We start from the raw sequence: 230,489 nt of genomic DNA on the forward strand, positions 1-230,489 counted from the left end.
AAATGATCAATAATTAACTGCTGATTAATCAAAAACAAAGCTCTGCTATAACAATTTGGCCAAGCACATGCCAAATGGCAACCAAAACCCCTCTGAAAAACCCCCCAGAAAATATCCATGTTACACTGAATGAGGCTCATTCAGATCTTAACAGAAATTCATTTTTAGATAGGAAAAAAAATTTAGCATGAAAACGCTACAAATTCTATCACCCAAAAGAATTTCTTTAAGGTAAAAAAAGAAAATCTCAGTAGCACTGAAATTAAAAAGTAAAATTAATAAAAAATAGTTCTGGCAAGAAAAAGGAAACTTCAGAGTGATATAAAGAACAAAGAAGTAGAAAGACATGTGAACAACTAACTGCACTTAGAAGAAACCTGTTTTGGAAGAAAAGGAAGTTGGTAATACTTGGTATTATCCCAGAGCTTACATCAAGCTTTAAAAAAAAAAGTTCCATCTGAACTCTAAGGTTGGACCTAGAATATAAAACACAGTCGCCCCTCAGTGTCTGCAGGGGATCCATTCCAGGACCCCCAGGACTACCAAAACCCGAGGATGCTCAAGTCCCTTACATAAAATGACGTAGCATTTGCATATAACTTCCACACATCCTCCCATATACTTTAAATCATCTCTAGATTACTTATGATACCTAATTCAATATAAATGTTATGCAAATAGTTGCGAGCGCATGGCAAATTCAAGTTCTCCTTTCTGGAACTTTCTGGAATTTTTTTTTTTTTATATCTTTGACCCATGCTTTGCTGAATTGGTGGGCATGGAACCCGCAGATACGGAAGGCCGACTGTAAGTTGTTTTTTAAGTCTGATTCGTGGGCACTTGCTAACACTACCCAAGTAATATCCAACAGGATGAACGGTACTCAGAAGCCACGCCTCATTTCAATGGAAACTTGCAATGATTCTTGCAGTAAGACTTTCTCAAAACTGTTACAAGATATTATTATGTATACATTACATTTAAAGCACAGTTGGAAAGATGGCATTAAGTAAAGCTGAGATGGAAACATTCGAATCCTTGACTGGCTGTAGAAACGATAAGGAAGTGAGGAACACACGTTCTCAGCAGAGCAGCGGACTAAGAGGTAGCTGCTACTTTCAGTTTTTTAGAAATAACTGCTTAGGACAGCAAAGTCACAACAACGTAACAGCTTCCTTACGCAAAGCTTCCATCAATATATAAGGGCAGCAGGGTGGGCACATTTAAATATAAATAATTTTAAAACTGGTATCTTTTAAAGGTTCAAGTATGGAAAGCAGATGATTAGGCAATTACTTTATGACGAGGGGTTAACTGACAGCCCTGATGGGAGAGTTCTGTCTTGGTCAGATCAGCATGCTTTCGACCACTGACCTGGCTTGCGTCGCAGTCCTGTATATTTTCGGGGGAGGGGAATCATCACTGACAAGAACATTATTCTTCACCGACATCCTCACAGCAGGGGGATCTCATTTTCATTTGGGCTGTATCTTGAGTTTTGTCACAGAGTTAGAAATACACAGCTATATGGCAAAACTTTTTCTTCTTTTCTTGTGACTGTGTTGAGTAAAATCTGACATCTTACAGAGAAAACGAGGTGCTGTAACTTGCTGGCTCCGTTTTCCAACTGTGATTTATACTAACCACTAGCACGTCTGCAGTCTACACGTCTACATCTGCCGCCTTACACAGAGACCTGCAGCCTGTAACGTGAAGCCACAGAGAAGTGAACTGCACTCTGGGCAGAAGGACAGAACTGAATAAAAAAGAGGTTCTCTTCATTTGTCCTAGAGCTTGACAGCCTTTAACTAAAGGCACTCTCTTCTCCCAAACTGTCCGAGGCTTACAGGGGACTACTGCTGGCTGACACCAACTAAACTCCAGTCGCAGACGCTCTTCTTTGCCCTCCACTTTTCAACTCTGCTTTAAAAATGGACCGCGAATAGACGATGGCCTATTCAAAGGCAGTCTTCCGAAAGAAAACTAGTTTTGAACGGATCATGAGGGTCCGTTCAGGATATGCAGTGTTTCCCAACCTTACCTTATTATTTCATGTTTTTTTTAAAAAGGTTATATTGTAGTTTCAAGATATCTCTGAAGTATAAAAGTAGTACTACTAGATCAGGAAAACAATATGGACATGCATCGTTTCAAAAGTGTTACAAGACCACAAGTTTTAAGAGGGTAAACGTTGTTCTTTGGATTTTACCAAAGTTCATTCAAAACAATGTTTAGACTGTAGGATATTTAAGATAGCTGTTTAAATTGTATATTTTTGTACAAGTTCAGTGGGGTTCTTTTAGAAGAATCAAAAGACATGAAAACAAGGGCAGCTTCTTGCCCCAGATTTTGATGAATTTTGATACATCTTTGACAAACATTATATTTCTTCTTTAATGATGTTCCTCAAACAAAACAGTTAGCAAAATATTTGAATTGCCATGTATAATGTCACATTTTAATGTAAACATCAAATAAAGGTACCAAAATTTTTACTAGAGGGAAAAAAAACCTTAAAGCGGCACAACTCTTTATACCACTGGAGAGGGGAAGCCAGATTACGAACATTTACACATGCATAGTGAGGAAAAGAAGATGTTACTAAATTCACGCATTTTTAAAATAGTTATCAAGTCTACTAAGCACCAACAATCCTAAAAATTTTTCAGCTTCATGATTTGTTTAAAAAAAAACACACACTATCAAATTAACATTAAAAACAAGCTTAAAGTGTAGCTTGTCCAAAAAATAATTAAGTATGCCACTGTTTTTTTCATGTTACAAAAAACAGTGGCATATGAAATACACCTGCAAAGAATGCCTTTAACTCTATCCTACAGTGGATGGAGATTACAACAGCACATCATACGTAGTCTAAAACTATAAAAGTTTTAGAATGCAGCATCTTGTCACCAAAAAAAGCTGATAAAACTTAAAGTATTTAGAAGATGCTGCCCCCTTTTTTTTAAAAAATTTTCAATGAATTTAAGCAAAAATAACATACATTTGTACATCAACTGGCCATTTCTGGTACAGAAACCCAGCGTATGGTAATATTACTGAATAAATGTAAATGCTACTTACAATTTTTTTTTCTTTTTAAATACATTTTAGACAAACTTTTTTTCTCCTTTTTTAATAGTTGCACAATTAACCTCTTAGCTGCTAGCTTGATGCAAACATATGTAACAATACACAAATTTAAAAATATTTTTTATTCCACATAAAAGCTGTCAAAATTCCGACTCATGTCAAAAATGCAAAATAATGGAATATACTGTAAAAAAAAAAATTAGTTGCAAGTCTAGCAGCAAAGCAATTGAGAACATACTTAATATTAAAACAAAGGGAACTGTGCATCTATAGGTGAAGTCCAGCTATCTTAATTCTACTGATACAAACAGAAATGAAAACACTCTCCCTGGAGGAAAAAAAAGTGATTATTTAAAATAGGAGTAAAAGCCATTGCTGCCCGATGAGCTCCCCAGGCTGAGTTCCTGGAACAGAGACAGAGGGTCGCTGCTCTTCTTGGCCTGCTCCGGCGGGGGCCTGGGCTTGGGCGGGGCCCGCAGAGCGCTGGCGTACGACATGGCGGGCTTGCTGCCTCCACAGCTCTGCTGGCTGCTGCTGCTGGCCGACTCCGCGATCTGCTTGTTGGGCATGAGTGGGGGGAACTGGCCGAGATGCTGCAGGACGCTGTAATTGAAGGAACTGGACCCCTCAAGGTTTTCAGGCTTCAGATGATCCTCAGGGGGTTTGCCGGTCTTGGGCGGAGCTAGAAGCAGAGAAGAGTAGCACCGATTTAAGGGCAAGCCCAGCGACCCTCAGGCATCTCACTAGTTCAGTGTGTCACAGCTGGTTCTCATCTCCAGGAACTCAGCGACAGGAGAGCCACAAGGACAGACAACTTCTGCCACAACACTCTGCAATCACAACACATCTAACTGAACTTCTCCATCTCATAAACACTGGAAGAAGAATTAACTACGTGAACTGTGATAACTAAACATACAAAACTAAAGGCCAAGTCTGAAGGTTTTGCTTCAAAAAACTAACTTGTACAATTGCACACTTTGCTATTATATTAACTGCTCACAGTTTGAAAATGGGAAAAGACAGGTTCTTTCTTAAATAAAAATGAGCTCTACATGCAGACTTCTGGTTAAAACAGCTTCTATTATTAACCTAAGAAACAGCAGCACCTGGATTCAATTTCTTAAAAATACTCCCTTTTCTTGTAATATGTAAGGAAACATGGAATACGGTGGGGAAAGCTGCTGTAGACTTTACTTCACGTTTCCTATCATCTGCCGAATTCCATGGTCCTTTAATATTCGACTCCACTCTTCCTAACTAATTTTATGGCCCCCAAATCATACCTTGTTTTAAACATTGCTTTTGCTTTCAATCTTTTAAAAGTTTAACTAACATTAGATTGGATTAAAATCATAATACATATTCATTGAGCATAACTTGGAAATTACACAAAGGCCAAAGAAGAAAATAAGTCATTCATACTTCCAAATACCAGAGCTAATTTAACTTGCTGGTGCATTTTTCCCTAAGGATGTCATATAACGCAGATATTTCATAACTTTTTAAAGTAATCTCTCATTTTTAGAAATATGGATAATAGTCAATTTTTCACTTTTCTACACTGTGATAAATGTTATTATAGATAAATATTCCTAAGTATTCACGACTGCTCCCTTAGGATAAATCCCTAGAGGTACAATGGCTGGGTCGTATAGTACATACACAGTGAAAGTTTTCGATTAACTATGGCCAAGCTTCCCTGCAGGAGAATACTGCCCACTTATACTCAGCCAACAACGCTTGCTCATTTCCCTACTACATCACAACACTAGTGTTACTATTTGTTTTAACTTCAGCTTATTTTATAAATAAATAATTATCTTGTAGTTGTACTTTGCACATCTTTGATTACTGACATTTATGGACATTTTCCCTTGCGTTTATTACCTATTTGTGGAAAGTTAAGGAGAAAATATTTCATTTTTTAGTTTTAGTATTTCATTGATTCATTATGCTAATTTCATGTTATTATTTTAAAACTTTAAAAATTCACAAAATTGTTCAAAATTATTTTAAGCCATTTAACAGCTTTCTGGAACGTTTACCACCTTTCTGTCTAAATGTCACTGATTTTGTGAATGAAACAATTGTTTTTAAGAGCATTAGTTTAACAAACACTTCAATATAAAAGTGGCCTGTACTGCCTAATATACAAAATAAACATTTTACTGGCTGTTCAAAAACTTACTATTTTTATTTACTTTACTAAGTCTTATTTACCCATATTCTCATCTTCATGACAATATAATTAGAGTTTAGAATGTTTTCAAGTAAATAATAAATACTTACAGAACAATATTTTAGAGGCAGTTTAACCTAATGCCTACACGCTTATCCAATCATGAATGTAAGATCTCTGTCAATCTCATTTACCATATATGCTCCTGGTAAGACAAACTATTCTTTAAAACTATGAATTTACTAATCTGGCAACCAATGACTTTTTTCAAAATACATATCTCTACCTAATCTTTAATTTTCATCTGTGCATAAAAAGAAAATGCTTGATAAAGTATGCCTTGTCACCAAGAGAAGTGAATAGAACCCGAACACATATGTGTTGGAGAGACGATCCCCACCCTCGCTGAGGACACCGAGGGCCCGCAGTGAGACTGGATCACCCCCTCGATCGCACAGGGTCTATTCTCATGATCTCCTCACTCAGCAGGCAGGCATTTACCAAGTGTGATCAGTACCAAAATGGGAAATCCAAAGTTCAAAAAGGTCAGAGACATGAGCTTTGCTCTCAGGCTTGTAATTGTGGAGAAAATATGGCCATATCATGACCTCTTTCAAATTCCAAACCAATATAATATGAACAATTTCCTTCAACTCAAGAAATAAGTCTCAAACTTCAGAAAGAATTCCCCAAGTGGTGATTATTTTCCTTCTGATTCACCACCGGCAATTGCTACATTCCTCTAAAAATGAAATGAAAATATAAAATAGAATAAAATATAAGAAATACACACACACATACATACTGTTAGACAAGAAGCTGTGCTTCAGGATAGTAGTGATTTTGAATTAATTTTTAAATACTTAGCTAAGTGTTACTTTCAACTAAAGAATACTATTTGTCTCCTAGCAATGAAGAAAATAAGAATTTTATATTTGTGGAGAAGACACCATAAATGACATGTGCTTTGGGCTCAGGAAACTTCAACTTTATCAGATTTTTACTGATTTCGGCCAAAAGCTATCTTAAAATTTAGGCAGAAAAAAAGGAGAAATGATGTTGTCTTTAAAATAAATTATAATACACAAAACAACTAAGAAGTAACAAATTTTCATCACTTATTTGTAATTTAGATGTTTTTCAGGAAATTCAAATATGATGAGTGCATTTCTGTTAGACCTTTGAAATGACAAAGCAGTCCCAGGCAAAATACAACACTTTAACCATAGAAGGTACTAATGAATGTTTAAAGATTAAAATGACCGTGTCTCTTGACAGGAAAGAAACCAATACCTTTTTAATGCTTTTTGACCTACCATGTCTATTGTTCTAAAAATATGCTTGTATGGCACATACTCCAAAATGGGTCAGTTACAGGTACAATGGATTCACATTCTAAAGATGAACAAAATTAATTTAAAATACAAAGGTTGATGCTATCAAGGCAGAAATTCACCGACGATCACAGACTTGTTCACAAAGATAAATGACTACAGCCTACAAAGAGAAGGCTATATAGATCGGGAGAACTCAAACAGTATCATTCTTTACATTCCACATAAAAAAGAGGGAAACAAAGGAAAGATAAACGTGCACTCGTGTTCAAGGCTGAAGAAGACTTCAGACTTCCCAGCACACAGGTTTACAGCCATATCCATTCCAAGGCCTTCCTATGCCTTCTTTCTTTTCTTCTTTGGACTTGGATTTCTCAGTTCATTAGAATATAAGGAATAAACACTGGATTTCTAAATCTCAAAATGTCAGACTTTACTGGTTTCTCTTATGGCCAAACTCTATTGTGTAGCAAACTGTCAACAACTTTACTGACAATAAATCCTTGAAAACTGAAACTGACCTAACCAACTGCCGCCCCCAACCCAGAAGAAAACACGAAAATCCAGAAAACAAGCTTTTCCCAAGCAAAGGTGATCTGATTTAGAAATACATTCTAGGTTCCCTTACTTCTTTCACGCATTCACAGGTTAAAATGATCAAAATGATCAGTTCCCAAATACGGGTAGGTCTACTTACCTTCCAGACCACAAACATGGAACCAATATCGTCCTAAATTAATGTGTACCCTGAGGCCACACCTACGAGCTATGAGCATTAAATACTGTTCCAAGATAAATGTGAATGGAAGGAATGGGAGAAGGAAAAACTCCATAATAACCCAGGAGCTGGTAGTTAAAACTGCAATCGTGGCAACCCCCAACCCTGTCTTACCTATCAACTCTCTGGGCTGAGCTGTCCTGCTGGATCCATTGCACGGAATGTTCTGATAGGGGGTAGATGAGGTGGTGTTTACCCAGGACTCCGGGGAGGAAAAGTTGAAAGAAGATTGGTTATTATGGTCCTGAAGCTCTTTACACTGGGCAAGGCTGTCTTGAGGAGTGCTTACTTCTTCAGAACAAGGCTGGACTGAGCTAGATGAGATTCTTCTTTGGTACAAGGGCCGACCAGGTCCTCTGGGTTCATACTACACAAAGAAAAAGGACAGTTCATAAATCAGTGAAAACTTACACCCCACTCTCTTATGCATACAGCAATCTCACTCTATTAAGTAGAAATTCTCAAAAACACTTTCTTCTGTGACTATCAAAACCCCCAAAAAGCAGCCTGAGCTGTGGACATGGTGTCAGGAGACCTGGGGTCAAAACTCAGTTCTGGCCCTTAGCAGGTATTCCTATGACAACACACATCTAACTTCTGACTCTGTTTTCCTGTCTGTAAAGTATGGGGCTGAACTACCTGTCTTCAGTTCTAAAGTTCTATCCACGTTTTAGGTAACATTAGATTAAGAATAAGAATGAAGAAGCATATCTGCTCAAAATTAAATGGGGAAATTACAGTCACGATCAACTGAATCACAACATCTTGAACACATTCGTCCGTTTGAGACTCATCTCATGGGCCCTTCACAACCTCCTGGTTTGTCATTCCTTAGACCTAATGGTAAGACAGGGTTACTCCCACCCAACAGAGGTACTCCTGATCGCCCTCTCTGCACGTCTTCCTTCGGAAAGTCTTCGACTGAAACGGAACATTTATTATTCTTCAACAAATCCTTCGTATGTTTGAAACCCAATTAACGTTTTTCTCCTCCCTACACTTGCACAACCAAAATTTCTTTGACCCTCCGACAGGATGTATTTGCCAGCATTTCATGATTTTTTAGTGCTACTTAAGTGCCCTCCAGGCTCTCGGGCCTGACTGCTGTGGCCATGCTCAGGCTCAGTTCTAAGAGCAAAGGCAATACGGAGTAGCAGTCAGGTGTTCAGTTAGCCCAGCAGCATCACCCGGCAATTGACCGAGCCTCTTGGGAACTTCATCTGTAAATGTGGCTTCCCTGTCCACAGTGCCTGCCTCTTAGGGCTGCTGTGAGACCTGAGCAAGTTCAGCATGCATAGCATTTGGCACATAGGAAGGTTTGCTGTTGATGTAACCTAAAGGATAAGCTTCCGTGTTAGAGCTTACATGACAGAACAGGATTGGCTTTTTACTGCCCCCTCTCCCTCCCCCGGAAGTAACAGATTTGTTATTCAGTTCGTGGTCATTATGATTGGGAGGAAACTTTCTTTTACCACCGTTGTTACAAATGACTAGAAATCAGGAACTAGAGGTTAGATTACAAAGAAGAGAGAGAGAGAGAGAGGCACAGAAATAGCAGGATTTGGGGGGAATATAAGATATCACAAGCAGATATTGTCAGGCCAATGAAATGCGGGAATTTGTGGGCCTAAGTATGTGAGAGTAAAGTCGTCACGGACGGAACCACAAGGGTACAAACGGGAAGGGAATGGGTCTGGACTGGCTGCCTTGAGCAGAAAGGCGGGAAGGGGAGGGAGGAGAGACCTTCTCTCACTGTTAAATGAGGATGTCCAGGTCATTTCTACGTTTCCAAAGTTTTAGCTACTGGATGAGAAAGGCGAGAGCTAATACTTCCATTCCATTAATACCTTTTCTCATATGTTTTTATTGTTCTTCTGTCTTTATGTATAGTATCTAAATTCATCTTTAGTTTTACTCTGCTTTAAAGGTATTTTTTTCCAATGGTTAAGATCATTCCAAATTTGATTCCTATTTTCTAGAACAGTAACCATTCTAACTAGTGTCAACTGTGAATTTAATCAGCACATTTGAAATTTCTTCATCAAGGTTATTAACTTATGGTGTTGAGTAGAATAACCAACATTCCTAAACTGCTTTATGTTCTGTATGGCTAGGCAATGAATGAACGGTCACAGCAGCTTGTACAGGGTGCCTTTTTTTTTAATCAAGGTTTGTTATGAAGATGATTAGCTCTTAGACTCAAAGTGAAGTGCTTCTTTTTATTACCATGCCCTGAGTGTTCAGCCCAGTCAGAAACTGTAGGGGATCACATTCTAAAGGCTTTATGTGTGGGCTTCCCTGGTGGCGCAGTGGTTGAGAGTCCGCCTGCCGATGCAGGGGATGCGGGTTCGTGCCCCGGTCCGGGAAGATCCCACAAGCTGCGGGGCGGCTGGGCCCGTGAGCCATGGCTGCTGAGCCTGTGCATCCGGAGCCTGTGCTCCGCAACGGGAGAGGCCACAACTGTGAGAGGCCCGCGTACAGCAAAAAAAAAAAAAAAAAAAAAAAAGGCTTTATGTGTGAATACTAAAGTACAAAACTAAAATCTGTTATGGCCTCAGAAAACAGGTTATAATAATCAAATTCCCTGGTGATACTCATATGAATTCCAGGCATTAACTTTATAAGCCCCTTTTTGCAATGAATAGATAGATATGTGAACCACAACACTTAAATGAGGAAAACTAAAAATCAGAAAGCAATGGAAAGCTGATATAAAAGGAGAAAATATTCAATTAAACTTTAAAAAAAATGTGTGTCATTTATATCTTCCAAACTGAAATCCAAAAAAATCACACAGTTGACACGCACAGTACTTGTGGAAGTATTGTGTAACATGTTTATAACAGCTCCTAAGCAGCTGCTGACAAAGATGAATGGGTAGATTAAGTATAAAATACAACTTCAAATGACATTATGAATGCAATTGATCCTCTGTTAGAAAAAGAACCAAAACTTGGCATTGTTTGAATGTTCTTAAAATTAGATATGTTGAAGATTTTATTTATATATTTATATATGTGTATGTATACACACACACACACACACACTCACACATAATATACATACGTACATATATAAATATAATATATAGATCGTCCCCTGGTATACCTACTTCATACAACACAGATGTAGGTAGATGCATGAAAATATGATTTGCTACTTTGGAATGTGTCCTCAAATGTAATTTGAGGATAAGCAGAGAAATCTTGCTGACAACTGAATGAAATGGTTTATACACCAAATAAATTACCTTTTAGCAGTTTTGTAGTTTCCAGCATACAGACCCTGTACAGGTTTTGTTAATTTGCACCTAGCATTTAACTTTCCTCTGAGCTATTATAATGGTACTTGCTCTTTTACCTTTTGGTTTCCAATTGAATGTTGCTAATATATGGAAATGGGATTGACTTGTGTTGACCTTTTACCTCAAAACCTTACTAAATTCACATTAGTCAAAATTAATTTTTGTTGGTTTGTTTTCTGGGTAGATTCCTTGGGTTTTTCTACATTGACAATCATGTCATCTGTGAATAGGGACAGTTTTATTTCTGCCTTTCCAAACTCTGTGTCTTTTCTTTTTATTGATGTACTGCACTGGCTAAGACTTCCAGGATAACGTTGAACAGGAATGTTGAGAGTTGACATCTTAACTCCTTCCTTATCTTAGAAGCGTTCAGCATTCAGTCTCTACCATTAATCGTGATGGTAGCTATAGGATTTTTATAGGTGCCCTTTAACAGGTTGAGGAATATCCCTTCTACTTCTAGTTTGCCAAGAGTTTTTATGAGTGGATGTCCTGTTCTGCCAAATGTGTATATAGGCTTTTTTTTTGGGGGGGGGGATGTCTATTGATATAATCATGTGATTTTTCTCGTTAGACTGTTAGTATGGTGGATTACATTGATTTATTTTCAAACACTGGACCAGCCTTGCATTCTGGAAATAAGCTCCGACATGATTGTAGTGTATTGTTCTTTTTTATATATTGCTGAATTCAATTTGTTAATGTTTTGTTGAGGATATTGCAATGATGTTCACAGATATGTCTGTAGTTTTCTCTTTCTTGTACTGTCTTTGTCTAGTTTTGGTATCAGAGTAATGCTAGCCATATACAGTAAGTTAAGAAGTGTGCCCTTCTCCTCCATTCTCTGGAAGAGATTGTGTAAATTGGTGGTATTTCTTTACATGTTTGGAGGAATTCAGCAGCGAACCATCTGGGCCTGCAGATTTCTTCTTTGGCAGGTTTTTAAACGACAAATTCAATTTTGTTAACAGTTATAAGACTATTCATATGCTATCTATTTAGTCTTCAGTGAGTTTTTGTAGTTTGTGGTATTCAGAGAAGTGATCCACTTTATCTAAGTTGCTGGATTTTATGCAAAGAACTGTTCACAGTATTCCTTTACTGTTATCCTTTTTAATGTCTACTGGATTCAGTGGTATCTCCTCTTTCGTGCCTGATATTGGTAGTTTGTGCTTCTCTCCTTTCCTCTGTCACTCTTGCTAAAGCTTTATCAGTTTTATTGATCTTTCCGAAGAACTGGCTTTGGGTTTCACTGATTTTTCTCTATTATTTTTGTTTTCATTTTTTATTGAATTCGGTTCTCATCTTTATTATTCCCTTCCCTCTGCTTGATTTTAATTTATTTTATTCTTCCTTTTCTAATTTCTTGGGATAGAAGCTTAGATTATTGATCTGAGACATTTTCTAATTTCCCTTGAGACTTCCTCTTTCACTCATTTATTATTTAGATATATGCAGTTTAATTCCCAAGTCTTGGAGATTTTCTGGTTATCCTTTGGTTATGCATTTCTAGTTTAATTCCATTATGGTCAGATAACATATTTTATTGGTGAATGTGACATCTGCACTTGGAAAGATCATATATTCTGCTGTTGTTGGTTGGAGTGTCCTATAAATGTCAACTAAATGCAGTTGGTTAACGATGCTGCTCACTTTTTCTATACCCTGGCTGATTTCCTGTCTATTAGATCTATTAAATACTGAGACGGGAGAGTCAAAGTCTCAAACTATAATTGTGGATTTGTCTGTTACTCCTTTTAGATTTTGCTTCACGTATTTTGAAGTTCTGTTGTTAGATGCATACACACTTAAGACTGTTATTTCCTTTTAATGTACTGACCCTCTTATCAGTACTAATGTCCCTCTTGGATAACTTCCTATGCTCTGAAGTTTACTTTGTCTGACACTAATATAGCCACTCTAGCTTTCTTTTGATTAGTCTTTGCATGGTATGCCTTTCTCCATCCTTTGCTTTTAACTACCTATACTGTTATATATTTTTAACGTTTCTTGTAAATAGCATATAATTAGAACTATTTGAAAAACCCATCCTGACAATCTCTGACTTTTAATTGGTATGTTTAGATCATGTATATAATGTAATTACTGATATGTTTAGATTTAAGTCAGTTGTCTTATGTCTTTTGTTTCCTGTTCATTTCCTGTTTTATGTTCCTTTGTTTTCCTTTTCCTGCCTTCTTTTGGGCTATTTGAACATGTTTTTGTAATTTCATTTTAATTTTGTGATTCTATGTCTCCTTATATGATTTTTAAATAGGTGTTCTAGGGATAATGGAATACATACTTAACTTTTCATCATCTACTTAGAATCTATATTTTATCACTTCAGTTGAGATGTAGAAAACTTATTACCATATTCGGTTCTTTACTCTTCCTCTTTATGCTATAGTTATAGTTGTTTTATATATTATATCTATATATACTGAAAAACAATCAGACAATGTTATATATTTTGCTCTCAACTGGGAATTTTGATAGAACTCAAGGAGAACAGTTTATCATATTTATCCAGATATTTACTGTATCTGTTGCTCAACTTCCATTGCTGATGTGCCTAGTTTCCTTCTGGTATCATTTTCCCTCTGTCTGAAGAACTTCCTTTAACAATTCTTTTAGAGGAGGTCTGCTGGCTAAAAATTCTCTTAGTTTTCCTTTATCAGTAAATGTCTTTATTTTACCATCATTCCTGAAGGACAGTCTTGCAGCATATACATTTCTGGGTTAAAAGTTCTTTTCTTTCAGCACTTTAAAAATGTTTGCCACTTCCTTCTGGCTTCCATGGTTTCTGATGAGAAATCATTAGTCATTTGCATTATTGTTCTCTAATGAGATGTGTTTTCCCTGGCTTCTCTCAAGATTATTTTCTTTGCGTTTTGCTTTTAGCCATTTGATTATAATATGCCCAGGTGCAAATTTCTTTGGGTTTATCCTATTTAGGATTCACTCTGCTCCTTAAATCTGTAGGCTTATGTCTTTCACCAAACTTGGGAAGTTTTCTGCTATTATTTTGTCAGATATTTTTCAGCATCACATTTTTTTCTCCTCTCCTCCTTGGACTCTGATGAAATTCAAAAGATTGAATATTCAACCTCTGTTTTTGTCCCATAGGCCTCTGAGGCTCTGTGTTCCTCCCCACCCCCACACCCCATCCAATCTTTGTTCTTTCTGTAGTGCAGATTAGGTAAATTCTATTGATCTTCAAGTTCACTGACTCTCTCCTCTGTCATTTCCATTCTGCTACTGAGACCATCAAGTGAGTTTTTAAATTTTGGTTATTGCATTTTTCAGTTTTAAAATGTCTACTTGGTTTTGTTTTGTTTTTTTTTAAATATCTTCTCTTTCTCTGCTAAGACTTTTTAACATTTGTTTCAAGAGGTCTGTGATTGCTCTTTGGAGCACTTTAATAATAAGATGCTTTAAAGTGTTTTTCAGATAAGTCCAAAGTCTGTATCATCTTAATGCGGGCACCTGTTGATGGGCTTTTCCTGTGTGAGCTGAGATTTCCATAATTTCTTATATACTGAGTAATCTTGGATTGTATTATGGACATTTTAAATATTAACTCATGAGACCCTGGGTTTGTTTAAATCCTACGGAGAATGTTGATACTGATATTTTTGTTTTAGCAGGCAACTGATGTGGTAATGTTAAGTTCCAACCTGTCTTCTGTGGGCTATGGTTTCAAAGTCAGCTTAGTTTTTAAAGCCTTTGTGGTGCTATCTGGATCTGCACTGAGTGCCTGCCACTCTGGATTCAGTCCGTGACCTGGGCAGAGGTCTATCCATCAGCTCAGTTCTCCATGTCTTTGGTATGCTAATTAGGATCTGATCCATGTATGTGTACATCAGACCTGGGCCCACAAATCCATAAACAATTCCACAGAGTCACTTTCTTAAGCTCCTCCTCTCCATGAGCTCCCTGGTGATTTCTAGGTCCTTGGGAGCCCCCTTGATAGTCCTCTTACCAGAAACCACCCACTCCCACAACGTGCAGAGTCTAGGGCCAAGGGGCAGGAGGACAGACAGGAAAAGGCAACAAGGTCTGGCCCCACCCTCCTGGCACCACAGGCCCACCAAGCAGAGATGGCTCCCCTCCCTCAGAGTTCTAGCTCCCATAAGCTTTTGCTGTGATCAGGGCCATCACAGTGAAATTTTTGACTCCATATTGCAACTAACCTTTAAGAAACTACTAACTGCCAAGTTTTGGTGTAGTATCAAGGGAGAGTATCTATAATTATCTGAAAAGGTCATTAAAATTTAAAATCCCTTTTCCAGGTACATATCTGCATGACAGAGTTTTCTTCATATACGTCAACCAAAATGACATATTGCAGAAGATTTGCAAAACTGAAAAAATGGCACTCTTTTCACTAAACATTTTTGTTTTGGAAAATACACTTATTTTTGTTAACAAGGAATGAGTTTATTATTATAATTTTTAAATGAATTGATATTTATTTTAAATTATTAGTTTTAAACACTGATAGCTTATATTTAAAAAACTGTTGATAGATATTTAAACATCACATAAATAAAAGTTTTTGAGATCCTTCTGACGTGTGCATAAGGCTATTCACTGAAGCACTATTTTTTTTAAATTTTATTTATTTATTTTTTTAATGCAATTGGTGGATCGCTTGGTAAATTCTAATTTTATTTTATTAATTTATTTTTATTTATTTATTTATTTTTGCTGTGTTGGGTCTTTGTTTCTGTGTGAGGGCTTTCTCTAGTTGTGGCAAGCGGGGGCCACTCTTCATCGTGGTGTGCGGGCCTCTCACTATCGCGGACTCTCATGTTGTGGAGCACAGGCTCCAGACGCACAGGCTCAGTAATTGTGGCTCACGGGCCTAGTTGCTCCGCGGCATGTGGGATCCTCCCAGACCAGGGCTTGAACCCGTGTCCCCTGCATTAGCAGGCAGATTCTCAACCACTGTGCCACCAGGGAAGCCCTGAAGCAGTATTTTTTAATAGCAAAGGACTGGAAGCAATCCAAATGTCTGTCAATAGGAGACCAGTTCAATAAACCACGGTACAGCTATATAATGAAAGTACTATGCAGCTGTAAAAAGAATGAGGAAGATTTCTAAATACTGCTATGGATGAGCTCTGATCTATCATGATACACAACAACATGTATAACATGCTACCTTTTATCTACGAAAGGGTGGTACATGTACATACATAAGTATCTGCTTTTATTTTCAAAAAGAAATAATGAGAAGTTTAATTTAAAAAAATAATTGTTTTCTATAGGGGGAAGGGATAAGGAAGGAGTAGAGTCAGGAATGGAAGTTTAACCTGTGAATATCACTTGTTTTATAATTTGGACTTTGGGACCATGTACTGATAAGTGCTTCCTAAAATCAAAATTAGATTTGAAAACTAAAACCAAATAGAAATAAACTCAAATGTTTATCGAATGAGTGCTATAACCACACACAGAAGAATTATTTCAGATACCTTTAAAATCCAGTTTTGTTTGTTTGTTTTTGTTTTTTTGCGGTACGTGGGCCTCCCACTGCCGCGGCCTCTCCCGCCGCGGAGCACAGGCTCCGGACTCGCAGGCCCAGCGGCCACGGCCCACGGGCCCAACCGCTCCGCGGCATGCGGGATCCTCCCGGACCGGGGCACGAACCTGCGTCCCCCACTTCGGCAGGCAGACTCCCAACCACTGTGCCACCAGGGAAGCCCCTAAAATCCAGTATTTTAACTAAATATATCTATGGGATATAGCCTTAGGACAAAATGAACCACACAGATGTCTTCAACTGCATTTATTGCTAATTTAACATCAGTACTGTTATTATGAAACTATTACACACACACCCTTATCTATCTATATCTTATCTATGTGTATGTATATACATATAAAGCAAATAACTAGCTGTTAGTCATTTATTAGGAACAATGATCTCTAGTGTAAAGTGAAAAACACAAATATTAAAAACCCTATAATCCTTCACTGACTTGGAAGTATCAATATGAACTCATGATTTATTTTTCTCTCAAAAAACAAAGTACTTCCCGGCTCTGCCCAGTGAAAAAGCAGGGACAAGCAGTACCAGAGAGCACCTTCAGTACCAGACTATAGTCTCCATCAGGGCTGCCCTGAGAAACACCTGATTCCTGGTCAGGGGCGGAACAGGTACGAGGTGAGCTAGAGACATCTTGTCCTGTCTGAAAGCAAGGAAGCTACCAAAAGTCACTGTCAATATGTCAAAGAACACAGCCACCAATATGAAGGGGCTCCCACTGGCCAGAGACATAACAGTGTGTCCCACTGCAGAATGGCTACAATGAACTGCAAACTCAAATATATAATGATACCTGATTCATGATGATATTCCAAAGGAAAAAACGGTGAGGGGAGCCCGAGTGGTCATCTCTGGGGCCTGCTAAGGTACCAATTCATTACTCTGAAAATTTAGGGCAAGAAAACAAAGGGCAAGAACTACTCATTTTTTCTATATAGGCCAGATTTGAAGGAATGAAACATTTAGTGAGGAGAAGTTCTCTTTCATAGAAGAAAAACAGATACAAAAGAAACAAAGAATTTTTAAATTGCCATCTCTAATGAAACAACAGTTCTAAACAACAGTCATCAATAGCTGCTAAATCTGAAAGGTCGCTGGGAACTTCTAAAATTGGTGGATCAGACTGCTGTCATCTGATCACCGATAAGCGTTAATCAACTTAACATCACTAAAAGCAGAAAACCAGGTATTACGAGCATCTTCCCCTGTATGCATATGAACATACACCTTCACGTAAAATGATATATACAACCTGGTAATTTCTCACTAAAATATCACAGATATCTTTTTATGTCATGAAAACTCATTTATTACACCATATTTAATAGCTGCACTTTATTTCTTCACTCATTTAAAGTTGGAAAATTCTAATGCCCGTAGGACCAGGTCTATAACCTAAACGTGTAATGTAAATCAGACCAGGTGTTGAACAATACGGAGTTATGCTGTGATAAACTAAAGAATACATGCCTGGCACTCAAACTAGTCAAATTTAATTTTCTAAAAAAACCACTGAACAGGTTAAAAAAAAAAATCTGGACTATCAGCCTGTACTCTCTGAGTTTTATCTCATTTCTAGGATATTTAATAATTTTTCACGACTTTACAAATTTACTCGTCTAAAATACCACTAAATTTCATCACTTTACATCTTGTTCAACTATAAATTTTCATACAATATGAAGGTTATTGGTTCTCTAACAAAACTGATTCTCTGGAGATGCTCACGTTTTTCTTTTAATCTAAAAATATGTTTTTGGCCTGGATTTGCGTGATCCAAGAAGAGGCAATGTAACCTTGACCTAAATTAAAATGTCAGGGACACGCAAAGACTCTGGGGCAGAAATCAGACCTTACTCACTTGTGTATTCTCGGCACCTAAACACCATGCCTAGAACCTAAAAGTCCTCAATAAGTATTCAACAAAAGGATTTAAACGTTTAATGTTGAACACATACCATATTTTCTATTTAATTTCCCCAAGCTTTGAAGAAGAAATTCCTGACTATAGAACACTCTTGGGCTCTACTAACTTACTTCAATTTAGCTCCCAGTAAGGTTATGATCTTACGTCTAAAGCAATGTGCTATAGTTTTGTCGACTTACCTAGGAAGAAAGAAACCAGGAGAGGAGTATCACTATAAGATTAAAAACAATATTAGCAAGCCAGGCAATGTGTGTTGGATAAACTGTAGTTTGCAACAGTAATGTCTATGGGTTCATGTCATGTAATCTATTGAAAAGGACTTGATAACTTCTGAAACTGTATTTTTTTTTTAAAGGCATGATCCCCAGTTAATGGTGGAGACTGGCCCAAGACTCCACTAAAATAATAATAAATGAACATAAAGGATCTATAACAATCAAGACTGGATGACTGGCCATCAACATAGGACACATTTCTGGAACACATGGAAGACTGTCTGTGGAAGAAGGATGGAGTTAGAGCTACCAGTTGAGAGGAGAATCAGTCCACTCTGCAGGATTCCAGAGAGGCTCGGGCCTCAGAAACACAAGCTACCATGGAAAGTGAAGGGAGGACGAAGGGATAAAACGGGGGGGGATTAACTGAAAGTCTGTACAGAGAACAAGTAGTCTCACTCTGCACTCCTCCGCAACAACCAGAAGATTCAAGCATTAAAAAGTCCCCAGGGAAAAGCCTGCCAGGCAGTGAGTCATTAAGGAACCGTAAAACTCCCAAACTGCTTTTCAGGGACACAGATAATCAAGGGTTACTGGACATTTAAAGGGAGTCTCCAGCGTAAAAGATGGTCACAGATAAACAGGAAAAAAGGAGGGCCCAGGAAAAAGAAGTAGCAATTATGTTTTTAAAATATTTTTTAAATGCTTTTTTAGTTCTTACTAAAAATCTAAGACAAAACAACAAACTCTCAATTGGTTTCCTCAGAAAAGGCACTGCATTTATAAAAACAAAAATAAGATGCTATGAAAAAGGAAAAACCTGAGAAGGAAGAACTCTTGGAAATTAAAGAATCTGAGGGCTCAAATGTAAAGTGTGATAGAAGGGTCTGTAGGTAAGATGAAGGAAATCTCAGACAGCAGGAAAAATACAAACATTAAAATGTGAGAGGAAGAAAGAATCTGAAGAATCCAGGAAGTCTAACATCTTATCAACAGAAGCTTCAGGAAGTGAGAAACAGAGAATAAAAGATGGTAGGCAATTAGCAAAGAAATAATACAAGACAGTTTCAAAGAGCTGAAGGGTGTGAGTCCTTCAGTTGAGCAATTCTGTCCAAAAGACCCTTCCGTGGTATGCGAGATGCTGGGGACCTGCACTGTTCAGTAAAACGGCGCTGAGCCACACGTGGCTGCTGAGCAACTGAAATGTAGTTAGCAGAAACAAGAAAGAGGTGGTTCTATTTCACCGCATTTCACATCACATCAGATCCATCAGGAATCCCTGTAGATCTTAGCTACAAACAGACCTTGAATTTACTTCTCGCCATTACTACTGCTCCATCATAGTCCAAACCAGCATCATCTCTCACCTAAATAATTATGCCACTCTCCACCATTTCTTTCATATTATTTTAAAATAATTATTTTTAAAATAAAATGCATTATCTTAACAGAAGTTTGAAAACGTCAATGTCACATTAGGTTGATAAGATTCAATCATAATAGAAGCAAAAATTTATCTTAATTTTCAAAACCACAGTACATTTATCTCTGGGTTTTGTTTTGTTTTTCTTGAAAGAAAGGTACACTAAAATGAACGTGACTTTGTACCAAAGTGCATTAAAATCAAGTTAGGTCTAAATAAAGAAAAATACCATTTGAAAGCATTTCACAGGCAAGGGCACTTACACTCTGCAAACAGTATTTTCCCACCAAGCGATGTTCTTTTCCTACATCCAAACACAAGGTAATAGAGGAGATACTAGAAGGAATGCAATATTACATCTAAGAGAGAAATGTCAGGTTCACTGCTGTGACATTTTGAGCTACCTTGACTCATTCTGGCTCTTGTCAAATCTTCTTGAATGTGAAACAGTCAAGTTATCAATTATAGACCACAATCCCTCTTACGATGAAAATATGTCAGCTTAACATAAATAAAATAGTACACAGAAGTTTACCTTCAACTCATAGCTATGATAACTCTGAAGAATAACTATAACTATGAAGAATCACAGTTATCATAATTAATTTCAAAAAAGAAGGTAATGCCAGAGAATTCTGTTTATAATTTTTAAAGAACATTGAGAAATAAATTCCTTATAGTTAATCTTCTGATATTTGAGATCTCCAAGTTAATTATCTGAGCTGTCAAACATTTAGTAGGTAGAAATGGATAGCTCTAAGAATACGGAATTCTAAAATGAACCATCTCCTTCTCTCTCCACCACCATCCCTCCCCTTCTCCGCAAAGGAGAACTTCATATAATTGAAGATTTAATTATTTGGTCTCAAGAACATGATTTGTCTCACCCCTGGTCTCACCCACCCACCTGCCACGTCTACTTCATGTAACTGCAATCACTTCCTGCTTTCTCGGAGTAAACCTTATTTGTGGCATAAGGACATGAACAACAGTGTGATGCTCCAGAAACAACGCGAGACTGGAGGTCAGGAGTCTCAGCTCTGCTGTGATTAGTAACTGCTTAAGTTCTAAGTCCTTCAACATCTCATTGCCTCAGTTTCTTTTTAAAAGGAGGAGTTAGAATAAGTGATCTTCAAGGCCTTGACTAATCCCAAAGTTCTAAGTTTTACTTCAAAGCCTTCAAAAAATCAAAGTCTTTGTCAATGAGGATATATTTTAACTTTTTATTATTAAAAAGTCCAAACATCCATCACCGACCTTAACAGCCATCAACAATTTGATGTATTTGCTAAAATAATTAAAGTGTTATGACATATACAAGCCTATTTAAGTTATTTAAATTTAAAAAACTATAGAGAGCATGCTAACTGATTACAATAGAATGCATTATGGGCAATGAGTTTAAAATTTCAGCTTTTCTCCCCACAGAGGGAAATTCCTATGAAGTACACTGAAAGAGAAGGGCCCGCAAACAAAAATTTGAGAAAAAGATCCCTTGCCTATAAAAATACATATATATTTCTGACAGAGAACGCCTTTTTATTTCCACCTACACTTCAGTCCTGTGGGCCCTTAGGCTGTTCAATATATAAACTATACTTTTCACCTTTTATTTTCTTTCTTCTTTTCTTATTTCCTGACCACTTTTTGTTTCCTGTTGCCTTTGCCCAGTTCTCAGTTTTTTTCCTGAAGAGAAGACTACTCTTTCTACACACATCTCCTGCCAAGCAGATTGCTCCTTTACTTTTAGATGGCAACCCTATCAATGACTGGCATGCAGAATTTAATTTTAGAGTCCTCAGGTCTTAAATAATGTCATTATTTATTCCTTAAAGGCTTATTCTCCTCTGCTGGAGATCCTTAGTCCTGGGTTCAGTATGGACTCCATATATGTTTGTGTGTTTATAAACATTCTTCATGCTTAAACTGTGAATTTGTTATGTTGCTAAACATATGATCATTATTTTCTAAGTCCACTGCTAATATCTCCTTCTAAAAATCAAAGTGTAATGCTAAAGTTTCCAAAGCCATTTAAGAAGAAAAAGCTAAATGACTAAACTCATGTATGAATTTCTATTTTTAAAGATTGTTGTCAGTTTAAGTAAAAATTCATAACCTGCTTACCACTGTTTTATAAGGTACACCTCTAATGTATAAGGTTAGCAAGCCATTAACATGTATATATATAAATAAATAACTGGGGGAAAGGTTAGCAACTTAATGAATTAGGGCTCTATTTATAATTATACTATCAAAGCTAATCACTAAGGAAGAGCTAAATGCTCTGGTGGAAATTCCAAGTCTCATTAACTATGGTGCCAGAAACCTTAATTAAAATAGAGCATCTCATTTAAATGATTAGCTTTGATAATTTAAGCATATTCATGCTTAAATTACAGGTCTAATTTATTAATTTGTTGATCACTGTCTCTGTTATATGCATTAGATACCACATAGTGACGATCTGAGAAGACAGCAATACTACCTGGTCATGCAACATAAATCATGACCTATCATCATCCATCCACCTTTCAAGTCAGAACAGGCAGACTACCTTGATCAGCCAAGAATATAATCTTCAAGCTACATCTGTACAATAATACCTTGCTCATAGAAGGAGACTTGGCGGGGGAGAGGGAGGATGATTAGACAACAGTATGGAAATCACTGAGTATTGAAGGACAAGTACTTCCTGAAAATCGTTTTGAAAACTAACCTCAAAACTAGCTGTTTGAAAGAAAAAAATGAAAATAAACAGATGGGTTAAAAAGTGTCTTTGTTCAAAAGCCAACACATAAGACAGAACTATTTCAAAGCAGATACCTCACAGAGGCTTACTCGTCATCTCTAAGATGGCATAAGTAAATGCTGATTTATAGGAAGCTGATCAGAATGAGTGACTTACAAAAATTCCGTTTTTGTTAGAAGGCCATTACAACAATGCCACCAGCGCAGCACAAAAATGTGCAGCTCCAAATGCTTACTCGGAGACTTTTACAATATGACACTTTTCAAAGGAACTTTCCATTTATTACTAGTGAGGACTTTTAATCAAACTATTATTTCATGGCAAAGTACCTCTTAAATGGCAAAAGCTTTGTTCTGCACCAGTGTTCCGCACTGCTGGCTCTATGTTAAACAAAAGTTTTTTAACGTGATAAAACTATCTCCACTAAAGAAGAATGAGGATTTATCTCTCAAGATAAAATAACTGGAAAGTATAATGGGGAAAAAAATAAGGTCCTGTTCATAAACAAAAAGCAAGGAAAACTCAACCTAAGAATAAATTTAACCAGAAATGAAAACACTACAGAATTTTACAGAGGAACACTCAGAAAACAAAGAAAAAAGGAAGAGAAGGAGGGAAGAAGGAAAAAAAAATTAAAATATTGAAGACTGTACAGTTCCTAAATGAGAGGTTTAAAATATTTGTAAAGACAAAATTTCCCCCAGTTTAAGCTATCCATTTGATGTAAGCGAAATTAAAAACTAAGAAAGGTTTTTGTTTCCGTTTCGGGGAGAGGAGTTCACATAGGTATTCTAAACTTCTGGTAGAAAAACCAGAAAATAACCTCTTCTCCCTGGCACTCCCCAAACCGAAACTAGAAGAAAAAAACAAAGTAATAAGGGAGACGTCACACTATCAAATTAGAATACCAGAAAGTCTCAAAAATTAAAACAGTGTAATTCTGGTACAGAAACATATAGACAGATGAGGAGAAAAATAGAAAGTCCAGAAACAGATTGCAGTATATACTGAAGAACTGCATCTTACTCAGAGATTAGATTGTAAAGATACCATGCAAAATGAAAAACCTTATTCAGATCAAAATTACCCTTGAAAAAATCCCAAATCATGCCAAAATTACTAGAAACTGAATCCTTGGAAGTTCAGAAGCCAAGAGACAACTTCTATTGCTGCTCCTTGCATTTCATCTCCCCCTCCCCCTAACAGCAGTGAGTTGAAACACAAATGTGATACAGTGGTATTATAAAGAATTTAGTATCTGACAAGAAAACTACTATTCTATCTAGTGAATATGCAATCATTTAATAAAGAGTATGAAAACAACTGGCTAAATATTTGGAGAAAATTAAATCATAGCCTCAAGCTTACACTGAAATGTGAAATCAAATTGGAGCAATTTATCAATCTATTTCCAATCAGGAATGGTCTGTAACCTGGTCCAGGTAAGGAAGGCACCTCTGCTCTTTGTTCTCCTTATCTCATCACATCAGTAAAGAACCAGAAGTGGGAGAGGGTGCAGGCACTACAACCAAACCACAGAGCCCTAGCTTCATTCCAAGCAGCTGAGGGCCCGGGCTTTTGAGGTAGGTAAGGAAAATCCATGGATTGATGCCTTAAGCACCTAAATGAGAAGACTCTAAAAATTTTAAGTAGCAAAAAGTGCCACTGAATAGGATCAAGATCACGTTTAGGGATCTTGACCTGGTAGAAAGAAAGGTTTGATGGGGCGATATAACTGAGCACAGCAATTAGGGAAAAAAATTGTTTCACGTCTCCAACAAGTAATACCCCTCCATGACAGCCACATGTTCTCACCTGTGAATGCTATGAAAAGCTATCTGTTACTGCGGGCGAACAAAATTGGCTATCCCAAAATGTCTCTCTGGCTTGAGGATTAATTTAGGCTGATTGTTTTTAAGGCCCAAAAGACTCAGGAAGAATCTCTGACCTTCCCGCTAACTGCCTAAAAGAATGCAGATAGAGGACCTGTTCCAGGAAGGGAGATGTCACCAGAGATCACTATAGTGCGAACTAAGTGTCTAGACAAGGAGGAACCCAGCAAAGCCTGTTTGTTAAAATTCCTCTCTGGGTCCCACTGGCTGCACTGCCGGCAAACCACACACTTGATTTTCCATCTCCAAGCCAACTGCCTTCCTGCACTCTGAACTCCAACCACCACTCCACATCCTTTTGTCTTAGCTGAAGATGGTATTTAAGGTGAGGGCTTTGACCATTTTGGTGAGTTACTCAGTTTTCCTGGGTCTCTCCCATGTACAGATGATATTAAACTTTGTTTGATTTTCTCCTATTAAAGCTGTCTCATGTCAATTTAATTCTCAGACCAGCCAGAAGAATCTAGAAGGGTAGAGGCAATTTCTTCCTCCCCGACATTACAGGAGCTATCCTGGTATAGTGAAATGAGGAATAATTTCTCTAACTTCCACATTTTCCATGCTGACCAGGTATATCATTTGTCAAAAGAAAATCAAAATTATTATTAAAAAAAGAGAAAACTAATGAAACACAACATGAAAAACCATATCTGTTCAAGTTAACTGTTAAGCTAACATCTAGATGTTTTCATCCAACATAAGCTTCATCTACCAAGGTTTCTAGCAATGAAAGAATTAACAGTAGGTAGGGAAATAACACATTTTTCTGTATTGTTAATGTTAAGGAAATTATTTTAAAAGGTTGGAAATAAACAGGAAACATATAAACCATTCATTCTGTGAGATGATTCATGCAAAATCGTTTTGTACAACATAACACACAGAAGTTATCCTAATGTACTGAAAACGTCAAATCCTGGTAAATGTGGTAAAAATAATAGTTTCCTTGTCAAGGTATTTTCTTCAGTGTTGCAAGTCAGTCATCATTTGCGAATCTCATGCATCAAAATAAAGGTGACCAAATGTTTTTGCAAAAGTAATTGCACTCTAAGAACCCACTGACAATTGAAGGTACTTATTCATGTACTCACAGCTAAACAGTAATAACAAACGTTAAGAGCGCGAAGGTACAGAGAACTTAAATTCCAAAACTAAGAAACATTTAAATAGATCAATGATTAAAAGTACACTATTCAGTACCCAACATTATTTAGCAAAGTACAAAACTTTATAAAAACTGTGGCATGTTATTTCCCCCAAACATTATGAACTCATTCTACTGGTTAGATCAAAATATCACAAGGGTTATCAGTAAAAATGGTGGAACGAGGAACTCCATAAAAGCAATGAAAAAACTGACAAAAACCATCACAATCAACTTTCTTGGAATTTAGGAAACTAAAGCTTGCAGCAACCAGGGGAGCACTTAATCAAGAGAAACCAGAAAATTTCAGTAAGAAGAGCAAGATTTGCAGTATTTTCATTTCCCACAGGCCCATGCCCCTGCTTCTCCAGCTGAGTGGTAGCCTTGAAAATAAGACCCTGCGTTTCCAGCACTACTACCAGAGCAGAAGGGGCCTCACTGTCAAAGAGCTGTAATTATTTGTTTTCACCTGTCTGGTACAAAACAACACGACTCTTATCTAACTCAGAACTCAACCAGTGCTGAAGCGGCCATACCGAAATTACTTACAAGGCCGATGTTTTAGTTGCTGCTGCCTGAAGCAATGGATAGCAGTTGGACCAAACAACAGACTAACAAAAAGCTTTGGAGGAAAGGCTGGGTTTTAAGATACTTTAGGGAATAAAGACTTCGAATAGCTCCGACCTGTTCCTCCCTGGGAATCTAGAAGACCACACACATGCTGTGCACGTGCTCAGGAAAGGCCAGAAAAGTTCTCACCTCTGGCTGATCTGGAGGCTGGAGAAGCAGGAAGTTAAAGCTGAAGCAGAGGTAGCTGTAAACTGCCTGGCCGAGTACGGAAGGTGTGCGCAAATACACGTACACACAGATGCCTCTGCAAAAACTGGGCAATGTTTTTGGAATGGGGTGGTTAAGGAAACCTCTGGGCAATGACCAGTTGATCATTAAGCCCATGGAAGAAAAACTTCAGAGGCCACACATGACAAATACTGACTTTAAAAAATTAGTTCAAAATTTAAAATTTTGAAAAATTAGTTCAGAAAAATCACTGAACAAACAAATGACAACAAAATCAAAAGGCAAAAGGATGAGAAAAGACATTCCATGCAAATGGTAACCAAAAGAGAGCTGGGGTGGCTATACAAATATCAGAAAAAAACATACTTGAAGACAAAAATTGTTATGAGAGAGAAAGGATATCATATAATGATAAAAGGTAGACAAGGAGATTTAACAATTATAAACATACGTAAACCTAAGGACAGAACCCCAAAATACATGAAGCATAAACTGACAGAATTAAAAGGAGAACTACACAATTCAACAATAATATTTGGAGACTTCAACATCCTACTTTTGATAATGGATATAAAACCTAGACAGCAGACCCAAAGGAAAGAGAAAATTTGAACAATATAAACCAAATAGACCTAACATATCTATAGAACATGCCACCCAACGAGAGTAAGATATACATTCTTCCCCAGTGTACCTGAAACATTCTCCAGGATAGGCCATACAACAAGTCTCAATAAATGTTAAAAGATTAGAATTATACAAAGTAAGTTCCCCAACCACATGGAGTGAAATTAGAAATCAATAACAGAAGGAAATTTGGAAAACTCACGCCGGAAATGCTTGTCTTCCTCTAATTTTGCCAAAAATGTACCCTAAACATGATACTAGAAGTTCTGGCCAGGCAATTAGGCAAGAAAAAGAAATAAAAGACATCTAGATTGGAAGGAAAGAACAAAACTATATTTGCAGATGACATTATCTTCTACATAAAAAATCCTAAGGTATTCACACACAAAAAATCTATTAGAGCTAATAAAGAGTTCTGCAAGTTTGCAGATATACAATCAATTGCACTTCTAAACACTAGCAGTGAACAATCCAAAAAATGAAACTAAGAAAACAATTCCATGTACCATAGCACAAAAAATAATATGATACTTTGGAATAAATTTAACAAAAGAAGTGTAAGACTTATAATTGGAAAACTACAAAATACTGTTGAAAGAAATTTTAAAAGACCTAAATAAGTGGAAAGGTACCATGTTCAGGAACCAGAAGACTTTATATTGTTAAGATGGCAATACTTCCCAAGTTAATCTACAAATTTAATGCAATCCCTTTTAAAATCCCAGCTAGATTTTTTTTTGCAGAAACTGACAAACTAACCCTAAATTCCATATGGTAATTCAAGGGACCCAGAATAGCCAAAACAATCTTGAAACAGAAAAACAAAGTACCAAAGACTCATACTTCCAAATACAGAACTCACTACAAAGCTACAGTATACAAGCCAGCATGGTATTGCATAAGGACATATATAGATCAAGGAAGAGAATTTAGAGTCCAGAAATAAACCCATAGGTCTGTGGTCAGTTGATTTTTTGACAAGGTTGCCAAGACCATAAAATGGAGAAAGAATGGTCTTTTCAATAAATAGTGCAAAGAAAACTGAACCACATGCAAAATAATGAATTAGACACATACCTCATAAAATGTACAAAAATTAACTCAAAATGGATCAAAGAATTAAATGTAAGAACTAAAACTAGGAAAGGTAGATGTAAATCTTTGTGATCTTGGATTAGACAACAGTTTCTCAGACATGACACCAGAAGCAGAACGGCCAAAGAGAAAACAGATAAATTGGACCTTATCTAAATTAAAAACTTTTGTGCATCAAAGGATACTCTCAAGAGGGGGAAAAGACAGTCCACAAAATGAGAGAAAATATTGCAAATTATATGTGATAAGAAGGAGCCAATCAATGATGAGCCAATCAATGAATACTGGAACAATTTGAACAAATTACCTCCAAAACCCTACAAATAAGATATAGAAGCTTCCCTATGAAACTTGACTTTTTAATCAGCATCTGTAGCAGAAAATTTGCAAAACATGAATAAATTATTTCTAAAGCCTTTAGAAATCATTAAGGAACTGACAAAATGAAGCTAATGTCAAAAAAATATTTTTCATATCTCAAAATTCAAAATGTTTACCCTGCTTTAAGAAGACATCTGTGATTGATAATGACCACACAAGCTTTACACATTCTTACCTTTAATCACTGTAAGCTTAACAGGAACAGCTAGACAACATTTTTATAGTCCACACCGAATGTACCGTTTTTGAAATTTTATAACCTAGAATTACTAAGATTTTTATATCAGTGAATGTCCATAAAGATGCTCTTTAGCAATACCAAAGTATAATTCAGTTTACCCTAGATTGCTTAGTTTAGCAGAGTCAATTCTACGTTGAAGACTGCAAATTCTGATATTTGGGAATCAGTGTCATTGTGTATTAACTGCCCCAGTCTAAGAAAGCGCCAGGATGAACGACAGGAGAAAGAGCACAGCCCCTGCAACTGACCACTGGCTGAGAAAACCAACATCTATGGAAAACCTTAATGAACAAATTTGTAATTAACAAATATAATGTAAGTAAAAAGGTGAGCCACTAAAAACCATTTCCCCAGATCAGACAGGATGAAGCTTCTTGAATGAATAGCCTCTTCAAGTCAGTCAGATGTTAAGTGTTCTAAAACAGCAATAAAAGGCTTCAGGTTGTAACAATGACCATTCTACAAAGCCTGAAATAGCATAATAAAAGGGGAAAATTAAAATAAGTTCCAAGAACAGCCTCAGGTAAATCAATGAAATTAGAACACTCCACTCCCTCATCACATCATACACAAAAATATACTCAAAATGGTTTAAAGACCTAAATATAAGACATGGCACCAAACAACTCCTAGAAGAGAACACAGCCAAACATTTTTGGATATAAACCACAGCAGTATATTCTCAGACCAATCTCTCAAGGCAAAAGAAATAAAAGCAAAAATAAACAAGTGGGACCTAATCAAACTTAAAAGCTTTTGCACAGCAAAGGAAACCATCAACAAAACGAAAAGACAACCTAAGGAATGGAAAAAAAATATTTGCAAACGACCTGACCAACAAGGGGTTAACTTCCAAAATACACAAATGGCTCATACAACTCAGTATCAAGAAAACAAACAACCCAATCAAAAAATGGGCAGAAGACCTAAATAGACACTTCTCTAAAGAAGACATACGGATGGCCAAAAAGCACACGAGAAGATGCTCAACATTGCTAATTATTAGAGAAATGCAAATCAAACCCACAGTGAGGTATCACCTCACACTGGTCAGATTGGCCATCAGCAAAAAGTCTACAAATAATGAATATGCTGGAGAGGGTGTGGAGATACAGTTACCCTCCCACACTGTTTGTGGGAATGTAAGTTGGTGCAGCCACTGTGGAAAACAGTATGGAGGTTCTTTAAGAAACTAAAAACAGAGCTACCATATGATTTAGCAATTTCACTCCTGGGCATATATCCAGAAAAGACAAATACTCTAATTTGAAAAGATACATGCACCCCCAGTTTTCATAGCAGCACTGTTTACAATAGCCAAGACACGGAAACAACCTAAGTGTCAATCAACAGATGAACGGATAAAGAAGATGCGGTGTATATATATATATATACACACACACACACACACACACATACATACACATACCTACATGCACACACACACACATACACACACACCTATACACACACCTACATGCACACAATGAAATATTTCTCAGACATAAAAAAGAACGAAATATTGCCATTTGTAGCAACATGGATGGACCTAGAGAATATCATACTAGGTGAAGTCAGACAGAGAAAGACAAATATCCCATGGTACCACTTACATGTGGAATCTACAAAATAATACAGATGAATCTACATACAAAACAGAAACAGACACACAGACATAGAAAATAAACTTATGGTTTACCAAAAGGGAAAGGGAGAGGGGGAAGGGATAAATTGGGAGTATGGGATTAACCGATACAGAATACTATAAATAAAACAGATAAGCAACAAAGATTTGCTGTATAACAGGGAATAGTATTCAATACCTCATAATAACCTACAATGGAAAATAACCTGAAAAAATATATATATAACTGAATCACTTTGCTGTACACCTGAAACTAACACAATACTGTAAACCAACTAGACTTCAATAAAAAAATAAACAACTCTTTAAAATGAAGCTGAAAAATAAACAAGTTGCAAGAAAATATTATCTTTACAAGACTATTAAATATAGTTAAGATCTGTCCACCGTCACCATCAAACCAACAAATATTGATCTTTTTCACAATCAACGATCCTGAAAGGAGAAGCGCAGAAGAAAGACATTTTACCTCTTCTAAGCTGGGGAGCGAAGAGGACGACACCGTGCGAGCCGACAGCGGGTGGAAGGGCTCTTGGCTGACAGCAGGCTGATGGCTCTGCATGTGCACAAAAGGGGTCTGCGGTGGCCTGGGCGGCAGTGGAGGTAGGCCATAGGGAAAACCCGGCCCCATCAGGCGATTCTGCTGTAAGCTGGCAAAAGTCCATGCTCCATCAGGTGCCAGGCATTTCAAGGGAGGAGGGGCGAGGTGTTCAGACGGCAACGAGAAAGGCGAATTGAACAGCTGCGGCGGCAGGCGCTGTGGAAATGCTGGGTTGCTGGCTACTTCGAGGTCTCTGCTGCTGTCACTGAAGTTGGAAAAGTGGGTACTGTGGTCTGCACTGGACGGGGGCGAGGGGACTGCTGGTGGGCTCCTGGTCTGAATTTGTCTATATTGCAAAAGTCTTGATTGAGGTGGCGGCATCTCAGCCAGTTCCCGTGTTTCACTTTGATCACGATTAGACAGTTCTCTGATTAAGTCTTGAAACCTACATAAGGATGATGAAATATGAGGAGGAGAAAACAAAAGAAAAGCTTCATCACATTAAGGAGAGCTTAATCAACTACATGTGTAATTTTTACAAACAACAGCATACTATTTAATCAGAACTAACGTTAATTCATCTCAAGAGCAGGAAGCATTAACACTCATAGGTGTTGAACTGAAGACGCTAAATATGCCCAAGTATCTGATTTCTCTCTTTTCCCTTGGTGGTAAAAACAGCTGTCCTGGTCTTTACATGCCTTTGGCAACTAATGGCTATAAAACGTCACCATAATGGTGGATCTTATTCAGAAGGGATTAGGAAACACTTCAATGCATTCACATGACACCATAAAAACAAGTTTAGAATGAGGACTGAACACTCAAACACCTATACTTAAAAGACGGTAGAATTTCGTGCTACTAGAAAAAAAACATATTGATGATAAATTTATAATTTTTAACTTTTGACCTCTAATTTAATCCTGTCCTCTTTGCATTCTTTGCATTATGACTGAGTATGAAAAAACCACGCACAGTGATGGTACGTTTCTTTCAGAAGGACTGCAAAGCAAGAGGCCACATTAACTTACGAGCCACAGCGGGTCGTCCATGCCTAGATTTTCAGAAGAGTTACTTCTCAAAAGATGCTCTATATTTTAGAGTCAATCGACAGAACTGTGGAGCAATGTACCTAGAAGGCCGGCATCCAATTTCTTTGGGACAATATTCCAGTCTGAGGCTAAAAGGACACCACTCAAGAAGGAAAACAGTAGGGGCTCGTGTCAGTCTGCTGGGATACCTTGAGTCAGCTGTTTCTGCTTCATCTTCGGCACTGCTGGGGAGCTTCCAGTCTGCTCTCACTGGTGGCTGATGTAATCCAATGGGCGGCTGGGGAAGATGCTGGAGGTGAGGGTGAGGGTGAGGATGGTGATGGTGTGGGTAAGGAACACTGCCCTGGCTGAGATAGGCGTGATGCTCACTCCACTGCTGGAGCCGCGCCTGCTGCTGCCGTAATGCTTCCAGGGCCACACTCCCATGCACACGATCTGTAGAAACATTGGTGCGAAGTTTACGTTTTCAGCATTTCGGGTTTCAAGTTAATTCTTTCAAGAGTTTTTACAACCAGATATTCTCCAGAAAGAAACGGCTACAATTTGAGTTTTGGAGAAAGCATATGTTTTCTAAACTTGCCAGTGATTCACGTTATGGGGATGATGATGATTCTTCCTTACCTACATACGACATAACCTGACATCAACTGGACGCTTAGTATTATATAGCATTTGGAACTAGATTCTGATTACCACACTAACTGATTGATTCTTTTGCTGGCGTTACTTGAAGAAATGAATCAATCCTGATTCAAGAAATATTGTACAGCAATGTCATTTGAGTAAATCATCTCTGAACTTGTCACATCCAGCAGCGATCAGAGAACTTACCTAAAGCCTCTCCTACAGGCAGTCCTGGGGGGTTCTCATCAGCGAAGTTATTCAGATGTGAAGGAAGAATGGGGCCGGGCTGCGCAATGGCTCGCAGAGGACTGTGGCCCCCCTGCAGCATGGGAGGGGGCTGCTGCTCAGGAAGTGCAGCCTCTGCAGGAGGGGACTGTGGTCGATGAGAAACCGGAGTATTAAAAAAAGCACTGTTGGGGCCTGCCTGACAGGCAGCAGAAAGCTGAGGAGGCGGCTGACCCAGCGGATTCTGCTGCGGGACTCCCTGATTCGGGTGGGGCGGCATCTGATTTGGTTGTTCAGGCAAATTATTCTGCTGCTGACTTGACAAGGCGTGCTGCTGTGGAATTGCAAACGGTGGTCTTGGCAGCTGGGGAAGTGGATGAAAATGGCGACTGGGCACTGCATACTGTGCATGGGGAGCAGGAACAGGGAGACTTATGTGTCTTGGGTTGAGATTGTCTTTGCGATGAAATTTGGGATAAACAACACCAGGACGTGATTCAGGACTTCTGTTCTGTGGATTTGATTCCAAATCCAACTAAAAAAAGAAGAAGTATTTTTTTAGCTGAGGAAGATCTAAGTCCTGTGGTTCACCGCCTTTTCCCACCCCTAGCACATCTAAAAGATATGATCCATTCTTATCTGTAATAGCAGGAGCGCTGGGGGCCCAATAAATCACTTTCTGACAATCAAATGAGGGAATATTCTTTAAATTAGGAACGATGAAACAGAAAAAAACCCACATATTAAATGTGAGTCACAAGGAAAGATACTACTATTTTATTAGCATATCCACTTTAATTCCTTTAAAAACATTATTTTTATTTTCACACTTTCTTCCTTGGAAAGATAACCATTTACTTCCTTCTGATATAAATCATTAAAATGTGTTCTTTCCTTCTGATTTTATTGTTTTTGTACATCTCTTCCTCAAACGTATCTATATTAATATAAAAAAAGTCTCAGTCTAAATAACTTTGAAGTGAACAACAAAAAAAGTACTATATCGCCTTTGCATTAAAAGCTTGGCTGTCAATTTTTGCCATTATTCCTTCAACAAACACTTACTGAGGGCCTACCAAGGACACTGTGCCTGGGGCTGGAGATAAAAAAACAGTCAGACTCAGTCTGTAGCCCCAGGAGTGCAGAGCGGGGGTTGGCAAACTACGACCCCCAGGCCACTTCCAGTCCACCGGATTTCTGTGCATAAAGTGTTACTGGAACACAGCCACAGTTGTGCAAATTGACACACTATCTACAGCTGCTTCCTCACTACAATGGCAGAGGTGAGCGGCTGCAACAGAAACCACATGGCCCACAAAGCCTGAAAATTTAGTATCGGGCCTTTCACACAACAAGTCTGCTAAGCTCTAAGCTCTGGCTTAGAGTCCAGTAGAGGATACCAACATGTAAACATAACATTAGAGGTGTTGTAAGAGGACGTGAGATGACATCCTGGAGCCTGAGAAAATTAAAGGTGACTTCATGGAGATAATGATAATCTTGCATAAAAAGCTGGAGTTTTTTTTATCTAGTATGAGGGAAGTACATACTAGATAAAAGTAATAACAGCTTATACACTGAAGCAGATTTGAGACGAGAAGTTCTGTGCACATAGAGCTACAACTGGACTTACATGCGAATCTTCCCCTTCTTGAAATCAGATGAAACTGCAGAAGCCCAATTACACGAGACCCTGAATGAGTCAATACTGAGAATAAACATGTTCTTAATCCTGTAAACTGTGGCAAGCTACCAAAGGTTTTTAAGCTAGGGAGTGCTGTCATCCTTCTGAAACACAAGTCTGATCTTAAGTGACATGAAACTGACCACTCTCAAGAAGACAGAACAAGCAGTTTGTTCCTGCATTGAAGCTGGGGTAACCCGGCAACCAAGCTATTGCCACAGATGGCTGCGATGTGCCAATGATGCCCCAAGAGCATCCTCATGTCTAGCTCAAATGGACCAACGTTAAATCTGGCCAATAAGACCCTGAAGACTACTGGGTATGTATAAATTATCTCAGAAATGAAATGAGATGGATGGTAACTCTGCTCCAGTCTTCCCAGGCAGCTGCAATGCCTGCTCTTCAACTGTCTCAGAACCTGATTAAGGCTCTGTATCAACAAACATTTTCCCCTATAAATCTTCATCTTTTTAATGACTGAAGCGACATTTCAGCTGAGATACACCTTTCTCCAGAAGATACTGTTGACAGGCACACGCTGATTGCATGAGGGTGACCATGATTAGATGTCAAGGTTGTGTCCGTGGATAAGCTGATGTTTCAATTGCCTTCTTCACTTCTGACTTTGAGCTGGACAAGAAGCTGGGCCAGTGTCGCAGAAATTTAGATCAAGACTGTGCTCCTCTACGGTACTACAACAGGCTAAGCAGGGGAGATGACTGTAAAGTCTGAAGGAGTCTGACTCTAATATTATCAGAATTAGATTCTCCTCTATTGCTTTCCTCTTAATCCTGAGTCAAGGAGAGCTAGGACATTTTCCCCCTAGGCCCCAGGACGAAGCATCAGGGTGGAAAAGAAAATGAAACATGTCTATCAGGTTGCCTAGTCCCCTAACAGGGAAAGACCACAACAGAAAATTTTAAAGAAAGACGTGAGAGACGTTTGGCTGTCTTGGCTTCAGCTGCTCTGACAGCACCTAAGACTCTCCCAGTTGGGTCTGTCCTAACCCTAATCCTGGTCCTCTGACTACCGGTGCTGCTGCTGTACCGCCTCACACGCCCTCTGCTTTCTCTCTGCACCCGTTCCCAAACACACAGGACGCCTACTCTCACTGCTGCTTCCCTCTTACTCTATCAGCAAGCTCCCCTGGCTGCCTAATTGGCACTGCAGCTCCTCCAGTGGGTACTGAGCCCTTCCAGTTGTATAAACTGTGAGTCAGGGCTGCTGATGAGGCATAAGTACCTGAAAACAGAGAACAGTTGCTTAAAGCCAGCCTGAGGTTGCAGATACAGATTTGGAAGTCACCATCAGGGAGCAAGTAATGGAAATTGTGGAATTGGACTAGTTTATGGTAAGAAAGCACAGAATGCAGAGAGAGTTATATGGGACCATGACAGAACCCTGGGAAACCCCAACTTAAGGCCTAGGGACAGATGGGAAGGGGTGGACAGGAAATTATAAAAGAGACAGAAGATCATGTAGCAAGAGTTGTGATAAGTAGAAATGTGTATCAAAGAAACCAAAAGAAACAAGATGGTCAAGAAGAAAGAGGTAGAAAATAGTGCCAAATACCAAAGAAAAGTCAAGTAAGGCTACAACTGAAGCATGTTCATAAGATTTGGTCACTTTGAGTTTTGTTTTGTTTTCCTTTGGCTGCACCACTTGCAGGATCTTAGTTCCCTAACCAGGGATCGAACCCAGGCCCATGGCAGGGAAAGTGCGGAGTCCTAACCACTGGACCGCCGGGGAAGTCCCTGGTCACTTTGAGCTCAACAGTTTTAGTGAAATGTTAAGGCCTAGTACTAGTCTGTGTTGGTTAAGGGACAAATAAGAGATGAGGGGGAAAAGGAGAAATTAGACAGTAGCTATATATAGGAAATAAAGGCCAAATAAAGTATCTTTTATAAAAACAGTCTATCAATCAATTTACTTACAGGCTGAGGAGGAAGAACGAGTAGCTGGAAAGAATCTGAAGATAAATGAAGAGAAGGGACAAGTTCTGTGAGGTGACCGGAAGAGGAGAGATAAGTCTTAATGGAAACTCTTCCTCTGAGATCGGTGATATAGAAGGATGTTCAAGGACACAGGAAAAGTGTGAGGACTAAAGTTCTGAGTTAAGAGCGTGAAATCCTGATGAATTTCACTCTAAGGCAAGGTCATCCCCTGATCGTAAGAATAACAGGTAGGAGGTAAGCAGGCAACAGAAGAGCTGCTGAGAAAACTGGGCAAAGGGAGCCAGGCACGTACAAAAGAAATGGGGAGGCACCCCACAGGTTCCCTGAGATCAGAAAGCATGAGTTTCCAGTGGCACTAATTCAACCAATGATTTGATTTTCCCTCACTGGTTCACGAGCACAGAAGCAGAAAAAGCAGATGAACAAACAGGTTAAGAGTTAAGGATGCACGCAGCAGGTGTGACGAGAGGACAAGGTGAGGGACTTGAGGAAGTTAAGTCTTCCTTTCACACTATAACAGCTCTTCCCAATCTGAGATAATTTTTAGTAACACATCTATAGCTGTGTCTTCATTTATTACTTTATCATTGGAAGTCTCTGAATTCAAGTCTATTGCTAAATAACACAATTTGAAAAAAGTATTCTGATAAATAAAATAGCGTAGACAAAGAAAAGGTGGAGGGAGAGAGTGCAACATGACCCACCAGATCCTCATGAAACAACAAACATAAAAGATATACATAAAAAGGTAGATAATTTTCTTTAAAATACCAGGATTCCAAGATGATCAATCAAACTAACTCCATTAGAACAATGCATTCACTAAAGGTAAACCACATACCTGTTTTGATTCTGTAGGCTTTTTCTCTGGTGTCCGAATCTTATTAATTTCAGGTCCAGGATTATTTGTATCACTTTTACCTAAGAAAATATTTCAAAATTCTTATAAATTGTCTTCAGTAGATGTTACAAAATGCCAATGACTATCCAATATTCGACAAAGAAGCAGAATATTTTAAACATTTTTCAACAATTATTAATTATTACTGCTTGGGATTTGTTCTTAAATCTTCAGAGTTGCAATTTCTCTGCAAGAAAGAAAATTTATAAATGAAGCAAATCTCTCTGACAAGGCAAAAACTTAATAAGGGAATAACCTTAAAATATCAACTAACTCCAAAGATAACTGCCCATTCTCCAGGAATTTACAGCCTCGTTTTCTTAAACTAGACATAGAAAAGGCCTATTTATAAAGGTTTACTACTTTGGCCATTTACGAATGCAAAAATCCAAATAATGCGTCAATGTAATTTAGTAAAGGAATCTAAACTAAATAAAGATATTCTGAAAAGAATGCAGTTATACTTTTAAAAGTAACAGATATCAAACTAAATATAAGTGGATGACAAACATTAAAGGAAGCAATATTACGGTTAAAAAAATCACAATTATAATAGACAATGCTAGTTCCACACGTGAAAGGCTTTTAATCTATAAGAACTAACTACTGGATATTTTAAATCCCTTGAAAGAATCCTTAATTTGGGTTCTTCCTTGAAAACATTCTTTTAAGAATGCCACTGGAACTTTGTGCCAGAATAGCCTTACTACTAAACTTTAAGAAATGAAAACTACAATGTCTGAGATGAAAAATACACTGGATGGAATTAGCAGACGTTTAGACACTGCAGAAGAGAAACGTGGTGAACTTGAAGGCATAGCAATAGAAACAATGCAAGTGAAACACAAAAAGAAAAAAGAATTTTTTAAAAGATGAAAAGAGCATCTGTGAACTGTGGGGTAACTTTAAGAAGCATAATAAATGGGTAGTTGGAATTCCTGAAGAGAAAAAGAGATGAGACAGAAACAATTTCTGAATAAAGGTCAAAAATTACCAAATTGATGAAAACTGTAAACCCACAGATACAAGAAGCTCAACAAACCACAAACACAAGAATCATGAAGAAAACTACACCAAGGAATATCATTTCATCATAAACAAATTACTAAAACCAGTATAAAAATAAGTTCTTAAAAGCAGTCAGAGAAAAAAGAGACATGTTATATGCAGAAAAGCAAAGATAAGGATGACATCAGATTTCTCACTAAAAATAATGTAAGCAAGAAAACAGCAGAGTAACATCATTAAAATACTGAAAGATAAAAACTATCAACCAAGACTCTATACTCTGTAAATAAAAACATTTTCAGACATACAAATGCTGAAAGAATTCACTGCCAGCAGACCTGAACTACAAGGAATGTTAAAAGAAGTCCTTCGGGCAGAAGAAAAATTACTGAAATAGAAACATGAATATACAGAAAGAAATCAAGATTACCAGAGTTACTAACTACATGGATAGATATAAAAGATTATTTTTCTTGTTATTTAAAACTCTTCAAAAAGATACTTGGCTCTTTAAATGAAAATAACAATGGTTGAGGCTTATAACATAGGAAAAGTAAAATAAATGCATGATAACAACAGATAAAGACCAGAAGAGGAAAACCTGAAATACTCTGAGGTTCCTTTTCTGTACCTAAGTGGTAAAACATAAATGGGAAAGTAAACAGTGTTAAGTTAAAGAACTCTCAGAATGGGAGAAAATATTTACAAAGGAAGCAACCAACAAAGGATTAATCTCCAAAATATACAAGCAGCTCAATATCAAAAAAACAAACAACCCAATCCAAAAATGGGCAGAAGACCTAAATAGACATTTCTCCAAAAAAGATACACAGATTGCTAACAAACACATGAAAGGACGCTCAACATCACTAATCATTAGAGAAATGCAAATCAAAACTACAATGAGGTATCACCTCACACTGGTCAGAATGGCCATCAGCAAAAAATCTACAACAATAAATGCTGGAGAGGGTGTGGAGAAACAGGAACCTTCATACACTGTTGATGGGAATGTAAATTGATACAGCCACTATGGAGAACAGTATGGAGGTTCCTTAAAGAACTAAAAATAGAATTACCATAGGACCCAGCAATCCCACTCCTGGGCATATACCCTGAGAAAACCATAATTCAAAAAGAGTCATGTACCACAATGTTCATTGCAGCACTAATTACAATAGCCAGAACATGGAAGCAACCTAAGTGTCTAACGACAGATGAATGGATAAAGAAGATGTGGCACATATATACAATGGAGTATTACTCAGCCATAGAAGGAAACGAAACTGAGTTATTTGTACTGAGGTGGATGGACCTAGAGTTTGTCATACACAGTGAAGTAAGTCAGAAAGAGAAAAACAAATACCATATGCTAACACAAATATATGGAATCTAAAAAAAAAAGGTTCTGATGAACCTAGGGGTAGGACAGGAATAAAGATGCAGGCATAGAGAATGGACTTGAGGACACGGGGAGGGGGAAGGGTAAGCTGGGATGAAGTGAGAGAGTGCCATGGACATATATACACTACCAAATGTAAAACAGATAGCTACTGGGAAGCAGCCGCATAGCACAGGGAGATCAGCTCGGTGCTTTGTAACCACCTAGAGGGGTGGGATAGGGAGGGTGGGAGGGAGATGCAAGAGGGAGGGGATACGGGGATATATGTATATGTACAGCTGATTCACTTTGTCATACAGCAGAAACTAACACACCATTGTAAAACAATTATACTCCAATAAAGATGTTTAAAAAAAAAAGATACCCCACATCCAAAGACAAAGGCGACGCCGCAATGAGACAGTTGGAGGGGTGCAATCACAATAAAATCAAATCCCATGACCACTGGGTGGGTGACTCACAAACTGGAGACCATTTACACCACAGAAGTCCATCCACTGGAGTGAAGGTTCTGAGCCCCACGTCAGGCTTCCCAAACTGGGGGTCCGGCAATGGGAGGAGGAATTCCTAGAGAATCAGGCTTTGAAGCCTAGTGGGATTTGACTGCAAGACTTCGACAGGACTGGGGGAAAGAGAGACTCCACACTTGGAGGGCACACACAAAGCAGTATGTGCATCGGGACCCAGGGGAAGGAGCAGTGACCCCACAGGAGACTGAACCAGACCTACCTGTTAGTGTTGGAGGGGCTCCTGCAGAGGCAGGGGGTGGCTATGGCTCACTGTGGGGACAAGGACACTGGCCAGCAGAAGTTCTGGGAAGTACTCCTTGGCACGAGCCCTCCCAGAGTCCACCATTAGCCTTGCCAAAGAGCCAGTAGGCTCCAGTGCTGGGTCGCCTCAGGCTGAACAACCAACAGGGAGGGAACCCAACCCCACCCATCAGCAGACAAGTGGATTAAAGTTTTACTGAGCTCTGCCCACCAGAGCAACACCCAGCTCTACCCACCACCAGTCTCTCCCATCAGGAAGCTTGCACAAGCCTCTTAGATAGCCTCATCCACCAGAGGGCAGACAGCAGAAGCAAGAAGAACTACAATTCTGCAACCTGTGGAGGGAGAACCATATTCACAGAAAGACAGACAAAATGAAAAGGCAGAGGACTATGTACCAGATGAAGAAACAAGATAAAACCCCAGAAAAAAAAAAAAAAAAAAAAAAAAAAAAAAAAAAAAAAACCCCAGAAAAACAACTAAATGAAGTGGAGATAGGCAACCTTCCAGAAAAAGAATTCAGAATAATGATAGTGAAGATGATCCAGGACCTCGGAAAAAGAATGGAGGCAAAGATCAAGAAGATGTAAGAAATGTTTAACAAAGACCTGGACGAATTAAAGAACAAACAAACAGAGACGAACAACACAATAACTGAAATGAAAACTACACTACAAGGAATCAATAGCAGAATAACTGAGGCAGAAGAACGGATAAGTGACCTGGAAGACAGAATTGTGGAATTCACTGCCATGCAAGAGAATAAAGAAAAAAAGAATGAAAAGAAATGAAGACAGCCAGAGACCTCTGGGACAACATTAAACACAACAACATTCCCATTATAGGGGTCCCAGAAGGAGAAGAGAGAGAGAAAGGACCCGAAAAAATATCTGAAGAGATTACAGTCGAAAACTTCCCTAACATGGTAAAGGAAATAGCCACCCAAGTCCAGGAAGTGCAAAGAGTCCCAGACAGGATAAACCCAAGGAGAAATACAACGAGATACATAGTAATAAAATTGACAAAAATTAAAGACAAAGAAAAATTATTGAAAGCAACAAGGGAAAAACGACAAAACGACAAATAACATACAAGGGAACTCCCATGAGGTTAACACCTGATTTCTCAGCAGAAACTCTACAACCCAGAAAGGAGTGGCATGATATAGTTAAAGTGATCAAAGGGAAGAACCTACAACCAAGATTACTCTACAGGGCAAGGATCTCATTCAGATTTGATGGAGAAATCAAAAGCTTTATAGACAAGCAAAAGCTAAGAGAATTCAGCACCAACAAACCAGCTCTACAACAAATGCTAAAGGAACTTCTCTAAGTGGGAAACACAAGAGAAGAAAAGGACCTACAAAAACAAACCCATAACAATTAAGAAAATGGTGATAGGAACATATATATTGATAATTACCTTAAACGTGAATGGATTAAATGCTCCAACCAAAAGACACAGGCTCGCTGAATAGATACAGGAACAAGACCCATACATATGCTGTCTACAAGAGACCCACTTCAGACCTAGGGCCACATACAGACTGAAAGGGAGGGGATGGAAAAGGATATTCCATGCAAATGGAAATCAAAAGAAAGCTGGAGTAGCAATATTCATACCAGATAAAATAGACTTTAAATAAAGAATGTTACAAGAGACAAGGAAGGACACTACATAATGATCAAGGGATCAATCCAAGAAGAAGATATAACAATTATATATGCACCCAACATGGGAGCACCTCAATACATAAGGCAACTGCTAACAGGTATAAAAGAGGAAATCGACAGTAAAACAGTAATAGTGAGGGACATTAACACTTCACTTGCACCAATGGACAGATCATCCAGACAGAAAATTAATAAGGAAACACAAGCTTTAAATGACACAATAGACCAGACAAATTTAATTGATATTTATAGGACATTCCATCCAAAAACAGCAGATTACACTTTCTTCTTACGTGCATATGGAACATTCTCCAGGATAGATCACATCTTGGGTCACAAATCAAGCCTCAGTAAATTTAAGCAAACTGAAATCATATCAAGCATCTTTTCCAACCACAACGCCATGAGATTAGAAACCAATTACAGGGAAAAAAAATGAAAAAAAACGCAAACACATGGAGGCTAAACAATACGTTATTAAATAACCAAGAGATCACCGAAGAAATCAAAGAGGAAATTAAAAAAATACCTAAAGACAAATGACCATGAAAACACAATGATCCAAAACCTATGGGATGCAGCAAAAGTAGTTTTCAGAGGGAAGTTTATAGCAATACAAGCCTACCTCAAGAAACAAGAAAAATCTCAAATAAACAATCTAACCTTACACCTAAAGGAACTAGAAAAAGAAGAACAAACAAAACCCAAAGTTAGTAGAAGGAAAGAAATCATAAAGATCAGAGCAGAAATAAATGAAATAGAAACAAAGAAAACTATAGCACAGATCAATAAAACTAAAAATTGGTTCTCTGAGAAGATAAACAAAACTGATAAACCTTTAGCCAGACTCAACAAGAAAACGAGGGAGAGGACACAAATCAGTAAAATTAGAAATGAAAAAGGAGAAGTTACAATGGACACCGGAGAAATATAAAGCATCATAAGAGACTACTACAAGCAACTCTATGCCAGAAGAAACGGACAAATTCTTAGCAAGGTATAACCTTCTAAGACTGAACCAGGAAGAAATGGAAAATATGAACAGACCAATCACAAGCAAGTAATGAAATTGAAACTGTGATTAAAAATCTTCCAACAAACAAAAGTCCAGGACCAGACGGCTTCACAGGTGAATTCTATCAAACATTTAGAGAAGAGCTAACACCCATCCTTCTCAAACTCTTCCAAAAAACTGCAGAGGAAGGAACACTCCCAAACTCATTCTACGAGGCCACCATCACCCTGATACCAAAACCAGACAGAGATACTAAAGGAGAAGAAAATTACAGACCAATATCACTGATGAATATACATGCAAAAATCCTCAACAAAATATTAGCAAACAGAATCCAACAACACATTAAAAGGATCATACACCATGATCAAGTGGGATTTATCCCAAGGATGCAAGGATTCTTCAGTACACACAAATCAACTGATGTGATACACCATATTAACAAACTGAATAAAAAATATATGATCATCTCAATAGATGCAGAAAAAGCTTTTGACAAAATTCAACACATATTTATGATAAAAACTCTCCAGAAAGTGGGCAGAGAGGAAACCTACCTCAACATAATAAAGGCCATAGACGACAAACCCACAGCAAACATCATTCTCAATGGTGAAAAACTGAAAGCATTTCCTCTAAGATAATGAACATGACAAGGATGTCCATCCTTGCCAGTATTATTCAACATCGTTTTGGAAGTGCTAGCCACGGCAATCAGAGAAGAAAAAGAAATAAAAGGAATACAAATTGCAAAAGAAGTAAAACTGTCACTGTTTGCAGATGACATGATACTATACATAGAGAATCCTAAAGATGCCACCAGAAAACTACTAGAGTTAATCAATGAATTCGGTAAAGTTGCAGGATACAAAATTAATGCACAGAAATTGCTTGCATTCCTATACACTAACAACGAAAGATCAGAAAGAGAAATTAAGGGAACAATCCCATTCACCACTGAAACAAAAAGAACAAAATACCTAGGAATAAACCTACCTAAGGAGGTAAAAGACCTGTACTCAGAAAACTGTAAGACACTGATGAAAGAAATCAAAGATGACACAAACAGATGGAGAGGTATACCATGTTCTTGGGTTGGAAGAATCCATACTGTAAAAATGACTATACTACCCAAAGCAATCTACAGATTCAATGCAATCCCTATCAAATTACCAGTGGCATTTTTTACAGAACTAGAACAAAAAGTCTTAAAATTTGTAGGGAGACACAAAAGACCCTGAATAGCCAAAGCAGTCTTGAGGTAAAAAAACGGAGCTGGAGGAATCAGACTCCCTGACTTCAGACTATATTACAAAGCTACAGTAATCAAGACAGTATGGTACTGGCACAAAACCAGAAATATAGATCAATGGAACAGGATAGAAAGCCCAGAGATAAACCCACGCACCTATGGTCAACTAATCTACGACAAAGGAGGCAAGGATATACAATGGAGAAAAGACAGTCTCTTCAATAAGTGGTGCTGGGAAAACTGGACAGCTACATGTAAAAGAATGAAATTAGAACACTCCCTGACACCATACACAAAAATTAACTCAAAATGGATTAGAGACCTAAATGTAAGACCAGACATTATAAAACTCTTAGAGGAAGACATAGGCAGAACACTCTTTGACATAAATCACAGCAATATCTTTTTGAGATCTACCTCCTAGAGTAATGGAAATAAAAACAAAAATTAAAAAATGGGACCTAATGAAACTTAAAAGCTTTTGAATAGCAAAGGAAACTACAAACAAGACGAAAAGACAACCCTCAGAATGGGAGAAAATACTTGCAAAGGAATCAACAAAGGATTAATCTCCAAAATATATAAACAGCTCATGCAGCTCAATATTAAAAAAAACAAACAATCCAATCAAGAAATGGGCAGAAGACCTAAATAGACATTTCTCCAAAGAAGACATACAGATGGCCAAGAAGCACATGAAAAGCTGCTCAACATCACTAATTATTAGAGAAATGCAAGTCAAAACTACAATGAGGTATCACCTCACATCGGTTAGAATGGGCCTCATCAGAAAATCTACAAACCACAAATGCTGGAGAGGGTGTGGAGAAAAGGGAACCCTCTTGCACTGTTGGTGGGAATGCAAATTGATACAGCCACTATGGAGAACAGTATGGAAGTTCCTTAAAAAGCTAAAAATAGGGCTTCCCTGGTGGCACAGTGGTTGAGAGTCCACCTGCCGATGCAGGGGACACGGGTTCGTGCCCCAGTCCGGGAAAATCTCACATACCACGGAGCGGCTGGGCCCATGAGCCATGGCCGCTGAGCCTGTGCATCTGGAGCCTGTTCTCCGCAACGGGAGTGGCCACAGCAGTGAGAGGTCCGCGTACCGCAAAAAACAAAACAAAACCAACTAAAAATAGAATTACCATATGACCCAGCAATCCCACTACTGAGCATAATATACCCAGAGAAAACCATAATACAAAAAGACACATGCACCACAATGTTCACTGCAGCACTATTAACAATAGCCAGGTCATGGAAGCAACCTAAATGCCCATCGACAGACAAATGGATGAAGAAGATGTAGTACATGTATGCAATGGAATATTACTCAACCATAAAAAGGAATGAAATTGCATCATTGGTAGAGACGTGGATGGATCCTGAGACTGTCACAAAGAGTGAAATAAGTCAGAAAGAGAAAAACAAATATCGTATATTAACACATATATGTGGAATGTAGAAAAATGGTACAGATGAACCGGTTTGCAGGGCAGAAATAGAGACACAGATGCAGAGAACAAATGTATGGACACCAAGGGGGGAAAGTGGCAGGGGTGGATGGTGGTGTGATGAATTGGGTGATTGGGATTGACATGTATACACTGATGTGTATAAAATTGATGACCAATAAGAACCTGCTATATAAAAAATAAATTAAATTTTAAAACTTTAAAGAAAAATAGATAAATACCAATTATATTTGGAGAATTCAATATTCTTCTCTCAATATTCTTTTTTTTCAACGTAGACAGAAAATCAGCAAAGATAAAGTAGACTTGAACAATCGTATCAACCAACTTGACCTATAGCACTAGAGCACTCCATTCTTCTCAAATGTACATGGAACATTTATAAAGATAGACCATATCCTGAGCCATAAAAGAAATCTCAATAAATTCAAAAGGATTCAAGTCATGCAAAATATGTTCCCTTACCACAGTGGAATTAAAACTAGGAATCAGTTAACAGAAAAATTCTTAGAAAATCCCCAATAACTCACCCAAACTCACCTTTCTAAATAATCCATGGATCTAATTTTAAGAGAAACTAGAAAGTGTACTGAACTGAATGAAATAAAAATAGAACACTGGAATTTTGTGGGATACACTACTGAGGAGGAAAATTCTAACACTAAGATACCTCTATTAATCTAAGCTTTTGCCTTAACAAAATAAGTGCAAGAGTTGTATTCTGAAAACTCTTTTTTTTAAAAGGCTGAAAGTAAAGACCTTAAAGAAGAGAGAGACACCGCGTTCATATAACAGAAGACTAAATATTAAGATGTCAGCTCTCCTCCAAATTGACCTACAGATTCCACACAATCCCAATCAAAATCCCAGCAGGCTTTTTTTTGTAGAAACTCGCGAGCTGATTCTAAAATGTATGTGGAAGTGCAAAGGACCTGGAATACACAATTTTGAAAAAGAAAAACAAAGTTGGAGGACTCATACTACCTGATTTGAAGACTTTTATGAAGCTACAGTAATCAACAGTATATTTGGCATGAACAAACATATGCATCAATAGAAGATGATAGAGACTTCACATAGGCAGTAAACTGATTTTCAACAAAGGTACCAAGTCATCTTAATGGAGGAAGGAGAGTATTTTCAACAAACGGTGTTAGAACAACTGAGCATACATATATGTAAAAACAAAACAAAATGAGAACAAAAGAACCCTTCAATTCTTACCTCACACCACATATAAAAATTAACTCAAAGGAGACCTAATATAAGAGCTAAGACTATGAAACGTCTAGAAAAAAACCCGGAAGATCTTTGTGATCTTGGATTAGGCAAAAAAAATTTGACGTTAACACCAAAAACATGACCCAAAGAAGAAGAAATTGGATAAACTGGACTTCATCAAAAAGGAAAACTTTTATTCTTTGAAAGATACTGTTAAGAAAATCAAAAGGCAAGCCATATCCTGGGAGAAAATATTTTCAAAACATATATCTAATTAAAGATTTGTATTCAGAATGTATACAGAACTCTTATAACTTCGTAAGACAAACCAATAAAAAAGTGGACAAAAGATACAGATAGACACTTCATCAAAGATATACAGGTGGCAAATAAGCCCAATGAAAAGATACTCAACATCATTAGTCATTAGGAACATGCAAATTAATACAACAATCAGATACTATCAGATACCCATAAGCAAGGGTAAAATTAAAAAGACTGACAATACCAAGTACTAATGAGAATGTGGAGCAACTGGAAATCTCACACATACCAGAAATGAAAGATGGTTTGGCCACTTTGGAAAACAGTATGGCAGTTTCTTATAAAGTTAACAAATGTGCTCAACAAGCTCAATCCTGGGTATTTACCCAAGAGAAATGAAAATATCTTCAATACGTATGTTCACAGCAGCTTTACTCATAAGAGCCAAAAATTAGAAATAATTAAGGATAGATAAAAACAACTGATGGAGAGGTAAAAAACACTGTGGTTCATCCATATAAGGGAATACTCATCAACAGCAACAAGGAACAAACAACTGACACAGACAACACAAATAAATCTCAAAAGCACTAAGCTAAGTGAACGAAGCCAGACACTATGATTCCATTTATATGACAAACTAGAGGAAAGACCAAGGTATAGGCACAAAAGTCAGATCAGTTGTTGCCCAGGGCTGGGGCTGGAGGAGGAAAGTGACTGCAAAGGGACAGGAGGGAGTTGTTTGAAATGTAAACACCCTGAATCTTGATACTGGTGGTGGCGAACAGCTCTGTGTACTTGTCAAAACACATCAAATTACATTCTAAAAGGGTGGATTTTACTCTATATAAATTATACCTCAATAAACCTGACTTTAAAAATTACACAGGGCAATTTTTCCTTATTTATAATTCTAGTAGACAAGAGACTACGATTTGCATAAGAAATAACTACTTTAAATAAACTATTGCCACAGTAGCATTAATGTTTAGTATGCTACAAAAATATTTTGGGTCAACAAAAATGTTTAACAGGAGAGGGTTTTCTGTCTCAGTTTTAAATGACTACCATTTAAAAAAAATCTAAATATTAACATTTTTCCAGGAAATTGATACCATCAATCGTAAGTGGTAGGTTACATCTAAGTTTTGTATCTGTGCACATATCTGTATCTTCTGGAGAGAGGATCCACAGTTTTTACATCAGATTCCTCCTCGAAAAGGCTTATAATCTATGAACGAGTTAACACTCGCACCGTTAAAGGAAGCTTATGCGTTGATACAACCTGGCATGTCGTCAGTTTAGGGGCACGAGGACAGCAGCAACTCACCGTTTCGACTCTGCTCATGTTGGTCCTTCTCCTGATGCTGGTTTTGCGTCTGCCCTATGCTGACAGGTGGGTGATGCCCAAGGCCATAAGGTATAGGAGACCCCCGCCCATGTGTCTGTAAGAGGTTCATATTGTAGGCCATGGCTGCCTGGTGTGTAATGATTCGAGGATCAACTGCAAACCTACCCTGGTATCCTGTCCATGGTACCTAGGTTATTATAAGAAATAAAATAATTGCTTTCAGTACATTTTGAAAGGCAAACTGCTATAGTGCTATTAATTAGGAAAGAGCAAACACACACAGAGATGTTAATTTTATCAAAATGAGTAACTACAAAATGAATGCTAATAGTACCAACTGGCAGAATGACTGCTATATCTCAACTGGCAAAAAAAAAAAAAAAAAAAAAAAAAGCTCCTTGAATCTTTAGTATGTAAGGGAAAACTGACCATTTCCCTTACACACTAGGTTAGGAAGAAATCAAGGACTTAAAATTGGTAATTATTCCTTGAGGCATCAAATCATTTTATAGTCTTGAATCATTTTCCCTCAGTATGAATGCATATATGTCACTGATTACCATGAAAACTGTCTTTTAAAGTCATAATTGCATAGATATACAGTTTAATAAACTTGAATAAGAGAACAGGGAAAAAATTTAAGAAAAAATTCAGTCTAAGGAGTCTCAACTCAAAAAATATGTATTACTATTTTATATGAATAACCAAATCATTTAATGTTCATTTACTGTAGGCAAAATTCAAACAGGTCATTAATTTAATTAATGCTTCTGATTAATTAAACCACAGAAACAGAAAATTTCTTTAGGTGTGTCAAAATATATAATCTCTGCATATTAATATAAAATGAATAAACACAATGACATCTGAGCTACCACCCCTATTATTTTATTATAATACAACTGTTAAATTCAGACTCTTAGAAATCTTTAAAAGTCTCTTTGACCTAGTAAAATGAAATATAAATCCCAAGGGGCTTACTATTTAAAGCAGATGATGTATAATGTTGCCAGGCTGTCTGGGAAGAAATAACTCAGCTAAAATGGAAAGTCTATGGGGAGTCGACATAAATGACATATTTCTTATTGACAGTTATTCTCACTGGCTGCCGGGATTGTGAACCACCATGACCAACATGGCTGAAAAATGTTGGCAGCCAGGCGTTTTTGCATTTTGGGGGTGTAGGCAGGGGTGCCAAAGATCCTTGACAATGATCACCTCTACCTGAAACTACAGTACTTATCTTAAATGAAGAAATATTTTCTAGGCTAAAATTCCTGAATTTGGAAATATTAGTAAACAGCAAATTTTTTTAATTACCAAAATACTCAAAAATCTTAAAGAAAAGAAAAATGAGTTTTAACATAAGATGGAAGCCCTCTAAAAATCTATAGTCTTAGAAATGATTTAATAATGTTTTTAAGTGCCAGTAGGATTTCATAAGGTGTGGAATTTCTCAGATAAATTTAGATCCAAGGGAGCTAGGCTAATCCAAACCTTTTTCCCTCCTCCAAAGAACTGTGTTTCTTAGGGTTAGTGAATTATATAAGAATGAAAAAGCAAAAGATAAAATAAAACATCACTTTACAAAACAAGAGTCCAATTTACTAGCTCTGTTAACTTTTGGCCCAATTTTCCCCAGTAAAAATACTTAATACAAAGGCTTTTCAATCAAAACACCCAATTTACAGATTTCTTCATAGCCACTGACAAAATAGTAACAAATTTTAAGCAACAATTCACATTTCTTTGGTCATAAGAGCTGCTTTGAATGAAAGAAGCTTACAGACATTGAAAACCAAAAAAAAAAGAAAAGAGAGAGACAGATTAGTAGAACACTATTTGGGATAGTCACTAAGTTAGCGAAGCCTATTTTATCTTATTCATTCAATAGAGAGTGTCTTAAACATCTACTTACAGGTAAAGGCACGGACATAACTACATTCCCTCCATAGACGGCAGGTACATAAAGAATACTTGTCCCAGTGTGAGGATCTATTCTTTGAACAGGGCTTGGAGATTTCCCCAAATTTGGGTGAGGTCCAAGAGGAGGTGGAGGGGTATATGCTCTAATAGGGTTGCCAATAAGCACAGAAGGATTGGGCTGAACTGAAAAACAAATAGAGAACGGATGCACTCAATAGCTGTACATATTCACGTAGACAAAAATAATTAAAATCATCCAACAGCAAAACACATTCCCCAGCTTTGCCATAAGGTACCTTATATTCAAAGAGTTATCAGTGTGAAAGAGTAGAGCATATTAAAAAAACAATCACTTTACCATATTTCCTAAAATTAGCTTGAGATATACAAAGTATTCCTTGTAAAAACTAGCATAATTTTAAATGTCTTGCAAGGAGCTGGAGATGTGTCCTTCAAGAGAGAAAACCATACAGTAAACATTCTTCTGAGACTAGAAAACGTAAACAATTCTTCAGAATAAAGTTTTGAGTTGCAACTGTAGCACAGCCACATACAAAACAGTTAAGCAGTTATTGTTTTAAGAGCATAATTCTGCAACATTTTAGATCACTTAAATAAACTTTATCTTGAAAATTTGTATACCCAACATTTGTAGGATATAAATATGTTCCAAAAACTTATGTTGCATAGGAGGCTTAAATGTTCATCCTCAAAACTTCTATATATATGTACCTTGGTACCTACAAAATCACCTCTTTTCAGAAATGACATATCAAAGCATTCAAAAGAACAGATGTGTTTAATAAAAGAGTTACATGAGCTCCAAAGTGTCAGAGTGTGTGTGTGTGTGTGTGTGTGTGTGTGTGTGTGTGTGTGTGTGTGTGTCCCTCTCCATCCTCCTCTTTCTAAATGATGAAATTTGGAATAAATGTCTTACATCATAAAAGCAAGTTTTCATAGGGCTAATTTTTCCACTTACCAATTCCATCATTCTGGAAATGATCATTCTGGATATGATGGAGGCTTTTCCCCTTTACAGAAAAACACAAATGTATAATAATTTAAACACACCTAATATTAAAGAACAAAAACCATTTTCCTCATTCCATGCAAAATAAATGTATATAGCAACAATTAAAATGTAAAGACTGTGAGTCTGTAATTAATAACCGTTAGAGGCCTTTGAGCCAACCTTCTTTTTAAACATTAAGTCAGGGACTCCCCTGGTGGTGCAGTGGCTTAGAATCCGCCTGCCAATGCAAGGGACATGGATTCGATCCCTGGTCTGGGAAGATCCCACATGCCGCAGAGCAACTAAGCCCATGCCCCACAAGTACTAAACCCACGCACCGCAACTACTGAAGCCTGTGTGCCTAGAGCCTGTCCTCCGCAACAAGAGAAGCCACCGCAATGAGAAGCCCGCGCACCACAATGAAGAGTAGCCCCCGCTTGCCTCAACTAGAGAAAGCCTGTGCACAGCAACGAAGACCCAGCACAGCCAAAAATAAATAAAATAAAATAAAATAAAATAAAATAAAAACATTAAGTCGTGGTGCTAGGCCTCAAGTTTCCTCAACATCAAATTAAGGATATCTAAAATTCTTTTTTCTTTTTAAATTAATGTTTTTATAAAAAGAAATATGCATCAATATGACTGAAACCTAAATTCTATTCCTTTGCAGCTTCTCTATAAATTTTCTATGAATTAAATGATGAAGTGTAAATGCCGTTTTCAAGGGAAAAATATCAATCTTCAACTCTTGAGGATGAGAACCTTTAAAATAATAATACGAAGGTAAATATGCTTTGGGGTTTATGATATTTTGAGTATGATTCATGGCATCAAACTGTAAAATTTACCGAAGGAACAGGAAAATGCACAGTGTCATAATCTGCTTAAGAGAATGTACGAATTTTCTAGAAAGCAATGTGGATGTCAAAAGCATCAGAAATGTACATATGCTTTAACCCAATAATTGCACTTCCAGGAACCTAAATGTCCATCAGTAGAAAATTTATTAAATAAGCAATGGCAGATTCATACAATGGCATGCTAGTCTACCATTAAAAATGATGACTTTGGGGCAGAAATATGTGAAGAAACATATGGTTCTGAGTTTCTAGACTTAAAAAAAATTTTTTTCTCTTTTCATTGGCTAAATGTAACACACAAAGCCATTACACAACACAAGTAGCACATTATACAACTTACCCTTCCACCACGTAAATTTTTTATTTGTACATTATATCTGAAAGCTTAAGTGGGGGGATAATGCCTATAGCAAGAAGAAGAATGTGTTCCTGACCAAAGCAAAGGTCCAGTGATGCTTCACTTATCTCCCTATCCGTCAGCAACTTTAAATATTCAGGTTAGCACTAAACATCAAAGGCTTATGGTCAGCTGGTTAGCGACGGGTAGGCAAGGGCAGCTAAGCTCCAACTCTTAAAATGTCAGAAAAAAAAATAGTCAAGAAAGAATCAGAGTTGCTCCATTAACCAGAAGAGAATGTTCACAGTGACTGTCATTAGCTATTAAAAAAAAACAAAAAACAAGCTTCTGAGGAATAGAGAAGTGAAAAGAAAAGCAGGCAGAGGAAAGGAGAAAATGGCAGACAGCAGGGACGGCAGCAACAGGTGGAAGATGAGAGGCGTAAGCAATAAGAAGTGACCACAAGAGCAGCCAGAGGCAGACACGCTGACAGAAGAAAGGAGAGCAGTGACACAGCAGAGATAAGACCGTTCCAAGAGGCTAATAAACCATTCAGATTTCTCAGCCTCTGAGGACTTGTCAACCAGGGGTGGCTGTGTGTCAGGTGGAGAAAACGCTGTCACTGGGTCAGTGTGGAAGGCACAACAGCCCCCCAAAGACATACACACCCTACTCCCTGGAACCCATGAGTTGTCATGTCATGTGGCAAAAGGGGCTCTGCAGATGTAACTAAAGACTTAAAATGGGAGGATTATCCTGGATTATCTGGGGCGATCCAATCTAATCACATGAGCCCTAAAAGCAGAGACACCTCTCCAGCTGAGTCAAAGAGATGTGGAAGAAAAGGAAGGAAGAGATACAAGTGGTAGAAGGGGAAGTCAGAGATGCCAAGAGAGAGAAGGCTTCAATGCACTGTTGACAGCTCTGAGAGGTAGAGCCACATGCGAGAACTGGAAAGAAGCCTCCAGAGCTAAGAATGGCTCCCAGCTGACAGCCAGCAAGGAAACAGGGACCTCAGTCCTTACAACCACAAGGACTGGATTCTGCCAACAACCTGCATGACCTTAGAAGCAGAGCCTTCCCAGAGCCTCCAGATAAGAGCCCATTCGACCAACACCTTGATCCTGGTCTTGACCTGGAGCCAAGAAACCAACAAAAACCTGGACATCTGACTCAAAGGAATGTGAGATAATAAATGGGTGTCATTTCAAGTCACTAGGCTTGTGGTAATTTGTTACAACGGCAATAGGAAATCAATACAAAGAATAACCATAGCCTGGATCGATCCTGCACTGTAAAGCTGGAAGCATGCCAGACAATGTGCATCAGCACTCTGGGTGCTGTGTGATAAACCAAGTGAGAAAGAAACTTTGGAAGGACCTGAATACCCAGGACTTTATCTGTTTAGGTCATTATTGATTCCCTGAGCTTAGAACATCGCCTGGCTCAATGAATACTGTTGAACGAATGGGGGAAAAAAAAGCAACTTGGGGCCTCTCACAAGAAGATAGTGGCGTATCTGCAAGCATAATTCAGCACCCTGTTACAGTTCAATATGGGAAAACTCCTCTAGCATATTTAGACTTCCCATGCAACTGTAGAGCAATACGTGTGCTTGGTCTATACAAAATATACAGTGTTTGGTAGCATATAACTAAATAACAATGCAGCAGTAAGCTAGAGCAAACTATGTAGAAAAGTCACTCCATAATGATAATTCCAAACTTCTGCTAATAAACCTTCAGAAAGTATGTATACCTTTGGTAGAAAGCTTATAAGCAAATGTAGTTCACATCATCTGTTTTTTGAGGACCATTTTTTTTACTCAACCATTTATTCATTCAAGTATTTATTTTTTCATTCACTCATTCTTTCATTTTCCATTTATTCATTCAACAAATGCTTATGAGGGCCCACGATATGTCCACCCCTGGCTGGGCACTGAGGCTACTGAGCCACGTAAGTCTGACACATCTTCTGATGGCTGGACACTGAGACACAACATAAGCAGCTACAGACAGTGAAGAACAATTCACAAACTAAAATCTATAAAACAATGCTATGGTCTCCTCAGAGGACCCATTTCTGAATATTATCTATCCTGTGAATAGTTTTTATAGTATGTACAAATGAATCTGTCCCATCTTCGCAAAGTTTCTGAACACTGTTCCCAGCACGTGCCCAGGAGAAAGCAGACTGAAGACAAGCAAATTGGTTTCCTACGTGCTGATTCTGTAGGCACCCGTGAAACAGATGCCTTCCTACAGATAAACGATGCCTGGAGAGTGGGGCAGTGAGTCTTAGCTAGGACCACCTGCTCCTGGATCCCCTAATATCTGTACCTTCGCTAACCCTTACCAGAGAACCTACATCTTAGTGAGGAGAATAAAGCCATTTGATTGGTGAAGAGCTAGGGGCAGGCTTTGCTGCCAGACACCGTGCTGAGGGAGCAGGTCCTGGAGCACGGGTAACCATCACCCAGCATTCTGATGATTTTATCTACATTAAACCTTACTGGGATTCTAAGTCTTAGGCTAACATTAACCTTACTAGTTTTTAATATTTCTTATGCACAGAATTGCATTAAAAGTTAAAACATTAAGGAAACTTGGGGGGAAATTATATGGCTTAGTATCCTGTTTTAAGAAACAGCACGCTTTTCTTACAAGTAAATTCCCCTTCATCAAAAGACTCTAGCATATGAAATAAAACATCTGCAATTTGTTTCAAAATTCTCCAGTGCGTATATGTGGTGGTGGAGTGGTGGGCTGACAGCTGAAATAAGATCAAGGATAAACTGATAGTTAATGAAGCTGGATGATAGGGAATTCATTATACTCATCTATTTATGTATATATTTGAAATTTTCTACAATAGAAAGTTGGATAAAAAAAGACTCCAGTACAAATTCAATCCTCAGAACAATTTAATAGAAGTAAAATATAGTACTGGGGCGTGAAGGGAGAGATGATGACAAAAGTAACTTTTGGCTCACTATAACTTAGTTACCTAAAATTATTATTATTATATATGATATAAAGAACTTTAAATAACCAGGTATATAAACAACTGAGCGAACCTCTGTGTTAGTGACAATGAAATAACAGACGATATCTACTGGATCAGTGAAGAAAATTTCCCAAAAAGTTAAGAAGAAAAAATTGGGGAGATGGATGCTATGGTCCTTAACTACACAGCCTTCCTACTGAAAGAAGGAAGCCCCACTGCACTCTCCTGGATGCATCATAGCCATTATTCACTTATCAGGTACCTACTGAGCAGCCACTATGTGCAGAGTGGGGCTAGGCACTAGAGGCCATAAGAAGTATACAGAATAGGATTTTTGTCTTCGGGGAGTTTATAGTGTTGGAAAAGCCAGTGGATTCAACATATATTTTCTTTACCTTTAAAATAAAAACAAAAAGCAAATCACAGGATCTTGCTTAGGGTCAGTACACATTTGATATAATGGCTTGAATCTAGCTGCATCTATGGTACATGAATTGATGCTAACATTGATCAGTTAAGTAAAAAGTTTATTGTAGTTGTATTTAAGAATGTGCAAAAGGTATAATGTCTCTGAAACATTTAAATAAAAAACAATAAAATTTAAACGTTTCTAACTGGGTTCCCACTCTTCACCTACTTTAAGCTACTTGCTGTTCCCTGGAGAGCCTGCTCTCACACCTCTTGCTTTTCCTATGAGCTCTTTGTTAAGCTTCACTCATCAATCTTAAAAATACTTCTAAGCACCTGTGATAAGCCAGATGTTGTTCTAGGCACAGAGGCTAGAGCAGCAAATAATACAGGCAAAAATCTCTGCCCTAAAGGAGTTTCTGTTCTAGTTTCTGACAGTCTCCCCAATCTCCCACTCACTCCATCCACTCGGTGAATTTACCCTGAAATCTCCACTGTGGTGGAGTGGTACTTCCTCTGACCATTACCCTCCAACATCTGCTGCAAGAACACTGGGGCTAATTTGCTTCTCTACTACCTACCGTAACAGCTGTCACACAGAAGAAACTTAACTACTTGATAAATAAGTTGATTATTAATTTATCAATAGTTTAGAAATCTCGAGGATTCAGTTATGCAAAATGCTTAATCTGCTTAGTCCCAAGTCACTAAAGCATTATTGTATATCAGGTCCATTTTTATTAGACTCAGACAACAGTACATTAAAACGGAAAGCAGTTCTCATCTCAGTTTAGTATTTACTCAGCTAAAAGTTCTTCAAGATATTAAACCAACAATTATTCCTTGCACATTAACCTTTACATTTCTAAAATGAAGCCCCAAACTGGCATACTCTCTTAATTCATGTCAATAAGTTTAATATCATGCTGATGACTATAAATACACCCAAAAACCAGAATACTAAACATGCCACACTTATAACTTTCTTTTCTAGATGGTAAGTGCAAGCTTTTTTTTTTTTTCAGGCAATCTAGCAAAGAAACCAGCTGTTTCTGACCAAAATAACTATAGTTCAAAAGTAGACCTGGGGGCCTTGATTCCCCCCCATCCCATCCCATCCCATCCCAATGACTGGACTACTTCTTATGCAACAAACACTGGTCAAAGTCGATTAAAGTAACCTTCGAGCAGTCAGCCAAATTTTCTGTGTCAAACACCACTTGAATTGGTCATCAACAAGAGGTTAGAGCTATTCTCTTTATACACATATTGCTATTATATTGTTCCTTATAAAAATATGCTGTAAGAGCATGCTATATAATATTCTATAAGAGCATGCTTTTAATATGTGTGGCGGTCTTTTAAACTGCTTTGTTTTATTCATATCTTGCTAAAATAAGTCTATCAGTAGAGAGGACCGGGAGGTTATATTATACAAAGGGCACCAGACCTAATCAGGTACCTGAAAACTTTTTTTTTTTTAAGATTTTTTTGATGTGGACCATTTTTAAAGTCTTTATTGAATTTGTTACAATATATTGCTTCTGTTTTTCTATGTTTTGGTTTTTTTGGCTGTGAGGCATGTGGGATCTTAGCTCCCCGACGAGGGATCAAACCTGCACCCCCTGCATTGGAAGGTGAAGTCTTACCCATGGACCGCAGGGAAGTCCCCTTGAAAACTTTTTGAGGATGATTTATGCCATTAAGAGCATGGCTAAACACCACACTGTATTTTCAATTAATGTCCACACTGGACAAGTTCCTTGCAGAAACTGGTTGCCATCAAATGTAACCTTCAATCCCAACACATAAAGTAACCTGCAGCCCAAGAAAGCTCTGACGTCTCTGCACTGTTCTCTCTTTAACCTCCTCAATTTCACTGACAGGCTTTACCTTGGGGGGTGACTGCTGCAATCTGTTGGTATTTCCCGTGTGCTGCACTCTCAGAGCCCGGGGGATAAATTCAGGTGCCAGTGGATTCAACACATATGTCTTCTTTAGTTCTAAAGCCTCTAGCTGAGCTTTGATCTGTTCAAAAGTGATTCCATGTAGGCTATTATTTTCATGACACAGGGCAATAAACCGCTCCCAAAATTTCCTACAGAAAAGATTTAGAAGATCAGTTTATAATTTCAGTGGACGAGATCACAGAAATGACTAAAAGCAACTAAAGATTAATTTCGAATTCCCCCACCCCAACCCCAAATCCTTAGGCCCAGTATTCATCTATGATTCAGGTATAATCTTCCCACCAGATCACAAGACTTCAGAAGTTTGGTTCTGAAACTACACTCATGTCTAGTACTGTGGAACATACAAATTCTGCTCTCCATTAATTCTGGCTGATCAATGAAAGTAACATGGTCAGTGCTCGACTATGCACACTAATTTGGAATGACAGATTTTGTTATCCACACAGTAAGCAAGGATTTCAAAATTGATAACTCATTTTATCAAAGATTTGTACTTCTAGGCATACTCATCATATACACATTTGTATGTATACACATATATATTATATACATACACACACACACACACACACACACACACAAATTTGAATTATGGGGCCAAAGTAGCCTGGTGCTGGGTGGGTGACTAAGAAAAGCCAATTCAGACATAAATCTGAACCACAAAGTAAATAATTCTCATAAGGAACTTAAGAATTAACCAGTTATTCCTATATGTTTCTTTTAATTAACTGACGCTTGTCACAGCAAAGCTCATAACATTAATTGACTAAGTTAAAAGAATTAAATTATGAAAAACACAGGAAGTTGGAATGCTAATTTTTTTTTTAAAAATAAATTTATTTATTTTTGGGTGCACGGGGTCTTTGTTGCTGCTCGTGGGCTTCCTCTCGTTGCGGTGCGCGGGCTTCTCACTGCGGTGGCTTCTCTTGTTGCGGAGCACGGGCTCTAGGCACGTGGGCTTCAGTAGTTGGGGCTCGCGGGCTCTAGAGCGCAGGCTCAGCAGTTGTGGCGCACGGACTTAGTTGCTCCGCGGCATGTGAGATCTTCCTGGACCAGGGCTCGAACCCGTGTCCCCTGCATTGGCAGGTGGATTCTTAACCACTGCGCCACCAGGGAAGCCCTGGAATGCTAATTTTAATGATGATTATTTATCTCCTAATCAAATTAATAAATACTAAAGGAGAAAAATACATTCAAAATTAATCCAGTTGTACACTGTTGCTCCTGAAGTTTTGAAAATTGATCTCCAAATATTAAAAATATTATATATTACAAAAGATAACATATAAAAAGTTTTAGGATTTTGAATGACTATTATAAATATGCATACCTATCTTTGGTATTAGGTTCAAATAATGTTTTATTATGCTATAAAAGATATGTGATATGGTTTTTTCCAAGTTGGTATCCTTGTGTCCAGGTGGACAGCAGGTAATCAAGATGGCTTCAAGAAGCATAAATAAAAAGGTTTATATTATAAAAGTTAGTATATGAATGGGAATGGAGTTATTAATACATTCATAAAACTTAGCAGATTTTCATTTCAAACTATGCTTCTCTTACATAGGCTTTCTACCATCTTCTCTAACTTTTTAAAGATGAGTTTAAGAAATGGGTCCAGAAAAAAATTCAGGCCTCCATGTCAACAATAGGAAAGGTAAAAATGCTATAAAATATTAAATATGTATTTCCAACAATAAGACATAAAGGCTAACAAGACACTCATTCAGCTACAGGAAGTGTGTGTTGCTAAGAAATGCACACTGAAAGCTGCCCTTTATTTTTATTCTTAAGAACCTTTCCATAGGAATCAAATTTTTTTTCTCATAGTCTGACAGCTAAGGAAAGACTATCTTCAACATAGCACTCAGGATATAAAATCCAAAAACTTTCCTACCCTTTTGATAAAGAACCCCAAAATATTCAACTGTATTAATATTTATCAATACAATTCTACTACATCCTGTATTAAAAAGAAGTTTTTTTGGTCTAATTGATAAAGCAATAATTTCATAGAGTGGCATTTTATATTCGTGTGAACTTCAAGACACAGCAAAATGAGGAGAGAATGGATTGACTTTACTACAGCCCAGTTTTTAATTTTTACTTATTATAACATATTTTCATGTCCAGCTTACATAACTAAAATGCTAGAACTTGCTCTGTTTCAAGCTCCATACCCTGTCCCTATACGCTGTTACTTACCTCAACTGCACTGAAGTAACATCGAGCTAAGCAGAACCTCTAAACAACCTCACACGTCACAAGAAGCTGGTAGCTTGGTGACAGTTTTCATCTACAAGATCCCAGGGATCTCAAGGAAACAGCCTTTGAGTTAAAGGAACCGTTTCAGAAGCAACACTAAACACTTGCTAGAAGCTAATCAAGTTCAACTAATTCCAAAAGCAACCTGGAATTTCCATCTTAAATCTCACTTGTCTTTTGATAGCCTAAGGGAATAGCAAAATGGTCAAGCACGTGGATTCTAGAACTAGGCTGCCTGGGCTTCAGTCATGGCTCTGTCATTCAGCAGCCCTGTAGCGTTGGGCAAGTTATTTAACCTCTCTTCATACCTCAGTTTCCTCATGTGTAAAACAGGGCACCAACAGTGTTATTATTATCGTTATACTTTATCACTAAGAAGACTTTTATTTCTCACTTTTAAACTTTCAGAGAAATGTATTCTTTCCTTCAAAAATTCTTAAAGGCAAAAATATTCCTTTCTTCTCTTTGTGAAGGCTCTTTCAAAGACCATTTCACACTGTCCTTGAATTCAATTCCTTAATGAAACACTACACATGGCATTATGAGGCATTTCAGAACACATAACTGGAAGATCACTAGAGAATTTCAACAACACTCAGACTGAAGAATTCACCACTATGATTAGTTAAAGGCTTCACCAATTCTCAGCGCCTCCCTAAAATGTTAACATGTTAATTTTTTTCTAGTAATGTTGGTTAGAAAACCCAAGTGTGTCTCTACGTTGTGAATGTAAGTGTTACTTTCAGAAGACAAAACCTTACGTTCAATCACTGCATGAACCCAAAGTCTGCTTTCATTTTCATGCTAACCTTGCTTCTAGGATCGCTGATAAAACATTGAAAAATCACTTGGTGTCCTCAGGTCATAGAGAGAGAGGGTGTGTGTGCACATACACACACCTCTACACGTGTGAAATAGGTTTATATCTCACTGAGCAGGTGGAATTCGCTAATGAAGAAATTCGGTTCAAAGAGAGATCTCTTCCAAACTCTCTGGTTTGGAAAAACGCATGAACACGCCCCGCCTCCCCTCCCCTATCACCTCTCCTCACTCAGTGTAGATTTATCCACGCGCACGCCTCGCTTCCTCGGAAAGGCAGGGTAACCCAGAGAGGTCAATCTGACATCTGTTTGAGTGAGACACTTAGTAGCTATGTGGTCCTGGGCAGTAATTTAAACTCTACATCAGGCTGCCCATTTAAAATGCAAATAAAATACCCACATTACCGGGTTATTAGGATGACTGAACGAGGCAAGGTGTACAAAGCACTTGACCTAGCACCTGGCACAGAGAAAGCTGTCAATAAACAGCAGCTCCTGCATTAATATTTGTTTGTTTGGCAAGTGGGAGAAGGGAAAGTTCCCTCCATTCATTTAGGGTTAACAGAAAAGTTGTTTAAAAATCCTTTACAACAAAAAAGATTATATAACTGGTTGCCTTCTAAACTGGTATAGTAAACACAGTAATCATTCCTTGAAAACTTGATCAATATTTGGAAATATCATATTAGTTTTTTATAAATATCAAAATGAGCAAGGGAGAGAGACATCCTGATTAACTCAAACTATTGATACAAAGAATTCACACCTTCATTAGTATAGTACCTAAGAATCACATTATGTCCTCCAGGTTTACCTGTATTATGAGATTAATTTAATTTCTAATGAAACTGGAAAGAGTAAAGCATAAATATCCATAGCCTCAACTATCAGCTCCTGGGTTAGAGCTGATTAAATTGTCCAAATAACAGATTATCAGCATTCCCATTCAGCTATGGGTCACATGATTTTCTCTCCCTACACAATGTATTGAAGTCTCTGAAAATATTTTACTTAGCTTATAAATTAATTTGAGGGCCTTGACACACTCCAGCTGAGTAGTAAGAAATAAGCAACCTGTAGGCCTGGCTTCAAGTTAAAAATTAGCCCTGGATCATTCTGATAGCATGGCCTCAGGAAGAATCATTCACCTATTTGCTCTGAGAAAATAACGACTTATGTCAGACAAGGGGTGAAAAATGCTGATCTCATGTAATTCACAGTATAATATACCTCTGTGGAAAGCGGTAATGATTTTTAAAAATATGCATGTTGGTAAACGTTTGGGGTTATTTATAAAGAATGTCCAAAAGTAATGTCACTCAAGACTACTGTTATACCTATTTATTCCCACAACAGTTTCTAGTTGCTTTTAATACATGTCAGCCGACTTTACATGTGTTAATCTAATAAAATTCTAATCAAACTGTACATGTTCTCACATTTATCAAATGATAAATATAAACAAAAATGGTAAACTACCACAGCAATATTCTAACCAAATATATTTGCAATGAATAGTAAAGTAACTAAAGTGAACTTCTCAGGAAGGAAGCCAAATTAATAGACTTAGTTTTATTCATTGGTATCTTGGAATTAATATAGTTCCTTCCCCAACTTTTTGTCATTAGTGGCTAAAAATTAATGGAAATCTATTTTTAAAACAAGAAATTAAAGATATTTTACAATAGAACTGTTTAGCTATATATAAACAAATCATGGACCATTCAAGTTTTACTTCCTTAAAAATAAAAGGTTATTCTTCAGAATGTAACCATAAATTAAACTCTACGTGATTAATGGCTTTCCCCTATAAAGTATATTAACTTCTTTTGGAATCTTAATCTCTAATGTATACAGCTTATTCTTAAAGGTCCCAAATTGTTTCCTTTGCCATAGAATACTTTCTTCCTGCTGAGACAGGAAAACAGATAATAAAATGCTGCTATATCTATATTGCAACAGAAAACTTGGTTTAAACGGGCCACTGCCTAACAACTTTGTCTACTCTAACATACCACGAAGAAATAACTACCCAAGGTGTATTTGAGACCATCGGCACCTCTTTCTACTTTTCTGAACTCACTCTGACAGGTACTAGAATACTTAAAAAATTTTAAGTAATCCCTCGTGCATTTCTTCCTTTTTCATAAAGGATATTCTAGATTTCTGTTCAACTTTTTTTGTAACATAGTTTTTCAACACTGCGTAGGCCAAGCTTTATATTACTGGCTTCATACAATTAGAAGTCCTATTAACTAGTATAAATCGTAAGTGTACAAGGAAAAGTTTTTTATTTATGTTGATATTTTAACATTCCTTATGGCTACAATCTAAGGAATACTAACAGTTCTTTCCAAATACAAGTAACAACCCTTTTTAACCCCCTAATTTTAAGATCCTCTGGATTAACCAGACACAAAGATTTGCATTGAGAAGCCTTGAGAGAAAATGAGAAGGAAACTCATCAAAAACAAGCTAAAACAATAATGAAGGAAAAAAGAGGGGAGTATGGGTATGAAATTCAGTCTCCATCAAAGATAACGCACACACACAAAACCACCTTCAGGACCCTTGTACTACTGGTCAGTCCCTTGTCCTGGAGCACTCTTAGCCCTGGAGCCTGCGTAGCTCATACCCTCAACTCCAGAGTCAGCTTTTCAGTGAGGCCTTCTCTGACCACACACACCATGTGAGATCACAAACCGCCCACCCTACCCCATCACTTCTAATGCCCCTTGACGTTCTATTTCTTCCACTGAATTTACCACATAAAATACTACAGTGTTTTTATTTTGCTTACTGTCGGTGTTCCTCTCCTCCCCAATAAAATGTTAAGCCGCACAAAGGCAGAGATTTTTGTGTTTTGTTCACTGATGTATCCTCAGTGGCTAGAAGAGTACTTAGAACACAGTAGGCACTCAGGAAACATCTTATGAATGATGATTGATTCAATGAACACACAATTTCATATACATAATGAATAGGCTCAAAGCAATATATTTTTGTGTTCCCACTGGGTATTAGTTAAGACTAAACTTGATTTTAATTAGCCAGGAGGTCATATAAATATGTGCATAGGGATGCAAATTACTCTACATTTCCCCCTTTAATATCTCAAACACTAGCACATAATTACCTGCATCTTCCAATAGAGCACAAAGCAATGGGATCACCCACCACGGCAACCAGGGACTGTGCTCTTGTGATGGCAGTATTGAGAAGCTTATAGTTAGATAAAAAACCGTAATCTAAGTCCTCTGTGGAATCTTCCAGCAGTTGCTCTTTCTTTTTAATTGGTGTCTGTTTATGTTTACAAGTATGTCTTGTACGTACTGTGCTAAGAAATAAAACTCTGAATTGCTTTCCTGTAAAAAAAAAAAAAATTAAAAATAAGAGGACTGTTATTCTGAACCATTGATATAATAAAAGCATTTCATTTTTTAAATCTTATTGCTAAATAAGAGGTGTTGATGAGAACGTGGAGAAACTGGAACTCTTGTTCACCATAGGTGGAAATATAAAACAGTATGTAAAACACTATAGAAAATACCACAGCAGTTCCTCAAAAAATTAAACACAGAACTAACATATGATGCAGCAACTCTACTTCTGGAAACACACCCAGAAGAACTGATTCCATAAGGAAGCCTAGAGAGAGACTAGTCTGTACACGTTCTTTCTTACATCGACACATCTCTTCCCTCGTTCTATGACAAGTCTCCACAGATGCGAATACAGTTCTAGGGTCAATTCTTCGTTCTCTCTTCTCCAGGCCAAACAATCCTAGTTCCTTCAACCATTTCTGACTCCACAGGGCAGTTTCTAGACCACTAACTATGCTAGGTCGTCTCTGGACGCTTCCTAGTTTATTAGTAATATTCTTTCTAAAATGCACACCCCAATTCTGTGTGATCTGAATGCATGGTACTGGAGCTATTTTCTCCCCCCATAATCTAGAAATTGTATTACTCTTATTATTGTATATTACCATGAAACCTCAGATTGTACTGGGCTTTTCTGGCACTCACATTATAGTGTTGCTTCACTTACTTAAACGCACAAATTTCATAGCAACTAATTACATGAAAATTTAAAAGAGTTGCCTTATTCACTTAGGAAAATCTAGATGAAGAACAAGCTATGCCTTTAAAAATCTGCTTGACAGGTACAAGTTTTTAAAAATCTTTATAAACAAATTAGTTCTCAGATACATTATAACAATAGGTGTTGTATGCAATTGCAACTACAGCATACAGATATTTGCAGTTACAGTCATGGAGGAAATCCATTTGTTGATACTTCTTTTATTTGGATATAGAAATTTAACGAACATGTAAGTGAGCTCGACCTTGAATTGCCAAATTTGGCATTAAAGAACTTGGTATGAAATGAATACATAATTGCTTGTCCAGAAAAGAGATCCTGAAAACTAAAAATCAAATGTGCACACACTTTAAGATCTAACCATTTGAATAACTTAATTCATTTCCATTAATAGCTACCTTGAACATTTAGCACCCTTTCAACGTTAACATCAGATAATCTCTTTTTTCGAAGTTCAGCGCGTATCCTGAACACCTGGTCGGCATACGGAGTCACCACACCAATACTGCCGTCATCTAACTTCCCCCACGCTACTGGCCACTTCCTTCTTAACTCTTCCACACGTTCCACCACTTCAAAGACCTTTAAACAAATGTACATGTATAAGTATTAAAGTTATACAAGTGCTTGGAGAAAAGAATATGGTAACTGAAATCGATGTACAAAGGATTCCATTTTAGCAAATGTCGTTTTAAAACCACCTCAAACCAGGAATAATGCTTTGCTGATGTGAACACATTTTTGTTTACATTTCAAGCAGTAAATCTCTACAATAGTGCACCCAGTGAAAACGTGAAAATCGGAGACGATGTAACTGGCCATTGGCCCCACCCCTTACCTGGCCCCCCTTCTCAAATGGGGACAGGTTCGGGTTCCCGTTTAGAGAGAAGCGCGTGGGACCGGCAACCCCACGTTCCCAGTATTTCTCAGTCCACTCTGTAGCTCAGGCCAATGAAACCCATTAGGAGAGCCCTAGAGTCAGCGCCGCCAACGTCTCAGCAGTGCGAGGGCTACCCTTCCTCCTCTCCCCGTGGATATAAGTAAACAGAACAGCCAACAACTGGCAGCAAACCGCAGCTGGGACTGGGGCAAATCTGGACCTCAGGACAGACTCTCAGAGTTCACTGCCTTCTCATGGTACAACTCTGCCCACGCCCTGTCATTAACCTTGCAGTGAAGTAAGCCCGTATTTTACCATCTGGATTTTCTGGACCCCACTTAGTGAATTAGAGTAGAACTTTTAGTGTAGTTTAATCTACTTTGATTCGATGAATTCATCAAACAAATAGTGTTGATGCTTGGCACAGTAGGGGACAAAATGGTTACTAAAACACGCTCCTTGCCTGTGAAGAGATTACTGTACAGTTAGAAAACAGATTCCTAATTTAAAATACATATTATAAGGCAAGCTCAATAGAGGGTCAGGCAAGAGTCCAGGGGCAGAGAGAGGAAAGAGAAAATTTTAATGTCTTTTAAATACATTATTTATTTACTATTTGTTAGTTAATATCTACTTAAATTTATAATAGTAAATATACAAAAATTTGATAGTTTTATTCCTTTTAAGAACTCGAGGATTAATGGCCAGGATGCAGTTCCCACTTCCACATATAAATTCAATGAATGACAGAGGAATAGACTCTAGTCATCCTGTTGTTATAATGAAATAACAGCAAGTGAAACAACTACCCAGACCGTCCAAGGATTCCGATGAGTCAACTGGATTGAAAACATGGCGCTCTCACCCATAAGGAACAAGCAACACATAACCAGTTCTCCACTTCGTCCCTCTGTTACCCCTTATATAGTAGGCAGCATAAAACTGTAGTCAAAATACACAGACTTGGAATGGTATGAGGAGCTTGGGGAAAGCCCTCTCCCAGATAGACATCTATGAAGCTGGTCAAGGCCAACAGATAATCATTCAAAGTCTCTGGAGACTGATCAAAGAGCTGCAAGAAGCTGAGAAGCATTGTTTCAACAAAATCTACAGAAAGTCGGGAAGAAGAGTGGAAGGCTGGGACTGCCCCGCTCTCCCACAGCCCCCTGTCTTACTGGACTGTCTCAGCAGCCGAGGGGCAGCTCCCACCTGCTCCAGCTCCCTGGGGTGAAAGAGCTACTCCAGGCGGTTACAGCAGTGGATGCACATCAGAGATCTCGTTTTCCCCAGCAAGGTGCAGCAGGAGGCCATGAGCAGCTGGCAGCACCTGGGTGGCACCTATTCCCCTTCCCCATCTCCTGCTGCACAGGGAGGGCCTGCGTGGGACAGTGGGTGAAGCAAGCAGTCTCCTTTGCTCGTACCATAGTCAACACGGTAGAAGTCACAGACAAAAACAAAATCTTGATAACAGCAACAGAAAAACAACTCATCACTTACAAAGAACTCTAGTAAGATTAACAGATGACTGCTCATCAGAAGCAATGAGGGCAATAAAGCAGTAGGAAAGCATATTTCAGGGTGCTGAAAGAAATAACTCAATAATCTAATATCCAGCAAAACTACTTTTCAAAAATGAAGGCAAAATAAAGACATTCCCAGAAAAAAACAAAAACTGAAAGAATTCTTTACTAGCAGACCTGCCCTAAAAGAAACACTAAGAGAAATTCATCAGGCTGAAAGCAAGTGACACCAGACAGTAATTTGAATTCACACAAAGCATACTACTAAAGGTAATTACATGGTTAATTATAAAAGACAGTATAATAGTATATTTATTTTCCTTTCTCTTCTTAACTGACTTTTCAGCCAGCAGCTTCCAACCTGAGTGCAAAAGTAATAAAGGAAACCCTAGAGTTATTTGTCAATATTTCAAACAGGTAAAGAAAAGTTTACCTTTTCCTAAAATTAATTGGCACAGACTAATTAAAATGTCAAGTTTCTTTACTTTTGGCTAGGGGTTTATCAAGTAGGTACTGTCAATTTTCTTGTACTGACTCCTAACTACAGGCCTCTGACCAATTTTTTAATGGAAAGATGAATTACTATTACCTAATAAATAGCATTTTTTTTTGTAAATAAAATGAGTAAATCACGGGACTCAAGGGAAGAAAGGGAGATGGAGATCACATATCACGAATCATTCTTCTAATGACCAACGATGCACACATCCTCCCCTGGGTTTCCTGAAGTCCAGAACTCCACTCCCTTGTGACAGCCAGCACCAAATCTCAGGCTCTCTGGCCCGCTGGCCCCTAAAGACATCACAGGTGTTTGTCTGCTACCTGATCTGACCCCTCATACTCCCCACATTTTCTATGAACTTAAAAAGTCAGAAACTGTGAGAGAACCACACAAGTTGCAGCACATAATGGGTTAGCACCATCGTCATGTGGGTCTGTGTGACCCCCTGGAGCACAGGATTCCACAAGTCAAGTCTTTTTACTCATGTAAAACGATGCCTCATTGGAGTGTGCACTATAAATTGTGACCACAGTCCATTTTAGATGGCTTCTTTTAAATGAGGTTCTGTATTTTGGCATAAGACAAAATGTAAATCAAAGTTTTTGTTTCCCATGGCAGGTTCATCTTAACAAATCAATGTTACACAAGAAAGAATAAACTTCCATACTATTTTCACGTAAATGAAGTCAACACACAATAAAATATCAACCCAAAATTTTAAATAAATGCTTAATAAGACCAGACTATATATATGACTGCAAAAATGTCAACAATTTGCAAAAATGACTAAGGTACCTCTGCATTATTATAAAAAGCTGTGCTATTTTTCTCTTGTACATCTTCCCCTCGTGCTGTAAAGAAGGTTAGTGGGTAGAAATCCTTGTGTGCTGGCTGCTTTCCACTGGCCATCAGTTTGCCCTCATAGAAGAGCTCAGAGGTGTAACTGCAGAAAAAGACCGAAATAAATATATAAATAAAAAGTAACCTATCATCAAAATTAATTTTACCCATAAGAAAAAATTACCAGTCAAATCTCACGTTGCTTTATGCCCATGATTAATTTTAATCCAAACATCTAATACCCATGATGCCAAGATTTTCACCAAAATTAGCCACAGCAATGAAAACACAGTGGGCTCCTGGTATACCACTGATAAATGAATTGATCTGGGGAAGGCATGAAGCCAGAACATAGAAAGAAAAGGAAGAAATGACGACAGTTCAGTACTAGATGAAACGCTTGTTTCATGAGGAAATTTGCTAGCTATTATGGTTTTCTGTACTAAAATTTTTTAAATGTATATTTTTATTTATGTGGATCATATACTTATGCAAACACAAAGATCTATAGACACTGAAACAATACACACAACTGAAGGGTATTCCAGTCTTCAACTGTAAAATGAATACTCTACTAATGAAGACGCTACGTAGTACTCGATTCATCACTGACTGCAGCAAATGACTGGCAACAATAAAAGAGGAATCACATTTTGAGATATTGATAAAAGCCATATTTAAATCTAAACTTATTTTTATATCTCTCCTACTGCTTTCAGAGAAACCTAAAAATTAGTTTCACATGACCGCCATAATCAATATTATTAAATTATACTAAACTTGAAAAAATCCTAAGATTTTGGTGGTGACAGTGACAGGAATGCAGCACACAAAGGGGCTTCCCAGGGTGCTGGGAACATTCTGTTTTTTGGTCTGGATGCCGGTTGAGGGGTACGTTTGGTTTGTGACTATTCACTGGGCTACCATTTATGCTACTTTTACTTGTATAGATGCATACTATATTTAATAGAGACCTTTTAAAACTTTATTACTAAGTTTCATGGTTTTCTTTCCTTCCTCCCTCCCATCCTTCCATTCTTTTAAAATAGACTCCTTGTATAACACAGCCAGACACACATACGCAAACCATTATGTGGCTTGTCAACATATTTGTTTATTACATCATGTAGTTTTACATATACATTATATATTTAGTCACAGAAAAATATGTTTATAGCTAGTAGAACCTAAAGTTTTTGTTTCCAGAACTGCCCTACTATAATAAATTACAGCTGACTTTTGAAGTATACTTTCACAGACATAAAATTAAACATAATTTGCAACACTAGGGACACCATGTAACTCTGCTGGGAATAATCTGTCCCTAGGAACAGTGCTGTTTTGAGTCTCCTTCCACCGGACCACACAAAGTGTGACAGAGGGGCAGCTCACACCTACTTGATGATAGCTTCGTGGGAGCGGTAGTTCTCACACAGGAGGATCCTGCAGGGAAACTCGGCAGGGTAATGCTCATAGAGCCGGTCAAGCAGTGAAACATGAAGGTTTCTTTCCCTGGCAAACTCACTGTAAACAAAAGGGCTGAGCTGTAACAGAGAGACACATGGAGAGAATTTAACTAAATATACAAGTAGTATTTTTTTTAACATACTTTAAAAAAAATCCACCATGCTAAAACTTCTGATGTACTACACCTCAACATGCTGAATGCTGGAATAAGCAGAGTCAAACATATTTTTCTAGGAACAATTTTACTACTATATAGAATGAGGCTAAATTGTCTAACTTTTCGTTTCAGCATGCCAACACTAACCTAGAGTTTCTACACATAGGTTAATAAAGGACTCTTCCGGGCTTCCCTGGTGGCGCAGTGGTTGAGTCCGCCTGCCGATGCAAGGGACACGGGTTCGTGCCCCTGTCCGGGAAGATCCCACATGCCGCGGAGCGGCTGGGCCCATGAGCCATGGCCGCTGAGCCTGCGCGTCTGGGCGTCCAGAGCCTGTGCTCCGCAACGGGAGAGGCCACAACAGTGAGAGGCCTGCGTACCGCAAAAAAAAAAAAAAGGACTCTTCCAACTTAATAATAAATAGCTACTACCTTAGTAATTTTAGGGATGCAACCTACTGCATCATTGGGGGAGTCAATCAACTGTCTCACTAAAATTAAGCAACTATTTTAAACAGTGAGCTAGCAGGATACACCGCCTATGACTAAAACACTTATTTTTATTAATTAGCAAAAAAGCCATCTTTATCTCGTAAAGTGTAAGGAGCCATCCTTGATTATAACTTTGATGCTAAGAACAAAATTAAATTTCTGGCAAAGAAACAAAAACAGAACTTGTCCCTCTACCTTCAACTCTTTCCTAAATGGATAGCTACAACACTGTGTAGGTTCAATCTCAACCAACTGTGACAAAAGAGAAAGAACCTCAAACTGAAACTTTGCAAAACTGATATTTTAATAGAAAAACTGTAATTTTCTTTCATACATCGGTATTAAGACCAGACAAGTTCTTTGAGATTTTGGCTATTATTTTTAATTAGGTACTTTGTTTCCCATGATAATGAAAAATTAACCCTTCAGGAAAACAAATGTTGGGGACAGGAACTGGGGAATTGTAAGAAGGATAATTTAAATTTATTTGATAAAGGAAAGTAAGAATCAAATATTCATACTACAGAGAACAGAACTTCAAATTAATAAACATGACAATTAGAACACTGATAGACTCATTCATTCCACTCTCTATCCAAAGAAGGAAAAAAAGTGGGGTGGGGTGGGGTAGCAATTTTCCTTCAGAAACACCAACATTTTCCACTATTAGTACAGAGATATTTAAAGTACTTAAACTGACATGCATGGCACAATTTCATAGGCTGTTTTAGAAAACAAAATATTAAACATCAAAATATAACAGAAGCTTCTTTCAACACGGTGACTCAGAGGGCACTCACCTGCATGTGGTCACCAGCCAGGACAACCCGTGTGTCCTTAGTTGCTAATGCTAGGGGCATAATGGTTTCACACTCCATGGCCTGGGCAGCCTCATCTAATAGAACGTGCGTAAAAAATCCTGCGAAGTACAGTATAAACACAGGACCGCATATTACAGCAGTGATAAAGGGAAGAGTAGTGTCTTTCTTTTAAGGAAAGAGTTTAGTGTCCTGATTTAAGAGCTGTGAGTACTTTTAATGCCAGTCCTCAATTTAGAAGATCATATATTTAAATCATTATTTAAAAATAGAAGTTGAAAGGAATAACTATTTTACTCAACAACAGATATGTAAATGGCATCTGGTACTAATGGCCCCAAGACTAACAGTTAAATCAGGACACATAAAAAAGACTTTAAAAGTACAAGATAGCAGCTTTTCACCACAAAGAAAAGCTGGCAACAAAACAGTGATAGGCCCAAAATCCTTTCACTATTTATTTGCTAAAACACCAAAAATAAAACAATGGTAGTTTATAAGTAACTTTAGCTTAAACACATACATTAGACATTAAAGAAAATCATACCCAAAATCTAATATAAAGGAGAAAGTGATAATCTAACTTTGACCAAAAACAAAGGTTATCTGTTAGCAAATTCACTATTTTGATTATTTAGGTTTAGTGTGTGTGTGTGTGTGCGCGTGCATGTGTGTGTACAAATTATATACAATGTTTTAGCCTAAGACCCTATCCTGGCTGTAAAACTATCACCAGTCTGAAAAAGAAAAACACAAAAGTGACACAAGTATCAAAAATGTACATTATCAAATATCCCCCAGATGTAAACGCCCACGTCTGGGTTACTGCTGCCACTCACACTGAGGCACAGGAATCTGTGTACAGAAAGGAGGAAAAGCCTCTTTGCCCCTAAAAGAGGAGACAGAAGAAAAATCTTGCTGTCTCAATGTGTAGAAGTAAATGTTGCCCCCTATGGCTAGCTCACTGAGGTAGAGAGAGGGGGGCCCTGTCTTTACTAGCACAGCAAAGAACACAAAGTAGCTTCTCTGACCAGTTGTAACTCTCTAGATTAATTAGCCTCCTGTGAGTTGGCCCAAGAACCTAACCTCTATTTCTATGGATAGCAACAAGTTCCAAACAATCTGTTTATACAACTTCCTAATGCAACTTGTTTCTAGGTTGGGAACTTTCTAAACCTTACTGACTGGCAGTAATAACCGCCACCACCATCACCACCATCATCACGGTCCATTCAAACAAATGGCTGTGTTGACAGTACAAGTATCAATAACTGTTGTCTATTTAATGACAGTGGCCCAAGCACGATTTGGACACATGCATTTTTCTCCCTGTTGAGGAGAATTTGTGCTTTTTGTTCTACAAGACTAATTAAGGAAGATGACTATATAATTATAGGATCAAATTGGAAAAAACTGAGACTAGTGAAAAAAATCTGTTTTCATTAGATAACATTTTAATTAAATAGAACTAGACTTAAATCAGGAACTGAATAAATCATGAAATTGTTATACTGTTGCTTAAGCTAGTAAAAGAAACCTGAATTAGTCAAACTGATTTAGCCTGAGCCTTGGTTGTCTTAGCTGTAAAATAACCCTCCACAGAGTTGATATGAGAATTAAATAAAGTATAAACAATGCCTAAAACAAAGCAGATCGTTGATTTGCAATAAATGTTCTACACTCTTGCTCTTCAAAGCCATTCCTCAAAACTATACTGTTCAGGAGGCTTGGGTATTTAATTTACGTGGCAAATATGCAGAGTATAATCATGAAGTAATGAGACTGATTGTTAAATAAACATACCAAAATTTACATTGCAAATAAGTGTTGTTCCATCAAAGAAGTCAGTTGAGAGGAAATATAACTCATTCCAATGGATGCAGCCACTGTTCAAAACATTTTTGAAACTCTGCTTTTGTAACTGCCCTCACCAGCCAGCTATGAGCTGCGTGCACAAGAAAAATAAGTCTCATTACATGAGAGGCACGTCTCTCTCTTTTTTTTTTTCAACCCCTAATGATACTGCTCAGTTTGATAACCTACCTTATTTACCAGATATGCCTCAGAAAGATTTTGAAGCTTTTCTAAAATTAACTCTACCCTCAAAAAAGAAAGTTTGGCCACTGTTCATTCTTTAAGATAAACAGAGGTTTATCAAGGGCCTCCAGGTGTCTATACCCCGGGCCAAGTGCCAGGAATACAAGGTGAAGAGAACTGTCTCTACCTTCCAGAGACTTAAAAGAATTTGTCACTGGCTCTGAAAGCAATTCCAAAAGGAGAGAGCAAAAAAGCGTTGACCAATGTCAACAATTATAATAAAGCGGTAATAAATGAATATTCTTCGAAAGCAACTACCTTAAAGTGACACCACATTTTGATGGTTAAGTTCTGCCATATTTATCAGAACTTCTTGTCACCATCTGTCTGTACTTTGTATAATATTAGTTTGATTTTACATAGTTCCTATACTTAAATAATCTTAATAGTATGTCATAAAAAAACCTATCATGATTGTTGTCTCTACACTGTATTAATGGAAAACTATTTTAAAATTAAAAACTTGAGAAAATTGTAAAAAGACCAACACTGTCCAAATTTGAATTTTTCACATGATCAACAGTAAGTAAACACCATCTGATCAATTAGAGAACAAACAGAGTAGCAGTCACTAAAATGTCTAAACTAGGGGTTGATAAATTTTGTGTATGTGAAGGGCCAAACAGTACACATTTTAGGTTTTTTTGGCCATACAATCTCTGTTGCAACTACTCGACTCAGCTGCTGTAGCACAAAAGAATCCATAGAAAATACAGGTAAATAAATGGGCATGACTGTGTTCCATCCAATAACACTTGATTTACAAAAACAGACAGTAGGCCAGCTACGGCCCACAGGCCAACCCCGATCTAAACTGAATGCAGAGCCCTGTGCATTCAGGCACCCCTTCTGTGTCTTGAGTTAGCATACCAGGTTCAAGGTCCAACTGACAGAGGTACTGGGAAGTATTCAATGTAACAACAACCACTCGGTGTTTAAGAATATCTTCTTTCTGTGGCATCTGAAAGGTGGAATGTGCGCTTGAGATCAAACAGTACTGATGCACAACTGGGTGGACAGTCTTTACCCAGCGATTTCTGAAATATACCCTATAAAAGAAGATAACATTTCCTATTTATACTTATTAACATCTTACCAGTACCTGATTATCAAAATATCGACATTATGATGTTAAGACTACAATACCTGGAAATTAACAAATAAGTCTGGTAACTGTTAACACTCTACTGGATTAGAATTTAACATACAACTGTAACTCCCCCCACCAAAAAATGAATCAAGCAGAAAGTATGTACACTATGATAAGATAAATATCTAATTATTTTTAAGTGTTCAGAATAATCTTACAACAGAATGACACACAGAGTTTCATAAGCATTCGTTTTTTTACTTCAAAACATTCCCATTTGGGAATTATTTTTTTTCCTAGAATATTCTTACAAAAATATACTTATATTTTAATTATCTATGCTAATAAAATATAGTGAATTGCATACTTACAAGAGAAATTTAAAAGTTACTTGCATTTCACTTTAGAATATATTCTTATACCTATATTTAAATAGACCTCTATCTAAAGTTCTGGAAATTTAAAAATAAATTTAAATTCTGGACCATCAGAAAAATCTTAAGAAAGAGCATCTCGTCTATTAATTGCAAAAGAAAAACAGAAATAGGACTCATACAACAGCTTACTAAGATGGTACAGAAACAACTCATCCATCCACCCACCCACCTCCCCCCATCCCTAACCCACCCACATCACAAAGATCTGCTGGGTATCTACTATGGTCCAGCACAGAGGCAAGTCACATGGCTTGCAAACTTTCATAAAGACTTTGGATTTATTCTGATTTCAATGGAAAGCCATCAGATAGTTGTAACAGGGCACATGTCATGAGACACGCCTTAGGTTGTTAAAGGACCCCTCTGTTTCTTTGGACAGAATACACAGTTTTGGAGGCAGGAAGAGGGCTGGACAGTGGTGTGGTGGTAAATGTTGAACAATCAGCCTTCGGTCGGGGGGGGGGTGACCTGATCTGCAGTGTTAGCTGGTTTCTGGGGTATAAAACCTACTATCATGGCCAATTTCACATGAACTTGGGAAGATATGCACATGATTGGCTCTCACAAACCAGTACCAGCTGCTCCATCACACCAGGGACTGGGAGAGAGGCAGGGGGAGGGGGCAATATCAAGGAGACCCATTAGGAGGCCGCTGTAAGGATCCAGACAAGAAAAAATGATAGCTTGAACCGGGGTGGTAACAGTAGAGATGTGAAAATGGTCAGATCACTGCATATTTTGAGAGTAATGCTGACAGAATTTACTGATATACTAGATGTGGAATTTAAAAGAAAGGATGTTCCATGGCTTTGAAACTGGATGAGTGGCAGTAGTGGTGATAGGGAGGAACAAATTTGGGGTGGGAATTGAGAATTCAGTTTTGGACATATTTAGTAGTAGACATCCAAGTAGAGATATCCAGTAAGCAGAGGTATTTATAAGTGTGGAGTTCAGAAGAATGCCTAAGACAAGAAATATACAACTGAGATCATACTTAAACCCTGAGACTAGAAGAGCTCACCTGGAGAGTAAGTGTAGATAAAAAGGAAACTAGTTGGAAGAATGGCTGATGGACCACTTCCACATGTAGAGGCTGGGGAATGGAGGGACACAGGAAAGGAGACTGGGAAGCAGCAATCAGTGAAGCAGCAAAGAACTCAGGAGACTGTGAGGGTCCAATCAAGGGACATAAACTTCCGTGTCACTAAATCGTTTGGACATTTTCCGGGCCCATCAAGTTACTTATTAGCAGCATCCAGCTCTGTGGTTGCTCCCTCCTTGAAATATTCTCTCCCTCGGCTGCCATAACTCAACCGCTCCCTGCTTTCCTTCCACCTCTCTAAGCTGGTTCCTCAAGGCTTAGCCTTTAGTGCTCTCATCAAGCTCTGTCCTCTCACCTGACAATCTCATCCCAGGCCCACGGCTTCAATTACCACCAATACCCTGATGACTCACACATTCTTCTCTCTCCAGCCAAGACCTCACCTCTGAGCTCCAAGATGCATATCCAACTATTTATTTGACATGTCTCCTCTAGAGCGTTTCAAAGGCAGCTCAAATGTCATACGCACAAACACTAACCTCATGATCTTCTACAATGTGTTCTAACCCTCCATGAAACAATTAAAACTGGTTATTGTCTTTTTTTAAGCAAAGCAAAGCAAAAAAAAAAAAGCATTTAATAAACGTCCCTAACTTATAAATAAATTGTAATAGAGGAAAGTAATGTATTTTAAAAGCATTACTATGATAGGAAGGACTGTGAAAGTAACCAACACCACTCCTAAAAGATGTAAAAATCTTAAACATGTTTTAGGTTTTTTTTTTTTTTTTTGCGTTACGCGGGCCTCTCAATGTTGTGGCCTCTCCCGTTGCGGAGCACAGGCTCCGGACACGCAGGCCCAGCGGCCATGGCTCACGGGCCCAGCCGCTCCGCGGCATGTGGGATCTTCCCGGACCGGGGCACGAACCCGTGTCCCCTGCATCGGCAGGCGGACTCTCAACCACTGCGCCACCAGGGAAGCCCGTTTTAGGTTTTAATAAAAAAATATTTAATCAAATCAGCAAAGCAGAATTTACTTTTAAATATATGAAAAATCTCATTTTACAAATTATCTGAAAAAGTATTTACAAATTATGATTCCATTAATATTAACTTACGTGTGCGTATTTAAGCATATAAATGACTAGAAATTAAACTGTAAAATGTTAGCAGTAGTTATCTCTGACTGGTAAGGTTATAATTTTTATTCTTCATGCTTTCCCATATTTTCTTAAATGAACATTTCATTATAAAATTGAAAAATTCATTTTCCAAATTACTTAGCAAATCTAACTCCAGGCACTGCTTCTTTCTCAAAGATAAAATAGAAATTGAAGTTCTAAGCCTCATTACTGACTTTTTTGTAGTTACCTTGGAAAGCTAACTCAAGATGAAGTTAGTAAGAATACAAAGTTTGGGCTTCCCTGGTGGCACAGTGGTTGGGGGTCTGCCTGCCGATGCAGGGGACGCGGGTTCGTGCCCCAGTCCGGGAAGATCCCACATGCCGCAGAGCGGCTGGGCCCGTGAGCCATGGCCATTGAGCCTGCGCGTCCGGAGCCTGTGCTCCGCAATGGGAGAGGCCGCAGTGGTGAGAGGCCCACGTACCGCAAAAAAAAAAAAATACAAAGTTTGATCATTAGGCCCATTTCCTTAAAAATATAATAGTCTAGTGCTGACTTAAAAAAGACTTAAATATTTTCTCAGTACTTCCATCTTGTGCAACATTTAAGGTAGACACTGTCTATAAGATTACTTAAAACACATCCAACAACATTTTTCAAAATTGGAGAATTGACACTTTCAAGTCCATGGTATAAAAGGTGACACCAACTAAGTAATTTACATATTTCTAGAAGTAAACTGTCCACATACCCCACATGAATTATACTGAAATTTAAAACAGAAGACTGTCTGGTAATATATCATTTTAATTCACTGAAATTTTATTCATGTATTGAATTCATATGCAATGAACACCCCCAAAATATTATTACATAAGATACTACAGAATTGGAAAGACCTTATTTATTTATTTAAAGATCTTTATAAAATAACATATACCTTCTATTTGTCCAGAAAACAGTAAATGTACACTTTCTCCATAGATAGCCTTTATCTAATAAGTGATAGCTCTGCCAGAATCAGCTACTGATTTTCAGAAGCATACACAGAAACTATGTTTTCCTCTCTATTCCATTTTAAAATCTTCTAATTCTAATAAAGTAAGAAGTAAAAACTGAAACTAAATATAATTAAAATGGATTCTAAAACCTCCATCCCAAAATAATTTAAGCTCAACTCCTGGCAACTAATAGAATTTTATACGTTTTAATGACAAGTGTGCATATTTAAACATATTTACTGTTTTAACTATTTAATGTTTATGGCTATTTTCCTACTTTGTCACGTTTACTAGGGCCCACTCTAAGCTACAGTGTGGGAAGGTAAACTTGTCATCATCACTCTTATTCCACAGAGACAACAAGTCTTCAAGGTCACATGCGGACACTTAGGACCCTCTTGTGTTCTTTCCCCTGCGTTCTGGGACAATTCACATAAAGCTGATCTCCCCAGAGTGCTCGGCCATTCTAATTTTCTCTATTGCATCTCCCATACCACTCATATTTGTTGTCCATTAGGAAAATTATAAATTAATCTCAGTTAATATAATAGATGGTGCTAATAAATCCTAACATTTCAATGTATTAACCCTCCTAGGAAATACATTCACAAGTTAACATCTTTCCTGAACAGAAAAACTATGGCGAAAATACAGCGCCACATAAAGGCCCAAGTCTTTTCTTATTTTATTCCACTTATTAAATGAAATAACATGAAATTTGTATTTAAATAAATTCAAATATTTTCTGCTAGAGGGCAAGTTTCTGTATTTGGGCCACTACAACTATACGTAGACCCTACTGGAACATAACTTCTTATCCTACATGTTTAGATGCACTACATGTTGGATTGTAACGCCCAAACAATAATTTTACACGGGAAAAACTAAACATAATGCTAGCCAAATAATGGAGTTCAGTGTTCATCAACCACAGCTCTCCTGCCCCAAATGTCAAATGACCTATGCTAGGTCAACCAAGCTTTGAGGGGTCTTCACTCCACTATTTCCAAGCCAAGTACAATGATAAATGAGATTGTCACAGTTCCTACATAACATACATACACAAACATAAGCACACACACAAGCTCTACCAACAATAAAACATCTTATCGACACTGAAGTAAGAACACTCACAGCAAAAATGCTACTAGCTAACTCAATTTCACTTAGGGGCTAAGAAAGATTAGAATCTGAAGCAAACTAGTTTTCGATGAATTTATCCATTGGTAAATATCACATTTTCATTTATAGTGACAGTACACATGTGATATTTTCTTATCAAATAAAACTGAGTTCTACTTAAAATACTTATTTCTTCTCTAATTTGTCTTCAGAGTAGAAACAGAGTACGGCATAAAAACCTGTGTTAACAGGCCATGCCACTTTTTTCTCTTTTGTTCTTTTTAATGCAATTGCAAAATCATTCGAATGGCTTTGCTTATGGTTATTAAAGAATTAAATAGCGTAACCTCATTTTTCCATGCCTAAGCTCAACTAGAAAGAAAAAGTTAGTGAATTATGATTCAAAAGTGTGGTTAGAAATTAATTTTTAAACAATAATTGTATTTGAACAACATAGGGCATGACATATTAGTTTGTAAAATGGCAAAACTAAACATTAATTCATATAACAATGAGAGCAAATGGTATAATAACCATTTAATGGTTCTTTATTGCTTTCTGAAGAAAAGGATTTTATTCCCCCACAACCCTATATCTAAGAACATTTCATATCCATAGACACTTAGTAGACCTGTATTAACCTAGAATTTTATCTCTTAAATGATAGCAAAGAGCTATAAGTACCAGTCGGTTACACCGTGCTGCAGAAATCACTTCAATTTCATGCTTCTCTTAATGTGTAGCGTCTATGAAATTACCTGCATGATCACAGTCAAAATTTTATTTCCATAAACAACTATCACTGCATGACTACTCTGCCATGCAAAATATGCTAGAATTTTAATTAAAATTGACTTAATCATAAATTTATATATAGTAGCTTTTAGAGGAACACATCAAAATCGGCTCAGATTGTAACCACATTTTTTACATACAAAACTTAAAAAAGGATGTCTTTCTCTTTACTTAATGTTTAAGAAATGAATGGTCAAAGATTTTTAAATTTTTCCTTAATTTAAATGGTTTCTTCAAAAGGCATAACCTCCAAATGCCAATGCACAGTTAAAGATTTTGGTTTTCTCAAAGTTACTAAAATCTTTATAGACACCTTTTCTTAAGAATAATAAAGTATGATACAGAGACATAATAAGCCTTAAAAGAATACCTGAGAGGTCTTGCCTGGGGATTGCCTGCTTCTACATATGGATGTAAATAATCCTTTATGTAGAGATCAGCAGCACTATTAGAATGGGTGCAAATGAGAATCCTGCTGAAATAAATGGTGCAAATAAAAAGAATGATGAAACACAAAACCATTCAAGCAGTATAATACCAAAAAAAAGCAGTGGCCATTTTAATATAATACATTTCCCTCAACCTACTCAGTAACCTCTAACATATTATTCAGTTATGCTTTTAGGAAATTATTACTAAAGCTTAATTACTCTTTAAGCTGTAAAGGAGATAAGTTCCCCCAAATTATTTTTAAATCTATCATATAAAATTATTTTTTAAAAACCCAACCCTTTTGGCACTAACATTTATCACAATCTCTTAGCAGACTTGGCGTTTTGAGGACTATTTAAAAGCTACCATTCTCTATGTTGCCAATTTTTAAAAACAGTACGTTTTCAGAGAATTCAAATTTTAGTGCTTTGGGGTTTGAGTGTGGCTCTTTTTATTTGTATCTTTTTTTAATTTTTACAAGCAAGATGAAAATTGTCTCTATAGCCCTTGCTTTGTCTTCACAACAAGGACAGAAACTGTGCCCTGCTGATGAGACCAGGGCGCACACAACGCCATCTCACCTGGTCTCCTGCTGCTGGAGAATGTGCTTGACGGCCTGAGCTAGGGTGAATGTTTTGCCGGTGCCATAGGGGCCGATGATGAGAACAGGAGGCAGCTGTATTGAAAGTGGGGTCGTAACGGCCAGAACAGCCTCTTTCTGTTTTGCGTTTAGCCGAGGATCCAACTGCTCATCCCATTGTCTAAAGAAAATTAATATGTAAGTTATTTTAAACACATGCATCTTATTCATAAGCAGAACATGGCACACAAGTATCTTGAATTTCACTGAACCATTAAAAATACTGACATAACATAGCATCTATAAAAACAAATGCTTATTCTAAAACTACTTTTTAAAAAATTCCCAACAAAGTCGGTGTAGGGTGTTTTACTACTCTGATCAAAATTCACTTTAGTTATCCTGTCCTTTCCAAGTGCAAAAAGATTCTGGTAACTAACCAAGAGACATCACAACACACTTCCAGTCTAGTTGCTATGTAACAGCAGTTTCTTTGCATAGCAAATAAAATGGAAAAGGGAAACTAACTGATTTTCAAATTCTAATCCATTGAAAGATCTCTCAGTAAAATTTAAAACAAAAGAAAAAGAGAAAAACCCGTGTCACTGGTTAAGAGATATCAAACTTTATATAAAGTTCTTAATTCAGAAAATAGCAGGATTTTTTTTAAGGTCAAACAATATGAAATGTTTTCTGATTATTTTCACACACAAATAACGTACGTACGTCCTACTTTTCTGGGTACAGAACACCTGTCATGGCAACACAAATGGCTGTTGTAATGAAATCTATCTTATTAGTGTCCCTTCTATGACTTGGCTAAGTTTTGAAGATTTAAATGGACGGCAGATGCTGAAAGGGATCAAACTAAGTGGAGAATCAACAGCATTCTTTCTCATAACTACAATTATAATACTAAATATTGCAACAACTATGGTAAAAATGATAGAGATGTAAACCAAAATAGGAAGGGCGTGTTAAGAGACTCTTAGAAAATTTGCAAAATGCCTACAAAATAATCCTGAAATAGGAGGACACAGTTCAGATGGCAAAATGCCCACTCCGTGAGGCTACACTCTACTCAAACAGAAGCTAGTTATTTATGGAAAGTTTTCTTAACTCTTTCAGTTTCAAAAAATTATAACTAATGCTATATATTATGATAGATAACTTCAAACAAACAAAATTCTCCTAATTTTAAACCTTAGAAAATCAATTTTAAAAACAAATTTTAAGCATATGAACATGTTATTATTTATTTTTCTGAAATTTAACTTTTTTTAAGTAAAAAACAAAAGGACTCTGACCAGTGGCACTAGATTTCCTGGAAGCCATTCACGAAAACTCCAAAGAATCCCTCAGCATTAACCAGTTTCTTTACTCATAATTCTGCCAGTACCTAGCAATGCTCCATCTCCTATAAATAAGGAAACTCCTTTAGGTAAGTACTAAGTCCAGAGCTACTACACGTGGCAGACACTGTGGAATGGTTACCCCCAAACCACCTGCGGTGCCCATGTCTTCCTCCTTCTACTACTGAGCCCAGACGGCTATAATACTCCCTTTCCAGCCTCTGTGGCTGGAGACCCAACTCTGGTCAACGAGACGTAAAAGAAGTCCCTCAGAAGGGCTTCTATACCCAATAAAACAAAACAAAGCCTCTCTAGAAGAAAGCCTTCCTGCTCCTTTGCCCTCCTCCTTCACCTTGCTGGAAAAAGCCCATGACAAATAAAACTGCAGAAGCCATCTGATAATCATGAGGCAACAACAGGCATCACGAAGAAAACTAATGTGCTCTCTAAGTAGAGAGAGAAGGGAGACTAGGTCTGCAAAGGTACTGCTGAGCCCCCGTACCAGCCCTCGACCACCCAGCTCTGGGCCTCTACTTCTATTTGCTTAAGCCACAGTCAATCCAACAAACTGTCGCTTGCATCTCTACCTGACCACTATGATTCTACGCTATCTGACCCCAATGGTTCCTTTATCTGTACATGGAGATAATGATACTTGCATCAGATAGATATTTTAAAGGATCAAATAAGATAATGCATGCAAGCTGTTAAGAAAAATAACTGAGCAATAAGTGCAAAATTAACTCTGACTTCTATTACTATAGTATTTTCTGAGGATCTCAGAAAAACAAGATATTACTTGACCAGCACACACTTTTGAAAATCAAAAATGTTTTTTAGAATACCCTCTAATCTCTCAAATTTGGGGACTTTAATGAACTTATGATGAGATCGATATAGATTATATACATAAGTCTAAATCTAAGAGATTAGTGACGATTTACAGGTATAATTCTAAAATATGTTGCTATCTCTTCATTTTATTTATATAGACCATTCTACTTGTCAATTGTTTCAGTGCAAATAAACGCTTCAGAGTAGATCAGAAACTTTACCAATGTGAGTCATCTCTATAGTTTCTGGTCATGAATGATGAACCATTTACAGGAAAGCCAATAAGTAAAAACAAATTGTCTCTATTTATTATACTACCTGCTTAATAAAGGGAAGAAGATTTACAATAAACATGCTGGTAAAAGTCATCTCTGAATTTCACAATTAAAACAATATAAAGTCTTTTCAAGTTTACTCTGAATAAAATAAGAGTTATTTTATTCCCTGAACCAAATTAATTCTAAGCTCTTTTTTTTTTTCCTGGTCTGACGCATTGTTGTGATTAATTTATAGACTACATGCTCAAGAATAATTTCTCAATTTCATTTATCTTTCTATATTTCACCTTATTCCAGAAAAGATTTTAAATGACTAATAGCTTCTCAGCGTTCCTAGACCTAGATACATTTTTAATTACTATTTAAATTATAGTGGTATGAAATCTCTTCCTGCTTGAAAGTTTTCTGCTACTTGACATTTCCTTACTTTTGCAGTTAACACTTGCAATCAGTGGTATTTGAATATACTGCTATACACAATATATTTTTCAGAAGTGAACATATCAAGTCAATGCCTATAAGTTTACTGGTATAGCCTCACATTTGAAACCCTAATTTTCTTCTTTAAACATGATATTCTTATTAACTTAAATGTGTCATATGTTAATAATGTCCAAGGTTGTGTTGGAGATTCAAGGACAAATAAGATGTGGTCTCTTCTAAAAAGCTCAGAGTCTAATGAGAACAGCAGAAATGTACACAACTGAGAAAAATCAATTTTAGAGAAATTATTGCTTGAAAGTACAAAACTGACTGAACCTAGCAACATACTAGGCATCAATAAATATTTGTTGAAATAATGAAAAGGAAGAGCAGATTCATTTACTAGAAGGAGAGAGTCCTTGAGCGGGACTAAATTTTAAAGGACAGGTAGATCCTCCAATAGATCAATATTGGGCAAAGATTATTTCAGGGAGAAAAAAACACCAGATAGAACACAGGGCTGGGGGAGGGGGAAATGCAGCATTTAATGAGTATAAAGTTTCAGTTTTGCAACATGAAAAGGTTCCGGAGATGAACTACACAACAATGTGAGTACACTTGGCACTCTTGAACTGCACACTTTAAAAATGGTTAACATGGTAAATTTTACGTTATGTAGATTTTACCACGATTTTTTTTTAATTTTAAAGAATTTTTTAAAAGATGAGGCAAATAAGTTCAGGGCAAATTAAACAAACATCAAAGTAATTCTATATGGCTAGAACATGATGATTTAAAGGAAGAAAGGGAGTGTAAGAAGAAAAAAGTAAAAGAAACCTGAAAAGATACTGTTGAGAAGCATTGTCAATGAGACCACATAATATGAGTTTTGTATTAGGACGTTCAGACTTTATCTGCATATCAAGCAGAAGCCCTTCAGAGGTTTATAAGCAGTGAAATGAAATGATTATTTTAGCAAAGTAACTCTGGAAGAAGTATGTGGGTTGGACCACAGAATAGAGACACAGACAGCAGGACTGACGACTGACTAGAAGGCTACTGAAATAGTCCAGCTCTAAATTACGCACTGGCTGTAGGGATGGAAAGGGAAGGATGCAGAGAAGCTGAATCACATAAGAGCTAACACTATGAGATGTCACTGGGTATTTACAATCGGTGGGCCACTCACCACTTTCAGGAGGGTGAGAGCAGCAGAGAGCAAGATCACAGGGGCGAGGAGAGAGAATACACTGCAGGTAGGGTGGCCACCCTTGCTCAAGGACTTTGGCAGTAAAAACAAGAATGAGGAAAGTGAAAACAAGGGAGAAATGACTTGGATTTTGTATTATAAGACATATTTTGCTTTGTTCTGTTTTTAGGACCAGAAGAAATGAAGTGTGAGGGGAAATGATATAAGTCACTCCTAGGTCTGGCCCATAAAAATTTCCTACATGGCCCTCCGTGCTCCTGCTTCCCCTGTCTGCCAGCTCATGTCAGCACCCAGGGTGACCTTGGAAACCACTCAGTAAAGATACCAGAGCCTCCGTCAGAGATGGAGCAGGGCCACGCTACCGTGACTAGATTGACACAAATGATTAAAAAATAAACTAGTTTGTGAAGCCATTGAGATTTAAAAAAAAAAAAAAAAGGTGGAGTGAGCTGGGCATGGGCAGGGGCCAAGAGGATAAAATCCAGTAAAAGAATAAAAAAGATGCAGTCATAGAGCTGTCACTGCAGTTAGTCTGGAAACAAAGCAGAGGTATCACATTTAACTACATGTAAAGATGTGTAAAGAGAATTAAGCAGAAAAATATTTACATAACAATTAACTTTACAGCATCTTCCATGATACTTCCTCCATTTTCCTAAATTACAAAAATGTCTTCCCTAATCAAAAATTATTTTAAATTAACTATTTGAACCACTTTAGAAAGGCCCTAGTTTCCCTATTCAGCTTCTACTCAGGAATATTCCTAAACTGCTTGGCATTCTATCAAATTAAGGCTGTTGAGAAAAGCAATAGAACTCATTTAGACTCTGAGGAAAAGTGAAGAAAATCGATGATGAACTTCAAATGCTTCATTCTAAGAGCTCTTGTACTCTCTTTTCTCAACTACTAACATCTCTCTTGAAGAATATATGGAAACTTTCTTATAAACATATTTGAGTTATTTGATACAGATATTAAATTTAAAATTTATGTAACTTCTGGAATGAGATATCTCTTTTTTGTACCTGTTGGGACTCCAAGGTATGGTTGGAGTCATAGTGATGTCTGGAAACAAAACCCCATTGTCCTTGATCCTGTCTAGCGCATAATGCATTTCACAGAGGGGTAATCGATTTAATTGAAACTGAAGTTCAACCTGAAAGACAAAACAAAAAAAATTTTTTTAAAAGCATGAAAGCCAACATCAGTGCTTTTCAGCTTCCTAGAATGCTCTGTGGAGATACCTTTTACAGGGGCCAAGTTTAGAGATGCCTTTAAAGTGTAATCATAGTGTAATAATACTTACTATGCCTAATATTTGCTTTGTTTATTCAGTGCCAGGCACTGTAACACGCACTTTACATAGATTATCCCGTTTAATAGCACCAATGACGTGTATACTATTATTAACCTCATTTTTCAGCTAAAGAAACTGAGGCACTTGTAAATTACTTTATCTCTAAATAAAGATTATCTGATTCCACCATTCCTAAGAAGAATATATTTGATAAAATTAGTAGAACATCTGTGAAATATCATCTCTCAAGGGTTAAAACCAGGCCTATGACACTGTATTGATTTACTATGAATGGATAATATTCACCAAATGCTATATTTAAAAAGAAAAAAAGAGTAGCTTTCCAGTTAAATATGGGAGACTGAGCACAGTTCACCTAAAAATCAATAAAGACAAAAAGAACAAGAGCAGGGCTTCCCTGGTGGCGCAGTGGTTGAGAGTCCACCTGCCGATGCAGGGGACACGGGTTCGTGCCCCGGAAGATCCCACATGCTGCGGAGCGGCTGGGCCCATGAGCCACGGCCGCCGAGCCTGTGCATCCGGAGCCTGTGCTCCGCAACGGGAGAGGCCGCAACAGTGAGAGGCCCGCGTACCGCAAAAAGAAAAAAGAACAGGAGAAGATACAACTTCAGATAAGAACTGCCCCAGGATCTAGCTTAGTTTATTTTAATCTGTTCTTCCATTGCTGATTTAAAACAGAAATCAGAAAGCTTGACCTCGTATAAAACTGGAACATTTTAGATTTTACTTAAAGAGAACCGATTTTCTCTAAAAGTTATCAAAGGTCCAATTCTCCACCCACCAGAATCAATACTTCAAAGTCAACTGCACTTCTAGTTGTGGCAGAGGGAGGGAAAACAAACCAGAAGAAGAGGATCTGCTGACAGGGAAACTGCAGACAACCACAGTGAAGCTGCCACACTTCAGAACATACCTGTGTGTCATAATCAGGCCGAAGATTAAGTTCTTCACAGCATTCCCTGGATATCCTTAAAAATATATATTCTTTTGTTTTTTCTTCAATAGTAGCTTCATAAACCTTCTCTTTGGTTCCCTGGGTCTGTACTAACTTCTCTTTAGGGACTGGTAATAAATAAACAGCATTGACTTTGGTCATCACCAGCCGTCCAGCCAAAGTATCTTCAGAAAGTGTTTCAGTAAGCTTGAAACGGCCAAAAAGTTGTCCATTCTGAGCATACTTTGCACCTCCAGAAACTCCAGTGAGCATGAAGCTTGCTAGAATCTGCAATTGCACTTTAAGGTTGAACCTAAGTCAGAAGTAGAAAATGAGTTTGAATATTTTACATCAAAAACATTAAAACTAAATAAAAGAGTAAAACAAATCAAACATAAACATAGAAAAATTAAAGGTTCATTATCAATTCCACTCCACTGAGCTACAAATTATATACTGTCTTTAATCCAAGCTGGAAACAACAAAACTTTAAGTGAATAAACTCTCCAAGTTTATAAAAATGCATGCTTAGTTGTGTTGAAGAATACACATATTTTTAAGTTTGAGCATTTAAAATGAAACTAAGTACGATTTTTTAATAAAATGAAATATCATGTATTAGTTAATATGAAAGTCTGTTTGAATATACCATTAGGACAATCAAGACTTTAAAATCACCTAAAGCCAGAAGGAAATGTACTGTACTGAAGCTACAACAGACTTTTATTAAACTGCTGCTTTCCAAGTAGATCTTACCAAGATTCTAACCATAAAATTTCTCTTCCAATACCGCTGACGAATAACATCCAGAATACATTTTTATTCATGGCTACATCAAGGCAGGTCTCATGCCCAAATTATGGAAAGAAAAGTTAAAGGCTATCTTATTAGACAATGGCTGGTACACTCACTCCCACTTCGATGAGCACATGTGAGCATGAAAGAGAACATGTGTGTGCAAGAAGCACAGAGAATCAAGATTAATTCACACAGTCAAGAAAGATTTAAATTAATTAATAGCTCTTCTCCTTTGCCACTCTGAAATGGTGCTGTGAGAGAAGACAAAGTGGTAACAATGGGAAGACTGTCTCCTTTTTCTTTTCTTTTCTTCTTTTTTTTTTTTTTTTTTTTTTTTTGCAGTATGTGGGCCTCTCACTGTTGTGGCCTCTCCCGTTGCGGAGCACAGGCTCCGGACACGCAGGCTCAGTGGCCATGGCTCACGGGCCCAGCCGCTCCGCGGCATGTGGGATCTTCCTGGACCGGGGCACGAACCCGTGTCCCCTGCATCGGCAGGCGGACTCTCAACCACTGCGCCACCAGGGAAGCCCTGTCTCCTTTTTCTTAATAAGGTTTAAAAAATTTGAATGAAAAAACTGTTTTATAATCTATATACCCATTTGTGGAAAAGGCTACTTTTTAACAGTACTACTGAATTTTCTTGTGATTTTCTGAAATTTTCTGAATTTTCTTGACGTGATGTCAAGAATGTCTTATAAATTCTTAAGGAAAAAGAAAAAAAAACCTTTTCTAAAACATTATGCACTTCTGTAACACAAACATTTGTACTGCTTACAATATTAGGAAACCAATTCTAATTAAAACATTATATTCAAATTTTGAGTTTCCATTTATATACTTTAAAGTTAGAAAACTGTAAAACTAGAGAAATATTTTAACAGAAATAAGAAAACACTTAAGGAAAATAATACATCTGAACAGCTATTTATGCACGTAACAATTCATAGCGTTTATAAGCTCCATTAGTTATTTTAAAGTACACTTAAGGGCTTCCCTGGTGGCACAGTGGTTAAGAATCCGCCTGCCAATGCAGGGGACATGGGTTCCAGCCCTAGTCCGGGAAGATCCCACATGCCATGGAGCAACTAAGCCCGTGCGCCACAACTACTGAAGCCCGTGCGCCTAGAGCCCGTGCTCTGCAACATGAGAAGCCACTGCAGTGAGAAGCCCACACACCGCAACGAGGAGTGGCCTCTGCTCACCGCAACTAGAGAAAGCCCACGCACAGCAACAAAGACCCAACGCAGCCCAAAATAAATAAATATTTAAAAAACACTTAGAATACTTAAGGCTCCAAAAAGATATGTAAAAATATACTTTATTATAAATATAAATTTAATATCTAATAACATGGCTTTCTATGAGGATCAAATGAATTCCAGGAGTACTTGCTCTGTGTATCATATATATATATATATATATATATATATATATACACATATGGAATTTTAAAAAATCATGTTATATTTCTCTCATTCTCTATCCATATTTCACTAGATCCAAACTAGAAAAGTACAATATAATTTAAAGAAACACAGATTGTATGTTATCTACTTATGTTTGATTCTTTCAAGACTGGAATGTGCACTAAGGATTCATATAAAAATAAGTCATAAAATGAAACAAAAGTATACCACCCTCCCCAGTTTACATATAGTCTATGTTCACCTTCCTTCTTTAAAAGAAATAAAATACATGCTTTACAGAAGAACAGGAACCCTTAGGTTTTTCATGTTTTTTCGAAGTTAAATTTCTACTTTGCTTTTATCATCCATATAACTGATGTGTGATCATTAACAACCTTCTCAGAGCAAAGAGATTCCCTGCAGTCCACTCTCAATTCACAAGTGACCTCTCTGTTGCTAAACTTGATGTCCAGCTTTCTGATCTTTTGTAAAGTTATTATTACTTTGCGACCACTTTCCGTTTCCTTTAAACTCCCTCTTCCACTGGCTTCTGTACAGTCATCCTCTCCTAGTTCTCCTCCTGCTTTTCTGGCTGCTCCTCCGTCTTCCATCCAAGCACCAACCCCCTTCTAAGCAACCACCCTGCTCTCTCCTTACCCTGCCAGCTCTCACAAGACGAGGACGCCCTCTCCTAGATCTCTCAGCTCTGGGCTGTAAACCTAACTGCCAGATACGCACTTTGGATTACATGCTCTGCAAATTCAGTACAAGCAAAAGAGAATCACCATGTGACTTCCCCACGTACTACCCCAAACCAATCCTCCCATGTATTAGACAGCTTAGGTAATGGCACTATCCACCTAGTTGTCCCAGCCAGAAACCAAGTTATCCTTGACCTTGTCTCTCTCACCAACCTTCATTCCCCATCATACAATCACCAAGCCCTGTTAGTTCCTCTTCTTCCTAAATTATCTGCATCTCAACATTTCTAACTTGAATTACTGTAACAAACTCCTACCATGATGTCTTGCTTCAGATCTATTCTCCAAGCCACCACTAGAGGGTCTCCGTAAAATGCGAGTCTGATGATAGGCAGCTCCGAGGGTAAAGTGTAAACAGCTTTCTTTCTCACCACCCCACCACACACGTCCCTTCCATTAAAATTACGATGACCGACTTGCAGCTTCCCCCACAACTCTATGCTCTTATTCTCCTATCCTGTTTCTTCAAACTAGATACCTTTGTCCTATTTCTTCACCTGACAATTCTACCTGTTTTCATAATTCAGCTTAAATGCCACCTGGTCCAGAAAGCTGACTTAGATATGTCATTCAAGCTCTGGGGAAACGAAACGTAACTTGTTTACCTCAGAATCAGCAATGACCAGCCTAGAACCTAACACTTCGAATACTCAATAAATTCTGTTTATTGAATTAATTTTACATGCTTGTAATAATCTGATTTTTTTTCCAGGCACCATATTCCCATTTCACCTACTTCATATTATTCCCTAACAAATTCTTGTAATCCTATAATGTTTTCTCAACTAACTTGGGTAATATATTAAAGTTTTACTGTTACATCTGTTTTAGAATCTACCATCCCAAAACACTTGATCACAATTTAGTAGGCATGAAAAATTAATCTCACAGTTTTAAAGCAATAAGAGAATTCTTTTATGACATTGAGTTGTGCCTTGCAACAAAACTCTTGAGGCAGAGACACTAGAACTAAGAAATACAGCTTTTCCCACAGAAGAGTCACCATATGTTCAAGATGCAGACATTAGAGACCTTCTCAAAGTTACAGCTACTAATATTTAATTTTTCTAAAAGATTAACAGGCTGAAACTAAAAAGACATTAGTAAGCGTTCTTAAATATTAAAATAATATGTATTTTTGAGATTTAGTAACTCAGAAATACCTAAAATACAAAATATATCCTATAATTAACAAAGATATGTCTTAAAAAGAAAAACCATCTTTCCATGGTTCCATGCCACATTTTAAGATCAACCTGAAAGCTTACAGGATTCCTAACATTTTTGGAAATGGCAGAATAGTAGCCCATGAAAGTTTCCAGCTGATTTAAAACCATACTTCCAGCTAAAAGAAATATGGCTCCATCTATGTTAGAAACAGTTATACCTCGAGTGTAACTTTAAAAACACTTCAAAGCTATATATAGTGAGTTTCCCTTCATGCAATTTCTGACTAAATGAACGACAACAAAAGTCAACCAAGGTAATAAGCCAAAAAGCAGCTGGGTCTATTGAGGCAGAGCCGCAGAACCAAGGCTGAATCAACAGAGGCCTCAGCCACGGCAATGATGAAATGAGCACCCGCATATCGGGCTTGTCCTGCCAGCGTCGGTGCTGGGCGGCCACAGTGCCCCAGGCCTGCAGGCCACGACACACTCTGACGCACATGCACACGAGAGCTTCAGCCGGAGCCAATTTCTTCTGAAAATGTGGATCTTAGAATGAAATCGATTTCACCGCAAGGTGGAATCATTATGGAGTGCACAGCACCATGTAGCTGAGGACAAGAGAAGTTGAAAATAAATCTTGAAAGAACTCAGAAGCATATTCTAAAACTTAAATGAAATGCAGTATTATTCTTACCATCTCCACACATCTCATACTAAAACTTAACATAAAAAGAACTCTTAATATCTGGACTGCTTTGAAAAAAAATCATCTTTCTTTAAAAAATAAAAAGATAAACCTGATTATCAAATTCAGCCTCAAGCCAAAATACATTTTTTCTAATCTTGAGAGGTTTCATTCAATCCATTTTCAAAAAGAGAAATTCTAAGGTGACCACGTAAAAGTACAGGTCTACCTTGTTTTACTGCACTTCATTGTCCTTTGCAGATACTGCGTTTTTTACGAATTGAAGGTTTATGGCAACCCTAAGTCAAGCAAGGCTATAGGTGCCATTTTTCCAACAACATTTGTTCACTTCATGTCTCTGTGTCACATTCTGGTAGTTCTCACAATATTTCAAACTTTTCCATTATTATTATATGTGTTATGGTGATCTTTTACGTTACCATTTTAACTGTTTTGCGATGCCACAAAACGCAACCGTGCAAGACAGCAAACAACTGTGTGTGTTCTGATTGCTCCACCAACTGGCCGTTGCCCCATCTCTCTCCCTCTCCTCAGGCCCCCTATTCCCTGAGACACAAGAGTAATGAAATTAGGCCAATTAATAACCCTATAATGACCTCTAAGTGTTCAAGTGAAAGAAAGAGTCACATGTCTCTCACTTTAAATCAAAAGCCAGAAATGATCAAGCTTAGTGAGGAAGGCATGTCAAAAGCTGAGGCAGGCCAAAAGCTAGGCCTCGTGTACCAGTTATAGCCAAGTTGTGACTGTGAAGGAAAAGTTCTTGAAGGAAATTAGAAGTTGTACTTCAATGAACACACAAATAGTAAGAAAGAAAAACAGCTTTACTGCTGATATGGAGAAAGTTTTAGTGGTTTGGATAGATCAAACCAGCCACAACATTCCCTCAAACCAAACCCTAATCCAGAACAAGCCCCAACTCTCTTTAATTCTATGAAGGTTGAGAGAGGTGAAGAAGCTACAGAAGAAAAGCTTGAAGCTAGCAGAGGTTGGTTCACGAGGTTTAAAAAAGAAGCCATCTCCATAATACAAGTAGAAGTGCAAGGTGAAGCAGCAAATGCTGATGCAAAAAGCTTTAACAAGTTGTCCAGAAGATCTAGCTAAGATACTTAATGAAGGTGGCTACACTAAACGGCAGATTCTCAGTATAGATGAAACAGCCTTCTGTTGGAAGAAGACTCTACCGAGGACTTTAGAGACGGGAAGTCACTGCCTGGCTTCAGAGCTTCAAAGGGCAGGCTGACTCTCATTACGGGCTAATGCAGCTGGTGACTTTAAGTTGAAGCCAATGTTCACTTACGATTCCAAAAATCCTAGGGCCCTTAAGAAATATGTTAAATCTACTCCACCTGTGCCCTATAAATGGAACAACAAAGCCTGGATGACAGCACATCTGTTTACAACATGGTTAACTGAATATTTTAAGTCCCCTGTTGAGACCTACTGCTCAGAAAAAAGATTCCTTTCAAAATACTACTCCTATCAATGCACCTGGTTACCCAAGAGCTCTGATGGAGAGGAACAACAAGATTAATGTTGTTTTCATGCCTGATAACACAACATCCATTCTAAAGCCCATGGATCAAGGAGTAATTTCGACTAGCAAGTCTTATTATTTAAGGAATATATTTCATAGGCTATGGCTGCTACAGACAGTGATTCCTCTGATGGATCTGGGCAAAGCCAATTGAACACCTTCTAGAAAGGATCTGCCATTCTAGACGCCATTAAAAACATTTGTAATTCATGGGAAGAGGTCAGAATATCAACATTAACCATAGTTTAATAAAAGAAGCTGATTCCAACCCTCGTGGATGACTTTGAGGGGTTCAAGACTTCAGTGGAGGAAGAAACTGCAGATGTGGTGGAAACAGCAAGAGAACTAGAATTAGAAGTGGAGCCTGAAGATGGGACTGAATTACTGCAATCTCGTGATAAAAAGCTAACAGATGAGGAGTTCCCTCTTATAGATGAGCAAAGAGAGTGGAATCTACTCCTGGTGAAGAGGCTGTGAAGACTGTTGAGATAACAAAGGATTTAGAATATGACATAAACTTAGATGATAAAGCAGTGGCAGGGTTTGAGAGGATTGACTCCAATTTGGAAGAAGTTCTAACTGTGGATAAAATGCCATCAAACAGTGTTGCTGCTACAGAGAAACTGTTCATGAAGAGTCAATCGATGCAGCAATTTTAAGAAATTAAAATAAGGCAGCCACCCCAACCTTCAGCAACCACGAACCACCCTGATCAGTCAGCAGCCAGCAACACTGAGGCAAGACCCTCCACCGGCAAAAAGATTATGACTTGCTGAAGGCCAGATGATGGTTGGCATTTTTTAGCAATAAAGTATTTTTTAATTAAGGTATGTACCTTTTTCTTTAGACATCCTGATATTTCACTTAATAGCCTACAGAACAGTGTAAAACTAACTCTTATATGTACTGGGAAATCAACAAATTCATGTGACTTGCTTTACTGCAATATTTGCTTTATCGTGGTGGTCTGGAACCAAACCCACACTATCTCTGAGGTGTTCCTGTATAGTCCAATCCTTATAATTAAAATGTAAGAAACCAGTATGAATTCCCTCAATACTACTTTCATGATTATTTTTCAAAATATGTGGTCTCCTTCAGTTTTTGAACATTTATTCAACAAATAATCATTGAGTGTTTGCCCTCCCACTGACAGAGACCTCCTGAGGAGCAGGGACCATGCGTTTATACTCCCAGCATGCGGCAGCAAGGCACCGTACACCAGGGATGCCAAGGTGAGCACAGCTCTTCCCTTAAGCTCATATACCAATCCTGGATAACAGCTACTGAATAACAACCGTTTCACCACCTGGCTGTGCTTAGGCACCTCTCCGTATTTTAAACATGAAAAATACTATCCAAAGGGGAGATTTTAAAAAAGAAAGAAAGAAAAGAAAAGTGTTTCTAAAGTAACTTACTTGCTGACTTCCTTATACTGGGCTATCTCCTCAATATAAAGGAGGTCATGCAACCGTGACTGATAGTTGGTCTTGGTCAATGATTTGTCTAAAACGGACTGGGTAAATAGCTGGTCAGCAGAGAGAGGAATTTGGTATCTGATAAGAAGGCTCTTCTCCAAATCAGTAGTTTCATTAGGTTCAAAATCTATAATAGTCTTAGAAGAAGAATCCCAACGCTTAGCCGTGGTTACTAGCTGCTGTTTTGCATGCATCAGGTACTCAAGATCTAAATGGAAACAAAAAACACATTTATAAAGGAACACAACATTAAAATTCTCAAATAATACACTGTGCATTTTGGTAAGAAAATTTTGTATGCTAAAGTTCTTAAAAATGAAACAATATAAAACCCCAATTGACAGAGTGTTTTCCCCATGTGAGAAATATGTTTTTGTCTAGGTTAACAAAATAACATAAATAGGAATTCATGTAAAAAATATTTTTTTGGACCTCAGGCTAGGACATACCAGAAATAGTTATTAACATTTAAAAAATATAGATTAACATTTAGAACTTAAACCTTTAGTCAAGAGAAATCTGATCTGCAGGAAGAAAGTATGGTAAATTTCTCATAAGACAAAATCTCTTTTCTCTTCCTACTAGAGAAACAAAAACCTTTTGCGTTTTTTCCCCACATTAAATTCGACATTAAAAGTGATAAAATGTACTATTCAAATGCCATTTCAGAAAAATCCAGTTTAGCCTCAGTTAAATTGCATGGTAAGTAGAGCACAATGTCAAAATGAACAACTGATCAAGTTTTCACAGCTCTGGAAAAAAAATGCAGCAGAATACCAGCACCGGGTGAAATACACCGTAACGTAAATCCTGAGCATTGGGTAGCCTCACTCTATCCACAGTGCATTTTAGTTTTCTATTGTGGGTGGAACATACATACACCTATAAATACTAAAGTTGACCAAAAGGGGAAAAAAAATTTGCTTAACTAACTCATTAGGCCAAGATCCAGTTTTAATATAATCTAATTGGAAAGATGGTTTTACAACTCAAGTTAAAATTTTAGGAAGAAATAATAAAAAGTTTAAACAGAGATCAGTCTCCAAAGCGCAAAGACAAGTTATCCTGTGCTATCTTTGAAATGAGAGCAGATTGTATAATTGTCTTGTCTTGCTTAGTGACAGATTTTGCTATATTTAAATGTTATATATAAATTATAAACATGTAAGTATAGTCATCCACCAAGAGAAATTTCTCAATATTAGAAAATAGTTTATCCTAGTATCATAATAAAGATCAAAATGTACAAATCCTAATTTCTAATCTTTGTTCCTTGAAAAGGCATTTTTACATGCCAATTTTATTATTCATCAAATGGCAATATAAACACAACTATAACCATCAATATATAAAGACGGTCTTCTTGTTAAAATTTTGCATTTTTAAAATCCTCTGGATGAGATAATGATGGTCTGTTTTTGCAATAGCCTCACGAGAAGTTTCATAAACTAACCACATTTTGTTCCTAAATCACTCTAAAATCGGGCCCTTCCTATCCTTTCATTAGATCATAGCTATAAAAAATATTTAAATTATACAAACGCCAACACTCCTAAAACAGATTATACCATCACTAAAGATCAGATACTATTAACAAAATAGCAAGGATGTACATAATTTTCTTCCCTTAATTCAAAAGTCAAAAGGAGAAATACTAATGGTACAGAAACCAAATAACCAGCTCTTCAAAAAAAAAAAAAAACACTAAACTCTGTGCAGTATTGAAGAATTTATTTAATAGGTAATAAAAGGATGTCTATTCTTTGGGCATAGGGAAATTATATTTCATAATTTTATTTTAAATAAGAAACTGATTCAGACTATACCTACATCAATATTATATTCACATTCTTTAAAAAGTCACTAGCTATTCCTAACTGCCATTTAAGTAACTGGGATAATAACAAACTTAAAATGGTACAGCTTTCCTTTAAAAAAGCTTTTTGATCACCTATTTAATATACAAAGCAAATTTTGCAGAAAATCATTCTACTCTGGGCTAAAAGTATTCAGGCTTTTTGGGAAAAGTGGCATGAGAAATAGTATTTGTTTTTCTCATTTTACCTATTTACTACCATGATTCCCACCCTGATTTTATGAAGTTCTTAAAATGAATGTCTTCAGCTGGTAGCACAACAATTTCAAAACAATTCCGAAACAATGTTAAATTTTATTCCATCTTTTTAATAACTATAAATACAATATAGGAGAGGGGAGAGCTAGGGGACCAGGGAGAAGAATCTTGGGAAAATCCATATGTGCCGGCATCAAAAAGTCTACAAACCACTGACCTTGGCCATTAACTCAGGCGTCCGAGATGGACTGGGGCCAGTGAATACTGAGGGTATCTTCTGCAAAAACCACTTCTCTTTCCCTGCTCATGTTCAACTTGAGACAAACTTCTGCCTCCAATCCTCTCAGTTGTAAAAAGCTTCTTATTAAACCTGTTTAATTACCCACCTACTTACAGTGCTTAAAGGTCACTAGGTCTTAAGAGCTCCTCTTTAAACAAAGGAGGAAGCTGGGGCTCCCCCAGGGGGACACTGGACACCCTAGTCCTGGGGCTCATCTCGCCCCCCATGCAGCACATGCACCAGCTAACATGCAACCCAGACGTGAACACTGCTCAGGGCAGCCTGAGCCAGTCCATCCATGGTAAGAAAGCGCTCTTCCTCAGTCTAAACTAGGCTAAAATTAAAAAAAAAAAAAAATTCTGGAAAGATGAAAAGTGAACAGCTTAGAATCAATATGCATAAAATCACTTAGGGAGAGTTTAACACTGACTTATTAACCAATTCCTATAATAATAAATCTGAAACCCTGACAAATTATAAACCTACGGAATGTGTTACCCTGAGATATGATAGGGAGAAGCTACACATGTATTTTAAGAGAAATCCATAAGAAAAAGTTAAAGATAATTAGAACGTACCTGATAATTAGAACATAATTTCCTGAAGATAACGTACGGGAAGAACTGTTACTATCAAAAATAGAATCCAAGGTTGCAATAACTAGTCTGACACAAGATTCGCTTCCCAACTTCCCTCACCCTTCTGATTACTGTGAATAGCAAATGCTCTCATTTCAGCCACATAGTTACTATTCTAATAAAGCATCCAAAGGGTTGGTTTGTTTTATCTTGAAGTATGTAGTACAGCAGACTTGAAAATTATCCTTAACAAACCCTGGACCGTGGATAAGAAGTTAGGAGAAAAACATGCAGTGTCCTACATACCCAGCACAAAGGCTGACACACAAGAAGCATGCAGTAAATGCGTTTCAAATGTGGGATTTATTAAAAACAGGTATATTTATCTAGGACTTAAAGAGAATGAGACGAAATGATTCCTAATTCCAAAATTGGATACAACACTCTTCCTTAGGAAACATTTTGGTCTGTGGCTTTACAAATCTTGACAGCCCAAATCAACAATAAAACAAAATCCCAAAGGAAACCCAAACTACGACTTCAGCTATCTATTTCAACATTGTTCCTTTCACTAAAAGAGCTACTCAGACGTAAGATGAACATCTCTTAGCTTATCCATGTTGTCTGTTCTCTTAATGAGGCTAATAAAAAGTTAAAACAGTGGAGTAACAACATAGGAGTACCTCACACTTTTTACATGCTTCTACTCAGTTACATTTATCTTTTATTGACAAATATACTATTTTTTGTTTGTTTGTTTGTTCTGTTTTTTTTCTTTTTGGCCACGCCATGCAGTATATGGGATCTTAGTTCCCCCAACCAGGGATTGAACCCGTGCCCCCTGCATTGGAAGCGTGGAGTCTTAACCACTGGACTGCCAGGGAAGCCCCTATTTTTTTTTTTTTTTTTTTTTTTTTTTTGCGGTACGCGGGCCTCTCATTGTTGTGGCCTCTCCCGTTGCGGAGCACAGGCTCCGGACGCGCAGGCCCAGCGGCCATGGCTCACAGGCCCAGCCGCTCCGCGGCATGTGGGATCCTCCCGGACCGGGGCACGAACCCGCGTCCCCTGCACCGGCAGGCGGACTCCCAACCACTGCGCCACCAGGGAAGCCCAAGCCCCTATTTTTTAAATCAATTTTTCTACTAATTTTCTGACCCCGTAATAGTAAACATTACGTATTTATATATATAAACATGTCCTTAATTTACCAACAACTTTGACAGCCAGAGATAATTTTTAAGACGTACTAACTTTTAATGTTAATTTTAACATACACTGCTAGACTAAAAGTAATGTGTAATAAATACCGTTTTCAAATTTAAATATAAGAACTAATTTCCAACATGTAGCTTCCAGATATTCAAAGCAGAATTCCAGATCAGTTTTGTCAAGCAAAAATCTTCTATGACTCAAATTGAGGTATAAAGTGTATAATGCAGTTTGTGTTCTAAGCAAGGGGGAAACTCACTAACTTCCTTCTTTTGTAAATGTCCTTTGCCACAAATTTGTGAGAAGCACATCTTTAATCCCCCCAAAATTTTTTTTAGTTCATATAGTGCCTTTTTCTGTACCTGAACCTCACCAACAAGGAAAAAAGAATGAAAAAAACTACATCAATTGTAAGAGTAGTAAAAATATCAAAGACAGAACTAAAAAAGAGCACAACAGGTCAGCTAATTTAATGACAAAAAAAGCCAATCAAATGTCATCTAGCTTGCCTAAACCTAGATTTAAGTTTTTCTCTTTATAATGTTCAAAATATCTTATCAAAAAAAATATATATATCTTATCAGAAAATACATTTTGTAGATTTTATATTGTTCTCTTGTAATATTTGTTTTTCCTATGTCCTTGAAAAACAAATTTCACTATGTGAAATTGTTTTAATGTTTCCAAATTAGTTCAAGAAAATGCTTGATTTTATTCAATAATTTTCCATAACGTAATTAGAAGTAAGACCTTGTTTAAAGGAAAATAGGCAAAGATATCAAACTGTAAAAAGGTCACTAAGAAAAAGGATATAGTATTATAGAAAGGGGGGAGGGTATATAGTATTGGTCCCAAATGGGAGAACATCCCTGTCTGTATTAATTCCCACTACCATATCTGAATCGAATATAAATTTTACTATATTTTCAAACTGATATATCAGAAACATCAGAAATGAGACTCTTTATTTCTTCCAGTTACCAGTCTCAAAACATCATTCATCTTGGGACAACTTCTCTTGCCAAGATCTCTAAGTGCTGTTACCTCAATAACTTGGGTCTTCATCTCTGCTTTTCAGTCCCTTGGCTGCACCCTAGTCTTGGTCCTCACTAGAAAAACAAAAACAAAACAAAACAAAAAACCCTTCTCTCTTCCTTTTTTCTTTCTGTTTGCAAACCGGAAATTATCCTAATGATGGCTAATGATAACATCAGCAGCTACTATCTACTGAATGCCTGCTATGTGCCAGATGCTGTGCAAGGTTTAGTTCCAGTTCTCACGATAATCCTCTATGACAGATATTACTAGCCCCATTTACCAGAAGTTTCCACATGAAGCTCAGAGATGTTAAGTTCTCTGCCCAGGGTCATACAGGAATTAAGTAGAAAATCAGGATTTGAATCCAGTTCAATTTAACTCTGAAGTCTGTCCACTGCTCTGTTTCTCCAACTAGAAAAGTAGCACATAGCTGGGGCAAAAGTAGCCAAAGCACCCTCAATCTCTCAAGCCCATGAGGGTGCCCTGAAATCCTCCTCATTTTCTCTTTTTATTGCAGATATTTAATATTTTATACTATTAATTAAATAGGCTTTTATTAACTAGTACAGATTTTTGACAACAGTTACAAACTTATTTTTATGGGAAATGAGTCATGAGTTAAAAGCCACAATCTAAAAGCAAACTTTTAAAGTACAACCCACATGTAAGCCAAGAACATCCTTTTAGAATTATATTTGAGAGTAGGAGATGCATGTCAGTATCTCTATGATTTTAAATCTCCTTATGATTTAAGAAGGGTGCAATCCAGTAGTTCTTAAGTTCTAGTCTCTAAAAGCAACGTAATGGCGTAATAGTAAACAAACCACTGCATTCAAGAGAAATCCAGCCTGCGCTGTTTCTGAAAATAAAGTTTTATTGGAACAGTCACACCCATCCATTTACATATTGTCTATGGCAGCTTTCTCGCTATAATGCAGAGCTGAGTAATTGGAATAGAGATCATCTGCCCTGTAACACCTAAAATATTTACTATCTGGCCCTTTACAGAAAAAAATCTGCCAACTAACTGCTCTATTAGTAAATATAAATCAAGTATTTTTATTTCATCAACTACTGTATCTGTTTGGCTATGGGAATTAACATATTTTTATTCCAAAGAGTAGTAAAAAGATGACAAAAGCAGAACACAACAGAATAAAAACAGGTAAAAGGGATCAAAGTAAATGAGAAATATGGGTAAAATGAAGTATGGGTAATAATATGAGCACATATACAAGAAGGTAACACCTACTTGTTCAAATTTGGTACAAATGTTGCTTCAACCCTACTCACAGCTAAAGGTAAGGGGACAGAACCAGTTCCACCTGTTCGTTATGTCCAAAAAATAAAGTCCTAGCATTTACTCATGAAAAAAACTTCTAGGTTCTCATAAATGGGACACTGTGGACAGAATGAAAAACATCCTCCACAATACGCTTAGTTATAGCCAATATAATAGCAAGTTTCAGACAGCTCTGCTATACGAAGTGCTTGTTAAATAAATATTTAGTGCTCATGAAATAAAATAAAGCACCTATAAATCCAACCAAGAGCCAAAGAAATGTAGGCTAACATGCCCTTCCCTTATCCAGTTGGATCTTGGCATAAAATTTAGATTTAGGCAGTAACATGACAATTTACAAAGTAATTCACCATCTTCTGCAGGTGCCTGCATGTTAAAACCAGGGACCTCTTCCCAAGAACATGAAAGCAGATCCTATTAAAGGCACTTTGGTCTCTTTTATACTAGTAAAATCAAGTTATGAAAGCTTATTTTTAGGACTTTCCATTCAGAGATAACATACTAATATCAGCAAAGTTAAATGGACCATCAGTTGAACATGGAAATAGACACTGTAGGTGTCTATTACCTTTGAAATTATATTCTACCCAAACTAATACTGAAAGGTTTTAACTGTGCTAAAATCATCAAATGAAGTTGGTAGACCAAAAGAGACCTGATCATCTACTTATACAAGTCTGGGGAACCTCAAAGCAAGCTTTGCCTGATGACTGTATGAAGTGACCAGGGCATAATGCAAACCATTCTAATCCCATTACACAGTAAATGAGTCAATAAACTTCGGATCTTTTTCTTTACTATTCCCTCCCTGTCCATGGTATATTTAGGGGCCAATACATATCTTTTAATGTGGCTGTTATAGTGCCTTTTAATACATCGTTATCAGGGGAAAAAAGTCTAAATTTTACCTTCTGTAGAAGCTGCATCAATCATTACTCTTTGCATGAGTACTGGTTCCAATCCAAAGTCGAAAACTATGGTTTGGCGAAATGTTCCAAATATTTCTGTGTTAAATGCTATCCCGACTTTATACACGTAATGATCTAATCCATTTTGGGCCATCTTTCCTCCTATCCATTCTTGACAGTTTTCTGGGACTTCTTGTGACACCTGGGTAGCACTATCTCCGGCAGATATTGCAACGATACTAAAATGAGGGCGATGAGCATCGTAAAGCAATGCTACCCGGTACAGCATTCTTGCAGGCTACAAGGAAGTTAGAATAATTTGTTGAGTACAAGGGGGTGAAAAATCCAGTTGTAATTGGGCTCTTCAATGAAAATACTGCCATAAGGGACTTTTACTTTCCCATGCTTCTAAGATACTATGTTAAAAATACAAGTTGTACTCATAAGCCATTTAAGAAAAAAAATCAGAATGGTTAAAAAAAATCAGTTGTTAAAATGATATATTTATGATGTCAATTATACCTCAATAAGGCTGACAGTTTCAAAAATGATATATTTACGCTACATTACTAGCCTCCCTGCTCTTTCTGTGATACATTCATCTTTCACTGTGGCAAAAGCTTTCACCCTGTATCACCATCACCTCCAACTTTCCATACCCTTGGCCTAAAAAAGTTTTATCTAGCCTCAAGGAGGAAGTCTTCATAGGAGAGCAGTGACCTCTGAAGACACTGAATTGGGTTCAAGGCCAAAGCTAAACGTTCCCAGATTTTTCATCCCAAGATGCAGATGGTACAGTGGAAGAAACATCACAAAAAAGTACACAAAACTTTTCCACTGCATATATTCACAGAAATATTTTACGTTGCTTCATTCTTAAACTTTGAATATTATAATTCAGGATGGGAAGCACTGCAGAAAAATGTCTCATATTAAAAACCCGTTATTACAGAATTTGTGATTTCATTAAATCAAAATTAAAGACAAACTCATTGTTTGAATATCTTAGAACCACCAGATTAAACAATTCAATTTTTAAATAGTTAACTACAAGCCGTGAACCCCATCCTACGTTTTAAGTTTGGAAGACAACATGTCGAAGACCTCTTCACCAAATAAATAAATAAGCAAGTATCTAAACATCTACCAAGCTTTTATCTCAAAATCTAAGAAAAATCTGTACCCTTCATGATCAAAATACAGAAATATGCTTTATCACAATATAGAACCTACATAAAAATGTACTTAGAATAAAACATTTTCAATGCTCTTTCAACACACAGATTTAAAGGTCCAAAAAGCCTTTATGAAAATTGAAAGACATTTATATTCTTAAACTATCACAAAATTCATACCTTACAAGTGAGAGCAAAGGTCCATGTCTGGTGAGATTTTTTGGTGTTGACAGTAACGGACAGATCAGGATTATGCTCTACCTTTACTCCTTCTATACATTCACTAAGCTGAAAACAGAGAGCAACTAATGTTACGTTTTATTCCTAAAAACACAAACAAACACTTTTGGCATGGTAAATAAATGTTAACGGTAAAGATGCTGATGGGACTGTTTACAAAGCAAGGTATTTTATACATTAATTTTCAGTTATTTTTATAAGCACAAAATATAATAAAGCTAAAATAAGAGACATAAGAAAACTAACAACAACAACAAAAAAAAGGCAATAAAAACTCCCTGAATGAAGACAAATTAATATAATACCTGCAAAGTCTCCAAACAAATGGTTTAGTTCTGCTCTTTATTTTAGCAAATGGGTCTACTTTTGCTACTAAAAACACTTTATCAAGAATCAAGTGTTTCATATAGAGGATAGGGAAATAAACCAAGATACAGCACGAAACAAAGTCAAGACTCAAACAAGGGCACTGTTTAAAACAAACAAACAAAAAAATGCAGTTTATTTTCCTCACCACTTTCTCAGGAGATAATGAATTCATCCACTTTTCTATCAAGGTTTCCATGTAACTGCCTGAGAGCTGTTTATTCTCATTTTGCTGTTTCAATTTTATCAACCGTGAAGCATATCTTTTCTGCCATTCTGCTAGTTCTTCCTGGGAATGTGCTGAAGTACACTGGGCACCATACCTACAGATTCCTTGCTCTAAAAATCTAAGTAGAATAGGAAAGACTGTTTTATCATATACTTTGTTGGACCATTTAAAAGATAAACTTCCAGCATTTGCCCTCCGACTCTCCAATAACAAAAACAAAACTTCATCTCCTGAAAGGCCATATTTATCACATGTCTTGCACCGAAGAGGAAGAAGACGTTTAGGAAACATTTGTAACAGTTACTCAGAACAGCAACCCCCCCCCATGTTCACTGACCTCTTTCTCTGGAATAAGGGGATGACAAAGCAGAACATATTCATAACCGCCCCCCACCCACAGAAACTGGCATTGCAAAGGTAGCTTCCTTCATGATATAACAACTCTGTTAGACAATTCCTCTTAGAGCAGAATTTTTCTAAAGCAACACTGACATCAAGTGGATTAGTTCGTCAAGCACAGGTATGCCCTACTTCCCAAAATGATACAACCTAAAGAAAATTTTCCACATACTAGAAATTTTGTTCTGGAAAAAAAAAAAAAAAAGTAATATGTCACTGAATTAACATTTTAAGGCTTCTACTTTTCACCTTCAAATGTAATGCCTTCACTCTTCTCTACATTACTATTGCCTATATTTCATTGAAAATATTGGACTATATTAATTTGCTTGAAGTTTTAAATAAAGAATAAAAGTTTTATGTAAGAATCACAATTAATTCAATGGTCAGATTAAATTCTTCAATGGGTAAATTCATAAACGTTCATTTTAGAGGCTATAGGGTTAATATTTCTCAATTCTTATGACTCAGAAAATTCAACTGATAATTCAATGGTCAAAACAGATACCAATGCAAGACTTTGATCAGTAACTTTTTTAAGTTTTAAATACTCTATAAAATAATAGATCCAGCCAGTTTTTAAACATTCAAAAAAATAATAAAAGACCTTCTGCGAGAAAAAGTGAAAATCAAACTATAAATAGCAAATGGATAAAAGCGATGTTATGTTATAGATAATTTTTCAACTGGAAAAATATGAATAATAAGAAATACAAAATGAACCACAGCACAGTGTACATTATCAAGTGTTTCATCCTACTTGAAAAGACGAGTGTATTTAAAGCTTTTCTTGATGATACATAAAGTACTTGAACTTAAATTATGCTATTTATTAAGTTCTCTTATGCTTAAGACACATTTAAAATCATGCATTTGTTTCTCTTCAGTATGTCGCAATAAGTCAAATATTTCTTTGTCTTTCTATTGCTTTGCTTTAAATTATTTCCCTAAAAATTGAAGGTTTGATAGTCTCATCTGGACTATGAATTTTCTCATACTTCCTTTGCATAGGATCACATTCTACCTCTCCTACAACATTGATGCCACCAGGATTTTAAAAATTTACTACCTAGTTTCTTTATTTCGGCAATAAAATCAAACCTGACCTCTTGACTATTCAATCATCAAAGCTGCATATCAAACTTCCTTCATTATCAAAAGCAAGCTAGAGTAATTAGAACTTATATCTAAAAAACCAATAGTTTCTAGTTCTTATAAAAAGAACCTTTCTTAATGTAACTTTAATAATTCTTTCTACCTTAACATATAATTATTAAATTTTGAAAGGTTAGCCCTTCAAATATAAATTACTCATAAGTTCTATATAAGATTACGTGATAATAGATTTTCTTTTTTTTAGAAAAGTTATTAAAATAATTTAAGATTTCTTTATCTATTTTATGCTCCATTTCAGTTTAAATAAGGTAACTTCAATCACCATAATTTAGGTAAATTTCACATAAACAAGATCAGCAATTAAATTGAGTCATATTAATCCAACTGGTATTACAGAAGTATTAACAATCTCCATTTAGATCACTGTGGTTTATAATTAAAAGAAGGATCATCAATATGGTTTTGATTTTTATTGTTTAATGATAATGACCATTTTGGCTTCTGTTTCAAATTGAAAATAAACCGTTCTACTCAATTGTTATGCTTCTTCCTTCACATATTATCTTCTTTAAATCGGAATTACTACTTTTCAAAAAGTGAAGGAAAATTAACTATCCTTTGAATAAAGACATGTCATTGGTTTAAAAAAAAAATTCACGTTACCTTTTACACAAAGTATATTCCTCGCTGCTTGTGATTCCCCTAGGTGGTGGGCGGAAATGCCAACCATTACAAGATCCTAGAGAGTAATCAGGATATATAGTCTTATCATTTGAGGCTTGCTGATAATTCTGATATTTTAATGTGTAAGAAATACTATAAACCCTCCATACACATCATCTCAGATGATGTAAAAAGAACATGACATGCTTGCCTCTACCAAAAGAGCCATCTACCAATCAAACGAATTATAAATCACTTAGCCATATGAAACTTAGAAATCATTGAAGAAGCAGTTACACAGCAGCTAAGACAAATCAACGACCCTTACTCTACCCCAGCGACTGGCAGACATACTTCCAAGTGCAGTCTCCTGCCTGGCATCTAAAGGGGAGATGTGTTTGGCATGCTTGTCATTTCTTAAGTATGAGTCGTGTCTCTATTAGGAACTATTTCAGGAATGAGAAAATTATGGTATCCTGGAAGGAAATTTTGTAAAACAAATTCCAGTACTGCATATGGAGTGAGAAGAAGTTCCACATTACCATCCACGTTCCTTAGGGTCTGTCTGACACATGGCACTGAATAAAGTAATCTTTTTTTAATAATTGAAATAAAGTTCAAAAAGGTGAATTCTGAGATAAGAGCTAAAAAATAACATTAGTTTCCTTCTGAATACAATGAGTTTTAATGCACGTGGATAAAAGGTTCCAAATAAGCCAACGCAAACAAAGCGTCAGAGAGAACGGCTGAGCTCTAGAGGCTGAGTGAGCAGCGGTAAGTTTCCCAGGACCTTGCAGCCATTTTCTATTCCCTCACAAGTCACTGTGCTCCCCCGCCCCCAAAACACACTCTGCCCGGCTGAGCTTAAAGCTGCGTTTCACCCCTTCCTATCTGCGTGACTGGGAGAATTACCGAACCTTAATGAACATCAGTTTTATCACCTGTCAAAAAGATGAAGAAAGACTCTAAGAAGTCAGTACTCGTTTCTGTGAAAGCCACTACGTGGTAGACATCATTTAGCAAACGCTCAATGAATGCCAGTCTCTCTTCACCTTCCCCTGGCAGGAGAAGAGGAGAATCACAGACTTTCATTGTGGCAGAAACAACTCAGCTTACAGGTCAGCACTTCCAAAAAGTAGTAACTGTACTAGCCTGTGACAGAGAGAAAGGAGAAAAGACCTCCCTCTACAGATTGCTAAGAGCAGGGTTCATTCAAGTTCAGAGGAAAGAAGATAAAATAGGTCACTTCCGGGGTTACCTCCCATCTCCGTACTCTATAACTCCATGACAGGGGCTAGTGAACAAACTGCTTCTATCCGCACTACTTCTTAAAATTACATCTTTATATTCTCTCCTGTACCTCCACTAACATGTAATCTAACTCAGAAACTTCCTCCCAATAATCAATAAAGAAGCAATGCTCAAAATCACAGCTACCAGAAGTTATGCAGTTTCGTACTTACCCTCTTCTAAGTCTTCCACGTGATATCCAGGGAGGACATTACCAGTTGCTGTCTGCAATTTTTCAAATGAAAGAAATTTTTATAATAAGAAATAACTAGTTGATGTTGAATTAAACTTGGAAATTTTAAATATTTTTTTAAAAAGCTTTAGATTGAATATTTAGAAATTTTAAATAAACATTAATATGCAAACGGTGTTTTTTGCTCTTTGCTCTAGTTTCCATATGTAAGTATGGAAAAGAAGTACTTCTGTGGTCCTCATTAAGGAAACTGATAGAGATTCCTTCCCTACATAAAAATTACCTGGGTGCAAGAGAAGTCTCAACCCCCAGCCCTGAACCCCGCGGAGCAGCGCCTTCCGTCCGTGTGCGGACTGCACCCTCCTCTGCTAACCCCACAGTGTGACCAGCTTCTCCTGCATCAAGTGCAGCAGCACCACCACTTCAGGACCTGGGAGCATATCCTGGCCGAGTCCCCCTCGCTGCTCTAGGATGAGACCTTCTCCCACAGTGGAGCCCATGGCTGGGGACCCACTCACCCTGACTTCCTGGCTTTCTCGACCCCTTGAATGCAGGTAAGACCTCCATCTGCCCCTTTGGCTATAACGTTACTCTAAGCTCCACACCCCCAATTTCAACTGAGCGCCAGCTAGAGAATAGTTAAGTGCCGCTTAACTATCCTATAGCATTTTACATGCTGGGTCACTGTCAGCCGTGCACAGACCCACTGTCGACAGCCTGCAACTGCCTTTCTGCATTCCTGCGCCTCAGAGGATCCGGCACATAATGAATGCTCAGTAAATCTGGATGCATGGAGGGATGGGTAGATGGATGGATGACCACCCATGCACTTCAAACACAGTATGTTTAAATAAAATTCATCAACTTTAACCCCAAATCTCATCTTCCTTCAGTGCTGCTTATCTCAAGTGAATGGATTCATCTTCCCCCAAAAGAGCCAGGCTGAAACCCTGAAAGTCAGACTCGGTCCTGCTCCGAGTATTCTCCAAATCTTTGCCCAACCAGGTCTAGAATGCCTCTCATGTCTGTCTCATACTCAACCCCACCCCCCCCGCCACTATCCTAGGTAAGAGCATCATTACTACTTGTCTCATCTACCCCTGAAACAACTGACTGCCAACTTACTGTACCAAGTCACTCCTGGGTCTTTACTTAGCTGCCTCTATCCTTTAACTTCAGTTCTGACACTAGCCTCCCTGGTTTCCCTGCAGGGTGTTTATCTCTCCTTTCCCTGCTTGTACTTCCATTACAGAACCTGCTGACCACAGGCTGCCCTGTGGGTACATTAGCTATGCACATCTTGGGCTGGCCCTTCAGATTGTTTTTCATGGATTTCTCAGCTTTCCAAAACGCAAAGAACCTTGAAGAGCACACGCACTTAGTAAATGCTGAACTGAATGAGAAGGAGGAAACGGTATCCCAAGATGATATTTGGAATGTCTTGTACCATAGAAAGAATGGCATAAATGCTAATTGGGTATAACTGAAACAATAATATCACCATAATTTACATGATTAAATTGGACCCTTTTTAGGTTGGGCTGGAACTAAATCACCATAATACTGTTTCAACAGGAAAATGCCTTCTGATTCTCAAACTACTTACTAACAAGTTTTTAAAGACAACCCATTCTTTTTGTAAAATGAGGACTGAATATAAGAATACATAAGCTAACAAATAAATCAGGAGTAATTATTAACATTATAAGGACTCTATGCGCACCAAAAAGGTATATTAAAAGATCCTTTAAAATTCTATAAGCAAGATCTAAGCAGCATAGTCCCACACTAGCCCTTAAAATATGATTCCAACTACACAGAATTTATAAGAGCTAAAAATTCACTTCAAGTATAAATTGAAAGTATCTCCTCTAAACAAATTTATCAAAATAAATTTACCAAATATGTGAGAAAAAATGGGGAAAAAATGTTTTGGTGATGAAATGAAGCTTAAAGCATTTATAACTGTCAGAAGGGAAACATACGTGGTGTATTTCGTGAGTCAGCATCTACAACAATCTGCAAACAGGCAGAGTACGCATGTGCTGACACTGTAGTTCTCAGTCTGGTGGGGTGTGGTGAACAGCACATCCTCATCAGAAGAGCTGGTAAAAATGAGAAGCTCAAGCCTGGGCTGAATATTTGGCCACTGTGGCTTTTAGTTTCCTGGTATCGTGTTTAGTTTTGTTTTTTTAACACCCGTTTTATATGCTCAGACCCTAAGACAGAAGGGCAACATCAATCAGTTTGTGATCTTCAGTCTTTACTGAGACCTTCAGGGAAGGCAGCCGAAGTTCACACTGCTAAAATTCCTGTAAATTTACAATCAAATCTATTGATTAGATATTTGAAATTTTTCTAAAGAATATGTGTTGTTTTTCTTTTCATTAGTCAGCCTTTAGTTCCATGTCTTTATTCTAATCCACCAGCATTTACAGGTTAAACATCAGCTCAGCCCAATCTTTAAATAACAAATTGTTGCTATTTTTTAAATACGTCAGGTGCAATAATAAGTAAGGGTATCATTGTTTGTTAGCTTTTTCTAGATGGATTTTTTAATAGTACCAGTTCACTAACCAAAAATACTACTACTCTGGTTACACAGAAAAGAAATTATAAACAAAATTTAAGTCACTTATTCCAAAAGTACAGTCACAAAATGAGAGTCAAGTGATATTTGTGACCTTATACATAACAGGATTATAAATATTAAAAATAAAATTTTATAAATATTTGTGTATGATTATCAGATGTAAAGCTGCTAATTCAACTAAGGTAATAAAAGAGGAGAACAAGGCCCCAAATCATCTTATTTTATGTTCTCATTTTAAAAGTCTAAAACACTTATAATTGTCATATTTTACTTCTTAGAAATTAAAAGACTACATATATACCAGAAGGGAAATGGCTTTGAAGTTAATTAGAGCTTATTGATTTTCAGTTAATTCATAATAAGATAACATAAGACTAAGAAAATAACATTTTTTAAAAGGCTATATTTAATTGTAGCAAAACAAACAGTATCTTTATGCAGCTTATATAATTCACGATGACTATCTTCTTTGCTTACTTATTTGTTGGTATGAACTGCGATGTATGATTAGATTTGAAGTGGGAAAGTAATCTACAGGAGGTCAAGGTTTACACCTGGGGGCTCTTCTCATCCTCTTGGCCTGATGGGAGCACCCTTATCGCACTCTCCACGAGACCAGCACCTTCTCCATTCTCAACTCAGCTTAAGTGTCTCGTCCCCTCACCACCATGCCAGTTATTTTTCCATCACAGAAAGCTTATTCTTTCCCCATCACAGAAAGCTTATTCTTTTCCCTCATACCACTTACCTCAATGCAAATTATACCTATACTTGTTTAATTAATTTATGTATTTATTGTCTATCTCCTCCTCCCCAAGACTCTAACCTCCCAGACGACAAGGACCATGAGTGTCTTGTTCAGCGCTGTATCCTCAGCACCAAGCATAATACCTAGCACACAGTAGGTGCCACTTTTTAAATAAATAAGCCAATCAATCGATCACTTTACATGGGCTTCCATTTATGATAAAAACTGACAAAAATGGCTATTTTTAAAATGAGACATCTAAATAAAAATACTTTAAAAATAAATAAATAAATAAATATACTTTTATATGCCTGTATGAGGAATAGAAATTTGAGATTTACAAAGCCACGGGCCTTTTACATGCCACTGCTGTCCCCAGTCTTCAACTGCTTCACCAGAGCACATTTTTGTTCACCATTCACCCTGATACACATTATTTCCACCAGCTAAACTCACTCCCTAAAAAACCTCCTCAAATCACAGACTTCCATTAGTTACTTAAAAATACAGAAGGCTTGAGGAGTATCTCACTATTAAAAACAGAATTTTCTAATAGCCAGATGTAGTTAAAAACTAAAATTTCCCCATTATCTTTCCATTTATTGGCCAGAGACAGCTAACAAAAATTAGGGACAAAACAGAAGACCTGGGATGCAGAGGCACGCTGATAGGAAGCAAAGTTCCTAGGATGGGACCAAGCCTGGTTACAGAAAGTCTAAAGGTTGCAGTACCCCATCTTTAAAGCCTTGCTGATGCCCAGTGACTTTCCAAATTTCAATAAAGAACACGTACTAGCCAGACTGAGTTAAACTCTTCCCAAAGAGATCCACTGAAATAGTCTTACCTCCGTTTCTGTGAGAAGTATTTTTAGTCTTGTCAAATCTTTTGTTACCATCCCATTCTGAAACGGCAAATGAAAAATGGAAAAACCAAGTAGTGTATTAGTTCTTTACTATGGGGACTTACCTCTTCAGCTGTTTCTAAGGTTCATGTGTAAAAAGAAAACTCATCTCCCATCCTCATTACCATTACCATCATAGAGGTGATGATAAAGCTAACCACCTATGCGCACAGTAAAAAGATTAACAGGACAAAAGATACAGTGTGCCCTAAAACACTGTACTCACCTTGCCTAAGAATTTAAGATTAATTCAATAAAATATTCACAAAGGGTATCACTGAAGAGCAAGATAGAGTAAGTAAAGAAAAAAATAAACCTCAACTTTTTAAAACTCCTTTTTCCTAAAACTAATAGGCTAGATTTACAAAATGGTGAACTCAGTTACTTATGACTCAGATTCACATACAATGATCACACTACTTAAAGATGGTTCATTAACAAAGCTGTTGAAGGAAAATACATAAAACATTCACTCTTCTGAAATTCAAATTTCACTTGAGATTTGAAAGTAAATTGCTTCTTCCTAATTTTAAATTTAAAAATCTACAAACAATAAATGCTGGAGAAGGTGTGGAGAAAAGGGAACCCTCCTACACTGTTGGTGGAAATGTACGTTGATACAGCCACTATGCAGAACAGTATGGAGGTTCCTTAAAAAACTAAGAATAGAACTACCGTATGACCCACCAATCTCACTCCTGGGCATATACCCTGAGAAAACCATAATTCAGAAAGAGTCATGTACCACAATGTTAATTGCAGCACTGTTTACAACAGCCAGGTCATGGAAGCAACCTAAATGTCCATCAACAGATGAATGGATAAGGAAGATGTAGTACATATATACAACGGAATATTACTCTGACATTAAAAGGAATGAAACTGGGTCATTTGTAGAGATGTGGATGGACCTAGAGACTGTCATACAGAGTGAAGTAAGTCAGAAAGAGAAAAACAAATACCATATATTAATGCATATATGTGGAATCGAGAAAAGTGGTACAGACGAACCTATCTGCAAAGCAGAAATAGAGAACAAACGTATGAACACCAAGGGGGGAAAGGGGGGGTGGGATGAATTGGGAGATTAGGACTGACATGTATACACTGCTGTGTATGGAATAGATAACTAGTTGAGAGCCTGCTGTACAGCTCTGTGGTGACTACTACTCTATGCTCTGTGGTGACCTAGATGGGAGGGAAATCCAGAAGTTGGGGTCGGGGGAAATATGTGTGACTATTTCACATTGCTGTACAGCAGAAACTAGCACAACACTGTGAAGCAATTATACCTCAATAAATTAAAAAATAATAAAATAAAATAAGTAAAAATCCAACAGGTAAAACTGTAATATGCTTAACTTATATAGAAAAGTTCCTTAAGGATAGAATTATCTAAATAATAAAGAAGAGAGCTATTCTTTATCATCTATTTAGAACTAAATACCCATACAATTTTGCTATATTAATAACACATCTTAGCTTTTATATTCATTTGTTAAAATGGTGACATCCAAAAATACTGTTAAACCAACTAAACAATTCACAGCAAAATAATTCCTTAGAAAATAACTAAATTACCCTCTGAGACGGGTCATTACATTGCACTCAACAATATACAAAGTACTTTCCTAATTTCCATTTTTTTTTTTACCAAATATATATTTATTTGCAGTGAAAACACAACTTTGCTCCTGCTTTCCACAATTTATGTTAATTCAGAATAAAAGTATAGAGAATTCATGCTGTATAACAAAGTATACATATATTTTCTTGCTTTCACTGTTTTTCATTATGATTCCTGAAAAATATCAGCCAATCCTGTAACAGTTACCAACTGGTAAAAAAAAGTTATAATATCTCTTTTCTTCCAATTTCTATAGATTGCCAACTCTAAAGTACAAAAAAAGTAGTCTTTCAATTATCTCATCCAAAAACAAACAAAAACTCTCAAAAATTATATACTACATACAAACATTTATCCCAAAGTCTGAAAAGAATTAGGTAACTCCATCAGAGCAGTCATGAATATTAACTTACACATATGACATCTTCAGAAACAACAGTAATTATTACTTAGTTTAGATAAACTTAAGCATTTTATAAAATAAATTGTTGAATTTAAGAACCCTATAAGATCATATGTCCACAGGAGCATTTTAAAACTCAAAAATATTTCCAGGTTCTGTTAAATTATACCTTTAAAGAAAATCATTTAGTTATTCTATACTTTCAAAGCTTAAAAAAATCTCCAATTCTTATACATATTATCACAAACTACAAGAATCCAATGATTAAACATCAGTTTGTTGAAGAGAAATAAGCATCTCAAGATACTTACAAACTTTGATTTCTGACAGAACCTAGAGGAACGTAGGTAATACACTTAAGGAGTCAAATGGATGAATCCGTTTTCAGACATTCAAATTTAGAACTCATCAACATACCAGGGACTCTCCTGTCAGTGACTTGGCAAGAATGCTGGATACAAGTTGGAGCTTTCCTTTAAGCTGCATGCAGCAAAGTACTGCTTGAAAGGTACCATCTCCCTTGGCCAGTCCTTCTCCCAGCACTGTCATGAAAGAACAGCCATCATTAACCGCGTAACATTCGATACACATTTTTCTCAATTTTATTATTAGCCCACTATCCCAAGCATGACTTCTTTCATACTAAAAGAATAACTATAACTACTAGAGGAAGGCAGTGATGTTTCAGTTCTGTCCATGACATGCATAACGCCAAGAAAAAACGGGACAATCAACATACCTAACCTACTACAGCCTATAGTCAGGTAGGATCACCACAAAATCATGAGGAGAATTAATCTTACAGCTCTCCAGTGAAAATACCGTTCAACCTATGATTTCTGGGTAAATGAGGGCTTTTAAACTGCAGACATGGAAATTCGCTGAATAAAGTTCCTGCATTTTTGACAAAGAGACCCAGTGCCGTTAAAATGCGTAAGAAAGAAACTGCAAACCTCAATATTTTGATATTCCTAAGTAATTAAGAATTAGCTTTTATCAAAACCAGCAAGATTAACTAAGAACCCAATGGTCAAATGGCCAGAGAAAATGCTACCCAATTTGTCTGCAAGGGTTTACTGACTTAATTTAATACAATCACAAGAACATATTTCTAACAATACAGAATATACTCATTTTTATGCCATGTCATTTGAGATGATTTCCCACAACTGCTAATGGTTCAACCAGTAAAACAATCTGTACCTTTCTCTTTACTGCTAAGTCCAAGATTCTATTTTTAGTTTATACACACTTCAGCTTCCTTTGCAAAAAGATAAGTTGCTGAAAGAAAATATTTTGGAAATTGCATTTTTTCTAATTATTTTCAAGGAAATGTTTTGTTTAAGTATCAATATAATATACTGCATTTAAAGTCCATTGGGTCCGTCCTTAATATATATATATATATATTTTTTTTTTTTAATAAATATAATTATTTTATTTATTTATTTTTGGCTGCGTTGGGTCTTCATTGCTGCCTGTGGGCTTTCTCTAGTTGCGGTGAGCAGGGTCTACTCTTCATTGCGGTGCGCGGGCTCCTCATTGCGGTGGCTTCTCTTGTTGCAGAGCACAGGCTCTAGGCGCACGGGCTTCAGTAGTTGTGGCACGCTGGCTCAGCAGTTGTGGCTCGCGGGCTCTAGAGCGCAGGCTCAGTAGTTGTGGCGCACGGGCTTAGCTGCTCCGCAGCATGTGGGATCTTCCCGGACCAGGGCTCGAACCCATGTCTCCTGCATTGGCAGGCGGATTCTTAACCACTGCGCCACCCGAGAATCCCTGTTCTTAATATATTTATTTTGGTTGTACTGAATACATCCTTTTGTTATATGGTTCAATTTTTTTATTACCCAAATAACATAACAAAAGAACACTAATAAAATTCTACACAGAAGTTCACCATAAACTCACCACTCAACCAAAAAACTGTTTTCACCTATTCATGTTCTCTTCAAATTCTGATCAATATTTACATAATTTTTACATGACTGTAACTGATATAACAGTTTATATCCTACTTTACTTCCCCTTGACATATTCAGTATTTTCCATATTACAGTGTTTATATTTATATTATTAGCTATATAATGTTCCATCAAGTAGATACATCAATTTACTTAACTATTCCCTTGATCCAGAACAGTTCCAATTTTTAACTATTAAAGAGAACACTGTATGGGGCTTCCCTGGTGGCGCAGTGGTTGAGAGTCCGCCTGCTGATGCAGGGGACACGGGTTCCTGCCCCGGTCCAGGAAGATCCCACATGCTGCGTACCGGCTGGGCCCGTGAGCCATGGCCGCTGGGCCTGCGTGTCCAGAGCCTGTGCTCCGCAATGGGAGAGGCCACAGCAGTGACAGGCCCGCGTACCGCAAAAAAAAAAAAAAAAAAAAAAAAAAAAGAACACTGTATTAAACATCTTTCTACATATATACTTTATTGAATCAGATTATTAAATTGAAAGTTGCAGTCTCTGTATTCAAGAAGGTTTTATTCAATTACTTTCAGTTTAGACCAACCTGCCATCACAGCATCCATGTTACAGATCACTTATCTCCTCAACTGACAATCCCAATACATGAATAACAACAACAGAGCATCCTTAAGAATGTCTTGAGCATCTCAGAAAATTCCACAGTAAGCCCACATCTCCCCCCAGATCTTACTATTCCTGAAACTACTTAAATATGACCTTCGGCAAAAGTCATTTTATCTCTCTGGTCCTCAGTGTGGTCATCTGTAGAACTGCAAGATGAAAAAATGTGCCGCAAGGATCAAATAATATAATGCAAGCATTAATAAAACGCTCTGAAGAAACATGACAGTCCTACCAAGGTCTGGATCACTCACATTCGCTAAGTCTGTTTCCTCCCCCGTAAAATGGAGGTGACAGTAGCTACCTAATAAGGTTGTGGTAAAGACTAACTGTGTTAATTATATGAAGTATCTAGCACAATCTCCTCAAGAGTTCCCTAGATGTTACGTTCCCCTCTAAAAATTATAAAATAGTATTAAGAACTGTTGAGGAACTATCCTAGTTCCTTTTCAGTAATTGGGATATTAAGAAACTCGTTTTCCAGAGCTGAAGAATGTCTCAGGGAAATGAAAAAAACGTAAGAATATTTCAATCTCAGATGACTATGTCATGCTTAAAGAGTATTAAATGACATGATATTTTACAAGCACTTTTCAGAGATCTTTGGTTTTGCACAAGGTATATGCTGAATTTTATTTTGCAAAAGTTCTTCCATTACACTGATGTCTAAATGTCTCCAGATTTGTCAAAATTATGTTTCCCTTTCTTCTCTCTAAACATTTTAGACAAGAAACACTACTGATGTACTTTCTTCTAACGGCTGTCTTTAAATGCAATTCAGTTTATGTCTTGTAGGATCCCACATGAAGAACTATGGCAAAGAAACAGTCAACTACTATAGATAAAAAGCTATCCTGCTATGGTGTCATATGATAAAATCAAATTGCCAATCTGGTCCTGTATTACCTTTAACATCTTGAAAAAGCTTGAAAGAAAACTAAGTATGGCCTGGTGTATTCTTAAACTTGCCTCAGCTATAATAATTGAACTTGCCAAAAGAGATGACATTAAAACATAACCTAATCTTGGGCAACTGTAAAAAAGTTATGATTCCTTACAAATAAATTCTCTTCCCCAACTATCTGTGAAATTCTACAGTGAGCACATAACTTCTTCCTTCCCCTGGGAGTTACAAAGGAAAAATCTGAACACCTTAGTTGCGTTGCTAAATTCAAGTCTCTATCCCTTCTCATTCTTAAGTTTTTGTAAGATTTTCTAACACTTGAAATATGTCTTACTTGGAATGTTTTGGACCAGAATATAACTAATCTTAAAGGAGTACTCATTCAACTGTTTCAACAAAAACAGCTTCTCTAAGTGTTTGACAGCCCCTGGCTACCAAAAGGAGAGGATCAACAATTAAAATGTAATTCCCCTTGCCTGTAAAGAATTACCTGCAATGAGAAAGATAATTTAAAACAAGCTTAAAGTTCAGTAAATGCTGAATATTAGTCTGTTATTTTTTCAGTAACATGACCATAAAAGGGTATTTTTCTTATCAAGTCCTTAGTTATTTCTAAAGCCTTTTATTGAAGAGCATAGCCTAATCAAGGTAGCATTTTTCCAAATTTTTTGAAAGAAATTTAAAAATTACCATTAAACTAAATCCTTGAGTCATTAATAAAGTGAAGTTATTCACCACTTGGAAATAATCACATTCTCAGAACCAACACATCAGGAACTGAATCGAAAATGAAATAGATTCATTTAATAAATATATAAAACAAATTTATAATTTATAAATAAATTCCTTTCCTAAATATCAGCCATTTAATTTTGGGGCAATAAACTTATTGCCAAACATCTACTGGGGTGGGGTTAGGGGAGGAGTTTATAAACAGACTCCAAACAGCAGAAGGCCTAAGTCAGGTTAAAATGTCCACTTGTAACAAGTAACAAGAAGTATAAGGTAAACCAGAATAAGAACTCTGTGGCAAATCTCTCACCCGGGTCCATTTTTCCAAATAGTTTCTTTTTTTTTCCACCATGCTTCTCCTCTGTCTCAACCCTTTTTCCCCTTGCCCTCTCTTTACTTCCAACTGTAATACATAATACTTTAAGACATGCGGACCGCAGCTTTTGTGGCATTTTATGTCCTTCCTACCAAGGTCTTTTGCAGATATAATCTTTCCTTTATAAGACGCTTTTGGAAAATGAAAAGCCTTAACAGTATTCAATCTCAGGTATCACACAGACCTCTTCTGAATATTTCATCTCCAGATTTAAATACTATACTCTCTCTCTCATTCTCTCTCTTTTCTTTTTCCCCAAATCCCTGCTACCTTGCTCTCTGCTCCTTCCAGTATTCAGTCCTTAACCTGGTCACAAAAATCTCTGCATCTCTTTTACAGCCCTCTTGTGTGTGCCGTAAACTTTGAAGCGGAGACCTTATTGTATATTTTTGGAAGTACTCTTTCCTTCAACTGCAGCTCAGAGTAAAGGCTCTTGGACTCCTGAGTAGCCTGTTGTACTGTGTGTGCATTAGAAAGAGAGAGAGAGAGAGAGAGCATGCTGCTTGCCGAGGCTTCAGCCTCCTCGTTATAAAGAACCCTAATTTCCAAGATGCATTTGCTGTATCATTACAGGAAAGCTAATCTCTGTTAACTGTTCAAAAACTGGAAGAAGGGGGCTTCCCTGGTGGTGCGGTGGTTAAGAATCCACCTGCCAATGCAGGGGACACGGGTTTGAGCCCTGGTCCAGGAAGATCCCACATGCCGCGGAGCAACTGAGCCCGTGTGCCACAACTGCTGAAGCCCGCGTGCCTGGAGCCTGTGCTCCCCCACGGGAGAAGCCTCCACAGTGAGAGGCCCATGCACCACACGAAGAGTTAACCCCTGCTCGATGCAACTGGAGAAAGCCTGAGTGCAGCAACCAAGACCCAATGCAGCTATAGATAAATAAATAAATAAAATTTATTAAAAAACTGAAAGTTGTTTCTATTTTAAAAAATCAACTTAACTGTATTTTTTAATCTTAAAACTCTTTCAGTGCCTTTATGTCAACGTCAGAAGTCAACATCTTTCTATGTCCGTTGTAAGCACTCAGAGGAAATCCTCTGCTAAGGCACTCCCTTACTTCACCGTTTCCATGGTTGATTTGCTTGCTTTTGAAAAAAATAATTGGCTTACTGAGAAGAACTGACATTTTGCTCCTCTTCTGACTTTTCTTTGCACTATGTGAGAGGGCTATGTTTTCAGGTGTTCACAATAATCTTAATTTCAGTGTCATCATCCTGCCCGTCCGTGTCTGTCCGTCCCCCCACCCCCCCTGCCCCGCTTTGGTATAGTTTTTATTGAGATTTTACAAGGCAAGGTACCACTCATTTTAAATCTTCTCTTTTTATGGTATACATATAATTTGAGCTAATATAAAATTAATGCTAGTATTTATTCTATGAGTGAAAAACAACATGAAATACATTTATAATGTCACTCATGACTATAACTGACACCCTGCATAAATAAGAAAAGGTCTAGAACAGACAGTCATACAACCATGGTGAGGCTCTTGCAACTGAGTTCAAAGGGTGTAGTTCAAAGACTATTGCTTACTTAAATATCTACTCATACAAAAGAGAGTCTGGGGCTTCCCTGGTGGCGCAGTGGTTGAGAGTCCGCCTGCCGATGCAGGGGATGCGGGTTCGTGCCCCGGTCCGGGAAGATCCCGCATGCCGCGGAGCGGCTGGGCCCGTGAGCCATGGCCGCTGAGCCTGCGCGTCCGGAGCCTGCACTCCACAACGGGAGAGGCCACAACAGTGAGAGGCCCGCGTACAGCAAAAAAAAAAAAAAAAAAGGGAGTCTGCATACTCAGAGGATGGTCTCCAACTTAACTTAAATATTAAAAAAACACTTTCCTGATTTATATTCTATCCCTAACAACTTACAGATAAGAAATTTACTTAAAACAGTTAATAGGCATTATGGGGAAATGAAGAGTGGAAGTTAAGGTCCTATTCCAGAAAGCCTTAGGTTCCTGCTGAAGAACAAACTGTGGTACAGCCATGCTGTGGAATACTACTCAGCCATAAAAATGGATGAACTACTGATACACACAAAAACTTGGATGGGTCTCAAACACATGGTGAGAGAAAAAAAGTCATCCTTAAAAAGATCACGTACAATATGGTTCCATTATGTGGTATTTTCAAAATGACAAAATTATGGAGGTGGAGAACAGATCAGTGGCTGCCAGGGGTTACACAGGGAGGGAAGATAGTGAGTGTAACTGTGAAGGGTAGCACAAGAGAGATCGTCACTGTGATGGAACTCTTCTGCATCAGGACTGTGCTGGTGGTTACCTGAATCTACACATAATAAAATGAAATAGAATTACACATATTCATTGAACCAATGTCAACTTCCTGGTTTTGATATTGTACTACAGTTATGCAAGATGTAACCAGTGGGGGGAAAGGTACCTGGGATCACTCTGTACTATATTCGCAACTTCCTGTGAATCCATAATTATTTCAAAGTAAAAAGCTTTTTTTAAAATTCCTGTTGGAGAAATAAAGCTCATATACATGAAATTTTTTAAATAGTTACCGCAAGTGTATCTAAAGAACAAGTAATTAAGAAATATTATTGAACTGCATCCCTATTTAACATTCTGGTCAACAGGAAAAACTGGATGGACTAGAGGCTTAAAGATCCAAACTCCTGTCCCGCTCCACTATCGTCTATGTGATCCGGAGCCTCAGTGTTTTTCATTTCTAGAATATAAAATACCCATTTGCCTTTTTTCCCCCCAGGTTTATTACACTCAATAGAATAATGTCTGTAAAACCCTAAAGAATAAATAGGTTGTACCTTAGGATAAAGAGAAGGAGCATGGCCTTTCAGATCAGAAAGACCTCACTTCAAAACCACAGCTCCACTCTGGACTGTCTCTATGCTCTTAAGCAAGTTACTTAACCTCACAAAATCTGTTTCCTCACCCATAAAGCTGGAACGATATTACAGTGTGATTAAACAAAATACTTCAGAGGGTCTTACTCAGAAATAATTCTGAATAAGTATTGTTACCCCTATTAATTATTTTTCCAAAACATTTTTAATTACCATAAAATATAAAATCTATTTAATCAAAACTCTTCAGAGGGGCTTCCCTGGTGGCGCAGTGGTTGAGAATCCGCTTGCCGATGCAGGGCACACGGGTTCGAGCCCTGGTCTGGGAAGATCCCACATGCCGCGGAGCAACTAGGCCCGTGAGCCACAACTACTGAGCCTGCGCGTCTGGAGCTTGTGCTCCTCAACAAGGCATGCCGCAACAGTGAGAGGCCCGCGCACCGCGATGAAGAGTGGCCCCCGCTCGCCACAACTAGGGAAAGCCCTCCGCACAGAAACGAAGACCCAACACAGCCAAAAATAAATAAATTAAAAAATTAAAAAAAAAAAAAAAAAACTCTTCAGAGAAGGAAAGTATAGAAGGTTCAATCAATCATGTATCAATTTGCCTTTTGTAATACAGTCAGCATCTATTTAACAGGGCTTTTTGCTTACTGAATCACTTACTTCACAGGGCAAGTTATCAACATAATAAATATCAATTGATGGCCCAAACTCCTTTGTTTACATTAATTTCTTAAATTAATGACACTCTCACCTAGGGTTTAAAAATCCTGCAGCCTAAAAAAAAAAAAAAACTTGCAGCCTTATGAAAAGTATTCATTGATGTTATAATGACTGAGTTTGAGCTACACAGTACATGTAGCACAAAACTCTTAGTTGATAAGACTATCTTTTGATTTCACTTTCTCCATTTACCTCATTCCCTTTTGTTAGTGTAAAAAAAAAGTGAGTTTCCTATATGATGAATATTTCAGAGGAAGAAAAAGAATCCTTATGTTATGAAAGTTTTCCTGTTATGCCAAATACAGCGTATGTTCAGATAATGAAAACAGACTTGACCACCTCACTTACTCAGTGGTCACTGGCTTGACAACCCTCACTATCCAGAACACAACACCAAACTCAGAACTAAACTCCATGAACTTAAAGTCTGTGTAGTTTATTTTCAGGATGCCCTTGAGTCCTCACTCAGAACCTATTTCTTATTTAAGTAGAATTCCAACTATTAAATCTTATGACTCTGATTAGTTCCTGGCTTAAACAAATCAGCCTTAAAAAAAAACATTTTGGGAACAACCAGGTAAATCTGATTATGGACTGGTTTTGGATATTAGGGAATTATGGCCATTTTTATTAGGTTAATAATAATATTGTGGTTATACAGTTATGACCTTATTTTTTATTAGAGATGCATACTGAAGTATTTAGGAGTAAATATCATGATGTCTATAATTATTTTTAAATAGTTCAGAAAAAAATTAATGAAGTAAATATGGCAAAAGGTTACAACCTAAGTTTCGAGACTATGAATGTTTATTATACTCTTTCCCCTAGTTTCCTGTATGTTTTAAATTTTTCATAATAAAAAATGTTTCAATGTTTTTTAACTCCATGACAAAGATTGCCTGTCTGGTTTCCTATCCCTGCCTAAGAAAGTGAAATCAGGGTCAGAAGCAGCAAGTGGAGAAGAGGGGGAGGGTAGTTGCAATGAGGCATGTTGAGAGTTGTAAGGAATGCAAACTGATAGCCTGACAGTGAGGGAGCAGACACCAGGATGATACCCTAGTACATAAAATTCAAACAAAGCTCTGGGGCCATTAAGGCAGGAGCTATTTGGGCTATCTAGCGTTACAAACCAATATAATAATTAACAGAGATTGAGATTCTCGTGTTGCTTTTTATTACTGACTGCTTAACTGCGGTATTTTATTACCTTATATAAAAATAAGCTTGCTGTACACTTGAAACTAATACTGTAAATCAACTTTCAATTTAAAAAAACACAAGTTACCAAAAGGTGAAAAGAAAAAAAAATTACATGTACATAATATAAAAGCAGAACTCTACAATTAGCAATATACACATGTGAACTTTGCCAATACTCCCAAATGTCTATTTCAAACGACAAAGTTTATATACATTAAATAAGCACTTCCATGTTCTTACTTATCACATAAATGGTAACAAGGAATGCACAGAGTGTAATCAATGAACCCTTATTGCAAGCTAACCGATTTTCTGCTTTTCCACACAGTATTGCAATGAAAACCATTCCACATACAATTTCTTCCTTCTTTTGGAATATTTACTTGGGACAGTATCCCAGAACTAAGATTAGTGGGTCAAAGGAACGAACATGTTACCAAGCCGTATTCCGCTTCATACTCTACCACACCACAAGCATACACTCATTTCACTGCAACTTTATCTTAGGCATTGGTTAAACTTTTCTCCCCACATTACAGAGACATAATCAGTATCCAAAAACTGCACGTAATTGATGTATACAGTCTGGTGAGTGTGGACATACGTATACATTCATGCTACGATGATCACAATCCAGGTAACAGGCTTACCCTTCATCCCCAAGGTTTCCTGGTTAAGCTTTTATTGTGGTAATTCAGCAGCTGTAAAATAGTATCTAACTTGAAAACGCTAATAAAACAATTAACAAAAAACGCAGCGTTTCTCCTTATGTTCCTTCACCCACAGCGTTTACCCTTCGACAACTCTTCACAAGTCAGTTACTCTTCTGGGACTTTGTGTGTCTCCAAATGAAAAGCATCAACCTCACTAGTACTCACGGAAGGGAACATTAAAGAAAGAGGGGCCATTTCTCACACACAAGATTGTCACAATGTCAAGACTGAGAGGTTCCAGTTAGTGAGCTCACAGGAAACAGGCATTCAAGTGTATTTTAACCCAGACATCCAACTTTTAAAACTCCTTAACCCAGATATCTAACTTTTAAGACTACCATAAAGAAACAAAGGCAACAGTAAGAAAGAATAATATATGTTTATTACAGGATGAACTGTAACAAACTAGAAAACTAGAACCACCTGAATGCCCGTCAATATGGGAATAGCTGAATAAATTACGGCACATCTATGCCATGGAATATTCAGCAGGAATTGGAGCTGATGTGTTATTAACACAGTAAGATGTCCATGATCTATTGTTACAGAAGAAAGCAAGAAACTGTGTGATGATCACACAATTCTTTTTTAATTTTTAAAGGAAAACCCTACCTATGTATTATACGCATTTGTGCTTATCACTACAGAGAAAGGTGAAGAAGATACAGCAAACTGATAACATGGTTCCTTCCGATGGGGGAGAAGGGGAAGTGGGTCCCTTCTTCATATTCCTCTGTATTATCTGACTTATTATCTGGCTTGTTGGTAACTTCTAAATGTCCACAGATAGTAAAGATTTTTTTAACGGAAGATGGTACTAGATATCTCTCACGCCAATTAACTCCCAAAGTATACAATTCTATGAAGCAAGGTTTACAAAGAGGTCACTGAATCTCTAATGAATGGTTAAATTATGTCCAATATGCCCCAGGAGTAGATAAGATGGTTTTGTAAGGTTAACAACAAAAAGAGCTAATACTTTTAAAAGTTTTGACACAAAGGAGCAAATAGGAAAAAAAACTTTAACTTACGTTAGACACCTCAGCCCCCCAACCCCAATCTGGATAATTGAAACATTATATTATCCAAATCACTGAGCTGTGACACACTCCCACCAAGAGTGTGAGAGAATGTACCCTGAACCCTCCTCCCACTCACTTCTAGACTCATTCTAGTGAACTGGCAGCAATCTCCAAGAAAAGGATTCCTATTCTACGAGTACCCAAAGAGCACGAATCTTATTAATCAATTTCCTGCCCAAAAGAAAACAGGAAAAAGCACTAAAGAGCATTCTAGCCAGTCTCTGCTCTCTAAGGGAAATCTTCTAATGAAGGGGAAAAGAACATTTTAGGAGGCAGAGGCCCAGCTTTTCAATTTATCCAAGCTTAACATTTTAATCAATGTGTGTTATGCGCTACAGTTCTTAAAATATGGCTCTTTATTAACTGAAAATACTCACACAAACTTTAAAAGGGCATTATCAATGTTCCCAAGGGAGTGACAGCAATGCCAACCCTTGTGATCAGGAACAACGTTCATGTGTGCACCCATCATAGCAGGAAAGTCGCCATCCAAATTAGTCAGCACCACCGTGAGGTGGGTTTTTTAAATATTATAATCACTTTTGAAATTAGCATATGAAAAAAACAAATCTTAAACACTGCTCAATTAAATAATTCAAAATCTTCACAGCAGAAAAGAATCCTGCTTTTAAACATACCATGCCTACAATCTTCATCAGCTTGCCCATAGTTTTTCTGCAAAATAAAAGATACAAGATAAAGTTAAGTAGTTCAAGGGCTGCTTAAAACTGATTTTATCAAAAAGCTCAGCTTTGTTTCAAAGTTTAATCACTAATGTTGCAAATGTAATATGCACAGAGTAAAGCTACCTCCGGCCGAGGTTTACACAACATTCTACAAACAGACATTACAGTACACTTCCCTAGGCCATTTATTCACACTCCTCCCCTCGCCCTCTCCAACCTCAAGCCACCAGAAATCTCTTCCCCATCCTCACTCTCAGCTAATGACTTCACTGAGTAAACTGCAGCCCTGAGAAGAGACTTTCCACGGATGGCCACTACCATGGCTGCCCGCTTCCCGGCACACTGTGCCTTCCACCTGTTACCAGGTGAGCCAGCGCTGTTCCTTCCTAAAGCCCATCCTACCACCTGTGCAGATCTGCTCCAGGGCCTACTCAAGAATAGCGCTCCAGCAAGCTTCTTCTATTTCTCCTACATCATTAATTTTTTGTTTTCTAACGGTTCAGTCCTAGAAACAAACATGCTCTTATTTCTCTCATCTGAAAAGATCCTTCTCTTCACTTCACTTCTCCCACCAGCTACCACTCCATTCTTTTGTGCTTCAGTGGGGCAAACTCAAGAATTGTCTGTATCGTGTATTTCAATTCCCTTCCCGCTGACTTTCTCTTAAACTCTCTTTTATTAGGCTTTCACCCACCACTCCATGGAAGCTGCTCTCATGGAGGTCACCAGTGACTGCCAGTGGATCCAGTTAGATACACTTACATGTACCCATTTAGACACACTGTCATTTCTCAGTCAATTCTCAATCCTCACGACTCCACCCACAGCAACGGACACTGAACCTTCCCTCCTTTGGACACAGGCCTTCTTTGATTGGTTCCTAGGACATCTTACTCTCTTAGCTTTCCTTAACCTCACGGGCTGCTTTTCCGGATGTTTTGCTTCTCCTCCCAACCTCTTAAACTAGTGCCACAAGACTAAGTCCTCAGCCCGCCCCTGCTCTCTACCTATACTCATTCCCCTGCTGATCTGACCCAGGTGTAAGACTTTATATATCATCTATAGGCCACAGACTCTCAAATCAACATCTTTAGCCCAGACCTCTCTCCCAAACTCCAGACCTGCATTTCCAACTGCTTATTCAACATCTCCAGCTGGATATCTAAACGTCATCTCAAATCAGTATGTCCAAAATGAACTCTTTCCCATCTCCCCACCTACAGCCCTCTCATCTCAGTGTAAGGAAACTCCACGCTTCCAATTGCTCAGACAAAAAAAGGGCAAAGTAAGTAAACTATGCCTGCTCCATATCTCTCACTCCCTGCCTTCAGTACATTAGGACATCTGCTTCGTTCTATCTTCAGATTGTAACCAGAACAAAACACTTCTCACCATCTCCACTGCTAGTATTTTGATCTAAGCCACTTCACCGCTGGCCTAGATTATTCTAACAGCTTCCAAACTAGTCTCCCTGCATCTGCTCTTATTCTTTTACAGTCTATTCTCAACACAAAGGCCAAATAACTCCTATTAAAGCAGACCATGCCACTCCTCTGCTCAAAATCCCACCACAGCGTCCCATCTCAAGTAGAGCAGACACCAGCCCTTACAGTGGCCTGAAGGGTCCCACAGGATCTAGCCCTGTTGCACTCTCCCCCTTGGGCACGTTACTCCAGCAAAAGGGCCTCCCAACTGTTCCTCAGACGTGGAAGGCATGCTTCCGCCTCAGGAATTCCGCACTGACTGTTCCCTCTGCCTGTAACGATCTTCTTCCAGATTTCAACATGGCTCACTTCCTTACCTCCTTCCTATCACCTATATCATGAGGCCCATCTTAACCCAATTTAAAACTGCAACCCTAACCCTAACCCTAACCCTAGTAACCCTCTATTCTACTTTTTTTTCCATGCAGACTGTTACCTTCTAACAATCTAAAGTGTTTACCTATTTATAAAGCCTATGGTTTATTGTCTGCCCCCCCTACTAGAAAAAGTACTATGAAGGAGGGATCTTTCTCTTTCTCTTTCACCAACGTATAGCAGATACCTAGAACAGCGTAAACATTCATTGAATTGAGTGAATAATGTTGGTTGAAATATTTGTTGAATGGAGTGAATAAGCCAAAATGCTATACGATAGTAATGCTTTCAAGGCTTAAAAACAGTTACTTGCCATCAAAGATACTCAGCAATCACTAGACACTTCACTCATGTCCTCAGCCCACAATGTGGTGACTCGTAGCAGCAGTGATCAGCAATAGTCCCACTCACAGAAAACAGCCATTTTACATGGTTCAGCACTGGCTCACTGACAGTGTTTACTCACCAGCTGCAAAAAGGAGGCGATTCTGTAAAGAAGACTCTCGATTTTGATGCTTTCTATCTCCAGTGGACACGGCCCTGTGAAGTCAGCCATGGAGTACTGGCCAAGAGAAAGGAGGGCCTCTGTGCAGTGCTTGAGGGTCATTTCATAGTCCTGTCTCTTAAGTGATTCACATGCTTGTTCACATGACTTCTCAGCTCTTCTGTCTTCCATGACTCAGGGACAAAAATCCTAAAGACAGGGAGAAAGAACAAATAAGAAAAGGTTTTAAAAAGTTACTATCAATTCTAGCCCCATTCCTAACTCAACTGGCCCAACTAGCTATCTGAATAGTTACTCTCAAGCAGCCTTTTGATCAAGGTCAGAGCTGAGGAGCAACTACTGACGCTACAAACTCTATGCTTCTCCTTTCTATTTTATGAAGTCTTCACTAAAATCCAAGCAAAATATCAACCGTAAGTCAGGATCATGCCAACAACACATCAAATTTATAAATGAAACATGATGCTCAATATTATAAAGTGTAATAAGCCATGAAGGTGTCTCTTCTTTTTTAAAACCAGAAGGTGCAAAAATGTTTCCTATCCCAGCCTATTTTCAGTCTTATAATTCTGTAACTGAGACTGCAGAGAATCAAAGTCCATACCATGTAGGATTTTTCCCACCAGTACAAAACACTGGCTCAAGGGCAAGTTTGAACTGGCTATTAATTCAGTTCAGCAAACATTTCCTGAGGCCAGGCCCTGTGTTAGCAGCACTAAACTCAACGAGGAAGCATGTCATCACTCCTTTCGAGAAACTCAGATTCTAGCAAGACAGGCAAACCACAAGTGAAAAATAACGAGAAATACCTTCCATCTGCCGAAAGGCATGAGCTGGCCTCAAAAGAAGAATACAAGTTCACTGTGCAAAGATGACAGGGAGAGCACAGGGGAGTTTTTCAGAGAGAATATGCACAAGAAGCCACCACGGCAAGAGAAAGCACATGATACACTCCAGGTGTGTCAGAGAAGGAGGGAAAGGAGCTAAGAATGCCCTCCAATGCCACAAGAAGTGAGGGCTTTATTCCACAGCAATGGAGCATGATGGGAGGTGTTTAAATAAAGAAGGAACCTATCGGGCAGTCCAGTGGTTGGGACTCCGCGCTTCCATGGCGGAAATGGGCGGGGGGAGGGTTTGATCCCTGGTTGGGGAACTAAGATCCCGCAGGCGGCATGGTGCGGTCAAAATAAAAAAAAAAAGAAGGAACCTATCATGTAGAAGTCCTGTGAACAACTGGTGAGAAGCAGGCATTGCCATTAATAACAGACCACTAAGCAGTCCAAGTAATAGAAATTGAGAATTCAAGCGCAGCCTCTCCTGAGCTCTATCACTCATAATGCAGGGAGCAGAAAACCTGGGCAAAGAAGACCTAAAACCCTTGGACCTGACAGTCACAACACTGCTTCGGAGGATCACCCTTGCTGACCTCTTATCACCATCTCTGTCGGGATGGAGACTGCTCTTCTTGCCTGTTCCCACCCTCGCTCACTCTCCCCACTTTCTACCTTACCAAATGGCCCCAAGGTACAGGTCTCCTCCATCTTTCAAAAGCTCAATTTATGCCACTTTGCTTTTAAGAAGGACCCACGTTAGTGCCTGTTTTCCTAACCAAAAGAAATCCAAAGAGGATATCTACTTTTACAAAAAAGGGGGGAAAGTGAAAACAGTGTTCAGCGTATGTTTTGCAGCAGCCCTTACAGAGGCAATCCGCACTGCGAGCTGCAAAAGCGGGTGCAAGGGGCACCGCCCAGCTCCTACCCGGGAACCACAGTCAGCACCTCAGCATCAAGCCACCATAGCTCTGAACTGTCACTGGACTTCTGTGCTTTAGCGCAATTTATTTTGTGCATCCGCTAGCAAGATGTGTCCTATGGTCACTGCTTCTTCGCTTTACGCCATGTCGGCTTATGGAAGGTTTCCTGGGAATGCTCTGCTTTCAGTCATTGGGGGAAACCCATACTTACTGTCCTCCTGCCTCCCTCCAGCCTGCACATCCACTCTCAGCCTGGCCTTTCCAGCTCTGAAAAGACAACCTGGCTCCGCCCTCTGCCGCCTATATACTGCAGTGAAAGGTGAGGGGAGAAGCTGACAGGCAGACAAAAGGCAGCAGCAGTGAGTGAGGCCTGATGACAGACATCGGAAGAGTTCCAGGCCCCTTCAACTTTTGAGATGTTTGGTATAACAAAAAATGTAGAAACACCTAAGGGATGGGATGAGAAAGAGCTCAAAATGGATTTCAGTATTTGTCAGCGTTTGTTAAATATGGGTGGTACATACACGGGGTACAATGTAATATTCTCCACTTTTCTCAGTATGAAATTTTTATTAAAAAATACCAAAACACGGTTTTTAAAATTACAGGATATTTAAAATGTTTATACATTTGACAAGGTAACACAGCACAAAAAATGAAATCTAATTGTGTTATTCACAAGGTAATCCAACAAATATTTAGAGTATTGTATCCTCAGGCATTACATGGCCTCCCTTTAAACTTCCTCAGCTCTCCCTCAGTGGGCTATAATTCCCAGTTTACTTTAGGGGAACTTAAATATTTAAGTTATAGTTGGTGTTTATGTCCCTTATACAAACATGCATTAATTTGGGGAAATCAATTATCAAATAAACATCAAAAGTAATCATTTCTACAATACTAACGTGACTTTGCCCATTAGAGATCAGAATGGCATTACAGGATCATCAGTAGCTTACTCTACAGGCCAGAGCTGATGCTCTTGACATTCTGGGCTGAACAGTTCTTTGTGGCGGAAGCTGTCCTGTGCTTCATACAATGTTTCAGCAGCATCCCGGCCTCTGACCACTAGGTGCCAGGAGCAAGTCTCCTGACTTACGAAAACTAAAGATGTCTATTTCCAGACATCAACAAATGTCCCCTGGGGGGCAAAATCATTCCTGGTTGAGACCTACTGATATAAACAAGCATATAGTGTTTGCTTGCCAAATAACAGCAACAGAAGATGGATAAATCCATGGATTCCAAAGGTCCTAGAATTAGCAAATCTTCTCTATAAAACTCCTAGCCCACATCTAGAAAATATTACAAAAAGAAGCAAAATGTAACAAAAAACTAACAACACATGAGCTAAAATCTTTGCTAGGGAGAGAACACAGCACAGTGATCCAAAGCACAGATTTGGAGCCAGAGGACTTACATTCAGAACTCACCAGCTGTCACTCACCAACTGTGTCACTCACCAGCTGTGTGACCTGGAGCAAATGACTTAGCCTCAAGTATCTCAACTTGCTCACCTCTAAAATGGCAAGAAGACAACTAATACCTACCTCCTACGGTTATTTTCACTTAAGAATTAAGTGAAATAATACGTGTAAAGTGCTTAAAAGAATGCCTGGCATACAGCAAGTGCTCAGTAAGTGTTAGTTAGCTATTGTTATTTCACTAAAATTCCATATTTTCAATTTATACGAAGTGGAAATCACTTTACAGATTTCAACATACAACACTGTATTTATAGAAAATAAAATATCATGCTATGTAACTACTTTATCTACTTGACAGAGGAATTGTTTTCACCCATTTTCTCCATCTCGATAAAATAATAATGGTTATGATTATGCAATCATAATAATGATTATGCTCTCCAATAGCCATTGGAGAAACAAGTGTACTTGTACGTCGCTGACAAAGACAAGCTAACCCCTAAAACTGGCTCTGAGGGGAGATCACAAAGACTACCGTCAACATTAATCACCAAACATATTAGCCAGGGATATCTCAATAAAAGTAACACAGAAGTAGAGATTAGGGACAGAATTACTAACTCCGGGAGCTATGGGGGGAAGTGACTTAATTTCAAGAGTTAATGTCTCTGATATGTAGGCTCAGGTGCCCACCTCAGCACTGGATATGAAGATGCCTACCACAACTACGTTTGTTAATTAATCAGGTCCCAACAGTTCATTTCTAACTGCGGTCTCCCTGAACCTCACTGCAGGTACTTCTGTAGTGTAGCTCTCCATACAAGGCAGGTCTCTGGTAACTGTCTTCCCTGGTTCTTCAGAAAACAGCATGACCTGGCTACACATACTCCTGAAGAAGTTCAAGTGCCTTCTTGAAAAACATAAAATAAAAACTGCCAGACGAAGTCAAAGAGAGACAATGTCTCAAGCCACGCTAAAATGGACTACAAAAAACACAGATCTAGAAACTACCTCTACACGAGGCCAGCTCCCAGACACACCTCACCACGCAGCCGACACTCTTGGCCAGGATACACGGATACACCCGTGTCTACAGCACGCGACCCTGCTACGTGGTGGACAGACACTGACCAAGCTGGGTCTTGTACAGCCTCTGCCACGGGGACAGAAAGGCCTGGAGAAGGGCGCTGAGTCGCTTGAACCCACCAGTGTGGGAAGAAGCACCACGTCCAGCCATTGCGAGGGCCACCCCTATTTGCCTCGACTCTTTCTCTTCGTGTTAAAAATTATCCAACTTTCACCAGAAGAATACACAACACTAACTTTCCGCAACCCCCTGCCCCTGCGGGGAACGGCATTCCTGGAGGATGTAACTCACAGACAACAAAGCTGGAAGCAGTAACCCAGATTCTAATTCAAATCCATTAACCCCTGTGATCTGTTGCTGATCTACAAAAAGAGCCTAATAGCATATTAGTCTTTTGACCAGCCAGCGTCCATCCCTTTTTATGGTAATAAGAGCCCACAAATTCCCTCAGAGTAGGTACCTCTCCCCGACTCTCAGTCGGCATGGCTCCAGTGGGGTCGACTCTGCCAAAGAGCCAGGGTGCCACGTGACCAGAACTGGCCAATCCCAGTCTCACAGCCTCAAACAGTGATTGGCTCCAGGTCAGACATGTGACCCCATAAGAGCCAATGAGACATCATGAGACTTTTGCTGAGGCTTCTGGGAAAGAGACAGGCACTCTTTCCGGCTGAATCTAAACGCTGACAGGCTACAGGGGGTGAATATGCTACAGCCATTTTTGTAACATACAGCTCCTACAACTGAAGTCCATACAAGGAAAGGCAGAGTTGACTCGTGGGGAGAACCTGAGTCCTGATGACTTTACTTGAGCCCTGAATCCAGCTAGCTGTGCCTGACTTCGCAGTTAGGTGAGCCTAACTCAAATTTCTTTCCAGCTTAAGCCAATTTAGGTTGATATTTCAGGCAGCTGAAGAGAATTGATGTATTGTGATTGTGTATATCTGATTAGTACCTCACAGGATGTGAAAAATGGAATGAACTGACAGTTGTCTTGTAAAACAGTGTATATACATATGATTATTAAAAACACTGGTCACAGGTATTGATTAATAATAAGTGCAAAGAGAAAAAAGTGGGCATGGGAGAGAAATGACTCACTGTGATATGTGGTTATTCCGACTCTTGAAAATATTCCAAAACATTTGTTTAAACAATTTTATCATAAAGCTATTTCAGCAATAATAATAAAAATAATAACAAGAGCCATTTGCTGAATGCCTACTGTGGGCCAGAGGCTGTTGAAATGACTATATTATGTAATCTACTTGATTCCTCATAAACGACCTTACAAGGTAGATGTTATTATTATCATTCCCACTAACAGATAAGGAAACTGAAGCACAGAGAAGTTAAGTTACTCACCCACAGGTATACTGTAAATAAAAGGCAGGATTCAAATGCAGACATTCTGATGCAGCTCGTGCTTTTAGCCATGACACTGAATCTGAACCTACACTCAAAGTTCTAATGCTGTTCCAGTGAAGCAGAAACTCAAACTCAGGCGCTCCCAAAAGCATCAAATCTGAATGTAATATTTTAACCCTGGAAGAGTCTTAAGGACTAATTCCTACATAGTTCTGCATTATGAAAGTATACATATTTAACCACATTAGTGATTATCATTTTTTAAAAAGTGTGAAAACCCTCACAAACCTCAACCAATTGCATTCTTTGGTTAAACAAAAGTCCTAGATGTTGCCAAGACTAAGGAGTATATTATATAGTACTACCTTTCCAGAAAATAACATTTGCACCTTCTACAAAGTCAACTTTATGAGAACATTCCCATCACTAAGTTACTTTTCACCACTTTTATAGAGCAGAAACTTATTTTAAAATCTACCCATCTTAGTATAATATAAAAAAGAAAAAACTTTATGAATTAGACTTTCTCAAAATTAAACTTTTTTGCTCTTTGAAAGACACTATTATGTTAGAAGGATAGGAAGCCAAGCTAAAGACTGAGAAAAAACTAACTGCAAATCACATACCTGAAAAAGGATTTGTATCCAAATATATAAAGAATTCTCAAAACTCAACAGTAAGAAAACAACCCAATTAAAAGCTAGGCAGGGCTTCCCTGGTGGCGCAGTGGTTGAGAGTCCGCCTACCGATGCAGGGGACACGGGTTCGTGCCCCAGTCCGGGAAGATCCCACATGCTGTGGAGTGGCTGGGCCCGTGAGCCATGGCCGCTTGGCCTGCGTGTCCGGAGCCTGTGCTCCGCAACAGGAGAGGCCACAACAGTGAGAGGCCCGCGTACCGCAAAAAAAAAAAAAAAAAAAAAAAAAACTAGGCAAAACATTTTAACGGGCACTCCACTAAGAGGATCTAATGATGGCAAATAAGCACACGAAAAGATGTCCAATGGCATTAGTCATCAGAGAAATGCAAATTAAAACCATGATAAGATATTACCACATACCTATTAGAATGGCTAAATTAAAATCACTGATAGTATCAGTGATGTGGAATAGGGGGAATTCTCATACATTGCTGCTAGTGGGAGAATATAAAGTGGTACAGACACTCTGGAAAAAGGGCTGACAGTTTCTTATAAAGTTAAAAATATACTCACTATATCACCCAGCAATCCCCTCTCCCCAGAGACAGCTACCCTAGAGATAGAGAAATGAAAACTATGTTTGCACAAAAGTCTGTACACAAATGTTTACAGCAGCTCTATTCGTAACTGTTAAAAATTGGAAACAACCCAAATGTCCTTCAATGAGTGACAATGGAAAACTACTCAGTAATAAAAAGGAATAAACTTTCAGTACATGCAATAACTTAGATGAATCTCAAAGACAGAGTAAAAGAACCCAGTCTCAAAAGCTTACATGTATGATTCCATTTATATGACATTCTCAAAAAGACAAAACTATAGGGATGGAGAAAAGATCAGTGGTTGCAGAGGTTATAGGATGGGAACAGTTAACTATAAAAGGATAGCATTAGGGAATTCTGGAGAGTGATAATATTATTCTGTATTCTGATTGTAGTGATGGTTGCACAAACTACACGTGTGAAATTAACAGAATAAAAGAAAAAAGTTAGTTTTAGTGTATGATAATTTTAAGAATAAAATATTTAAATTATTTTTAAAATATGAATCCCAATATCACAATGGACACGGTTTTTAAAAACTGGAAAGAGGGGCTTCCCTGGTGGCGCAGTGGTTGAGAGTCCGCCTGCCGATGGAGGGCACATGGGTTCGTGCCCCGGTCCGGAAAGATCCCACATGCCGTGGAGCGGCTGGGCCCGTGAGTCATGGCCGCTGGGCCTGCGCGTCCGGAGCCTGTGCTCCACAACGGGAGAGGCCACAGCAGTGAGAGGCCCGCGTACAGCAAAAAAAAAACCAAAACCAAAAAAAAAAACTGTAAAGAGATAAAGAAGGATAAGTTTGTTAATAAAAGGAAAACCTGGGCTTCCCTGGTGGCGCAGTGGTTGAGAGTCTGCCTGCCGATGGGGTGGACACGGGTTCGAGACCTGGTCTGGGAGGATCCCACCGGGCAACTGGACCCGTGAGCCACAACTACTGAGCCTGCGCGTCTGGAGCCTGTGCTCCACAACAAGAGAGGCCGCGGCAGTGAGGGGCCCGCACACCGCGATGAAGAGTGGCCCCCGCTCGCCGCAACGAGAGAAAGCCCTCGCGCAGAAACGAAGACCCAACACAGCCAAAAATAAATAAAAAATAAATAAAAATAAATAAATTTAAAAGGGAAACCTATACATTTCCCTTTCTGCAAATGCAGGTTTTCGAGGCAAGAGCAGAGCCTCAAAAAGAATGTCTGCAAACAGAACAATCACTAGTTCACTAGGTACAAAATGTAGGATACTTTTGAAGAATCCCATCACAGGTAGATAACTGGTCCAGGACCAAAAGTAAATACTGGAAAAAAATGAAATCAACAGTGTACCACCGAGGTGGTAGGCAGACTGGCCTGGACTAAGACATGTTCAGTAATAGATAATAAGGGAGGTGATTTGTAAGCACCATTCTCATCCCACTGTGGACTTCCTTCTGCAACAGTGTAAGGATAACTGCCAGATCATCTTGAAATCAAGTCATGAAATATACTTTTATATTTTTAAAAATCAATTATTGTCCTAAATTAACTTTTCTTATTAATTTAGTCATGGTCCTCTTTTACTTCTAAAAAATTAAATCTTATTTGATTAGAGACAGACTTCAAAAAATAAAAATAAACTGTGATCAAATAGCAGGAACAAACAGTAGTAACTAAAATTTCTTCAATCTAAACTGAAGATGATTTCTGTATCTCTGTCTTTTACATTTGTCTCCATTAGGGAAAAAAAATTATCTACCTCGTAATTAACTTGGCTGGAATGAATCAGACTGCATTTGTAAAGGTTTCAGAAGACCAATGAGCTGTGCTAAACATTACCACTATCCACCTGAGCAGAAATTACTATACATAAGTTTCTTTACATAACGAACAAAACAAAAATTTAAACAAAAGAAGAACTACTAGAAAAAAAATTAGAGATTCATTTTTTTAAGTCAGTAATTTGCCTTTAGTCAGTAATTTGCCTCATACATTATTATTTTCCCTGTGGAAACCCAATTATTATCCTGCGAACAAGACCACTTTAGAAAGTAAATGCATTGTGACGAAAGAAAGAAAAGGCAGATTGATACATTATTAAAATAACTCACATGCCATACCCTGAGGAGTAAGGAAGCCATGGCAGAGCAGGCCCCCTTCTCCTCAATGGACAGCACAGCTGTGCGGAAGACACTGCAGCTAGCACAAGCGTGTCACACTTCCTCAGGGAGGAAGCAAGTTACAGACCACTCTAGAGAGGGCGCCCATAAACTGACGTCCATGCTTATTACCCAACGTCCAGGCCACCCACAGGCTGACTGCAACCCAACTTTCCCACCATTCCCACACAGGCCCCAGGGACCGTCAGGCCTCTGAGGCTCTGCCAATGCCCTTCCCTCTACCCAAATATCCTTTCCCTCCTCTCTCCGGACCTGAATCCTGCCCAGCTCTAAATGAACACTTCAAGGCCTATTTCCCTAAGAATGCCTCTCTCAAAACCAAAATACTTCCTATAGAATGATCTGCCTCTTACTCATCCATTATCTTGGATTAAATACATCATGTAAGATGCCTTATCTGACGAACACAACTATTTTATAAATAGGAGTCATGTTTTATATCATCTATATCCCCATGACAACCATTCAGCTCACTAAAACCATTCAATAAATACTCTAATTGAATTTCCGAAAGAGTTGACCTAAAATAACCTAAATGCCAAGCATTCCAAGAACTGTCCTGAACCAAATTCACTTCTCATTCGAATGCCAATGTCATAGACAGGGATGTTGTATTGTCTTTAAATGTACTTGCCTTTATGCAAAACTAGAATCTCTGATGAATCTATGGGACACACATGTAAAATATTCTGCAAAGTAAAAAAGCTTTATTTATTGTACTGTGCTTAATATTCAGCCAGACTTGCATTTTTCTCTAAAACTTATAAAATTACTGAGTATGCAAGAAGCATTAGAAGAGAGACTAAGTCTATTGAGAAGAAAACTGGAAGCGAAGGTCATCAATCATTTTCTACTCTGAATAATCTCTTTCATAAAGAGGTAAATTCTCCTAAATTCCAGAATGAATGGAATTCAATACAGCAAAGTAAAATGCTTTAAATACATAAAATAAGTATCTTGATGGACCTTCCACCATCTGTTTTAGTAACTTAAATTATAAAAAAAAAAACCCTAAATTTAAGAAAAGTTATATCAAGAGCTAAAATTGAGATTTTTTTTTTCCATCTATTACTTTGATTTTCCTGGCCCATTTTTGAGAATTGTCAGCATTCTGGATCAATAATTCCAAATTATTTCTTGAAGAGAGTGAGATTCCTCCCAAGTCATTTAACATGCTTACTAATCAATAAAGATATGAAAAAACAAAAAACCCATATTTATGAAGCAAGCAAATTATATTAAAAGACTGATTTTGAGAAAAGGTTGCTGCTTGCCAAGAAAATTTTATTATTATAAAACATTTTCTGTCATTTGTATTTCTTCATTTTCCCTTCCAGATTATCTGTGTAGCCTTGTAAACACATCATAATCCAAAGCAGTTGAGCTTTATAAATAAAATGTAAATCAACGCAAGAGAGCCAACTGCATAATTAAAACAAAAGCGTACCGGATTTCCCTGGTGGCACAGTGGTTGAGAGTCTACCTGCCAATGCAGGGGACACGGGTTCGTGCCCCGGTCCGGGAAGATCTCACATGCCGCGGAGCAACTAAGCCCGTACGCCACAACTACTGAGCCTGCACTCTAGAGCCCACGAGCCACAACTACTGAGACTACACACTGCAACTACTGAAGCCCGCGCACTCTAGGGCCCATGTGCCGCAACTACTGAGCCTGGGTGCTGCAATTACTGAAGCCCATGAACCTAGAGCCCGTGCTCCGCAACAAGAGAAGCCACCACAATGAGAAGTCCGCGCACCACAATGAAGAGTAGCCCCCACTTGCCACAACCAGAGAAAGCCCACGTGCAGCAACAAAGACCCAACACAGCCAAAAATAAACAATAATAAAAAATAAATAAATAAAGGCATCATCACATAAAAACAAATGAGGAAATAATTTTTTAAAAAAAGAATAACTGGTGGGGCAATGGTTAAGAATCCGCTTGCCAGTGCAGGGGACACGGGTTTGAGCCCTGGTCCGGGAAGATCCCGCATACTGCAGAGCAACTAAGCCCACACGCCTAGAGCCTGTGCTCCGCAACAAGAGAAGCCACCACAGTGAGAAGCGCACGCACCGCAATGAAGAGTAGCCCCTGCTTGCCGCAACTAGAGAAAGCCCACACACAGCAACGAAGACCCAACGCAGCCAAAAATAAATAAATTAAATAAATTAATTAAAAAAAAAAGAAACTAAAGAAATAAAATATATTTTGGGGAGAAATAGGAAAAATTATACATGGACTTGATATCTGATAGTACAACTATTAGTATTACTGAATTATCTCCTTAGGTGTGATAATGGTATTATGTTTATGAAGAAATATGTCCTCATTCTTAGGAGACACGTGGTGAAGTATGAATGAAATGCCATCTAAGATGTCTGCCACTTACTTTCAGCTGGCTCAGGAAAAAGAAAAATTCTAGCTATTTGACAGAGAAAGAGAGACAAGGCAAATTATGACATAACACTAACAATTGGGTATTGATTATACTATTCTTACAACTTTGCTGTAGGCGTAAAGATTTTCATAATATAAATTAAACTAACAGTTTTCTTTAACTTAAAAAAGATTCAAAACCCAAACTAATCCAGAAGTTATAATCTTCTCGTAAATATAAAATTTATTTTATGCTGCTTAATTCATCTCCTCCAAATTAAAAAAAAAAAAGATTGAAAAGGGGTGACTTATTTTACATAGTAAGGAATTATAGCTAACATCCAGGAGTAATATTTAGGTTTCCTTCAAATTGATATTGAATACAGTCTTTTTAATCATCTGAGCAGTTTATACTGATCTTGGGCTCATTAATTGCTAACTTACCTAGTTTTTTTAAATAAATATGTTTATTTGAATACAATTACCTTATCCCTTAAAGAAGCCAGAAAGATTAAATAACCCAGAAGACACAGTTGGAAACTGTAAAGAAGTATAAGAAATAGAGTCACTGGCAGAAGAGAAGAGCAGATCTCTTGCAAAGCTGCATTCCATGTACCCTGCCTGGGTCAGACATAGTTCATCTTGAGCCGAAGATCCAGTAGACACCCATCTGCCCAAAATGCCTTTTTCCAACTGAGAAAGAAGTGAAAATGCTAAGACATATGAGAACATTCGTTGCTGTCTACAGCTAACTGAATTAGAAATCTTTAATACCATTTCTAGTCCTGAAATTCTATTATTCTACATAAAACACCTTTAAAAACAAGTATATATTATCTTTTCACACCCATTAGGATGGCTACTATCAAAAAAATAAAAAATAACTGTTGGCGAGGGTGTGGAGAAATTGGAACCCTTTTACATTTCTGGTGGACATAAAATGGTGCTACTGCTATGGAATACAATATGGGGATTCCTCAAAAAATTAAACACAGAATTACCATATGATCTAACAATTCCACTTCTGGGCATTTCCCAAAAGAACTGAAAGTAGGGACCTGAACAGATATGTATACACCCAAGTTCACAGCAACATAATTCACAACAGCCAAAAGGTGGAAGCAACCCGAGTGTCTATCAAAAAAATGGATGAATTTTTAAAAATATATTTACATACAATGGCATATTGTTTAGCCTTAAAAAGGAAGAAAATGCTGCCACATGCTACAATATGGATGAACCTTGAAGACATTGCTAAGTGAAATAAGCCAGTCGCAAAAAGACAAATATGGTATCAGTGCACTTACATGAGGTACCTATGGTATGAATGGACCCTATTCAAATTCTTAGAAACAGAAAGTAGAATGATGTTTGCCAGGTGCTTGAGGGAGAGGGGAATGGGGGGTTAGTGTTTAATGAGTACAGAGCTTCAATTTGGGAAGATGACAAAGTTCCGGAGATGGATGGTGGTGCTGGCTGTACAACAATGTGAATGCACTTAATGACACTGAATTGTATGCTAAAATGATTAAAATGGTAAATATTTTTTAAAAAACCCCACAAGTATGCAAGCCATAATACCCTCCTAACCCTCCTTAAAAGGAGTGAGACCCATGTCCTAATCCCGATGCAAACTTAAGGAATGCTCACTGCCCATTTCCCAATCTTCCCTGCCCATGAAGGAAACAAGAGCTGGCAGGGCAGCGCCAGAGCCAGAGGCGGGAAATTGGTCCTGATGTTCGTCCCAATGAATCAACTCAGAAAAGCCAAAACAGAGGGTAAGGCCCAAGGTGACTGACAGAGGCAGGCCAGGGAAGAGAAGGCAAAGGCAGAAGGAAGGAAATCCTTGAGAACATGGGCAGCTGATGAGACTGGGAAGGGACACCACAGCTGTGCGCAAAAGGAGGAGCAGAGAACAGGGGAAATCAGAGAAGGGAACTGCCCCAAGGTAAGGAGAGAGCAGCAGGAGAAAAAGAAGAATTGTAAACAAGAAGGAGCTTCATTCAAGAAGCGATTCTTCCCAAGTACCAACAGGAAAATGACTTCCTTCCACTGAGGTGGCCATTTGTATCCAAAGAAACCAAGAAAGTTGGTGAAGCCTATAAAAAGTTAGGAAGAAAAATACTTGTCTATGTAAGAATATTAATATACCCCCATCCACAGAGAACTGTGTACTGCCATTTTTTTCATTTGTTTTTGTCTTTTTTCTCCCACAAGAAGAGAACACTTACTTGTTTAGGGATAATTTCAGTCAGGGCCTACCTTTTTTATTTGTATCAAACACTAGTATGCCATGAATGAGCTGAAGCGTTCTAATGGCACAGGGGTAAGAGTGTAGGCTTGAAGCCAGCTCTGCCTCAATATGAGTCCTGGCATTGTGACCTGAGGCAATCTGCTTAAAAATTTGCTTTGATTTCCAAATCTGAAAAATGGGAATAATAACAGTGCTACACTTCAAGGCATTGCTGCAAAATTAAATAGGGTAAAATATGAAAGCACTTATAACAGTGTCTGGCCCACACTAATCACTATTAAGGTATTAGCTTCCTATTATACTCCAGACCTAGAACATGAGCTCCAGGAGAGCTGAGAGTTTGTCTGTTTTGTTCCCTGTTGAAGCCTCAGGTACTTCACATAATTCTCTGTTGAATAATAAAAATGTACTGAATGCCAGCAACACAGAAGCCCAAAGGAATAGCATCACCTTTCTGTTATTACCAACAACTAAAATCTGCGTCACTTCAGGCTCACAGTTCACAGAGGGTTTTCTACACCTTATCTCAGGTGATTCTGTGACGCTGCCATCATTACCTCCGTCTCACAGACAAACGAAGGCTCAGAAGACGTAAGTGATTTGCCCAGGAATTCTGGCAATTAATACTACTTCTGTTCACTCTAGACCCCCACCCAGAAAGCTCAGAACATACCCTACTGAACTGTTCAATTCTCCTTAACTACAGATACCCAGAGTTCAGGTTCACCAAAACACTCTACCCGATTTGCTTCAATATAACTGATGGAGAGGGAGGAAACAGATGAAACAACATTAGTAACTATTAAAGTTGAACAACGGGTACAGTGGGACTGATTATACCCTTTCCACTTCTATACATCTGGAATTTTCCATAATAAAAAAAATGTAATTAAGAAATAAACTCTTCACTCCCAACATAAGCTCTGCCACTTCCAACTTCCTATTGAGCACACCTGGGCGCGAGGAAAACCCCGCAGAGAAGTTTCTCAGTCTGAGGCAGTGAAGAGAGTGCTGGACTGGGAATCAGGCAGCTGCAGTCTACACTCTGCTTTATCTAACTGTGAGACCTCACTGGTCCCTCTAGCTCCTCTGGGCCCTGAACTTCCTCATCTGTTCCTTCCAGGGTTAAGATTCTGATTTCACCTTTCTACTAGTTCCTTAAACTCACAAAACCAAACTTGTCTTTTCTCTATTCTAAACCCCTAAGGCCTGTTCTTCCTCCTGACTTCTGTATTCCTGCTGCCCCATTCTGCCAGCCATCCAACCATAAAAACCTCAGCATCATCTCTGACTTGAGACATAGAACTGACTGTTCGCTTCCCCTCCTACCTCATCAGTCACCACATCTCTCTGTTCAACCTCCAAAATACCTCTTGACTCCACCACCTCCTTTCATCCCCAAGTACACCAATTCAGGCACTCATCATCCCTCACCTGGAGTAATACCAGGAACCCAACTGAAAACACTGTCTCTAGTTTCTCGTCACTGACAATCCATCATATTCATTCTCCAAAACCCAGTCATGACCTCTCAACAGCCGCCCTGTGCTCTACGTTCCTTCATGTAACCCAGGGTCCGGGTAATTTGGATACACAGTTTCCGGACAGCCACCTCATTTCCAACACCACCCCTCGGCCTTTGCTCAAGCTACCCTTCCCTCCAGAATGCCCTCTTCTTGCCATGGCGCCTCAATTTCACAGTGGTGCAATTTAAATGCCACCTCCTCAGTTGAAGTGTTAGCTTATATCCCCAAGGGGGCAGTATCACTCCCTCCACTGAACCCCTAAGCACCTTGTCTGAACCCCTCTTACAGCACCCTTCGAATTCCTATTAGTCCTTTCTTGTTTTGGTGCCCCTACTCTCTCTACTAGATGATTCGTTCCTTGTCAGAGGAAATGATGTTTTATTCATCTTTGTATCCTTCAGAACAGAGCTTCTCAAAGTGCCGTGGCACTGCGGTATGCCGTGAATGAGCTAAAGATGTTCTAGTCAGTGATCCCCTCAGCCCTCCACAAAGCGACTTCAGAGCCAAAGTCCCAACAAGTCAAGCCTCAAGCAGCCTCAAGCAGCCTCCTCCTTCAACCAAGTATATGCCATGATGACTTGAGAAGCACTAAGAGGACGCAACTCATGGTACACACGGATGCGTACTAAACATTTGCTGAACTGAATCTTGGAATAACTCACCTGTTCCCCTTCAACCACTATTCTCAAGAAAATTTACCATCTAGGCTAGACTCTCTCTGAACATTCTCACTGAACATGTTCCGATCATCTTTTTAATAAGCACCTGTTTATTGGCTGGTTATACGTGCCTTACCATCCAAAGCCCACATCAATAGTTTGCTGATTAAAATAGCAAAGGATATGAACAAACAATTCACCATGAAGAGACTCAAAGAGAAAATTTCAACATTATAGAACAAAGAAGTACAAGTGCCACTTTACACTATTAAATAAGCAAAAACTTTTAAGAAAAAATGTATTTATATCCAGTTATGGTGAAACAGGTTCATCTGTATATCTGTTAGTAGTACAAACTGGTATAACATTCTTAAAAAACAGTATGGCGATATATATCAAAAGCCATAAAAACATTCATACCATTTAACACAATAATGCATTCAAAAATTTATCCTAGAGATGTAATTAGCCAGAAAAAAATACAATAATATCTATAATAACGTAGATTCAAGTATTAACTGAAAACCAGCCAGCAACATAAACATCTAACATAAAAAGATTGAAGTAAATTACTGACGGCATGACTTGATGAAATATTTTGCAGCCTCTCAAAGTGTAATCATGTCAATTAAAATTGTGACAACTATAACATGGAAATGTTTCATAATCTAATAAATAAGAAAAATTCAAATTATATGCATCATAATTAAAAATGAGTACAATAAAATATATGTGTGTGTGTATATATATATATATATATACATATATATATATTTTTTTTTTAACAGAATGCCAAAAAGAAAATCAACTGTTTTAGGGGTAGTAACCCAAATATTTAACAATTTACTTAATAACAATTCTTAAATTATTTTGTAATTTAAGAGAGAAAGTTCTACCATACTGAGGAAACTAGGGGTCCCAGGATGCAAACTCGATATACTCTCAGGAAGAGGACCACACCTCTCTTTTACTGCTCACTTTGGCCTTAACTGAGAACGCTCACACACTTCTTATCACAATGACCTATGACAACCCAGACCCCAGCTTTCCAAGGACCAAGAAACCAGCTCAACTAGTCTTCTGATCACCCCCATGAACCTGCGGGGGATGAATGTGCAAACTACCCTAACTCAAGAAACAAAGAACCCCTACAACAATGTTTTACTTTAGCAATCAATAAGTAGCCAAGCCTAAGTTTAATTATAAACCCTAAAAGTATATAGCATTGTCTCATTAAAGTCTCTGGGACTAGTATTAAAAATGTATCAAAAAATAATTTTAGCACTGATACCCCACAAGGACAATATTAAAACAGTCTTCTGTTTTTCTGTAGTATTACCATTTTCTTAGTTTAATACTGAATGGCCAAGATACTATAATGGACCAAGAAGATTACTAACTGTGAAATAATAAATACTCAAGACTAAAATGTCATTCTTAGGGCATTTCAGCAAAAAACAAATAATTTGAAGGACTAATACAACCATCAGGAAAAAAGTTTAACCTTTTGTTTCCTTTGATATGTTCTTGGCATCTAGAGCCTCAAAAATGCAGATATATACAGTCATTCATGACAATACACACATAGTAGATAACAGGAAAAACAAACAATTTAATACTTAACCTGTTCATCAGAGCACTGGGTGATCAACACTCAAGAATGTTGACACAAAAAACTGAAGGACCTCTGAAGATCCAATCATATGCAGATAGGTTGAATCCCTGTGCAGTTACTCATTCAAAACAGAAGTGGAAGATTAACCTACCCGCACTTCTCTTCAAACAAACTGACAAAGCGTCAGGCAGTCTGTGTGGAGTAGGTTCACCATCATCCAGTCTGCTCCAGAAGTAGCCAATTCAGTCAGGTCACCACTGCTGCACCAGTGCCCTACTTCCTCCACCTTGTCCCACCTGATCTTGCTGACCAGACACCCTCCTCTAGATTAAGTCTCTTTTGTCTTTTCCTCAGGCATTATCAAGTCCTTGCTTTGTAAATAAGGCTCTCCCAGACCTTACTCACCTGCAGTTCACTGCACTGGGTATCACCCAAATAGCCCATCAGAGCTCTTTATAATGTCTGAAAGAGAGAGAAGGAACCTTTTAATACATACTAGAAAACACCACTGCTGATGTATCAGTTCTGAAGCATTTGTATCCAGCGGTCACAGCATATGGTCCTTTGGTCCATAGTACTTCAATAAAATGTAGCATAACCAGCCAGGACCAAGAGTCCTGAGATAAGGGTCCAGAGATAAAAGTTTGGTTTAATGTTGCTACTAATCAGCTGTGTGACCTTGGGCAAGTCACTTGACTTCTCCAGGCCTCAATTTCCTCATCTGGAAAATAAGACAGACTAGATAGAAGCAGCAGAGCATACTGCAATGGAAAGAGAACGCCCTTTCCAAGGCACAACGCCAGCACCACTACTTACTAGTCTTGCGATGTTATGTTCGTTAATTCACATTTAACCTAAATTTCCTCTGCAAAGCAGAAATAACAGCTATCTTGGAGTTGTTCTGAAAACTAAAGGAAAGATAATGAGTTATAAAAAGCCTATAGTAAGTATACTGTGCATCTCATCATAAAATTCCACAGATGATAATTACCAACATTACTCCCAGCCCTAAGGTTACGTGAATTCAATTTCCAATTATTTATTTCCTTACAAGATCAACAAATCAAAACTTTACCAACCTGACAATGCAATTAACTGTTTGAGTGTTTCACTAACAATTCAATTACAGTTATCTTAAACTAATGGAAGTTTAAGATTATCAATATTAATTAACATCACAGGAAATAAGGGCAGAATCCCTGCCTAACATCTAAGCGGGTTCAGTGGCCATGCCTTCCCTGACTTCCCCCTCTGCTTTCACTACTGCCCGCGCACCTAGGCAAGAGAGGTCTTCCAAACACCACGTAACACCAACTGCTTTCTACGGTCAGATTAGGAGGACATGGCTAAAGATGGAGGAAGGAGAGCAGAGGCTTTTTATCTTTTTTCCTATATACACTTAGCACTGCTCCGATTTGTTTACCATAGCATGCATCAGTTTTACATAAAAATAAATAATTTTTTTAACTATATTAGTTACACATATTGCCTACTGAAAGGAAGCTCGCCTCACAGGAATATTTTCACCACAAGGAGAATATCGACAAAAGAAAGCAAAAAGGCAAATTCAGATGTTCCGAGAACACCTAAAATATGGCACAGAAATAACAAAAATCACAAACATTCACACGTCACAATGGTTTACTCAAAAATATTTGCCGTGCATTCTTTGAAGAACCTAATGATGAATCAGAGTTTTGGGGAGTCAAAACAAGCTGAACACACAAATTCTGGCTTTACCATACAACTTCCTGCCCTTGGAGAAACTGACCCAGTACAATTTACACCAGTAAACAAGTTGGTATGACTCTTCAGTAGTATGCTGAAAAACTTTCAATTTGCTTTATACAATTGGTAGCTTTTAAAATAAAGATATATACATATATAAATATATATGCACACATATATATACATATAAATTAAAAATCTTCATGTTATATCTACTATTTATTTTTGAAAGAGGAATATTAACTCTATTAAATTCAGTGTAGCTCAAAAGGATAATCTCAGCCACCGGTGAAGTGACAGACCACTAAGTTTTACGCTGCTCCTAGCCAATGCTACCGAAGTCATCCCGACTACACCCAGCAATTTAAATGAACTACAAGCTGCTGTGGCCACACTCTCCACACATATCATACTTCTCTCCTAGAAAACAATTCAAACTATTACTTAGAAATCAAATTATATTTGCATGTATACTTATCTAAGTTTATGGAAATAAACAGCCATAACAATTTGTTTACAACTTTTTAAGTAGCTCCTCCCCATCTCTTGTTTACCGACAAGTTGATAAACTTGGCCCCAAATCTACTATGCATTTAAAACTGCTACGCATTTAAAACAACAGGCAAAGGACCTTACTTCTTGTGCTGGGCCTGTATTTAGAATCTTAAATATAGTCTGACAGATAATATAGACTAATTTGCATTTAATATCAATACCATGCCTACTTCTTAAACAGAGAACAAAAATGCATGTGTAAGATCTGGTCTACTTATTTGTAGGTCCCTCTGCAATATTCTTAGCCTTTCATGAATATGCTCTATATTTTTAAACTACACAAGGCCTTTGCAAGTAGGAATGATTTCCCCTGTTATTTTGGCATCACTCCCTTCTCCAGTAAAACACTGGACTGTCCATAAATGTATACAGACTTTAAAACAATGTAGATTGAATACTTATGGTATTAGAAATGAAACTTCTTGCTAACAACTGCAAAAATCAAGCACACCAGCTGATAGAGAGGCACTTACTGACTCCCCAAAACTCCCGCCTTACCTAAAAATAGTGTCCCAGCTTCCCAGCCAAAAGGACAGACTAAAAAAGCGGTGTCTTCATTCAGCTCAAAGACACAGACCCCCGCTTCACCACAAACTTCAATACTATGGCATTTCCCATTTTAGAATGCTTCGTGTGACAACCTGTTCGGTGGCCAACCACCAACTTCACTTTGAAGTGAATACTAACACTTCACATGGTCTACATGTGTGAAAATTGTGGAAAATGTCTTGACACAGCTCAGGCCAAACAACACTAGCCACACAAGATTACCTATTTCTAAATATTCCCTTTTGGATTATAAACAAACATCTCCATAGGCCCAAAAGTAGATCATTGGTTCTTTCCACAAAGTAATATGTATTTAAAAAAAAAAGATAAAAGGTACAGTTTGGGAGGTCTAAGGCATGAATATGCCTCCATCTGTAAGCTGAAAATAAATAAATTTTAAAATCCATATTTGCTCTGCTAAGAATAAAATATATATGTAATACACACAAGCACTTCTGAGTTTCAAACACAAGCAAATGTGGTGTGTGCACTTACAAAAAGATCTTGGTTTATGTCCACCTTCCTCTCCCAAGTTTTTTTTTTAAGGCAAAAATGTCAATTGTATGCCTCAATCTGGAATAAAATAAAGCACAGCTTACTCTTCTTAAACAGATGTGTGATAGAGATGAAAACTTTGTGAGTGGACTTCAAAATTCAAAGGCTACCCAGATGTGTTAAAGGAAAAAAAACCAAAACCCTGCAGTAACCAATCTACCATAACAACTTACATTTTCTCTATAAACCATAGTAAAATATTTTACAGACACTCACACACACTGTGGTATAGTACATCTACAATGACTAAAATAAAAAATAAATAAAAAGATATATTTTTAAAGTTGAGAAAATTGCTTGTGAAGAATGTAAAATTAGCAAACCACTCTCCTTCTCACCAGTACAGAATACTAACTGTTCATTGACACTATATTAATAATGTTCTATAAATCCAAAGCCTTATAAGTTAAATTAAATAAAGCAACACTGAATTCACACACTACATGTGACCAGAAGATAATGACAAGCCAGTCTCATCCCTAATAACCTATAACCAAAATGCAACACTATCATTTTTATTTCCAAATAATTATGAGAGAGACAAGCACTGTTCCATTTTTCAGAAAATAAAAGCAGGATGTGCCTGAAATAACGCTTTCCAATGGAAAGGGTGTACTTTACACGAGTTCCACAAACTGCAGACATACAAAATCCACATACACAATCACTAACACTCAATGCAGACTAAGTGATGGACACCAAAGCACAGATAAAATTAAGACATTCAATTAAAGTTACACAAGGGAATTTAAATAGGCAAACTATAATTACCCCTGGTGAAGATACTAATCAAGGATGGCTGCAAATAACACTTGGCTCTGGATAAGCTCCAGTAGCTGAAAAGTTTGGTATACTTGACACAGTTGTCCTTTCCAAATCTAGCCCTGCCTCGCCATTTGACTGAGTGAGTGATTTGGAAATAAAGATGGCCCCATCAAATTACTTAGTCTCAGTCTCACCCTCATGACTTGATTAAAATAAAGAAGGAAAAAAGGTAAATCATTTTTAACTGCAGTCTCACCTTACACATCTCACCAGCACTGTAGTTCTTTAGTGATCAATTACTTCATCCAATTCCTGAGATAAACAGAAAAGTATAATGTGTCTATACAACACCAGTAAGAGACATGATCAGTAGCAAACATTCTATCAGCCTGAAGTGAAAGGGCATATAAATTTCAAATGGAAAAAGTTACCAAAATGGTACAGTATGCAGCTTTGTAAATGAGTCTGTTTGCTTTACTTTAAAACAAAAACATTTCCTCTCTGTGTGATAAAAGAATAATTATAAAGTGCTCTTAAAATCCAAACATAAAAGTCATATCTGACTGACCTTACTTTCAAAAAATGAAATAAAAAAAGGAGAAAAAAGAAAAGATGAAGGAGAAGAAATCCATTCATACGAGTTTAAGAGAGGGCAAAATTAAGAACAAACTAGCCAGGACGACGCCTTCCTCCCCCCTCCCCCCGCCCAACTCTAGGAATCCGCTGTCTCTGGAGTTACACATCTATTAACGATTTGCCTGAAAAGTGTAAGTGGTGAGGGTGAAGAAACAACAATTTTGAGTTTCAAACAAAACCTGAGGGTCTCAATCCAAGAAGAATCCTAAGGCCCTGATTTCCAACCCTGGCTGGAGGATCCTCAGCAAAGGGGAGGATGCAGAAGCCTCAAATAATTTGGGGGGAGAGCAATCAAAGTTCCTTAGATAAAACTGCGGTCCCTTAGCTCAAGAAAAGGGAAGTCTTGAAGGAATCTCCAGGAAAGGATCCTCTGTTTTTATTTTTGTTGATGTGCTTGTGGGCCAATGAGAATTTCCGAGGAGGGGGCGGAGAAAGGGGGTAAAGAAAGTGAAGCTCAGGCAACAGCCCTCGGCGGGGGAGGGAGGGGTGCACCCCTGACCCACTTTTCCCCGCGCCCACCCTCCGGCCCCCGCCCCACCCCGCGTGGAAGTCCGAGCCCAGAGGGGGCAATCGAGCGGGGCGTGGGAGGCCTGCACGCTCCCCACCCCCAGCCGCGACCCGGAGGAGGCGAGCGTGCAAGGCGGCTCGACTCCCCCTCCCGGAGTGCCGTGGGCTGGACAAACCTCCCTCAGGCTCGCGGCCGGGGTCTGCGAGGCCCCCTCCACGGCCTGGGCCGAGGGCTCCGCGGCCCCCAGCGGAGGGGAAGGGGGCCAGGGAGGGGAAGAAGCTGTAAACAGCCCCAGCGTCCGGGCCTCGCCTCGAAGAGCCCCGCTTCCCAGGCCCCGCCGCGGGCCGTCTGGGCCCCAGGCCCGCCCCGGGGCCGCCCTTCCCGGGACTCGGAGGACCGGAGGGGAGTCCGGTCCCCTCTCCGGAGGGCTCCGGCAGCTCGCGGAGCGGTCCCAGCAGCAGAGAAGGGGGAAGTCAGGACTTACCTGTCATTACTTTCTACGCCATCTTGGATCCACTTGTCAACGTCCCCACAAAGCATTATGGGTAAGAAAGAGCCTTTAAAGTGACTCCCCCCCCCCCCCCCCCCCCCCGGCCTCGGACTCCCGCCTCCCGCCGCCGGCGCCGCCCCTCGGGCCGCACCTCCCGCCCGGAAAGTTGCCCCGGGTGGCTGGGAGGCCCAGAGGCCCGCAGCCCGGCCCCCCCGCCTCCCCCGTACTGTTTGCCTTTAAAATTCCCCCCCTCCATGTTTAAAAACGTGGCTTTGGGTCTTTCCCGTCGCTCCTGCCCCGGCCTCCCTTCCCCCCACCCTTCGCCTCCACGCCGGTTCCCTGTACCCCACCGCCCTCCTGTCCTGGCAGACACCCCACGTCTGCATTTAATCAGCCCGAGGTTTCCCTGCTGCTGGCAGCAAAGAGCTGCTCATTGATTTATTTATGCGTCTGTTATTGCTCTGGATCTTCGGTGCCCGGAGGCGGGCTTCTGCTTCCCGCCCCCGGGCAGCCGGGGGTCGCTCTCGGGGCCCCGGAGCCCGGCAGCCCTGCAGACCAACCGGCGCTCTGACTGCCGCATCCGCGGATGTAAAGATGCCTCTGTCCTGCCAAACCGTTCCGGGGCCGTCGGGCTCCGGAACCTGGGCGGACACTGGGTCCCCGAGCCGACCGGCATCGCAGTGCGTTAGGGAGGGGGAGGGGGAGTACTAAGCGAAAAGCAACTTTTACCCCTGTTGACTCTCCCTTCCGCTGTCTCCTCCCCTCGGCCGGTAATGCGATCCGCGACCCTCTAGATGGGGACCCCACCCCTCCCCTAGGAATGTGGTTTTGGGCTCTGCCGAATCCACCCTTTTACAGTCCGGGCTGCTTGCGAACTGGGACTTCCCGAGGCAGGTAACTCGGGGGCGCAGATTGCGAGCTCTGGCCGGGGAGCAGAGGCGCGCCAGGGCTCGAGGGAGGGTCCGGGAGAGGGACCGGGGCCGGAAGGAGGGTGCGCCCGCCGCAGTCCACCTGCCGGGTCCCAGCCGAGCGGCGAGCGCTGGCGGCCGGGCGGCGAGCGCTGGCGGCCGGGCGAGCGAAGGACCGCGGGCAGCACTCCGGCCCAAGGCTGGTTGGGGGACGCTCAGGTCGTCTGGCTGCGACGGGGCGCGCTGAAAGTAGGGGCGCCGAGATGCCAGCCGGGGAACCAAGCGAGCGACCCCGCAGCCCACGCCCGCCGCCTGGGCCTCTGCTCCTGCCCGAGGGCTCGCTGCAGGGGAGCTGAGCCCTCTCGCGATACTCGCCGCCCGTTTTCGGTTGCGCGGACGAGCAGAGCATCCGCCCGCGCCCTCGCGCGGTGGTCCCCTTGCCCCGGGGCCCGTTGGTCGGTCCGCCGCACTCTCACCTCCCATTGCCACTGGTCTCTGCTTTGCAGACTTTGGGGGCCTACTCTGGTTGCTTTTTTGTTTCCCCCAAGCAAATTTTGACCAAGAGGTGTCCAAGGGAAAATTCCTCCAGGACACCAAGACTTGCGGAATTGTATTCGGTATAAAATGCTGTTGAAAGGCTCTGAAATTAGAAGAATGCACAGGCATTAAAGCCCTCCTTCGGTGCACGGGGAGGGCCTGGGACCTTCGGGTCCACCCAAGGGTTTTATGCTCCTCCAGACCCTACGAGAAGCCTCTCTCGAGGAACCTAGACGGTTGCTGACAGAAGCCCTGCCCCCGGGGAGCTAAAAACTCCACCAGGCAATTGTCCCGGCCAAGTGAGAAGAGTGGGGTGTAGACTCATTAAGGGATTGGCCCAGGGTCAGCAGTGAGGGAGGGAGCGAGGTGGTGAGTCACTGCAGGCCGGCTGAGAACGCAGCGTGCCGGGAGGGCCCTCGCCTGAGTCACCAATTCTCTGAGCTCCGAGTAAGTTGGGAAACTGGAGCCCGGAGCCAAGTTCTTGGACAATCCAGGCCCCACCGCCACGCGGGGCCGTGGGCTGGGGGCGGGGAGGCAGCGCTGCTCGCGATCTTCTGCCGCTGCCCGCTGGAAAATGAGCCGCCCTGCCCGTCTGGAGAAGGCTCCAAAGTCTCTTCTTTACGCGGTAGCCAGTTACTGTTTCCAGTCCCCCTTCTGCACCTAGTCAGCCACTCCTATGCACTGACTTATTGGTTGCTTTGTGTTTACCCGGCACCTTAATATGTGTGGTCTGAGTTTCCTGTAATTCAGCACTCAGTAAGCTGAGGGCAAGGACTGTACCTCGCCGACGTTTCTTTAGTAGGTGCTTTTCTTGGCCTTGCATAGGCCTGGACCCAGAGAAGAGCTTGATATATGTGATTGCCAGACCCACCCGTTCGTCCAATACAACGTTCATCCTGGCCTATCCTAGTGCAAGATGCCACCTGTGGCCTCAGCTAGAAAACCCCCCTAACTCCTTTCGCTGCCTCCACTCTGCCCGCTACTGTCTGCTCTCCATCTGACCAACCCAGTGAGGTCTGTGAAATGTCACGTGAGTCCTCTGCTTAAACCCACGGGAGGTGTCCTCGCCACACTTAGAATAAAATCAAATTCTTAACCATAGCCTACAAGGTCCTGTGTGAGGGGGCTCCTCGCCATGATCAGCACACTGGCCTTCAACAGTCCCCTGCAGCACTGCAAGCCTCCCTCCAGCCAGATCCTTGACCCCCAGATCTGATGGCCATCATCCTTTTAGCACTCAGGTCTCAGCTCAGATGTCCCCTCCTGGAAGAGAATTTTCATGCTTAACCAACGCAGGGCATTCTCTATTCTTCTACCCTGGATTAGGAATGTTCTTGTTTGTCTATTTGTTGATTGTTTATTATCTGCCCCAGCCCCCTTGGAGTATAAGCTCCATAAGGGCACAGGCCTTGTCTAGCTTGTTCACTCAGGGCCTGGCACATATATAGGCATTCAGCAAAGAATTGTTGAATGAATGACCAAACCTTTATGAGAGCAAGGGGTGGTGGTGAAAGAGTGCAGAAGCATGGAATGAGCAGCTGAGGGCCCTGCCCATCATCAGACCACTGGGATTGTACACAGCTAGAGGCAGGCAGGTAGGAGCGGAGTTGGGGGAAAACAGACCCCTTGGTCACCATTAATGGTGCTCCATTCTGTTTCTGATCTGATGAACCACAGCCCCAAATAATTCCCCACTCACGCCCGCTTCCTTCCCTCACTTTTTTTCTCCCCATCCCCAGTAATGGCTACATCTTATTCTGTCCAGACCTAAGGCTCAGTCCTTGGGTCTCTCTTTTTCAGCTACACTGCCTGCCCTTCTCTTTCGGTCTCAAGGCTTTGAATAGCGTCTTTACCCTGAGAAAGGACTCTAAACCTGTAGCTCAAGCCCAGGGCTTTCTCCTGAGTGTCAGACCCTAATCCAGCAGCTTCTTAGTGTCTCCACGTGAAACTCATATGGACGTCGCAAGCTCAACATGTCCAGAGGTGAGTTCTTGGCTCCCGCCCCCGACAAACGTGCTCCACCATGGTCTTCCCTGGCTCCGTCTCTTAATTGCTTAGGCCACAGTCACTCCTGTCTTTCTCTCAAACCCCATCTTCAATCCATCTACATATCCTGCTTTGCCTTCAAAATGTATCTAGCAACTGACATCTCTCATCACCTCGGTTGTTGCCACTCTGGTCCCATGCACTTTTATCTCCTTCCCTTTGCCCCCATTCAGTGTATTCCCAACATAGCCACCACACTGGTCTCGATAAAGTGCAGATTGAATCCCAGCTCTCCTCTGCTCACGCCCATCTGATTTCTTCTCATCTCATTCAGAGGATGAAACTAGAGTCCCACGCGATTTGCCTCTGATTTGTTTGACCTCATCTCCTGCCTGTCTCCACTGGCTCTGTTTCAGCCATAACGGGCTCCTTTTTGAGTGTTTCCTCTTCCAGTAACACCGTCTCCCCTATATTCACATGGCTCACTCCTCTGCTTCCTTCAAGCTTTGCTCAGCCTAGTGAGTCCATCTCTTGCCAGTCTATTTAAAATTTCAATACTCCCCCCTCCCAGACACTCTTATTTCTTTCCTGCATTTTTCTCGTAGCATTTATCACCTCCTAAAGTAATAAATAATTTGTTATTCAGTTTCTTGTCTGTATCTTTCCATGTGAAGAATCAGTTTGCTATCACCAAAGACTTGTGTTTGTTACTGGGAACTACATTTCCCAGCCATGCCCTTGCCTTTGGGGCCATGTGACTAGTTCTTGCCGATAGACATGAAGCAGCAGTGTGACTCTGAATGAGCAGGGCAGGTCTGCATGACCAGAAATACATGCCGGGACTCTCAGCTGAGCAGACGACAGGCCTTATTACGCTAACCTGCTGAGAAGTTGTGATCTGTTTGTTATAGCGTTTAGCACCTCAATCACCGTACCTTGGGTACAGTGGCCCACTAGAATGGAAGCTCAGTAAGGGCAAGGGCTCGTGTAGGTTTTGTTCATTTGTTCATCCTCAGTGCCCAGAACAGAGCTTGGCATATAGTGGGTACCTAATAAATATTTGTTGAGTGAATGGATTAATTTCCTTTTCCATGACCAGTCATGAAAATAAGTGAATGGTTGGCAAGGAAAGGACAATGTGAAAGGAATTTTTTGTTTGCTTGCTTGTTAAACAAGGAGTAACTCTGGATTTCTACAGAAGCACTGACTACAGGTCTTGGTAAAGCTAAATGGAGCTTCCTTTAATTCTGTTCTCCCTGCTTCATCTTTCTCTTTTCTTCTTCCCAGTTTTCTGCCTTTTCCATCTCTATCCCTCTAGGTCCTCCTTCTCTCTCCCCTTCTTCTTCCACTCCTTTTTCTTCCATGGATTTTCTTCTCTTTTTATTCCCACTTAATCTAAAAAAAAAAAAAAAAAAAAATTCACTGCCAGTTAATTTGAGCTACTGCGAGTACTCAGCCAGGATATCTACTCCAGGTTACTTAAAATATAGATGTGGGAAATAACATGGGTTAAAAAATAAAGAAATATTAAATCCGTGGGCTCCTACTCTCCTTCTACCTTTAAGGCCCACTTCATTTCTTCTTGAAATACAGAAAAGAAGTGATGGTGGTCCAGATAATTCAGACTAACCCTCCCACTAAGTACTACTAAAACAAAATAGACAATGTATTCCTCAAAACGTCTGCTTGGAAACATCTGGTAGGTTCACAAAAGTGAAAACTATCAGGGGTAGACAGAACAGGGAGGTGATTCTGAGATTGTGCCCTAAGGTCCTTTGCTTTTGACAGCAACTTAAGTCCAGAGTATCACCTCGCACACATTAAGACAACTGTTATCAAAACAAAAACAGAAAACAGAAAGTAACAAGTGTTGGCAAAGATGTAGTGAAATTAAAATACTTGTGCATTGCTGGTAGGAATGTAAAATGGTGCGACCACTATGGAAAACATTATGGCAGTTTCTCAAAAAATTAAACAGAATGACCATATGACCCAGCACTTCCACTTCTGGGTATATACCCAAAAGAATTGAAAGCAAGGACTCAAACAAATATTATATACTCACGTTCATAGCAGCATTATTCACAATCGCAAAAAGGTGGGAGCAACCCAAGTGTCCATCAATAGATGAATAGATTTTTTTTTAATGTGGTATATACACACAATGGAATATTACTCAGCCTTAAAAAGGGAAGACATGCTACACATGCTACAACATGGATGAACCTTGACAACATTGTGCTATGTGAAATAAACCAGCAGCAAGAAATAAATTACTGTCTGATTGTATTTGTATGAGGGCATCTAGAGTAGACAAATTCTTACAGAGTAGGAAGGGTGATTGCCAAGCAGCGGGTGGGGAGGAAGGATGGGGAATTGTTAACTGGATACACATAGAGCGTCTTCAGTGTGGTAAGATGAAAAGACTTCTGGAGATTAATTGCAGAACAATGTAAATGTACTTTACTGTACACTTTAAAATGACTAAAATGGTCAACTTCATGTTAACAGAATTTTTACCGCAATTTTTAAAAATTTTAATGGTTAAGACAGTAAATTGTATGTGCATTGTACCACAATTTTTGAAAGAAGAACAAAAATTTAAAAAGACAAACCATGCAAAAACTACCAAAAGAAAGTAGGCATTATGGCAAAAAAGCATGACTGGAAGTAAAGAGGGATGCTTCATAATGATGGTATGCTTCATTCACCAAGAAGACATAACAGTTCTGAATTTGTGTGTGCCTAATACACATAGCCTCAAAATATAGAAAGCAAAACCATGGACAGAATTGCAAGAAGGTAGAGACAAATCTACAAATATAGTGGAAGATGCATATATCAGTAACTGTTAAAACGAGCAGATGGAGAGCTAGTGAGAAATAGATCTGAACAACTGGATAAGCAGACCTTACCTAATAGATCTATAGAGAATACTGCACACACAACTGCAGATCACAAATTCTTCTCAAGTCTACATGGAATGTTTATGAAAATGCTGGGCCATATAGCAAGTCTCAACAAATTCAAATGCTCTAAATCATACAGAGTACATTCTCAGACAGTGATGCAGTTAAGATAGAAAACAAGAAAAAAAGTAAAAAATATCTACATATTTGAAAATTCTATATACTCTTAAATAACTCATAGATTTAGAAAATCACAGTGGGAACTAGAAAATATTTTACACTGGAAGTTTTTGAAAATATTACATCCCAGAATTAAGATGTAGCTAGAGCCATGCAAACATGGAAAGTTTTTAAAAGCATGTAATAAAAAATGAGCCTGAAATAAGAATAAGCAAAGTAGGGGCTTCCCAGGTGGCGCAGTGGTTAAGGATCTGCCTGCCAGTGCAGGGGACACGGGTTTGAGCCCTGGCCCAGGAAGATCCCACATGCCACGGAGCAACTAAGCCCGTGAGCCACAGCTACTGAGCCCGCATGCCTAGAGCTGGTGCTCCACAACAAGAGAAGCCACCTCAGTGAGAAGCCCATGCACCGCAACAAAGAGCCCCCGCTCACCACAACTAGAGAAAGCCCACGCTCAGCAACGAAGACCCAGCGCAGCCAAAAATAAAATAAAATAAATACATTTTTAAAAAAAGAATAATTAAGGGCTTCCCTGGTGGCACGTGGCTGAGAGTCCGCATGCCGATGCAGGGGACACGGGTTCATGCCCCGGTCCAGGAGAATCCCACGTGTCATGGAGCGGCTGGGCCCATGAGCCATGGGCACTGAGCCTGCACGTCTGGAGCCTGTGCTCCACAACGGGAGAGACCACAACAGTGAGAGGCCCGTGTACCGCAAAAACAAAACAAAAAAAATTTTTTAAATGTTAGTTTCCTTTCTGAAGATATAAAGGAAGCTTAAAATAAAAAGTATAAGCAGGGCTTCCCTGGTGGCACAGTGGCTGAGAATCTGCCTGCCGATGCAGGGGACACGGGTTTGAGCCCTGGTCTGGGAAGATCCCACATGCCGCGGAGCAACTAGGCCCGTGAGCCACAACTACTGAGCCTGCACGTCTGGAGCCTATGCTCCGCAACAAGAGAGGCCGCGATAGTGAGAGGCCCGTGCACCGCGATGAAGAGTGGCCTCCACTTGCCGCAACTGGAGAAAGCCCTCGCACAGAAACGAAGACCCAACACAGCCAGAAATAAATAAATAAATAAATAAATAAATAAATAAATAAAGAGGAGCCAATCAAATTTAGACAACTCAATTGCTGAGATGAAAACTGAGCTAAAGGCAATAAATCTGTTAAAAAAAAAAAAGTATAAGCAAAGTATTCTTCTGAGAGATTTCTTTAAGCACAAAGAAAGTGCAAATAAATGGAAACAGTCAAAAGTTAATTCTTTGAAAAGACTAATAAAATTAATAAACTCCTCCTGGGACTAATTAAAGCACAAATAATGCCAAAAAATGAAAAAGGGAACATTTCTACAGATTTTTCAATCATTAAAAAGACACTGAGATAACGTTATGAACAGCTGTATGCCAATAAGTCTGAAAATTTGATTGAAATAGAGAAGTTCCTTGAAAATACAATTTTCCAAACTGGCACAATTAGAAATATAAAACCGGACTAGTCCTATATCTACTATTTTAAATTAGATCTATAATTTAAAATCTTCCTGCAAAGGAAACTCCAGGCCCAGACAGCTTCATCAGTGAGTTCACTGAGTTATATTTAAGGAAAAACTAGCACCAATCTAATTTTCCTTCAAAGAATAGAAAAAGGAAATAATCCCTAACCGTTCCATGAGGTCCGCACAACCTTGATACCAAAACCTAACAAAGACATTACCAAAAAGAAAATTAACAGGCTAATCTCACTCATAAACTTTAATGTAAAACTACACAAATGATCAGCAGAATGAATCCAGCAATATGTAAAGAAGTTAATATACATCACAACCAAGGTGGGCTTTTCTATGAATGTTAGTTTAGTTTAACATTCAAAAATCAGAAAAAAATGTTGAATAAAATTCAGCACTATTTATGATTTTTTTAATGTATGTACTAGCAAAGTAGGAATAAAAAGGAATTTTCTGAGCTTGATAAAGTGTGTGCAGAATTTTCAACAAACACACCAAATAGTGTAGAAACCTACAAGCATCATACGAAGTAGTGAGATGTTGAAAGCTCTCCCTTTGAACTGGCAACAAGGATGCCTGCTCTGACCACTTCTATTTACCATCATGATGGAGGACCAAGCCAGTGCAGAAAGCAGTACAAGAAAAAAGTAAAAGGTATATGTTTGAAAAAGAAGAAACACTGTTTACAAGATGACCTGATACATATGTTTAAAAATCCACAAGTATACAATTAGAATTAACAAATGAGGTAAGGTTACTAATATCAATATTAAAATGTATTTCTACATACTAGTATATACTATATAAAACAATAATCAGGTAGAATATAAAAAGTTTAAAAAGATATACATGCACACCAATGTTCATAGCAGCACTATTTACGATAGCCAAGACATGGAAGCAACCTAAATGTCCATTGACAGAGGAATGGAATATTACTCAGCCATTAAAGAATGAAATCATGCCATTGCAGCAACATGGATGGACCTAGAGATGATCATACTAAGTGAAGTAAGTCAGAGAAAGGTAAATATTATATGGTATCACTTATATATGGAATCTAAAAAAAGATAATACAAATGAACTTATTTACAAAACAGAAACAGACTTGCAGGCATAGAAAACAAACGTATGGTCACCAAAGGGGAAGGGGGTGAGGGATAAATTAGGGGTATGAGATTAACAGATACACACTACTATATGTAAAATAGATAAACAGCAAGGATTCTGTTGTTCACATCCTTCTGTTGGCACATGAGGAAGGTGTCCTGGTCGAAGTGAAAGCATTGGCAGAGGTCGCTATCAGGCCCTTGAGACTTACGGAGGAAATAGTGGCTATAGAGATGATTGGTTTGGAAGGCTATTGATATGCATCATTGATGTTCTACAGAGAGATGATAAAGAGTTGAAGGTAATGGGCAGTTGAAAGCCAGGTGTGAAAACCAGAGGCCTCCTTGGTTGCATAAAATGAAGCTCTCGTCTCCTGCAGCCACGAGGCAGAGAAAGCTAAGGACAAAGACAATGAAGATTAAACGCCCAGCAGAGGCCGGTCAGGCCCTGGATGGGATAGAGACATATGGGCAATGACACTGAAGATTTTGGCTTCCTGGACTCCTGTGGACTTTCTGAGCCTGCAGAAGTGGCCCATCATCCCCGAATCCCCAGTAAGAGCTAGCACTCCCACTTGCTGGAACACCATGCAGAAGAGCCTAGGTTCCTCGGAATTCCCCCTCCTTGGTCACTATACCTATCGCTAGCTTAAGTCACAGTCTGTGGCAGCTAGGGACATGCTGAGGGATTATATCCCACAAAAGTGCTGCAAGCCCTAGCCAGTATGCCGGGGACTGGATTCTAAGGGTGCTTGATCCAGGGGGCCAGAATATAAATGTGGGTTCAGAGGAGTCTATTGACTTGGCAGTGCTCTCCTGGGATACAGGATTCAACATCCTGGTAAGGGTCTCGGGTGCAAACTCACCATTAGAAAAGTTGAAATCCCAGAATTGCCAGGAAAGAAGGTGGAGGAGAAAATTTAAAAGCTTAAGAATGAGCTGCGTAGACCTGGAAGTGCCAGACACACCCAGTCCTCCTTCAGGGAAGGACACTCTGCCCAGCTGTGGGGAATGCAGAGCCTGGACGTGCAGTTCCTGGGGGCCTGCCTCAGCTGCTGAGTGCTGCTTTGCCTAGGGTCACTCTCTTCGGCCCTTCCCGGGAAGCCTGGGTTTCATGACTCAGCATGGACATTTCAGCCCAACACCGGACACTCTCACAACAATAAATGCTCCAAAACACACCAGGGTAGCCAAAGCTTTGTCAGGTCTGGATCTGATTTCTTCTTCTGCCCAATTCTGCTGCTTTCCTTTTCCCTCATAAACTCCTGTGCTCCAAACTCCATTAAACATCTGTTTCTGGACACCCTGACCTGCATACCATACTCCTGGGTTTAAAGACTCAAAAACGTTTCAAGAGGTCAGTTCACCTGCAAATGCCCTATAGATTATATACAACCATATCAAAATCTCCAAATATTGATATTCTTGCAATATTTTTGCTCATATAACATTTATTTCCAAAGAGTATTGCCCATAGTAAGTTTTTGAAAATAGAAAGTAAACAAACATTCTGTGGGACTATATTCAAGGATTGACAGATTTGGAGGAGAAACACTTTATATACTATACAATATATATATGGTCAGGACAAAAGCAAATGTTATAAAAAAGTATGAAATAGACCAAAAGATACAAACACAATAGAATGATAAACCAATTCTGGAATTCATTAGGAGATGCAAAGGGCTAAGGATTATCAAGACGCTCTTGAAGAAACAGGAAGTAGTGGACTTGCTCCACCAGATACTAAAACTTACTATAAAGCTACAGAAACGAAGACAATGTGGTTTGGGTACAAATACATAAAAGGAAGAGAGAACACAGAGACAAGCAGATCCTATCTGAGTGCTTGATTTACATCAAAGGTGAAACTGCAGACCAGTGATGGAAGTCTTTGTCATTATATGGTTCTAGGACAGTTGGATGCCCTTACAGAAAAAAATGAAACCTTACCTCCACCCCACCCCACCCCACAAACAAAAATTAACTCCAGGTGGATTGTAGATCTAACTATGAAAGACAAGACAATAAAGCTTCTAGATCAGTACAGACCAAGAGAAAATGGAAATATTCTCTCATCTGTGCTGTTCAATACAGGCAACTGAAGGGCTGAATATTTTAAAATTTTATTTCATTTTAATTAACTTTCATTTAAATGGCCACAAGTGGCTGCCATATTGGATAGTTCAGAACTAGGAGGCAATATTGAAGACTGTCTTCATGACCTGAGGATAGAAAAGACTTCTTCAACAGCCTATGAAAACCAGTAACCAAAAAGAAAATAAACTTAACTGCATGAAAATTAAGAATTTCTGTGCATGTAAACATGTCATGATATACTTTGATGAAAGAAAGAAAGAAAAGGAGCACAAAGGCAAGTCACAAGTAGGAAGACATTTGCGACACATAACAAAGGGCTCATATCCAGAATGTATAAACAACTCCCACAGATAAAAAGGAAAACAAACAACCCCAAAGTAGGTAAAAGACTTCAACAGGCAATTCCCCCCCAATAAAAAAAAATCCAAATGAACAATTAACATGTTCAAAGTGTTCAACCTCAGCGATAATCAGGGATATACAAATTAAAATCATAATGAGATAGCATGACACGCCAAGCAGAATGGCTAAAATCCAAAAGATTGACAAAGCAGTCTGGCAGTAAGAATGTGGACCACAGGAATCTCTCAAATAGAGTTGGGTGAAAGTTTAGATTGGTATAACCACTTTGAAAACTGTTTGGCAGCATCTGCTAAAATGAACCTATGCTCTAAGCCAGCAATCTCACTTTAGGAATATGCCCAACATCGAATATGCCCAACATCGAAAGACGTGCACAAGAGTGCTCATAGCAGCAGCATTTGTAATAGCCAGAAGCTGGGTAAAACCTGCTAGCCATAGCAGGAGAATAAGTAAACAATCAAATCATCACGTTGTACAACTTAAATATATACAATTTTATCTGTCAATTATAACTCAATAAAGCTGGTAAAAAGAAACTATACAAAAGTGTACCTATAAAAAAAATAAGTAAACTGCTACAGTCATGCAATGGCATACTACACAGCCATGAAAAAGAATGGACAACTGTAATATTCAACAACATGAATGACTCTCACAAAGGATGCTGAGCCAAGAACACCAGTTACAGAAGAGTCCATACCCTGTGGTCCATTTATACAAAATTCAAAATGCAAGCAAAATTCAGCTATAGTGTTGAAAGATACATGCTTAGCAAGGAGATGATTGCCATAAAATTCTGGCCTGAGGTCACCTCCAAAGGGAGGTTAGGGAGCATACGTGAGCATTCTGAGTTGCCTTACGTAATGTTTCGGAATGTGGATCTTTGCTTTGTGATAAAACAATGAGCTGTCCATCTCTGTTTCATATGTTTGTGTGTGTGTTCTATTTCACAATTAAAAAGGTCGAAAGAAAACAGAAAAGGTTACAAAATATTGGACTGAATGTTTGCAAACCCTGTATGTTATATATTTGAGGTTTTGGCTTTTTTTATCATGTTATCTTATTTTTTTTAAGCCTCGATGCTCTGTGGAGGGTCCTAACATTTACCTAGTGTTCCCTGGCCAGACTGTTTGGTGTCGGGGGAAATAATCTGGGGGACAAGAAGTGCAGGTTGCAGCAAGAGACAGTATGAGTGGGCACATGGTACCAGTCTGCCCTGGAGAAGCAGCAGCATCTTGCACCAAAACCACCTACTTGGATTTTCCTTTCCAGCCCCAGCAAAGGCAGAATGGAAGAAACAGGCCCTTAGTCTAGTTTTACGGTCCTGTCATGCACTCTTCCCTGCCATCCATGAGGGATAAAGTCCCCAAACTCATTAAGCCGCTATGTAAGAGTTTCTGTTGTTGCCAGGGGTTGGGGGCAGGAAAGAAGAGGCAGCAACTGTTTGATGAGTATGGAGTTTTCTTTTGGAGTGATGAAAATGTCTGGAACTAGAGTTGGGGGTTGCACATCACGAATGTGTACTAAATGCCGCTGAATTGTGCACTTTGTTTAATTTTATGTTATGTGAATTTCATCCCAGTTTAAAAACAAATAAAAAGTTAAAACTCAGTGGATAGATTTAACAAACAAAAGACTATATTTTTCTCCTTCCTAATAAAGGCAGAAATATTTCTTTCTACAAGGAAATAAATAGACTTTTAAAGAATTTCTGGCATCCCCAAACTTATCTAGTTGCTGTTTCTTGCTTTTTTCTTTTAGGTTGTACAAAGCGAGTTCCTTAAGGTGTACTACATGATGACTTAACATACATATACATTGTGAAATGATTACCATAATCAAGTTAATTAATACTTCATCACTTTAACCTTTTTGGGGAGGGATGGGGAGTGAGAACAGTTAAGATCTACTCTCTCAGCCAATTTCAAGTATATCGTACCATATTATTAACTATAGTCACCATGCCATACAGTAGATCTTTAGAGCTTAGTCAACTTATTAAATACTGAAAGTTTGTGCCCTTTGCCCAACATCTCCCCATTTTCCCCACTCAGCTCCTGAACAAGCACCATTCTACCCTCTGGTTCTAAGAGTTTGACTTTTTAGGTTCCGTGTATAAGTGGGGATCATGCAGTGTCAGTCCTGTGTCTGGCTTATTTCTCTCTCGGCATAGTCTCCCCCAGGTTTCATCCGTGTGGTTTTGCTTTTCAGTTCTTGTACCCACCCCCTTTCCCTGTCTCCCCTAGAAGGTAATTTTCAGCGCATGTTTGCGCACACAAGCACTTCTGTGGGTCTGCCTTTGCCTCTGGCTCTCTGACCTTTTGCAGCCTCTCCCGTGGCGAGCACTGCTTTGCTGAGTCTGCATTTCTGCTGGCAGTCCCCTCAAAATGATCTTGACAGGAAGCCAGGCTTCCTGGGTCCTGAATCAGCAGAGCAGGAAAGGAACTAAAGGACCAGAACTGTCGAAGGGGAAGCAGCCAACTTGAAGGCAGAACCCATACCTCTCGATAGGTCTGGAGAAGAGTCCCATCATCTGTGACTAGAAGTCACAAATTCTGGAACAAGTCACCTGAAATGCTGTTTCCTGCGATCAGATGACCCTGGGCAAGTCCTTTGCCTCTCTCTGCTGTCATTTCCCCATATGTAAAATGGGAATGACTGTTTGAGGGTTACAGGCATCTCCAGCCATGGCTTGGGTAAAGTCTGCAGCAAGGCTAGCTCTTATTCCTTTCAAAGCTTTCAGTTTAAAAGTAGAGGGTTTAAAAATACCCATTTCTTTTCTTCCTGCCTTTCACCTCCCATGTTCCAGTTAAGAACTGATATCACAGGAGCAAACAAACAAAACAAACCAGAAACACCCTGGTAACCTATTTTGGGCATTCACAATTGAACCAAGACTTCTTCCACAGGAAAATGGCACTCAAATAGGATAATATGTTTGAGGACATTTTCTTCCTAGACCTTATTGTAACTGGCAATGGCATTTAGGGCCTACAAGTCTAACTCCCTTATTTCTAGTAGTTGAAGTTTGGGAGCGGAGCTTTTCATTCACAGAGACAGCAAGAAGTACATAGTTCATTGATGAATTCTCTTGTGGCGAGCCTACTCTTCAGAAGTGTTAGGATACTGCGAGATGCTGGGACTCGGAGATGGGTGACCCAGGCTTTGGTTTGCCAGGAGACCCTGGGCTAATTACTTCACTTCCCTACCCATCAAACTGGGGTGTTGGACTGAATGGTCTTTAAAGTTCCTTCAGTTTAATGATGAAGGATTCCACTCTTCAATATCACCCCCAAAGATAAAAAGGAGTCATGAGGCTTTGGGCTAAGAATGAGCTGGAAAAAAAAAAAAGCCCCTAAGGTCCTCCTTTAAAAAAAAAAAAAAAAAAAAGTGTGTTTTAATTATAAGTCAAATTTTACTTTCAGGAAAACAAACAACACTTAGGCATTTTTTGTTCTGTTTAGTTTAACTTTAATCTTTCTCCCCAGCAGATAACTCTTCAGTAGAAAGGTTTGGGGAAGGTTTCTTACACTTTCCACCTACAGGCCAGTGTACATACCTTAAAGGACTCCCTGGAAGCTGCTTTGCCAGTTTTGCAGAAAGTCACTGCCAAGAGAGAAAGCTTCACATTAAAATGACTTAAGTAAATCTCTAGTGTCATTTCTGATGCTATAGGGTTAATCCAGTATAAGGACAGTGACAAAGTGCAGGGATTTTTTTTTTTAATGGATTCCACATTCATAGCCAAGTACTTGGCAACCTGCCCTCTCATATGTTACGAAACAAAAATGTGTTGCCTTCAGTGTGTTTTTATTAGGCCAAGCAGTTTTCAATGCTTGGGTCTAGACTGAGACGCCAGATCTTTCCCGCTGCTTTGTCACTGCTCTGATTAGTATCTTGGTGTCCCTCGTCCTTTTAAAGAACAGTTTGAGGCCTCAGGGAAGTGATGTCCTGGGAGCAGGCACAGGCCCTCAACCGCGGCGGAAGCTCTTCAAAGGGGTTCAAGTCCAGATTTGCATAACATTCCGCAAAACTTGCAAACATTCGCCAGTCTTCGACTCTGAAGTTATTGGCAAAGGGAAGGTCCACCGTCGTGAAATTCTCAGGAGCGAGGTGGAGCAGATTTCCATAAACAAAGCAAACTCCAGTCTCTGCAGCCTTCTGTAGAAATATTTATACCCAAAGAGAAGGGTCCCTTCCAGCTCTAGGACGCTATAATGTAACCATTTTGCGCTAAATGAAGTGCTTTATGAGCAAGCTTGCCTATTCCCTAGGAAACTTCAAGTGCATAATTTTACCTCAGTACATCTTTTTGCCCCATAGACTTGGCTGAAAGGTAAATATCCCTGATGATTCTCCTCACAGGGAAGTATTTATTGGATGAAAGGCAGTTTTTTTTAGAGGACTAAAAAAAATTCTATTGACTCAGAAGCCTTGTGAGCAGCTTTCCCAGTATTTAGCCGCCACACTGAGTCCTCCAGCCATCCCCGTGATATCCCTGAAGGCGGCAGCAAAGCCATGGGTTGATCTATCAGGAGTCATTAAAGCTCCTACTAGCACACAATTAGGATTTCTTCTCAGTGTAGCCTAACTTTTTTTTCTGGCCCTGGTACTGTGTCTGCTCACCCAGCTTAGTTGTATAAAGGCTTTTCATGAAGTCAGGAGAGTCTCCAACACTACAAATGACTGGTGGTTCCTTATACCAGACCAAGCTGTGCTTCCCAGGACTCTCCTTACAGGTGAGTAAGAGGCCACAGTCCCAGGGACCCCAGAGCCAGCCTCCAGCAGCTGGAACAGCTGGACTTTACCCCCCTGTTACTCCTGACGTCTCCCTTGCTCAGGCGGTCTTGTCCTTTCTTCCCAGTCTCTTCCTTTTTCCTGTTTTCCTTATCTTCCCTTTCTCCCTATATTCAGCTGGAGTCTTAGTCACTTATGCAGAGGTCTTAGCTCTATTTTGTTTCACTTCCCACAGCATCCATAGGGTTAGGTCTATTTCATCTCACTTCCCACAGCATCCACAGGGTTGTTTCCATTTTCTTCTCCTCTTTCCAAATAGCTCTTGTCTCCACTTACATGTCCTAGGTCACCCCCAAATCTACTATCCTTTATGCCACCAGGCAGCCCCAATACTGTCACTTGAGTCATAGTTGCAAGAGTTTCCTTATAGAGTACCTTTATCTCGTTTTGGAACATGGACTTATTTCACATCCCAATAACCATTCTCTTCCTTCTTAATTTTTGGATGGAATGTATACATTCCATTGCATTCCAGAATGCAATGCACAGCCTCTCTTGCAGCTAGAAGTTGCCTTGGAACACAGATGTAACCAAAACTGTTGTGTGCAATGTCCAGAAAACGTCCTTCAATGGGGACTGTGGGACACCCTTCTTCGTTCCTTCCCATTTCCTACTGATTAGAGTAGAGATGTGCTGTCTGGAGCCTCAGTCACCAACTTGGATCATGAGGCCATACGCCGAGCACATCAGAGCAGTAAGACTTGATCTCTATTGATAAAGGAGCCTCCCTCCAGACCAGCCCTGGGCTGACAGACTGCTGAGTTCTGTTCCTCGAGAGAGAAACTAAACTTCTATCCCATTTAAGCCACTGTTATTTTGGAAGATATGTATCCAAATGCACATTCTAACATATGGAATTTATAAATTCATATTGCACAGAAATCGAAGTTATCTGGACCCACGCAAAAGGATGGGCCTTGCCAAGAGAGAAAATAGAAAGGTAAGGAATGCTAATGACTCCGAGTCCTTTTGACGAGTTTTCACATGTTTACCAGACTCCCTCAGTGCCACAAATGACATCCAACAATGGCTTTAATGACCAGAGACAAAAGATATTTTAACATTTCTCACCTTTTTGGTTTTTTTGGCATAATTGCCGACTTCCCAGCAGATTGCAAGAATAGTACATGGAGTTCCATACGACCTTTACCCACATTCCCCAAATGTTAACGTTTTACCACATCACTTTATCGTTCTTTGTGTATCAAATTTTTTTCCTGAAACACTTGAGAGTAAGTTGCAGACACATTGCCCCTTTACCCGTAAACACTTTAAGTGGGTATTTCCTGAACAAGGGCTTAAGTGCAACATAACCACAGGAAGATAATCAAAATCAGAAAATTAACCCTCATACGATACTATTAGCTAAACTATAGACTCTTCTCAGGTTTTGCCAATTGGCCCAATAATGTCCTTAATGCCCCATAAGAAAGACAAGAGGAAACCCCAAATTATAGGCTGCATTCTGTTCTAGTGTCTACCTAGGCCTCTTCGCCCTGGAAAAATTTCTGTTTTGGCCTGTATTTCCTAGCCTTGACATTTTTGAGGAGTCAGTTATTTTGTAAAATGTCCCTCAGTTTGGGTACATCTGATGCTTTTCTCATGATTCGATTCAGTCTGTGTATTTTGCGCCAGAATCCTCCAGAACTGATGCTGTGTTATTCTCAGTGCATCCTTTCAAGAGGTAGCAATTTGTCCCATTACTGGTGATGTTAACTTTGGCTGTCAGTTGGGATGGTGTCTGCTCTGAAAAGTTATTATTTTCTCTTTGTAAAATTAATAAGTAACTTGAAAAAGGGTTCCCGGACCCAATTCCAGTGTGTGTGTGTGTGTGTGTGTGTGTGTGTGTGTGTGTGTGTAGGCTTCCCCATACCAATAAGCAATTCTCTGACACCAGTGGGGTGTCCAAGAATCCAACTCATTTCTGACACTATCTACCTGGAGATAGGATCAGATTCCACAGGTAGGGGGCTCAGTCCCACAAGACCACCCTCCACTTCAGATGCCAGTCGCAAGCCCAGGTTATTATTACCTGTGCTTCTGACCGACTGACTATAAATCAGAGACCCTCACAACCCCCTCCTCGGGTTTGATTAATTTTCTAGAATGGCTCACAGGACTCAGGAAAACCCGTTTACTCACCAGATGACTGATTTATCATAAAAGGATATGAATCAATGGCTAGATGAAGAGATACATAGGGTGAGGTATGGGGAAAGGGTCTCTCCAAGCACTCCACTCTCATCAAACACGTTCACCAGCCCAGAAGCTCTCCAAACCCTCTCCTTTGGGGTTTTTATGGAGGCTTCGTTACACGGGCGCGATTGATTAAATCATTGGCCACTGGCGAGTCATTCAACCTCCAGCCCCTCTCCCCTCCACCGAGATGGGGGATGGTACCGAAAGTCCCAACCCTCTGATTTCATGGTTGGTTTTCCTGGCAACCAGCCCCCACTCTTGGGTGGGATCCAAAAGTCACCTTCCCCAAAGCATTTTCAGGAACTGAGACCAAATAATCATCCCATTGCTCTTATAGCTGAGGAAATTCCAAAGGTTTGGGGAGCTGTGAGCCAGGAACTGTAGGTGAAGTCCAAATGTATGAGAAATATATATTTTGGTCATCTGAATGACCAAATATCTATTTCTTATAAACCATGATATCACCATCTTGTGGAAAGATACTTCGAGTCTGTGTAAATATCCTGTTAATCCTTCAACTTTCACCCGCTAACTTTAGCATCCATTGATAATTCTTGCATGAATGAAATATTACTATAATGGTTGCCCAATAGTGATATGATAACACTTTTTCTTTTATATTCTTTCCCAAAGAGGACTGGAATTTATTTACTTCTAAAGGTTTTAATTAATTTACTTTTTGAGCCACTTTATTGGTATGTGAAGGTAGAAGTTTAGAATGTGAAAGCAAGAACGCAGGCACGTGGTGATTGTCACCCTGAACACTATAAATAAAAATAACTTGCCTATTAAGAAATTCTTTTTGGGCCCAGAGCATGTGCCTGGCACTGCGCTGGGCCCTGGGGTCCAGTAGTAAATGAGACACATCCAAATCCTCAGGGAGCACACTGTTTTTAACGTGGAGGACACAAGCATGGACATATATTTTCTGCAACACGGTAAGGGCCATTCCAGGGTGGTTTGGAACCAGGTGCCTTGCACAGCGGAGCTGGGTTCCTCTGTTGAGTGGAATGAGAACGCTTGATTTGCTCTATTATGAAACTGCTTTGCATACACTGATTTTTATGTAGGATAACAAACTTTCTGGAAGGCAAAATCTTGAACTCTGTCTATCATTGTTATGTCTGAGGAGCTTGGGAGGCCAGAAAGGGGCAAGCGTACAGGGGAGGACTACAGAAGCCTTAAGAAAGGCCTCACTTTAAGGAAAGAAACAATTGGCTGCGTGGAGCAGCTTCCCCGTCCCGAGGCTCTCATAGTCCTCGCACCCTGCTCCTGGGGGTGTCATCCCTTCACGTCACACGTGAAGTACACTCACATCCCATATTACGTCAATGTATGTGTATGCATATTAGTTTCATATGAGTTGGCTTTCATTGGTTCGTTGACGTATTATTATATTTTGTCAGCTTTTGATTTATTTCAGATAAGTCTTTACAGTTTAAAGCCAATACATTTTTTTTTAGGTCTCAAAAATCTTTTTGTAGATTCTCACAAAGGCCATAGGCCCCAGAAACTGCACCTGAAGTAACTGATGTATTTTTTTAAGTTGCAAGAAGTTTTATCTGTCTCGGAGACAAATATCCCTGAATTAATCAGACTTCTTTAAAAAAAATTTATAGAGATATAATTTACATACCATAAAATTCACCCGTGTAAAGTATACAATTCAATGGTCTTCAGTACCTTTGCAGAATTGTGCAACCAACGCCGCTGTCTAAGTTTAGAACGTTTCATCCCTGCAAAAGGAAACCACGTACCCACTTAAAGTCACTCCCCACCCTTCCCCTAATCTCTGGCAACCACGAAACTACTTTTTGTCTCTATAGATGTGCCTTTTATGGACGTTTTATATAAATGGAGACATGTAATACGTGGTCTTTTATGACTGGATTCTTTCAACTCAGCCTAATGGTTTTGAGGTTCATCCATGTTGTAGCATGTATCAGTACTTCATTCCTTTTTATTATTATTCGTATTATACTGTGTGGATATAACACATTTTATTTATCCATTCACCAGTTGAGCGGCAAGGGGGTTGTTTCCACTTTTTGGCTACTGTGAGCAGTGCTGCTATGAACATTTTGTGCAAGTCTTTGTGGGACATTTATTTTTGTTTCTCTAAGAGAATTGTTGGGTCATGTGGGAACGTTTTGAGAAGCTGCCAAACTTTCCCACAGCGACGGTACCATTTTACATTCCAGCAGCACTTTCCCTATATCCTCACCAACACTTTTTATTGGCTTTTCTATTCTGGCCATCCTAGCAAGTATAAAGTGGTATCTCATTTTGGTTTTAATGTGCATTTCCCTAATGACTAATGATGTTGAACATCTTTTCATGTGCTTACTGGCCATGTGTATATCTCTTGTGAGAAATGTTTCTTCAAATCCTTCGCCCATTTTTAAAATGAAAGTATTTATTTTCTTCTTCTTAAGTAAGAGTTCTTTCTTTATATATTCTGGATACAAGTCCCTTATCAGTTATATAAATATGCTAGCTTTTCCAGTTCTGTGAGTTATCTTTTCACTTTCCTGATGATGTCGTTTGAAGTGTAAAAGTTTTTAGTTTTGATAAAGTCCAATTTATGAATTCTTCCTTTCATTGTGCATTTGGTGTCATATCTAAGAAATCATTGCCTAACCCTAGATTATAAAGATTTATTCCTAGGTTTTCTGCTAAGAGTTTTATAATTTTATTTTTTTAAGATTTATTTATCATTTACTTATTTATTTTTGGCTGTGTCAGGTCTTAGTTGTGGCAAGCGGGATCTTCATTGAGGCATGTGGGCTCTTCGTTGTGGTGCGCGGGCTTCTCTCTAGTTGCGGTGGCGGGTTTTCGCTTCTCTAGTTGTGGCGCGCGGGCTCCAGAGCGCGTGAGCTCTGTAGTTTGCGGCGTGGGGCCTCTAGTTGAGGCGGGTGAGCTCAGTAGTTGTGGTGCGCTTGGTTTGCCCCGTGGCATACAAGATCTCAGTTCCCCGACCAGGGATCGAACCCACGTCCCCTGCATTGTAAGACAGACTCTTTACCCCCGGACCACCAGGGAAGTCCCTAAGAGTTTTATAACTTTAGCTCTCACATTTATGTTTCTTTGCCATTTTGAGTTGATTTTTGTGTATGGTATATGATATGCATTCAACTTAATTCTTTTACATGTGGATATTCAGTTGTCCCAGCACCATTTGTTGAAAAGACTGTATTTACCCCACTGACTTGTCTTGGCACCTGAAGTTTACCATGGTTCTGAAAGCTAGCTCCAGCGAAAGGGTCTGAGAATTAGGGAAGAGTGATTACTTCCGGCTATGATGTAACCGCTCGTCCGCGGGCCTGTCCTGCAGGCCTCTCTCGGGTAGTAAGCTTGCTCCTTGCGAGAAGAGGAGCCTTCTGCTGCCCAAGGTAGCAGAAAGGATTTCTGGTTTTTTAGAGCACCAGGGATGTTCCGGTTTTATTGGCATCGTGCATGGTGGGTCTCCCGTTCCACCAGCATCTAGTGGTGGTCGTAGCAGTGGAATCTAAGTATTGCCCGTGAAGCAGCGTGTGTACAACTGTTAGGATCTGGATCATTAGGTCCAAGTTCAAGTAGCCATAGTGGCAACCAGTGACCAGCACTAGTTTGTGAATATGTCTAGGTACCCTGGTATTTCCTAAGTGATTTTGTAAAAGTAGGAGAGGCTACTATAAAAGATTGAAAAGGTGAGACCTCAGAGCAACTAAGATTTGGGCATTCATTTAAATGAGGCTCTACCTGTATTCACAGACTGGTAAAGACTGAGTCACCAATATACGTGTACAATGTACAGTGGGGTCCTGTGCACTGTTCCTGATGCTGCAGTTTTTCAGGATCCAGCAAGGGCCGGGGAATGGGGGGAAAGCAGCTACAGACTCCAAGGCAGAATTTGGAGCTGGGACTTCAGGCCAAAGAGATAGGTGGGCCAAAGCCAAAGCCAGGAGTGAAATGAGAGATATATCAGGAGCCAAAGGTCAGGATCTAGGAAGGCAGGATACGAGGGAGACATTAAAACCGGGAGGGTGACAACCATGAAAGAAACCAAGGATGACACTGTGACTGGGAGCCTAGGTACATTTGTAGTTGGATTTAGAGACACATTGGGTGATTTTCCAGGCTTTTAGAAATTCCAGGCATTCTCCGTGAAGCACCATTTCTGCATCTCAGAGGCGGGTTCATGGCACAGCTGGTCTCAGAGTTGGTGCTTATAGCATTGTGCTCCTGACACAAGGCACACATATATTGAATGGAGGTCGAGGCTACTGTCATAGTGTAAGACACACTCTGTCCTCAGGAAGCTGAGGAAACAGCTGGCTGAGAACATTTCCAGGGTTGACACAGGCCCGGGGGCAGTGAGGTTTCCACTCGGCTTGACTACAATGGCGATGACACATGTCCAGTCAACACAGCTAATAAATGAAAGAACCAGGATTAAAATGCAAGTGCCTTTGCTCACATGTGGAGCTTTTTCTTCTACACTATGGAAGACTCAGAGGCACAGTTGAAAGGAAGAATAAAAAAGACTGAAACATGGTTATTTCTGTAGGAAAGAATGATAGGGAAAAAGGAGGAGCAGGGGAGGGTCACTGGAGGGCAAAGGGGTCAAAGAGGACAAGCGGTGAGAATGCAGGGAGGGTGAGAGGAGGTGTTAGTCAGGTTCTCTGGAGAAACAGAACCAGTGAGATACAGATATGCAGAATACACAGATCTCCTGTTTCGTGTGTGTGTGTGTGTGTGTGTGTGTGTGTGTGTGTGTGTATACAAAGAGAGACAGACAGACAGACAGACAGAAGAGAACCGGCTCACACAGCTGTGGATGATGAGAAGCCTCAAGGTCTGCAGAGCAGGCAGAGGCCCCACCCCCCACCCCGTCCAGGATCCCCTGCAGGCATCAGCAGCCCCTCCTCATGGGTCATTAGCACAAAGAACACCTACCCAAGAGTGAGCACACACCAGGGAAACCTGTCCAGTTACGTGCTCCACAAAGACAACTAGAGACACCGTATGGGCTGAAAGGGCCAGGGTGTGGTGGGAAGTGGAGGGGAGGAGAGCTCCCTGAATGCTATGAGACTTTGCTCTCCGCTTTCCCAGGGGGAGTAGCCCAGAGGATTTGCCCTTTCTTTTTGGCAGCCATTCTGGTTTTCCACGGGCCAGAGCAGGTCCCATTTCCATAGTCCTCATGCTGGCTCTCAACAGTTCGATCCGTCCCACTCCGTAAATGTTCTTGCCTGTGTAGGTTTTCTTCTGGGATCTATCTGAGCTCATCCTCGCAGCCTCACCTTCTTGCCAATTCAGGGCTGCCAACCTGCCCCTTCAAATCCTGGTTTTAAACTTGATGTTTCAAGTCCAAACTTGTTTCCTTGTTTGCCCCTTCCCAGGACTCCACACCAGTTTCCACTTTACACTATGACCCAGAACCCAGGTCTGACCCACCCTTGCTTGGGACCCAATTTCACTTTTGTTCCATTGCCTCATAACTGCTGACCAAGCACGCTCTCCCTCAAGCCCAGCCCTGACGGAGCTCCTGGCCTGGGCTGGAATCCAAGGCCAGATTTGCCAGGGAGAGAAAGTTGGACAGATTCTCCCACTCTGCCTGTGTAGAAACCAGAGCCAACTTCCCTGACCTCATCTGTCTCAGAGTTGCCACTGCTCTTCTCTCGGAGGTAAGGATGGGCTCTCTTACCGCCAATGTTACATCCCTTTTTCACCTTTGAAGAAGAAATTAAGAGCAACCAGTGTCCAGCACCTACACCCAAGAGGAGCAGGCCTGTTGGAGAAGCCTAAATCATCCATGTAGGCAGGTTCAACTACTCATCCTGCAAAGTTCCCTTTGCCATTTCTCCTGGGGAACTTCTTGGATTTATAATGAACCAACTATTTCTGATACCTGCTGGAGAATACATTACATCCAAGAAACATTCACGTCATCACTCCTTCCATACATCTGCAAACCCTAGCCACAAACACCTTGTCATTTGCTACATGTAAAGTATACTAAATCTATTAGAATCCTGAATATAGTTCAATCTTTTTCCTTTTGAATTTAGAAACATTTAGAATGTTCTGTGTTGTAGTAGAGAGATTATTTATTTATTTATTTTTGCAAATCTCCCCCTTCTCTCTCTTCAGGCAGCCCTTGCCCGTAAACCCCTTCCCCTTCCAAGACTCTTCCCCTACCCTCTCCCCCATCCATCACCCTTCTTTACAGAAAGTATCAAGCCTCAATTCCCCTCTTTCTCCTTCTCTGTGTCTTGCAAATTTCACAAGCGGCTGGTGTCAAAAGGATGTTGATGCCCTTTCATCTCTACCAGACTACTGATGCTTCTGCCGAGCAGCCAAGTGGGCTGCAGGGAGATGGGAGGAGTGAGCTCTGATTTCAAAGATGGGGGGATGTTCCATTTGGAACTGCAGCTGGTTTCTCTTAGCGTATTTAAAATCAAACATCGCTTGCCTTGACCAGGATTAATTTTCATCCAAAACTCTCTCCTGTCTGGAATGCATAGGAAATTTGCATTCCTTCTATTAACACAGCTTTGACGGGTCCCATAAACTAATCCGTTAAACCCTGTGCTTCGTGAACATGCACATTTTCCTTGCCCTCCGTTACATGACAAAGCATCCTACCTCAGCTGACAGTGCTGGCAGGCCCAAACTGCAAGCACATTTCTCCCTGCCCCCAGGCCTGGTGCCTTGGGGATGGGGGCAGGGTAAAAGTTCAGTGCTCCCAGCCTTATTATAACTACAATTATTATTCATGCCTCTGTGCTCTACACCCCCAGGCTGGGGGAGCCCGAGGAAGCAATGTTTGCAAATTCTTTAAAAACTGAATCAGCAAATGTCTGACCTAAATAGTAAATCTCTAATAAATAGAACTTCAATTACAAAACAACATCACTAACAACAACAAATCTATATTTTTTCGGCCTTGATTTTGTTATCTGCACTAGGCCAGACAACCAAATTTACCGGACGGACTTTACTGCGTTGCTTCTAGAACATACACCCACCATCAACACACTGACGTTCCCATGTTCGGGTCATCATTTTCAAAATCAGAATTCCCATCAGGAAAGCCCATGATTGCCCTTTGACGGCTTTTGTAAAAAATCAGGCAAAGTACATTCTAACAGAGATATTTAGATACAGGGTCATTTTGACTAAAGGAAATCATGTGACACTGTATCTAAAAACCAACTTCTTAAGGCCATGAAAATTTTCCACTTGGGTATTTCTTGAGCTTATAACACTTAAGTCTATTTTTGTGTCAAGGGTCAATTAACCAGTGTCCAGTATTTAGAAGAGTATCAATAAACGTTTGATTGACATTTGAAAAAAAAATCATTGATGGGAAAGGATAATACAAAGGACAAGAAAAATTGTGATCCATCTGGCTTGGGTTTGTTTGGGCAGTTTTTTGGAGTCCAGTCCCAATTAGCAAAGAGCACAGAGGAAGAAATGTCCTTAGGGGTCACCTGCACTTTGCCTAGGGAAGGTGCAGCCCAAGTCCAAGATGCACGTAACTGCTGGCCAGCCCAGGCTTTCCAGGTAAGAAGCCTGATACTCCAGCCATAATTATGAAATGCCTTACCCACCCTTCCCATAGTCCTTTCCTGCATTAATCAGATTACCCTTTTTTTTTTTTCAATTGAGGTACAGTACAATGTTACATAAGTTTCAGGTGTACAACATAGTGATTTACAATTTTAAGTGTTATATTTCATTTATAGTTATTCTATAAAATATTGGCTATATTCCCTGTGCTGTACAATATATCCTGGTAGCTTATTTATCTTATATATAGTAGTCTGTACCTCTGAGTCCCCTAGTCCTACCTTGCCCACTCCCCGCTTCCTTCTCCCCACTGGTAACCACTAGTTTGTTCTCTATATCTGTGAGTCTATTGCTTTTTTGTTATATTCACTAGTTTGTTGTATGTCTTAGATTCCACATACAAGTGAGATCATACAGGAGCTCATACAGAAATAAGTCTTGCTCTGACTTATTTCACTCAGCACAATGCCCTCCAAGTCCATCCATGCTGTTGCAAGTGGCAAAATTTCATTCTTTTTTACAGCTGAGTAGTATTCCGTAGTATATATGTGCCACGTCTTCATCCATTCATCTGTTGATGGACACCTACGTTGCTTCCATATCTTGGCTATTGTATATCAGATTGCCTTTTAATTAAAAGTCTGGTGAAGAAATTAAAATGTATCACAGAAAGTCCAACCCTTAACTCGCTGAGTTTATGGCTTAAGTTTTAAGGAATTTAGGATAATGCATTCTAAATTCATATCAAGTTTTCATCCAGCAAAACAGCTGGATCTCATTCTTGCTGTTGACTGAACCTTATCAAAAATTACCCAGGACCCAGGTCAACCTCGGACTCAGCTATAATAACATTTTCTAAGCTAAAGTAGTAGATCCTAACCTTCTCCTCACTTTCTTCCACACGTGTCACCAACAGTGTTCCCATGCTCCCACCGTGGATGGCCTGTGGCTTCTCCAACAGGCCAAGCTGTTCCCATGCCCCAGCCCTACAGTACCCTCCCCCCACCTTTCGTGCTGCAGAAACCCCTTCCATAGAAGCCGAAAATGCCAAGATCACCTCTAGGACTTAGGGCTGCAGTACGGGCATGTGGCCTGATCCTGGCCCACTGTTTCTGTAGGAAAGCTTTTAGGCAAAAATTTTCCCCTACTGTAGAGACTCACGGGAGGAGATTCCTTTCTTGGCTAGATGTGTGCGTATCTGCAATGTCTATAACTGCTCAGACATCTGTCTCTTGACCATGAAGAAGGGATGCTGCTGACAAGCTGAGAGTAGCCAGATGGAAAGGTGGAAAGCTGGAAAGCACCCTTGTTCTCAATGTCATGGTTGAACCGCTGCATCTATCCCAGGGGCCACCACGCTGCCTTTGAACCTCTGATCATGTGAGATAACAAATATCCTTATTGGTTAAGCTAGTGGCTCTCTGACTTCTGGTTTCAGGGCCCTTTCAGCTCTTAAAAATTATTGAGGTGGGACTTCCCTGGTGGTCCAGTGGTAAAGAATCCGTCTTCCAGTGCAGGGGACGCAGGTTCGATCCCTGGTCAGAGAACTAAGATCCCATGTGCCGCAGGGCAACTAAGCCCATGCGCCACAACTACTGAGCTCGTACGCCTCAACGAGAGAGCCCGCGTGCCACAAACTACAGAGCCCACGCGCCCTGGAGCCTGCGTGCCACAACTAGAGAAGAGAAAACCTGCATGCCACAACTAGAGAGAAGCCTGCATGCCACAATGAAAGGTCCCGCATGCGTCAACGAAGATCCCGTGTGCTGCAGCTAAAGTCCCAACGCAGCCAAAAGTAAAAAATAAATAAATAAATAGATCTTAAAAAAAAAAAATTTACTGAGAATCCCAAAGAGCTTCTGTCTATGTGTGCTATGGCTCAGTATTTACCATGCTAGAAACTGAGACAGAGAAAAAGTTTAAATATTTATAAATAAAGATAATAAACCCATTTGTTGTTCACATAAACAACATGGATTTATGAAAAAAATAATTATATGTTCCAAAAGAAAAAATTAGTAAGAAGAGTCATTGTTCTACCTTTTTGCAAATCTCTTTAAGTCTGAGTTAATGGGAGATGGCTGGTCTCTGAAAATAATTGCTTCTGCACTTCATCTCTGTGATATCACACATCATATAGCCGCTGAAATACCTCCACTTTACACTTGTGAAATAATGAAGGTGGTCTTGGTCTTATTATGAAAATGCTTTAACCTCACAGATGTCTTAAAAGGGTCTTGGGAATCCCCAGGGGATCCCCAGATCTCACTTTTTTTTTTTTTTTTGTGGTACGCAGGCCTCTCACTGTTGTGGCCTCTCCCGTTGCAGAGCACAGGCTCCGGACGTGCAGGCTCAGCGGCCATGGCTCACGGGCCCAGCCGCTCTGCGGCATGTGGGATCTTCCCGGACCAGGGCAGGAACCCGTGTCTCCTGCATCGGCAGGCGGACTCTCAACCACTGCTCCACCAGGGAAGCCCCCCAGATCTCACTTTGAGAAAGGGTGGTCTAAGCCATTCTTTTTTTTTTGGCTATGCCACGGGCTTACAGGATCTTAGTTCCCCGACCAGGGATCAAAAACCAGGACCCTGGCAGCGAAAGTGTGGAGTCTTAACCACTGGACCACCAGGGAATTCCCATAAGCCATTCTTTTTTTTTTAATTTTATTTATTTATATTTGACTGTGTTGGGTCTTCATTGCTGCTCACGGGCTTTCTCTAGTTGCGGTGAGCAGGGGTTACTCTTCATTGCAGTGAACAGGCTTATTGTGGTGGCTTCTCTTGTCGTGGAGCACAGACTCTGGGCACATGGGCTTCAGTACCGGTGGCACGCAGGATCAGTAGTTGTGGCTCGCGGGCTCTAGAGCACAGGCCCAGTAGTTATGGCGCACAGGCTTAGTTGCTCCGCAGCATGTGGGATCTTCCTGGACCAGGGCTCAAACCTGTGTCCCCTGCATTGGCAGGCGGATTCTTATCCACTGCGCCACCAGGGAAACTCCCATAAGCCATTCTTGATTGGATATTCTACCACCTGGAGCGAAAATCCTGTAATTGATACACCTCCTCAGGGTTGGTGCATCTATTCCTTCCAGGCTTTCCCCCATCCCGGGACCTCCCCCCCATTCTCCTCCCTTAGATTCTTGCATGACTCTCTTTCACTTCTCTTAAGTCTCCATCAACAATTTCACATCCTGCGAGAAACCATCTTGGACCACCTGGTAGCTGTTTCCCTACATAGCATTTGTTACTACCCTACACTTACTTTATGTTTATCAGTTAATTGTTTAAGCACATAAGCTTCACATGGGCGGGTGTTTTGTTCTACTCACCAGTATGGGCCTTCAATAAATATTTGTAAAATGAATAAATGAGTGAATGAATGTGAGCAATGATATAAGCATAACCTAGAATATACTCTAATTGATGTGAAAAATGAGTTATTTTCCAAAAAGTAGAAGAATGGTTGCTAGAAGCTGGGGAAGGGATAACGGGGAGATATTATTTAATGGGTATAGAGTTTCAGTTGGGAAAAATGAAAAAGTTCTGGAGATGGACAGGTGGTGATGGTTGTACAACAATGTGAATGTACTTCATGACACAGAACTGTATACTTTAAAATGGCTAAAATGGTAAATCTTTTATCACAATTTTAAAAGTAAGTTATTTGCAAACATTGGTACCAGGACTTCCCTGGTGGCGCAGTTAAGAATCCACCTGCCAATGCAGGGGACATGGGTTCGAGCCGTGGTCTGGGAAGATCCCACATGCCGTGGAGCAACTAAGCCCACGTGCCACGACTACTGAGCCTGCACTCTAGAGTCCTCGAGCCACAACTACTGAGCCCACGTGCCACAACTACTGAGCGCACGTGCCACAACTACTGAAGCCCACGCGCCTAGAGCCCGTGCTCCACAACAAGAGAAGCCACCACAATGAGAAGCCCGCGCACTGCAACAAAGAGTAGCCCCCACTCGCCACAGCTAGAGAAAGCCCGCGCATGCACGGCAATGAAGATCCAACACAGCCCAAAATAAACAGTAATAAACAAATAAAATTTTTTTTAAAAAGAAACATATTACCTACAATATATATAGCTCACACCTGAGGAAGCAGCTATACATCTACTGAAACATTGATGATTTTCATCATCAACAAAGCTCTGGTTCAGTTGTTAGTTGGATTCATTTGCAGAAATTTTCATTCACAGCCACTTATTCTTCACAACTGAGTCAGCTGGGGAAGGATAGATCATCTATTTGCATGAAAGCAGGGAAAAAACTGTGCACTAAGCTGTTTTATACTATGACAAATAAAATCACAGGTTGGGACTACACACACACGCACACACACGCACGTACACACACGCACGCACACACACACATGGAGTATCAGGAAACAGCCTCTCCATTTTGGCTGCAGAGGCATGGATTTTGGTTTCCTTGGCTTCTGAGCTGTTCTTGGAACCGGGCCATCAAGGGAAACTGAGCGAGTACACGGGTCCATCGAACTTGGGCTGGATCCATCAAGGACACAAAAGCAGAGTATCCAGCCCTCTTCCCAAGGGGAGCAGACAAAAGTATCGTTGATGCTGAAACTGTGGAAAGCTCGAGCAGCCCCCATGGGAGGGAACTTGGCATGGGCAGGCGAACAGCTCTGACTGACCTGGGGGAGAGCACCAAGCTGGGGTAAGATCCAGGCTTCTGCTCAGTCCGGACTGCTGACCCTTGTGCTTTGTCAGTGAGGGAAAGAGAGGCGGCCTCTCCCCACAGGCTCTGCCTGGAACATTTCCCTGGCGTCTGAGGAATTCTCTCAAGGGGGCGCCACCCGCGGAAGAAATGCTCGTGATATAATGTTAAATGGAAAAGTGAAGATAAAAGGATTTTATATATGTGTGTGTGTGTGTGTGTGTTTGTGTGTGTGTGTGTGTACACCATGTATGTTTTTAAAGTTTTTTAAAGCATGCATTGACAAGTAAGACCAGGAGCCTACAATATTATCAGTGATATTCTCTGGGTGGTCCAATAACAGGTAATTGACATTTTTCTGTGGTTTAAATCTTCCTACAACTAGCAGGGTTATTCACTAGCCATAAGCACGTTTTGAACTCCACGCGCAGAAGCCCCTCAGCATGGGGGAAAGTGTGGGCTGTGGAAGGCGGCTTAGGAGCTCTTGGAAATATTGGCGGTTGTAATGAGGTTGCTGCTGAGGGAGGGAAACATCTGGGAGGCCAGAGGCAGCATATACACCCGTGGCTTTGTTGCCCCATAGTTTCTCTCAGAGTTACTCTGGTTTCCCTGATTGCAGGCCTACTTAGCAAGAAACACGGTTGCAGACTTTTTTTCCCCAGAAATATGTAGCCCAAACTCCCAGCGCAGAATTCATGCCTCGCCTGAGCCCCCGGCCCACACCCGCTCCCCTGGAATCCCAGGAAAACTTTCCAGCATCTCCACCTCCTAACACTTCTGAGTGGGACCCCAGCGGGCGGTGGCGGTGGGAGGGCAAGTTGTTTCCTGCTCCCACTTAAACCACCTTTCTTGCCTTTTCAGCCATGTTGGGACTGTGTTGCTCACACCAGCCACCACTGGGGAAAATGACACAGGCAGTCTGTCCTTTGAAAGCATTTGGCATGTTCCTTGGAAGGAAAAACTGAGCTCATCCCAAAAAACAGGAGAGAGTTGGGGATAGTACAGTCATCTCTGGATTCCAAGAAATCCATTTCTTGTTTTTTTTTTTCTATCATTTGACATCTTTTTGCAGCCCCTAATTTCCCAAAGAATGAATTTTCTTCCCATAAACACTATGGTGAAGCTATTTCACAGCCACCTCAGAATAGCAGAATCGTGGCCTCTTCATAACTCAGTTTCAAGCTGCTCCCTCAGAGCTCTCATCTTACAGCTGGGTGGGCTGGGGGAAGCCTTAGAATGTGGCCTTGAGAATGTTCCAGTTGCTTTGGAGGATGGTGTAATAGATAAGACTAGCGTGAGGAGATGCACGTAAGGCTGAGGCTGAGCGAGTGCTAGGAACTGGCCCCGGTCTTGGAGGAGTGAGCGGTGGGGAAGGCTAGGGCGTCCCTGCACCGCCACAGCTGCCCCGAACCTCCCCCAGCTGCAACTCACACGCCCTCCGCGCTGGACTGCTTCCCACAGGCCTGCAAGCCCTGTACTTGCCCAGACGCAAGAAAGAGCCTAGAGTCAGCGAGAGACATCGGTGGTTTAGTGGATGAGGGATCGTACACAGGGGCCCGGAGTAACACCCCGCCGTAGGTGCAGACGGCACGCAGGACAGGGCAGCAGCCTTCGCTTCTGAGGGGCAGGGAGGTTACCAGTCAGAGAGGGAATTGATGTCAGGGGGGCTCAGCTGTCACCAGAGAGACCAGCAGCGGAGCCCGCTTCCCACTGCCCCTTTGATAAGCTATCATGGTGGGGATAGTTCTGATCTAAAGATTAGCACAATCACTAGCTGGGCCACGGCAGGTATGTAGGCATTTACTGATCAGGCTCTACGATTAAGAGGGAAGGTCAGCCAAGTGAGTAGAGTGTAGGTGAGGCGGGGACTGGTCCAGTAGGGGATGTACAGAGACAAAGAGCACAGCTGTCTTGGGTGGCCTGACTGTACACACACACACACATCACAGCATCACACACACACACATCACAGCATCACACGCACACATCACACACACACAATCACACACACCACAGCATCACACACATACATCACAGCATCTCACACACACACATCACAGCGTCACACACACACACACATCACAGCATCACACACACACACACACACACACATCACAGCATCACACACACACATACACACATCACAGCATCACACACACACACACATACACACATCACAGCATCACACACACACATCACAGCATCTCACACACACACACATCACAGCATCTCACACACACACATCACAGCATCACACACACACATACACACATCACAGCATCACACACACATACATCACAGCATCTCACACACACACACATCACAGCATCTCACACACACACACACATCACAGCATCACACACACACACACATCACAGCATCACACACACACATCACAGCATCTCACACACACACACACACACACATCACAGCATCTCACACACACAGACACATCACAGCATCACACACACACACACATCACAGCATCACACACATACACACATCACAGCATCACACACACACATCACAGCATCTCACACACACACACACACATCACAGCATCACACACACACATCACAGCATCTCACACACACACTCACATCACAGCATCTCACACACACACACATCACAGCATCACACACACACACATCACAGCATCTCACACACACACACACACAATCACAGCATCACACACACACACACATCACAGCATCACACGCACACATCACACACACACAATCACACACACCACAGCATCACACACACATATCACAGCACCTCACACACACACACACATCACAGCATCTCACACACACACACATCACAGCATCTCACACACACACACACACATCACAGCATCTCACACACACACATCACAGCATCTCACACACATCACAGCATCACACACATACACACATCACAGCATCACACACACACATCACAGCATCTCACACACACACACAATCACAGCATCACACACACACATCACAGCATCTCTCACACACACACACATCACAGCATCACACACACACACACATCACAGGATCTCACACACACACACACATCACAGCATCACACACATACACACATCACAGCATCACACACACACACACACACACACACACACATCGCAGCATCACAGCAGATGGGAAGAGGTGGCATCTTTAGACCATCATGCTGGAGACTGTCTCTTGCTATGACTTCTTGAGGTGTAGCTCCAGAGATGGGAATGAAGGAAAGAGGACAGGAGGAGGGTTTTACATATCAAGGAGCGTCCTGGTTTTCCCACCCTCCTATCAAGTTAGGACCCTTTAACAACCTTCCTGGGTTTTCTAATGAGGCTTCTTGGCCTGAACTGGACCCCGCGTACCCTTCTCGTTCTCCATCCTTCCCGTGACACACAAAGGGCTTCATCCTAGGAAGGTGAAACCAAGAAGAGCATTGGATTCCCCACTTGAGGGACCAGGTGGCCACAGCAGGCGGTGTCTTCTTGTGTCACGTCACGGGTTTCTGCAGGGCAGGAGGACAGCCCCAGCTCTGCCCACCAACAGCAGGGCACTGACCACACGAAGTGGGGCACAATTCACACCACCTCTCTGTCCACCACCAGCACCTTCACAATCCTCCCTGGCCTTCCCACTGGCCACCAGAAGACAGTCCCCCCTGTCCTTACCGGAGTTCCCCACCCCCGCCTCCCCTCCTTGCCTCTGTCATCCCAGTTGGAGGATGTGAACGCTGGTGGACTTTTAAGCTGTTCTTGACATTGAAGAGAACTGAGCCCCCTGAGTCACAGTCTACTATGGGCTGAATCGTGTCCCCCAGACTCATGAGATGGAGGCCTAACCTCCAGTACCTCAGAGCGTAACCTGTTTGGAGACAGGTCTTTAAAGGGGTGATTCGGTTAAAGTGAGACCTGGTGTCCATAAAAGAAGAGGAAGGGGCTCCTGGGGCAGAGGCATGACCGTGTGAAGAGGAAGCACGAAGCCTCAGGGGACACCAGCCCTGCAGACACCTTTGCTCTTGGACTTCCAGCCTCCAGATCTGTGAGAAAAGTAGTTTCTGTCCTTTAAGCCACCGGGTCTGGTATTTCGTTATTGCGCCCTGAGCAAACGAACTAATACACAGTCCCACAGTCCTCACTAAGCCCCGGGGCCTCTGGACTTCATCTTGGAGCAAACCTGCCCCCCCCACACACACACACACACACACACACACACACACACACACACACACACACACACACACACACAGGCAGCCCCTTCCCCTTAGTTGGCGGGCAAGAGGTTGTCTGCGGAGGTGAGGGGCTGTTAAAAGGCCTGCGGAAGGAACACCCCTTCCTGTCCATGAGAGGTCCAGACAGCGAGGCAGGCCCTCTGACGCCCTGCTCGGGATGGGCGGGGCGGGCAGCCACCTAAGCCCTGGTCCTGGGTCTCGCCTTATAGCTGGCCCCAACCTTGTGGGAAGGAGGCGGAGAAGACCACGCGTCTGTGTCCTTTCCTTCCTGGCCCTCCACGTGGCAAAAGGAAGTTCCCACGGGCGGCCGCTGCCCATCCTGCAGCCACGCTTCATGCGGGGGGAGCGGGGGAGGGCGTGCCGCAGCTCACGGGATGGGCACCAAGGCCCTGGGCGACTCGGCCATTCGGCGCCTGGGCCACTGGCCGCCGCGGAAAGGAGACACCAGCCGTTTCCTGCTGCTTTTCCTTTAGAGAGCAGCAGCGGGAATGGAGGGTATTTCAGACCTTTCTTGCAGCAAAGGTGGTGGGAGAACCGGCTGGGACCAGCAAGCAGAGCTGGCCCTCTAGTGGCTTCTGAGGGCCGGCGGCTTTTCCACGAAGTCACGTATTAAGAGTTCCTTAAAGAAACAAATGAATAAAAGCTTTAAAAAAATAAATATTGGAGGGAATACTTATTTCCCCCTTTTCTTCCTCTTTTCCTCTATACGTCTGAGGAATAGAAGAAGGAGACAGGAAAGGAGAGAAAGGAGCAAAATGGGAGGGGCGCAGGAGGGACCAAGGGGATTTTAAACCTGTTTAATAAATGTGAGGCAAGGTTAAATATTCCCCTAGGAGAACTATTAGTTTACTTGCTCTGTGACACTTCAAGTCTGGCCCCTTTTAGCAAACTAGCTAGAAATCCAGTTTGGTAACCGCCAAATATTTTACTGGGATAGATACTTTTATTTAATTCTTATACAAACCCTAGACAGAGGTATTTTATTTTTATCATCATCATCATCTCCATACAGATGGGAAAACTGGAGTAGAGAGAAGTGAATTGACTTACTCAGGGGTGCAGAGCTATTGAATGGGGAAGTCTGAAGTTGGGATCCGCATCCAGGCTTCAGGGATAGGACCACATATTAACCCCTCTATTGAGCCAACCAGCACAGAGGCTAAAGTGTCTCAGGACACTCCTGCCCTCTAGGTTCACCATACATTCCCTCCTTTTCGTCTCGGGTCCCTCCTCCAAGCTCCGACATTCCCCACACGCATCAGATACAGAGGGCAGGCACCGATGATTTCTATTCCTCACAATCCAATAAGGTCTTTGTGACCCTAATTCTTCAGGCAAAAGCATAATAATTGTAAAAGTAATGAAAGGAAGGCCAGGGAAATTTTCCTCTTAATGGGCAGAAAAGACAGTCCTTCCCAAAGTGCAAACCACCCTCTGATCTCCTTTGTCTCAAGTCATTTAAAACAGCCTGCCGCAGGGAAGTAGCCAACCCAGAATGCTACCACACATCTGCATTAATTCCACAAATATGTATTTTGTAGCCAAAGAATGAGTTCCTATTGTATTCCAGGCACTATTCTAATGTCCAGGGATATAGTAGGGAAACAGGGCAAAGGTCAAGTAGTCTAGGAGAGGGAGAGAGTCTGTACTTAGACAAAGGAAGAAAGAAGGAAGAAACAAATAATGAGATAATTTCAGACAGTGATAAATGACGTGGCTAAAATAAAGCTGGGTAACGGGATACGGAGGATCTCAGGACCAGGACCACCTGAACCAGAGATATCAGGGAAGTTCTCTCGGAGGAATGATATCCGAGCAGAGACCCAAGTGATAAGAAAGAGCCCAAGGAGAGCCACAACCATGTCAAGATCTAGGGAAGAGTATTTCAGAAAAGAGACATTAGCGTGTGAAAGATGCTGACCCAAGAAAAGTCAATATGTTCGAGATATCCAAGGACAAATGAGTTGATAGATGGAAATATCCAAGTAGATATTCAAGTAGAAATGAGTGGATGATTGGAGTCTGAGGTTCAAGAGAGAAAGAAAAGGTAGAAGACGGGGACTTGAAAGTCATCAGCCTAGAGATACATCTAAAACCATGGGGTTGGATGAGAGTATCTGCGGAGAGAGCACAGATGGAGAAGTTGAAGACGGCTGCGGGGAGACCCTCGGCCCTCCGTTAACAGCCAGTGGTCTGGCAATGCTGGCCCAGAAACAGTCCCTGAGGTAGGGTGTGACGGTAGCTCCGGCACAGAAGCCTAGAGAAGCCTTCAATCAGCCAGCAGTTAACTGAGCCAAATGCTGCTGAGGGACCAGGTAAGACAGCAGCAGGGTACCTGAGCACTGGATGTGACGTGATGGCTGGTGTGGACGTCCTCCAAGGGGCTCCTCAGAAGAATGCGTGAGATGAAGGACAGATATCAGGGCACAGAGGAGAGAAGAGGGGGAGAAGGCGGACAGGGAACAAGGTTATAGGATGCGTTTTTGTCAAAGTCTCTGCTACTTCCCGGACCCCTCATCCTCTTACACCTCTCTTATCCAGAAGAGGAGGGAGCAGGTCTGCATTTGCTGCATACCATCCTTTACAATCCCAAGAACTCAGTATTTAATTACAACATTGATAACTAAGAAGATTTACAGATGGCTTAAAGTCAGTATAATCACGTGGGAAGTCCAATTGTCTTCGCCTGGATTCCCCGGAAAGCACAGCTTCAGGCGAAAGCTTACGTGCTCCGACTGTGTTAGGGAGTGCAATTTCAGACAGCAGAGGAGTGAGGGACCAGGGCAAGGAGGCCCGGAAGGAGCGAGAGGCAGTACCGGGAGAAAGATGCGTCCTTAAACCTGCTGCTCCTCAGCTGCTCAGTCCTGGGGGACCATCCTCCAAGGAGTCACGTAACTGGCACCTTAGGACAGTCTGCCCGAGGAGCAGGCTGGGGGGTGCGGGGAGGAGAAAGAGCACCTGACTGCCTTCTCCAACTGGTCAAACATTCGCCTCCTGGGATGTTGACCCCCCCTCCCTTTCTGTAGCACAGACTCGCGTGGGTGCCAGGCTGGGGTCCTGCTATGTCCACAGGGAAGCCCTAGGGCAGGAGGAGGGAAGCGGTGAAGCAGACCTAGGGCAGAACCTGGTGTGGCCACACCAGCTTGAAATCCATCACGTCTACACAGAAATGATCACTGCCTTGGTGACTGGAAAAGTGACAGATGAGGCCAAGAAGTTTTCAAATGGTGCATGAAAGGTACCTGGTGGGTCATCTGAATAATAATTTGAACTGTGACTTTAAAGAACATAAGAAGCGAAATGTCAGTGAGGTTTTATGTCTTTAAGAGAACAACCAAACCAAGATAGCTGTTCAAGGATGTTTACAGGAGCAGTGTCTGCAATAGGTAAAAAAAAATTAAAATTAAGAACAAAAACTAGGGAAAATCATCCCCCAGAAATGGAGACTGGTTAATAAGTGACGATATCTAATACAATGAAAGTCTATGCCTTCATTAAAAAGAAGGATGATTGCGGCTGATGGCAGGAGACAGGAAGAAAGGGGCACCAGGAAAGTTTTGAGGGTGACAAATGTGTTCACTGTTTGCTGTTGGTGAGAGTTGCGGGGACGTATACGGATCTGAAAACGGATCAGCGTGTACACTTCAAATATGGGAAGTTTACTGGGTGTCAATAAGGCTGTAAAAATAATAAAAATTGAGGGTGCTACGGAGGAAATACAGAGGTGTTGGTCAAAGGGTACACACTTTCAGTTACAAGAGGAATAAGTTCTGGAGCTCTAATGTACAGCATGGTAACTACAGTAATAAGACACAGTAATGTGTTATATAATTGAAATGTCCTGAGAGTAGATGATAAACGTTTTCACCACACACACACACACACACACACACACACACACACGCACGCACACAAAAGGTAACCATATGAGGTGATGGATATGTTAATCAGCTCCACTGTGGTCACCCTTTCACAATGTACACACACATCCAAACAGCATATGGTGTGGGCAGTACACTGAACCTCACTAAGCCTTAGCTTTCTCATCTCTAAATTGGGGGCTAATAATCATTAAAAATTCTACAAATAATAAATGCTGGAGAGAGTGTGGAAAAAAGGGAACCCTCTTAGACTGTTGGTGGGAATGTAAATTGGTGCAGCCACTATGGAGAACAGTATGGAGGTTCCCTAAAAAACTAAAAATAGAGTTACTGTATGATCCTGCAATCCCACTCCTGGGCATATACCTGGAGAAAACCATAATTCGAAAAGATACACGCATCCCTATGTTCATAGCAGCACTGTTCACAATAGCCAGGACGTGGAAGCAACCTAAATGTCCATTGACAGATGAATGGATAAAGAAGATGTGGTACATACATATATATAATGGAATACTACTCAGCCATTAAGAAGAATGAAATAATGCCATTTGCAGCAACATGGATGGACCTAGAGATTATCATACTAAGTGAAGCAAGCCAGACAGAGAAAGACAAATACCATATGCTGTCACTTATATGTGGGATTGAAAATATGACACAAATGAACTTACCTATGAAATAGAAACAGACTCACAGACATAGAGAACAGACTTGTGATTGCCAAGGTGGGGAGAGGGGTTGGGGAGGGATGGAGTGGGAGTTTGGGATTAGCAGATGCAAACTATTATATAGAGAATGGATGAACAACAAGGTCCTACTGCATAGCACAGGAAACTAATATCCTGTGATAAACCATAATGGAAAAGAATATGAAAAAGAATATATATGTAAAACTGAGTCACTTTGTTATACAGCAGAAATTAACATAGCATTGTAAATCAACTTATACTTCAATAAAAAATTTTTTTAAAGTAGTAAGTGAACAAACAAAACAAAAACTAACACATAGATACAGAGAACAGGTTGGTGGTTACCAGAGGGGAAAGGGGGCGGGGGGAAGGGCAAAATGGGTAAAGGGAGTCAACTCTATGGTGACAGATGGAAGCTCTACTTTTGGTGGTGAGCACACTGTAGTGTATACAGAAGTCAAACTAGAATGCTGTACACGTGAAACTTATATAATGTTATAAACCAATGTTACCTCAATTAAAAAAAATAAAAATAAAATTCTCTTCCTGGCAAGTTTTTATCAGTAGATCCCTCTACTCTTGCATTTCTGTGGAACAACATGTAACGCCAAAAATTAACTCCAAAGGCTTTGAAAATGTTTTTGGATTCCTCCTACCACAAGAAGATTAGGCTCAACTAGGCACAGGTTAAGGTTCTGTTGAATCATTTGGCTTTTCCAATCCCAGTTCATGGCCCAGTTAGAACTGCTGTTTACACAGTTACGTGATAATGTAGATTCAAAGGGAACAAAAGACATATACATTATTATTTCTCTGTATTAAATGTTTAGTGTGTATAAAATCATTAAAATTATATAACCATCAGGAATAATAAAATATTTTCAAAACTCTCAAAAAATCATGTACACTTTAAATATATACAGTTTTATTTATTTATTTGTTTGTTTATTTATTTTTGCTTACGTTGGGTCTTCACTGCTGTGCCTGGGCTTTCTCTAGTTGCCGCGAGTGGGGGCTACTCTTCGTTGCGGTGCGTGGGTTCTAGGCACTTGGGCTCAGTAGTTGTGCCTTGCGGGCTCTAGAGCGCAGGCTCAGTAGTTGTGGCGCACGGGCTTAGTTGCTCTGCGGCATGTGGGATCTTCCCGGACCAGGGCTCGAACCTGCTCCCCCTGCACTGGCAGGCGGATCCTCAACCCCTGCGCCACTGGGCAAGTGCCAAATATATATAGTTTTTATTTGTCGATCACACCTCATTAAAGCTGGGGAAAAATGGAAATGATAATTAAAATAATCTTTAAATTAAAAATCCTGGAGACAACCATTCAATCACTGGGGGCTGGTTGATAAATGATGTTATTTAATACATTGAAAATCCATGCACCCATTAAAAAGAGGAGGGATAGATCTGTACAAGGAGATATGGAAACAGCCACAGGACATATTTAATGAACAAAGCAAAGTACCGAGCAGTGTGTCCGAATGGTCTCACTTGTGTACATTTTTGGACAGATTTTATATATGTAAGTATGTTACAATATTTGGGGCTGCAAAGGAACAGAAAACTAAGACTCGAAATGGCTTAAACAATAAAATTTTCTTATATCTCATAATTTATAAAACCAAAAGTGGAGTGGGTTTCAAGGTGTAATTATTCCAGGTGTAACCAACTCTCTCCTCCCCAGGGGAGTTATGCCAGTTTTCTCCCCATCCTCCGACAACACCTGGCTCGCTGAATAAACTGCTTATTCCTCAAATGAACCCAGAGGTAGAGGGGAGAGCATTCCCATAACTCCTCTTCTCAGCCCATACGACGTAGCCCTTTGGGAAAGGGAGATGGGCCATGAAACACAAAGGCTTCTTGGAATGAAAGAGAGAAAATATCTTGCTTGTTTGTTGTTGAGTCTTCCATGGCAGTGGGAACACAGCAGAAAAGTCTCGATAAGTTATCTCCACATTAGTAACTGGCAGTGAGACTCCCAGAGTCCTGGCTCTCTGTACAGGTTCTCTCCTGGGTAGATCTACGCACAATCACCTCCTCTCATTTCACTTAGTCCGTGTAGGACGCCGATAGTTTTCTTGCCCAAAGTGATGGGAAATACTATAGGACATGAACTTTGAAAACAACCTTGTGACTCAGTGCTTCCAGGTGCATCTGAAAGAAGGAAATGGAAACTGCTCTCAGCAATTCTCCTAGTTTAATTCACTTTGAGTAGCAAAACTGGATGATTTTGATCCAAACCCTGGGATTCCAAGGAAACTGTTTTGACAGTCAGTTTACCATATATTGGAGAAGCAGGTAGCTCATAAACATACACGTCATGAGGATACCATATCAAAAGAAGTAGCATCTAATGCAACTCTACCAAGCTGTAGTGTAACTACTATAACCAGTAAAGAGCTTGAAAACGCTTTTGAGAGAAAGAGCACTTGAATGCGATATCGGCCAATGTTCTCCTCAACATAAAACCCTGCCATAAACGTTCACAGAGAGCATGGGAATTGAAAGACCAGGAAGGAAATGAGTGATAGTTATCTCATGGGAAGGAACAGAGCTTCCTTACAAAGGCACAAGTGTTCTATAGGCGCTTGTATCCCATCCAGCTTTTACCTCACAATTGAGTAAACTTCGGATGACTACAAGTGGTGAGTAATTTGCCTGAATGTCTCAGCAAACATTCCAAGGATTTGGAGTTTAGTAAACTTATTTCAACAGTATGGTATATCTCAAAAGTCAGAGAAGTAGATAAATGGTTAAACATTTGATTTCAAGATCTGAAAAAAAAATGCTTCAGGGCCAACATGAAGTTGTTAAAGTTCAAAATAAGAAAAGGACTCTCTTCTCTCTTTGACCAGGGAGAGTACAAAGAGCTGTCTATCAAGAAAGACTTCACCAGTCCACATTTGTTACCTTGGTGAATTTTCTACCAAGTCTGACCTCTGGCCTTGCAGGCACAGAAACCCAGTGTTTCCAGCTCAAAGAGCAGATCCATCTTTCAGGGATGAATATACACTATCTATCCATTGCAGTACTGGTGTGTAACACCAGAATGACCATTTGTTCATCACTAATGAGAATTTAACTGTCATCCACATGAGTACCCCTTCCTCTCCTGGGAGGCAGACATACACAATATCAGAAAAAAAAACGTGTATGTATGTATGTGTATTTCTCATTTGATTTCTTACTATAGTAAAATGTAATAACATAAAATGTACCATTTAAACCACTTAAAAAAATTTGTTTTATTTATTTTTTTATACAGCAGGTCCTTATTAGTCATCCATTGTACACACATCAGTGTATACATGTCAATCCCAATCGCCTAATTCATCACGCCACCACCCCACCACCGCCACTTTCCCCCCTTCGTGTCCATACGTTTGTTCTCTACATCTGAGTCTCAATTTCTGCCCTGCAAACCGGTTCATCTGTGCCATTTTTCTAGGTTCCACATATATACGTTAACATACGATATTTGTTTTTCTCTTTCTGACTTACTTCACTTTGTATGACAGTCTCTAAACCACTTTTAAGTATAGAAAAAGTATTTGAAACTTGGAAATAGGTAAAAGAGATTGCTGGTTTTCTTTCAGTGCAGTGCTGATCTTGACACTTTCTGGGCTATTTTAAAATTCTGGGGCTTCCCTGGTGACACAGTGGTTAAGAATCTGCCTGCCAATGCAGGGGACACGGGTTCGAGCCCTGGTCTGGAAAGATTCCACATGCCGTGGAGCAACTAAGCCCGTAGGCCACAACTACTGAGCCTGCGCTCCAGAGCCCGCGAGCCACAACTACTGAGCCCACGAGCCACAACTACTGAAGCCCAGGCGCCTAGAACCTGTGCTCTGCAACAAGAGAAGCCACCGCAATGAGAAGCCCGCGCACCACAATGAAGAGTAGCCCCCGCTCGCCACAACCAGAGAAAAGCCCGCGCGCAGCAATGAAGACCCAATGCAGCCAAAAATAAAATCGATAAAATAAATAAAATTTATAAAAAAAAAATAAAATTCTGTAGGAGCAGAGCTGAATACAGATTTCTGTCCACTAGTGATTCAAATAATTCCTGTCTGGCAAAATAGGTAACCTCAGGACGTTACAATGCATGGCCTTGTTGGACATTAACCAATTTTGTATCTGACTAGCAGTTTTATTCTTATATAAGGATCCCTTGGAACCTCTTTTAACATCTTACTGGCTCCCTTATTAATTGTAAGTTGAATAAATTCCTTGATATGTGTATTTTATATTTATATGAGTTGTGATCTTATCTTAAAAAAAACCTAAGGTGAAATTTCCAAAACATAAAATTAAGCAAACTAGTTACAGATGTTGAGAATTTAGCGTGGTGGTACAGTGGTGAGCATAGCTACCTTCCAGATGTTGAGAATTTAGTTGTCAACTAGTTGTGAAAAGTGGGCTTCTAGAAGCTTACCATCTTAGAGTCAGATTTTTGTCAGCCAGGGAGTCATTATGTATCTGCTTATCTGCTTTGGTCCAGAATATATTGCTACTTGAATCTAAATCTTAAAGGAAGAATTTATTTCCAAACTCTTACCATAATCCCTAAGTACTGACAGCAGAAGAAAATGACATTAGCTTCTCTTTCAAGATTTGCATTCAAAAAGTGAAGGGGATGTGGTCTTATATAGCATTTTCATTAAGTGGGAACACTTTGAATAAAATACCTGCCCTGCATTCTACACACAATGGAAATCGATGTGGACACACCAGGAAACCAGCTGTTTAGTATTCTGTAGCGAGGCATTACGCTGTGCATTCAGCAGTGGCAGACATGATATGCATTTTAAGAAACGTCTATTCTTTCCCAGCATTATCTTTGCTCTTTCTTGAAGATTAGTTAGTTCTTTTAAACTTATCTAATCCTTCAAATCCTCAAAAATTTTAAATGAATACAATACTAAAGTCTTGATCAAGTAAAATTATTTTACATCATATTGCTTTAACCTTTTAACTTTCTGTACTTTCAAGTGGCATTTAAGCATTTTTTTAAAAGGCATTATGGAACCAGAAAGTTTTCTTTCACAGTTCAAGGAAAATGTCCAAAGTTCAAATTAAGATGTGAAATTAATCAGGGCACTAAATTCAGAAATATTAGACTTAAAGACAAAGAGGATTTTTACTGCAGGTTTGGTACTCATCATGTATCAAATAACAAGGCTGTATGTATGGCAATACAGAAAAATTAAGATGTCTCTGTGACACCTACTTTATTCCTTGTAGATAAAGCTTCTCACATTGAGAACGTTATTTCTACACCCTAAAGTTTCGGAAAAGTTGGCCCAGATTATTTTGTGCGTGTGATGTATAAATAATGTTTATTTAGCGACTTTTATTATTTGTCAATAAAAGTATTTGTTTTTGACAAATAAAAATATTTGTCAATAAACAAATTAATGCTTTTTAATTTTTATTTATTTTTAATATTTATTTATTTATTTTTAATGCTCTTTTTAAAATTGAAGTATAGTTAATTTACAATGTGTTAGTTTCAAGTGTACAGCAAAGTCATTCATATATATAATATATATATGCTGTTTTTCAGATTCTTTTCCATTATACGTTGTTACAAGATACTGAGTATAGTTCCCTGTATTGGCTTATAATTTTAAAATATTAGACATATGGTCTATGGGTGTCCATCTGCACTCTTGCCCTGGGTCTGACTATGTCAGGGGGAAGCCTGGCTGAATGAACAGACAGCGACTTCCTGGGGCTGAGCTCTCTTTGCCACAGATAGGAAATGAAAAATTGTCATTTCAAAGCTGACGTTAATCCATTTTCATTCTAGGGAAGCCCCTTAAGGGGACTTTTAGTTATGCAAACGCAGAGCAGAGCTACTCTTCTGAAATGAAGATGCCTGTGGCCCCATGGCCCAGAAGCACCACTTTTGGCCAAATAATGGCACTAGCTTTTGTTGTAGGCAGAAAGGCATCTCTTCAGCTTCTCCTGGTATTCGTGACCTTGGGTAGTCTCCACCCACATTCAGTAGAGCTGACCAAGATTTTTTTTTGTCCAAGATTCACCTTATAGGTAGCCTAACTTCCGTGCTTTCACTGTGCATTAAGATTCTCCCTCCACAGCCAATCCTGAGGGAGTCAACGCTCAATCTTGAAAAAATACTTGTGAGAAAGGAGATAAGGAGGCATGGCACAACCTTTAAAAAATGGCATAGCCATTGAAGATATGACATAAACTGGTTAGAACCAACTAGGTGCAAGGTCTAAATAATACTCTTTTTATTTCTCCCAGTGATGCCAAATGTGCTTTAGATTTTTTAGGGTTCTAAAACCCTAAAACATCCTTAGTGGGTTTCAGATATAAGACCACCTATTCTGAAGACAGGAATGCTTTACTTAATGCTGATTGCACTACTGGGACTTATGCACCTGATACACGTTCAACATGGTAGACATTTGGTCTTATCACTCTGATCACAAGTGGTTCCTATTCCATTGACTCTGGGCCCCCCTGACAGTAGGTCCAAGATAACAGGAGTTCTTTTGGAATTTGTCTTTATGGTTAGTGAGATAAGATTTAAATAATAACAGCTTTATCAGGAATTGATCTCTCTCTGGTCTACCACATTATTCCTTTGTGCCTAAACTTCCTTTTGGTTTTAAAAGCCAGTGTGCAAATTGAGTGAAGGGTACAAAGGACCTCTCTGCACAATCTTTTTTTTTTTAACATCTTAATTGGAGTATAATTGCTTTACAGTGGTGTGTTAGTTTCTGCTTTATAACAAAGTGAATCAGTTATACATATACCTATGTTCCCATATCTATTCCCTCTTGCATCTCCCTCCCTCCCACCCTCCCTATCCCACCCCTCTAGGTGGTCACAAAGCCCCGAACTGATCTCCCTGTCTGCACAATCTTTACAACTTCCTCGGAATCTTTTTGTTGTTGCTGTTTTTAAGCCAATATACCTAAAAGAACTGAAAACAGGACTTCAAACAGACGGTTGTACACCCGTGTTCACAGCAGCACTAATCACAATAGTCGAAAGGTAGGAAAAATTCAAGTGACTATCAACAGATGAATGAAGACACAAAATGTGGTATATCCATACAATGAAATGCTATTCAGCCATAAAAGGAATGAAGTTCTGATGCATGCTACAACAGGGATGAACCTTGAAAACATGCTAAGTGAAATAACCCAGTCACAAAATGGACAAATATTGTATGACCCCACTTATATGAAATACCTAGAGTAGGCAAATTCACAGAAACAGAAGGGCGATCGGAAGTTACCAGGGGCTGGGGAAGGAGGCGGGTGGGGAACTACTGCTCATGGTTACAGAGCCTCCGTCTAGGATGATGAAATTCTGGAAATAGTGGTGATGGTCGTACAGTACTGTGCACATAACTAATACCACTGAACTGCAGCTTACAGGGTAAGTAAAAGCTGGAAGCTGAGGATCGAAACAAAATTGCAGGGCTTCCCTGGTGGCGCAGTGGTTAAGAATCCGCCTGCCGATGCAGGGGACACGGGTTCGAGCCCTGGTCCGGGAAGGTCCCACATGCTGTGGAGCAGCTAAGCCCGTGCGCCACAACTGCTGAGCCTGTGCTCTAGAGCCCGCGAGCCACAACTACTGAGCCACAACTTCAGTGCCGCAACTACTGAAGCCTGCGCACCTGGAGCCTGTGCTCCGCAACAAGAGAAGCCACAACAATGAGAAGCCCGCGCACCGCACCGAAGAGTAGCCCTGCTCGCCACAACTAGAGAAAGCCTGCGAGCAGCAACAAAGACCCAAAGCAGACAATATAAATAAATAAATAAAATTTTAAAAGTAAAATATGCTAATGAAGGGTGAAAAAGATTAATTGGTTAAAACAATTTAACTCAACAATTATCTAGGTTTCTACTATGTAACAGAATGATGGATACAAAGATAAAAACATCGTTCCCAATCTTATATAGAGGAAATAGCAAGATGATAAAGCCTTTGCAATCTTCAAAGAGATGTCATTCAATTCTTTCAACGTAGGAAATATTAAACTCCAAGTTAGGGACATTGTTTTATGTCCACTCAAAAAGTGACATTTCTCTGCCTCTCAGGGGGCAGGATAAAACTAGATTCAAAAACAATTGACACTGGATAAGCATCACCCTGCAGCACAGTCCTAACTTTACTGATGTCCACGTTCACTCAGTATTTTTTTCTCACAAAAATATCTTTAAAAAACTCAACATGGTTCTTTTCTAGCATTTACTGCAGGTATCAAGGAGTGGTTCTCAAAGCGTAGTGCATGGATCAGCAACGCCCACATCACCTGAGAGCTTGTTAGGAATTAAAGTTCTTGGGCCTCACCTACTGGGTCAGGAACTCTGGGGGTGGGCCCAGAGGTCCATGGTGGAGCAAGCCCCCCAGGTGATTCCCATGTGTGCTAAGTTAGAGATCCATTGGTCAAACACAACAAGGCACAGCCTTTCACCAACCCCGCCTGAATCAGAAAGAATCCAGGGAAAAAAGCCAACCGGTTGCAACGTACAAAATGTTTTCCCACTGCTTAAAAACAGGTTTAGAAAGATAACATGATTTTGAAAGAAAGATGAAAATTATCTACGGCTTTTTGTTATAAACAGTAAAAGAGTTGAAAAGAGACGTGATATTTTAAAGTATGAGTTTATTCTCCTGCTTTTCTTAAATACCCACAAATTAGTACTTTTCTTGCAGTTATGTCCAGGAGCTGAAGGTAATTTAAAATTATCATACTTTTATCATACCTTTAACACTTATAAGAGATAGAATGGAATGATATGAATTTTAAAGATGAGTTTTTCAGTGATTCAATAATAAGCATATGGAAATTGAAGATAATTACAGAAATAACAATTGAACTCTAAAAACATAAATTATAAATTATAGAAATAAAGGGTAAAAGGTGTTTCGTTAAAAAAGCAAAAACAAAAACAGTGGCCCGTCACCTCTCCTGCTGGTTAGTAACCTAATGAAAACAATAAGTCAAGTATTCTCTTCTCCATATTAAAACAAAGTGGCTCTATCCTTATCATGCATGCCAGCCTTAGGTCTGAAATGGGAGCCAGGATTTTTAGGTTCTGAACATATCATACATTTCACTGCCTTACGATAATGGAGTCTTCTTTGTAACACTAAGAAACTGGTAATGAGTCTTAAGTTTGCTTGAACAGAAAAAACAAAAAAATGGATAAGCAGTTAATTAAGTCAAGCGGGATGTGGCCACTGGGACACAGTTACAAATGGCACCAAATCAGAACACACAAAAAACTTAGTTTGAGGGTGAGCATTATAAATAAAAAACAAAGAAAAGGAGCATTTTAGATCTTTACAGCAACATATTTGGCCAAACAGTCTAGGTTTGGCAACTACAAGGTGAATGAGTCCCTAGAAAGATGAAGTAAAGGAGAAGCTAGATTCAAGTTAATTCCAACTCAATTTACAAGTTAACAGTGCAAAGGATTTTATTTTCTATCCTTTTCATTCAAAAGAAAATTAAAATCATATTCTTACTGCTAGTGTGAACTTCTGACGTTTCTGAACTTGCCATATTTTTGGTTAGTTTTTAAAGATAGTGATAGTAGATGTTGTTATTAATGTGGCCAAGATATTACATTTCCGAAGAATAAAATTAGATCAGTACAATGTTATTATTCACGATGACTCAGAAAAAAAAAAAAAAATAGAGGTTCCACAATTGTCTCCAGCCCCTGGGATCATGAAACATGGCAATTTAGTGACCGTTAAATGGAAAATGAATTATGAGAACTGCTGTTTCCAGAATGTCTTCCCTGCCTCTCCTTATTTGTATTTTTAAAAAAGTAGACCTTACACTTTCTTTATTTAAACATATTTTAAATATCCTAACACTGGCTTCTTTTCTATTTTCTCTGAAATCAAAATTTAACCATTTTTAATGCATCTTAGGTTGTTATCTAGCACACATTATAATGGAACTAAAGTTCCTATAGGGAGAAAATGAATTTGGAGCGTTAATGATGTAATTAGACATAGAAGTTAAAGCCACAAAGGAGTCTTATCAAAATGACTTGGTGTATTAAACTGTGTCAACACAATGTCAGTTGATTTAGTTTAACGACTGGTCAAGTCAAGGGAAGGGGGTAAAAATAAGCTACTGTGATTAAAACTAGTTTGACTCAAAAAAAAAATGTCTATAGCCTACTTCATAGCTCTGTACACCATCTAGAGACTTTCTGACACGATACTAAAATACAAATTCTTCACAAATCACAACTTTATCCCAAATGTTCTTATAGATTCTATGTTGCTTTTTAAATTCTATTAAATAATCAATAGCTTTACAACAAAATTTATTTACTTAAAAAACACTTAAATTACTATCCCACAAAATGTTTAGAAACACAGGTAACCATAGAAAGTAAACATGCATATACTGTTTTTTTTTTCTGTTAAGTAATTCAAACTTTAATGCAGAAAAAAATACATTACAGTCAAAATAAACCAATGAAAGTGATACAAATCATCTCACACTCACTGAATAAGCAGACATCAGAAGGACCATGCCCCATCATATATTCCTGGCAAAAACAAGATGACTGCTCTGAAAGGAGAAGTTTGTACAACTCACAACAAATAGGGAACTGTAAGGATGACAGCGTGGTGACCCCTTCTCAAGGCACTCATGCTCACATACTGCTTTTTTATTATTTGATTTGGGTTGTTAGCTGAATGAAAACAAATAATAGCTAAAAAAGTTTTCAAATGATAGAAAAACATATTTAGGTAAGTTTTGACAATTTTTTGAGTACTCAGACAATAGAAATGTATTATATATTTTTGCACCAACTGCAAATACAAAGTTAATAATGAAATCAAGGAATAGAAAGATCGAAAGGGGCCTCAAATATATTGACTATCTTTTAAATTTTAGACAAAAGAGCTGAGAATAGAAAATAAAACAACCCCAACATATACATCATATAAGTCTTTTTTAATATATGACTTCTGATTTTAAATCTTTTCTGAAAGCATTAAGGGCATGGAGACCTTATGTATCATCTCCTCTTTGGCAATGAGGTGTGTAGTTTTGTTAACTAGAGACATCAGTGAGTTCAGTTTCTGAGACCATTCGTTTATTTCTATTTATTTATTTATTTGATCATTTTATTTTATTTTATTTTTTTTGCGGTACGCGGGCCTCTCACTGCTGTGGCCTCTCCCGTTGCGGAGCACAGGCTCCGGACGCACAGGCTCAGTGGCCACGGCTCACGGGCCCAGCCGCTCCGTGGCGTGTGGGATCTTCCCGGACCGGGGCACGAACCCGCGTCCCCTGTGTCGGCAGGCGGACTCAACCACTGCGCCACCAGGGAAGCCCTATTTTATTTTTTTAAACTTTTTACTTTATATTGGAGTATAGCCGATTAACAATGTTGTGATAGTTTCAGGTGCACAGCAAAGCGACTCAGCCATACATATACACGTATCCATTCTCCCCCAGACTCTCCTCCCATCCAGGCTGCCACGTAACATTGAGCAGGGTTCCCTGTGCTATACAGTAGCTCCTTGTTGGTTATCCGTTTTGAATATAGCAGTGTGTACATGTCAATCCCAAACTCCCTAGCTATCCCTTCCCTCCTCAATTCCCCCCTGGTAACCATAAGTTCGTTGAGACCAGTCATTTAAAACATTATTTAAATCCTTGGGTCTCTGGAAATTGATGATTTCTGTTAACCTGTCTACCTTAGCAAAGATGGTCTTGCTAGCTACTAGATTTGAGAGAAAAGCCTCTGAATCCTGCAAGAAAGACAAATTAAGACAAGATAATTTTAGACAATAAAATTTTAGAAAAGCATTTTCTAAACTGTTTATTCAAGAATATGCAAGGCTAAAATTCATTATTAATAGTTAGAAAGGGCTGATTTCCTGCATCAATGTACTTATTTTATTGTGAGTCTAGGGAATGATTAAAATGAGTACACTCAGAGTCACGGATCAGTTTGAATTTCCCCAAAAACTTAATACTGTGGGTAAAGGACAAGAACCTTTTGCTAACAGCAACATGGTCTGCCTTCTACAATGTTTCCCCCTAAAAGGAAGAATTATACAGGTTAGGGTTAAGGTTAGGGTTAGGGGTTTTTTGGGAAGTTGAGTTGTGTGAGTTCTTGGTCTGTTTTTGATTATGAACCCCTTATCAGATACGCTATTTGCAAATATTTTTTCACATTCAGTATGCTTTCTTTTGGTTTTGTGCATGGTTGGCTTTGCTGTTGAAAACATTTTTGGTTGGATAGAGTCCTTTTGGTTTAGTTTGCTTCTGTTTCCCTTGCTTGAGGAGACCAATCCAAAAAAATATTGCTAAGATTGATGTCAAAGAGTGTACTTCCTATGTTTTCTAATAGGAGTTTTATGGCTTCAGGATTGAAGTATTTGCAGTGCTGGATTTATTTTGAGGTTGTCTTTGTAGATGGTATGAGAACGGAATCCAATGGTGATTTTTGTGCATGTAGCTGTCCACTTTTCCCAACACCATTTATTGAAGAGGCTGTCTTTTCCCCATTGTATATTCTCACCCCTTTCACCATAGATGAATTGATCATATAAGCGTGGGTTTATTTCTGTGTTTTCAGTTATGTTCCTTGTATCTATGTTTATTTCATTTGTGCCAATACCATGCTGTCTTGTTGATTCTAGGTTGGCAGTATAGCTTGAAATCAGGCAATATGATATGTCCAGATTTGTGCTTCTTCCTAAGATTTTATTGACTCTTTAGGTTCTTTTGTGTTTCCATAACACATTTTGGAATTTTTTGTTGTAGTTTTCTGAGAAAATCCACTGATATTTTGAGAGGAATGGCATCATATCTCTCGATTGCCTTGGTGGTGTGGAAGCATTTTAACAATGCGAATTCTTTCGTTCCATGAGCACAGCATATCATTCCATTTGTTTGCGTCATCTTCATTTCTTTCATCAATGGCTTCCAGTTTTCTGAGGACAGGTCTTTTACCTCCTGGGTTGGGTGTACTCCTAGGTATTTTATGTTTGTTAATGTCATTGTCCATGGAATTGTTTTCTTAATTTCTCATTCTGATAGTTTGTTGTGAGTGTATAGAAATGCAACCAATTTCTGTAGATTAATTTTGTATCCTGCAACTTAACTGTGTTTTCTGATGAGTTCTATTTTGTTTTGGGTGTTGCCTTCAGCATTTTCTACACAGAGTGTCATGCCATCTACAAAGAGTGACAATTTTACTTTTTCCTCTGCCATCAGATTTCTCTTATTTCTTTTTATTTAATTATGTTGAATGAAAGTGAGGAGTGTGGTCAGGGTTAGAGTTATATGTCAACATATCTGGCCCTCTTCCCCTTCCTCCCTCTCCATCTCTCTGATGCCTCCAGGAAGAACAGGACTAGCCCAGGGTCACACATTATTCAGGGAGTTGAGCTGGACCATTGCTCTTCTGCCCCTCAGTCGTGTGCATAATTTTGCATGCTATCTGGGTAGCTTTGGCCAGGTGTCCCTTCAGATCTTTTCCCATTTTTAAAGGGATTGTTTCTGTTAGTGTTCTTTGTCTATTTGGAGACAAATCCTTTATTACATGTGTTTGCAAATATTTGTCTCCTAGTTCTTGACTTGTCTTTTGCTTTTCTGAATAAGGTCTTTCACAGATTAGAAATCTTTAATTTTATCAAGTCCACAGTATTCCTTGTTTTTCTTTGTGGATTGCCTATTTGTGTTGTGTGTTAAGACTCAAAGCTCATGTCAATTTTCTGCTATATTTTCTTCTATAATATTGAGAAGTTTGCATTTAAAATGTGTCTCTGAACAATTTTGAGTGATCTGGTGTAAGTTGCAAAGTTTGCATCTACATTCATTTCATCCCGTAGGGTTTCCAATTCATTGTTCCTTAACTGTTTTGGAGACGGTATGTGATATTTGGTTCCATTTCAGACTGAATTTCCACCGTTTAATGGATTCAGCAGTTTTGCCAGCAGGGGCGCTGTGTCCGGCGAACTGGAAATGAGGTGTGGCCTGCACTTCCCGCATTGAACACAGGGGGCGCTGAGCGCCCCCCTCGCCCCCGCCTCTGACCCACTGGCATGTCCGCCCTCCATGGTGGACTTGGCCGTGTGCACACCTGAAAGAGTTCTGTCTCCTCAGGTACCACCAGGGCTGCAGCTTTGGGACGCCGAGGGTTGGCGGCTAAGCTGACAGGAAAAATTGTGCAAGAATTGGGGTGAGACCCCCTCTAAGGATCCACACTGCTAGTAAAGGGTAAAGGGATGCACCTGTGGCACTATGATGGGTCCTGCACACTGTTCCCCTGGGGAGGAGTGTCCGTTCACTATTCCTTTTGGGGGATCTGCTGGGGACTCTGCTCGCTCACGTGGTCCCCAGGGCTGGTCGCCACCAGACTAAATGGCTACCTCGGTGATGATGACCAATGCAGTGTCCCCAGTGTGTGCATTTGCGTGTGTCCTCATCTGAGAGGTCAAGCAGTCTCTAAGCTACGCTGACCATGTGCATAGCCTCTCATTGCAACTGCATGTGTTTTTCTGTTTCTTTTCAGAACATTTGATTTTCGAGAGGGTTTTGGGGCCACAGGGATGTTAGGTCTTTCTCTGGCTCTGGGTTATGAGGAATGCTTTTCCAGTTTGTGTTGGGGTTTGTCTTTCCAGCTGTCTTTCTTGGTTTCGTTTTGTTAGTTATTTTGGGGCCACAGGAAGAGCTCAGCACTTCCTTTCTGCCTTCTGGCTGGGGTGTCACACTTAGAACAGCAGTGTGTACCCTGAGACTATGCACACACTTACTAAACGGGCTCCGTTTTGTATGTGACATCTTTAATCCACCTGGATTTCCCTTTCAAATACCAAAATGCTATTTCAGATGAAAAAAAAAATACAAGAATTCACCAGTCCCCCCTTAAGATACGTGGGCAGAAACAGAAAGCCACCTTTTGTATGATTTCATTGATAGGAAACACCCAGAATAGGTAAAGAAACAGAGAAAGAAAGAGGATTAGGGGTTGTCAGGGGCTGGGGAAGAGAGGAACGGGGAGAGCATGGTTTCGGTACAGGGTTTCACTGGGGGGAGGGGGAACGAAAGGGTCTGAAACCAGACCGTGGTGATGGCTGCACAGCACGGTGAGTGTGCTTAATGCTCCTGGATTGCACAATTTAAAATTGAAAAACATGAATTTCATTATTTTAAACTTAAACAACGAAGTGCAGAATACCATAAAGCATGTGAAAGAAAACAACAAAATTACAAAAAGTAAAAAACAGAAACAACAACAGGGCAAGGGAAGTAAAGTTCGGGCTGGGGAGCATGTTGGTGGTGTAGGTCGGGAGCAGACAGTGATGGTGGCTGCAAGGCCAGCTCTGCCCCTGGGGTGGCGTTTCCAGAGATGGCTCTGGGTCTCCTGCAGGCGCACGTGCCGGCTCTCCCTGCTGGGCTGGTAAATCCTCGCCTGGTGCAGTGTCTTTGGCAGGCTATTCCTTAGCCTGGGATTTCCCTTTCATTGGTCCCTGGTCCTGCACCTGCGACTAACGCCTCTAGATAGAAAGGTCTGGGAGTTGGAGCCAGGTTTAAGGTCCGGGGAAGTGCTGGAGCTGTGACAGCAGAAAAGATGACCCACATGCCTGCCTTTCCGTGTGCCCTTCTGAGGACAGAACTCTACCCAGAGCTTCCCAGAGAATTCCCAGTCCAGGAGCTCACAGCAGGATGTCCTCTCTGCCAGCAGTCCATGGGATGGGTGGCCTCAGGCCAGCCTTGGCTCCGGGCCCAACCCCAGCCTCGGGGGACTCCCCGCCGTGTGGCCCAGCACTCACCCCTCCCCACACCCTCACGTGCACCCACCCCCGGCCTGCTCACCCTTGTGCTCTGCCTGGGTGGGCTCCAGCTGCCCCGGGGGAAGGTGGACATGGTGCTCCAGGTCAGAGCCGGGTGTGCTGAGCTCCGTGGAAGCCCGGGGCTGGAGCCTGGGGTGCGGCCTGGGTGGCGTCCGGGCAGGAGGCCTTCCCCGCTTACCTCTGGGCCCCGGGTCCGCGGAACCCTCCATGGCCACACTCACCCGAGGCCTGCACCTGCCCTCACGGGCAGTGTGGCGCCCCGGCCCCTCACTCGGGGAGACGGTGGGTCGGGTGTCCCTATGGATGAGCTCGTCGCCGATCTCCAGTGTGAGACTCTGCAATGACAGTGACCAGCAGCTGGCCCGGCCCGGAGGTATCAGAGCCCTGCCCGGCCGTTATCACTGCCACTGCTGCTGCCCACTCGAACTTCTGCTCCCAGATCGGGCACAGACCTGTGTCTGCTCTCCTCCTACCGGGGAGGCAAGAGATCCACCTAGAGGGCTTGGGATAGACCTCGGGCAGAAGCGTGCTGCCCTGGCTTTCCACATCCCGCCCAGCCAGCTTTGACCGGAGGTGTGGACGTGACTGGCGCCCCCGGCCTCTGACCCCTCATCACCCTGCTCTAGCGGCAGGCAGACCCAGCCCACAGAAGCCCTGACCTCCACACGTCCAGGGAGGGGGACATAGGGCTACTTGGATGGGATCAGAGCGGCGGCCTGGCCTGGCCTGGCCTGGGCCTCCCAGTGTTACCTTTGGGTCCCTCTGGGCAGATGGCCAAAGGCGTCTGGGGTGAGACCTGACCCAATGCCTGCAGCATCCAAAAATACTCTTTCTGGGGCCTTTCCTGAGGCCACGGCCTCGGGGTACTGGGGCACAGCACAACATGTCCATTCGAGCATCTCCAACCAAGTGAGCTGGGTAGGGGGCTCCTCTAGAAGTAGGCACCTGGTCACCCAGGTTCCAATTCTGCTTGGCTCTGTGGCTAGGGAAGTGAGGTCCCTTCCTGGGGTCCCCTTACCTGGGCTTCCTCCTTACACACAGCTCTCCAAGGGCACCTCTGGGCTGCTGACTGCCCACCCCCACCCCTGCCACGTCCCTGTGCAGTGACACCAACACGGCCCACTCCGCAGCCCCGGGGAGGCCCCAGCTCTGAGGACACAGCAGGGTTCAGACCCGGCTCCTCCTGGCCAGTAATGTGACCCTAGGTAAGCCATGTGCCTCTCAGGGCCTCCGCAGTCCCCCATCTGCGCAGTGGGGGTCATGCTGGCATCTACTTCCCAGGGAGGCCATTAGGTGTACAGACCCGGAAATACCTGCAGTGCCTGTAAAACCCGTGGGCTGGCGTCACATGGAGCTCATGTACAGGCTTAGCAAAGGAAGGGTTCCATAACGGGCCGGCGTAGCACAGAACACACTGGACAGGCCTGGCTCTGCTCTGGGATCTAGGGAGAGCCACTCCCCTTCCTGCCTGTTTCTCAGTGCCCCCGGCAGTGGGAGGATTGAAAGGAAATAAAATTCAGACATCGCCCCTCTGGCAACAACCTTCCAGGTCCTCATGCTGTGTTTACATTCAGGTCCCGTGTCTCATCTTGGCCCTGGGGTGGGCCGCCCCCACCAGGGACCCCGCATTCGCATTTGTGCCTCCTGGTCACACATCCTCATGCGATCCCCGCCCCTCCAGGCTGGATGGACCTGGCGCCTGGGTTCCAACGTGCAGACTGATTGATAGAAATCGTGTGACTTCTACTCATTCCCTGTCTCCTGTGTTCATTGTCTCTCTGTCTATTTCTCTCTGCCTCTTTACGTTTCTGTCTGTCTCTATTTCTCTGTCCCTTCTCTCTCTCTTTCTTGTATGTATGTATGTGTATATTGTTAGGGTCCAGGGCAGGTCACTTCTAAATAGGCCTTAATGACATATTGATTATTTTGAATTAATATTACTTAAGAAAAGACCCATGCAAAAGATCTCCTCTCTGTCTCCCTGCAAGTAGGAAAGAAATCTGTCCTGTGAAAGGTACACCACCTGGGGGCTGAGGTCTGAGGTCTGAGGGGGAAGGGCTGCAGGCATGTTGGCCCCTGCAGATCGGTTCATTCTGGGAACCCTCTGTCATGACTACTGAGGTGCCAGTTAGCTTTGCCATGACCAAAGCCAGCTCCCCTCTCTGCCTGTTTACGAGAAAAGGCCTGAGTCTGAGCCACTCTAGAGTCTCTAGATTTCATGGCACACGGACTGAGCCCCACCCTCCCATCCTGCCAGACCCCTTGTACAAATGCCTTCACTTTAAGAGTTCTTTCACCTTGTCCAGAAAATAAACAACCCCCTCCCTACCGCATAGCCAACAAACAAGCAGACAGATATCCAGCTGCTCTCCTTCTGCCTCAGCCGCTTCAGAGAGTCACTCTCTTAGAAATACCTTAAACTCAATGACGTACCGCCGTCTCCCTTTCTCTGGCACCATGCCATCCCTGGGTGAGCCCTGTCTTACGTGGGCACGATGGTGCCACTCAGGTGAGCCGGAGACAGTACCCCAAAGTGGCCTGATGGTACCACCGTACATTGAAAATGACCTACACACCAAATCGACCATAAACGTGGTGGTCCAGAGACCAGGGATGTGCATGTGCCTCTGATGAAATCACTGCTCAGGAAACCCCAGCATCTATTATCCATCTTCTCCACGTTCTTCTGACCTCTGCCCTTCCTCTTTTCAGCTGATATCTTGCTAGATCGTTCATGGAGAAATTAGATCCCATCTGGCAAGAAGAGAATCGTCTTCCCAACATGTGAGAAGAGAACAGGCACGGGCCCGCACCCATCTTATCCCTCCTTGCCTGCCTGGCCCATCGTGTCAGAAACATGTGTCCTTCCTCTTGTCAGAAGCCAACCCCAGGGAAAGGACTTAGATGAGAAGGAAACCAGAATATTGTCTTGAGCTACGGACACTTCAAAAAACAAAGCAAAACCAAAACAAACAAATAAACACCTGCTCCCCCACCCCCCAATAGAGCAGGTCTAAGAAGGGTGAGCTGAGCCTTCCCCTTCTTCCTGGAAGCAGCAGATAACATGTCCCCCCCCCCCCGCCACTGCACCCCCAGCCCCCGCTCCCCCCAGGAAGATGCCTTCCCTCTGCTGGAAGGAGAGTGACACTGTGATCGTCAAGGGCAGACAGTGGAGAATGAGAGAATTCCGTGCAGACTTGGTGCAGCATAATTCTCAACCTCCTTAGCCTCCCCACATAGTGTGGTTCCTTTTCCACAATCACCTCTCTGTTCAACCCAACAGAAAAGAATTTAGGTTTTGCCACTTCTCTGGGTCTTTCTTCATTTCCTTAGAGGGCACCCTGGTCAGGTAAAACTTGTGGGAAATAAATGTGTATGGTTCCCTCCTGTGAGTCTGTTTCATGTCCATTCAATTCTCAGGACCAGCCGTCAGCTCTAAGAGGATGGAGGTCAGGTTCTGTCTCGGCCACATCTTCCCTGCCGGCATCTTTGAATTCTACCTCCTTCCTTGGCTTGAGTCTTCAGCATGCTGACATGCTCTCAGCAACCATCTTCAGAAGCTCTGTGAACACGCGCTGTGTCTTTCAAAATGAAACACGTTCTTACTATACGATCCAGTCCTCAAGCTCCTTGGTATCAATGGACCCAAATGAGTCCAATGCTTCCATCTACACAGAAACCTGCGCCCGGACGTTTACGGCAGCTTTATTCATAACTGCCAGAACTTGGAAGCAAGCAACACGTCCTTCGGGAGGTGATTGGACAGATAGACGGGGCTCCATCCATGCAACAGAATGTTCTTCACACTGAAAAGAAATGAGAGAGAGAGAAGGAGCCATAGGAGATGGGAGGGGCACCTTAAGTGCATATCAGTCACTGAAAGAAGCCAGTCTGGAAAGGTAGTATAGCTTAGGGTACCAACTACATATGACATTCGGGAAAAGGCAAACCATAGAAAGGGTGGGTTGCTAGGGGTTTGTGGCGGGGTTAAGGGGTGGGGTATGATAAATAGGTCGAGCACAGAGGATTTTTAAGGCAGTGAAACTATTCAGTGTGATACATTCATGGCAAGATACATTTGTCAAAACCCATAGACTGTGCAACACCAGGAGTGAACCCTAGTGTAAACTCTGGACTCTGGTGATCATGATGTGTCCATGCAGATTCATCGATAGTGACCAACACCCAGAATGTTGATAGGATAGCTGGGGGGAGGGAAACTCTGAGCACCCGTGTGGGTGGGCAGAGGGGGTAGATGGGGAGAGCAGTAACAGCAGAGCAGGGGGCACATGGCACCTCTCTGTACTCTGCCCAATTTTGCTGTGAACTCAAAACTTCTTAAAAAAAAAAAAACCCTATTTAAACAAAGAAACAAACGAACATTCCAGTAGCATCACATGGCTGCTTCTCTTCAAGTTCTGTTTGTCTGGGCCACTTGAGAGTCAAACTTCAGCAGACACTTTCACAGATGGCCTTTCAACCCTCATCCTTTCATCGTTTCATCTGACATCCGCTCTTTATCTCACTACACCCTTTTTTTTTTTTTTTTGGCCGAGCTGCACAACTTGCAGGATCTTAGTTCCCTGACCAGGGATCGAATCCGCTCCCTCAGCAGTGAAAGCGCGGAGTCCTAACTACTGGACCACTGGGGAGTTCCCCAACACTCTGCTTTTTAAAAGATAGTACCTTTTCTTCTTTTTAAAAATTGGTGTATACTTGATGGGCAATTATTATATATTAGTTTTCTGGTATACAACAGTGACTTGATATTTTTATACACTACAAAATAATCACCAAGATCAGTCTAGTTACCATTTGTCACCATACTGTGTTATTACAGTATTACGGACTCTATTCCCTATGCTGTATATCACACCCCATGACGTTTGTTTTATAACTGGAATTTGGAACCTTTCAATCTTTCTCACCTATTGCACTCATCCCTCCACCCACCCACCTAGCAACCACCAGCATGTTCTTGGTATCCATGAGTCCATTTCTGTTTTGTTGTGTTTCTTCATTTGTTTTGTTTTATAGATTCTACATATAAATGACATCATAAGGTAATTCTCTTTCTCTGTCTGCTATATCTCATTTAGCATAATGCCCTCGAGGTCCATTCATGTTCTTGCAAGATTTCATCTTTTTTTTTTTTTTTTTTTTTTTTTTTTTTTTTTTTTTGCGGTACGCGGGCCTCTCACTGCCGCGGCCTCTCCCGTTGTGGAGCACAGGCTCCGGACGCGCAGGCTCAGCGGCCATGGCTCACGGGCCCAGCCGCTCCGCGGCATGTGGGATCCTCCCGGACCGGGGCACGAACCCGCGTCCCCTGCATTGGCAGGCGGACTCTCAACCACTGCGCCACCAGGGAAGCCCTCATCTTTTTTTAAAAAATAAATTAATTTGTTTTTATTTTTGGCTGTGGTGGGTCTTTGTTGCTGCACTTGGGCTTTCTCTAGTTGTGGCGAGCAGGGGCTACTCTTTGTTGTGGTGCGCGGGCTTCTCATTGTGGTGGCTTCTCCCGTCATGGAGCACAGGCTCTAGGCACATGGGCTTCAGTAGCTGTGGCACATGGGCTCAGTAGTTATGGCTTGCAGGCTGTAGAGCGCAGGCTCAGTACTTGTGGCGCACGGGCTTAGTTGCTCTGTGGCATGTGGTATCTCCCTGTGCCAGGGATCGAACCGTGTCCCCTGCATTGGCAGGCAGATACTTAACCACTGCGCCACCAGGGAAGCCCAAGATTTCATTCTTTTTTCATGGCTGAGTCATGTTCCAGTGTGCATAAGTGTGTGCGTCCAGTTTTCACATATATATATGAAACCTTCTTTATCCATTTTTCTATTGATGGATAGTTTGGTGGCTTCCATATCTTGACTATTGTCAATAAAGGCTTCATGAACATAAGGGTGCGTATGTATTTTTGAAGTTGTGTTTTTGTTTCCTTCAGAAAGATACCCCCAAGTATAATTCCTGCATCATACGGTAGGTCTATTTTTAATTTCTTGAGGAGCCTCCATACTGTTTTCCATAGTGGCTGTACCAATGAACATTCCCAACAAAAGTGAGTGAGAGTTCCCTTTTCTCCACGTCCTTGGCAATATTTATTATGTGTTGTCTTTTGGATGATAGCCATTCTTTCAGGTGTGAGGTGATACTCTCATTGTGGTTTGAACGTGCATTTCCCTGATGATGAGTGATGTTGACCATCTTTTCATGTGTCTTTTGGCAATCTGTATATATTCTTTGGAAACATGTTCTGTCCTCTGCCAATTTTTCAATTGGGTTTTTGTTTTTTTGGAGGTTGAGTTGTGTGAATGAGTTCTTGGTCTATTTTGCGTATGAACCACTTACCAGATATATTGTTTGCAAATATTTCTCACATTCAGTAGGCTGCCTTTTCTTTTGTGGATGGTTTCCTCTGCTGCTGGAAAGCCTTTCAGTTGGATGGAGTCCCATTGGTTTATTTTGCTTGAGGAGGCAGATCCAAAAAGTATTGCTAAGACTGATGTCAAAGAGTGTACTGCCTATGTTTTCTTCTAGGAGTTTTATGGCTTCAGGTCTTACATTGAAGTATTTGATTCATTTTGAGGTTATTTTGTAGATGGTATAAGAAAAGATTCCAGTTTCATTCTTGTGTATGTAGCTGTCCAGTTTTCTCAACACTATTTATCGAAGAGGCTATATTTTCCCCATTGTATATTCTCACCTCCTTTGTCATAGATAAATTGACTGTATAAGTGTGGGTTTGTTTCTGGGCTCTCAATTCTATTCCATGGCTCTATGCATATTTCCTTTGTGCCAATACCATACTGTCTTAATGATTCTAGATGTGTAGTATAGTTTGAAATCAGGGAGCGTGATATGTCCAGGTTTGTGCTTCTTTCTTAAGATTGTATTGACTATTCATGTTCTTTTGTGTTTCTATACACATTTTAGAATTCTTTGTTCTAGTTCTCCAAAAAAATTCCATTGGTATTTTGATAGAAATGGCATCCAATCTCTAGGTTGCCTTGGGGTGTGGAATCATTTTAACAATATGGATTCTTTTAATCCATGAGCATGGTATATATTTCCATTTGTTTGTGTCATCTTCATTTCTTTCATCAATGTCTTCCAGTTTTCTGAGTACAGGTCTTTTACCTCCTGGGTTAGGTGTATTCCTAGGTATTTTATCTTTGTTAATGTCATTGCTCATGGGGTTGTTTCCTGAATTTCTCATTCTGACAGTTTGTTGTGAGTGCACAGAAATGCAACCAATTTCTGTAGATTAATTTTGTATCCTGCAACTTTACTGAACTCTATGATGAGTTCTATTTGGTTTTGGGTGTCATCTTCAAGATTTTCTGTATAGAGTATCATGTCATCTACAAACAGTGACAGTTTTACTTTTTCCTCTGCCATGAGATTCCTTTTATTTCTTTTTAAAATCTGATTACTATGGCTAGAACTTCTTAGACCATGTCGAATGAAGGTGGTGAGAATGGTCAGGGTTAGAGTTTAAGCATAACTGGCCCTCTTCCACTTCCTCCTTCTCCATCCCTCTGAGGCCTCCAGGAAGGACAGGTGTAGTCCACGGTCACAAATGGCTCAGAAAGTTGAGCTGGACCATTGTTTTTCTGCCCCCTAGTCCTGGGCATAGTTCTGTGTACTGTCTGTGTATCTTCTTTGGCCAGGTGTCCAGTCAGATCTTTCCCTATTTTTCATGGGGTTGTCTGTGTTAGCATTCTTCGTATGTTTTGAGACAAATCCTTCATCAGATGTGTGTTTGCAAGCATTTTTCTCCCAGTTTGTGACTTGTCTTTTGATTTTCTGAATAAGGTCTTTCATGGAGTAGATATCTTTAATTTTATAAAGTCCACAGTATTCCTTGTTTTTCTTTGTAGATTGCTTTTTTGTGCTGTGTGTTAAAACTCCAAAGCTCATGATCTACATGACCAAACTCAAGCTCATTGTCAATTGTCTTCTATGTTTGCTTCCATAATTTTGAATAGTTTTGTATTTAAATTTTGTCTGTGAATAACTTTGGGTGAATTTGGTGTAAGTTGTAAAGTTTGCATCTACGTTCATTGCCTTCCAAATGGTTTCCAATTTGTTGGAGTTATGGGGTGTCCAGTTTTCCCAGCACTGTTTACGGTGGGGACTGTCCTTCTCCTCAGCGTGTCCTTGGCCCCTTTGTCATAAATTAACCGACCCCAGCCGTGCGTGTTGAATTCTGGGCTCTCTGTCCGGTTCCTCTGGTCCCTGCGCCTGTTTTTGTTCCAATTCCACACTGTTTCAGCTTTTCAACAGTGTGTGAAGTCAAGTAGGGAGATGCCTCCAGCCTCTTCTCCTTTCTCAGTTAATTGTTCCCTGTTTTCCGAAAACTTTGGGGATATTTGTCTCCATTTCAGTTTGAATTTCCACGGTTTAACAGATTCAGCAGTTCCGCCAGCAGGGGGCGCTGTCTCCAGTAGCCGACCACTTCCCGCACCAACCACAGGGTGGCGCTGAGCCCGCCTCTCTGACCCCACAGCGCATGCGCGTTCCCCGCGGACTCGGCTCTCAGCGCAGCTGAGGGGAGTTGTGTCTCCACAGGCACTGCGGGGGCTGCGCCTGGGACGCTGGGCTCAGCGTCTGTGCTGACAGGAGCTCGGTCTCCTCAGGACTCGCTGGGGTTTCGGCTTCAGGACAACGTGGGGCTGCCTCCACGCTGACGGGAGCTGGGTTTCCTGAGGACGCAGGCGACGCCGGCGGAAAAGGTGAGGAGACAGTGAGGAAAAGTGAGGAGAAGCTTCCTGGGGGCGACTGACGGCTGCGGGGGTCCGTCTTCATGCGAGCCGGAAGGGCTTGGCGTGCAAAGCTGGGTTTTTGGTCAGGCTGGTGCGCGGTGGAGCCGCGTGGGTTATGGGGTGTGCAGTCTCCCCCGCACCGTTTACCGTGGGGCTGCCCTTCCGCTCGGTGTGTCCTTGGCCCCCTTGTCGTAACTTAACGCCCCCCCCCCCCCCCCCACCGTGCGGGGTGGGTTCTGGGCTCTCCGTCCCGTCCCTCTGGGCTGTGCGCCTGTTTTGAGCCAGTTCCGCACTGTTTTGGGGACTGTAGCTTCGCCACGTAGTGTGAAGTCAGGGAGGGAGATGCCTGCGGCCCGTTCTCCTTCCTCAGGGTCGCCTTGGCCCTTCGGGGTCCTTTGTGGCTCCACGCGCGTCTTAGGAGGATTTGCTCTGTTTCTGTGGAAAATGCCATGGCATTTCGGGAGGGCCTGCACTCACTGTGTGCACCGCTTTGGGTAGAAGGCATACTCTACCAATGTTAATTCTTCCGTTCCATGAGAACAGGGTAATCTTTCCATTTCTTGGTGTGTCTTTTTCAATTTCTTCATCAATGTCTTAAAGTTTGCAGTGTGCAGGTCTTTCACTTCCTTGGTTAACTTTATTCCCAGGTATTTTGTTCTTTATGGTGCAATTGTAAATAGGGTTGCTTTCTTTCTTTTTCTGATGGTTCATTATTAGTGTTTAGAAATGCAACTGATTAATGTGTATTGATTTTGCAACTTTACTGAATTCATTTATTAGTTCTAATAGTTTTTTTGTGGAATAAAGTGGAAAATTGGAATTCCAAAATCCCACTGTTTCTACCGTATCCAGGTCGTCCACAACACGGAGGACAGTGGCCCCTAATATAACCTTCCCCCAGTGCCTCTAAATGACACGTGGACTTTGGGTGAACTGGATCTGCGTAGGGCTCCGCTGCTCTATGGAAGCTTGATGTTTTCTCTGCTTTTCTGGCGTGCTATTGACATACATGATGTTTTGAAAAGTAATTTACTTTCCAGTAATTTCAAACATACAAATTTACACACATAAAACAAGTCTTGTATCTTCACTAAATATATTCCTAAACATTGACGTTGACATTATTTACAGTGAAACTGTTATCATAAATGCTTTTTTCAGGTTATTTATTGCTAGTGTATACATATAAGATAGATTTTTGTGAAATTGATATTTTGTTCTATAACTTTGCTGCATTAGTTGACTAGCTCAAAATAATTTTTTGTTCATTATAGGTAGATTTATATATAAAATGATGTGACCTGTGTTCTGTGAAGAGACACAGTTTGAATTTTTCCATTCACACATGGATGCCTCCTATTTCTTTCCTCAAGATTCTGGGTAGGACTTCCGGCATCCTATTGAGTAACGATGATGAAGACCAGCTTCCTGGCCTTGTTCCTGATTTCAGGAGTAAATCTTTGTCTTTAACATTGAGCATGATGTTTGCTGTGGCTTTTTGTACTACTCTTTTCCATATTGAACAAATTTCCTTTTATTCCTGCTTTCTTGAGTGTTTGTATCATGAAATAACACTGGTTTTTTATTTTAGTTTTTTCTGCATTAATTGATATGATTGTGTGTTTTACTTCACACTTTTATTGTGGTTTATTACATTGCTTAATTTCAATATGTTGAACAACCTGAAATTTCTGGTGTAGAGATAACTTGCTTATGGCAATTATCCATTTAATGTTCTTTTCGTTTCCTGTTGCTATTATTTTGTGATAGACTTTTAACATTCATCTTTATAAGGTATACTGGGGTAGTTTTCTTTTTATGATGTATTTGTATAATTTGATTAGATTTGGCTTGGGTGTAAGTGGTTTGGACGGGTTAGCATTAGGGCTGGGGCTGTGTATGGTTGCTGTTATGGTTTATGTCTTATGGTTATGTTTACAGTTATGACTTATTTATGCGTATGGTTAATGAATACATTTTATGGTTGTGGTTTTGTTATTCCTTAAGGTTTATGGTATTTGGTCTCAGGGTGTTTAGGGTCCTGCGTTAGAGTGGGTGTTAGGACATGGGCTAGAATTAGGGTACAGGTAGGATACGGGTATAGAGTAATGGGTTATGGTAAGGTACAGGTTTAGGGCACGGGTTAGGCGCTAAGGTTTAGCTCAGGGCTTAGGGTCAGGATCAGAGTTTTAGGGTGAGGATCCGTGTCGGGATTAGCATCAAGGCCTGAGCTCGGCCGTTGTTTTTCTGCTCCTCCAGCCCTGAGCCCTGATAGAAGATGAATGAAGTGTCTGCTCTGGTCCCTCCACTGTTTCAAATTGAACTCAACATTCAGTCCAGTGTTCTTTAGGGCATCAGAGGTCATACAGGGTTTCCCTACACCCTCCCTCCTGGGTAGGGAGCCGGAAGGGCTTGGCGTGCAAAGCTGCGTTTGCACTTCTTGAAGTTGTCTCCCGCTCATGGGCCAGTTAAAATGATTAGAAAACAAGCCAGGGCTGCAGCCCCTTGTCTATCCTGACCCTCAGGACCCCACACCTGTTCCTTGGACCTGGCCGGTGCAGCAAGGCCCATTTTCTGCAGCTATGAGCCCCTGAGGGGCGAGGATTGGCTGACCTGGGCAGCCTGACCCTGCCGGCCAGCCCTCCCCAGGTGTGCCTGGGTTGAGGTCAATATAAACACCGCTCCAGGCAGCAAGAGCCCCTGCACCTGTGCCTGACGCCATATTCTCTGCCCCGTCAGCAGTCTCGGCACTGGGCTGGTGGGAGGGAGTGAGGGGCTGCGGCTCTGTGGGTGGCCTGGTGTGAGTGGGGCTCTGATGGACTTTCTGCAGGAGTTGCCGGGCTGCCATCTGCTAAAGAAGAGGATGTGTCACCCATACCTGCCGCTGGAATTTCTCCCCGGGCAGAGGTGAGGAAGGAAAACAGTGGGGGCCGGGACAGGAGGGGTGCCACAGGCAGGGAAATGGAAAGCTTCCAGAAGAGTGCCCTTGGCCAGGACCATCCCGGCTGGCCTGCAGGCACCAAGTCAGCCTGCGTGCTGTGGCTGGTGTGACTCCAAGCCCTTTCCTCTAGGCTTTCAAGTCCTTGCAGAAGTTTTACCTGGGAAGGGTGGGAACAGTTCAGCAGCAGCTGGCCTGGGGCTCAGCTTACGTTTACTCACAGACGCCTCAGCACCGTCCACCAGCTTTGCAGTGAGGACACTTCTTTCCCGGGGGGCTGCTGGCTGCATGGGAGACGATTCCCCACCTCTGACCAACTTCAGAATTCTTTACCACTGGAGCAGGTGTCCTGATAGGGTTTTTCAGCTGTGTAAACTAGTGGGTTCTTAATTATCAACCGTGAACGGTGACATCAGAAGTCCTGAATTAGGGTGGAAATATTATCCCCAACAGGTACAGGCATAAAAACCTGGGCGAGGCCGTGTGCAGCCAGTACCCTTGGGGATGGGCTTCCGAATTGACCCCCTCAACATTCTGGTGTCCAGCCACTGCTTTAGGACTTCTAGGGCTCAGTGCTGACTCTAAGGGTTCTGTAATCAAGCACTCTATCTGCTTTTAGTGAGACCCGCACTTCCGGGATCCTACAGAGCAGGGTCTGTGTTGACGTTCTGTGGCTTCTGTAACAAATGACCACAATGGTGGGTGTGTTTAAAACAACAGGCATTCATCCTCCCCCAGTCCTGGAGAGCAGGCATCTGAGATCAAGGTGTTGCAGGACGGAAGTCCCTCCAGAGGCTCCAGGATAGGGTTCTTCCTGCCTTTTCCAGCTTCTGGGGTCTCCAGGCATCCCCAGGCTTGCGGCTGCATCCCTCCCGTCTCTGCCTCTGTCTTCACGTGGCTTCTCCTCTGTGTCTGAGTCTCTCCTGTTTTGTCTCTCATAAGGACTCTCTCAATTGGATTGAGGGCCATCCTAACCCAAGATGACTTCACCTCGAGATCCTTAACTAAATGTAGAAAGACTCTTTTCCCGGATATGGTCCTGTTCACGTGTTCTGGAGGGACACATCTTTTGGGGCCAGCATTCAACCCATATGCCTGTGTATAAAATAATGCTCATTTTAGGAGATTACCAAGGTCCCATATAGACTGGCACAGACAGCAGCCATGTGGGTGGGGTCTGTGCAGAGTGAGGAACCCTGGAATCACCTGGAAAGGATGAAGGCCTGGCTGCATTAGGTGAACCCTTCCACCACGGGGTCCGTGGAAACAGCCACTCCAATCTGTCCGTGGAAAGTGCCGAGTCCAGAAATGGTTATATTGCAAAGCTGGCTCTCCTGGGATTTCATCATTAATAGCATCATGTAACCAATAGCTACGGGCTTGGAATCGGTTTCTGGCACGTGATGATGGCACTGTCTCTTTAGCTCATCCAGCCTAGAATAGGAATGTTTGAAGGAGAAGAGTTTGGGAGATTGTGAAGCTTGGTTGTCAAGGAAACTGAGAAGGTTTGCTAAGGAAATTTCTCCCTTAAACTGAAGGCAGGGCTTGGGAGAGCTGAACTCCTGGATCTTTTTCAAGGGGCTTCTCTGAAGCACCATCACCTGAGAGGTGGTCTCAGCGTGAGCTGGGGTTTGAGAAAAGTGTGATGAGATGAAGGCTGACTTGTCCGTGACAGCTGGGGAGGGGTTTTGTAAAGCACCTTGGCTTTTAAGGCAAAGTTGTTGCTGGAACAAAGTGTCTCCCAAAACTGGGCCTGAAGCTCAAGATGTCTCTGTCCCCTTCTTGTGAGAGTCCAGGGCCAGGTGGGGTGTCAGGGCCCAGGCTCTGTCCCCCTTGTTTCTCCTCCCTGCTTCCAGGTGAGGGCTCCAACCAGCAGGGTGGGGTGACCAGCTGGGCTTTCATGCCCTCCGTCCTAGGATGCAGGCTGGCCAAGGCCGTCACCACCTCCAACCCCATCCCCTTGGTAACACGAGGCGCTACGCCCCAGCTGGAAGGGGTGGGAAGGCTGGGAGGTGCAGGGTAGCTGTGAACAGGAGAAAGGGAAATGGTTTCTCACGGGCAGCTGCACGGCTCTCCTGTGAGGGTCACCTGGACGGTAGCGCACAGACTCTGGGTCCTGTGAAGCTTCGATGCTTTGTGGTTCTGGAAATCCTATAGGAGACGGTCCACAGCAGGTGAAGCTAATGCTCTCAGTGGAGCTGGTGAAGCCAAAGATCTGCAGTTCAGACTGAAGGTGCCGATGTACATACAGGACAAAACCATCTCGTGTGATTGGACTTCAGGCACGTGTAACATGAATGCAGTCGTGTTATGCCGAAAATCTTCTATCTCGTGCCTCTCCCTCAGGGACCCCCTTCCTCAGTTCCTGGGGCTCCTGTAACTCACGTACAGGGGGAGGGAGAGTGGGCTCTGTCCAGTCTGAGCCCTGAGTTACGCCTGCGTGTGAGTCTGCTCAGGACCGCTGTAACAAATAGCACAGACAGGGCAGCTTGGATAACAGACCTATCTCCCAGTCCTGGATGCTGTCGGAGATCAAAGTGTGTGCACGCTGGCTTCTCCTGAGGCCTCTCTTCTTGGTGCTTAGACAGCCATCTTCTCTCCAGGTCCTCACATGGTCTCCCCCTGTGCTTATCTGTGTCCTAATCTCTTCTTGTAGGACATCAGTCCTATTGGATTAGGATCCACCCTACTGACCTCATTTTTACCTTGATCACCTCTTTAAAAATCCCATCTCCAAATACAGCCACATCCTGGGGTCCTGGGGTTAGGGATTCAGCATGTGAATTTGGGGGGACGTGACTGAGCCTATACCATCCTCCTTAGGAACCGAGTGTGCCTCGGTCCTTCCTTCCCTCAAGTCACACGAGGTGATGTAATGGCTCAAGGAGAGGCCACTCGTGCAGAGTTTGTGTCCCAGCTGGGGAAGCCTCCTCTGCTCTCTTTGATGAGGCCGTGGCAGTGCCTGCCCCGTCCTGAGGTGAGCAGTTCTGGGGTTTCCTGCCGTGTCTCCAGCCTGCTGAGGTGCTACGTTGTCAGGGAGCTCAGGAGCCAGCAGCCTAGTGGGGATGCCGGGGACTCTCAGGGCCTTGGCAGGTGTCTCTCCCGGCAGATGCCCTAGTGAAAGTGGGGAAACATTTGGGGGATTACAGGTGGGAGAGAGTCAGTCTCGTTTATGCTTCAGAAAGACCACATTGGGGTGGGATGTGAGACGCACCGTGTGGGCAGGGAGCTTTGTCAGGCCTGATGGAGGAACCAGGCACCAGAGCGGGCTTGGGCCAGGGCTGTGGTGTAGAGGGGAATTAGTGTGGGAACTGGCCACAGACTGTTGTCAAAATCTCGGCTTCCCTGTGCACCGAGGCCGAGCAGAAATATGGAGACAGGGATTTTGGAGGAAGAGAGAGGTGGCTTTATTTTTCTGCCAGGCAGCAGGGAAGACACAGCCGGCTAGCACCTCAAGAACTGGGCACACCTCCTTGAGAATCAGGGAAGATTTTATATGTGGGACTCTCGCAGTTGGGGTATAGGATAAGGATAAAAGTAGTGAAGGTCTTGCATTCCTCCTTTGCATTATTTCAAAACAGTCACAGTTGGCATCAGGCCGCCCGGTAATTGGGGTCCAGCGTCTGTTTGCCTCTGGTTTATCGGCGGTGACCTCGTTTCTGAAATGCAAAAACCATAGGGGGTGATTTGTTAGGAGGGGCGTATAGAATGTAAGTGCTGGACATAAGGTTAGGGAGTGAGAGGCAGGGGATGTAACTCTCACAGAGTTAGGGATGATGGGTGCCAAAGGTAAATTACATAGTGTCATGGAGTGAGGTTAGTTTTGTAAAGTACAAATCTAGTTACTACAAATGAGTGACAAAGTAAAACAAGGAGTGATGAACTCTTTCAGGCCAGGTTATGTTTCTTCTCTAGCCTGTTCCACTGTTCCCTTTATTTTTCTTGTTCTCAGGGGAGGGAAAACTTCATTTCTATTTTTGCTACAAGACTCTGGAGGAGCAGGTGACAGTCACTGGGGCACAAGGAGGCTGTGAGCCTGGGAGACCCCAGTGTTACCGAACAAAACGTGGGTCCGCTTGCCCGAGTGCAGTAAAGCCAGTCTGACACCGGGTGTGGTGAAGGAAGGTGCAGCCTTAATTGTACAAGCGCCAATACAAGGAGGACAGGTGCTTGTGCTCTAAAACCCTGAAGTCCCTGAAGCGATTTCAGCAAGGCAATTTTAAAGGCCAGGTGAAGGAGGGGGGTCGCAGGGTGTGTGATCAGCTGGTGCACAGTTCTCTGGTTGAAGGATGAGGTAACAGGCGGTTAACATTATAAATTATTAGGCAGCGGAATCTCTGGGGCTACCTGTTCATGGTCATCAAGTAGTTAATTTCTTCCACTTGGTGGTTTTAGCATCTGTAAAACAACTCAAGAAGTGTGCATCAGACACTGTTATCCAGGTACTTCAGAGAGGAGCTACAGCAGAGGATGTGGGGGAGGGGTCTGTCCTAGGAAGGCCGCGTAGGGTCCTGCTCGGTTACACCGGTGCCTGGGCTCAGCAACCTGGGAAGGTGGGGCTGCTCCTGGGTGTGGGGAGCTGCAGGATCCCAGTCCTCTGAGGGGCCTGTTAGCCCCCAAGGGAGACGGGGATGCAGCGGCTGGACAGAGGCGTCTGGCCTGGGAGAGGGGTCCGGGCTGGAAATGTCACTGGAATCATCACAGGGAGGGAGAGAAAAGGCCAGTGGGGACAGGTAGGTCACAGCAGACTGTGCAGGTGACTGCGGTCCTGGTGGAAGCAACTCAGAGCCAGAAAGGAGTGGCCATCAGGGGCTGACCTTCATTCTCTTGTTCCTTTGTAAAGCCGTTGTGTCAGAGTTTGAGACACCGCCAGGAGTCGTCTGGGCCCAGTGCTGCCATGGCTTCATCAAAGGGCCCAGGGGGAACAGAGAACCACTGCAGGCCCCGCCCATGTCCGTACTGGGAATGAACCCCATCGGGGCTCCTGGGCTCACAGACTTGAGGGAACCTCTGTCCTCAGGACCGGTCTTCCTCCCTCCTCTCACCTGCTGGTCAGAGGCCCAGGAACCCCCAACCTGGCTCCACCCCCAGGGCCTGGATTCAGAGGCCCAGGAACCCCCAACCTGGCTCCACCTCCAGGGCCTGGATTCTGGGACAGCTTAGGGGTAAGCAAGACCCTCATGCTCCTTTATCTGCTTAGGGATGAGAATGTCTTAAAAGCTGCAGGTGACTGATTACAAAAGACTGGGTGTTTCCAGCAGATATGGGTGGAAAGATGGGGCGTGAAGTTCCTGTGTCTGCAGGGTCTTCCCAGCATGAAGATCTGTGTGTTTCCCCTCGCCAGTCAGCATCCTCCCAGGAAGCCCAGATCCAGGATTACGAGGGCAGAGGCTCTCCCCTTGCTTATCTGTAACTTCCCACACCCACAGCAAGGAGCCTGGCTCCCACCATCTGCCATTTATCTGTGCATTGCTCCTTTCCAGGTTACATGTGCAGAGGTTTCAGAATTGTTAGCTACTACACCCTGGAAATAACTTCATAAAATAAAGCCCACTGTTTATATACGGTCCATTTTGCCTTTAGTCTACAGATTCCATTCATTTCCAAAGGTAACTTAGGTCAGCACCTTTTACCCCATCCCCTACAGTGAGTTGTTTCCATATATTTCTAATACATTTAGACTCTGTCACATTATGTATTCCATCCTGCAACATGCCTACATTCTAAATAACTAAATTTGAATAGATTATGATTGACCCCTTGGGCTACACACATCTATGGGCTTAGACAAATGCATAGTGACAGGTATCCATCCTAGAGTATCACATGGTATACTTCAACCCCCCACCCCATTGATCTGCTTATCATCTATGTAGCTTGCCTTTCCCAGAATGTCGTAAATGGGGTCGTACTGTGTGCAGCCTCCGCAGACTGGAGTCTTTCACTTAGCAGTGTATACTGAAGATTTATCCATGTCTTTCCATAGGTTGGTGGTGCATTCCTTCTGCTGAGTAGTATTCCCACTGCACGTGTATGGGAGGAAAAACAATTTTCCCTCTACTTTTCTAGGTTCTTGGTTGAGGCCCCCCCCCCGCCCCTGTAATAAAAGATTACCCGGAGAAAAACAAATTTAATAACACGTATACCTTCTGAAAACAGGGAGGATACCACGGAAAACTGAGTCACTCCCTGAAATGATCCCCTTAAATACCGTCTTCAGCTAAAAACAGAAGAAAGATGTCGGGGAAGGGGGGGAAGGCCAGTTATGGCAGGTTATCATGCAAAGCACAGTAAAGAAGGGTATGATTGTTTGCACATTTAAGTCAGGACATCTCCATTGATGAGTGTTACTTGAGATTTAATTATCCTTCTATGTCTGGTGCAAAGAGGGACACACCCTTACAAATGGAGATTTCTGTATTGTAAACGTTCCTCACAGAAGGGCAATCTCTACTCAGTTTTCTGAGATTTTTTTTTTTTTTTTTTTTTAAAAAATCCGACTGAAATCATCCTCATGCCAGAGAGAGAGATTTTTGGGTGGCATATTCTCCTTGCCTTGACATGGATGCTTATGCATTCATCTTTGGAAGGCTATCCTGATTGCTTCAAGTTTTTAGCCATTATGGAAGTGCTGCTGTGCATAAGTGCCTCCTTGTTTGCATTTGGACAGAGATTTTCAAAGCAGTTGCCTAAGTACTGGAAGCACAATTGTTGGATCCCAAGGTAAGACTTGTTTAGCTTTGGAAAAAACTGCCAAATTGTCTTACAAAGTGGCTATACATGCATCCCACTGGCAATGAGGGAGAGTTCCTGTTGTTCCTCACCCTCTAGCAATTGGTATTGTCATATTTTTGGAGTTTAGCCGTCCCAGTAGGTGTGGTGTGGTATCTCATGATTTTAATGTGTAATTCCCTAATGGTATGTGACGTTGAGCATAGTTTCGTATGATTCTTACTATCTGTATATCTTTTTTGGCCACGTGTCTGTTCAGATCCTTACCCATTTTTTTTTTTAATGGGGTTGTTTTAGAGGTTTTTGTCTATTCTGATTCCAGATCCTTTATCAGATACAAGTTTTGCAAATATTTTTCTCCCAGTTTGTGTCTTGTCTTTTGATTTTCTGAATAACGTCTTTGAGAGTAGAAATCTTTAATTTGATTAAAGTCCATAATATTACTTTTTTCTTTTGTGGATTGGCTTTTTGTGTTGTGTGTTAAAACTCAAAGCTCATGATCGAGAGACTAAACCCAAGGTCATGTATTTCTGTGTTTATCTCTGTAATTTTGATAGTTTCACATTTTAAATGTCTGTTAATAAATTTGAGTGAGTTTTGGCGTAAGTTTTAGTTTGTGTCTGGTCATTTCATTTCATACAGTTTCCAGTAATGGTTTCTTAACTATTTTGGAGAAGTCATGGGATACTTGACTGTATTTCAGTTTGCATTTCCACAGTTTAGTGGATGCAGCGGAAGTGCCTCAGGGGGCGGGGCCTCCACTGAACTGGGAGGTGGCTTGGTCTGCACATTCCCATTGGCTGGCAGGGAACGTGAGCCCGCCTCCCTGGCCCTCCGCGGGAAGGCCCATTCTGCCTGCGGACTTAGCACCATGCGCAGTTGATGGGAGCCCTGCCACCTCAGGACCCGCTGGGGCTTTGGCTTCTGGGACACGTGGGGCCGAGTCCATGCTGATGGCTGGGCTTCGGGACAACCCAGGGTCAAGTCCACACTAACAGAAGCTGGGTCTCCTCAGGACCCCCTGGGGCTTCAGCTTGGGACACTGTGGGATCCAGTTCATGCAGACAGGAGCCTGGTCTCCTCAGGACCTGCCAGGAGGTGATGTCGCTGAAGGAAAAGGTGAGGAAAAGTGGGGAGAAGGTTCCTGTGCGTGGCTGACCGCTGAGGGTGTCTGTCTTCAGAGGACCCAGGAGAGGAAGGGCTTGATGTAGAAAACTTGGTTTTTTTGTGTGTGGTGTAGACAGAGTGCAGTGTTGTTCTTTGGTGTGTGGTGTCTGGTTTTCCCAGCACCGTTTATTGAGGGGACTGTCCTTTCCCTGGTGTATGTTCTTGGCTCCTTTCTTGTGAATCAACTGAGCACATACCTGTAGGTTGATTCCTGGGCTCTCTGCTCTGTTCCTCTGGTCTGTGTGCCTGTTTTTGTGCCAGCTCACACTTCTTTTGGGACTGTAGCTTCGTAATGAAGTGTGAAGTCAGGGAGCGAGATGCCTCCAGCCCGTTCTCCTTCCTCAGGGTCGCTTTGGCTCTTCTGGGTCCTTTGTGGCTCCACACACGTCTTAAGATTGTTTGTTCTGTTTCTATGGAAAATGTCATTGGACTTTTGGTAGGGATTGCGTTGAATGTGTACATTAATTTGGCTAGAATGCATATATTTTTTTAATTAAAAAAAAATTTTGGGCCACACCATGTGGCATGCAGGATGTGGGATCTTAGTTCCCCAACCAGGGATGGAACCTGCGCCCCCTGCAGTGGGAGCGCAGAGTCCCAACCCCTGGATGGCTAGGGAAGTCCCACCTTAGAATGCATATTTTCACAATATTCTTTTTACCCATGAACACGGGGTATATTTCCATTTATTTTTGTCTGTTCAGTTTTCTTTATCAGTGTCTTCCAGTTTTCAGTGTGCAGGTCCTTCACATCCTTGGTTAAATTTACTCCTAGTTATCTTTTTGGATGCAATTGTAAGTGGGATTAAAAAAATATTTCTCTTTCTGATGGTTCATTATCAGTGTATAGAATGATAAATGATTTTTGTGCATTGATTTTTTTTTTTTGTATCTTGCAGCTTTACTGAATTCATTTGTTAGTTGTAACAGTTTTTTGGTGGTTGGATGTGGAAAACTAGAATTCAGAAATCCCACTGTTTCAACTACATCCAGGTCATCCACAGCATCCAAGACATAGTGGCTCCCAATATAATCTTCCCATGGTGCCTCTTGTAGTATGTGGACTCCTACAAGGGTGATTAGCATCACCACTGTGTGTGAACTGGATCTGGGTAGGGCTTGGCCTCTATCACAGAGTTTGATGTCTGTATTTCTGGCATGGTATGACATGGTTGGTTTGATAAGTACTTTATTTTCTAGTAAATTTCAAGTGTATAAAAAACTTTAAATAGCAGTATAAAGTTTTCCACATTCACAGAATACTCCAGTTTGTTTTACCCTGTGAGAGTGGGAGGGCTAGTCTCCCAGAAAACCAGCACATAACCCCAAAATGAGGAATAATTATGATTTCCACATTATAATCCTATCCACAGACCTGCTTCAACTTTCACCAGCTGCCCCAGCTTTGTGGAAATGTATTTTTCTATTCGAATCCAGTTTTCTCTTCCTGGAACCATCACTGGGGCTTTTCCTCACTATAAAAACCTTGCTGGATTGAAAGTGTACAAGATGAGCCTGATCTGGGTGGTTTTCTGTGTGGCTTCTTTCACTTGGGATGTTTTCAGTGTTTATCCGCATTGTAACATTGATCATTATTTCATTCATTTTTTCCATTGTGATTAAAAACACGTAACATTTACCATTTAAACCATTTTTTTAATAAAATTTATTTTATTTTTAATTTTTCGGCTGTGTTGGGTCTTCATTGCTGTGTGTGGGCTTTTTCTACTTGCGGCGAGCAGGGGCTACTACTCTTTTTTTTTTTTTTTTTTTCCTGCGGTACGTGGGCCTCTCACTGATGTGGCCTCTCCCGTTGCGGAGCACAGGCTCTGGACGGCCATGGCTCACGGGCCCAGCCGCTCCGTTGCACTTGGGATCCTCCCGGACCGGGGCACGAACCCATGTCCCCTGCATCGGCAGGCGGACTCTCAACCCCTGCATCACTGATGTTTGACATCTTTTCATGTCCTTGTTGACCATTTGTATGTCTTGCCTGGAGGACAGTCCATGCAAGTCATTTGTCTGTTTCAAAAATTGTATTGTTTGTCTTTTTGTTGATGAGTTGTAAAAGTCCTGGGTATATTCTAGATAAAGAGTCTTATCAGATATAATGTGCCAATATTTTTTTCAATTCTGTGGGCTGTCTTTTTACTTTCTGGATAGCCTCTTTTGATGCACAAAGTTTTGTAATTTTGAGGAAATCCAATTTATCTATTGTTTTCTTTCATTTCTTATGCTTTACTGTCAAATCTAAGAAACCATTGCTAAATTCGTGGTCAGGAAGATTTAATTCTTTGGTTTATTTGAGAGTTCATAGATCCTTTCTCGGTACTCACTAGGCCAGGCTTTAGGCCTGGGGTTGAGTCAGTGTGAGGGTTCAGGGGTCACGGTTTAGGGTTATGGGTCATTGTTGGGGAGTCATTGTATAGGGTAGTGGTTAAAGGTCATGGTCAAGGATTAGAGTTTGGGGGTCAGGGGCGAGGGTCTAGGGGTCTGAGGCTAGGGTTGTTAGGGGGTTACCGTTAGAGGTTAG

General features: G+C 40.4%; 1 protein-coding gene across 7 annotated transcripts; it reads right to left on the reverse strand.

Moving 5' to 3' along the window:
- Positions 1–2,475: 2,475 nt before the first annotated feature.
- Positions 2,476–152,929, reverse strand: HELZ (helicase with zinc finger). Of its 7 annotated transcripts, XM_032615779.1 has the most exons (34): positions 152,881–152,929; positions 151,509–151,564; positions 147,917–148,008; positions 147,506–147,562; positions 129,615–129,842; positions 127,242–127,278; positions 115,863–115,987; positions 113,359–113,415; positions 109,154–109,205; positions 107,691–107,766; positions 105,432–105,630; positions 104,858–104,965; positions 103,503–103,800; positions 96,053–96,320; positions 88,240–88,573; positions 87,034–87,164; positions 81,913–82,092; positions 81,270–81,374; positions 75,162–75,340; positions 72,177–72,295; positions 70,660–70,805; positions 69,217–69,364; positions 65,918–66,101; positions 64,552–64,780; positions 58,250–58,454; positions 51,710–51,761; positions 50,723–50,913; positions 48,784–48,991; positions 37,311–37,390; positions 32,813–33,365; positions 32,170–32,416; positions 30,855–31,371; positions 7,502–7,754; positions 2,476–3,775 (listed from the first exon to the last, which is right to left on the reverse strand). In XM_032615779.1, the coding sequence occupies exons 5-34, from the start codon at positions 129,822–129,824 to the stop codon at positions 3,441–3,443; spliced, it is 5,826 nt and encodes a 1,941-aa protein (XP_032471670.1). In that variant the 5' UTR covers positions 129,825–129,842; positions 147,506–147,562; positions 147,917–148,008; positions 151,509–151,564; positions 152,881–152,929; the 3' UTR covers positions 2,476–3,440. The 7 variants fall into 7 exon arrangements, with proteins under 7 accessions (XP_032471670.1, XP_032471674.1, XP_032471669.1 ...); XM_032615783.1 differs by lacking the exon at positions 147,917–148,008 and having other exon boundaries at positions 81,270–81,371; XM_032615778.1 differs by lacking the exon at positions 147,917–148,008.
- Positions 152,930–230,489: the final 77,560 nt, after the last annotated feature.

This window comes from Phocoena sinus, chromosome 20 (assembly GCF_008692025.1).
Source record: "Phocoena sinus isolate mPhoSin1 chromosome 20, mPhoSin1.pri, whole genome shotgun sequence".
Taxonomy (NCBI): domain Eukaryota; kingdom Metazoa; phylum Chordata; class Mammalia; order Artiodactyla; family Phocoenidae; genus Phocoena; species Phocoena sinus.

Coding starts and splice junctions, on each gene's coding strand:
- HELZ (XM_032615780.1), bottom strand. CDS start 129,824: ATGGAAGACAGAAGAGCTGAGAAGTCATGTGAACAAGCATGTGAATCA. Junction 66,102..69,216: donor CTTTTTATAATAATGCAGAG/GTACCTTAGTCA, acceptor ATTTGTTTAAAG/GTCTTTGAAGTGGTGGAACG. Junction 7,755..30,854: donor CGCTCCCCAGCTTAGAAGAG/GTAAAATGTCTT, acceptor TTCTTTGTGTAG/TATGAACCCAGAGGACCTGG.